At 35.2% G+C, this 223,391-nt stretch overlaps 4 protein-coding genes and 3 non-coding genes across 8 annotated transcripts; 4 read left to right on the top strand and 3 right to left on the bottom strand.

Annotated features, from left to right (window-relative positions):
• Positions 1-6,106: 6,106 nt before the first annotated feature.
• On the bottom strand, positions 6,107-23,092 carry LOC123307143. Its single transcript, XM_044889361.1, has 4 exons — positions 22,737-23,092; positions 9,808-10,071; positions 8,152-8,201; positions 6,107-6,731 (listed from the first exon to the last, which is right to left on the bottom strand). The coding sequence occupies exons 1-4, from the start codon at positions 22,951-22,953 to the stop codon at positions 6,309-6,311; spliced, it is 954 nt and encodes a 317-aa protein (XP_044745296.1). The 5' UTR covers positions 22,954-23,092; the 3' UTR covers positions 6,107-6,308.
• An 11,460-nt stretch (positions 23,093-34,552) lies between these two features.
• Positions 34,553-35,689, bottom strand: LOC123307204 (MRG/MORF4L-binding protein-like). Its single transcript, XM_044889425.1, has 2 exons — positions 35,462-35,689; positions 34,553-35,400 (listed from the first exon to the last, which is right to left on the bottom strand). The coding sequence occupies exons 1-2, from the start codon at positions 35,532-35,534 to the stop codon at positions 34,904-34,906; spliced, it is 570 nt and encodes a 189-aa protein (XP_044745360.1). The 5' UTR covers positions 35,535-35,689; the 3' UTR covers positions 34,553-34,903.
• Positions 35,690-38,985: 3,296 nt separating this feature from the next.
• On the bottom strand, positions 38,986-201,683 carry LOC123308014. Of its 2 annotated transcripts, none has more exons than XM_044890531.1 (8): positions 201,576-201,683; positions 168,657-169,496; positions 164,491-164,816; positions 121,286-121,472; positions 76,083-76,297; positions 73,247-73,338; positions 41,312-41,504; positions 38,986-39,348 (listed from the first exon to the last, which is right to left on the bottom strand). In XM_044890531.1, the coding sequence occupies exons 2-8, from the start codon at positions 169,415-169,417 to the stop codon at positions 39,077-39,079; spliced, it is 2,046 nt and encodes a 681-aa protein (XP_044746466.1). In that variant the 5' UTR covers positions 169,418-169,496; positions 201,576-201,683; the 3' UTR covers positions 38,986-39,076. The 2 variants fall into 2 exon arrangements, with proteins under 2 accessions (XP_044746466.1, XP_044746467.1); XM_044890532.1 differs by having other exon boundaries at positions 38,986-39,345.
• Positions 201,684-213,184: 11,501 nt separating this feature from the next.
• Positions 213,185-213,258, top strand: Trnan-guu. Its single transcript has one exon. It is a non-coding gene; the product is annotated as a tRNA-Asn (tRNA).
• Positions 213,259-213,329: 71 nt separating this feature from the next.
• Positions 213,330-213,403, top strand: Trnan-guu. Its single transcript has one exon. It is a non-coding gene; the product is annotated as a tRNA-Asn (tRNA).
• A 71-nt stretch (positions 213,404-213,474) lies between these two features.
• Trnan-guu lies at positions 213,475-213,548 on the top strand. The gene has a single exon. It is a non-coding gene; the product is annotated as a tRNA-Asn (tRNA).
• A 2,261-nt stretch (positions 213,549-215,809) lies between these two features.
• Positions 215,810-219,904, top strand: LOC123308161 (spermine oxidase-like). Its single transcript, XM_044890717.1, has 5 exons — positions 215,810-216,063; positions 216,909-217,248; positions 218,518-219,103; positions 219,348-219,550; positions 219,608-219,904. Exons 1-5 carry the CDS (start codon positions 215,973-215,975, stop codon positions 219,846-219,848), a joined length of 1,461 nt encoding a protein of 486 aa, XP_044746652.1. The 5' UTR covers positions 215,810-215,972; the 3' UTR covers positions 219,849-219,904.
• The last annotated feature ends 3,487 nt before the right edge of the window (positions 219,905-223,391 follow it).

Below are 223,391 nucleotides of genomic sequence, written 5' to 3'. Positions count from 1 at the left end.
CAAGAAAGCACTAAAAAGTAGATTACTGTTATAATTATCAAAACATTAGAAACATGAATCGAAAACAGAAGTACATAATACATATAAGATATAAGCTTAGTTGATCGTATTTTTTCTTCAAAACTTGCTTGAAAGCAGAAATTTTGTATTCTGCTTCAATAAAATTTCATAAAAATGCTAGAAGAATGAACAATGTCTGACCTCAACCTCCCAAGACGCACATGACGAAAACTTTTTTGCGATATACCTACTCATTTGAAATACGTGTCAGTAAATCTTCAGAATCAGTCGACTGAATCATAACACCAAAATATTGAAATGGGATATTGCATATTGCTTTTGTAGTTCTTTCCCCTTTATCAAATAGCATTTATATCAGCAACCTTGCATAATCCCACTCTTTGAAGAGTGGCTCTGTTAAGTCTGTATTTGATAACAAAAACTTCTTAAGTTACTGAATTTATGACAGAAAATAATGAAAATGGCTCATATCTAATAATGACATATTTATGTTTTTTTGCATTAATATATGAGAAATAAAATAAAATTTTCGAGTAAAATATAAAAAACCCGTCAGTGTAGAATGGAAGTTTGTTCAGAAATAGAATTTCAAGATTTTAGTTTCATTAGGCACAAATATTCCTTATCATACAGGGTTGGTCTAATTCAACCAATAATTCAAAATGAAAACTCGAAAACCCGCCAATTTCATCCAACTTCCTTTATTCAAATGGAAACTTACACCATGTCTATGTGTTTTACTCAATGGAAAACTCACGGAAAATGAAATCCCAATATAATCTTTTTTTATCTTCTAGTTTCGTTGTGATAAGAAGAAAGAAGAGCCTTAAAATAAAATTAATACTTTTTCAACCAATAACTATGGTAAGATTTGTTTTCCGTAAGCTGTTGATTAGGGCTGTGGCTGAGGGATTGGAGAAAAATATTCAATTTTATTGACATCGTAACTCAATTACCGTATTTCAGCGTTTAACTATTAATAAAAAAATTTCTAGACACTTTTGTGATTCTGTGGAACACAAAACTAAAAGAAAATAAAGATTATGGTCGGATTTCATTTTCCGTGAGCTATCTAACGAGCCCACACATGGTATATAAATGTACAAGGTGGGCAACATTCGTTTTCTACTGAGGGGATCTCGAAACTATAAGGGCTAGAAGGGAACGGATCACACATTTCCGAGATCTTCTTCAGAGAAACAAAGAATGGTGAAAACCGAAGCCTCCTACGATTCTTCGTTTTTGAGTTATTAGCAAAAAATTGAGATTTTGATGATTTTGAAATGTTCTCATAACTCCTTTTTCCTTGAAGTTACAGATCTGAAACCTCCTTAGGTACTTTTATAAGTAAAATCTACTGACAAAAAAGATTTCTTTGCAATCCAAAAACAACAAATCCAATAAAAGTTCAATAAAAGGTATGTCTAGAAAAATATTTTGAGCTCGTCAGTGGATTCTAAATAAAAAAGTGCATCTGGAAGGTTCAAGTTTCAGATCTGAAACTGTAAAGACAAAAAGTTATGAGAATTTTACCAAATCATCCTAATCTCATGTTTTGCTAATTACTCAGAAACGTAGGAGGCTACGGTTTTCGCTATTCCATGTTTCTCTGAAAAAGAGCTCGGAAATGTGTCATCCGTTCTCTTCTAGCTCTTCTCTAGTTCTCGAAATCCCCATAGTAGACAACAAATTTTGTCCACACTGTACATGTTTTCAATTGAAAAGCAGAAGTTGAATGGGCTTGTCTAAGAAAAACACTCAATGTTATTGCCAGAAAATGAAGGTAAGGGATTTCAGCGTTTTAATGTTTAAAACAGGAAGAGATGTCAAATATAAGGGAAAGTAATTATTATACTAAAAAAAATTTCGTATGATATGTTCCGTGTAGTCGCAGAATCCCATTTGACAACTTTTCTGTCCAAATTACTTGGTATTCTTTTTCGATTTCATTCAATGAATATCGAGGATCGCGGAATAATTATTTCACCTTGAAATTTGCCAAAACGTGTTACGAATAATGTCCATATGCATCTTCAAACCCACAAGTCACTAGAGTTTCCTACAAGACATGAGGATGATACAATTTACTTCTTTATTATGTATTCAAGAACAGAGAATCCAATTGTTTATTCCAGAATGAAGTTGATTTGAATGAGAATTACAATGAAAATCTGTAGGTATATTTGATCAGGAAATATATTGGAATTTGTAGTGTATATATGTATTGCCTTATATGTGAGCTTCAAAATACCCTCGACATTAATTTATTGGGAATATATGTATAACAATAACATATACACGGGTGGTCAGATAAGTGACGTCATAAGTTACAATCTAGAAACCTTAAGAGGTAGTCATATCACCACTTCTTATGTCTGGCTATTCTTCAGGAATAAAATCATAACAGTAGCTAAATTGTGATGATTTTGAAAATGATATATTTCAATTGGCCCTGAAAAATTTAAGTGAACCTTCATTTTAGGAGGCATTGTTTACGTCAAATTATTGAAATTAGTCGTTGTTGTTGCCAACTTCGGTACCTATCAGGTTTATTAGATGAATTGAAATAATTATATTTTTTCTCCTACTCTGAACGCAATTAAGCAACAACATAACTCGCTTTATATTTTTCACTCAATTTTTTTCAAGAACTTTTTGAATCCTCTGTATACAACCGATGTAACGGTCCAAAATATGCATTCAATGTTCAGCCATCATTTCAAAATAGGTACATTATTCAAACCAATAGCCAGTAAACAAACATTTCAAGCCAGGAAGATATGAATTTGAGAAATTCTTAGCCTACTATAGAACCAAACAAAATTTCAATGTCAAAATATTTTATTACTCAACATATTCTCCTCTTAATTGGATACATTTGTTACAGCAACCTGCAACGTCTCTGAACCATTCAAAAAAATATTTCTTCTTGCTCTGAAAACCAGACCTGCACAGCTTTTATTACCTCCTCGGTGGAAGAAAATTTACTACCTTTTAAAATTTTTTTCAGTTGAGGAAAGAGATGATAGTCGGATGGAGCCAAATCTGGTGAATAAGGGGGGTGTTCTAGTAATTCAATTTTTGGCATGGCAACATGAGATTTGTTGTCCTGCAAAAACAAAACACCTTTGGATAGCTTTCCGCGTCTTTTCTCTTTAAGTCAGTAATGTAGAATAGAAATCTCCGGTTATTGTTCTACCCTTATCCAAAAAATCAATCATTACCATGGTAACCACAAAAAACTGAAGCAAGAACTTTTCCAGCAGATTTTTGGACACGAAACTTCTTAGGTCTTGGATAACCAGAGTGTCGCCATTCCATCGATTGTTGCTTAGTTTCTGGATCGTAGAAATGACCCGAAGTCTCATCAATAGTAACAATTCGGTTTAAGAAGTTTACATCGTTTTCAAATCGAGCACAGATCGAACGCCATGCTTCTACCCTTGCACGCTTTTGGTCAACATTCGAACATTTGGGGATCCATTTTGCAGCAATTTTTCCCATGTCCAAATTGAACTATATGATGAACTCGTTCGTATGAAATACTCAGTGCTTCAGATATCTGTTTTAGCCCAATTCGAGAGTCTGATAAAATCATGTCATGAACTGCATAGATATTTTCGGGCACTGACACAGAAACTAGCCTTCCCGATAGATCATCTTCTTCAATGGAAAATTTACCTCTATTGAAGCTTAAAGTATCATTTCCACGGCATACGAAGGACATTGATCACCAAAGGTATCTCTTAAATACAGGTACTTGATGATAGCTCGATACTCTCTGATCACCTATGGTATTAAGCATATCGTCGTAATTCTGCTCACCTCTTAACCCTTTTAAATAGAGGTACTTGATGATGGCTCGATACTTCAATTTTCACAATTTCGGTGGACATCTTCTTTCTTTCAATTTATAGCGTAACTCTGGATTACTTTTTCGACCTCAAGCTTCTAATGAGTTATTTTTCGTTGCTATGGTAACGCTAAATTTTTTTTATGCATGGAACTGGTCTAGGCTAACTAGATATCAATACATCCTCCTCTGCTGTTTGTATTCTTCTGAATATTTCTATTCGTAGCGAACTTTGTATAGTCGAGTCGTTTAGAATATTCTATTTTGTAAAAATCTTGCTATGTTTGTTGCCCACAGTACAGATAACCCATTCCATAAATTGCAAAATGAAAATCAAAATTCTTGTGAAGCTGTAGCTGCTGTAAGTGCAGAATCAAAAAATATATTTTTTAGTTTAAAAAACGAATTACCACTAAGCTGAAGTATTCCATGTTATGAAATGTTTGGTTTTTAAGCTTTGTTCTACATATCTACTTCATATCATAATTAATAAAATCGATTCTTTCAAGGTTTCTGGTGAGTTTGTACGTAGGAAAAAAGGAGAAGATCATCAGAATTATGGAAACTTTTGAATCAATGAAAAATTATTTTACTTCATATTATATTATTCTTATTGAAATCTTTACATTACAATAATTATGTACAATATCGATGCTTACAACTAGATTACAATCTAATTCAAGAATAAATAGTAAAATAAGATGAAAAGGAAATTCTATATAATTGATATAAGATGGTGTTCATTATAATATTTGACCACTTATGACTAGTCACTCATGATAAAGCCCATTAATTCAAAATTTGGAATTGAGCTTTTCTAACTTAACTAAAATTCCGATGGGAAGAGTATGAATAAATAAGGATATTAATGATTAAAGATGAATAATTTCAATATTGCATTACCAAGCGACGAACATAAAATAGTTATAAAAAATACATCGTTGAGGTGTCATTCGAAAACATGCATGCTGGAGGTCTGAGAAATATTCTATTCATGACTATCACTTTAACAGGAAATTACTACAAGGTACATGAATGATGAAGCACTGGCCGTTTGAATTGACTGGAATCGAAGATATTTCCAAAATGGTTTAGACTGAGTATTGATGTTTTTTCTTTAATTAGGACAGCTGCTAGGTGAGAAAATTCAAAAGAATATGGGCGAAAATTCAGAAACATTACAATCTTCTTCAATATTATAAAATGACGTAACTACTTACAATTTTTTAATTGAGAATATCTTCTATAAACTGTCCTGCCTTCAATCATAATATTCCGGATTAGTTTAATTTAGAAAATAATATATTTGTGAAGGTTGGTAACAAAAGAAAGTGTTTCCTTACGATTGGCACATGATTATTACAAATTATTACAAAAAAATGCAATAAAATAATTGATTGATTCACTGTTTGTCGACTACGATGAAGAAATTCTGAGGATCTAACGTAGGGTTCAAATACATAAATTGAGACATAAATATTATTCAATATGATCAAAATAATTTTAGTGATGTGAAAAATGCATTTAGTTAGAATTAGTTTTATTTGGAAAGACTGTGAGACTGAGAACCACATATATATGACATATATGACAAGGAAATTTCTCTTGTTCTTGAATTTATGGAAAGAAATCTTAACTTGTTTCTACCAATTTTTAGGAATATTTCAAATATTACGTATATCTGAGTATAAGAAATTGTACATTGCCATAAAACAAAGTGAAATCATTTTATTTCGTTCAGAAAGCATCTATTTATTCATCGAAATTTTGAATGTACTTCTGGAACAGAAATGAATATTCTCTTCTTGAATTCATAAGTATACCTATATATAAGATCTTATCACTAATTTAGTTGAGCCGTTATATGTTTTTTCAAATTTATCGACATTTATATTTGGATATCAGGTGGATGTAAGGTGCTTTAAAAAAAATTCGTCAACAATAAGGCTATGGAATATTGATGTTTGATATTCTGTACTTGAACGTAATGATTGACTTCAACTTTTTTATTTCGTAATAATTCACCTTTTATAAAATCATCAAGCGTCAGAGAATTTTTCTTAAAAATTTTCATATCCAAAGTTACGTCAGAGGTTAATGTGAATCAGAAATCAGATATTCACATATTTTCACTCCTCCTTTAATATGCTCACCACTGAAGAGTAAAATAGGCGTCGCGTTTAGACACAGGACATCAACCGTCAAAATTTTAAACCCTTCTTGGCAAGAAATGTTTAGGACGCACTTCAATACACCCTTACACATTCACCTAAATACCTGTGAACCTAATCAATTTTATAGTGGACAAACTAAAATATGTCCCCCTCTGAGTTGAAAGTCTCATTCCTCGTAAAATAAATAAATCAAATAAATTACCTACAACTACATAAAACCAACAAAGTTTCCACTTCATCATGAAACATGAGCCAAATTCTTATCCCCACCAGGAGAAGCTGTCTTCCTCTTTCTTTTTGTGAGAACCATAAGGCTTCTGTTGGGAGTAAGCTATATCATGGGCACCATGACCATCTTCTTCTTCATAGGATCTTCCCCAATAATTTTCAGAGGGTCCACTTGACCCACTTGACCAGTCGTCTTCAGCGCCTTCATAGTGGTGTTGGTGCTGAGCGTGCTCGTAATAGATGACCTTCTGTGGATTGTGTCCCTTCTTCAAATCGAGGTAAAACCTAGCAGCGTTTATGAGGAGACCAGCAAAAGCAATGAGAAGGAACTTGATCTGTAGATGTGCAGCGAATATTTTGAGGAGTATAATGAGTTTGGCCGCTAAAACTGCTCCGACGACGAGCAATTTGATGAGGGCGATAAGCTTGTGGATCTTCTTCTTCTTCTTTTTTCTTGCTTCTGAAAAAAATCAATGATGGGAAATGAATTTTTTAGGAAGATGGAATGAGTAACTATAACAGTTCTATCAATAAGCTCTATCATACCAGATTTGGATTAGTCATCCGTTTTCTTCTAGAGGCTATAGTTCTCAGTAGAAGTAGAAAACAAATTTTACCCAGCCTGTACATGGTTCTTGTTATTTTTTAGTCATAATTTTTTAGGATTTTAAAATTTTTCGATAAATTGGATGATAATTGAGTACCACGTTTAATTGTATTTTTGATTGTACAGGGTGGGCAAAATTCATTGCTACTGAGGGGATCTCGAGAATTATAGGTGCTAGAAGAAAACAGATAACAAATTCTCTAGCTCTTTTTTCCTGACTAATCCAAATCTGAAAACAGAACCGGTCTATTATTCCTAGATTTTGAGTTATAAACGAAAATTGAGATTTTGACGATTTCGAAATATATTAATTTTTTTTACATAAATTTTTTGTCTTTGAAGTTACAGATCTGAAACTTCTTATAGGCACTTTTATACGTAAAATCTACTGACAAAAGATTTTTTCCAATTCAAAAATAACAAATTCAATGAAATTGTGGATTTAAAAGAACGAAAGTTCGCCTAATGATTCGAATGAAAAATTATTTTGAGTTCGTCAGTGAATTCTACGTTAAAAAGCACCTAAGAAGGTTCAAGGTTCAGATCTGTACCTTCAAAGACAAAAAAGTTATGAGCACTTTACGGAATCGTCAAAATTTCATTTTTTGCTAATAACTCAAAAACGAAGAATCGTATGAGGCTACGGTTTTTACCATTCTTTGTTTCTCTGAAAAAGAGCTAGGAAATGTGTCATCTGTTTTCTTCCAGCTCTTATAGTTTTCGAGATCCCCTCAGTAGACAACGAATTTTGCCCACCCTGTACAGACTCAAACTAAACAAAACAAAATTGATACGATACGATACATTAGTTGCTTTCAATCACAAGTAAGTGTTGAGGTATTAAACCTCTATTTTTCATATTTTTCGAGGGTTTATATTTTCATTGAAAATCATATTACATTATATTATTTCACCTGTTAGAAGGAATTCGAATGAGAGTTTATTGCTCTACGTTGAATATTCCATATTCAATTATGAAATACCTCTTGATCTGCAGGATTTGGTACATAACAATGGCACATAACGCATCTAATGTCACATTTTTTGTTGCTACATTATTGCCGGTAGAACGTTTTTATTCAAATTGTATTTCCTGTATATTTCGAATTCCTGCAAACTTAGTAGAAGCTTAATTCACTTCAGAATTACTGAAAAATGAAAACGTTTCAATGCAACTGGTATGGTCAGACACTTCCCAAAAGTGCGGATGCAACGAATGAAGATTTCAGACAAAATATTGGGTTTGATTTAGAAGAATCATGTCAAACTTCTTCAACGAATTTGGCACTAAACCATGAACCATGGTACAGTGCACATTCTACAGGGAATACTTATCGATCATGTTAATACATCAACAAGAAAATGATTCACATCTTTGCCTAAATTCTTGGACCGTTAAATCGTACTACCTATACTGTTTATGGAGGCGTGTGTTTTCTAGGTGAATGCATACGATTTTGGAGAATATTAGTATGCTACACCAACCTACCTCTACGGATGTAGGTCCAGAAGTAGTACAACATAGTTAGTTCAATGGATGAATAACGTCGTGTCTTATGTTAAGTATCTATTATATATTTATACATAATATTATGTATTATGTGTATGCTATTCTGTAATATATCCATACAGGGTTTACAGGAATAGTTGCGAAACAATTTTCCTGTCCCTGCTTAGATACAGCTCTTAATAATGGCAATTCAAGATCAATTTTAAAGTCAGAAATTCGTCAGCCTTTTCTAGCCCATGTAATTATGGGGGAACAATACCTAAACTTTTTTGATTTCCTTCTCGCTTCCATAGAATGTCTACTAAATTTCATATCTATCGGTTTTCTGGTTTCTAACAGAAAATTGCTTTTCAGGTGCCATCTCTAGGGAGCTGTAACTAAGTAGGGGATGCTCAGAAAAAAAAGGCCATAATGTGTTTTGATAAGGAATCATCCCTTAAACTTTTTCGCAACTATTCATTTATACCCTGTATATTTCGTTTCATAAAAAGGTTTGGGAATGACCTGTATACTCAACTGATTTTAATATATTTTGAAATATTTTTGAAAAATGTTCATGCCAAAATGCAGTTTAAAATCTTATGTTCCGATAAATAATTTTGAAGTTTCATGAATAATACATCTAATAAATTGTTTGTTGGAATTGTTGAGCATTCATCAAAAATTCATGAAATGTTAAAATTATTTATCGGAACATCAAAACTTACTTTTTCCTGGATTCCGAGAGTGACATAATAATTTGGCAATTCAAAAAGGCCTTTTTCCTTTTTTTCAAGTTTTTCTCTGATAACTCTGAAACTTTCCATTTTATTTACGTATAAGGTTTATTTTTTTACCACCCCTTTTTTACATAAAATCAACTGAAATAATAAAAAAATGAATGATAGTTTGAAAATCCTCAGTTTGATGATTTCGATTTGTCAAACTATAATAATCTCCTCATAAACACCCTGTACATTTTCCCCCCGGACAGCAGACAGTGTTTTAATACTTTATATTGGCGAAAAAGATGAAAATTTTTTTAAAAACAGCTCCTCGGCAAATATTCCTATTAAGAAAAGTGTGACCTACATTGTTCACGGTTTTTTTCCTAAGAATCCAAATAACACAATAAACGTTGAGTTTTAACCGAAGTTTTGGCATACTGTTGAATCATATCACATCAGATGTCTAACGATGCAAAAATATACTGGGTGTGACATTTTAAATAAAAAAGTAGAAAGCTGTTTACGATACAACCGGAAGTTGCAGAGGTCTGAAAATACTTCAGGGAGAAAGTTCATTGTCGAAAACCCCAACATGCAAATTTTCAGCAAAGAATTGTGTTTAGTTTTTCATAAACGTCTAATTAGCCATCGCGGTAAATCACTCTGTATATTGGACCTAAGCTTTCAATGCAAAATCATTATCTCACCTAACTTCCTAGAGCCGTCGTCATCCTCGTCGTCGTCATTTTCTTCCGAACCGTCTTTTTCTGCAACTGCAGTAGTTGCCGCTTCTTCCTCGTCATCGTCATCATCATCTTTTCCGTCCCTGAAGAATCCGACAATACTTTCTTTCACGATGTCGGTCAGCTCAGTCATGAGCTGGTCAATAGAGTCCGTAAGTTGACTTGGTGTTTCTGTTTCTTCCTCATCATCAGATCTTCCTCGAAGGGATAAAGCTTTGTCTGCTTCAGCTGAAACAATTTATTCATTAGATACGGGGTAAATGTTTTACGGCCAGTTTTATAATCAAGTCTCTTTAAACTTGAAGCTTCCTTTAGTTTCATTTTAAGTAGGGCTAAAGGAAGCTTTAAAATTCAAGGGGCTTCAAAGTTTGATTGTGAAACTATTCGTTATTGCTACAATTAGAATATCATCCCATTTTTTTTTCGTAGGATTTATTTCTATCAGGAAAATTTTAGATTAATTCGCTGAAAAAATTAAATTGTGAAACAAAAATATTACTCCCACAAATTTTACACCTTGGTGATTTTGACCCATAAATTTCAACAAAAATCCACTCGTTATCGACGATCCTATTGGTAATTTGGTATGGAATATAATTCCATGACACTGATTGTTTGAGCCATAGGGTCAAATAATTTTCAATTTTCAACACTCTGTATCCTGATATATCGGAATTACTGGAATTAGTGGAGATATGAAAATGCCACTATTAGCAGTGAAAGTTGTAAATGTGGTCTCTTCAAAAAAAAATTAGCTACTCAAAAAATTCTCTATTCACCGAATCTGAACAAAAATGAAAAAGCAACAAATATCAAAGTAATATGCCGATACTTCTTACTGGATTCTTGAGTGCCTGATAAAATATATAATATTTAGGTTGCATTCCTTTTCGAGAACATACGAGGATTTATTGATATCTAGTTAGTCTAGACCAGTTCCATACATAAAAAAATATTGCGTTACCAAAGCAACGAACAATAACTCATTAGAAGTGTCAGTGTAAAGTTTGAGGTCAAAAAAGTAAACCAGAGAAACCCAATGAATTAAAAGAAAGAAGATGTCCACCGAAATTGAGAAAATCGAAAAATTGGAGTATCGAGTCATCATCAAGTACCTGAATCTAAAAGGGTTACGAGGTAAGCAGATTTACGAAGATATGCTTGGTGATCAACGTCCTTCGTATGCGACCGTGAAAAATTGGACTGCAAGCTTCAAAAGAGGTAAATTTTCCATTGAAGATGATGACCGATCGGGAAGGCCAGTTTCTGTGTCAGTCCCCGAAAATATCGATGCAGTTCATGACATAATTTTATCAGACCATCGAATTGGGCTAAAACTAAAATCTGAAGCACTGAATATTTCATACGAATGCGTTCATCATATGGTTCACGTCAATTTGAACATGAGAAAAATGCTGCAAAAAGGCAAATGTTTGAATGTTGACCAAAAGCGTGCAAGGGTAGAAGCATCGCGTTCGATCCGTGCTCGATTTGAAAACGATATAGACTTCTTAAACCGAATTGTTACTATGGATGGGACTTGGGTATATTTCTACGATCCAGAAACAAAGCAACAATCGATGGAATGACGACACTCTGGTTCTCCAAGATCTGAGAAGTTTCGTGTCCAAAAATCTGCTGGAAAAGTTCTTGCTTCAGTTTTTTAGGATTGACATGGAGTAATTATGATTGATTTTTTGGATAAGGGTAGAACAAAAACCGGGGATTACTATTCTACATTACTGACCACTCTACAGGAAAAAATCAAAGTGAAAAGAAGCGGAAAGCTATCCAAAGGTGTTTTGCAGGACAACGCCCCTTCACACAAATCTTATGTTGCCATGCAAAAAATTCGTGATTTAGGGTTTGAATTACTAGAACACGCCCCTTGTTCACCAGATTTGGCTCCATCCGACTATCATGTCTCTCCTCAAATGAAAAAAAAGTTTAAAAGATCGTAAATTTTCTTCCAACCATGAGGTTATAAAAGCTGGTGGAGGTCTGGTTTGCAGAGCACGAAGAAACATTTTTTTTTGAAAGGTCTAGAGACGTTGCAGGTTCGCTGTAATAAATGTATCCAATTAAGAATAGAATATGTTGAGTGATAAAATATTTTAGGTATGTATTTGAAAGAAGTCCAAACCTTTTTTTTTGTTTCGGACCAGTCTCGACCATAGCATTATTGCCATATGATTCCTTATCCTTATCCAAAAATCATATTTCCTTCTCTTTAGAATTCATAGATATACTACCGGAATGTTATTTGATTTCCTTGATATAATATGATTATCAGTCAATGAAGAAGTTTCTATTCATATTCATCCAACGTTTACTCAGACTTCAACACTACCTAAACAGAAGTCACGCACATAAGCAAGAAGTAACTTCCAAAGAAAAACTGCATTGGAAAATTACGTATTCCACAGGAGCTGCAGACTATGACTTCGACGCGATATGAGAAATAGCACTGCTAAATAGACGTAAAAATAATTTGAGTTCGTGAAAGAATTGATATTTGTATTCGGTATGCGTAGGAACACTGTTAGAATAGCGGTTGAAATTTAAGAACATTTGGAGTCAAACTCGTGAACTCTGATAGGTGTGGGATAATTTGGAAATTCCCTGGGTGATGTTGAATAGGAGATTCGTAGCAAAGAATTTTCTCTTCATTATGAGTTATGACATAAACTCGCGAACATTGAACTGTTGTTGTTTGAATCAAATGTTAAATTCAGTTGACTTAAATTTTTTTTAGGAACTTCTCACGGTTCTAATGAAATGCACTGAGATATTCGAGGATATATTGAAAAATATACTATTGAACCAAATAAAATTCCAATGTCGAAATATTTTATTACTCGACATATTCTCCTCTTAATTAGATACATGTGTATCACAGCGAACGTGCAACGTATAACATATGAAAATGTTTTTAGGATTCCACCTATCACTTCTTACACCAATTCAGATACAATAAAATGTGCCCAATTTAAAGATAATTCACTAGACATAATGAGAACAGCTTTTAGTCAGGGACTCTGTCTCTGTTTCTGTTTTAGTGTATCAATTATAGAAGATTCACTTTTATGTTGATTCGCCTTTTGGGTAAATTCGGTTAGTGTGTTATAATTCGAGTAACGTGTAGTGAAAAAGCCCTGCGGTTCAGAAGACCATTATATCTAATAATAAGACAAGATCAGGATCTGGAAGTTGTATATCATATGCAATTAAATCCGAGGTAACAGGTAACATAAAAACTCGTCGTGAAATTTGAGATCCGATTGAGAGAGTTTAATACATCAATTAGTTGCTTGAAACCGGAAATTTGATATGAGAAAACAATGAATGAAAGAGAAATATTCGAAATGTCAATCATGCTTGATGAAAATCCATAATTATATGAATATATGGGGTGACAATTTAAAAACTTCTATCGCGACATTTTCAGAGAAAATTCCGGAACAGGTCAATTTTTATTCATTTATTCATTATTTTCATCAAAATTATAAGCCGAAATCTCCTCAAACCTAGGTGTAGGTACTATCACCCCTAAATTCTTAATAGGGAATAGGGGGTGAGATTTACCTCAATTGAAAGATCACTTGGCCCTCTACATGAATACTATGGTTTACAAATTTTTATTGATTCCTTGAAGTAATTACAGGAGGTGACAATTTGAAAACTTGCCAGGCCAATTATGTCTCGACAAGGATGTTTTCAAAGAAAAAACCGGAACAGGTAAATTTTTAAAGGGGGACATATTTTGAGCCAAATTGTCAGCCGAAATCTCCTCAAACCTAGGGGCTATCACCCCTAAATTCTTCATAGTGAATAGGGGGTATGAGCTGAACCTCAATTTGAAGACAATATGTCCCTTTTCATAATACTATTGTCTTCCAATTGAGATTTAGCTCATCCTCTATTCCCTATTAAGAATTTGGGGTGACAACCCCTACACCTAAGATTGAGGAGATTTAGGCTTATAATTCTGCTGGAAACATGTCCCTCTCCGAATAAAAATTGACCTGTTCTGGCATTTTCTCTGAAAACATCCTTGTCGAGACATAATTGGCCTGGCAAGTTTTCAAATTGTCAGCCCCTGTAACTACTTCAAGGACTCAATAAAAATTTTGCAAACCATAGTTTTCATGTAGAGGCTCAAGTGATCTTTCAATTGAGGTATAGCTTAGCCCCCTATTCCCTATTGAGAATTCAGGGGTGCTAGCTCTTACACCAAGGGTTGAGGAGATTTCGGCTCACAATTCTGCTCAAAATATGTCCCCCTACGAAAAGAAATTGACCTGTTCCAGCATTTTCTGTGAAATCATCCTTGTCGTGACATATTTGGACTGGAAAGTTTTCAAATTGTCACCCTGTATGTTGGTGAAATCATATACCTAATTCAGTTTTCAGTTGAACTAAATTTCAGGGGAAGAAATAGTCTGAATTTATTGAACTGTCTGCATAAGTCTCCAGGTATATTAGAGGAATCTGGAAATTCCAAAGAGCACTAAATGCTACTGTGAAGGGGATGTGTACCAAATTCATAAATGGAGTGGATTTTCTTTTCATCTCGTGTTAGTAATAAACTAATTGTATGAAGAGATTAAGCTGCTTTGGCTTCAGCTGGTGTCACTTATAATGAAAAAACTGTTTGTTTGTTAATTAATCTGCAATTACAACGATACCAATCTGATTGCATCGTGCCACTTGAGAGGAGAGCATGACATTCGTCTTATATCACAACTACTGTAATTTAAACCTCTGTACAGGCGGGTTACCGGTCCTGCACTTTCTTCTTTCTTCGGATGTTGCTCCGGCACAACATTCCGAAGATGAACGTAATGCTGTCTAACCCCAATAAGAACAGGTTCGGTCTTATGTGCTAGTTTAAGAAAAATTATAATTATTCATTATTCATACTGATATTTTTTGTGGAGCAGTTCATCTGGAAAAATGAGTATAAGTAGGCATCCACCTGGACTAAAAAATTAAGGCTATGATTCAACGTATGTGAACTTTTCCTCGAAAATTGTCATCGGGTGGAGAAACCTTATCCAAAATGATTTATAGATCCACTTTTTCGTGACCAATGTGCTGGGAAAATACTGCAATTTTGAATGAAGGCATGTTTGAAGCGAATATTCTGTACCTACAAAATGACCACCAACCCATAGAATTTTGATATATTATTATACAATATTACCATGCTTAGTTTTTTCGGAATTTTAGCGAAATAAAGTTTTTCTTCTCTTTCATTTCATTGTAGGGAAGAAGAATGTTCATGGATGCGATATTTTATAAAATACTATAGCTGTCTAGACGAGATAAAATGAAAAACCTACTTCAATTACAATATTCTTCAATTCAATATACATAAATACTTTTTCCTTCTCAAGGTCAGGACTGTACATTTCTTACAATCTATAAATCATGGGAATCTATATCTTACATTGAATAACAATTTTCTGAATGGCTACAGAACTATTATGAACTACCTTCTCTCCATTTTCTTTGAATCATGAACTGTATTATGCAAACAATTGATTTTTTGTTGTTCATATTTTTGTATTCTGATTGTTTTTCTTGACATCATGTTGTTTAAATATTTTGCACTCTGAATTTTGCTCGTTTTGTATGTTCTCTATGTTTAGTGAATCTGTGATTTTGGTGTTCCTTTACTGAGATTATTCATGGATCGTGACAGATAAAATCATGAATAGTTCTTCTTGATACTTCTATTTAGCTCATCCTCAAGCTGACCAGTCTTCTTTTTCAATATTATGTTTTTATTTACTTCTAGACATAGATCTCCTCTTGAATTTTGCAGTTCATTTAATTACCTATTACGTCTTCTACTTTTGTTCGTCTTCTGATCTCTTCATTTCGAATAATATGGTCTCCCAAGGACATTCCTAACATAGTCCTTTCTATATCTTCGAGTCGATCTCATTCGATTTGCTGAGTGCAGTCTGAGTAAAACTGAGAGTATACCTATAGGTGTTCAACACATTTTTGTTCTGGATTTCTCATCAGAATATTTTTAAGTTTTTCGTTTTCCACTTTCGCTCAGGTCATACGGATTCTTCTCGTGATTCCTGCAGTTTGGTTCTGTTTGCCCAGTGTTATTGTCTTTCCCAGGCATATAAATGCGTTTACCTTCTAGATTTCACTACCATCTATTTAGATACTTATATTTTGTTCAATCATCACTTTGGTTTTGCTTGAGTTCATCTTTAAGACTATCTTCCCTGACCCCATTTTTAACTGGCCTAACATTTCTGGAAGTTTTTCCATTGTGTTTCTTATGAGTATAATATCTGGCTAGTATTATACTGAAAATAATGATTCCTTTTATTCAGACGGTACCTCAGTACCTACTTCACTACCAACCCAAAAAATTTGAGAAATCCACTTTGAGAAGTAAACTTGGAGGAAATATTTCAAGTTGATGGAATCTGTCGTTCTGAGAATATTTTTTCTGGGATGCAAGCAGCGTTGAGAGTTAATTACCCGAATGGGTGACCGCCATAAGTGATTATGAATTTCAACAATCGCACAAAAGCTCATTTCTTGTTAAGCATGTCAGTGATTATCACACTTTTTTAGGTATACATTCATTTTAAATTTAAATGTTCCAATGAAAGAATTCACCTGTTTTCTGTTTGTGAAGCGAACAGCTGAAATAATACGTACGTTGTACAGAACGACGGAGAATCCGTTAAGATTTCTCCAAACAACTTTGAATAATTCCGTCAATATTATACACAAGCAGTTATTCCGGATATCGGGCAATTGAATAGTAATGGTAAACGTTCCTGCTGTCCGGAAAATATTGTTACAAGGTTTAGGAATTTCGATCATAATTGACTCCTTTTAGTTTCTTTAGATGACACCGAAGGAGACGAACAAATTAGTATTTCCTTTATATAAATAAAAACAATCATTTTTAATCATGTCTCATATCAAGAAAGAAAAGATCAGTTGTTCAAAATGTACTTAATTCAATTTACAAAAATCTGTAGACTTTATGTTGGCAAAATATTCGACGAAAACAAGAAAATATTCCCCTAAAGTCTGAACGAAATATTCCTATTCCCGTTTTAATTGAAATTGTGTATCACGAGAACGAAAGAAGAAATTTGATATTGCCCTTTCTCGGGTACCACTGAAGATTTCTGTAAAAAAGAAACCCTCTGAAAATGAATTCTTAAGATCAATATTCACCCTAATAATAAAAAATGATCTTGCCTAAACGGGGAGGCAATGAATGCATACCACCCGCTGATATGAATATCAACAAGTGTTACCATCTGAATTGAACTAGTCAATTTGCCGTCGTCAAGGCCCCAAATGGAGTACGCACCATCGAAGAAAAGCAGCAACATAGCTTTTTTCCCCGATGGAGAACGTTTGGAATTGATGGACCCTTATTCAATACTGGCAAGCGCTACTGAGTAGGTACTATCCAGTAACACATCGTCTACTGAGTACTATACAATTACCCAGAGCGCCACCCAGTATGGGCCTCTGGTGGTATGTTGCTCTGATGAGGTCAAATGAGACCGAAACCATGGTCAGCATCTGCTTTTCTTCAATGGGGCGTACTCCATTCGGGGCCTTGACGATGGCAAATTGGCTAGTTCAATTAAGATCGTAACAATTCTTGTTGATATTCATATCAGCGGGTGGTATGCATCTGAATTTATCCTTATTATTCACCCTAATGTATTTGGGATCGTTTGTCTAGGATTCAGCCTCTCAGAATTGCGAACATTTTGAACTTGATGAACGGATGGTATTTTTACTTATAGTGCCCCATCAATAGTTTCAAGATTGCCAGAAGCATAGCTCCTGGTAGCTGCAGAAGCCTCTTCACAGCTGATGGCGAAAATTCAAGTAAACTTTTCGCTTGCGTGAGCACAGATCAAAGGGTTGTTATATTGCATAACTTGCACTGCTGAATAGACGTCCTTTTTAAAGCCAACAGGAGGGTCAGGATTCAGCAGATGTTCTCCTCGATTTCCTTCTCACAAGTTCATAACTTTTTTCATTTTCTTGAATACTGAAATGCACCTAATATAAAATTTATAACGTGCGTTCAAAATAATTCGTCATCAAGAAGGCTATGGAATTTTAAACGTTGATATTCGTTGTCTGAACGTAGGTCTTTTCTTGAATTACTTCATCTTCCTAAAATGTAAACAATGATGACATTAACCTATACATCGTAATTTTGTATGGAAAGTGAAAAGGCACTTTTGGAAAAGTTTAGAAAATCTATCCGATCTGTCCACTATTTTCATACGTAAGAGACATGAATCTTGAACAGATCGTTGTATTATGTTTTTTTTTTTTTAATTTCCCTTTTCAGTAATATGAATAAAGCACAGTAAGAATCACAACATATTTATTAATTCCCTATAAATATTGTATTGATTTGGTCGTTACTGAAAATTCGTGACTAAACTAAATAACTGAATTACATGAAAATAAATATTGGACAATTTATCAAAATTCAATTTAGCTATAAAAAGGCATGATGCTCCTTTTTCATAACGTTCTACTGTTTAAATTCCATCAAAGAAAATAGGTCCCACATTTTGCCATTGACTGATGCATACCGAACTCCATTTTTTTTGGATGCTACAAGGTAAGGAAATCAATCTTTTCAATTTTCTGATAACATGTCAATTTTTATGAGAACAAACTGATGTCTTTCGTTCAAAATCGTGTGGCATAAAATATGCCAACAGAACAATCCAAAATACTAACTTCTAACATGACAATTCACCTGGAAAATAGCACAGCAAAAGCTAAGAATTACGTTAAGACACGAAATATCGACGTTCGAAATTCCATAGTCTACTTGACGACAAATTTTTTTGAACCCACGTTAGAAGAGTCACGTTGTTGGATGCGGTGAATTGAATGGTGCTTTTGGTTGAGGTATTCCGGAGTCAATTACAACTGGCATCAGTTCATAATGAATCCTCGCCACAGGACATAATAAACTTCTTATTAATGGAATATAACATTTGGGCTTCAGTCGATTCCCGTTCATTATGGATTTATGTATATCCACGAATCGGTATTTTAGAACGAAGATATCAAGCCTCAATAATTGATCCAGAGGTCAAGTATGTGGGAGTCACCTTTTGTTTTGCATTTTACAATGTAGAAAACGCTAATTTATTAGGTTTCTCCGTACTGAATACTTGAAAGAACGCGTCATCTTTATGACCCATTGTTGGCCGCTTTCTTGAAAATGGTCATACTTGCGGTTAGTTCCGCTAATGAAGCCGTGAAAAATATCCATGAGAGTCTGTATAACGATGCCAGATTTATTGTTTTATCTGCTGCCATATATCACCGGTCGTTAAACGTCGAATTAAGTTTATAGATTCAACTTACTCCAAGTTCTTTATTAATTTACTTGAATTTTTGTTGGGTTCCTGTTGTAACGTCTGATTTGATTCTTGAATAAAGAATAGTTCTTTTTTCTGATTTCAAGACATTGAAGGCGAGTGCAGTTAATTTTTTTTATGAATTTCGAAGATCTTCGATTGGCCGAACATGCGAACTTGAGGATTGTGGATTGCTCGTTCAGTCAGGCCTTGAAAGTGACTTGATTCCAATTTCTATGGCAACGTCAATAAGCAGAATATGGGCTGAAGAAAATCAAAAAAAAAAAATGCACTTTAATGACTATATGGTTTGTATTTTTTGCTATATGAATCATTTGGTCGATTTTTTAAATGATACTAGCATTACTAGCTGAAGCAGTAGACGTTGTCTTGCCTTAGCGAGGGAATATTCAGTAATTGGAAGTACATACATTGAGATATGAGAAAAATTTATTTAGAATAGAATGAAGGGTTAACAAACTTTTTATTTTAAATTTTTATTGAACATCGACTATTTCATTGTTGTGCCTCTTTGTAATTAACATCTGTCTATTGCATAAACAAATAAACTTGAGGCTTTGTCAACACATGAATAGGCTACATACAATTAAACGTGTGAAAAGTATGGATTTTTCTAATGCTGCGCACACACTTAGGGCGATTTACTTATTGTTTTTTTATATCTCAGTAGGTAATCAATAATCCGAATCAAACACCCTCATATAATTGTTAGTTGTTAGAAGAATTAAATGTTTTTTAATCACTATATGGTCAATAATGTTCATTATGGTACCGCAATTTATTCAAGAGTAAAGCATTAGTAAAAAAAAATTATTAATCTGATCTAATACACTCTAGTCATTTTCATAACAAGTGCGGCAAGTGATACTTTCCGCACGCGACTGCCGTTGAGCGAAGCTTATTTTTATAATTATACAGGGTGAGTCTTTGACTTGAGTATATCTTAACAAAAAATTCATTTCTTCCTTTACCATTTTTCACAATTTGGTTCTGTTTAAAGATACAGGAAGTTAAAAATCCATAAAAAATTTCATTTTGAGTTAAGTATACCTATATCACAAACGGTTTGATTTACAGAATATAGTTTTTCATTGATGTGATGAATCTTCTCTGAACAGAAAATTCAACCGTATCTTCCAGTTTCTTCATTATGACCATCATATACGATGAAAATACCTTGGCTCCATATAGCAAGTAAAGGTGATGTCTATTGGATAAATATAGATATGGATCATGTGGACCAAAAAATGGTCCATTTGTGTTCGTTAAAAATTTCTAATTTAAGATCGAGTATCCGTGAAAGAAGATTAAGATTCCATGAATTCTTTTTCACACCTTTTTCTCTTATGATTCATTCTCGAGGATAGAGATGTAAACAAGAACGACCTAGACCTAGAGGACCATCCCAATGCCAGAATAAGGTCAGTGGCATGATTTGATGCTCGAAGAAAGTTGTTAGGTGGGTTAAGTTCAAGGAAATCGATTTTCGGAGGAATGTCAGGCCGAATATTTTTCATCCGGTGAAATTGTGAGATTCGATAAATCGATAATACTAATATGGTGAGTTGTCACATCCCACTATGAATATTCATACATTCCGTTCTTCTTGTTTGAACTTATAGAGTTGATATGTCCTGTTTATGAGGAGATTCGATGATTTTCGTTGAGATCTTGCTTGTTCTACACTCTACTTTTTCATTCTAGGTAGGCGATAAGAATTTCGTGAAAGTGGATCCTTATAATCACAAAAATTAAAATTACCTAATTGTTTCTCCTGAAAACCGGAGATATCCGGCATGAATTAAAATAACTAAGAAGGAAGAGCAAATTTCGTAGATTCAGAAAACCTTCAAAAACTTTTATCAGGAATTGCAGCTTGTATTTTTTCAATACCGAATACTATACGGTGTATGTAAATAAATGCGAAGAGCTTTTCTTTCGAAATCAACTAACCACTCTTTAGCGGAAAAGAGATTTAAACATTTAGATTTTCTCATAATTCCTCATTCAATTTAGGTATGCAAAATTTCGTTGCAATCGATATTTTTTAGGTACAAATCGTGTTGACTGTTATTTCATATATCATTTCACGATGGGAAACATAGGATAAAATATCCTAAGATTTCGTTGTTATTTCTGGCACCTAACAATTGGTTGGTTTGGAAACATTATGCAAAGAACATTTGCATAAATTACTTAACAAGTGAATATACTGACAAAAATTCTAGGTTGAAGAAATAAAGTTGAAAGGCAAGAAAGACATTAATTGAATATATTTATTGAAAAGAAGAAAATTTCCAGCAAAAGCATTGTATGAGAAACACCTACATTTAGTCAGAAGTTTGCGCGTTTGTTCAGTTTCATAACCAGAGCGGCATAGCAATAATATTCGGTCACACGAAGGAAAAAATTGCCGATATTTTATCGAAATGTGACTCATCAAGTTGGAAACAAGAATTTTGTGAACTTTCGTTCAAATTTTGGATGTCATTCAACGAATAGTTTCTGCTGAGATAAAGGTTTGGTCTGAGGGGTTGCTCTATCTACCCCTTGCAATTCTAGGTGGACAACGCCAAAAAAATGTTTTGCCTTCTCACTCCTATAGAATGTCATCTCCATTTAATTTCTATCAGTTTTCTGGTGGAAACGATTGAAAAAGTCTTCTTATTGGTACTTTTACTATCAACCACTTCAGTTCAATTGGATTGGTATTTTATTGACTATTGAAAAACAAAATAACTCCGGAACCACTAAGAGGACTTTGCCGACTACCAAACTGGCCATTTAGACCCCTTAAACCTACTCTGATTAAGTCAATTTTCGGAAATTAGAGACATTTTGGCGAAATGATAACGCTGTCACACAAACAAAAATGTCCGTTTATGGTTTGCATTGTTGAAAACTGCTAATAAGTCAATAAAACTTGGTATTATTTATCGAGTATCAGTCTACACATTCTTCATTTTTCACGCGTCCAAACTTTCAATTTTGAGCGTGGAAAATACAAAAGAGAAATGGTTTACAATATCTTTTTTTGATTAATGTAGATAACAAAAAGTTTTTCATAAAAGTTCGGCAATGAAAGTGCGAGTGAAATGTGATAAATTATCTGAGTATAAGAGTACTTACTGGAACACCTATTTCACAAACTACAAACTACTCTTTTTTTAGCAAATTCATTCAAAAAATTTATTTTAACAACTCCCACCTCAAACTGCACATCGTTTCCTGGATTTTTCAGCTCCCAATTCACCAGTTTCATCGAAATTTTCGAAAAATTGAGCAGACAGATAACATATTATAATTATACTCAGTTTCTGTAGGTAGATGTTTTATCAAAATTCAAAATACAACAGAAAGATGTGTTGTTCTTTTTTGAACTGAATAACAGTCATTCTTTTCACATAATTCTATTAAAATATCCAAGAAGTTTTCAACCGCGGTACAAATTATTGGAATACTTACCCAGAATAGATTTTTTCTCCCTATTCACGATATCCTCTGTGACGTCCAAGAAGCAGCTCATGCTCTTCAGCTGGAGGCATCCTCTGAGGTCACCAATTCCAAGGGCTCTTCCAGACACAGTGTCGTTCACGTCCTTGCCATTCTCCCCTGCCGCCTGACATAAAACACCCGACAACACCCCCAACAACAAGAAACCGATGAGAAATTTTCCAGACATTCCGAAATTCTTATTCTACGAACCGCGTCATGCAAAACCAAGGAGAGGAAAAATGTGAGAGTCCTTGACACAATTCAACGTGCGGAACGAACACACAGCATCCGCTTGTCTTCTCACCTTGAACTTCAACGTCTATCTGAAGGCTGGCTCTCTGAGGAAACCTTTATAAGAGAGATCGTATGGTATTGTTAACGAGGATGCCTACGTTTTGGACCCAGAAAATGTGGAACAACACGTCTGTCTGATGGTTTGTGTAACGATCGACATAAACATGATCGGTGGCCATCCGATTGATGCCAGAAATTGAGGTTCCTCAAGTTGAACAGCAAAATTTCGATTATTCCATCGGGATTTACTCGAGGGTCGTGGAGACCTAGTGGATTTTGGAGAATAGTTGGTTGAAGGAAAAAAATGTTCTAGGATGCACTTTCAGCGGTGGGGAAAGCGTCTGCAGGTTTCCAAAGATGTGAAAAAAAATCGTCAGGTGTACATTCTCGAACCTGTCAGATTTTCAGAGGATATGTTAATTTAACCCAACGGAAGATACTTTTCAAGATATTGGCAATTCGTACGTGACTCAAGGTCACAGCGGTCCTTTGAAAATGCTGATAAAAATCGTTACTTGTACATATTCGGGCGTGTCAGATTTTCATACAGATGGTTAATCTCTGTGTTGCAGACGTGTTAACCTGACACTACCCAGGCAGGGTTTTCTCAATCTGACAGTTTGAAGATGATAGCAAGGAATTTTCTTAGAATATCTCCCTTCCTCTACTTCTAATCGTTTCTGTATTCTTCATGAAAAATGTATATAATAAAGTTTTCGAGCTAGAGGGTGATGCGGACGAGGAGCTTAGCTATACATGCGAAAGGGCTAGGGCAATGTAGAATACCAGTCTAATGCACATTCATCGCCACATATCTCAAAAACGTTGGAACGTAGAAAAAATTGCTTCGGACGAAATTTGTACAAAATGTTATGCTCTACAACTTTCCTAATGAATGCGTAAACGATTTGAAGCCCAAGAGAGGAGTTAATTAAAAAAAAACTTATTTTTGTGACCTGGATGACCAATTTTTATTGTTTCGGTTTACTGAAACTGTCGGGTTATATTTTTTCCGTGATTCTTGAATCATCAGCTTCAAAATAAGAAAAAAAGCTACCGCCCTCCCACACACTCTCAAATTGTCAGATTAAGAGAATGTACATTTCAACATGTAATTAACCACATATATCTTAATCTGACACGCTCGAGTATGTACAAGGATCGTTTTTCTTTACTATTCGGGCAGGCTGTCCTATAACAGATCCCCTATGTACAGGTCTAATTTTTGGTAAAGGTATTCTACAGAGTCCAAGGTATCTCCCTTTTCTGACACGCACTAGTAAATCCCGAATTTTCCTCTTGAGCTTCCCAACTATGTCCCACATCCCCATATTTTGAGAGTTGACATATCAAAAAAGATGAAATTAGCCATCATCGAAAAAATTTGATTCAGGTTATCGATGAATTGGCTAAGAAACCGATGACAGAGTGCCATCCTAGATCTCTTAGACGATAATCTATTCCTATTCAACGACAAGTTATCTGTAAAGGAACAACTTTAAAAGTTTATTTCTTATTTTCAAGATTGATGATTAACTCTCAGGTTCTCTTTTTTGATTGACCACTTAAATCCTTAAATCTTGAAACACGTGTTTGACGGAAAATGTTAACATATCGCTAAACAGTAGGTACTTTGGAGATATTGTTAAATCTACAGTAACATTGGATACTCGATCCTGAAGACTGAAAACATTTATCAACAGAATATTTTCAATTCCAATCTTCTCTTTCCTCCCCATTTCTAAAGGATTCAATTGTGAATGCTTTTTGCACGTCGGTAAAAACTATCTTTATAAATGACTGATAATTTTAATATAGGTATCAATAATCCAAAATGCTCTTATTTCACATTAATTGCTCTAACCAAGTATTCACATAAGTTATATGAAGACGTATTTTTTTTTTGCAGTTGGCCACTTTCTCCCACCATGTACCCAAACTTCTACAGAATGGAATATTCTATACAAGTTTTCCAAAAAATTTACAACAGTATTTATACGATTTACCTTATATCTATTGGAATATTCCATGAAGAATGGTATGCATACCATGGAAAATCGATGGATTTAATTTATTTATCATCGTGGTACCTATACAGAAACGCAATGTTATGTAGCAGAAATCACAATTGTAAAAAAAAAGAAACTAGAACCTAACAGAAATGATCTGAGCACACAAATTATTTTCAGTTATTTCAGACATTATAGCATGATAGTGGCCTTCAAGCCCTCATATAAAGTCTGCACCATTTCTGCGATAGGTTCTAAAAAAAAATTTTAAATTGCCTTTCAAGTGCCATTTTTATGGGTCTATATATGAGCTAAAAAAAATGTATGGAGGACAACGAATCACCCCTCAAAGTTTTTCAACTATTCACTTACATCCTCCTGTAGGTTTAACAGTCAATCAAGTTTTATCCATTCAATAAACTTCAGGAGATAATAATGCATATACAGTTTTGGATGTGAAAACCGTTAACACATACTTTCAAATAAACTTTTGGAATAGTCGATCTTGCGACTTGTCACGAAAAGTTATGAGACAATTTCAACCTCATAAGTTTAGTATCAAGTATGTCTACAAAATTTCGAGAGCTGCTAGCGTGTGTCAATGATGTCCGTGATTTCTGGGGTTACCTATGGAGTGATATTTTGGCTAATTGTCCGTTCGAGATGATAATTTTTAGAATTATTGTCGGTATCTAACAAGATAAATATCAGGTCTTATATTATATTATTGATAAAACTTGGTGAACCACATAATTTCGATAAATCCGTATGAATTGACCTCATGCAAGCCGTTCGACTCGATCCCTATCCAATAATTTTATTCGTAGTATTCGCCTTAAAATCGAGGACGTTGGCCCCGTTTCCATTAACAAGAAGATTCGACCAAAATTTCGGAGACTGACACAGCAACTGGCCTTCCCGATCGGTCATCATCTTCAATGAAAAATTTACCTCTTTTGAAGCTTGCAGTCCAATTTTTCACGGTTGCATACGAAGGACATTGATCATCAAGGGTATTAAGCATATCTTCGTAAATCTGCTTACCTCTTAACCCTTTTAAATACAGGTACTTGATGATGGCTCGATACTCCAATTCTTCGATTTTCACAATTTCGGTGGACATCTTCTTTCTTTTAATTTATTACGTAATTCTGGTTTAATTTTTGACCTCAAACTTCTTATGAGTTATTGTTCGTTGCTATGGTAACACAATGTGTTTTTATGCATGGAACTAGTCTAAGCTAATTAGATATCAATACATCCTCGTATTACATATAATTATAGTGATAACCAAGAGTATGGTACTGAAAAGTTTTTAGGGGATGATGCCACATCTAAGTCCTTTCTTGAAAACTTGGATGCATGACAGAAAGAAATGAGGAAAACTCTGACGTGAAAAGCCGTGCCATAGCATTGAACATAACACAAAACCAATCTGCAGGTGTGCATGAAAAACAGATCATTCTTATTCTGACAAAAATGTATTCCTAGAAATTCTTTATCATCAGTTGTATCAATATTGAATTCTGTTTTCCATGTCATTTAGTATATAATGTAGAAACCAGTCGTTCCATAGAAGTTTGTTTTGCTTTACTCTGTTTCTTATCCGTCGATAATGAGTAATGTTAAACCTGTAATACCTACAAACTTGAATACAAATTTCGCAGCAAAGTGCATATAGTAAACAAGAACTATTTATGAAAAATTGGTGCTTAATGCTCTACACCTGGGATTAGTATTTTTGTTGAAGAGTTTCCCCCAATATAGTACTCGGCTCTGAGAAATGGACCTTCAAAATATCCCCATGTGAGGAATAATCTTCTTGTTAGGATCCATGACTTTCTAAAGGAGTCTTCTCGTTCTCCTTCCATCTCTGCTAGTTGAAACATAAATAAAATCGATTCATTTCTCATTGTTGATTTGCGGAATATTAGTGGGACCATTAGATCTTCGCCTTCACATTGGTAACCAGTTCTTTCACACATAGCACCTCAACAGTCCTCATATTCCCAAGCACTCTACATTCATCGAGTCTAGAAATGAATTTCAGTCCATTCTAAATGTATTCCGACTTACATCTTACATCATATATCACAGATAATAAAATTGCTAGACTGAACTCTAGTGATCGTTCATGAATTGACGATTTCCTTTACTTTGATAATCTATAGTGGCAAAAAAATGCCTTCCAAATGAAATTTCCAACGAAGGCTTGAATATTGATCCCATAGGATCAAGTGTGATAGAAATCCAGAAACTATACTTCATTCAAATTTATTTTAGCAGTCGGTTGGCCATGAAATAATTTTCTCAAGTTTTTGTAACTAGAACGAAGTTAGGTTGGCACTCATGAAATGTCGTTAATGTCATAACGCCGTTGCCACAACTAATATCAATTTTTATTACGAAAATTCGAAAATGTCGAAAGTGATTGAAAAAAGAGACAGGGTATCAGGAAGTGCTATTTAGAATTCAGGTCCGCTCATTCAAATAGTTATACCCTGATATTCTAAAATCCACAATCAGACAGTAGCGAACATATTCAATGTAAGAGAATTTTTATAACGTTTCATCTGAATCTAAACGACTTATATTTCAGCTGAATATTTCCACAATCAGAAAGATTGTGAATGAAGAGGATGACAAAGAATTTCCTTCTATTGGGAGACCCAAAAGAGTGGTGGCATTTGAGAATTTTTTATTTGAGTGAAGTAATGCGAAAAATTTACTATAGGATTTTTGGTAAATATCATCGGAGAATAAGTTCCCTAAAATGGATTTTTCTATTTTTCATTTGACTTGTCCTATACAATGTAAATGTCTTGAGGTACTAATAAATACCTAATTATTATTATTACATCAATGTATTAAGATGAATAGCCACAAATACGCGCAAGTTGCCCTGTTACTTGTTTATTCATGTGAAATTTTTGTTCAACGGTGAAGTTTTGCATCTTAACTTGAAACTGCCTTTAATTCCTTTTACTTCTATATTGATGCAAGATGATTTTTGTTGAGGAATTTAACATTTTGTAATTATCTGTTAATTCCTTCGGGGGATACCCTTTTTCAAAAACTGCATCATATGCATTTCATCTTCGGGTTAATATTTTTGAAATCTCCAAATGATGTAAGCCAAAGAAGATAACGAACATTAACTCTCCTCAAGCTAGTGCATATTATGATATTATACTGATCTCTTGTATTTTCCATGCAAATAACTGGATTTGGTATGCCTTCAAACATTTTGTATAAACTTCAATTATGTTCGTCACATATTTTCCGAAGAGATTCGACATTGTGATAAAATACGTAATAACAGAAACTTTTACGTAGAACGGGCAACAAAGCGTTGATTTAAAACCCAAAAATGTTTTGACATGCTTCATAACCCCACATTTTCGTACTATACAGAGTGAAATGTGTCAAACTTCCATGGCCAACCGACTGCTAAAATAAAATTGAATGAAGTATAGAGATGTGTTTTTTTATCTTCAAAAATGGAAGAGAGCTGAATGCAAAAAGAAATCTGTTTCGTTGAAAAATGTATTTCTGATCGATCGATATCGAAATTCTTAACCGTTTTCGTCATTTTTGTGATCAAATTATATAGTTCAATTATAAGAATATTACAATTCCTTAAAATGGCTATATTGAATTTTTTATCAGGGCTGAATCGGAAAACATGGTATAGCAAAAAAGTGTTACTTCTGACCTCAAGAATCTATTGTTGAAATATTTGTACGAGTCAAAGACTCACTCTGTATAAATGAGGCAGATGATTCTCACGATAAGCAAACCCTTATTTTAGTTGCAGAATTCCTCAACCGAAAAAGATGATCAAACGCTTATGCTGAGAAATTTGTTGATTTCTGCAAACAGAAATAGAGAAACTATTTTTCGTCCATTTTCAGTGAATTGTACCTACAATTATCAACTCCATTTGAAAAATCCACTTATCTTCATAGAAATCGTTCCAGTTACGACTCTTTAGAATATGGTAATTACTCCAGTCAATAATTCAATTATTTTCAACAACTTGAAAGTTGAAAGCTCACAAAATCTCACTTACCTTTTGTGATAATTTCTAATTTTTTCGTTAATTTTCATGCTAATATTCTATACTAAACAGTATACAGAGTGAGTAAAAAGGAAGTTTTTATTTGAAATTATGCAACTTTTCATGCACAATTAGGACCTTATCATGGAGAGTAGTTGAGTTTTTGCATTGAATATTCAACTTATACGAGTATCTACTCATACCATACCATAACTTTTTGTACCAGATAGGTCTCTCCAGTCTTTCTTTGTTTTAGGAGTGATTGATTTCGGAACACTTCAATTAAATTTCACAATTGAAATTAACATTTTCAAGCATTCAGTACGAAATAAGTTTATACCGGAGATATAAATTTTGCACGTTATTTTTTACTGGCTCTGTACAATGCCTCTACGATTGAGCTTGTGTAAATAGTATTCAGAAACACATCTGGGAAAATCGAAACTGTTTTATTTTGCATATAATTTGCACACGAGTTCAGAAACTTAGATAAAAAATTAAAAATTTGGGTAAAACGGTTTATTCCTTCCATGCGGCGGAGTTTTCGTAAAACATTGTCAATTCATTTTATATTTTCATAAATTTCACATTATACCAACAATTAAGATTATGTATCAAGGAAAATATTCGGAATTTATGAATACAACTCGGAGATGTTGAAAAATCTGGTATTTTATAATTCAGTGCGAGTTCCTCTTTGGAAAGTAAGTATGTCACATGTATTCGGTATTTCTTGGCGTGGATGACCACATGTTTGTCCATTTTACAGATCACATCGATCGCCTAGGTTATTTTTATAGTGTTTCAATGTAGACTTCTTTCACCAACAGCACCTGTGCACAAATATTTGATTTAACAATTAACCCAAATGCCTATTTGTGGTTTAGGCGGTTGTTAATTTGAATAATGTTCTCCTCGGTCCATAAATATGGAAATAGAGAATAATTTATCGTTTACAATTTTGAGGAGTGGCAAAAAAATCTGCAATAAATCTTGAAATAGATCGAAAAAATAAATAAGTCAATTTTATCTTTTGGCGGACAAAGGTGTCAACATTTTTATGTAGTCCGAATAGTACCAAATCTTAATCAAATTAATTAGGATTATTTTATTCTATTCCCTATTTTTGTTGAGGCACATTCTGTTCGATCCGGTGTTTTATAATCTACTTGTTGATGATGGCGGTTATCAGCCTATATATATACAGACGCGTGATCGGCGTGATTCACGAAGACTGTTGGTTAGTATATTTCGAGGAAAGACTCTAGATAAACACTTGAAATTTCATAGTTAAGATTTGTTGGGAGAGATTAATTTTGGAAAAGCGGATTTGTTCGACTTCTGGTTACGCCGGAAATTATACCAACATTCTTTTTTTTAATGTAACCTGTAACACCCAGTTTTTTATCTGATTATGATATGAATATATCATAATCAGATAACCCATTGAATTCTACATTGCGTTAATGTAACATATTTTCCCAAGAAAATTTGTCTGAAATCTTAAAAAATCTGCATATAGTTTCAAAAAGGGCCTCAGTCCAATGTCATTAACTTACATAAGTACATGGTGTCTCGATGTCAACGCTAGAGCCAGATGACAGAAACCTCAAAATTCTTTTTTTTTTCAAATTATTATTTCAAATTATATGAATGATTTGATCGTCTTCGAGAGTAAGTCAGTGGAAATTGCCTTTTCCGCACTCGACAGCTTGACCAACTGCAGTCTCTTTCGGAAAAGTATCACTTTCCACACTTGTAAGGAAAATAACTATATTTAGAAATAACTGAAATGGTGCTAGAAACTAGCTAGAACCTGTAGGATTTTAGTCGTGATTTCGATACTGAGCTCAGGTTTTTTATAATTATTAAACTTGGTGAGTTATTCTCAAAAGAACTCAAAATGAAAAAAGAATATTTCGGTCTTCTTGTTAAGGCCTTTTATTTCAATACGTGTACCACTGTATATGATGATGTATATGTTATTATTTATTGGATTAGCGTATTATATCCTTGCGGAGCGGAATCTCAAATTTAGGAAGCAGTTCGATTCAAATTTATAATTATCAATCTGAAATTTCTCCCATCCATATACATATATTCGGTCCAACCTACGGAAAAATGGATGAGAAAGCTCTTCCCACAACGTTCGCGAAAGTAAATCCTGCGAAATGTCGAATGAGTCATGATGTTGTCCACTATAAAATTTAGGAGATGAATGCCATCAATGTAACTTTTTTCTCGACGGGTCACTTAATTTACAGTTCAGTAAACGACTGTTCAATAATTAATCATTCTGAGAAATCGATCAATCCTTAACAAAGATATTAACATTATGTATCTTTGCTTCTTTTACCTTCCAGTTCAAAAGTGACCCTATACTTATGTGTGCTTTTGTTTTTTCAGGGGTTGAAAAACCACTCGTATCTATAATGATGTGGATAGCAAGGATTGAAGCATCTAATAAACTAAGCTGCAGAAGTGGGACAACTAAAAATTGCTATGGAAATAGCAAATAACGCTCTATTTTAGGAATAATGAAGTACCTACTGGTTTTCTCGTAAAATGCGCTTTTATCTATAAAACCATAACAGAGATACTGTATCTCTATTAAAATGATCAATACAATGACGTGTAAAGGGGACAAAAAATTAAACTTATTTAAATATTTTTTTCAATCAGAATTGCAGTCCTTGATCGAGCACAGGTATGGTATATAGTGGAATCTGACATAATCCTTGTGAACATTCCTTCTAGACCCCCAGACATCAACCCCATTGAATAAAGTTGAAGTTTTTCCGAAAGGAACGTCAGACAGAGCTTTTCCTGAAACTTTCCAATCTCTGAAAGATCTCGAAGGAATAATTTTAGAACCCGGAGATGATATTTTCTATTGAACTGTCATTAACCTTTCCATTTTGAGCATACCAACGCAGTCAGAGAATCATTCAGGCGCCTAAAGGAGGACAACACACATATTATTTGAATCACTAATTTCAGGGAGTTTTCTCTTTAGTTTTCTCGAAAATTGTTTTTTTGTGAAGGTTTTAACGGGTTTAAGTTTAATCTCGGCCGACAGCTATTCTTCAGAAAGGGGGAAATAGTCAACCCTACAAGTCGGAGACAGAGTTCGGGGTTATCTAAGGCGGGGTTGTCTAAGGTAGACAATAACAAAAGTTGTCTTCGGATCGAGTTTATTAGTTATTATTCTAATTACAGTAAACTTTACTACAAAGATAACAAATCAAGAGTGCACTAAGCAGAATACCTATACACTAGCTACAAATTAAAGGAACTGAATTAATAGGTATAATGATTAATAAGAATCTAGAAAGGTCATTTATATCGGTTGCTTCGATTCCTTCTGAGACAATATGATATGTACAGGGTTAGCATAAAATATGTACGGTAACCGGTTGTTTCAGAAAGAGTCGAGCAACTGTAATCGGTTATTAGTTCAGAAAATAGGTGTTCGATCCCGCGCACTTTCAGTTGTTTTCAATGTAGGTACAAGGTAATCAGAAAAATAATGTTAAAAACATATTTGGAGAGCATGTTGCAGATTGCTGACCTCTTTCACACTCTCATCGGGTTTTCAGTTTAAAACAACCCGATCAAAAATTATTTTTCGGATTTTATACCTATATATGTTGCTTATCGGTGCAAACGTGAACGTCTGGTAGATAACATTTCATATATCAACGCTCCTTTCCCTTTATTCGGTTTTTAAACTATGGCCCTTGTTACATTGATTGATATAATGGTATCTTAACACCCGATAGGTAAGGAGCCTAAGATAATTTGGATCTAAATTTTTTTGGCCCATAAGATTAGGAAAAAAACAGGAAGACATTGAAAAACTAAAATAACAATCCGAAACCACTCAGTTCTATATTCATTCCACAATTTCTAGTTTCCTCCAAGGAAAAAACAAATGATTATGAAATTGGTTTTTCAAAAAGTTCTGCTCCTTTACTTGAATATTAGAATAACACACTGGGCTTAAAAGAATTAAGTGGCCTTTTCGGTATTTCAACTAACGTTCGGCATACAACTGCGATGGTTATCTTCGAATACAAACGGTTTGGAAGAAAATCATGCATTGTAACTCCCTGTAATCTACTATTCTTGTTTATTTTACTTTGTTGTCCGTGTTGTTCCTAACAGAGCTGCCAGAGTGCCATTGATGCAATAGAGAAGCAAAGAACATGCTTTTATTTTGTCCATGAGGGGTATATGAAGATACCTACCTCCATATACTTTTTCACCAAAGGTATCTGCAGCTGCATTTGAATTTCATTCGCAAACTAGATGAATCTAATCCCATTTTTTTAATTGTCCATTTCTGAATATGCTTTCAACATTAAATGAAATGAAAAAATTTTGGATTTCTCAATGTGGAAATTCATGGATATTTGGTTAGCAGTTTCAAGGGTCTGAATCTGAGTTGAACGAAATAGCAAGATGAAAAGTTCGAATATTTAACTTATAATCTTTGATATATAGCATGATTAGAGAAGATACAGGGTTAGAAATTTAACTACAGGGAGGAGTTTTTGAATGAATAACCTCACTCAATTATTTTTGTATTATCCAGTATTCCTAATCTCCTCCTTCCATTCCATGATTTTAGGGGATTAAGTGTCAATCGAATAAGATCATACAATCATTTATTCTCTCTTTATAAAATCTTGCTCTTCTCTATTCTGAATAATCAGTAATAGTCATTTACAACCAAGTAGATGAATTTACAAAAATACATGTATTTGAATGATCAATTTGCTCAAAAAAAGCTTATGACTAGAGAACAATTTATGTTAATAACATTTCCATTTCATTTTCATATTGACATTCTCTCCAACATCTACGTTTTATATACATATTTACAAAGAACAATTGACATGTTAACAGGAAATACTTCGATATAGAATAAGAACATCACAACCAAATAATATTCATAGCATATCTTGTAGGATTATTTCTATATAATTTTTTGATATATTTTTCAGTGCTGAGTAGAATTTTTTTTTCAATATTATTTGCATCCCATATTTTTAGTTGCACTACATCTAGAACTAGAATATGAATATAGAAATCCTTGAATAATGATAGCTCAAAACAATTTGCTTCTATTATATCCAATCTAAAGTAAGAAAACTCCACTAGTAGCCAATGGTTTTACAGATTTCTACAAGATATGTTATAATGCATCTAAGAAGGTAAGGAAGTCAACACCAAAATTACTATGATATATTGTGCTCAATATTAAGAAACATCCTTCATGTAAAACTAAAACAAGTCTCTTGTTAAATTCGGTGCTAACACTATGCAGACATTGCCTTGGAACATCAAATTATTTTGCGTGAGTTGTTTTTTATGAAGGTCTTCTTCCAATATCGTCTTTTTATAAAAAGTAAAAATGATTATGCAAAAACAAAACCTCCTTTACCCTCCAATATCCCAAGGAAAAAATACTCATCCTCTAAAATATCAACGTTATGTTTGGAGCTTAGATTTATTCAGTATAGCATATAACAAGAATAAATATAAATATTAAAGACATTTGGTCCCACAATAAAAATATTATAAATAGTCAATAATTTACATTAAAAGTGATATAAAATGATTTAGAATAATCAGTTCAATTTTTTAACTCAGTTTCATTGTTTTTGCAACAATAGAAAACTTGTGAATAATAAATTTCCATAGAAAATTATGGTAAATACTGTCAGTCTCAGGAAGAAAAATAATACCCTGATTAGGCACCAAAAACTTCAAATGATTCTCCTGCGTTTATTTGGTGTTGGACTCATGTTTCCATTAGAACTTTCCTCTTCCAACTTGAAGCTTCCCCTCAATGGTCGTTTGTAGGTTTTTGGCGTTTCATCAGTCTTATTTTTAGTACTATTGGAATTTCGATTCCTCATGACTGATTTTGTTTTTTCTGAATCTTTTTTGGAATCTCTGATACTACTGCTAACTTCCCTGTGGGCTGCATCTTTTGAATTACGACTAGGGGTTTCCATAAGCGATTTAGAAATATCATTTTCTCCATTATTTTTTTTTGTCAACATCAATGAACCAAAGTCATCTTCAGGCAATGCAAATTCTTTTTCGATATTTGGGAATGGAATTGACTCCTGATCATCGAGAGCAGCTAAATTATACATGGTACCTAAATGTTTCCAAATTTTTTCAGGATCTACATCTTTATTGATACTGTTTCCAAATTTCTCGCATATCAATGCCATTTGAAAGTGCTTATTTAGACCTAGGAAGGTACACAAGATTTATAAATAAACAAATGTTGTAGGTTAGCTCATTTCATTTACCGACTGGTTTGTGTCCAACCATTGCATCCAAGAGTTGACCTTCATTCACAATAGTCCATTCTATATCATCCATGGTGAAGTCAGTTTTATGCAAGTAACATTCCACCTATAATTCGTATTTCTACGTTTTACGAATAAAAACAATTCTAGCGATTAACTTCAAACTTAACCTATGTTTTGGACACCTGTTTTTAGCAAATGACCTAATAATTTTTAGGTCTATGCCGAGCTCATAGAACTACTTCTTTTTCATTACTATATAATTGAAACTTTTGGTTTTTGGTCTTTCTTAGGGTTTTCAAATTAAGACGGCAGCGCCACGATATTGACGAATCGAACTAATCAATTATTTATCTGTTTCATACTTGAAAAGGCAATTTCTGATTTGAAGGTGTTTAGTTTGACGATGAGCTCTAATCAGCTACTCATAATTTATAATGTTTTTCAAGACCTCAACCGAAACGAGACAATTTTTGAAATATTTGTGAATTTTCTGTTTGCGACATTAGTGAAACAGCAGTTGATTGATTTAGGGATTTCATTACAGGAGTAGAAATTTTTCAACATTAATATCTACTTCTCAAGATTCGCTGGTATCTACATTTATTTGGATATGTTCATGAATAAATGTAAACCTGCTAGGATATTGCTCTTTATTTCCACATTTATCGAAATGAGTCATATCTATATATACAAATATGGATTTAAGAAATACACAGTTGATTGTCAAAGTAGAAATGTAGATAAAAATACTGTTCATTTATCATTAGAAAGAATTCTACAATGAATATGATTACAAATAATAGCTTATAGAATAGAAGAAATTAAATTTCTTATGATAAAGATTCCAACATGAAGGATATCTATCATTCTTTTTCTTTTCGATCAAATATCCCTTGAGCCTTGAGCCACTCATCGACGAAGCCTATTTCAGTCTTCACCTATTTCTTTTTCTATTTATCGCTGAATAAGTATCACCATAGAGAAAATCTGAATTGGTTTCAATGAAAATGAGTCAGAAATAGATTTCAGTCCTTACCATACCTCCATTTGAATATTCCATATTGCTTAATATAAAAATAGAGTCCTGAAGAGGAATGAAACAAATACTAATAGAAATATAGAACATTTTATAACATTAAAATGTGGTAACAACGAATGATGCATTTGATTAAAAATTGGATTTTGTGTGGAAGTCAATCTTTTGAACAAATAGTTCCTACTTTTGATTGGTAAGGGCTGCTTGTTGTGAACGAACGTACATAAGAGTAGATACTGAATAAGTTAAGCGGAAACTATTTCTGATCCATTAAATATCAGGCTCATTCATTTCAATACAAATATGCTTTTATAAGAAGCGATTTGTTACTTATGATACATAGGGAAGGCTATATTTTCTTTACAAATGTGGAAGATGCAGATTGAAAACATCTATTGTATTTCGAGGGATTTAGTCTGAAATTCACAATGCATCTTTATGTATTCCTCTCCTCTTTCCACAACACGAAGAACTTTCAGAAACAGTCTTCAGTAAAATAGATAATTATCTTCAGATATTTTACATTGTTTAGGCCTTAACTACTCTTTCTATTCATTGAACAACTTAGATTTATGCTCAAAACATTAAAGTACGCATTCATTGAAAGTTTTACTTGACGCAAGTACAGGAAAATAGAGACCTTTAAAATCAGAAAATTGCCCCCGTTTTTTAATTCATCTCAAAATAATGCTAGTGGCTTTTATCCTTCGATAATGACACAAAATTAGGTTTTATTAGTCCCAGTAGGACGAAAAAGATGAGTTGAATATATATTTTTTGGTTGTTCTTGTCCAGATGAATCACAAAATCACAGTTTTTTCCGCGAATCCTGGAAACAACTTAAGTATAATTTCACACATACACACCAACGTGTCTCAAATTGTTTTAATGTAGATTCTTCGAAAGACGCTCTGTTGTCATGGAAATATACTCTATTAATGAGATTCTGCTTAAGAAAAATTAAAAACTCTTACACTCACTTCCCTAATTCATTTCATTCTGTCTCTCGGCCAAATTTTGATACAATATTCGCAAAAATACCAGTTTTTTAGGTCTTGATGGAGGGGTTTCCTCTGGACACATCACATTAACATATTTTCACGTCTAATCACGACCCCAAATATATTAAATTCGAATCCGGATATCCTGCATGAAATTATATTTCTGATTATAGGTCAAAAACGATTCTTTCGGCAGAAATATACAGGCGGGTTGATTCAATAAAGAAAACAATGTTATTGTCTCATTTTCAACGAATCCAATACTGAATTTGTACAGAATTGAGAGGGGTATTGGATGTCTTAAAGTCCAAAATGATCACCATCGGAACATTGAAGAGAAAGAGAAATTATTCTTCCATAAAAATATTTTTATTCCCTTGCTCGATTTGCGAATTTTGTTCGAAATATTTTTCTATTCCTTCGTCTCTTGGTCCTTTTAAATTAACTATTCATCCAGATAAATCTGCGGAAATTTTATTTGTTTTTATAATGGAAGATAATCCATTAAAGGTACTTAACCTATAACCTATAGATACTCAGATATAATGTTATCTGAGAAAATATAAAATTTCTTCAGATGAAACAACTTGAATATTATCTATTTTTGCAATGCACTTCAATATCAGTAGCAACAAAAACAGAAAATACCCAATTTTGTGCTTTTTCTTCAACGAAAGGAAATAAAAGGATGGGATATTATTTTCCGAAACTTGTGCAAAACTAATCATATTAAAAAACAACTGAAATCAATATATGCACACTTTGTTCGTTGAGAATTCACGCTAATCGAGTTGAAATTGCCAATAATACCAAAAAGTTCGAAGCGACGAACTTTTTTCGATTATTATTACTCTTGATGAAGTTTCTAACCTTGATACTCTTGAAAGATTTCTCGCGTGCGAGGATATCATTTCAGTAGTCACTATTTTTTATCGCTAATACTAACGCAGAAATAAAAAAGATTCATTCATCATTACCAGTTGTAATTTCCTACCATTATATAAATTTGAATTTGGTTGTGATTCATCAGGTTTTCCACATTATGTGCGATTTTTCATCACGATTTTACCCATACTTATAGTTTTCGCACCACATGAAAACTGACCAAATTTGAATAAGTACTGAATAATTAAAATTACTAGGGCAATTTTTCTGAAGGTAACAGGGGCTGTTGAAACTAGATATTCATTTATATCAGAGAATTATTCAACTCATTTAATGAAATGTGGGTAAGGGAACTTTTTAATGGCTCGATGCATGAAATTTATGATCAATAAGTTTTAGTAGGGAGAGCTATGACGCTTTTATGTATGTAGAACAGCATGGCAACAAAATTTTGCGAAAAGCAGTTGAAAAGAATAGTTTCGATCAGGTCAGTTGATTATTGCGATTCATTTTTCCACAATATTAAATCTAAGGGAGGAGGCGTTAAATAGAAGACTTATAGAAATAATGATAGGTATACACATCTCGCGATAAAACTCACAATAATGAAAAATTTCTAACATGTATTCCAGTTTCAACAGTTCACAATCTTTATACAAAATAGTGTTTTTTGAAAATCTCTGCAAGTTTTCACAACACGTGCAAGTTTTCGCATGACTTGGACTTGCTTATGTCGTTCATGCAGATTTTTTGTAGGATTTCTCTGGCAATATTCAGGCTAAGACTCGTTTTCGAACCATGTAGCTTGTTACCCTCTTTTTTCGGCTTCTTCTTCTTGTCTCTGGATTCCCTGAGACGTATTTGCTTCAGAATGCCCACAAGAAGTTCATCAACGTTGTGCTGGATCCCGCTAGACGTCTCGATGAATTTGCAATCTCTCGCCACTGCAAGTGCTTTTCCTTCTGGAAAAATCAATAGTTAATGGAAGGAGGAATTGAGTTACAATTTTGATGTCGGATAATTTTCCTTAATAGGGTATGGCCACAAATTAATTATCACATAGGAAGTCTAGCCTAGGAAGTCCTTCGATCAACTTTTGACACAGTATTAGTGATTTATTAGTGAAATTATGCTAAAATCAATTAAAACGCAATTCAGAGCAGAAATATAAGATAAAACAATCACCGGCCTGGCCCTTGTCGTCCGCCACTGGTGCAAAAGTTGTGAAAAACACCCTGTTATTCAAACAGGACACATTTCATCCACGGGATTTGGGTTAAATTCTCATATTTCAGGAGTCTATTCTTGCTTGGAATATTTTCAATTAATAGTGTATGAACAGGGTGGGCAAAATTCCTTGTCTATACTGGGGGATCTCGAGAACTGCGAGAAAACGGATGACAAATTTCCAAGATCTTTTTCAGAGAAACAGAGCATGGTGAAAACAGTAGCATCCTACGATTCTTTGTTTTTGAGTTATTAGCAAAAAATTCGAAAAGTTCTCATAACCTAGTTGTCTTTGAAGTTACAGATCTGAAAGTTGAACCTTCTTAGGCACATTTATACGTAGAATCAACTGACGAAAGATTTTTTTTCAATTCAAAAATAACATATGCAATGAAAATTCGCATTTAAAAACGAAAGTTCGTCTAATGATTCGAAATGAAAAAATATTTTGAGCTCGTCAGTGGACTCTACGTAAAAAAGTGCCTGTACAAGTTTCAGATCTGTAACTTCAAAGACGAAAAAGTTATGAGAACTTATCGAAATCGTCCAAATCTCAATTTTGGCATCCGTTTTCTTATAGCTCTTATAGTTCTCGAAATCCCCTAAGTAGACAACGAATTTTGCCCACCCTGAACTGTGCATTTCACTCAAACGGGTGACTCTGGAATCTTCGATTTATTCACTGAAGATAAAACTTTTTTTATTTTGATCAAAATGGACTGAAATGACTGAAAAATAACCTTTTTATTTATAAATTCCAAATGCGAATTCATTGTAGATTCATAAAATATGCGAAAAATTTTTCTATGTAGATATGTACGTATGTTGTGTAAGAAAAAAGATTCACTTTTTGGAAATAAAAATAGAAAGAAGGTTAGAAATTGTCAATTTGATTTTGAGAACAAGTGAAATCTGCAAAAAAGAAACCACGAAAATCAGAATCCAGTGATCCGCTAACATGCAACACAGAATACAAAAAATGTGGAGGCAACTAGATTATATGTAAAAATATCTACAGGATGTATCATTACTACATATTTAAATGGAAATATTTCAGGCATAGAATCCTGATGAGCTTGCAATATAAAAATTTAACCCAATACATTTCAATGAAATGTATCTCCTGCCTGAGTTACAGAGTGTATTATTTCAACATTTTTGAATAAGTTCTTGGCATATAGGTACTCAAAACTTTTCGACCTATTATTGTCACATTTGGCAGGAGTTGTGGGTAGGTACTATAGACCCTCCATGAACGTTACTGGATATAATTTCTCTCAAATATTACGCTACTGGCGAAATTTCATCACAATTTTTCTCGATTCTCCATTCCCCACATTCTACATACGAAAGAACTCTTCTAGTGATAAATCAAACATTCGACATCTTTTTCCTATTAAGAAATTTAGGGTTGATTCCACCTTCATGATTTTTTCGGAACAGAATCATAAGTTTACCTGCTTCCTTTTAGATCTTCGAAAATTCTGCGTTTCTGAGTTGTTCGGGGGGGGGGATTCAAATTTTCGTTGGGACACCCTGTATAGAAAATATCAAAACATGAATCTTCCCACCAATGATAAACGTTCACGGGCCGCCACTGCACCACTTGAACATAACAGCCCCTGCAACCTCTCCATTGCGACAGTTTCCAGAGCTTTTATTTCTTATTATGAATAAAATGTGTTTATTCACACTCACCGTTTGCTGTGATAACTCTAGACCTTGCAAGATCAGCTTTATTACCGACGACAATCACGCTTTTCTCATGGGTGTAGCCTTCCCTCCATAAATAATTCAATGTTTCCTCGGCATGTTGGAAACTTGCTCTTGCTACAATCGAATATATCACAACACAGGCATGGGGTTCGTAAGTACTCAAGGAGTTCTCAACCTGTGAAAGAGAAAACATAATGTCATTGAAATATCGAACATCCAGACTCTCAGAAAAAAGTTTTCATATAAAAAATATCGCTATTATTCGATGTCATTGATACGTTTACATATTATTTATTCTCCATTCACTTTTACAAAAGCAGTCAGCTGGCCATGGAAATTTGACACATTCCACTCTGTATAGAACGAAAATGTGAGGTTATGAGGCCTGTTAACACATTTTGGGGTTTTAAATGAGGAGTGGATCCATATATTAGTTAAAGAAAAGGCAGAATTTATCAAACCACGATTCATCCCATTTCCCTTGAGTAAAAAATCTTGATTTCAAAAAATTGACTTTCCTAGAAAATATATAACTACAATAATAAAGGTTTCTAAACAAGTAGAAAAAATAAACCTCGAGCCCTCCCTCCGTATTTTATTATAGATACATATTTTATGTCCGTCAGGCCGAAGGGTATCCAGATATCTCCTAGGAAACAACTGAGGGGTCGTCGGTGAAATTTGGTTCAGAAATTGTGTATATTTTTAGCTCGTGGCTTCAATCGACCTTCGTGAAAGTGGAAGACTTAAACGTAAGAAAATATATTTTCCAGACTGGTGCTGGATTCTTGAAACTAAGTTAGTATGTATAAAACTCACTTCATAATGAAATTTTGAACTACCGCAGTTCTGTAGTAGGTCATTTTCATGTTGGACAGGATATAAATTTATGAAAATAATCTGGAGAAGCGTACCTAATATTATATCAGTGGAAGTGGCAAATTTGATTGCGATTTCGTTCATAGTTTAATTGCAATCGAAGTATTGATCGTACACTACAACATAAAATTATAATTTCAACGTTCTTTATTTTCAGTTCATTGTCAGGCAACAATTTTTTCTAGATGATTTGCTCCTGACTAGTCCTGACAAATTAGTGCAAGAATTTAGGCAGGAGCAAATCGTTTATTTTATTTAATAATTGATTTTGTTTCAGAGATTGGGAGTGAAAACCCTTAAAAGTATATTAAGAAATGCAGAATCCTCCCAGAATAAATTTCAATCGATACAATTCATTTGTTTGGATTAATTTATATTAATTGCAGTCTTTTTCAACTTTTTCAATCCTTTTGAAAAAATGTGAAGTTAGCACCTGCATTTTTTAATATTCTGTATTTTTCTTTTGATTTGAATAGTACTTCCTCAGTAACTATTTGTAACACAAAATATTTTCTTTGTACCCTGAACTTTAATGGAATAGTGGCACCCCATAATCCGAAGTTAACACCCTAATTTGCACCTTGAAATAGGGAAGAGTATGAGTAAAAACCAATAAGTTGGAAAATTCTCGATTTTGCTTTTGCTTTCGATAGTAGGTACTCTGTTAATAGATATTCGACACAAAATTTTTCATTAGTAATATAATCTGTAATGGACAAAATAGCACCCCTAAAGTGCCAAAATTAGCACATACCTACACATTTTGGAAAATTCTGAAGTACTTTACTGCTTCCGTAACATACTTTATCTGTAACTACACAGGGTGTGTATTTGAAGGTGAGGCTTTTTTTCAACAGAACGTAGAACTGGTCAAAATGAAGCTATTTACCAAAAATCACCTATACAAAACTCTCAAAATGACAAAGTTTGAAAAAAAAAATTGAAAATGATTACTGAAATAGATCCTAATACGACCCAAGACCGTTTGTTAGCTGAATTATCGCAAAGCAATAGGTACCTTTACACTAACGCTCTTTCGCGCGCGATCGAATCGCGAGTGCCAGTCACTCGTGTTTTCGCGCGGTATGGAGTGGCGCGTGTTAACTTTTTTGTGTCTTGAGATCGCAAAGGCTTTTCGCGCAGTCTTGCGTGTGCTTTGGAGCGTCCAATTCAAAATCTCTCATTATAAGCGAGAGGTTGGCGTGACTCGTGGCATGTTGAAATTTTCAACAGTTTTAGCGGCACTCCATAGCTTGAAATGGACAAATTGAATAAAATACGCTAACTGAAAGTAGCTTTGTGCTTGGCAATGTACCTGAATATTCCAAAGAAGAGAAACAGAAGATGTTGAGCGAAAGAATGTATAGAAAATCGTACATATGGACATATGCCTCTCTTGAATGAGTTGAGTGAAAATTTTCCTATGGACTTCAGGAACTATTTGAGAATGGATGCCGATTCCATAAAGTCCCTGCTCCAGAAGCTTGAATCTCCCATGTTCCTTATAAATTAAAAACTTGTATGAATAATCATTAATTAATACATACCTACATGTACTACGAATTTTGAACGTATATACTTCTTCAATTAGAAACCCGCGCGAATACACAAACGCCCCGAATCCAAACAAACTCAGTCACTCGGGCTAGTCGCTCGCGAATTTTTACACGTCCAAAAACCGAGTGAATGATTTGCCTTTACACTAGCATTCTTTCGCAAGCGATTGGCACGGGGCGTTCTAGTCGCGCAGGAAAGAGCGTTAGTGTAAAGGCAAATCATTCACTCGGTTTTTGGACGTGTAAAAATTCGCGAGCGACTAGCCCGAGTGACTGAGTTTGTTTGGATTCGGGGCGTTTGTGTATTCGCGCGGGTTTCTAATTGAAGAAGTATATACGTTCAAAATTCGTAGTACATGTAGGTATGTATTAATTAATGATTATTCATACAAGTTTTTAATTTATAAGGAACATGGGAGATTCAAGCTTCTGGAGCAGGGACTTTATGGAATCGGCATCCATTCTCAAATAGTTCCTGAAGTCCATAGGAAAATTTTCACTCAACTCATTCAAGAGAGGCATATGTCCATATGTACGATTTTCTATACATTCTTTCGCTCAACATCTTCTGTTTCTCTTCTTTGGAATATTCAGGTACATTGCCAAGCACAAAGCTACTTTCAGTTAGCGTATTTTATTCAATTTGTCCATTTCAAGCTATGGAGTGCCGCTAAAACTGTTGAAAATTTCAACATGCCACGAGTCACGCCAACCTCTCGCTTATAATGAGAGATTTTGAATTGGACGCTCCAAAGCACACGCAAGACTGCGCGAAAAGCCTTTGCGATCTCAAGACACAAAAAAGTTAACACGCGCCACTCCATACCGCGCGAAAACACGAGTGACTGGCACTCGCGATTCGATCGCGCGCGAAAGAGCGTTAGTGTAAAGGTACCTATATTGTCCAACCATATGTTCATGTTTGTTTCGTTTTTGCGATGCCGGAGTCACCTTCCACAGTCCCGTACTTTCAATTCAATGAAATTTTTTCGAACTTCTAGGGGCTGTATCTCAGCCATCTTGGATATTTTATACATACAATTTTTGGTTAAACGATTTATTTTGATGACCTTCTGTCAAAGAAAACTTTTGAAAACACCCTGTATATTTGTGACTTAAATTTCTGTTTTGTTTTTAGTTTTTTTTCATGGAAATTTTCGTCTGGGACCCGATGTTTGTGCTCGGAGTATCTTTGTATTTGTGTCGATACATTTTCCACATCAAATCATATTGATTAAAGCACTTCGTTCAATATGGGAAACTCAGTATGTATTTCCGAGATGAATTATATATTCGATTGATTTTTGATTTTGAGCTAGCACCCAGCAGAATGCTATGTACTTTTATCACTATCCTTGAGCTACAAACGATATTTGAAAATTTTGGAGTTATAAATAGTTATTCAAGAGTTACAAACGAATAAATAAAATAATCTTCATTTTCGAAAAAGTGATGCTAACTCTACGGACACAATACATGATATTGTATATATATGATGGGAATATCCACGAAATATGAATTTCTAGAGAATAAAAGGGAAACTTCAAAGCTCTTTGCTTGTAAATATTGACGAAGGAGTAAAGTGTGAGATGTCAATAAGTCAATACGGTCAGCTTCAGTTCATGTCGACGGGCTAAATGCAGCATCAACGACATAGTGTAGATGGCCAGTAAAAGTGCAGATTCCCATGAGGCAAGTAGTATGAAAATATCAAACAAAGAGAATGTTAGGTACATTCAACGTTTACCTGATATGAGTAATTGTTCTCTATTTTTGAAGTAATATGACACACAAATGGAAATAGTGGAATTGTTCTTGATACCTAGTACTTATAACCCTTGTAATATTTTAATCTGGAAGCTTCAAACACATACCTTTTGGTTTATAAAACCAGGATTATGTAGATATATCTCTATAATCCATATGTGGATTGTTTGAAGAGATGTTATTTATGATCACCGAAACACCAAACAAATATCAACAAAAAGTCCATCTTTTTTTTTGAGGATCATCAGATTTAGAGAGTATCTGCTGCGCTGAAAGATACGAATCACCCAAATACACTTTCTCAAACTTTACGATCCGGAAACAATGCGCTCTTATCCGATTCGAAAGAGTCCTAATATCCGCTATATGTACTATAATCTCACCCTTCCAATAAAATTCCAAATTGCTGCGAAATACGATTCTCGATATATCATCAGCTTTTTTCTCCCTCTGGAGATTACATTCGAACTGTTCTCCTTGGAAAAATAAGATCCTAAATATGATATATCGTTTTATGGACAATTCCCTGTGTGCCACTACATCTTGAGTATATTTATGATGGAGATGCATGAATGCAAAAAAACAAATAGAATCATCATTGATCTTTCGAATGAAATTGAGTATGAGAGAAGGATCATCCTGAAAACAAAATGGCATGCATCTGTATCTTAAAAGAGTAGGGAGTTGAAATTTTAAATGCGCACAGCACATGAACCTTCATATGGAGAAATAACAAAAAAATACCTATAACATTGACGGGTTGTTAAATTCGAATTGTAATGCTGACATGTACAAGGTGGGCAAAATTGGTGATACCTGAACTTTTTCAACCAAACGAGATAGAGGAAAATGTTTGGCACATTACGGTCGTGTTTTTTCGAGAAACTAATAAGGCCATCAACTGCATTACTCTATCTTCTTTTGTTTTCGAGTTATAGGTCAAAATTTAAATTTCAACTTTGATCATTATCTCCGTTTCTGTTTGAGCTAGGATGTTGAAATGAAAACATTATAAAGACACTTTTTTGATAGCAATCCAGTGGTGTACTATGATTTTTTCCAACAGGTATATTCGCTGAGCTACAACATACAGATGTGTTTTTTCTTATGAAAACAGTAGTTTAAAATGACTGGGGGCGATGTATCATATATTTCTGAAACAGCAAAAAATGTCGATTCTGTCTAAGTCATTTCAAACTACTGTTTTCATAAGAAAAAACATAACTTTATATTATAGCTCACCAAATATACCTGTTGATCCTAGTTCGCCACTGGATAGCTTCAAAAAAGGGCCTGTATAATGTTTTCATTTCAACATCCTAGCACAAACAGAAACGGAGATAATGACCAATGTTGAAATCGCCCAAATTTAAATGTTGACCTATAACTCAAAAACAAAAGAAGATAAAGGAATGCAGTTGATGGCATTATTAGTTTCTCGAAAAAAGACGACATGAATGGTACATTCATTTTTCTCTATCTCGTTGGGTAAAAAAGTAGTAGTTCAGGTATCACCAATTTTGCCCACCCTGTATGCGTCCAACGTTGAACCTCAAAACTATTCTATCATTTTGCACTTTGCTTTTATGTTAGGTATTTTCTGTGAAATACACAAGATAATACATATTGGATTCGTTGAAATTTTACGGAAAATACGAAATAAATTTTTATAGCGTGAGTGTTGGCGTTTTACCGTATTTAATATACGTAGAGCTAGTGTGGACTGTATTTTCGGAGATGTTGCGAAAGCAGACACAAGTACAGATTTCAAATCAGTAAGAGACTGAACATAAAATGTCTTACCGACAGCCAATGGTGTTGGGGGCTTCCTTGAACTGGCAGGCCGGGAGGGATCCCTCAAATATGACCAGTAACTTTCCATACACTGGACACTGGACGAATTCTGAATGCTTCAATTGAAGCTAATTAACTCTAAGGCACTGTCTCTATCAGTTAACAATTTGTTCAGATGAATGCGGTTTTCACACAAGTTAAGCGAAAAATATCGAATAAGCGAAATCACTGTTTGATTTATCAAAAATGCGGAAAATGCAATAGCTATCGAAATGCACTGGTGCAGTTTCTCAAGACGACTGTTCTTTTTACAGTTTAACACCACAAAAAGGGGTTTCATTACATATGGATGCGTGTTTTTCCAAAATGAGACATTTATAGTTCAGCAACTCACATTGCCAAAAACTGCATTGTGGGTTGCGGACACAACATCCTCCGCGCGCGAGAAAAAATGACAAAAAAATTTGAAACAAGTGAAAAACAATAATAGGTTAGCGACAAAACAGAAACAAAAATGAATGCAAGCATCATAAATTACATTCATATATCCCTCTAAGATGGTGAGGGACATAATTTTACTAAAGGTCTGTCGAATACACCTTTAGACGTCTTAACAGACGCGACTCGTGGTACATCATCGGTACCTGGATAAAATGCAATAATTTGACCTATAGACCAACGGCAAGGAGGGTTATTGTCGTCTTTTATCAATACTAGTGTTCCCAAATTCGGGGGAGCAGTAAAAGTCAACCACTTTGAACGCTGTTGCAGCGTATGAAGGTATTCTTTGGACCACCGAGTCCAAAAGCTTTGATGCAACTTTTGTAGCAACTGCCAACGACTTAGACGGTTGCTTGATAAATCGGTTAGATCGGGTACAGGCAAACCGGAGAGAGGCTCCAGAGTGAGAAAATGTCCTGGCGTTAACGCATTCACATCTTCAGGATCAGATGAGAGCGGACTTAGAGGGCGAGAGTTCAGAATGGACTCTATCAAACATAAGAGCGTGGAAAATTCCTCGTAGGAGAGGAGTTGTTCGCCCAATACCCGTTTCAGATGGGTCTTAACAGATTTCACACCGGCTTCCCATAGTCCGCCCATATGGGGCGCAGAAGGTGGATTGAAATGCCACTCTATTTGTTCGCGAGAGGCAGCGTCACGCATAAAAGAATTTATTTCGCGATAAGCACCTACAAAATTTGTACCACAATCGCTGTATATATGGTTACAACGACCACGTCTCGAGATAAAACGCTGTAGAGCGGCCAAAAATATTTCAGACGACAAATCTGAGGCGAGTTCTAAATGCAAAGCCTTGGTGCTACAGCATATAAACAAACATATATATGCTTTAGTAGTTCTTATTCCACGGTGTCTACTCATGGAGACGGAGAATGGGCCAGCGTAGTCAACGCCTACATGAGAGAATGCTTTCAACTGTGAAATTCTAAACCAAGGAAGATCTGCCATCGGTGGCTGAAACGTGCGAGGATTGGATCGAAAGCAACGTGTACACTTCGATATACAAGAGGAAATAGCTCTTTTCGACGACATTATCCAAAAGCGTTGAACCAATATAAAATTTAGCGTTCTTCGACCAGCGTGAAGATATTTCTCATGATAGTAACGAATGATTAAATTAGTCAGAGGACTTTTACAGGGTAAGAGTAATGGATGCTTCGCTTCATAGTTTAGTGAGGAATGCCCTAGCCTACCTCCAACCCTTAAAGCTCCAAAATCATCGATAAAAACATTGAGGCGGCGAAGAGATTTCGAAAAAATCTTTGATCGAAACTCCTTGAAAAACTCTACACTTTGTGTGCTTTTCACCAATGTCAAAAGGGCGTCATTCAGTTCCGATGAGGACAACCAACCAAGTCTTCGTTGTGACTTGGGATGGCTCAAATTATGCTTAAAACGCAAAATGAAACCAACTATGCGGATCAATTTAGAAAGCGATGAGTAATTTTCGGTGAGAATATAAAATTCATCTTTAGGCGGTTGTGTAACAAGAAGAGACAAAGGTTCGATTACCACTTCCTCGTCATGATATTCACCAAAAACAGGCATTTTCAATTCTTCCCATAGAACTGAAGGTCCACGGAACCATAATTCATTGCACATGAACTCAGATGGCAACAGCCCTCTGGATCCTGCATCGGCAGGATTATTTTTTGTGGGAATATAACACCACTTCGCGTAAGGGATCTTGGACTTGATTAGGGAAACTCGGTTGGCCACAAAAATTGGCCATTTATGGTGTTGACCATGAATCCAACCCAAAACTACTTTGGAATCTGACCATGCAACTAAATTACTGAATGAAAGCTGACATTGTAAGGTCTCTTTGACATAAGATAAAAGCTTTGCTAAAAGAGCTGCAGCGCATAATTCTAATCGAGGTATTGTGATCTTTTTCAAAGGAGCGACCTTTGTTTTAGAGCACAAGAATTTGCAATATATTTGCTCATCATGTACAACCCGAATATAAGCGAGGGCACAGTAACCCTTTTCCGAGGCATCACAAAAGCCATGCAACTCGTATTTAGCATCAGAATTTCCCTCGAAGAGTTTTCTGACAATCTGAAGATTTGATAATTGCGATACTTCTGTTTTATATCTTTCCCATAAACGAAATATTTCCACCGAAGGCTCATCATCCCAACCTATCCCGGCGGCCCAAATACGTTGAATCAAGATTTTTAGAAAGAATGTAACAGGTCCCAAAAATCCGATGGGATCATAAATTCTAGCCAACTCTGACAACAAATGACGCTTTGTGCATCGTCGATCAATAAAACGAACCGAAAAATGGAAAGAGTCCGTAGAGGGACGCATTCCTAAAATGCGTAGGGAGGCATCCTCGTCTGTCGATTCAAAGAACCTTTCATTTAAAGAAATATGCGATTCTGGAAGATCATCTAATACAGAAAGATCATTTGATGAGAATTTTCTTAGCTCGAATCCACCCAACAACAATAATTTAATTAACTGCGTTTTTAATTCGAGTAACTCTTCAATGGTTTTACAACCGCTTACAATGTCGTCAATATATGTATCCCTGTCAAGAGCTTGAACGGCGAGAGGAAAACTTGCTCCTTCATCTTTCACTAATTGTTTCAATGTACGAAGGGCCAAAAAAGGAGCACTTGATATACCATAAGTCACAGTGCGCAGTCTAAAATCCTGAATGTTATCGCCAGGACAAAACCTCCAAATGATGCGCTGATAATCTTGGTGCTCAGGACTCATCCAGATCATCCGATACATTTGTTTGATATCCGCACTTATGACGTATTCGTGTACTCTGAAGCGTAAAAGTATGGACAAAATGTCACTTTGAAGCTTTGGTCCTGTTAACAAGTGATCATTCAATGATAACTGCGAAGGGCATTTGCTAGAGGCATTAAAAACAACCCTTATTTTTGCAGAAGATCCCTCGCCCTTAACGACGCCATGATGTGGCAAATAATAGGAATGCGGAGGAACTATACCCTCTTCAATGGGTTCCATATGACCTGCGTTTAAATATTCACGCATAAAATCCCGATAGAGAGTATAGAGTTGAGGTTGCCTCAATAAGCGTTTTTCGAAACTCAAAAAACGAGAAACAGCTACATCACGACTTCCCGAAAACGTTGGCAAAACGTCCCGAAAGGGCAAAGATACAATGTATCTTCCGGTATCGTCTCGTCTTTGAGTCACCCTGTATATATTTTCACACACTTCGTCATCGTTACACGATGTTTCAGGGACTGAGGGCAACCCTTCAAGTTCCCAAAGTTTTTGAAGATGCTGATTCAATATCTGCTCAGGACTAGAAACAAAAAATGAAAAGGGTGGAGCGTTCATTTGGGGAGCGATTCTCCCCATAACAACATAACCAAATTTCGTATTCATAGCATCAAGTCCATCTGTTTCCCCGTGAATTACTTCCCCTAAAGCAATCTTAGAGAAAACATCGGCGCCCAGCAACAAATCAATGTTTCCAGGTTCATAAAAATGCGAATCAGCCAATTTCAAATGTTGTAAATGGCGAAAAGCGGTCAGACAAACTCTACTTCGCGGCAATTCGTCACTAATTTTATCTAAAATAACGGCGTCAGTAATCAAAACAGGCTCACATTGATTGACAGGTCGTATAGAAAGAGTGATGCAACCATAATTTGAACTTGTTTCTAACGAATTCAAACTTTGTATCTTTACTTCGATGCGTTGTTTAGGTAGACCTAAAATATTTGAAGCCCTTTTCGAAATAAATGACATCATAGATCCGCTATCAATTAACGCACGCATCACATGAAAATTCCCGTGACTATCACAGACTTCAACCAATGCTGTAGCTAACAAGACCATTGTAGTCCTTTTAACAACACCTGTGGCAGAAATTACCGTGTTAGGTGTATTATTTTCAGAACTAGTAGAAGGCTCCGAACCAATATCACTCGATGGATTGTTCGATCCAAAGTGTAAAAGCGTATGATGCCTGAGTTTACACTCGCGGCAAGTATTAAGAGACCTACAATTGCGTAAACTATGAACGGAGCTCAAACAATTAAAACAAAGTCGTGTATTTTTACAGAAAGTGTGGCGCTCTTTCGGGGATTTTTTCAAAAAATTTGGACATGCAAAAAGCTGGTGCGAATCTTTACATAAAGGGCAAGTTATCACCGTATCATTCCTAACATTTGAAAAATGAGAATTCACCCTTTTGTTTTGCGGAGTAAATTTTTGAGAAGTTAAACCCTTGTTAGTATCAGAGGAGGTTGGAGATTTCAAGGATTCTATAGCGCAACAATATTTATTCAGAAACTCCATTACAGTCGAAAATTGAGGTATATCTGAAGACCCATATTCAAGTTCAAACCTCGTTATCAAAGAATTATCCATGCGTTTGAATAACATTTGAACCAAAATGAAATCCCATTGATCCACTGGAAATTTCATGTGTTTTAATGCAGCCAAATGTTCAGTGAAGGTATCGAGTAAATGACGCAACGTACTAGCATTATTAGAATTAATTTTGACTAAATTTTCTAAAGCCTCCCAATGAGCTTGAGCCCTTAAGCGTTTGTTAGAATAACGTTGTACCAGTGAATCATAAGCTATGTGGTAGTTATCACGAACCATGGGCAATGTACGTACTAACGATAGCGGTTGACCTTCTAGGGATGAAATTAAATAATTGAATTTTTCAATTTCCGATAAACTTTGATTATTGTGAACCAGAGCGTCGAATAAATCCAAAAATGTAGGAAATTTAGTGAAATCCCCATTGAATTTTCCAATTTTTATTTCTGGTAGTCTAATATTGGGTGAATGCGTCTGAGGTAACAGGCTTTGCTTTCTATAACTACTATTCAACCCCATCTCCTCCATATCAAAAATCTCAGAAAAAATAGTTCTCACAAGGAAGAAATCGTTTTGAAATTGAGATCGTATCGTTTCCTCAGCTGTCATATCTGAACTCTCGTCAGCTAATAATCCGGTTAACACATTGGTATGCTGTTTATTGAAATCTTCCCTGAGATTATCGATTTCTCCGAAACGTATTTTGAAAAGCGTGTGTTTAGTTTTATCCGATTTCGCTTCAATGGCTAAAGCTTTCAAGGTTTCCATTTCAGAAATAGCAATGGCTCTGGTTAGTTTGGCCTTTTTCAAACGCGTATCAGTCATGATGAAATATATTATATGAACAGTAGCGTAAACAAGTTAAGTCCAACAATGGATGAAGGAGCGAATTCAACAAATGCGAATAGTGCGAAGAATATTTCAAAAGGTAATTCGAGTGATTGACGAAGAGCGGTGCGATTTCAAAGCGTAATAATTTCAAAATTCGAGCAATTTATCCTCAGAAGGAAAATCAAAATGTGTTGACTTTGTTTATATTCACCCAACGACCGGTGAAAGCAGACTAGTTTGTCAAAGCGAAATGCGGACCAATCGAAGGCTGCGAGAAAGTCACCTGAGAGAAATTGGATTTGCGTGAGCGCGAACAACGTACACTTGCGCCTTGAAAATTTTCGAGAACTCCAACGAAACAAGTGAAATACAAAATGCGACGCAAAAAGATTTCAAAATGGAGATCTATGAAATGAAATGCGTATGAAAAGATGTAGGTGTTCTAGGATCATTAACGATTAAGTTTGCGTTTTTCAAGTGGTTCACTGCCAGATAAATCACGAGACAAATCAAATAACCCTCCGGCCGCGAAAAAAAAGAAAAAAAGAAACCTCAGCAGAAAAGATATATGAATGCTCAGTAATGAAACCTGCATTCAAAACGTACTTCAAAAGACCTCTGAAGGAGGCCCGAAAGGACCAATAAATGTTGGCGTTTTACCGTATTTAATATACGTAGAGCTAGTGTGGACTGTATTTTCGGAGATGTTGCGAAAGCAGACACAAGTACAGATTTCAAATCAGTAAGAGACTGAACATAAAATGTCTTACCGACAGCCAATGGTGTTGGGGGCTTCCTTGAACTGGCAGGCCGGGAGGGATCCCGGCGGTGTGAAAACACCCTGTATATTTGTGACTTAAATTTCTGTTTTGTTTTTAGTTTTTTTTCATGGAAATTTTCGTCTGGGACCCGATGTTTGTGCTCGGAGTATCTTTGTATTTGTGTCGATACATATTCCACATCAAATCATATTGATTAAAGCACTTCGTTCAATATGGGAAACTCAGTATGTATTTCCGAGATGAATTATATATTCGATTGATTTTTGATTTTGAGCTAGCACCCAGCAGAATGCTATGTACTTTTATCACTATCCTTGAGCTACAAACGATATTTGAAAATTTTGGAGTTATAAATAGTTATTCAAGAGTTACAAACGAATAAATAAAATAATCTTCATTTTCGAAAAAGTGATGCTAACTCTACGGACACAATACATGATATTGTATATATATGATGGGAATATCCACGAAATATGAATTTCTAGAGAATAAAAGGGAAACTTCAAAGCTCTTTGCTTGTAAATATTGACGAAGGAGTAAAGTGTGAGATGTCAATAAGTCAATACGGTCAGCTTCAGTTCATGTCGACGGGCTAAATGCAGCATCAACGACATAGTGTAGATGGCCAGTAAAAGTGCAGATTCCCATGAGGCAAGTAGTATGAAAATATCAAACAAAGAGAATGTTAGGTACATTCAACGTTTACCTGATATGAGTAATTGTTCTCTATTTTTGAAGTAATATGACACACAAATGGAAATAGTGGAATTGTTCTTGATACCTAGTACTTATAACCCTTGTAATATTTTAATCTGGAAGCTTCAAACACATACCTTTTGGTTTATAAAACCAGGATTATGTAGATATATCTCTATAATCCATATGTGGATTGTTTGAAGAGATGTTATTTATGATCACCGAAACACCAAACAAATATCAACAAAAAGTCCATCTTTTTTTTTGAGGATCATCAGATTTAGAGAGTATCTGCTGCGCTGAAAGATACGAATCACCCAAATACACTTTCTCAAACTTTACGATCCGGAAACAATGCGCTCTTATCCGATTCGAAAGAGTCCTAATATCCGCTATATGTACTATAATCTCACCCTTCCAATAAAATTCCAAATTGCTGCGAAATACGATTCTCGATATATCATCAGCTTTTTTCTCCCTCTGGAGATTACATTCGAACTGTTCTCCTTGGAAAAATAAGATCCTAAATATGATATATCGTTTTATGGACAATTCCCTGTGTGCCACTACATCTTGAGTATATTTATGATGGAGATGCATGAATGCAAAAAAACAAATAGAATCATCATTGATCTTTCGAATGAAATTGAGTATGAGAGAAGGATCATCCTGAAAACAAAATGGCATGCATCTGTATCTTAAAAGAGTAGGGAGTTGAAATTTTAAATGCGCACAGCACATGAACCTTCATATGGAGAAATAACAAAAAAATACCTATAACATTGACGGGTTGTTAAATTCGAATTGTAATGCTGACATGTACAAGGTGGGCAAAATTGGTGATACCTGAACTTTTTCAACCAAACGAGATAGAGGAAAATGTTTGGCACATTACGGTCGTGTTTTTTCGAGAAACTAATAAGGCCATCAACTGCATTACTCTATCTTCTTTTGTTTTCGAGTTATAGGTCAAAATTTAAATTTCAACTTTGATCATTATCTCCGTTTCTGTTTGAGCTAGGATGTTGAAATGAAAACATTATAAAGACACTTTTTTGATAGCAATCCAGTGGTGTACTATGATTTTTTCCAACAGGTATATTCGCTGAGCTACAACATACAGATGTGTTTTTTCTTATGAAAACAGTAGTTTAAAATGACTGGGGGCGATGTATCATATATTTCTGAAACAGCAAAAAATGTCGATTCTGTCTAAGTCATTTCAAACTACTGTTTTCATAAGAAAAAACATAACTTTATATTATAGCTCACCAAATATACCTGTTGATCCTAGTTCGCCACTGGATAGCTTCAAAAAAGGGCCTGTATAATGTTTTCATTTCAACATCCTAGCACAAACAGAAACGGAGATAATGACCAATGTTGAAATCGCCCAAATTTAAATGTTGACCTATAACTCAAAAACAAAAGAAGATAAAGGAATGCAGTTGATGGCATTATTAGTTTCTCGAAAAAAGACGACATGAATGGTACATTCATTTTTCTCTATCTCGTTGGGTAAAAAAGTAGTAGTTCAGGTATCACCAATTTTGCCCACCCTGTATGCGTCCAACGTTGAACCTCAAAACTATTCTATCATTTTGCACTTTGCTTTTATGTTAGGTATTTTCTGTGAAATACACAAGATAATACATATTGGATTCGTTGAAATTTTACGGAAAATACGAAATAAATTTTTATAGCGTGAGAAAATTATTGTTATATATTTTTTTTCAATCTCTATTTCACCATTCGATTTCATTTAATGCGAAATGAATGAGCGATTCTATCCAGAGTTAACGAAATTCAGAATAGAGGCAGCGAAATAAAAAATCCCGTAATGAAAGATCCTTTATTGTTGGTGTAAGGGTTATGATTATAGAAGCGACTGTTTTTTTTTTTAGACTTGTAAATAGGAGGGAATGGGGTATTTTCCTAAATTTCAAAATATATGTCATTGAAATCCTTATAACTCAAATATATCGAAAAATATTTTTTTTAAATTTCAACATATTGCGTTTTGTCTGTATTCAGTTACGAAAATTCTGATTTCAGAAGTGCTCTCTTATGAACATTCTACGTCATTTTCACAATCCGGCAACGCCCGTCGAATCAATAAAGGTCATGAAAGTTTTATGATCATCATAGACTTAATTAATTAATAAATATCAAGTTTGGTGATCACATTTGACAAGGAAAACAAATAGTGCATAGAAATATCAAACAATGACACAGAATGTCATCGTTTTTGAGAATATATAGACACAGATTACAGAAACAATTTTTTGAAATGTGTGGATATAGAATTCTATATCTTCTTGATCAGTTCCACTGTTGTCTAATTAACAAAAATTACTAGACTTTAGTAAAGGCATTCTACGTCACAAGCCTTTACATAGTCGAAGTTTCGAAGGGTATATTTCTGAAATATCTTAATTTTGAAGCGAATCTTTTACGTGTTGGATATCTAATGGAAAAGGGTTTCCATGAATAATTTTAAATTCGATTTTGGAGTTTTAGGAAACTTGCCCATTGTCTAGAACAGCCTGTCAGAATAGTAAAAAAAGGATCATTGCACATACTTGAGCGTGTCAGATTAAGATATACCTATAAATCTGACAGTTTCAGAAAGTCGAAATAATAAAATTTGACCATAAAAGTCACAAAAATCGTTTTTTTATTATCTCCTCTCCTGGGCTTCAAATCGTTACATACATATACAGTATCTTAATCTGACACGCTCGAGTATGTATACTCTAGACGATTTTTTTACATCTTTGAAAACCTGTAAACGCTTTCTCCACCGCTGAAAGTGCATACATCATAGAACTTTTTTCTAACCTTCTAAATCCACTAGGTCTTCATGATGCTCGAGTAAATCCCGATTTAGCATCGTGGGCTCCCCAACTTTTAGTGTGTTATGATGACATTTTTTAAATTTGACAGATGCGACTGCAGGAATGTCAAAATAAAAGAATTGTTTTCTCCTTCACCAATCATAGTTGGTATCTTCACAACATTCACACACGAAACCTTTCTGAAAGCTCATCGATAATAATGCTGTATGGCAGTTTTTTTATCTGCGAGATCTGCGGATTAGATAATCAGTAATTGGAATGTGAAAAGGCTCACTTGGAGCATTTGTTAGATTGAACTATTCGGGACATTCGTTTTTTGGTTTGGTTCTTGTTGTCAGAACAAATTTTCTCTTTCTGAATTATTTCTTTGAAATAAATAATTATCTCATGTTTCAGATAAATTGGTGATATCTTTTAATATTCAAATACACATTGGTGATATTTCATTTTCAAAGGAGAAAGAGGAAAGAGGAAAAGTCCTCTTCCATAATAAAATTTACCCTGTCCTGTTCCAAAATCTTGAAAATTGCAGTAGTTTAACTAAAGCAACAACTAATTGATATTTGAAGATGTTTTGTCGCTAAACTTGTATGCTGGCTGTTCAATAACACTACATTTCTGCGATAAGGTAAAACTCTATGCTCAGATGAAAATCCTTCCAGATTGTCCGAACATTTCATTTTAATTGGTCCCATCTGATCAACTCCATATTGCATAGAATCGATCAGTTCGATGCAAACATCAGAGCTCCATCAGTTGAAAATTAGGGCTCGACTACACATCGTTCTGAAATAATTACCTCGTAGAATCGAACTACTGGGAATTATCAATAAAGACCTGAATCACAATGGCGAAATGCTGTTACTAAGTGAGGCAAAGTTTAGGTTATAGTAAGCACCGAGAAGGAAACCTTGGATCAACATCAAACGGAGGGAAATAACAGAGCCGTAGTATGCTTCCATCATTTCGAATGTATCGGCAGAACTAGATTGGGTTTGACCGCAGAATACCTAAGGGACATCGATGTAACGTATGATAGTTGCTGATCTAGATGCATTGGATAATCAAAATCGAAAGGTCATCAACCAAAATATTGAACATATTAGAGGAGGACTCTATTTGCCCTTGGGAGACTGAATATAGGTTACATTGAAACATTACACCAACTCCATTGTTCATTACTTTGCTGGCCTGGTGCGTGAGATACAGGTCGACTATACAGGGTGTTTTCCAAGGTAGAACGTTAAAAGTTTTGTTCACGCTGATCTTTGTTACTTTCACGTAGCTCAAGGCCTTCAACGCCAGAACCTGAAAAGGCAAGAAAACATATTTCTGTCGAGGTTAAATTTCGAAGTCTGAGATTTGCCAGTTTGACTTCTCTTTGTACTTGTAAACTTGTACATGTACTTCCCTACATATAGATGTAGGGATGTAGCAGAATCTCATCCACCTCAGAGGGAGAAGAGTGGAATGTCTCTGTTAAAATATATGACATTGGAGTTTTGAGATTTTGTTTTAGGTTTACTGACGCTCTGTAGCGCCAAGTACTACCATTGGTGATTATCGATCTAATTAGTGTGACGTAAGGCGGCCAGAACCTTTCCGCCCAAAATTTTCAAACAGAATTTTTGACAGGCCCAGATTAAGTGCTTAGCTTCGTGGATAGTTTCATCCACATGAAATTTTATGATGAATAGATTGCCCGAAACCTGTTAGTAAAAAGCAGTACAGCGTAATTCAAAGCCAACTGATATATTTTACGATAATTTATACAGAACTTGTATGTAATTCCCCCCTCTTAGTATAATCAAGCAATTAATGTCTTGTGAGGGTTGTCACTTAACTGCTCCGCCAACGTCACTGCCATCTATATGGCTCCACAAAGGAAAGAAATTCAGAAATTTGTGCCTGTTTCAAAAGTTGCTGATTTTTCTCCACCAAATTTATGAGAAATCAAATGTTTTCTCTTTTATATCTGAGTGATATTTTTGCTCCTGAGAAAGATTCCACTCAAAATCATAATATCGATTGAAATGGGCAAATGAGCACGTGAATTGAAAGGATCAATAGAGGTCTGTATTATTCACAGATGAGTCAAGATATCCACTGTTTTTAGATAGTCGGCATGTTCGGGTATTAACCTATCCCCTGATGCCCAGAAATCGCAGATCGGTTCATCCTTTGAAAGGTGGTACTGTTTGAGAGCACATTTGTTTAAATGGACGTACAGAATTGTTGTTGCTTGATGCTACCATGAATGCGCAGATTGACATAAGACAAGACATCAGTAATTTATTCCTTTGATTCATGCTGCTATTGAGCCAAATCAATGCGCCACCCCATCGTGAGAAAATAGTCGATGAAAAAACACCACCTTTATTAAGTGAACAAGATATCGCGGAAAAATGAAATAATGGATACTCATCGATTGAAAACTGAAAATGTGTATTTTTCATGGGTTTATTCTGTTTGTAACGTTATATGTAATCGTTCTTGAATTAGATGAATAAAAAAATCATTACTTAAGTTTCTTTTTTCTTCTGAATGAACAATCGAAGAAAATTTAATGAAACTAGTGTTTATTCCAAAGCCTCATCAATTCTAAGGTTGTGCACCCCCAAAGACCCGCCGCCGTCACTGGCTGACCTAGTAGTTTTGATTAATGAATCAATTACTGCGATAAGATATAGGCGATATGGCAGCAAGGCTATACAATTAATGGTGCCATTTGTTCTGATTGAGGATAATACCTTACCTAACTGAACGTGTCTTATAAGCAATAGGTTAGTAAATCAAGAAGGGAGTGCCCCATTTTGGTAGATTTTCAGAGTATTTCGGTTATGTATGTATGTGAGTGATGTGGTTTGAGAGACAGAGTCTTACTTCTGGATGAACTGCCACAAACAGATCGGCTCTAGCCTCTAATTTTCTAATTTTTGAATATTTTCCCTTTTGAGACATCTCACTTTCATTTTGCTTATTATAGTTTGTTTTTATTACTACTCATTTATTATTATTATTTTAATCAGGGTTGTTACGGTTTGGCTCTGCCTTTAATAATAGAAACACTTGAATCTTTAGTCCTACTACCTACAATCCTAAAGAGGCCTCAGTGGTGTTGACGTTTCTGATGACGTCCTAAGAATGGTTCTTAAAAACGGATCCAGGACTGGCTCCGTCATATTTATGGTTTGCGAGCCACTTTACTTGCAATGTAATGTATTTTGTTGTTTCTTTTTTCAATCAACAGACTCTGCATGTATCTGTTGACTTTCTCATGTGCTGAAAAAAAAATCGTGAAAACAATGCCCCTTCAGCAGCCTTAGCAGAAGCTCAGCTCGTTGCAGCCTCTGGAGCTTTCTAGTAAAGTTATCTTTTTGCCTGTGTAAGTCCAGATGCGTTCCTCCATGGGGTTTTTCTATTCTCGCCTCCCATAGCCTCCAGGTGCAAACCTGGATGCCTCTTGTGCGAGCTCAACAGCTTTTTCATTTCCCTCAATACCACGAGGCCCTGGCAGAAACAGGAGAGTCAACTTATTATTCTCCTTTTTTTTTTACTGTTTTGAGAGGTACTTAGAGAAAATCTTTATACAGGATGTCCCGAATTTGAATTTGGTCCCAGAGTCTCGAGACAAAATCAGGAGACTCCTTTTTTTTATTTTTGCCAGAAGGCTCCCTCTGTCAGTGATACCTCCTGAATTTCGCTCTTAAAAATAGTCTTTTCTATTTACCTCAGGTTAAACAGGTCACAGGTGTTTTGTGATATGCAAAATAGTGGTACCTATTTTGGTGATGGCTCCACTTAGGAGTAGAGGTATTTTTACTATATCACAATGTCTCTGGAACCACTAAACATTAACCACCTATTTGAATTCCTTGAAAATTGCTAAATCATGACAAAGCACATTGCATTGGATAACTTTCTTGACGGTTGTGGTTTTGCAGTATTTTTGAGTTTGCTCTGCCTGTACACGATGAAGAAGAAGTTCGATTTAGTCCGGGTATATGTAGCGTAGCGTCTTTTCATTTCTCAAGTTGCGCTCTCCCTCATACTCATTATCTGATATTTTGAAGTCGACGAATTTATAGCGGACTTTATTTTATTGCATATATCTGATATACCTAAGCTTTGCAGTAATAGACGTAAGAGATCTTTGTATGGCACTGAACAATCTGGATGAGTTTTTGGTGTATTCTTGTCCACCTGAAACTTTTCCCGATGCGGTATCTGAATTCTCAATACGCCCCTGTGCCATCTGTAACACCTGTAGCTTCTGCTTCGGGGAAATTCAATACTACGAGTAGTCCCCCTTCGTTTCCCACCGAGATGGAATTTTCCTGACTCCCTCGAGAGTATCTCCCATCATTTCAGCATCTACGTATATATGAATTACTAATTGAATGATATGAAATGTGTTCCGAATCGTCTTTATGCCAAGACGGTATTAAGAGTCAGTCCTGTTGAGAGGCGAATATTCCCTTGAATACCTACAGCCTATATCGTCATTATGACTACTGAATGCGGGATTAAATAAAAAGGAGCGAATGGAAAGCGAATTTGTAAGCACAAAAATGGGTCGAAATTCACTTACCCTTACATAACTTTTTTGTTTTTTCCTTATGTATATCATCTGAAATTTCGTTCGATTTCCTCTAATTTTCAGCAGAGTATTATAACTTAATATCTTCTTCTAGTATGAAGGCGTCGGTGGCCCAAATATCAAATAATATTTTTCATTGAATCAATAAAAGTCTGAGAATCAACAAAAATTCTAGTTTCCTGCAATCTACTACAGTTTTCAATTTTTCTAAATACTGGATTTTGTTAAGTTGCATTGAAAAATCTTTGATTTTATTAACAAAAGTTCCATCAAAAGGATCCGAAACGCTTTGTTTGACTGTTAAGAACTGTACTACATTTTGAGGAATCAGGAATATATGAGTCAGTAAAAAAGAGTGAAATTTTATTTTTTATTGTCCATCCCGTGATTTTCTGGGAGATTATTATTGTTTCAATAAAAAAGGTTTCAAATCATTTCGAAATAGTTTTCCGAAAAAAAATACACACTTATTGATATTTAGATTTTTATTCCAAACACCAAGTGAGTGTTAAAAGGGGTAATATTAAAACACTTTATGATAGAACTCATTGTATTTCGTCTACACCCAAAATTAGAAATAATGAAATTCACTTCATTCGAAAATTTCTTAGGGATGATCAATATCCGGCAGATTATATGGAGAAAACAATATTGAATTCAGAAAGAATAATGTCCAACCAAAATCATAATGTTGATCAGGAACAACCAAGAAACTGTCAATAACAACAAAGAAACTGTCAAGAACAACAAAGAAACTGTCAAGAACAACCAAATTTATTGAACGTCATTCCTTATGTTAATGGCCTTTCAGAAAATGTGAGAAGAATCGGTTCCAAATTCAACACAAGAACTGTTTTCAAAACACAAAATGATTTAAGATCTATACTAACAAAAAGTAAACCATTGAATGAAAAAAAATCAAAAAATTGTGTTTAGAACATTCCCTGTATTTGTGGTAAAACTCATAAAGGTGAAAAGTCTAGACCTCTAGAAATAAGAAAACGTGATGATAAAAATAACATTGAAAATAGATAAATTAATAGATCACAGATTGCAGATCATGTGTTCTAATACAGGAGACCATTTGATAGATTGGAACAACAATAAAGTCTTAATGACAGAAACGGATTATTATAAACCAAAAATTAAAGAGTCCAAGTGTATTTTGTTGGATCACAATAATAATTTGGCCAATTGTTCAGTAGGAACAGAAATTTCAAAATCAAATGAATCAACGTCTCCGTGTGTTGACAAATGTCAATAGACAAACCACAGTTCTGAAGATTTTTAACAATTCGTCGATGAAGGAGTCTGCTATAGATTCCGAAATATTACAAAGTTTCACCAGAAAGTTTCATTTTTCGTTCATTGTCACGCAACAATTTTTTATCTGATTTGCTCCTGACAAATTACGATTATTTCAAATTTTTGAATGATTTTGTTTCAGAGACTGGTAGTGAAAACCCCAAAGAATATCAGAATATTCAAAGTCCTCCCAGATTGAATTTCAATCTATATTATTATTGTCATATCTCGGACTGGCAAAAATCAACAGTTTCAGTATACCACGGAGAACTTGCCGAAATCGGTGTTGAGTAGCGATAGTCCGGTTTCGCTCTTGTTTGAGCTCGTCAGCTTCACATAACTCAACCTAACGATGTCGACTAAATGAAGCAGAGGACCTTTTGTTGAAAGCCAGCATCGGCATCAAAGTATTAAATAAATCGATGTGACACCTGGCGTTCAACGACCTAAGCTTTCCCTACATGGCTACTCAAAGGTAGATTTCTGTGTACATTTCTCTTTTTCCTTCGCAGTATTGTTATTACTACAATTGATCGAAGAGACCCTTTCCAATCCACCAAGTAGTATTTATATCTAATACAATGAATGAGGTACCCCAATTTCGTGGCGATAAATATTGTATATTTTCCTTCTTCCCTTAATTTTAATTTCATTTCCGATATAATGATAACGAATACAGCTTGCAACCACCCATTAAAGCTCTGATGTCCTTATCCAGAAAGCAATTATTTATTATTGTTGAAATACACTGCGCAAAAATATTAACGCACATTATGGAAATCTCAAATTTATTCTACAACTGAAGGTGTTCTCAATGATAATTATTTTTATCAGGATTATGCATGCATATGTTATCCACTTTCAACGGTTTTCTTCAATACAGATGTTTTTTCCCAGCAGGAATAAAAAAAGATGATATTATCAGATTTTGAATGTATTGGCTCCATTCTAAAATCAGTTGTACTCGATCAATTCTAGTGATCAATAGTTTTTCTTTCGTTTGATTTTCTACACTCGATCGCTATGAAATGCGAAACACGCAATTTGACCCAAGAGGAATGTGCCCAAGCGGTAGTTTTGCGAGAAGAAGGGTGGACATACACAAGAATTGCAGAAAGGTTTGGAGTTTCCCATACAAGTGTGTCCAGAATGTTGCAGCGATTCGGGGAGACAGGTATGAATGTCCGAAGACCAGGACAGGGTAGACCACGGGTAACAACTGCCATTCAAGAACGTTACTTGAGAGTTTCTTCGTTGAGACAACGGTTTGCAACTGCTAGCCTCCTTCAAATTCATCTTGAGCAAACTCATGAGGTGCAAATTAGCACTCAGACAATAAGAAATCGCCTCAGAGAATATGATTTAAGGCCTCGTGTCGCGGCAAGAGGCCCAGCTCTTACCCCAGCCCATCGAATGGCGCGTTGGGATTTTGCGAGAGAGCATATCCATTGGGAAGAGGCCGATTGGGAAAGAGTTCTCTTCACAGATGAGTCTAGATTCTGCCTCTACCATTTTGATCGATGTTCCCTTGTATACGTCCACATGAAAGATATGCTCAGTGCAATTTCCTGAATACTACTGGTTTCGGGGAAGGATCGATTATGGTATGGGGTGGAATATCTTTGACTGCTCGCACAGACCTTGTGGTCGTTGATAATGGAGCTATGAATGCTGATAAGTATATAAGAAACATTCTTGAAGAGCATGTAGTGCATTTGCCCCATATATCATTTTTATGGACGATAATGCCAGACCCCATCGTGCGCGCATCGTTCAGGAGTATCTTGAAGAGGTTGAAGTCTCTCGAATGGAATGGCCAGCAAGAAGTCCAGAACTCAATCCGATTGAGCAGGTTTGGGACAATCTCAATAGAAGGCTGAGAAGTTCAGAAAATCATCCAGCTACTCTTAATGACTTAGGAATCCTACTCGGAGAAATGTGAGAAGGATTAGATCAGAACATTTTAAGATCACTCATTTTGAGTATGAACCGTCGGCGTCGTTGCCGAGCTGTAATTAACGCAAGGTCTGGAAATACCAAGTATTAAATCACTTATCAGCATTTCAGTATTTTGAAAATTGTTCATTTCTCTTCTTTCACATAAAATTCGGTGAAATCCTGAATATTTCTTCCATTTAATGTGTCTTGCTTCGTTCAAAACCTTCCCGAGAGAACATAAAAAATGAGTTATAAAGTCAATGTAGAGTTTACTTTCATTAAAATTGAGATGTTCAGAATGTGCGTTAATTTTTTTGCGCAGTGTATATTTCAAGAATTTTTTAATCCTTCGAAAAATGAAACTGACGAACGATGGACCGAGACTACTTGAATCTATTGCTCATCAAAATTGTAGACATTCTCAAATATTCGAAATAAAACGCCACAAAAATACCAAATAATTTGGCGTATGATACAAGAGCTCAAGGAAAAACGCTCAGCAAAAAAAACCTCATGATGTTTTGAATTTGTTCACAGAATAAGCTAAGCATACTGAAGAGTGAAGGGCATATTTCCCATCAAAATAATATCTCTTCTTTCCTCTATTACACAGTAGCGCGTAGTCGTTTCAAAAACGAATAGAGGTGCATAACACCTCGTCTCCATCGGGGATCTCTGGCGGAATATTCTAATTTCGTACCGTTCCTCAGAGTGAATTTCATCAGTCTCTCGCATCTCCAGAAACGAGCTCCCGGGAAATCACGACCACAACAGAGATAACGGAGACCGGAAAAGTGTGAAGATTAAAAATGACTGCACGAAGAGTTCCATTGTCCGGCGGTCGGCGGACAATCAATTTCGGGGGAGAGAAAGGTCTAGTTTCGATGGCGGATTTGCGACGATCCAAGAGGGCCGTTCGTCTTCTGTTCTCACGACCTCTTAGGAGTAATGACTAGGCGTTAATCGCACTGATTCATGAAGAGCGGCTCGGATGACCGCCGAACTGATAACGTGATGGAATTCTGAGTTATGCGCCAGCATCTGGAAGGGTTCCCAAGGCGGTTGAATTGACGTTTCGGTAGATTAGATGGGGATGTTTGAAATGGTGTAGATTCGTTTTTGGGGGTTTTCAAATGTTGAATTGAACGGATTCATCGGGCGCTTTTGCTCTTTATATTAATTATTGGAGCTTAAGGTTATCTTTTCGCACACCAGCCAGAAATCGTACTTCCAACGAAGAGAAACCAAACAAGGGAAAATAGCACAATTGTTTATCACTTTGGTTTCTGCTTCCAACGGGTTTGCACGCCAGCCAGAAAATCGTACTCCCAGCAGTGATAGAGCTAGGTAGGATTAACATAACATAACATAACTTTATTCACAAATATGATACATGGTCTAAAGTACAATTTTGGAATGAAAAGAAAACCGTGAAACATGAGCCAGGCTCGTGCGTTTCCAATTTTCCCCTATGTATTGAATAAAGAAAAAAACATCCGACCATAATACATACACATCATTCTATTCATGAAATAGGTACAACCAGAAAAGAGCAGACAAACCAACGCGACGCCCCCGAGGAGAGAGAGAGATCGCCAAGTAGCCAACACAATTGAAAACAACTTTTTTCAATCACTACCTCAAAACATCATTGAATCTTTCAAAATTTTCCATCACATAGTTCATTATTGCGTTACGATTGGTTTTTTTCTTTGTATTCATGTTTCTAAAAGAAGCCGGAAGAAGATTGAGAAACTTGGGACCCATGAAGCAGATATTCCTCTGTAAATGACTTCTCTGCAGGAACGGGACCACCACTGATGCATTTTGTCTAAATCTAGTGAGATAACTGTGTTCAACATAATTTCTGTTGTTCTTTATTTGATGAATCAGAGAGTTGAACACATATAGCTGTCTTATATTAGGTTTTTTGGAAAACAGTAGTTCGGAACTGAAAGTTTTTCTCACATTGAGTATGATTTTCAAAATGTACTTTTGAACTATTTGCAAGCCCTCCAGGGCATTGTTATAAGAGCCACCCCATATGGATATTCCATAGCGTAATATTGATTCCACCAACGACTCATAAACCTTAAGTAAACACATTCTATTCGTAGTTTCACGGAGTACATAAAAAACAGGTATTAATTTTTTACATCGCTTTTTCAAGTACTCAGTATGGGCTTCCCATCTTATATGCTGGTCAAAATATACTCCCAAATATTTAATCGATGTTGTCTTTTGTACTTTTGGACAAGAACATTCAACACGTCTGCATTGTGTCTGGTGGACGGAGGATTGAGGGTTGAACTGAGGTGCCCAAGTACGGAGCGTGTCTCACTTCTGGACGCGGTGTTCTGGTTGTTCTGGCACTCGACGTACCCTTAGATTCCTCTGCGGAAGCTATTTGGACGGTGAAAATTTAGGGATGAAGTAAATAAAATTAAACCCTAAGAAATCTTGGCCACAAGCCTATCTCTACACGTACTTTTCTAAGCTATAACAAGCACTCAAATTCAAAGAGGAAAAAGGAAAGCTTGAACTATCACTTAAAACGACCTCTGATACAGATATCAGATTGACCAGTGGGGGTACCGAGTGATTGTTTATATTTTACCCTATCTCAGTCAATATTGGTCGTACGACAACGTTTAAAAGGGCAAATTTGTAGTATTTTTTATGGGCATTAATGCCCATAAAAAATATGCATCGTTTCGCTGGTAACCATGGTTAAACTAATCGATGTTTAATATTTAATCGTTGCTTAGCGGTTGACGGTTTGCACCGTGGAATCATAATCGTTGTTTACTTTAATAATCGATAGGTTTGGCAACACCACTCACAGCATAAAAAATTCAAAATTTCAGCCAAGCACATCATAGAAGATAAATTAAAAAGAAAAAGAAGTCAAGGTTTTGTGACTAAACTTCTGTTGTAAAGGTGGGAAATTTGAACATTTTTTTAGAGTTTCGGTGTTGTGTATAGAATTTGAAGTGCGAACATGGGTAGCATCAACACATCCTATTACTCTAGGAAAAGAAGCCTTCTTGTGAAAGGACTGTTGAATTTGAATTGATCCTTTCGATACATGAAATTATCAACAGAAGCCCACACTAGCATAAAACCTCAATGTAGCTAGAAATTGATTTATTGGGTCAACACTATCATTCCTGAAATATTTATAGTTGTATAATATAACTAATTATTAAATTCCAAATCATTCTCCATATATGGCAAAAAAAACACGGTTTCTTTCATTAAACGAAATCTTCTGAAAGAAGTGAGGTCCATTCTTTCGAAATAATTTCTTTTACGGGGAAAATATCTGGGAAATCCAAATTCGATATTGCCAAGTGCATCAAGATCATCATCAAGTAATATCTCATCTTCCAAATCATCCATTATCAATTCGAATTTTATATCAACACAAATAGAAAACACAGTTGTCAATCGAATTTGAAGTATTACTTCAATCAACGTTTTAATCGAGCTTTAATCGAGCAAATGTCTGCGTTTAGTTTAAACAACGTTTAAGGGCCTTATAATCAACGTTTAGGAACGGTGCAACCCGGTTAAAGAATTAAACGTTGTTTAAGAATATAATCGTTGTTTAGAGAAATGGTGCAAACGGCCATAAGAATTCAGTGCTAGGAAATGCATAAAAGCATCGTGAACCAAAAAATTTTATGTGAATTCTTATCTTTTAAATGGTACACCCTGTATTTTATTTTCCTAATCGGTAAAGCTCTTTCTTCAGGTTTCAAATATATATACTTTATCGAAGTTATTTTCGGCAGTTTTATATATTATAGGTTTTTTCGTCTGAATATAAGGCAGCTGTAGAACGCCAGTCGAAAATGAAAAGATGCGATATGTGGATTGGCAGGAACGGGGCCCTCTGTGGCCTCCTAACAGCCCCAACTTAACCCCATTGGACACCTTTTTTGGGGGATATCTGAAATCTAAAGTGTATATGGCCCGTTCGTAAAATATTGAATACATTACAACAAAAATAGAGGAAAACCCTCAAAAACTCAATGAAAAGATACCGATTGTATGTAGAAGTAAGTGGGGGACATTCCGAACACTTAATTTAACTTTTAGTTAATAAATAAATCAAATAAATATCACTTGTTTTATTTTCCACGGTTAATTTGATATAAAGAAATCGCATCGTTGTCGTGTGGCGTTCCACAGCTGCCTTAGATGTAGACGAAAATATCAATATTTTCAGAAAACTGAACTACCCTCAATGAAGTATATGTATTTGAAATCAGAAGAAAGAGCCTTACCGACTAAGGGAATAAACTTTATGGGCGTTAAGAATTCAGTTCTAGGAAATGGATAAAAGCATCGTAAACCTAAAAATTTTATGTGAACTCTTATTTTTTAAATGGTACACCCTATACTTATAGGGTGTACCATTTAAAAAATAAGAGTTCACATAAAATTTTTAGGTTTACGATGCTTTTATCCATTTCCTAGAACTGAATTCTTAACGCCCATTAAAAATATTTGCCCATTTAAATGTTTCCGTACGACCAATACTGAGATAGTTATTGGGGAAAATATAAACAATCCCCCTGTACATCTTCTTTTATACCTACCGATGGCGTGTGGAAACGGTATGTCCCTCATGTGCCTAAAATCGGTAAAATTCCTGTGGATGAAAATGCCTTGATCCTGGCTTATCGATACTCATGAACAAAAACTCGATTACCTTCAAATTCAGGATTTTCACGGTGCTACATCATTTTTCAGAACTGAAAAAGGAAAAAAAAAAGTGTCCGGAATGTTCCGAACGATGTTGGAATTCTGAATTTGAATTAAAAGTATGTTGATTAAAACCAAAACGAGAAAATAAATGATCAAATCACTCTAAAATGAGGGCAAATTTTTGTCAAAAAATGAATTTTCACTAGAGGACCTATAGGTGTTCAAGAAGTAGGAAAGTATTTAAATCTTGCAGCATTATCCAGAATTTAGCTTGATGAACTTGAATTAATGATTATCCATTTCTGTTATTTCTTCGATTTGCCACGTGAATTTTGTTTCCTCGAAATATTGTGTCTTGGCAACATAGATAGATACCTATCCCTGTTGTGGTGTGGTTTTTATGGAAGAGAGATGATTGAGCTTTATTCTCCGAGGACTACAACGCAGTTGCTGCCACTGTGAATTGTGATCGTTACATAACCATGATTTATAAATACTTGTGGCCGACATTGGGAGAAATGGGATTCGAAAAAATGTGGTTTCCACAGAAAGCCTCAACATGCCACACATCCCGTCCAACTTTGACTCTACTGGAGGGGAAGTTCCCACAACGGATCATTTCTAAGGAGAACCCCTAGAAGTTGGCCTTTCAGTTCACCCTTGCACGAATTTTATAGTGCCAATGTGGACTGCGGAGGATACTCTAACATTAACGTATATTAAAAGTCAAAAAACTTCCTAGTCCGGTAAGTTGTACTGAATTTTCATATTTTAAACACGTTGAACGAAGGTGGCCGGAAAGGGTGACACAACTGCAAAATTTGAAATCAGTCCAATGATTACAAGTTTTTTTGAACTTTGAAATTTCACTCAACATCTTATTAACACTCTGTGTATCCTTAACGAAGGCTCTCAGGCAAATGAAACCCCTTGATATGTGTCCACCTTGGTCTCAGTTTGTCGCATTCTTACTGGGACACCATGTTTAAATGAATATTATAATATAATATTCAATTATAATATGTGTAGTCCCCATGATTTACCAACCCCGTTGAATGATTTCAAGATAAATGCAGATGCATTTACTACAATACTCCGGCAAGTAGACCAGAAAGAGAACGAATTCTAGTATTTTGGACATTCCAAGTTCAGTAGGAAGAAGCATTCACTACTGAGTACTTTATGGGTAGGAAATAAAGGCAGCTAGAGTGGATGAGCAAGTAATAACAGGTAAACGAAAAGAACCCTTGCTAGATAACATAGGTTTCATCTTGCACTGAAAGAGCGTTTTGATAATTGCATACCACTGCGAAAGAGGAATGGAAGCGTGATTTAGAGGAACGAGTTGAACGGGAAATGAGGAATGAAAGGTGATTTAATTTGCGAGCGAGTTCAGTTGGAATCTGCATTTGGTTCGGCCAGGTCGACTTCCTTTTATCTGATAATCTCCACTATCGATTTCCCCTATGGGTTGAAGGCGAAGAAATTTTCAATATCATATTATGTGAATGAAAAAACATTTGTCAATCCATCAAGGTTTCGCTTGATGCATCATTTCAGATAAAGAGCTCAAAACTTATATTCTGACACCATTGTCGATGAAATTGAATTGTTTTAGTTATCCATTATTCATTTCTGATTTCACTTGGAAATGCTCTCTTGGAGTGCAGTTAATAACGAAATCATCAACTGTTGCGTTTCTGGAAAACCTCAAAGCAACTTCTATTCCCTCAATATCCTAGGACAGTTATAGTGGCGGCTTGTCATGGACAGAAGGTCAGCACTGCCGACCCAAGCAATAGGAATTGAACAATTGACTGGAGGTACGCAGATACGGCAGTTTCAAATCTGCCAGAACTGGCTCATATAGCCGATAGACGAGAGGGTTGTTACGAATACCAATAATTTTTATCTTGACGATTTTTGTCTGGTTCTATTTCAGGTTATGATAACTTTTGAATCAATCTTTTATTTATGCGTTCTTAATCCTTGTTGAACAACCAATATTTTCTGTTTGTTAGTATATTATGGGGGACCACGGCTATCCTTAACTGATTCATTTGTTTTTTCCTGAAATTTATGAGTGTATCTGGTGAACATTCTATTATAACATCGGTAAATTCGGTTTTTTTAATTTAAAATGGGAATTATTTTTATTGCAAAATTGAGAAATACCAAGTGCAAAAATTCATTGTGTACAAATACAAGGTCACAAGTGGGATCGAAGTTGCATGGATAATAATCTGCTGTCCCATGATTAACAATCACAAGCCACCACTGATAGAATGCCTGAATTCTTACAGAGGAGCGAACACATGCTCATTGTCCACCCAAAAATTCAAAATTTTCGAATTTAAATTTTTAAATCGAGGTCAAGTTTGAGAAATGCTACTAATTAATCAGGAGGTTTGAATAAGATTGTAAAAATATATCAGGAGATATTGCATTTCAAAATTCATTTGCCATTCAACATTTACCTAAACGATGTAAAGCTGAACGAAGAAAAAAAAGTTTTCGACTTTACTTGCCAAAGATATTTCAGAAAGCATTCTCCATAAGATCGAATTTTTAACTTTTCGTTTTAAATCTTTCATTGAAAGTTTTTTGGATAACTTCGATCAAAATATTTCCTTCCACATCCCAGGAGAATGAATGCCTCAATTCGCTATGAGAGGGTCATACAGACAGTTTCAGGATGTACAACTGATTGTGAACGCAAAATTCAATATTTTCGAATTTGATTTTCCATTTTGGGGAAAGCTAAGCAATCAGAATCAGTACCTAATAAGAATGTTTCAAGCGGATCAGCAAGAAATATAATAGGAGATATCAAATTTTGAACAATATAATGAAAATGAAAAACTACTTGCTCGCACCTTTACGAATTCAATTTTGTGTGTGACGATTCCGACTCGTATAAATTGATAAAAAAAATCGTTGAAGCTCGTTTAGTGCTGGCAGACGCCATAAAATATAATGAATAAATACTCCGTCACCTAGCAACCCATGGGATCATACATATTCAGAGTAGCTACTCAGACCCATTGAATTCCTCACCATAAAGGGTTTATGGTTGGTTAAAAAGTCGTTAAGCCCAAACGTCTGTTCCAGTTTTGCGAAATACAATCCTTCGTCTGAGTTTCGAGCACTCGAATAAGCCATTATCTTTGTTCGGGAATTCATAAAATTTAGCACCACACGGCAATGATTCTGAACGGATTTAATAAGAGAGAAATCCAACTGGACTATATGAAAGAGAACAGCATCATGGGAATTGAAAAGTTTGAAGAAAAACCTAATTACAAATAGTCTTCTTTGAATTTTATGATCATGGATATACTCACCGACATTTCCGATGCAGGATGATCAATGAAAATCATTTCAGATTCCTCCCCATCCAGTAGAATGGATACTGTTCTTTCTCCAAATTCATCATCTGCAATTAAATGGAAAATAATTTCGTACTCCCTAATCCTGATCAGAATTGTGTTCCACAGAAAATTATCCAAATTTATCAAATTAAACATTAACTTTATAAGTTTTAATCAATTTTTTCAAAATTTCGGTACCAATTTTTATTTCAATAATTTTCAACATATACAGGGTGAGTTTTTGACTCGTACAAATAACAGTAGATTTGAGCAGTAGATTCTTGAGGTCAGAAGAAACACTTTTTTCCTTTACATTTTTTCCGAATCGGCTCGGTTGAAAAGATACAGGCTGTTGAAAAATCATAAAAAATGTTATTTTTAATTCTATTTCACAAACGGTTTTATCGAATAAAATAAATTTCGGAATATAGTTTTTCATTTATTTGATTAATCTTTTTCGAGCACAATATATCAACCATAAGATGTCTAAAACTCTGGTGTATTCACTGATTGGATTTTGTTTTTAATTTCGTGGGGATATGGGATCAGTTTCGTTTTTCCCACACTGTAGGTAGCGCTGTTTAGAATTTGACAGAGCATTGTCAATTGATATTTGAAAATAATTTGAATACTTTCCTACGACTTACGAATATGTTGTATTTATAAGCGATTATTGGTGTGTGAAAATGTATTAGTTTCGAGAAAGGGTGCAGAACATTCATTTATTCAACATGTCGTTCAGTTTTCTGTATAGACAATCAAAAACTACAGCTAAGAATTCGATGTTTTTAGAATTTGAAGCAGAACCAAATCAGATGAAAGAACATTCGAGACGGATATAGCTAAGTTTTATGGCAACTTCAGCAATACAAAGAAACTGATGTATTTGAAATACGTAATGTGACTTATGGGCATGTATTGAGAAACAGAAATACTAAATCTATTCGAGTCTGTTCTTCATGAGTAGATATAGTAAAAATTCCCTTTCCGTCAACTGAATATATTGGATATTTGATCAATCAACTGTGTTTTATTAAAACCATATTGAATTACCCCCCTCGCGAATTCAATTTGTCACAAGAAATTATCTTGAAGAAGAATAGTAAATACTCCTTCAAATCCTTATTCGATAGTGTTGAAATATTGACAGATTTGTTTTTACAACGAAAATTAAACTGTAAATCACAAATATTCCTTTAAAGCTGACAAAATGCGCCAGTTCATATTTTGAATTCGTTGATCAATATTCGATATCAACGCAAAACAAAATAAAACGAGAGAGTATCATTGGACTTCCTTTGGTAGAACAAGGATAGAACGAAGCAAATGACGGTGGCGCCGCCACGAAACTGATCCCATATCCCCGATTCTCTGAAATGTTGATGCTTGCAAAAAGTGACGAGTGCACACACCAGTATTTTAGACATCTTAATCACCCACGTCTTCCAGTTTTCTAATTATGACGTATCATAAAAATACCAAAAATTCAAAGAACCCAACTCTTGAAACTAAGTTGGACGCTATCTGATAAATATTTGAATATTTCGTAAAATAAAAGTATTCTTAATATTTCCTCGTATAATGCGCAATTTTCGAGTGATTTGATGCTCAAAAATTAAAAAGTATCTGTGAAATTTGAAAAATTGGGTACTTTGTCTGAATACAACTCTGTTTAAAAGATTCACAGATGTGTAGTGTAACAGATTAAGCTAGTTATTCTGGAGGTAAATTCGTTTTTCCAGGGGTGGCACAGTTTATTATGGAAACTTCAAATGGGTCAAATGGCTCTACCCTTTTATCAGGGCCGAATCGGAAAAATGGTATTGGAAATAATTATTTCTTTTGACTGCAAGAATCTACTGTAAAAATATTTGTACGAGTCAAAGACTCACCCTGTGGATCAATTTTCAAATAATTAAATTTAAGCTCCTTGTAGGTTTTAGTTGCTATATGGATGTACATTTTGGTCGTTTCAAAAAGGTACCATCAATCGAACTACCCCCAAAACGAGGTGTCACTCAACCCTTCTGTCTTTCCTTTTTAAGATTTTAGGGTGTGCTGATGTTATCACGCTCATGGGGTTGATAAAAATTGATTGGAATCAACCATATTATGAAATGTCCCCCTGCAAACCTCATTTTGCATGGGGGCCAAGATATTGAGTGTGGTTCCTCTCCAAATGGAACACCCTATGTAGATTTTCTTCATTAAAATGCCAGCATATGGTACAATGACGCTGCGTTATAAAAAAAAAATTTGTTGAATCGATGTGGCCAATAAATACTAGATTAAAATCCACAATTGAACTGAAAACTGAAGGATAAGATTTTCACTAACATGATTTAGTTCACAGTAGCATCTTCAGATGGGCGAAAGTTAACTGTTAACAATCACCCATCTGAAGTTTTATTGTGATAGTGAAACACTTGTCGTGATTAAGTAAATCATGCTGGTGAAAATTACGTATAGGTAGTTTTTAGTTTGAAATAATTTTGAATATCGGAGAATTTACGCAATAATAATGGATTTCGTTAACTCTGTGAGACTGAATAAAATAGAAGGCTAGAACGTCATAGTTCCTCGTCTGTATTCACTCAAGAAGCAATTATTAAATTGGTTTTTATTCAATTCGACTTGAAACCGATCAGCTCCATATCTTAATGGAATAATTTGAAGGTTGTCAACCCCCAACCTTAATCATAAATATAATCTCCACCATTTCCCTTCGTAATACTTCAAACTTTTCTCTCTCCAGATGGGAATGATCGAAAAAAGCTTGGGAACAAAAAGAACTGAATACACCACTCACCCAAACTGGCATCGTAGGTGTTCATATATTCAGAGGTCATGAATTGTGAGACCAGAGCGGTCTTTCCAACCCCTGCGTCACCGAGCATAACGACTCTATATTTCGGCACCTCAATTTCTTCCGGCGATCCTAAGGGCGTCGAGTCTACAGTGTGATAGCCAGACCCGCAGCAGGACCCTTCGAAAGGCGATCGTTCCCCTGATACATTGCTCGCCCTGCAAGGAAGATAAACAAAATTGAATTGTTGGGGTAACAGCACAGGCTCATTTTATCCAAGGGATCATTTTTTCAGGCAAGTTCCGAAGAGAATGTAAACAAAATGGAACGGACGTATTTAAATTACTGGTTTGGTTTCAAGTGATTTTACATTTCTGATTTCAAGGGGTTATTACTTGACCTATCCATTCATTCATTCATTGCTGTATCCCGTTACCGAGAATAAATCTGCAAAAAGACAGAACTATCTTAGCGATCAAATTTATAATTTTTTTGGGCTACTTGTAACTGTGTGCCCTCCTGTGGCTGAAGAGACCTAACCGTGACATACTGATCCTTCCACACTCAGGGCATGGATGACAACCAACCAGATCTGGCCGCCGCTGTATTCTTCTCGAGTCTCCATTATCACTGTGGACCAAAGACCTCCACTGTGATCTGTCTAACGCTTGTTGTCCCCAGTTATGATTGGCATTAACTGATTTTAGGGATTGATGCACTATATCCTTAAACCGCTTATACTGGCCTCCTGGTTTCCGAGCTCCCTCTGTGAACTCGCCATACAGAGCTATCTTTGGGAGTCCTGTGCAATACATCCTCAGAATGTGGCCGCTCCATCTGCGTCTGGCCCTCGTTATTTGAGTGCAAATTGTTATACAACTCGCGCGCTGCAAGACTTCTGCATTTGAAACTTTGTGGAGCCGTCTGATGTGCATTATTTGTCTTAGATGACGTTGTTGCGTTTGTTCAAGCTGTTTAATATGTCGCATGTAGTGCGTCCAGCTTTCGCTTACGTAAAGAAGCGTTGGGAGGACCACTGCTTTGTAAACAGCTGTATTGGTCTTCAGATTGAGGTCGTAATTTTGAAACACTCTTTCCTTTAGCTTCCAGAATGCCCGTTATGCCGAATTGATGCGGTTGTGTACTTCCATATCCAGGTTAGCCCTAGTATTTGTGTCCTCTAGACTTATTTATATCTGTTTGAAGGTTTTCTGGCGGACTAACCAGGATTTTGGTTTTGTCAATATTGAGTCTAAGGCCTGAAGCTTCTTATATATGTTTATGAGTGTCCAACATTATCTGTAGATCCTCTGAGCTGCTAGCGATAAGTGCGCAGTCGTCTGCATATTGAAGTTCTGTGATAAACTTTTCACGGGTTTTTGCTCTGAGGCGCTTCAGGTCAAACAGGCCACCATGAAATCTTTATCTCAATCCAACACCTCTTGCTCATGTCAGCAGTTATCGAGACAGCTATGGCGAAAATATTGAATAGTAAAGGCGCTAACAGGCAGCCTTGTTTTATTCCAGAGTTGATTAAGAAATGATCGGTTGTAGAGCGTGTTGTATGGATGGTGGCATTTACACACTGCTATAAGAATTTTTCGGGTACTCCAAGGCGTCCCATGATTTTCCATAGCGCTTTTCGATTCACCAAGTCGAAGGCCTTACTTAAATCGATATAAGTTGTCATCTGCCAACTATAATAATAACCACATTTGTAATAAAATTAAGTAATGTTTAAATATTTGTCAGTATAAGAAGCGTTATAGTTCTTTGTTTTGTTTAGTGTATGAATTGAGATGACTTCTCTGGTTTTTGGACCATATATTTCAAAAAACAAACATGAGAGATCTTGGCAACCATATTTGAGTTCATCATAACATGAAGAATAGCAAAAATTTTCTTCAAATAAAATAACAACAACGATTAATATCAACACAATGACATCGAAGCATATCATATTATAGATTCTCGCAAAACAAGAAGTTGAAAGAATGGCAGGCAATTGTCAACTGAATATTTAATAAAAGCTATTCTTTTCGAAGGAATGAAGATCACGTGATTGTCCAAATTATCTTTAATCTATTCTGTGTGAGTGTTAGAACTGATTCAATGAGCAGAAAAGCTTTATCGCTTGAGAAAAGTTTTGCCCTTTTTGCTCTTATCGTTAAAATTTCGTTGTCTTTTTCACACTATAAGCTACTTCAAACATCATCCAGAAAGAACTTTCCTGGAAGTTTCAGTTATCTGACTGATACTTCAGGAGAACTTCCATATAATGATGAAGAAATTCCCGAACTTTACCACGGCAAATTAACGGATGTATTCCTAATGGCGCTTGGGAGATATTTCAAATTTTCGTAATTGAGCTTTGATGTTGAATTGGGGCTTGGCTTCCAACTCAAAGCTTACTCGGTGTTGAATATTTATTAGTAAATATTTGAAATCCTTAATCGGACTCGAATGCATTAGATATAGAGCAATATTGAAGATTTGTAATTGATCATGGATTGATACAATATTTCAGTTAATCTGACACTAATCAGGAGCTGTTTCTCAATCTGACAGTTTGAAATTTGAAAAATGCATTTTTTCTCAAATATCTTTCTTCCTGCACCTACCTCTAATCGTTTTTGTATTCATTATGAAGGTTGTAGATAAAGAAATTCTATAACTTTGGTCTGAAGCAATTTTACATGAGAAAAATTGCTGCAAAATGGATCCCCAAATGTTTGAATGTTGACCAAAGGTAACAAGGTAGAAGCATCGCGTTCGATCTGTGCTCGATTTGAAAACGATGTAGACTTCTTAAATCGAATTGTTACTATGGATGGGACTTGGGTACATTTCTACTAACCAGAAACAAAGCAAAAATCGATGGAATGGCGACACTCTGGCTCGCAAAAACCTAAGAAGTTTTGTGTCCAAAAATCTGCTGAAAGAGTTCTTGCTTCAGTTTTTTAGGATTGCCATGGAGTAATCATGACTGATTTTTTGGATAAGGGTAGAACAGTAACCGGAGATTACTAATTGACAATATTGACCACTCTACAGAAAAAAATTAAGAGAAAAGACGCGGAAAGCTAACCAAAGGTGTTTTGTTTTTGAAGTACAACGCCCCTGCACATAAATCTCATGTTGCCATGCAAAAAATTCGTGTTTTAGGGTTTGAATTACTAGAACACCCCCCCTTTCACCAGATTTGGCTCCATCTGACTATCATCTCTTTTCTCAACTGAAAAAAAGTTCAAAAGGTCGTAAATTTTCTTCCAACCAGGAGGTAATATAAGCTGTGTAGGTTTGGTTTGCAGAGCAAGAAGAAACATTTTTTTGGAAAGGTCTAGAGGCGTTGCAGGTTCGGTGTAATAAATGAATCCAATTCAGAGGAGAATATGTTGAGTAATAAAATATTTTGACATTGAAATTTTGTTTGGTTTTACGGTAGGCTAAACATTTTTCAATATATCCACGTATTCTAGGAATAAGTTATTCTGTGTGGAAAAAACTTTACTTGTATCCTGTAATTTCAGGAAAGTTGCCAGGGAATCTGGGAAAATCAAGAAAACTAAATAAAATTTTTATTTTGCGGTAGAGAGTATGTTAGTTTACGTAATCAATCATTTTTTTCTAATGAATTGTTTGAAAAATAAAAACTATTATCACTTTCCATACTAATCTTAATTTGTTTTATCTCTCATTCAACTTCCAATTACAAAACTATGACTGGACAACGTTAATAGTAAGAATTGAACTCAAGGAAAATTTTCCTTCAAGACTTTTAATACAGAAGATATGAATTTGGTACGTGAAGTAGGTAGACATTATTCAGAGCAGATCCAATAAAAAAAAATTCTACTACATAAATTGCCAAACGCAATTCACCATGTTTGCAAAAAGCAATTCCACTTGAATTTTCTGTTTTCGCCATTCAATTCTCTGATGACCCCCCGGAGGACACATCGGGGAGGGGTGTTCCACCAATTTAATTCTATATTGAATGGTTCCAAAATTGTTTCCTCCGAAAATAGAAGGGAAATAAGTGAGGAACCGCATCAGATATTGAAAACTACCTTATCGAATATGGAAGACGGCTCTGAAAGAAAAATTCATTACGTCGCAGTTGAATCCTAAGGAAATATTCTTGAAAAAGATTACATTGAATATAGAATGAGCAGAAATGTCTTCGTGAGCGAAACGGGAGGTGGATGTAGGGGCAGAAAATATGCGAGAGTATATTTGCCTTCTCATCTTGGAAGTTATCAATTTTCGTGATGAAAAGCGTAAACGGTGACATTGGAGCTCGGATTGGGAAATTATCCGATGTTAAATTCACTGAGCGTTCTTTTATTCATAAACGATTAACCCAGTCTTCAAAAACTTATGATTTTAAGAGGGGTCAGAACCGTTTTAGCCAGTTCAAGACGCGAAAAGTTATATCTTAAGTCAGGAACGACTAATTTCTATGAGGTTATCTTTATAATTCGATTCAATCAGTCTCGAAAAGCCAAAAATTTATTTATTCGTGAAACGAAAAAAAAATAAAAAATTTCTTCATTGAAGAATAAATGTTCATTCATGTCATTAACTTTCCGAGGTGTAATGATTTCTTCAATGAACAACTACATAACAAAATTTCTAGAAAAGTCTCGCCATTGTCTACAATTCGAAACCTACTGAAAGTGAAAAAAGACGTTCGTAAAGTGCAGCCATCTTTTCGATGAAAGTAGAATCTATTGCAATATTCGTAACTACTACTGAGCGTTCTGACAACACCCCATATTCTGGAAGTTTTTCCTCCCTTATACGGATGGCGGAAAAATCTCGTGGTATAAACTCCTCTTGAAGACCACTCTATTCAATTTGACAATGTTTAATACTAGTATCCCAAATAAAAGATGGCATTTTCGTGTCTACTTCAATTTTAAGAAATAAAATGTTGCTACATATGTTTCGACCGCTTCAGAATTGAGGTGAAAGGTCGTAAGAAAACAGAAGACAAACACAGAAAAATTCTCTGAAAATATATCCATTGTTATAACATGTACAAAAGTTAAGTAATGTAGTAAACACAAAGACTTTTACAAAAACTTACATGTTGAAATGAATCGAAAAAAATAAAGATGTATACAGGGTGGGTCGTTGACTCGTACAAATATTTCAACAGTAGATTCTTGAGGTCGAAAGAGAAACTTTTTCTTTTTCATTTTTTCCGAATCGTCTCGGTTCAGAAGATACAGGCTGTTGAAAAACCATTCAAAAAAGTTATTTTTGTTCTATTTCACAAACGGTTTCGTCGAATGGAATGAATTTCGGAATACAGTTTTTTATTTTTATTCATTTGATGAATCTTTTTCGAACACAAGATATCACCCACGGCTTCCAGTTTTCTGATTATGTCCATTACAGGCATTACATACCATATAACTACCAAAAATTCAAAGAAAAACTCCTGAAACTGAGTTCCACGCTGTTTAATGAATATATGGACGATTTGTAAAATAAAAGTATTCTTCAAATTTTCTCGTATAAAGCGCCGTTTTCGAGTTATTTGATGTACAAAAATAGAAAAGTATCTGTGATATTCGAAAAATTGGGAACTTTGGCTTAATACAACTCTGTTTAAAAGATCCACATATGTGTAGTGTCACAAATTTGGCTAGATATTCTGTAGGTAATTTTGAAAGCTCATTATGAAAACTTACAATGGCTATATCTTCTTATCAGGGCCGAACCGGAAAAACTGGTATTTGTACGAGTCAAAGACTTACTCTGTATATGACTGATGAGTCTGATGAGCGAACATTGTTGTGGCGAGAACGGGGTCAACGGTATAATGAACATCATACCATTAATCGATAATACAATGAATGTATTGACCCGCTGCCTCTCCATACCAAAAATTGTATTGAACGTGTCTGGTCTGCACAATCACATAAATTGCAACACTACCCTGACCTACCGCTCGCCAACATTGACGAACATTTGGCAAAACATTCCTCAAAAATTGCTTGCTAACATCATTGACACAATGCCCTATAGACGAAGGGCACTACGAAGTGCTCATTCGTTCATTCATTTTTCATTGCTGCATATCGTCTCGTTACCGAGAATAAATCTAAAAAAAGACAAAAAAGACCAGACTATCGTTGCGATCTAACTTATGATTTCTTAGGGCTACTTGCAACTGTGTGCCCTCCTGTGACTGAAGAGATCCAACCGTGACCTACAGATCCTTCCACACTCTGGGCATGGATAGTCACCAACCAGATCTGGCCACCGCCTTATTCTTCTCGAGTCTCCATTATAGCTGTGGACCAAAGACCTCCACTGTGATCTATCTAACGCTAGTTGTTCCCAGTTATGATTGGCATTAACTGCTTTTAGGGATTGATGCACTATATCCTTAATCAGCTTATACTGGCCTCCTGGTTTCCGAGATCCCTCTGTGAATTCGCCGTACAGAGCTATTTTGGGGAGTCTTGTGTCTTGTATCCTCAGAATGTGGCCGCTCCATCTCAGTCGGGCCCTCGTTACTTGAGTCTCTATTGTTATACAACTCGCGCGCTGCAAGACTTCTGCTTTTGAAACTTTGTGGAACCTTCTGATGTGCATTATTTGTCTTAGACGACGTTGTTGCGTTTGTTCGAGCTGTTTAATGTGTCGCCTGTAGGGACTCCGTAAAGAAGCGTTGGGAGGACCACTGCTGTCTTGGTCTTCAGATTGAGTTCGTGATTTTGAAACACTCTGTCCTTTACCTTACAGAATGCCCGTGATGCTGAATTGATACAGTTGTGTATTTCCGTGTCCAGGTTAACCCTAGTATTCGTGAAGCTTCCCAAGTATTTTAACTGCTACGAAGAGCTATAGGGGTTCTCAACGCCCTCACCCGATATTAAGCCTTGATTTTAAGGTCTTTGTAACAGAAGGAACGTTTTCGCTTCTTGGGAGTATCGGAGCCGACAATTATGTCGGCGTCCTAGGTGTTCACCCATCTTTTACTACGCGTCCTATCCAGAAGCAGCAATTGGTGGTACAAAACCGATTTCTCATTTTAATCTTCCACAATCACAGATCTACATGGAGTTGAGGCACTCGTCTAGCAAATGCACCTATTTGACCTTTAATCACCATAATATACAGTATAGTACGGAGAGGAATCACCAATGATAGAACGATATTTTTCAGCCCAATAGAACAGGATGTTTAGTTTCCATTTTTCCTATATATAATGGGTAATGAATGAAAATAACTAGAGCTCAGAAGGTCTCACGAGTCTTCTTCTAGCAAGACAATTGTCCAACTAAAAATCTCGCGGCAAAATTCGAAGTTTCCCTCTAATGGCTTTTAAATGGAATAAATGGAAATTCAATTTCCAACGCCCTTCAATTTCCATAAAACGCAAGGAACTGATCTGCACGAGAAACTCGAATTAAAATACTGCACAGTGTTAGTCTGGATTAGTGGGATTTCAAGGGAAAAAGAGGCGGTAGACAATTCTTATCCAATTGCGACGTAGACTGGGGAAAAACAGAGATTATAGTTGAATAGAAGTTTCGATTTTATATTTTATCCAATCAGGAAAAGTGTCGCACCCACTTATAAACCCCTTGTGCCAATTTGCAGGCACAAAACAAAGGTGTATTCTGCATATTCCAAATTCTATCCAATCAATACATAATATTTTAACTTAGTTACAGGCTCGTATACTCAATTCACTTTTATTATTGTAGCACTCGGTTGGCCATGAAATAATTTTTTCAAGTTTTTGTAACTAGAACGGAGTAAGGTTGGCCCTCATAAAATGTCGTTGATGTCATAACAGCGTTGCCACAATTAATATCAATTGATATTACAAAAATTCCGAAAGTCATTGAGAAAGAGAGAAGACAGGGTTTCAGGAAGTGCTATTTAGAATTCAGGACTGCTCATTCAAATTGTAGGTAACCCTGATATTCTATATATACAATATATCAGACGATAGCGAACATATTCAATGTAAGTTAATTTATATTATAATGTTTCATCTTGATTTAAACGACTTATATTTTAGCTTAATGTTCCCACAATCAGAAAGATTGGGAATTAAGACAATTACCAAGAATTTCCTTCTATTGGAAGACCCAAATAAGTGGTGGAGATTTTACTTTAAGGTGAACGAATGCGAAAAATTGTTTTTTTTTGAAAACTACAACTGAGGTAACGTCTTCAACCTTTAGCCAAAGAAGATAACCAACATTAACTCTCTTCAAGCTACTGCATATGATGAGCCAATAGTCTCTTATATTTTCCATACAAATAACTATATTTGGTATGCCTTCAATCAGTTCGTATAAACGTCAATTATGTTCGTCACATATTTTCGACTTCATATTTTCCGAAGTGATTCGACATTGTGATAAAATACGTAATTACTGAGAGTTTTACATAGAACATACAACATAGCGCTGATTTAAAACCCAAAAATGTTTTACAAGCGTCATAACCTCACATTCACGTACTTTACACAGTGTGCCAAATTTCCAAGATAACCGAGTGCTAAAATAAAAGTGAATGGAATATAGCATTGTATCTGAAATGTGGCCAAGATGTCTCGAGTTGACAATCCACCCAGTATAAAAAAATGCGCTCTATTCTTACCAAATTTTTCCCCAAAAAACACCTTGTACAACAAGAAGTGATTGAAAAAATAAACACTACGCCAGTCACATTTAGACAATAGTTATTGTCTATTACAGTCGAGCCTGCAAATTGATAGCCGAGGCGCAGCCGAGGATAGCAAGCAGGCGAGACAATATAGACAGTTTTTTGTCGAGGTACATATTTCATTTTTTCGTCGACTTCACATAACTTTATGAAAGTAAGAAGTTATCCGTTTTATGGCCTCATCTAGGTCTCTGTAATTGCCGATTCTCTGAGCTCTGGTGAAGTCGTAATGTTATCCATATCGCTATCACTATCCATTCTTGATTATACCGAACACTAACATTCAGACCATGTACCTAATTAACTGGTGAAATCTAGCCGATTTCGTAAAGCATTAATTTGACAACATTAAATATCACAGGCACTCATGTTTTCATCAAGTTCTGTATTCACAAAATTGATTCAATCGCCCCGAGATCTAATATACCTATAGCTTAGTGACGAACAGTCGGACGAAAATTAAATGAGTACGAAAAGTTAATGAGCACGAAAAGTATTGCAGCCGAGTATATCAAGCAGGCGAGACAATATATACAGTTTTCTGCCGAGGAGCATATTACATTTTTTCGTCGACCTCAGATACCTTTATGAAAGTAAGAAGTTACAAGTGTTATGGCCTCTTCTAGGTGTCAGTAATTGCCAATTCCCTGAGCTTTGGTGAAGCGTTACTGTTATCCATATTGCTATCACTATCCATTCTTGATTATACTGAACACTAACATTCACACCACGTTCCTAATTCATTAGTTAAATCTAGCCGTATCCGTTAAACATTAATTTGACAACTTCAAATGACAGTTATTGTCACAGTTTTCATCAAATTCTTTATTCACAGAATTGATTCAATCACCCCAGGATCTAATATATTGCTTAGTGATGAAAGCCCCAAAAATAAATCAGTACGAAAAGTGAATCAGTACGAAAAGTGCTCGCCTTCAAAAATAGTCGACTTTTCGTTTGGAAATTAGTACGGAAAATGTCATTTTTTGTTCAGGTCGACAAAAAAAGATATTGATTTACATCTCGGGGTAAAAATTCAACATAATAAGTATATTGTTAACGTTATAACCTGATATTGTGGATAATGGTATCATGGTCGAGCGCCTTCGTGAAGATGAAAAAAAGTACTAACAAGTCACGACTTGACCTTGAGGTTGCGAATGAAGATGGTGCGCTGTTATGTTTTTCCAGTTCTCCTGTACGGCATGACAGCATGGACACTGACCGAGAAAATGCTCAAACGTCTGGAATCATTCGAGATGTGGGTGTATATGCGATTACTAAAGATCAACTGGGTAGATATATAGGATAAGTAACAACATAGCTTTCAATCGCATGGCCAAAGAGTTAGAAGTAGTTGAAACCATCAAACGACGCAAATTGGAATACTTTGGTCATAACATAAGACACCCAGAGAAATACGAGATCTTACATCTCATTATGGAGGGAAAAATCCTGGGCAGGCGTGGTCCAGGAAGAAGGAGAACATCGTGGTTGAAGAATTTGAGGCAATGGGACGGCAAATCTACAGTCCAACTTTTCCTAGGAACTGTCAATAAAGCAATAGTTGTCAACAGTATAGCCAACATGATGACCAACGATGACCGTTAAACGGTCATGGTACCAGAAGAAGAAGAATGTTATAACTGGTAAATCTTGTGCAACTTTTCCGCTGTCCCACTTCATTTGCTGCTGAGTTCACTTTTAAACAACTGAAGTGTCCAAATATGCTTTCCAAATTCTTCCAAATCAGATTACCCCTAATTAAAAGCGACATTATAAGAAAATCCAAAGTCACCATTTATAGGAAGCCAATTGCAACAAATTTATCTGCACGAATTCTTTCTCCTACGTTGTTTAGTATCTTGCAGATTACATCCTCTTCATTTCCCGCATTCAATAAAACAAGAAACGGCTGTTGCTATCCAATTCCAGGGGTATCAGAAAAGTGTCAGCCGAATCTTCACCGGGGGTAATCACAACCCTCTCAGTCCATTCCCGTCCGTGCTTAATTTTCCGGAGGACAAAACCCATTTCGAAACATCAGCAACTGAGCAACCCTATCCCGGACGCCGCAAAAACAATGGTTTGGTGCCAACAAAGAGATTGGGAAGATTCTACATACAAGCTTTTCGCATTCGTGCGTTTTGACGGAGAATTAAAAGTGGAAAATGGAAAAAATAGCAGTTGATGGGGGTCGAGTGCGACCCGGACGTTGGTTATGAGTGGAACGAGGACATTGGAAACTCTCATAAATGGCCTTTTACAGTTTTTCATTTATGGAGGGTTGATGAGGTGCTTTAGGGGCCACCGTTGGAAAGCCTAGTATGGTAATTAGAGCAGTAGTTCGAGAATCAGATTGGATTTTTACGACTAATAGGTGACGATTGCAAGTTCACGTTTCTGGTTAATTATTTTCATACAGCTTCAGATGAGGATACTGAGCTATGAAGTTCCAACTATATTAGAAGATTAGTTCTGCTTCAGATGAGGATACTGAGCTATGAAGTTCCAACTATATGAGAAGATTAGTTCTGCAGGAAGGAAAAATTTCTAATTTGCTATTGTATTATAATCGAGCCCACTTATCGACGAAAATTTGCGATCTTCGACTTGAGATGCAGGTGTAAAATTCAATGCAGGTTCAATAGTTCAGGAGCTCAAGAGAGAAATTCGAGATTTTCTAGAGCGTGTCAGATTAATATAAGGGGAGATACCTTGGACCCTGTAGAGTACCACTATCAAGAATTGGATCTGGATATAAGGGGAATTGTCTAGGACAGCCTGTCAGAATAGTAAAAAAAAAACGTTCATTGTACATAATCGCGCGTGTCAGATTGAGATATATGCGGTTATTTACATGTTGAAAATTGTAAAAAAAAATTTCACGTGTACATTCTCGAGCGCAGTAGCTTTTTTCTTATTTTGCAGCTAATGATTCAAGAATAAATATAATCTGAAAGTTTCAGCAAGCCGAAACAATAAAAATTGGTCATTAAGGTCACAGAAATCAGTATTTTTTTAAATATCTGCTCTCCTGGGATTCCAATTGTTTTTGCATTCATCATGAAATTTGCAGAGCATTACATTTTCTACAAATTTTGTCCGAAGCATTTTTTTCTACGATTCAACGTTTTTGAGATATGTGGCGATGAATGTACAGGGTGGGCAAAATTCGTTGTCTACTGAGGGGATCTCGAGAACTATAGCAGCTAGAAGAAAACAGATGACACATTCTCGAGCTCTTTTTTCATGACTAATCCAAATCTAAAAACAGAATCGGCCTATCATTTTCAGATCTTGAGTTATAAACAAAAATTGAGATTTTGACGACTCCGAAAAGTTCTCAAAACATTTTTTCTTTGAAGTTACAGGTCTGAAACTTGAACCTTCTTAGGCACTTTCATACGTAGAATCTACTGACAAGAGATTTTTTTCCAATTCAAAAATATCAAATTCAATAAATGTTTGCATTTAAAAAAATGAAACACCTATTATTTTGAGCCCATCAAAGGATTCTACGTTAAAAAGTGCCTATAGAAGGTTCAAGTTTCAGATTTGTATTTTCAAGGATAAAAAAGTTATGAGAACTTCACGAAATTGACAAACTCAAAAACGAAGTATCCTAGGAGGCTGCGGTTTTCACCATTCTTAGTTTCTTCGAAAATGAGCTCCGTCATCCGTTTTCTTCTAGATGCTTTAGTTCTCGAGATCCTCTCTATAAACAACGAATTTTGCCCACCCTGTACATTAGGCTTCTACATTGACCTTGGCCTTTCCCATGTGTGGCTAAGCTCCTCGCCCTTATCGCCATCTAACTCGAAAACGGTCAAGAGTATGTAAAATTGCTTCAGACAAAAGTTGTATAGAATTTTATCATCCACAAATTTCATACTGAATACAGAAACTATTAGAGGTAGGTACAGGAAGGGAGATATTCTAAGAATATTCCTCGTTATCATCTACAAACAGTCAGATTACGAAAACCCCGCCTGATTAGTGTCAGAATAATGGGCATAATGGGCCAACACGTCTGCGACACCGAGATTAACCATATGTATGAAAATCTGACAAGTTCAGTATGTACAAGTAACGATTTTTTTTTGCATTTTCAAAGGACCGCTGTTACCTTGCGTCTCGTCCGTATTGTCAGTACCTTGAAAAGTAGATTCCTTTGGGTCCAATTAACATATCCTCTAAAAATCTGACACTCTCATAAAAAAAAAAATTCCCATTTTCAGCTCTTCCGTACGGCCAGCCCCACCACGCAAACTGTCAGATTGACACTAATTTATTATCAGTGACACGTAAGGCATATACAGTATCTTAATGTGGCACGCTCGAGTATGTACACCTGACAATTTTTTTTTACATCTTTGAAAACCTGCAGACGCTTTCCCCACCGCTGAAAGTGCATCATAGAACCTTTTTTCTTTCTACCATCTAATCTTCAAAATCCACTAGGTCTCCACGATGCTCGAGTAAATTCCGATTTAGCATCGTCGGCTCCCCAACTATAATGAGGTTATACGCATAATTTAAAACATGTATGATTTCATTTGGGGCAACGTATTCAACAGATAGTGTAGTATTTTAATGAGATAAGAAGTTGTGGTAATAGGCACTATTTCTTTGAGTATCCTCCATTTTTCTCCCTCTGTGCTCGCTCTGTGTAAACTGTTAACCCAAGAAGATATAGCAAAGGAGGCGCAGTTCATCAATTCGTCGGGTAGCTGATGACGTCATTTGAGGCTTATGTCAAGCTAAAGTGACAGAACTAGGGTCGTTAACAGTGGCGTAGGTTATCTGAACGAAAGCTATTGAGAATAATAATTAACTTCAGTGTACCTATTAATGAACTAGAAGTTAGCGCAATGACATGATTGTATAGGATTATATTTCGGAATTGAATTTTTCAGGTATTATTTGGAATATCTCACTCAAAAAATTTAATTTTATTCTGCGACAACCTTGATATCTTAAGACAAATTCTGCCACACTAACGAGTATATCAATCAACTCCGGCAATAAAACAAAGTTCCTGATCGAAGAAATTGCCCATCAAAAATGAGTTTCCCTCAATATTTGGGGGCTTCATTTGTGTGAAATCCAGTTGAATCAAAATCCACTTCCAGGATATTTTTCCGGATATAATTCGGGTACATGAGCGGGTAGGAGAAACGGCTACCTACGTCAAGATTTGATGAGAATTGAGAGAGGCATTACCAGGGATTTCGAAAAGAGGGATGAAGGTATATGAGGATCGTAATACAGATCTCTCGGTGATAAAAATGATTCAGGTTTATTCAACCCACTTCAGATCTGTAACTCCTCATTTATTTCATTTTGTGAAGCTGGAAGAAGCAGAAATCCGACATTCTTCGGTCATAATCCATTAGGTCATCCCATAGAATGTTCCATTTGGGAGAAATTTTTCATCTAAGCACATACATACGTATAATAAAGTCAGCCACAAGCGGAGAATTTTTTTCTGGAAGGTGAAAATCTCATTTTTCTCTAGGGAAGCATTCCTAGAGAATGTTGACATCTTATTCAACAACCAAAATGAGGTTACCAAATTTCTTGATCCTTTCGGCGTTGGTATTATATTTTTCTTTGTATTAGTCTATATTGAATTCATTGGTTTTTCTGCTTGCGATGGCACTTTTTATTTTGAAAAGACAATGACATCATAAATGTTTAGTTCATAGCCGTATGCACCGTTTGATTGAACCATAGACATATAGTTTCTATGTCTATGGATTGAACGAAGCTTAAGCTCTTCTATGCTTAAACGTCGTTAAACATTTAAGCATAGAATCTCTATGGAAAAGAAGGATGTTTAAGGAATTAATCTCATTTAATGAAACGGTACATATGGCCATTAGAAACATTATTGCAATAGCTGTTGAATAAATTATCCTTTTATTGTTATTTAATGCGTTCAAAACAATTCATATACATATGAGCTACGGAATTTGGAAAGACGATTTTCTGTGTCTTAACGTAATTCTTTGTTCCTGCTGTACCATTTTCCAGGTAAAGATAAACTGTCAAGTAAGCTTTCTGCATTGTTTTTCTATCAAAACTATCCGCAAATTTCAAAGATGGTCTTTATCGACATGCAAAAAGCATTTTATTGAATCCTATTTTAGAAATGGGGATGGAAAAGAAGGCTAATGGAAATATACTATCGCTAGTAACGATAAACGAGTACTCCAATGTTGGTTCAGATTATATCAATCTTTCCAAAGTAGGTACTGTTTTACGAAGACATCCATTTGTTTCCATACAGTTTGACCTATTATCAGGAAATTTAAGATGTTGATTTCCCTCATAGTATGGCCTTCAGTCAAGGTTTCTCAACCAATTCATTGATAACCTGAATCAATTTTTTTCTTGATAAAGGCTAGTGTCATCTTTTTGGATATGTCGATCCTCAAAATAGGAGGATGTGGAGCAGCCAAAATCCAGAATACTGGAGTTTGGTGTGCTATTAGCCAGAGATCTAACAGCAGAACATTATAAAGAAGAAATTATCATGCCTTTTATAACTGAACAGAATTTTAATGAATATCGCAATAGAAGGTAATTTTCAACATCGAGATAGAGCACACACAGCTGTAGGTATACATTATTCTCAATACAGTTCTTATCTTATTGCCTCATTTGAAGAATTCCCTTTTTCAAATACCTACCTATTTCTGATTGGAACCAATTGGGAACTAGGATCATTGATAAAATACTTACATCAAATCAACGATGATTTTTTAATTTCAAATAAGAAGAAGATGTGAGAAGCGTTTTTTAGCAAAGAGGAGAAAATTTCCAGCTACTACTTTAATTATAGAGAAAGAGAAACTAATTTTTATGAAAATCATGTGATTCAGTTGCTACGTAAATTTTATTTATGGATTTTCATCCAGTATTGGTCACATCAATTCAATATTCATATTACTGAAATGAGCACAACCTTTCAATATAATTCAAAGCACACAAACATGATAGTTTCTGGTTTATTTACTTAACGATTTTGTGCCAATCAAAAAACAAAATACCTAGCTTCATTACTTCATTCAAGTTTTATGTGACTTAATAAATCTCGAAACGAAGCATGAACATTTACTTAGCCGGTTAACTACGATGAAAAATAATCCAAGAATTGGTTTTTTCAGTTAAAAAATTCTTAATTCATAGACTTCACAACATCACAAAGTTTATCGAAGAAGGTAGAAATTTTCAAAAATATGACAGAAAATTGCAAAGACTTCAAAACAACAAGAATTACTAACTCACTAAGAATATTCTGAATTCTTGGTGCATTTCGTTGTAACTGATATGAGAATTATTAAAATATTTTTCTGCAAGAATAGATTTTCCCATCCATACTTCGTAAATAATATTTTTGAGTCAACAGGGATATTATATTTACGCAAAAAGAACTCATTGCTCTGGCTTAATACAAGTTTGCTCTTATTTTGAAATGAATAGATATGTTATATTATGAAAATATGAAATGAAATAATCTAAATTAGTTGATTTATAGATATACAGGGTTATTCAGGTTATACGACACAAAAATTGTTGTCCCTATCAATTAATTTTTTTGAATGTTTTCTCAAAGAGGATAAGCACCAGGTAGAGCGATATTTCAAAACAATTTTCTTTTTATCATTTTTTGTGTGTCCCTTTCATTAATATCATTGAACATTCTCAGTTTTAATTTCTGAAGGTATTTATTCATCACAGTATCCTTCATAGCAGAAGCAGAATTAGCAATTCATGCTCAGTTTTCTAGAATATCTATGTAAGTCCCAATACCTTAGTGTAAAAGTATCAGCTTTTGTCATCATCACAACCTCGTTTTTTCAAATTTTTACTGAATAACCACTGGTATATCTATGGGAGATGATTTCTCAACATAAGGGCTCTGTAGCATTCCTCGAACAACTGAAGAACAGAAGAATCATCACTTGGAAGACTGGACCTGGTCGATAGATCCTCCCAGTCAAAAGCAAGATTTGGCTATTATTAGTTTGAGTACTGAAGGCATTTCTAACGACGAGGGTGATCCTCCACCAAGATCAGCAGAAGATTTTTGACGCAGAGATGATATTCCTCCCAGAGCTAGTGCAATTGGAGGACAAGTTATGAACCTATGATTATTTTTTTTCTTCATTCATCATCAAGTCTTCGAAAACGTTTTGATGAAAGCTTTATTATTCACTTTTTTTCTCGTTTTCTGTTCTGTTTCTTTGTTTCAGATATTTTTTCGAAATGGAAAGAGGTTGAAGAAATTTTTATATAAATGGAAAAGAAGCATTTCGGTATTAAAAGCTTATTCTGTAAACAAATTTGTCATCACTACCACTACACTACTTACGGGGAGAAAGGGTTTTTTTACTGAGGTTTTTCCCTAAGCTCTTGTATCAAACTCCAAATTGTATGGTACCCCGTTACACAAACCTTTGCTAAAACTCATACATATGCTATATTGTTTGATAACGAAAAATGTATTGCTTACATTCAAAAGAATATATATGTATACCCTTGAAAAACGATTGTAGCAATATTATCCCTTTGAATATAACATTCGTTTATACAAGAGATGAGAAGAATCTCCACTATCGACATACAATGACATAATCTTTTTCCGTTTCTATCATCATCAAATTCATGCTGACACAAATAAATTCTAGAATCAATAGGGCATTTCAGTGGATCATTCTCATGTTATGGCATTTCGGTTGACCCCTGTCGTGTTCACTACATTTCGGGACGAATTGGTGTAATTTAGTTTCTTATCTCACATCGAGTTATGACCGTCAAACGTGTATACTATACCGTTGAGAATTCACTTCCTAATTCGCTTGATACGTGTTTGACAGATCAATTAAGTTTGATGACTTCGGTTACCCTAGCTAGATGAAGCAATTCGATTATTTAGAGGTTCGAGGCACACTTATAAACGATCCAGTGGAGGAGTAATAAGATGCTTCGCTTTTCACACGTGAATTCGATAAATTCACTGTTGATGCTTTTAAATTTTGTTTTACATCAAAATGAATTGGTATAGAAATTTTTCAATGATTTTGTGAAAAAATGCTCTAATTAGGGTATACCTTAATCTAGGATTTCGCAATATTTGAATTTCGCACCAGCCTAAAAGTGATGATATCATGCAAAATATGTAGAGGAATATAAAAGAGAAAAGAGAAAAAATAATATCTAGTTAGCCTAAACCAGTTCAAAGCATAAAAAAAATATTGCGTTACTATAGCAACGAACAATAACTCATTAGAAGTGTCAGTGTGAATTTTGAGGTCAAAAAAGTAAACCAGAGTTACGTAATAAATTAAAAGAAAGAAGATGTCCGCCGAAATTGTGAAAATCGAAAAATTATTATTCATGATTGCCACTTACAGGAATTCTTCAACCATGCACGTGAAGTTAAACTCTCCGTTACTGTCTCCCACCTCGAGATGGTACTGTGATAGCACTAATAGCGAAACACGTGTCGTAGTTACAACTCATATTAGTGACACTCATTATAATTTTTTTTTCGGTTTCTGTCGGCATATCCACAAAGGAAAGTACGCCACTGAATTGGCAAAATGAACCTATCATGTTTTACGCAGACTTCGAAATGATCTAGTTAATGAACTCCACTGATGAAAATTTACCAATAATTGAATTCTGGAATGAGACGTTGTATCTGACATTTGAGTATTTAACCCCCAAGGGTTTAGTACTCAATGGTTTGCCGGCCGTATAATCTATAGAATTTTTAATGGACCATTCAGTAATATTTTGATTCGAAAAATTCAGATGGGTTTTAGAAATGAACACTTATTCTTACCCAATAAATTACGTAGAGGGTGATTCAACGAAAATTTAACACCTCGATTTTCATCGCTTTTTCGATTCAACTTCGACCCCCTAACAGGAGTGAGCACAACCCCTTGATTTTGAATGGGGATGACGGGTGTTAAGATAACTAATTTTGAAGATCTTATAGAGAACTGTCTGACCCTAAAATTTTGTTTTAAAATATCCATCGATCATGAAGAAACAACGAAAATAGTGAAAGAGGCAATGTGGATTTTATCTCGAGAATATTATTCGTATCTGACTGGTTCAATCCGAAACAAATAGAGGGTGAATAAAAGAGACGAAGCGAGGGACGTGGCTGTCTTATGTCATGTAGTAATGGATCCGTCCGCAATAGGATGTCCGATGTATCTGGTGTTATACGCACAACAAACATGAGAATCCTTAAACATCATAAATTCTATCCTCATCCTCATAAGATACGATGGGTTCAGGATTTGATTTGAAGAAATTCTTGAACTTGAGTTCAGTGTTAATCATTCAAGATTGATACAATTATTATCAAAATTTGTTCGATTGAACCAGGAACATAAAGAACAGTACAAAATTGAAAATACTCTAGGTGCATAGACATAATAAATAATGATAAAAGTGTGGAAAAATAAAAGTTAATGTGGGTAGGGGATAGTAGTGAATCAAAGACAAATTAGTGGTAAATAAATTGGTATGTAGTCATTCGGACAATTCAATTCTCAATCGTTCCAATATTTTGCACTAAACCTTTTTATGTTCTCAATACTAACGGAATGAAAATGAAATTATTCAAAATAATTTTTTTTCTCATTGATTCAATATTAACTTTGGGTATCCAGAAAATACATTTATTTCATTGTTCTCAATTATGTTGGCCATCTTCATAGACTCCTTAGATGTTTTCAGAATTCTGCATCATCGTTAATTCGCTCCAACTGTTAGACATTCAGACTTATATCAAGGAAATATTAGATTAATATTTTTTGTTTCAGAGTCTGACTCACGAAACTTTTCGACCGAGCACAACACAATTATTTTCTGGTTACAGAAAGAAGGCAACTGGGACACTCGTTAAAAGTTTTCATGAGCATTATTAGACTCTCCATTCTGAAAAACTTTAACGATGAGATATCTGATATTAATTTGTAGGTTTTGTCAAAGAATCTGGCAAATCTGATGCTTTATGGATATACAACAAAGCAATGTCCCATATAAGCCTGTCTAAGCGGAACATAATTGGTATACCCCAATCTCTGCCAGAAGAACTGAGTCAGGAAGTATAGCTTTGTTTGCCAATCACATCCTGAATCGATTGAGATTCAATTCATGCTGGATTGTTCAGAGCCTATACCTAGTAGGTAATTATTAGGTTTCCTTTCATTGTTGATAATTCCTTAGTCAATTCAGAAGTGTTTTTCGCGAGGGAATTTCGCTAATGTAAACGCAGCTTTAGATGTGGGGCATTTGTTCTGTTGTAAATATAAAAAAAACATTGATTCTTTATCCCCCAATGTTCATAATTTCATTTGCATTTTTAGACATAAATTGTCGAAGATTGATCATAACTATATGATTCAGATGGCCATTTCAATCGAAAAGGTTTTGAATCTTTTGATTTTCGTACCACCTTTTGTTCATCTAACTCTTTCTAGGTGCTGATTTTTGAATTTTTTGTCTTATTTGGTGAAAACCTCAAAATATCGTTGCTGGATCAAATCAAATGAATTTTTCAAAATTGAGTTTTCATTCTACTAAGGAAAATGGGAATGTAACTCGTAAACCTCTTAACATGTGACTCATGCATTGATTTTTATTTTCAGTGCTCCAGAGAAGTGGATGAAATTTTCAGGGCGTGAAGACAATGACTTGAGCAAACACTATTGACTACACACTACAATATGTGCAGTGAACATTTTACTGCAGGTCAATTGAGAACTGTTCTTCAACATAAATTGTTTTAAGCATCCCTTGGATCAGGGATGCTCCGACTTAAATCGCCTGAGATCTACTTCCATATTATTAGACTCTGATTGATCGACTGTGAGAAACTGCAAGTATATGTAATATAAGAAGTTATTTATACAGACTCGTGCAAAGATTTAGTAGTAGTAAATTTTCATAATGAGCTGTGCCACCACTGAAAAAACAAAATTACCTAGATTACTAGATAACTAGTTGAATCTGTGACACTACACATCTGTAGATTTTTCAAACGGAGTTGTATTCAGCTGAAGTACCCAATTTGCAAATTTCACAGATACTTTTAAATTTCTTAACATCAAATAACTCGAAAACGGCGCATTATACGAGAAAATATGAGGAATACCTTTATTTTACAAAACGTTCAAATATTCATAAGATAGCGTTCAACTTAGTTTTAAGAGTTGGATTCTTTGAATTTTTTGTATTTTCATGGTACGTGATGGTCATAATGAAAAAACTGGAAGATGTGGGTGATATCTTGTGTTCGAAAAAGATTCATCAAATGAGTGAAAAAAACTATGTTCCGAAATTCATTTAATTCGATAAAACCGTCTGTGACGTAGATGTAGAGATAGATTTTTATGGTTTTTCAACAGAATATATCTTTCAAACCGAGCCGATTCGGAAATAATAGTGCTTCTTTTGACCTTTGACTGTTAAAATATTTTTGTATACGAGTCAAAGACTCACCCTGTAGATCAGATGGGCCCATTTAGGGAAAATTATTACCTTCCATGTCCATTCAATGATTGTCAATTGCTACTCCTTCAATATATTCAGAAATGCAAAAGTTTAATTGATTTCCTTTTGGGAATCAAGTGACTGTCAAAATGTTGATTGGACAGTCAAAGTTTTGTGAAACCTGCTGTGAGTGTCATAAAGACACTATATCTTGAATGAATCATAAAAAAAGCATAAGGAAACTATACTGACGAGGTTTTGTATGCCTCTGTAAGATTTGTTTAATTGCGGTTCTGAAAATTCTGTAAATAATAGTCTTATTTTCGTTCGTACGTAGGATAGTTCCGAATCGGTTCAAAGTAGATGGACAGCAATGGTATAAGAAGCTACGTGCGAGCTCACTCTGAATAAATAAATGTACGACCATTTTGAACCATCGAAAAAGCGAACTAAACAGACTCACAGCGAGTTGAAAACTTTGATTATCCGATCAACGATTTCTAATACGAAATCACTGAAACCTCAGAAATAAAAATTTCTGAATAAGTTGAAGAAGAATCAATTGAGAAATATTGAATGAGCGTATGAACATTATAATTTGATGCCAGAATGATATTCTGAATGATCATGACTGAATTATTGATTTAATACAAATTGACGTATATTCGTCAATCAAGCGTTGTTTCCCCGATCAAGCTTTATGAATCCCGGGGTTAGTAATATGTATAGAACTGAGATATGTATGCTATGATGTTATATTGAATATTGGTTGATATGAATTTCTGATATAAATTGTGCAAACAACTAAGTTTATCAATTCCAAACAATGCATTTTAAGCCGGTTCCAGACTGTGTAACAAAACATGTTATATAGCATAGTTATATAACTTGTTAGAGAAATTCAGGTGAAAAAGTTATATAACACAATGTTATACAACATTTTTCTTGCTATATAGCAAATTTTATGTTATCCATTGGGTGTCGGTAAAGATCAAAGAAAGTAATATAACTTTGTTATATAACACGCCGCAACTTGTCCACACTTGTGTTATTAAACATTTACTGCAGAGCCAGCCAGCCATCAGGTATTCGAAATCAGAACTTGTCATCCTTAAGCCGGATCCAGACTATATCACAAAACATTTTATTAACAAAGTTATACAACAAATGTGTTATACAACTTTGTTATATAACTTGTTATAAAATAGCAGAGACATCCAGACTATGTAACAAAATAAAACTAAACAAAAGTGCTCAACTGGAAGCAGTGGCATCTGTAGGACATTGAAAATGTCCTCAAACGTAGAGGATGTCATTTTGGCAGCAGCAGCTTGTGTGATTTTATGTAGACGAGTGAAAACTCATCGTTGAGAGCTAGGGGAACATTATAGTGGAACAACTCTTTTGAAGGATCTAGCAATGGATGACATAGACCCATTGACAGGGGACATCAAATGTGATGGTAGTTTTAAAAATTTCCTAAGGATGACAAGTTCTGATTTCGAATACCTAATAAATCAAATCGGCCATAAAATAGACAAAAAAGACACGACATTTCGAGATGCAATACCAGTAAAAGAAAGATTGGCGCTGCAGTAAATGTTTAATAACACAAGTGTGGACAAGTTGCGGCGTGTTTTATAACAAAGTTATATTACTTTCTTTGATCTTTACCGACACCCAACGGATAACATAAAATTTGCTATATAGTAAGAAAAATGTTGTATAACATTGTGTTATATAACTTTTTGAATTGAATTTCTCTAATAAGTTTTATAACTTTGCTTTATAACCTGTTTTGTTACATAGTCTGGACCCGGCTTTAGGAAATTTTCAAAACTACCATCACATTTAATGTCCCCTGTCAATCGGTCTATGTCATCCATTGCTAGATCCTTCAAAAGAGTTGTTCCACTATATGTTCCTCTAGCTCTCAACGATAGCCGTACCCAAAATCTCCGTTTAGATTTCACCCGTCGTCTACATAAAATCACGCAAGCTGCTGCTGCCAAAATGACATCCTCTACGTTTGAGGACATTTTCAATACTACAGATGCCACTGCTTCCAGATGAGCACTTTTGTTTAGTTTTATTTCGTTACATAGTCTGGATGTCTCTGCTATTTTATAAAATGTTTTGTTACATAGTCTGTTATACGTCAAAGGACACGAAAGTGTCCTATTCAAAGCTCTATTTGTTGTCCAAAACTTTTGTTTTGTCGTTCAGGATGTTTGTTTTCTGGTCTCAGCAAAGCCGATTTAATTCAAAAAAAGGAATTCGAATTTAGTACCCTTCAATTATGGAGCAGAAAACTGTTATCAATCAGTTTTTCTGTATTGACAGTACGTTTTCAGCACCATCTCTTTGTCGAATGTGGCAAACACAAACCAAAATGTAGTCGGTTTTTAGCATAGTGCATGGTTTTTATTACTAGAGATGTGAGGGCTCTTCCTATCTTTCTAATCTATAATCTTTGACCCTGAAGTATGGCTTCCTACACTGTGTGAGTGTCGGACTTTTGATATAGGTACATAGGTACCTAATATTTTTATTATTCATTCAACTGTTTTATTTGGATTTATTCATAGATTCACTGATATCAACTCTGAAGCTCTACATCTTCCATAACTCCTCAAAATTTGTCAAGGGTGCTGTCATGAGTTCTGAAACAATTTTAGCCAGATAAACTCGCAGGCATTTGAGAGGTGATTCAGCAGTGGCGAAAACGAAGAGTAAAAATGTTCCTAGTCGTTCGACAAGCTGCAGATGACCTTCTGGTTCGTTCCCATTAGTTCTGACAACTAACTTTCCGGACCATCCACCTCACTGTTTTCCAGCTGCGGCGGGTCGTTTGCATGGCTGGAAGACCCCCCGCGTTACTTTGCCGAGCCCACGATGCAAATTCCAAGTGGGGCGCCTGGCTCCCGCTTTCCGAAAGTGTCGTGAATTAATCATTAACGTGGAGCACTTTCATGATGACGTTGTTCCTGTTGGTTTTAGTCACGGCATGAAATTAAATATGCCTGGGGGAGTCTTCCGGACTGGAAAGCGAGCGTTAAATCGGAGTCAGTTTTCCGAGTTCTCTCTGTATCTGATGACGCCTGAAGGAGGTGGCGAAATTCGATAGAGATGTGTAGGGAACTTTCTTTTCGTAGAAAATTAAGTGTACATATTCTGACAGACGTGTTGGTTGTTGTGTTTAATGGAAACCGCAAAGACAAGTTTTATGAGAGTTTCTTTACAGAAGTCTATCAATGAGCTATATGCAGTTAAAATATACTCACCAGCAAAAAAAAAGGGCCACCTAAAATTTCGCGGAAGTTCCCAGTCCAACAACTTCTTTGGTATTGAAACAAACCTCAGAAACGTTTGCCAAAAATGTTAATTTTTGGAAATTAACATTCAATTTAATTTGCATTTACACACGGTGAAAAAAAAAACATGTATTTGTAGCCTCATTTCTTAACACCCTGTGAAACAGTTCGGGAAATTTGTAGAGTACACTCTAAGTTTATTACAAAGACCATCCCCTTCGCCATCTTGCAGTTTTTACGAGGATATATTGAAAAATTCTTAGCCTACTACATAACTAAACGAAATTTCAATGTCGAAATATTTTATTACCATATTCTCCTTTAAATTGTATACATTTATTACAGCGAACCTGTAACGTCACTAAACCTTTAAAAAAAATGTTTCTTCCTTCTTGCTCTGCAAACCAGACCCCTACAGCTTTTATTAGCTCCTCGTTGGAAGAAGATTTACGGCCTTTTAAACATTTTTTCAGTTGAGGAAAGAGATGATAGTCGAATGAAGCCAAATCTGATGAATAAGGGGGGGTGTTCTAGTAATTCAAACCCTAAATCGCGAATTTTTTGCATGGCAACATAATATTTGTGTTCAGGGGTGTTGTCCTGCAAAAACAAACAAAACACCTTTGGATAGCTTTCTGCGTGTTTTCACTTCAATTTTTTCCTGTAGAGTGGTCAGTAATCGAAAAGTAATCTCCGGTTACTGTTTTACCCTTATTCAAAAAATCAATCATGATTACTCCATGGCCATCCCAAAAATCTGAAGCAAGAACTTTTCCAGCAGATTTTTGGACACGAAACTTCTTAGGTCTTGGAGAACCAGAGTGCCGCCATTCCATCGATTGTTGCTTTATTTCTGGATCGTAAAAATGTACCCATGTCTCATCCATAGTAACAATTCGATTTAAGGAGTCTACATCGTTTTCAAATCGAGCACAGATCGAACGCGATGCTTCTTCCCTTGCACGCTTTTGGTCAACATTCAAACATTTGGGGATCCATTTTACAGCAATGTTTCTCATGTCCAAATTGACGTGAACTATATGATGAACGCGTTCGTATGAAATATTCAGTGGTTCAGATATCCGTTTTAGCCCAATTCGACGGTCTGATAAAATCATGTCATGAATTGCATCGATATTTTCGGGGACTGACACAGAAACTGGCCTTCCCGATCGGTCATGATCTTCAATGGAAAATTTAGTCCAATTTTTCACGGTCGCATACGAAGGACACTGATCACCAAGTGTATTAAGCATATCTTCGTAAATCTGCTTACCTCTTAAACCTTATTAAATACAGGTACTTGATGATGCCTCGATACTCCAATTTTTCGATTTTCACAATTTCGGTGGACAGCTTCTTTCTTTCAATTTATTGCGTAACTCTGGTTTACTTTTTTTTACCTCAAACTTCACACAACAATGAGTTATTGTTCGTTGCTATGGTAACGCAATATATTTTTTATGCATGGAACTGGTCTAGGCTAACTAGATATCAATACATCCTCGTAGAAGTCTATCCATAAGTCTATCAATACTTGCTGTATGCAGTGAAAATGAATTGAATATTCAGTTATGAGTTGCGATTTTGTTAAAACCACAAGTTTATGTATGAAATAAAATAAAGGATCGTAACAAATTGGCCTACTAAATGTGTGGCAATTCAAGATGTAGGTATTAACAATCATGATATGGAATCTAGAAGCAAGACGTTAGCTGGAGCAAAAGGAGAAGAAACAAGTAAAAAAAACAATGATTCAAAGATATCGGATATTCTATTGAAAATGAAAGAAGATATTGACAGAAAATTTGATGAACAGTCCATGAAATTGACAGGACATGCTTTGGAAATAAAAGAGAAATAAAGGAATATGCAAAGAGAATGGAAAGGATAACAGAAAGAACTACAAGAGCAATGGAATGAAGAGAAGTGAGACGAAATCAGGAAGAATTAGATTTTACCTCGGAGTTTATAGAACATAATATTCGAAATGAAGAACGTAAACAACTGGATGTTAAAACAAATAAAATAGCAAAGAGGAATGTTGAAGAATAATACCATCCAAAAAATTAGGGAAAAAGAGGAAATATTGGAGAGATATACAAAAAAAAGCAGAGAAAAAATGGAGAATACATAATATGTTTTCATACTTTCAATAGTCAGTGAGATAGATAGAAAGTGAGATTTTGAAAAATGCAAATAGGTGTTCCATCTGTAGTCTTAGAAAACATGGGTTTCTATAACGTTATTAACTGGTTTAATTTGTCCCTGTTACCGAAAATCCCACCTTCAATTATTTTGAGGAACGAAAACAAGTGTTTCTATTACAAATTTAGACCGTTATATTTTACGCAGCCGTCATCCATCTGAAGATGAAATGCAATTCAATTTGTCCTTACCTTACTCGTGCACCAACTTTCAAATGGACACACCGACCGAAGACTTGAATGTCATTAAAATATAATACCATTTTGAAAATACTCATTTGGTCCCCTGATTGCTTATTTTAACAAAAGTTATTAAAAACAAATCTATTCTAGGTGAAAACATCAAATTCAGGTTCCTATATTTCCTCACCATCCTTCGGGGATTAAACGATACAAAATCGAGGTGAACTTCCGCTGAATACATTCGAGAATGAGATAAGAAGCCTTTCATACAAATCGAAACACTCCATAATGAGTTCTCAAACTTCAAACTCCACATATGCATGGGAATAATGTTCTGAACCTTCCGGGTGCTACTTCAAACCTCCCCAGATCCAAACACAATACAACTTCCACACATACAACTATCGCGATAAATTACAAAACTTCCCTCGAAGTCGTACGTTATGATAAGATGACAGTCATAATGAAAACGGTGGGTATAGATTTCTAACTTGCAGATTGAAATGTAGAAATGGACTTTACCATACCCTGTTCGTTTGGAAAATGCGGATGTAGAAAATTCTGATTGATATCGTTTTATATGAACGTGAAAAAAATGGTCATTATGTCCAAGATTGAATTCCGTTGGTGCAAGTTGGAATGGAAATATCAGTGAGATTAAAAATCAACAAAATGTAAAATCGGTCATTAAAGACGTGGAAATATTCGAGAGTTCCCAAAGATGGACGTCAAAAATGAGCTCGATGAAAAATTCATAACCAAAGCCACCTTATTCGACATCCACAAATTAATTATTTCACTTCGCAAGAACATTCGAAATACACTGCGCAAAAAAATTTCGCACATTATGGAAATCTCAAATTTATTCTACAACTGAAGGTGTTCTCAATGATAATTATTTTAATCAGAATAATGCATGCATATGTTATCCACTTTCAACGGTTTTCTTCAATACAGATGTTTTTTCCCAGCAGGAATAAAAACAGATGATATTATCAGATTTTGAATGTATTGGCTCCATTCTAAAATCAGTTGTTCTCGATCAATTCTAGTGATCAATAGTTTTTCTTTCGTTTGATTTTCTACACTCGATCGCTATGCAACGCGAAACACGCAATTTGACAGAAGAGGAATGTGCCCAAGCGGTAGTTTTGCGAGAAGAAGGGTGGACATACACAAGAATTGCAGAAAGGTTTGGAGTTTCCCATACAAGTGTGTCCAGAATGTTGCAGCGATTCAGGGAGACAGGTATGAATGTCCGAAGACCAGGACAGGGTAGACCACAGGTAACAACTGCCATTCAAGAGCGTTACTTGAGAGTTTCTTCATTGAGACAACGGTTTGCAACCGCTCGCCTCCTTCAAATTCAGCTTGAGCAAACTCATGAGATGAAAATTTCATTTTTATGGACGATAATGCCAGACCCCATCGTGCGCGCATCGTTCAGGAGTACCTTGAAGAGGTTGAAGTCTCTCGAATGGAATGGCCAGCAAGAAGTCCAGATCTCAATCCGATTGAGCAGGTTTGGGACAACCTCAATCGAAGGCTGAGAAGTTCAGAAAATCATCCAGCTACTCTTAATGACTTAGGAATCCAACTCGGAGAAATCTGGGAAGGATTAGATCAGAACATTTTAAGATCACTCATTTTGAGTATGAACCGTCGTTGCCGAGCTGTAATTAACGCAAGGGGTGGAAATACCAAGTATTCAATCACTTATCAGCATTTCAGTATTTTGAAAATTGCTCATTTCTCTTCTTCCACATAAGATTCGGTGAAATCCTGAATTTTTCTTCCATTTAATGTGTCTTGTTTTGTTCAAAACCTTCCCGAGAGAACATAAAAAATAAGTTATAAAGTCAATGTAGAGTTAACTTTCATTAAATTTGAGATTTTCAGAATGTGCGTTAATTTTTTTGCGCAGTGTAGTCAAAAATGAGGTATGAGTGGTAAATGAGAAGCTATTAAATGGGAATGTTAAAATACATAAAAAGATTTGGAACTCGAATTTAATAAGTCCAAAAATTTCATTCCTACAATACAATTGGGGTTTATCAATAAACCCATTAATGCGCAACGAAAGGTCTATCAAATTCTGCGCCATTCAAACATTTGCTTCTAACATTATAGATATGTTTGACTGTATTTAAGAATTTAGCTGATTTTATGTGTAGCTACTGGGATGCTGCAGCAATCAAATTGGAGAAATGAAAAATTATAATCAAAATACACCAACCTTTAGAGAAAAAAGAACTTATCTGACAATTCATGAAGGTTGGTTGGTTTCAATTGGGATGAGCCTTTCTCTTTTTTAGAACTCTGAGATCACATGTCAGGTGCTAATGTGTCAACGCAAAGCACTCAAAAACGTCGATGAATTTCATCAAACACCGTGCAAGCTCTTATTAATTACTCCCTCTGTGTTATTCAACACCTGACCCTAGCATTTTTCCAATTACAGCTGTTAACACGCAACTCTCTACAATTTCAATGGACCAACGTCAGACTATGGTTGCATTTCCCCAGAACAACGGTCGATAGAAATGCTTACGAATGCATCGAAGCAATCATAGAGCCGTATAATCTGTATTTATCCAAAACGTGCCCAAAATCTGTAAACGGAAGATAATAACACAAGGTTAAAATTTATGTTAGTGTCTAAAAGGGTGGGTATGCTGCCACTATGGGTAAACTGTTTTATGTACGAGATTGATTGCCGAAATAAAGGGTTAAATATTTCTGATATAACCCCTACTATACTAGAGATTATACAGGGTGTTTTTTTGGGAGAGGTCGCCTGTATTGATTGGGTTTTTTGCTCGTTTTTGATCGATATTCAAGGCTCTTCATCAAAATTTTGCACTCCTTCAATGTGAACTAACCTTTAAACTACTCACTTGATTATATCTTTGAGTGTTTTTGGCTCTTCGCAGAGAGAATTGTCTTCAACGCTGAAATCACAATTCTTGATTTATTAGTTTGAGCATTGCCACCATAAACTTCCACAAGCATTCGAAGCATTTCAGCAGTTTCCCGAATGTATCTATGCAGGAAAGTAAAACCTTTTGCTAATGCTTTTTTTTTCTTCCACCCTCTTGAATTTATGGACGAGCTCATGGGCCATCATTATCATCTTATTTTTATGAAACCACTAAATTCATATTTAGAGGGTAGCCGGATTTGAACCCGCTATCTCTGTTGTACGAGTCGCCATCGCTGACTCAATCAATCAAATCAAAAAAAAAAATTATTTCATATTTTGTACAACATTAGTATGGCTGCAGGGAGCACATTTGTTCACTTAATATTATCGAGTATTAGTTCCTACATAGAGTATTCACTAAAATTTACAATTATTGAATATACATGAATTCTTTCAACAATTGTCTGATTTTTAAAGTAAATGGTATGGTACATGGTATGATTAGTATCTGTATCAAAACGATTTTTCAGGAAAAATGAAATAAAAAACCTGATTTAGTTCGTTGGGTTACTGCGCAAATGCTAACTGAACAGCAACAAATAATCTAACATATTTCACAAAGTAAGAAAAAGGTTTTTGTGTAAAATTTGAAGCGATATGAACGTAAGTTCACCCTTAATGGGTAAATACTCATTGTTCACACTTAAAGTACCTACCTAATGATTTTGCATAAAAATGACAGCAACATTATGTTGTTAATATTTTTGATGGATTCAAAGAATAATATAAGAAAGATGTATAATCTGATTTATTTCTTTTGGTTCACTCCATTTTAACAATAGTTTTAACTGTTTGCAATTGAATAAATATCACTATTACACTATTGACGTTTCGGGGATCAAATATACTAAATTTATATACAGTGTTAGTCTTTGACTCGTACAAATATCTCAACACTAGATTCTTTAGTTCAAAAAAAACATGTTTTTTCCTTACCATTTTTTTCGATTTGGCCCTGATAAAAAAAAAGCAATTTTAAGTTTTTATAATGAGCTGTGCCACCCCTGGAAAAACAAAATTACCTTCAGAATAACTAGCTAAATCTGTGACACTGTTTTGAGCCAAAGTACCCAATTTTTTAAATTTCAAAGATACTTTTCAAATTCTGAACATCCAATTACTAAAAAACGACGCATTATAAGAGAAAATATGAGGAATACTTTTATTGTACAAAACGTTCAAATATTCATTAGATAACGTCCAACTCAGTTTCAAGAGTGGGGTTCTCTAAATTCTTGTTATTTTTATGGTACGTAATGGTAAACTGTAGACGTGGGTGATATCTTGTGTTCGAAAAAGATTCATCAAATTAATGAAAAACTATATTCCGAAATTCATTCAATTCGATGAAACTGTTTGTGAGATAGAACTAAAAATATTTTTTTTATGGTTTTTCAACAGCCTGTATCTTTCAAACCGAGCCGATTCGGAAAAAATGGTAAGGGAAAAAGTGTTTCTTTTGACCTCAAGAATCTACTGTTGAAATATTTGTAAGAGTCAAAGAATCACCTTGTAGAATTCAATTTTTTATAAGATCTCTGCTTCCTGACATGTGTTTAAATTAAGCGAAGGAAATATTATGGTAATCTCTTCAATGATTCTGGCCATTCTTGGTGAACGTTAACGAAGGAAATCATGTCACAGGTGCCACATTCAATATTACTAAAGAATCGGCTCACAAGATGAATTTTTCTCATCCTTGTCAAGAGCCTTCATCTCCCGTCAGAATCAGATGGTATTAGCGGATTATCCTATCAATTTCGGCGAAGGAATAGATGTACCGGCATCTCCGAAATTGAATTTGAGCCACTTTACGTCGCTAACTTGTTTTTTCTCTCCTATCTACTCTCACGAATTTGAGTGTATGAGATGAATTTATCGTTGGATATGACGTTCCTGCAATGTTTGCTTATCTCATAGAGCTGAGGCATCCTCGAGTGTAAATATGATGGGATTCCAGGTGAAGCATGCAGCATCAGGGGTACATGTTTAGTAATTGAAAAGAAGGGATATGGATTGACGTTGCAGGAAATTTCAATGTTTGAGTACTTTGAATAAAATATAGCCGATGTCACTTAAACGAAACATTTTTTTCCGCATAAAAAAGGTTTATACAACATTTTTCATGGGCGAAAGCACAAATGTTAAAATAGCATTTTCCATACTTTTTCCCATGATTTCAACTCAACGTTTTTCCAGATCATCGCATTTCAATTAGGAGAGTACCTATCTATTTCTGATTTCGATCAACTGAAAACTGGAATCGTTGAAAAACTTCATTGGATCAACGATGATCCTCTTCATTTTGAATAAAGTTTTCACTCTGTCAGTTTATTAAGTTCATTTATGGATCTCCATCGTGTTATTGGCCACATCACGGCAGTATTTGTAGAGAATTACATATTTCTAAGATCCTTGCTATGACTGAGTTATACGAGAAACGAGAATATATTGAAAAACTCTTAGCCTACTATAGAACCAAACAAAATTTCGATGTCAAAATATTTTATTACTCGAAATATTTTCCTCTTAATTGGATAGATTTATTGCAGCTAACCTGCAACGTCTCTAGACCTTTAAAATAAATAAAATAAAAGACAGCTTTTATTACCACCTCGTTGGAAGAAAATTTACGAACATTTAAACTTTTTTTCAGTTGAGGAAAGAGATGATAGTCGGATGGAGCCAAATCTGGTGAATAAGGGGGGTGTTCTAGTAATTCAATCCCTAAATCACGAATTTTTTGCATGGCAACATGAGATTTGTGTGCAGGGGAGTTGTCCTGTAAAAACAAAACACCTTTGGATAGCTTTCCGCGTCTTTTCTTTTCAATTTTTTTTCCGTAGAGTGGTCAGTAATGTCGAATAGTAATCTCCGGTTATTGTTCTACCCTTATTCAAAAAATCAATCATGATTACTCCATGGCAATCCCAAAAGCCTGAATTCATTTACTTATTACTTATTATTTTTTACTTATTTTACTTCTAATGAGTTATTGTTCGTTGCTCTGGTAACGCAATATTTTTTTTATGCATGGAACTGCTCTAGGCTAACTAGATATCAATACTTCCTCCAATTACTGAAATAAGTACAGCCCTCTTACATAATTCAAAGTATAAAGAACATCATACATTTTCTACTCCATTCACCTGTATAAAAGCAGTAGGTTAGCCATGAAATAATTCCATATCACATATTTTCGAATTCATATTTTTCGAAGTAAATTCACATTAGCGCACATAGCGCTGATTCAAAACCCAAAATTGTTTTGACAAGCATCATAACCTCACATTTTTTACTATACAGTGTGAAACGTTTCAAATTTCCATGGCCAGCGAACTGCTTTTATAAAAGTGAGTGAAGTTTATATTCATGTCGTATGGAAATTTGGATTAAAATTTCACCAAGCATTTTTTCGAGTGCCTCAAATTGTTTGGATTCTTTCAGTAAAAATCAACGATAGAAATAGTTTTCGCAGGTTGGAACAAATCATTATTGAATCTGCTAGTTTTTTCAATACAAAAAACCGATATTTGGAGTTGAGGATTTTTTCAAAGGCAGGTAGAACTGGTCAAAATGAAGCGTTTCACAAAAATCACCTATACAAAACTTTCAAAATGACAAAGTTGAAAAAAAAATTGAAAATGATTACTGAAATAGATTCGAATACGACCCTAGACCGTTTGTTAGCTGAATTATCGCATGTGGTTCCGTTTAGGATATTTTACATGGCAATAAAAGTGGAATCTTAGGATTGCCAAATTGTTCTCATTATTTTTTAGTAATTTACACGATTTAATGAAATGGTTCATGACAGAAGAGACTTAGGACACAAGTGCAAAAAATAGAATAATACTTCAAAATCTCACCAAGAAAATTCGTCCTAAGTATCCACGAATTTTTTCACAATGGGCAATCTTCTTGTTCGAACATTCTAACAATCGTCGTAAAAATGGGATGAAATGGGGAAACATCATAGCACTTTTTCAGCATAACTAACATAAGCACAAGAACACAAGAAACTGCCTCGATTTTCTACATTTTTTTTCACCCTAAATTGCACGATACAACAATTATGATTCTCTCAAAAGTGACCTGATGCATCTAATCCGATGAACTTGGTACTGAACTATTCATAATCCAGCCATATGTTTATGTTTTGTTTCGTTTTTGCGATGCCGGAGTCACCTTCCACAGTCCCGTAGTTGAAATTCAATTAAATTTTGTCGAACTTCTAGGGGTTGTATCTCAGCCATCTTGGATATTTCATACAGACAATTTTTGGCTAAACGACTTATTTCGATGAGTTCTACCTTCTATCAAAAAAAGTATCACAGGGTGTTTACCCTGTATATGATGTCCTCAATGTTGATATTTTTTGTTGCTTCAAATGTATGTAGAGTGAATCCATTTCACTACACTTTTTCTCATTCATCCCTACGCAAACCCAAGAAACTGCGTGCCCAAATCCAATATGCAAGGTATTTCGCGACATCATTTTGAATTCAGATTTTATTCAAAACCCCCCAGATTCTTCTTACTTAGTGCGGGGATGTTGAATGCGTTAGCCAATATTTGCGAATCTCCTTCGTACCACTTCAACTTCCTCTCGCGTTAAGAGATTCAAATTCAACGTTACACATTGTGTCGGCCGTTTTTCGCTGAAGTCACATAACTTCAATGCAAATTTCGTTTCGAGTTGGTAATTGAGACGTCAGCAGGTTGATGGATCACCAGAAGTTCTGTCCTGGATTTTTGTTGTTGGTGGCTAGATGAGTACTGAATTTATATTTCATAAAATAAAAGTTTCGTATTAGTTTTCGTATATTATAATATAGGTACAGGTGAAGTTTTCGTGTCGTTATGAAAACTTTTTGCAGAGTTAATCTGTCAAATTTCGATTATGGTAGGTATAGGTATACATAAAAAAATAAGATGACAAGTTCCCATAATTTTTTTTCTTAGCGGCCCTCCCTACGAAGATACGACCTCCTTAATGACGCCACTGGAAATTCATTTTTTTTTTGTTATTGTTGTATAACACAAAATGAAACTTTTTTGTTCCTTCAATAACTTACGTATCACACTTTCTTGCAGACAAAAAACTAGACTTTATGTTATTTTTAATAGAAATTAAAAAATTACCTACTTCTTTCATTATTTTTTTTTTCAAAAACGGTTCATTTTATCGACACTGAACAAGAGTACCTGTTCAAGGTATCCAAATTTGTTTTTTTTACCACCCTATCATACAGGGTGTTAAAAATGTAAGCATTAAAATGTACAACCCAGTCCGCCCCTGGTAAACTGAACAAGCTAATTGAAATTTGAGTGCGGTGATATAAGAGGTCCGTACTACTATTGATCATATCAAATTTTCATCAAATTATATCGAGTAGTTTGAAACTTATTCCACTAAAATGGATTTCCAGTGACGTCATTTAGGAGGTCGTATCTTCGTAGTGAGGGCCGCTAAGAAAAAAAATTATGGGAACTTGTCATCTTCATTTTTTATGTTCTATCTGAATCCGATAGATTTCCCATTTCCGGGACACCCTGTATATTCACGATAGAAAGGCAACTCGAATTCGCCAAAATTGTTTTTTTTTAACAATCATCTCCTTTTACGGAAATGAATTGAAAAAGACTCACACAGGAAATTTTTTCTGGAACCATTATCAAATATATGAAGTGCTCCTGCCTCACTAATATGTTGAAATGAGTGGACCTGAATTCTAAATAGCACTTTCTGTAACCCTGTCTTATCTCTTTTTCAATCACTTTCTGCGTTTTTGTAATATTAATTGATATTATACTCCATTCACATTCATTTTAGCAGTCGGTTGGCCATGAAATAATTTTCTCAAGTTTTTGTTACTAGAACGGAGTAAGGTTGGCACTCATGAAATGTGGTTAATATCATTACGCCGTTGACACAACAGATCAATTTTTGTTTCGAAAATGCCGAGAGTGATTGAAAAAAGAAACAGGGTTTCAGGAAGTGCTGTTTAGAATTCAGGTCCGTTCATTCAAATAGTTATACCCTGATATTCTAAAATCCACAATACGTCAGACGATAGCGAACATATTCAATGTAAGAGAATTTATAAAATGTTTCACCTGAATCTAAACGATTTATATTTCAGCTGAATATTTCCACAATCAGAAAGATTGTGAATGAAGAGAATGACAAAGAATTTCCTTCTATTGGGTGACCCAAAAAAGTGATGGCATTTGAGAATTCTATGTTTGACTGAATTAATGCGAAAAGTTTAACTCAGGATTTTCAATGAATGTCATCGTAGAATAGGTTCCCGAAAAGTGATTTTTCATTTGATTTGTCCTATACATTGTAAAAGTCTTAAGGTACCAATAGATACCTAATTATTATTATTATATCAATGTATTAAGATGAACAGCCACAAATACGCGCTAGTTGTCCTGTTAATTGTTTATTCATGTGAAATTTTTGTTCAAAGGTGAAGTTCATCTTCACCTGAATCTTACTTTAATTCCTTTTACTTATATTGATGCAAGATGATTTTTGTTGAAGAATTTAATATTCTTGTAAATATCTATATCTATTTATTCCTTCGGCAGATACCCATTCCCAACCATTGCATCATATGCATTTCATCTTCGGGTTACTACTTTTGAAATCTACAGCTGATGTAACTTATTCAAACTTTAGCCAAAGAATATAACGAACATTAACTGTCCTCAAGCTAGTGCATATTATGATGTTATACTGTTCTCTTGTATATTTTCCATGCAAATAACTGGATTTGGTATGCCTTCAATTAGTTTGTATAAACTTCAATTATGTTCGTCACATATTTTCCGAAGAGATTCGACATTGTGATAAAATACGTAATAACAGAAATTTTTACGTAGAACGCTGAACGGGCAACATAGCGTTGATTTAAAACCCAAAAATGTTTTGACAAGCTTCATAACCCCACATTTTCGTACTATACAGAGTAAAATGTGTCAAATTTTCATGGCCAACCGAGTGCTAAAATAAAAGTGAATGGATTATAGAGTATAGGTTAGCCTATTCCCGAGCGAACAATAATCAAATTCTCAAGTAACTGTCTTCAAGATTTATATTAGATTATCATATTTTCGAGAACCCGCCCCACTCAGGGATGCCACAAAACAAATATCATTTACAGAATTCAGAGTTCTCCGAGTAATCCAGATCGTTGGAACTCCACTTTCGTGTCTATATCGAGTAGAACTGTGACTGTTGATATGAACGATGGTCTCACGAACTTCGTGTTCTAAATTGAATACACCAACTCGCAGGCTTTGGAATGATTTAATGCGAAATGAACGTGATGGGGTGTGATTTTAATGGTTGTTTGTAATTGTTCGACACTCCCATCCCGATTTCGTCCAGAGACTGCTGTCAAGGCCCCTCCAATTTGAATGAAGGCGTTATTGACTTTTGGTGAACGATTTAATCCAATTACGAACAAATTTACTAATCGGTTATTTGGAATCAACGACCACAATTGGTTTTTTGTAAATTCAACATTTCACGTTCAAATCAAGGAAAATTTATCGGCAGAATTTTTTTTTCGTATTACAAAAGCCCAAAGTATCCATAGACAACCTCATCGTCCTAATTTCAATATCCTTAAAACATCATATTAGTTCTTGAATTTTTGCCTTGCTGATCCAATCAATTTCGATTGAAAGACGGAGATTCGCTGTTTAGGTAGATTCTTTTCTTACGTAGATCTTTTGCTTTGTAGGTAGGATCCGCCTGTGAAGAAGATTTGTCTTTCAGGTACATTCGTCGTTTAGTATATTCGAACATTCAGAGAAGATAAACGTTTTGAATAAATTCGTCTTATTAATAACCTGCCACAGAGATTTCATTTTCAGCCATTAGGGAAGTTTCTTCTTTTAGAAAATAGCCTTCAGTTAAGATTCAGTAGTTATTAAAGGGTCACAGTGCACAGCGACCTCAAGGTCTATTGTGCGCTCATCAGAGTTTATATCCCCATCTAGGAAGGCTTCATGGAGGTTTCTCATTCCTACAAGTGTCTGGTCCAAAGCATTCTTTTTTTTTGGCTTGCAATGGCGAGGCTTTTTGTTATCAGATGAACAGTAGTTTACTCCTCCTCCGCAAAGATTCTATACATTCGCTATTCTGTCAGAGCAACATAATGAAAATGATTCAAAAGCTACAAATTAGTTCGGTCTGTTCAATGAAAACTATCTTTGACTATTATTATTGGCAGCTTATTTTGGTTTTAGAGAGGTTACTGCCAGTCCATAATATTCAGATCATATCGCTTTCAATTCAATAAAAAAATCTTGTTTTTGCTGTGTTTAATATGTTTAAGACGACATGAATGGCACAATCATTTTCCTCTATCTCGTTGAGTTAAAAAGTTGTAGTTCAGGTATCACCAATTTTGCCCAACCTGTAGAGCTGAAACATATCGAATGCTTGTGGAAGTTTATGGCGACAGTGCCCCAAATGATAAACCGTGGTGCAGAGAACGACAACATTGAAATGGCATCAGGTCGTCTTGTCTGATGAATCTCGATTCTTCATGGGTGCACATGATGGCCGAAGAAGGCTTAGACGATGTCAAGGAGAAAGAACATTTTGATATTGAGTGTCATGTACACCGGACAGTAGGCGTTATGGTATGGGGTGTTATTGTACATGGAAGTAAGTCACCTTTAGTCTTTATTCGAGGTAACACGGTGTTGCAGTTTCTTTGTCAGTTAGTATAACTCTGCCTAGGAGCTCTTCCGCGACGTCACTTTTTTTTTTTGGTGTAGCAGGGGAAAATCTGCAAGACAGACGAACCACCCTCATCTCCTGAGGGGGAACAGTGTGGGGTTTCTCACTCTCCTGAGCTCGAGACCTACTAAAAACCCTCAACTGCTTCTTGAATTTTGGTTCCGGGCATTTGCCTATAAACCGTTCATCTCTTGGTCGGTTTTCATCTCGCACACTATCGTGCTGGGATTTATGTGTTTATCCTCTATTGGATTAACACTTTATTGAATTTTTCAATAAGTTTCTGTTGTTATTTTAATCTCTTTTTAATTGATCTCTTGGTCTCCTTCGATAAATTCGCATTCTCCTTTTGTCTTCCTCTGGGTCGTAGTCCACTAGTCTCCTGAGTTCTTGATTCGGATGGTTTTTCGCTGTTTCGAATAGTTTCTCTGCTTTTCTGTTCATGAATTCCGTTATGGTTTCCCATTTCAGGTCCTTATAAATCTGTCTATTCCTGACAAACCAAGGTGCATCTATTGCACATCGTAGCAGCTTGTTTTCAGTGGCCTGAATTCTTTTGATATGGCTCTTTGCCGCGAAACCCCAGGCAACTGATGCATAAGTCAGTTGAGGCCTAGCAACGGCTTTGATTATCTTCAATTTTGTCTCTTTCGACATGTGGCTTCTTCTTCCTATCAGAGGATAGAGTCTATTCATCGCTGCTTTCGTTTTGTCGATTGCTTGTTTGATATGACTTTTCCAAGTAAGTCCTTTGTCAAGCGTTATTCCTAAATATTTGGCTTCATTTTTCCAGTCGATTTCTTCGCCGTCAACATCCAGTTTCGTTGTGGGTCGCAGTCTTCTCTTCTGTAGTAATATTGCTTGGCTCTTTTGTCCATTGAGCTTGATTTTCCACTCTATGCACCAGTCATTTGTTTTGTCAATCGTCTCTTGTAGAACTCGTTCTATTACTTCTGGGTTGCGGTGTCGAGTTGCTATGCCTGTGTCGTCAGCATATAACGTTAGCATGGTTCTTGGATTTTTCGGAATATCGTGGATGTATATGTTGTACAGAAGTGGCCCAAGTACTGATCCTTGGGGTACTTCAGCCTCTAAATCTCTTGTTGAGGAGCATTCTCCTCCCACTTTCACGTAAAATCTTCTATTTTTGAGATAATTCCTGATCAACTTGCATATTTTGATCGAATACCCAGCACATCTCATCTTATATATTAATCCTTCATGCCATACTCTGTCAAATGCTCTGGCGACGTCTAGTAAAACAAGACCTGTAGCTTGTTTATTTTGGAATCCCTCTGTTATGTACTCTGTGAGCCTTAATAATTGTTGTTCTGTTGAATGCTCTCTTCTGAATCCGAACTGTTCTGGTGGTATTAGTTTCAGATTTTCGGTTTCCTCATTTAGCCTCGTGGCGATAATTCTTTCTACTACTTTTCCTAACGCCGACAGTAGACTTATCGGTCTGTAGTTTTGTGGAAACTTCTTCTCTTTGAATGGTTTATTGAATACTATGACTTCTGCTGTTTTCCATTTTTATGGGTAGTGTTCTGTCCTCATAATTCCATTCGCGATATTTGTTAGAGCGGCTATACCTTTTCTAGGTAATTTCTTTAACATAACATTCGTTATTTTATCGCTTCCGGGAGCTTTCCTCTTCTTCAAACTTCTAATTATTTCCCTGATTTCGTTTGGCGATATTGGCTTGTCTATTTCAGCAGTCGCTGGTAATTCATTCATTTCTTCATCATTTTCTTCAACCAGCTCTTCCAAATCTTCATTATCGTCGTCTATCCTGTAATTTATTCTCGATTCTCGTTCGATCGAGTCCGCCAATGCATCTGCCTTATCAGTATTGTTATAAGCCATTCCCCTTTCTCCGTGTAGGGGTGGAATTTTAGTCTTTTCTCCTCGTAGGCTTTTTTGCATTCTCCATGCAGAATGATCGGTTGTATTCAGTTCTTGAACCCTTTTGTTCCATCTGCTTGTTCTTAGATCTTTCAGGGCATTTTTAAGAACTTGGCTATATCGGTTGAGGTTCCTTCTATTTAGATCATTTTTGTTCATCCTATATATTCTTCTGAGTCTTCGATTTTCTTGTGTAAGATCTTTTACTTCTTTGGGCGTATCGCCGTGCGGATGACTTGGTGCTGGTCTCTTCACTCTTCTCGTGCTTTTTTCGTAAGCTTTCAATATAATCTCTTCCAGTTTATCAACCGCACATTCCAGATCGTCTGGAGTGCTTATTGTTGGAATTTCTGTTATTTCCGATTGTATTAAATGGCTGTATTTAGCCCAATTGGTATATTCTCTTATTTCCAGCAGTTTTTCTCGGGATTGTGGTTTGAGGTTCCATCTTCCAAAGTTTCAATCGAGAATTCTTGAGTTATATTTTTCAATATCGCGATATCTATTACATCTGGTATTCCTCTTCCAAAAGCAAGATATGTCGGTAGCTCTGGTCCAATCACTATGGCATTTTGTTTTTCGGCGAAATCCTTGAGTTTTTTGCCATTTCTTTTCTCTGTTATGCTGTTCCATAATGGGGATTTACAGTTGAAATCTCCGATGGAGATTTTCGGGTTTGATCCTTCCAACATGTTGTTTATCTCTTCTTCCAATAGATTGTTTTGTGGTGGCTTATACCGCGACGTCACTTATTGATTAAAAAACACTACTGCGAAACATTATTGAATGATCTAGGACCACGCCTTCGAATTATATGCCACCTGATAATCAAAAATAAAATGCTCATCCAGGACAACAAAGTCTCAAATTAGTTCGATTGTCCACTAATTTGACGAACCATATCTTCGATCAAAGGATTCGAATGCGAACAAACTGAAACGAAATAATTCGATACGTCATTTGGTAAATTTCCGTGGTGGTAAACTGAACCCTCCCTTGAAGATCCACAACCAATTATGAACCGCAGCATAACCCCAGGATATAATTATGTTTCGTGGAACATTGAACAGGGATGCAACCGGCAAGCATTTGAGGCTTTGTCCCATTCAAACAAGCAGTTACAATTAAACAATTTCAAAGTGAAATGGAACCCGAACCAATTTAGGCAATACGCGAATGGATTCCCCGAAGCTGAGTTCAGACATTCGTTATGAGATGAAAACAGTGAACTATTCCTGTGATTTTCGGAATTAATGGTGCGAATGAACTGAGCCACCATTCCTTTAATGTTTTTCACAACTATCTGAACCTTTTATATTCATTGAATGAGCAAAAATAGATATGTAGATCAATAAGGCATTACTTTTAAATGCAAAATACAGGGTATTTCACAGTAAAATGTACTATGGGTAATTTTTTTTATGTAAATATCGAGTGTTTAACCAGAAGGAAGAGTTATGTAGATATTTAATTAGTTGTGCATATATATCTTTCGGCTTAGCTAAAAAGTATTGAAATTTACCAAAGCTAAGACGAATAAGATGAAGGAAAGGCTTAAAGAAATGCTAACAGGAAAAACTAACACGTAACATGAATCATCATCATCATCGGAAAAAGAAGAGCGACTGCTGCCTTGTTTGTATATTCAGAATACCAAATTAAAATGGATGCAATGATTACAATACACAGAATTTAATAATCAATCTCAATAGAGATCCTCAATACAATATACGGGGTGAGTCTTTGACTCGTACAGATATTCTAACAGTAGATTCTTGAGCTCATAAGAAACACTTTTTTCTTGTACCATTTTTTTCGATTCGGCCCTGATAAAAAGATATAGTCATTTTAAGTTTTCATAATAAGCTGTGCCACCCTTGGAAAAACAAAATATCCTTTATTCAGAATAACTAGCTATATCTGTGACACTGCACATCTTTGGATTTTTTAAACAGTGTTGTATTCAAACAAAGAACCTACCTAATTTTACAAATTTGACAGATACTTTTCTATTTTTCAAATTACTCGAAAACGGCGCATTATACGAGAAAATACGACGAATATTTTTATTTTACGAAACATTCAAATATTGATTAGATAGCATCAAACTTAGTTTCAAGAGTTGGGTTCTTTGAATTTTTGGTATTTTTATGGTACGTAATGGTTGTAATGAGAAAACTGAAAAACGTAGGTCATATCTTGTGTTCGAAAAAGATTAATCAAATAAATGAAAAACTGTATTCCGAAATTCATTTTATTCGATAAAAACCCTTTGTGAGATCTTTTAAATCGTGCCAATTCGGAGAAATTGGTAAAAGAAAAAAGCGTTTATTTTGATCTCAAGAAGCTACTGTTTGAATATTCCTACGAGTGAAAGACTTGCCCTGTATATATGTGAAATCAGAGGAAGGAGCCCGATTAAAAAAATAAAATACAGGATGTCCATTCAATAAATAGCAGTTTACATAAAATGTTTACGTTTAGGATGCTTTTTTGCATTTCCTATTACTGAATTCCGAATGCCCATAAAAAATACTTCAAATTTGCCCATTTAAGACCAATATTAACTGAGGTAGCTATTGAGTAAAATATAAACAAGCGTCCGGTACATATAGCTCAACTGTAGAGCACACCCAGACCCTCAAAGGAAAAACATGAAGTCCTTGCCTGGCTCCGTAAAATTTCGAATTTTGTCTACTTTTTAACCAGTGAGGATAAGAAAAATGTTGAGCAGCTATGGAATTTAAAATCACTTGGAGAACTCGAAGTTGAATTATGTATATTACATGCTCAAGTGGACGAATGTCTTCCTTATTAACAATGATTAAAATAGTATATCCAATTTTTCAATGGATCATTATGAAATGAATATTTATCCCTTAAGTTAAAGCTGTATTGATTAAACTGAAGGAAGGTTTTCCTTGAACCCTTCAGCTGTGAAAATCCTTTGAAAGCGATAAAGTTTCCAAAAGCTGTTAATCAACTTGGGGAAAACACATTGAAATCTTCGATTGAGTTAGTGATCTCATAATAATTTAATGGACTCTCGGTTTCCCGTTCATCCTTGTTTCAGTTGGAATTATCCAGATTAATTTCGTTAAGAGATTGAAGATATTTCCTCCAAGATCCCAATAAAGGAGAAGCGTCAACTAATCTACACCAGCTTGATGAATGGGTGGATTATTCATTTTATATTTCTAGTCCACACGTGTGGAATTACATTAGTTATAATTTCCTCTTTCACGTCACCTAAACCACTTTTTAATTTTCTCACCTTGAAGTCTCAGAAAAGTAGACACATATTGCCAGTAATACGTCGAGGAAAAAATGACCTAGAATGATGATTTATATTTGTCCACATTTTTCAAGGAGTTTTGAGCATTCCTATTAGGATGATGGGATACGCAATATTCTATATTTGAATGATCGAATCTGCTCATACTAGTTCGCGTTCTCCAGCTCATGGATGCACCAACATCATTTTATCCTATTAGGGGAATTGGAAACTCTAATAGGAACTCCATGTGAATGGTTGCATGCGGAAACAGAAATCAGGGTAATAATATAGAGGGATTCCATGCGAATATCATAAATGATTTCCACATTCCTATTGAAAATACATCATTAATGGAACTGTGAAATAACGAACTGTACATAATTTACCTGAAGTTCGAACTCAATAGCTCCTAGGTTTAATTAAGGAAAAGTCTCGGGAAAAGTGATTTTTGTATGCGGGAGATTAAATGATCAGTGGTATTTTTTAGAATAGGAACCTCCCAGCCAGCGACTTGCTTTTTATCATACTATTTCTAGTCTTGAATAATGGAATAATACACAAAACAAATAGTTTTTGAATTTGAGTTTTATACATCAGCGTCACCTAATGTCAGAACTTGGGAAATGAAGTGCTAACGACCAGTTTCATTAATAATTTTGGAGTCCCTTAAATTTTAAAGCCTCCTTAGTCCTACGGAACATGAAACTGACGCTTATATAGCAGTTACCATAGCAATCACTGCAATAAGTATGACGACTTAACATTGAAAATGACTTAAATAAGTCGGTCCCAATTCCAATGGACATCAGAAAGCTACACTATCCTCATGGTAGAATATCTAAAAAATCATCAACTTATATTCAGAATATTTAAGTATAAGTATTACTTTCTGAATATTCAGGCAAGTTTGACAACTCAATAAAAAAGGAAATACAGTTATTGATGGAGAAACCTGATGCTTTGAAAAAATTTAAGATTCAACGTATGTTTTTCATTGAACAAAGAAAATAATTTTTCCAACCATAGCTATTTGGGTTGATTTTTTATAGAGAGGATATTTTTCAATGATTTCCGATGCGATTGGAAAACAAATTCGAATAAAAAGCTTGCAAGCGAATAACTCTGTATATTTAAATTCATTGCCTCAGAAAGGAAATGGGTTTATATAAAACAACATAACATTTTCTTCATAATGTTATTAATGTTCCAATATTGTTTTTTAGCTTACACTGGTTTGAAGATCAATCCTGTATGGCTCCTTTTTGCCAACGTATACTTCCAATAATTCGGCCAAGAATTTTGTAGTATCATCAGCAAAATAATAAAATCATGCTCTCACCTGCTTGCTGTAGAGTTGACACTTGTATTTGATCTCGACCTCCTGTTGATGATTGAATCTCCACAATTAACTACGCCACCCTTATTGGTTATACTGAACGTGCGAAGCCTGTACAAATCATCACTGAGGCGAGGGTTGTACGCTTTCTCAGGCAGGGAACAAACCCTAGGCCTTATGTGGTCCGGTACTGTAAAGAAAAAATTTATTAGACTGTTGCGAATTGTTCCTTGCATCTGTCGAAATATCTAACTTCGGCGAAGAAGTGTTGAAGTTATAGCTAGAATTTCAAGAAGGAGAGGTGATTTCATAAAATGGCGATATTTCCATAGCAACGGATTGTAACCGAAAAGTGGCGAAGACGTTACGATGTATTGACATCGGCAATCTACTCAGCAGAAAACATTCTATATAGCAATATAGCCCTCTACCATTCCCGAAATTTTGGCTGCCTTAAATTTACACCGATGTCTTCAAGAAGACAGAAAAATATTACCTTATGCCAAATGCATAGAGGCGAAGGATAATGCCTATAATCTCTGGTTGAAAATCCAACATCATCAATGTAATGTAGAAGTTAAACTAGTCAAACTTTTCAGATGCCCCATTTCATTTGCTGCTTAGTTTATTTCAAAACCACGAAAAATGTGTGAGAAGCAGCATAGATGCATATTGGTCGACAAAACAAGAATTGTCTTGTCTTGTCTTGAAAAAAAGGCAAAAGCGAGAAATTTAAAAATTGTCTTGACTTTTTTTTGACATCTTAAATCTTGTCCTGACTCGAGAAATTTGAAGATCTTGAAATTTCTTGATTAACCAGTGACACCGTCCATGTGATTCCTAGACGAACTTTTCATTGCGTTTCGTGCCAACACGACAATCTGGTGGTTCACCGATATTTATTTGTTCTCTGGCGGACTCAAAATGACGTCGTTCAGTTGCACTTTTTAACCCTGTTAGTCAAGTGAGGTTATTATAACCAAGATAATATAGAACAAAGATTATAGAGTTAGGTACTCTATACCTTCCAATCGGCTTTGTACTAAATTTCAACTTTTTTCTATACCTACGCTTGATTATCACAAAGTGGTCGTCTTATTTTACCTTTGACTCTTCAGTAAACAAAACGTCTGCTAAGCCATATGGCCCCGATTCTACCTCTGAATATTCACTGACAAGCAATAAAGAGAAACTTGGGTTTAAGTAACAATATAAAATAATCAGTGAAACAAAAGCGACTTCGACTAATGCGAATGAAAATGATAAATCTGAATCTGAAATTGTAGCTGCAAAAGCGGCAGTAAAAGGAAAAAGCAGCAGCATTTACCAATGCAAAATAGTGATAGGTACTAGTGGCAATACTGACAGAAAGAAATTCTGTTGTTCTTTAGAAATTCAGGTGAACAAAAGTACCTACGATGAAAATAATAAATAAACTAAAATTATACCATATTTTCATAAAAATAAAACAGTGTATGCCTGAAAGTAAAACTTGTAAATCTGAATTCCATTTGGAGTTTCAACCTGATTATCATTAATTATTTTCAATTTATATATTTCTAGCAGAAAAAGTGTGCAATAATTAGAATAGACAATTCAGAAGATTTTTAAAAAGTAGATTTTTTCGTCTGATGAAGGAGTCTGATATAGACTCCGAAACGTCACAAAGAATTATAATTTCAACGTTTTTTATTTTGAGTTATTGTCAGGCAACAATTTTTTTTAGTTAATTTGCTCCTGACAAATTAGTGCAAGAATTTACGCAGGAGCAAATCGTTGATTTCATTTTTAATTGAGTTTGTTTCAGAGATTGGGAGTGAAAACCCTAACAAGTTTATGAAGAGATGCAAAATCCTCCCAAAATAAATTTCAATCGATATCTAGATATTTCATATTGAAATATGTTATCTTTCTCACAAATAAACACGTTTTAGCGTATTCATGGTTGGACAAGATATAACAAGATTTCTTGACCAGAAATTTGATTGATTTAAAATTTCTGGAAATCTGAAATTTACTTCTTATCTTGAAATCAAGACAAGATCTTGAATCACTTATCTTTATAATCAAATGTTCACTTCTGCATCACCTTGAAAGTAATTCATATCGAAGCATTAAAATATTGAACACTAGTGACAAAATCACTGAACTGTACAGGGTGGGCAGCCTTCGATGTTTTAGCACTACAGCTTTTAAACCAGTCGAGATAGACAAAATCTGGTACCCCATTCTCGTTCTCTTTTTTTGAGAAACTAACAATAGGAGTAGTCATTTTTGGCCACGTTCTTTTGTTTTCGAGTTATAATCGAAAATTGGAAAAATGGCGATTTCGAAATAAATATATCTCCGCTAATACTGATGATAGCTCTGAAATTTAAACATTGTACAGGCACTTTTTTAAGTAGAAATTTTTAATCACGAAGCTATGGCCCAAAGTTATGCTTTTTTAAATGGGAACATCCGATTTCTGTGCAATTTTTTAAAAGCTCAATTTAAAAAATATACAACATCATATGATTTGTATCAATATAAATAATAGAAAATGGTCAAAAACCTTTTTTCCCAATATTTTTATGGTTTCAACTTTTGACGAGCACACAAAATAGAGCTTCCTATAACAAGAGCAGTCTTCTTCCGGCAATGTCATTCTTTCTATGCTTTTTACCAATTTTCACAAAATTTGAATCTTGGAGATATTGAGTAAAAAGCATAGAAATGAAAAGACTAATAGAAGAAGACTGTGGTAATCATAAGATGCTACATTTTTCTATTCTCATCAAAAGTATATATAGAATCGTAATTAAAAATTCTGCTAAAAAGGCAAGCACGCCACTGGATTCTACTTTAAGAAGTGCCTGTATATTGTTTCAATTTCAGAGCTCTATCATCAGTATTAGCGGAGATATAAATTTATTTCGAAATCGCTATTTTTCCAATTTTCGCTTATAACTCGAAAACAAAAGAAGGTGGCCAAAAATGACTACTACTCTTGTTAGTTTCTCAGAAAAAGAGAACGAGAATGGGGTATTGGACTCTATCTATCTCCTCTGGTTTAAAAGCTGTAGTGCTAAAACATCGAAATTTGCCTATTGATATATTGATTATATCATTGATATATTTATTCTATAATAAACTTAACTATTTGAGTGGACAAAATACATAAAATGAATGCGTTTTTTCTATGAGCCTTCTTGGCATCTGAGGGTTGAAGATTAATTGTCCCTCCATTTACCAACGAAAATACGTTTAACGTTTGTAACTTACACCGTCCCTTCACCTCACATGACTTCTTCATGAGAGTAAATTCACGAGCAATGTCAGTCCAGGCGACGCCGTACAACGGACGTTTCCCTGGCATTATATAAACCACCAGAAAACGATAATTGCTTCTCAAAAGATAAATGACCCCAATTTTCAGCTTACCTGGAATTTTCGCCGAAATAAACGGTAAATGAGCTACTTGTTGCATGCTCGGGGATACCAGCTGTGAGAATACCTTCCTCAATAATTCATGAAGGGTACATTATCTAGAGGTGAATTTTGTATGATTGGTAGTGCACGAAGCTCAGAAGCGGACTTTGTTGACCCAACAGTTGGGAGAAATTTTCTTAAAAGATCAAATTCTAGGAAGTAGCTGGTAACTTACACTACTGGTTGAAACATGGCCAAAAGAGAAACATCGATACATTCCTAAAGTTTGTGCTTCATTCCGAACAAAACTCTGACAATTTGTTTCCTCCCTTCAGGAATGAATGACCATTTCGAATTAGCTAACTCTCAAAATTTCAGATGCATACCACCCGCCGAGATTAATATAAAAAGCAAAGATTATAGAGTTAGGAAGATAGGAAACCAAGCGTATACACTTGCGGTAGCGCCACCTGGTGGTTCAATTGTTGTACTAAGATGCCAAGAATGGTTAAAATATTTATTCGACGGCCATTTGGAGAAACATTATTTGACTTTTGTAAGATTTGAAGAAACATGGCCGTTTTGTTTTGATTCTCTTTCCGCTCGTCGTTTATTTAGTTCATTTTAGTCGTTTATTATTAGAGTTTTTTGTGTATTTCCTTAGTGAAAACTTCAAAATCAAAGAAAAATATCTTTGCTCAAAATGTCTTATGGAAACTATTGTATGGTGAGGGACTGTGGAAACTGTAGTACAAAAGATTCTCCGAAAATAAGTTTTTTGAATTTACCATAAATATCTGAACGTAAGTATTGAAACTCGTACAATGTGACTCTGATATTGATTGATTTTTATTTTCAGTACTCTGAAGTGAATAGGATTTTCAGTATGCCCAGACATTGACTTGGTGAACTGCAGTAAAAAAGTTTCTCCTGGAATACATAGAGTCATTATAGATTCTTTGAGGTTGCATCTCCTAAATACTGAGCAGAAAAAAGAAATTTGTTCTCTGATGTACGATGAAATTAGTCTATGTGAAGAGTTGCACTTTGGCGATCACCACATTGTCTATGAGTAAGTGGTGAGACAAGCTGAGGATGGTATAAAAGAGTAAGTCCAAAACTTAAAGTGAAAAAGACAGAGCAATACAAAGTACTAGAGAAACCAACTGGTCGAATTTAGAAATAATTTTTAACTTCAAATCTGATTTTCTCAAAACCAAATAAAATGCACTTGTACTCCAAGGCTCTACAATTTTATACATTAGAATAGATACACGTATTTCAATTTATCACTGAATTTTATCATTTATAGCTGGATATATGTATTATTATGTTGATATGCAATTCATGTTATTAATGAAGTTATTTGCATTTTGGAGTTGACTTGTTATTCTTACATATCTTTACCGACATACAGGTTACACCTATGTAAATTTGTTTTTAATTGTGGTTCTGAAAATTCTGTAACTAATATGTAAAAGAATTCTTGAGATATGTTGTATCGAATATTTGTTCATATTAATTTCTGATAAAAATTTTACAAATTCAACTGATTCTATTAATTGGAAAAAATGTAACGTGTAGAAATTACACCTTTGTTATATAACATTTCATCATGTTCTGTTGTGTCCTATATTCAGAGCTCAATTATTTGTGTACAGGATGTTTTCAAAGGTGAATTATTTTCACCAATTGTACCTTCCGTTAAAAAAAAACCTGACCTTTGAATACACCATGTACAATCTTCAATTTTGTCGAATTTTTCTATATATTTCAAATAAAAAGTATAGCAAATCTAACACAGTATTTCATTGATATTAATTGATTCACAACAATGTTTAGATGAAAAGAACATCTTGATCACAAAACAAAGGCCTATTTTTGTTTTGTCGCTCAGGATGTTTTTTCTGGTTTCGACCAAGTCTACTCGAATTCAATAAAAGGAATAGAATTCGAATTTCGCGCCCTTTTATTGAGGAACAGAATTCGAATTTCGCGCCCTTCAATTATGAAATAGAAAACTGTTATTCAACAGTTTGAGAGCACGATTTCAGCGCCATCTGATTGTCAATTGTGTGCAACACAGGCCAAAACGTATACGCTTTTTAGTACTAGCGATATGAGGCTGTTTCCTATCTTCCTAACTCTATAATCTTTGATAAAAAGGGTTACGATCCGAATTGATCTAGCCAAATTGCCATCGTCAGGACAACTAAATGGAGAACGTTCCACCGAAGAATAGCAGATGCTGACCATGGTTTCAGTCTCATTCGACCTCGTCAGAGCAACACAGCTCCTTCTCCGATGGAAAAACGTTTGGAATTGACGGACTTATGCCCATAGATGTATAATACTAACTAACTAATAATGATATTATAGTCCGGGAGGCAGGGGCTTTTTTTTCAAGGAATTTCATCCCGGCTGAATTTAATACTGTAGGTTGTAGTCACATTGCAAGTGACGAAACCGACCGTCAGCTGCAATACCATCGGTGGGTGCGGGCGTGGGAGGCGGCGGAACTTGGGAAAAAATCCAAAATTTCAAGTGATTTTATCCCGGCTGAAATTTTTTATATGTAATATTAATGTTAAATAGAAACAAAATAGTGAAGTCAGCCGATAGGCGGAGGGTGGAAAATACGTCAGTCGAGCGCGTGAACTGGGGAAAAAAATTTGAAAATCAAGTGATTTCATCCCGAATGAAAACACCTCCATATGATTTCTTACATATACGGAAATATAAAAATAACCGTCAGCTGCGTGTCTAGCGGGGGAAAGACCGTCAGTCAGATCATTGAAAATTCCGCGCGCCGTATAAATGCATGAGCGCGCTCATACATTTTTGCTCTGACTGACGGTCTTTCCCCCGCTAGACACGCAGCTGACGGTCATTTTTATATTCCAATATATGTAAGAAATCATATGGAGGTGTTTTCATTCGGGATGAAATCACTCGACTTCCAAATTTTTTTCCCAAGTTCACGTGCTCGACTGACGTATTTTACACCCTCCGCCGATCGGCTCACTTCACTATTATGTTTCTGAATAATATCAATATTACATATAGAAAATTTCAGCCCTGATAAAATCACTTGAAATTTTGCATTTTTTCCCAAGTTCCGCCGTCTCCCACGCCCGCACCCACCACACTTATTTTCAAAGAAGCGCTCGTTGAATTTTTAATAGACGATTGGTTAAATGATCACATGGCATCGTGGATTGGGAATAAAACAGTTTTCGTAAACTATATGGAATGCCACAAATATGAAGTTGAACAAGGTAAAATTCAACGATCATCGGATCCATTGTTAACGTGTCCAGGTCACGAAGACACATATATATGGTTTTCCATGTCTGTCACTTGAAATCTGATGTTCATGTAACAATTCGATGTTCTGATACAGATATATTGATCATTATGTTGGGAAATATGAATTTCATCGAGAAGAACGTCCAAATCTCGATGCATGTTGGACCGGCAATATTCAGACATTTATTGATGTCACCAAATTGTTTGCATCATTGGGTCCAAATTTGTGCTCTGTATTGCCAGGATTTCATGCCTTCATTGGATGCAATTTCAACTCAGCATTTTACAGCGAAGGAAAAAAAAAACGTTTTACATTCTCCGGAAGTCTCCAACGTACATCCAAGCAGTGAGTGACATTTCACAAATTCCCAATTGTAACCTCGATCAATTGTTCACATACTTAGAATGCTATGTTTGTGGAATATATGGATTTACAGAATTTGATGATATTAACACTGCTCATGTGTTAACATTCAATAGAGAATACGGCAATTAAGATGATTGTAATCCACTTAACTTGGAAAAAAAATTGAAGGATTGTTATTCCCGCCCTCTAAGGCTGAACTGAACCAACATTTCTTTCGAACGCATACATCGTCCACCCTTGGAGCCAAGCACATTTACCTGTACCTCCCGATTATTTGAATGTTGATTATGTTAATAACGAATTAATAAAAATATGAATGACCTTTTGCATATGTGCAATAAGATCTATACTATCATTGGGACATAGAGAATCGTCTCGGGGTCACTTTAGAAAAAACAACATTCTGACAGTTTATGGTCTCTACATTTATATGTAGAGACCAGTATTACTTTGAGGACTGTAGGAATGGTAATAACACAAGAAGAACTGAACCCTACTTTTATCCCATACACTCCTCAACTTTAAGGGAGAAAAATGTCCATTATGCAGCGATGAAATTATTTAATGGCTTACCAAGGAATTTGCAAGGCATCGATCAGTTTGACCTTTTTCGGAGAAGGATTCACAGCTACAGCTACATACTTCAGTGTGAACCGTATAACTTGGAAGAATTTAGAGAATTTTTTAAAAAGAAAAATTGCTCCTGAGATATATTTTTCTGTTGTTGCTTTGACATGTTTCTATTGTATTTTGACATATCTGTGATATGTAAATTAATTGTAGAAATTAAATAAATATACTATACTATACTATAATTAAGTATGTTATATGATGTTGCTGCTTTATCTACATGTATCATGGGTGAATCGTAACAAACCCGTTTGATATTGATCGAAATCATAGTTTCAATTAATATAAATGTTTAAATATCCGTAGGCTGATTAACTAATGAGAAAAAAGACATCAGACCATTGAAAACACCGCGCGCCGTATAAATGAATGAACGCGCTCATACATTTTTGCTCTGACTGACGGTCTTTCCCCCGCTTGACGTGCAGCTGACGGTCATTTTTATATTTCCATATATGTAAGAAACCATATGGAGTTACATGAACATCAGATTTCAAGTGACAGACATGGAAAACCATATATATGTGTCTTCGTGACCTGGACACGTTAACAATGGATCCGATTATCGTTGAATGTTACGTTGTTCAACTTCATATTTGTGGCATTCCATATAGTTTACGAAAACTGTTTTATTCCCAATCCACGATGCCATGTGATCATTCAACCAATCGTCTATTGAAAATTCAACGAGCGCTTTTTTGAAAATAAGTGAGGTGGGTGCGGGTGTGGGAGACGGCGCAACTTGGGAAAAAATGCAAAATTTCAAGTGATTCTATCAGGGCTGAAATTTTATATATGTAATATTGATATTAATCAGAAACATAATAGTGAAGTCAGCCGATCGGCGGAGGGTGTAAAATACATCAGTCGAGCACGTGAACTTGGAAAAAAAATTTGAAAGTCAAGTGATTTCATCCCGAATGAAAACACCTCCATATGATTTCTTACATACATGGGAATATAAAAATGACCGTCAGCTGCGTGTCTAGCGGGGGAAAGACCGTCAGTCAGAGCAAAAATGTATGAGCGCGCTCATGCATTTATACGGCGCGCGGAATTTTCAATGATCTGACTGACGGTCTTTCCCCCGCTAGACACGCAGCTGACGGTCATTTTTATATTTCCGTATATGTAAGAAATCATATGGAGGTGTTTTCATTCGGGATGAAATCACTTGATTTTCAAATTTTTTTCCCCAGTTCATGCGCTCGACTGACGCATTTTCCACCGTCCGCCTATCGGCTGACTTCACTATTTTGTTTCTATTTAACATTAATATCACATATAAAAAATTTCAGCCGGGATAAAATCACTTGAAAATTTGCATTTTTTCCCAAGTTCCGCCGCCTCCCACGCGCGCACCCACCGCTACTTGACCAGCTGACGGTCAGTTTCGTCATTTGCAATGTAACTACAACATACAGTATTAATTTCAGCCGGGATGAAATTCCTTGAAAAAAAAGGCCCTGCCTCCCGGACTATTATAGGTCCATGCTTATGCCATTGTCTCCGTCTGGGTTTAGATCTGGAGGGGATTGAATCTGGGTGGCACTCGAGTACTACCCGATAATACTAAGAAGTGTCTGCCAGTATTTAATAATTGTCCGTCAATTCCAAACGTTTATCCACCGCAGATTGGGGTGTGTTACTCTGACGAGGTCAATTGAGACCGACACCATGGTCAGCATCAGCTCTTCTTCGGTGGTACTTTCTCCATTTAGTTTTCCTGACGATGGCAAATTGGCTAGTTCAATTCGGACCGTAATACTTGTCGATATTTATATCGGTGGGTGGTAAGCATCTGAATGTAATTCTTATTATTCAGAGTAATACTCTTGCACCAAGCTATGACCCGAAAAACCTTTATTGGATAATTCTGAATTCAGCCACTGTCGAATAAAGAATTAACAGGAGACTCCATTCTAATATTGAAACAAACATCGAAAACAGCAGAAATTTTATTGAATCCGCTTGCTCATTACTGAACTTCTCGTTTGACATCATTTCCTGGACCACCACTGGCGAAGCAACACTACAACGAAAATTAAGAAAAATAATAACCAAGACTCACAAGTAATAAACATCCATTTAAAGAATACACTGATTTAGGCCCGGTACTTTCACGTGCGAATAAATAAATTCATTCGCATTTATTAAGTCTTATTCGTAAGATTAGTAAAAATGCAGTCTTTTCACTTTCAGATAGTGTTATTCATCGAATAAATCTGTCATTGAAACTTAATTAGAAGAGTTTATTTGTCATAGATCGAATGTCGGTACGTCATTATTCGTTAAATAAAATTTATTCGAAGGTGAAAGTACCGGGCCTTAGAGATTCTAAAACATACCGTAGGAGCAAAATGAAGGAATTAATTTCCAAACCTCCGAATGGAAAACAAGGATTATGTCGACAAATTTCAGTCGAATTAATATTGGTTGAATTCCAGAAAATTGTTTCCTGAGACGTTGGATTCCATCTTTGCCATCTAGGATCAAGTTATTCCAACGAACAAATACATCAAATATACGAGTATTGCAAAGGATGCCACAGTAGCGGACGGTTGTAATAGTTATAGCTGTTCACCACTCAACAAATCATTGGATGTCAAAAATTCGTTGACTACAAGAATATTCAAGTGTTGTTACTAAGATTGTACATCAGTAGCTGGCAATAAAATACCAACTACTGAAATTGAAACTTTCTTCTTTCTTTTTCTATGAATATCAAGGACTAGTTTACACAGTAGACCTGCTGACTTTGTTCCAACGAGTTTGCATCACGAAACAATCCGAGGCTGACCTGAGGAATTTGTACAAGTTGGAACTTGTCCTATTTCCTATGTCTCTCTTCACTGAAAAAGGAATACATAGTAGATCGATGCTGTATAATGCATTATTTGTGGTTTGGAGTAAGTTAATCGAAGCTATATTCAATGTAGTCTTTCAAAACTACGTTCACTTTGAGAGCAACGTCATAATGGCTTTTGATGGTTCTCCTAGTAGGAACAGATACCAAATCAACAAGGCAGTACAACGATACTGGCGTTTCTTGCTGAACTCCTCTACTAAGTGTACTCCAAGACAATCTCAGTCAGTACCACCACACAGGCAAAATTTCCCTTGAAAGATACAAACAAGATGAATTTCATAGCGATGCTGAAGGCTGAGGAAGCCAAGATGATCCAAGTCAAGTAAACGTTAGAAGATCCTGATTTTCTGATCTACAGACTGCTGTTTTAGTTGCCCAGGAGTACGACAGGGTTTTCAAAGGAAAACTTCTATTTCTAGAGGAGTGGGAAGGGCTACACCCCAACCATCCTTTATTCTTATGACTTCTTCAAAACGAATCATAGAACATCGTTCTGCACGTGATAAGTAGATCCATCTCCCTGTGAAATTGGGGAGATCTCTCCGATATGTTCGAGATTTTCAAGAACAATTTATTGTTCTTGAAAATCTGATGTGAACGTCGACATGGCTCTCGAAGAAGAATAGTCCAACTCCTCTTCGATGGCGACATATGGCATGCTCACTAATGTCCATGGTTAACTTTGAATTTGGATTGAATTTTGATCGTTGCTAATCCAATTTCTATTGTAATCTCAAGGACCCCTAGGCAACATCAGGTCAAATTGCTGACGTTGGAAATAAGTTCAGGATGAAACTGTTTATAGGGTGAACATCGGACGTATCATCCTCGATGACCTAAGATACTTCATGAAGTTTTTATGCATAAATGTAAATATGTAGTTGTTTTATTGAATACATTATAATTTTTCCATATCAATTATTTTTGGTTATTATTCCACCATCTGATCTAGCTAGGTACAATTTATAGAAACAGGCACTTGGTCAGCGGAATTGATAATTGATATTCACGGGGCTATTCCTGTGGTTCTTGTGAATTATTTTCATTTTGAGAAAATTCTTCTTACTTTGGTCGGTTTATCGGCAGTAGGTCGATTGGTATAAGGTTTACGAAAAAACTTCATGCATATAAAAATTTAACCAAAAGTAATGCTCTACAATTATGAACATGAACGTTCTGGTCCAAAACCGCTTAGTTCTGTTATGAGCGAAAAACATAAAAAAGGCTGGAAATTTTCAGACGTTTCGACCCTCCTCAAGTTAGCCAAAGTTTTTCCAGTTGGAAAACTTAACAGATTCATACATCATCCTCGAATAACATGTAAATGTTTAGTTTAATTAAAAATATTTTTCTAGTACAATGTGCATATTTACTGGACTGAAGAAGTAACACACAATTACCAATACATACTTGATTCTCTGACCTAGAAAACACGTTCATCCTGACGATATTTTGATAGACCAAAGATCGGTGCAGATCTAGATATCTAGTGGTCGTTTTTGGAACGGTTATATCCAATTTGGACAACAAGTAGTAGAGGACGCGATCCGCTTCTGGTGTTCGCGTCTTTCAGCCAACCATGATATCCACATCTGTTTCCTAATTGAGAAAAGGTCATATCCACCTTTTGGAATTGCAGGTTTGGCGAAACGACACATATCTACTTGAAAATCCTCCTATAGATTCGTTCAAGTGGATCCAATGACGGTCCAGACTATGTAACAAAACATTTTATTAACAAAGTTATACAACAAATGTGTTACACAACTTTGTTATATAACTTGTTATAAAATAGCAGAGACATCCAGACTATGTAACCAAATAAAACTAAACAAAAGGGCTCATCTAGAAGTAGCATCTGTAGTATTGAAAATGTCCTCAAACGTAGAGGATGTCATTTTGGCAGCAGCAGCTTGCGTGATTTTGTGTAGAGGACGAGTGAAATCTAAACGGAGATTTTGGGTACCTACGGCCATGGTTGAGAGCTAGAGGAACATATAGTGGAACAACTATTTTGAAGGATCAGCAATGGATGACATAGACCCATTGACAGGGGACATTAAATGTGATGGTAGTTTTGAAAATTTCCTAAGGATGACAAGTTCTGATCTCGAATACCTGATAAATCAAATCGGCCATAAAATAGGCATAAAAGACACGACATTTCGAGATGCAATACCAGTAAAAGAAAGATTGGCGGTTGCGGTAAATGTTTAATAACACAAGTGTGGACAAGTTGCGGCGTGTTATATAACAAAGTTATATTACTTTCTTTGATCTTTACCGACACCCAACGGATAACATAAAATTTGCTATATAGCAAGAAAAATGTTGTATAACATTTTGTTATCTATATAACTTATTCACTTGAATTTCTCTAACAAGTTTTATAACTTTGCTATATAACATGTTTTGTTACATAGTCTGGACCCGGCTTAATGTAACTTGCTGATACTCGGTTTAAAATGAATTATATGTAGTGACGTTAAGTTTTCTATCCATCTAGCATGAAGCCGCATCACCGCGAACTGAATACTCGCGAAAATCAATACCATAATCGTATTCAGAATTTTCCCCATTCAACATCCTCTCATTACACCACACTCTCATTTACTCATTCCGATCGTTTAGTTTTTTGTCCACAAACAAAGATGGATCCACTTTATGCAAACAATCTATTGGCAGGCCTCGAATTTCTTAAACGCTCCCCTCTATACATCCTTATTTATCCCTGCGGCATACCCTAATGAACTCTTCCATTCAAACAGAATTTCAATAGAATAGTCGTCTGCGGCTGATGTGCAAATTCTAGAGCGCTTTGATGCTTCTGTATCCTCGTTTAAATGATAATTTTATAATTCCAGCCAGGAGATCAGAGAAAGGAAATACAGGGTGATTCGTAACGAAAGACAAAACCAAAGACTGGAGATACTGGAGATAGTTTATAGTTTGGTACGAAGGTTACATTTTACTGTGACTGTAAGGCCTCTCATCAGAGCTGTGCTCCCAATTGCATCTTCTACAGGGGTTGGCTTCAGGGAAGCTAAGTACTCATTCCTTGCTCGTCCAAGACATTCTTTGCGCAGGCTTGCAATGGCGAGGCATTCTCTAACTGGGTGAACAGAAGTTTTCTTCTCCCCCGCATAATCTACACTCATCAGTTTCTGATAAGCCTATCTTCATCATATGCTTTCTAAGGCGACACAGACCTTTGAGGGAGTAAGTGAGGAGGGTCAATTCATTCTTACTCAGATGCGAATACCTCACAAACATACTGGAGTAACTATACAGGGTGATTCATTACTATTGGGACATATGCTAAGGGCAGATTGTTTGGACCAAAATATGGCGATAGGACCAAATATACCTCAATAAAATATTGCTGTGAAAAAAGATAAAGGGCGTTAAAGTTGAATTTTTTGTCGTTTTTTGCTAATGATTTCACTGTATATTTTTTCATCCGTTTTCAAGGAAAACTCAATTGAACAGTTCAGAGCATCGGAAGGGGATTAGAAGTAACGATTTATTAATTTTATTCATTTATTTCGACGATAAAGCATAATTAAAAACAATGAAACATAAAAAGAATAAACTTAAATCAATTGTTCTACGTGGCCTCCTCCGACTTCTATGCCTTTTCTGATTTTTTTAATAAAGGACTTCGAAGAAAATATTATTTTGTCCCCTTATAAAAATACAACTTTAACGCTCTCTATCTTTTTCCACAGTAATATTTTATTGAGGTATATTTGGTCCTATCGCCATATTTTGGTCCAAACAATCTGCCCTTAGCCTATGTCCGAATAGATCTGAATCAACCTGTAGATACATACTAAATATTGAAATGCATGTATTCATAGTTTATATGTATACTGGGATTCAGGTAAAAGCTTCTCTAAAAGTGGAACCAGACGATTAGCCATAATCTTTCGACCAAATCGAGGTACGGTGGACCTAATTTTTACACTGCGACAGCTACAAGAAAAGGCCCGTGAACAACAATCAAGGATTTATACAGCCTTCATCGATTTAAGCAAGGCATTCGACTCGGTGAATCGGAGAGCGCTCTGGAAAATCATGGCACGTCTAGGAGTACCCGAAAAATTCCTAGCAGTGTGTAAAAGCCTTCATACCAACAACACCGCTAGAATACAGCATAATGGCTTTACAACCGACCATTTCTCAACCAACTCTGGAATAAAACAAGGCTGAGTATTAGCGCCTTTACTGTTCAATATTTTCGCCATAGCTGTATCGATAATTGCTGACATGAGCATGTCCGTAAGAGGTGTTGGGATAAGATTCAGATTTGATGGAGGCCTGTTCAACCTGAAGCGCCTCAGAGCAAAAACCCGTACCAAGTTTATCACGGAACTTCAATATGCAGACGACTGTTCACTCATCGCTAGCAGCTCAGAGGATCTACAGATAATGATGGACACCTATAAACATATATACGAAGCTTTAGGCCTTAGACTCAATATTGACAAGACCAAAATCCTGGTAAGTCCGCCAGAAAGCCTTCAAACAGATATCAGCCTGGACAATGAAACTCTAGAACAGGTCGAGCAGTTCAAATACTTGGGAAGCTTCATAAATACTAGGGCTAACCTTGACACGGAAATACACAACCGTATCAATTCGGCATCACGGGCATTCTGGAAGCTGAAGGACAGAGTGTTCCAAAATCACGACCTTAATCTGAAGACCAAGACAGCTGTTTACAGAGCAGTGGTCCTCCCAACGCTTCTTTACGGAAGCGAAAGCTGGATTCCCTACAGGCGACATATTAAACAGCTTGAACAGACGCAGCAACGTCATCTAAGACAGATAATGCACATCAGATGGTTCCACAAAGTTTCGAATGCAGAAGTCTTGCAGCGCGCGAGTTGTACTACAATTGAGACTCAAGTAACGAGGGCCCGACTCAGATGGAGCGGCCACATTCTGAGGATGCAAGACACAAGACTCCCCAAAATAGCTCTATACGGCGAACTCACTGAGGGAGCTCGGAAACCAGGAGGCCAGTATAAGCGGTTTAAGGATACACTACATCAATCCCTAAAATCAGTTAATGCTAATCATAACTGGGAACAACTAGCGTTAGACAGGTCACAGTGGAGATCTTTGGTCCACAGTTATAATGGAGAATCGAGAAGGATACAGCGGCGGCCAGATCTGGTTGGAGACTATCCATGCCCTGAGTGTGGAAGGATCTGCAGGTCACGGTTGGGTCTCTTTAGTCATAGGAGGGCACACAGTCGCAACTAGCACTAAGAAGTTACAAGTCTGTTCGAATTTTTTTTTTTTTGTCTTCTTCTTTTTGTAGATTTATTCCCGGTAACGGGATACAGCAATGAATGAATGAATGAATGTATACTACGTAAATAGCTTGTTAATCTTACATATACAGGGTGTATTTAAAGGTAAGGTATTTTTTAACAGAAGGTAGAACTGGTCAAAATGAAGCGTTTCACCAAAAACCACCTATACAAAACTTTCAAAATGACAAAGTTGAAAAAAAAAATAGAAAATTACTACTGAAAGAGATCCTAATATGACCGTAGACCGTTTGTTAGCTGAATTATTCCAAAGTACCTAATGGAAAAAACTTATCGATTCGACCATGTGGTTTCGTTTAGGATATTGGCACGTTCGATTTTTACGTTGTAACTTGTAACGTTGTAATGAAAATGGAAACTTAGGATTGCCGAATTTTTCTCATTTTTTTTAGTGATTTACACGATTTTATTAAAAGGCTCATTTCGATACCAACTGATAAAAGAGACTTAGGACACAAGTGTGGAAAAAAAAATATTACTTCATAATCTCACCAATAAAATTTGTCTGAATTATTCACGAATTTTTTCACAATGGGCATCATAATCTTCTTGTTTGAACATTCCAACAATCGTCATAAAAATGGAATGAAATGGGGAAACATCACAGCATTTTTGCAACATAAATCTAAGCACTTTCTAGAAACTGCTTCGAGTTTCTACATTTTTTTTCACCCTAAATTGCACGATCGAACAATTGTTATTCTCTCAAGTGACCTGATGCCTTTATTCCGATGAACTTGGTACTGAACCATTCATATTTCAGTCATATGTTTATGTTTTGTTTCGTTTTTTCGATGCCGGAGTCACCTTTCACAGTCCCGTACTTGAAATTCAATGAAACTTGGATACTTTAAATAGAGAATTTTTGGTGACACGACTTATTTTGATGGGTTCTACTTTCTGTCGAAAAAGCCTCACCTTTGAAAACACTCCCTGTTTCAACTTACAGTTTCCACTAAACCAAACCAAAGCCGATTAAAAATAGAATGCGGGAATATCAAAACTATAGAAATGTAGTAAGATCATTGAGGATTTGATGACTAGAAGCGTCCAGTCTGGAGATTTTGTCCGAATGAAGTTCTCACTAAAAAAGAAAACCTCTTTCGTTAAATAACAAATTATTTCCTGAAAACAGGTCAATGCTAGCCGAAACGTAGGATATAATAAACACATATGACACTAGCCCTAGCACAATAAATCCTACTACACTTTTTCATCCTCAATTATTACACGTCAACAAGTTTCCGAATACAGTGCTCAATCATCACAGTCAGAAGCCTTCTTATTATATGTAGGGATTTGGAGAGCAAATTCGAGAAGGATCGTTAATTGACAGTTTTCATTCTCTCCGTTCACATACTGCATGAAAATTTCGTCCTCATTCAGTTCCACGATACTGTCGTGATTAGAAAATAATAAATTGCGATTAAATTTGCACAACCAACTTAATTCTCCAAACAAGCTGAAATTGAATATGGTCTGATAGGTGTGTGGGAAAATTATTATTGAGGTTGTTTGTCTAGAGCCAACATCGAAGTCCACTTAATCAAGGTTTGGGATTCCTCTAGTAAAACAGATGAGCAGGGTTCAGTTTCGAAATGTAGCGGTATGAGGTATGATACGAATGCCTGAAAGGGGAAATATTTTACCACTCATCGTCGAATATCAAATCAGGCATTCGATAATTGAAATGAATTTATACATGAATTTCTGAATGAATCGCATTCAAGGAATCCCTTGTACAATGAGCAGGACTGAAATATCTCGTGGTAGAATATGAGGCTGAAATTTTTTTGTGAGAAACTTAGTGAACGTGGTAGGTAATATATGAACCTAAAGATGGATTTCACCATTCTTTGTTTCTCTGAAAAACAGCTCGGAAATGTGCCAACTGTTTTCTTCTAGCTCTTATAGTTCTCCCCTCAGTGGACAACGAATTTAGCCAACACTGTTCTGTGCGTGCACTTCACAAACATAATTCGGGTAGTTCGTATGATCTTACTTTATTTATTGGGAATTCAAGAATAACGTTAGAGGGAGTAAACGCAAAATTCAGCGTTGACTTTTGTTGATTAAATGTTGAGTAAAAAAAACGCTAATTTGAAGAAAAATTAATTTTGTATTTTTCCATCTTTCACTTTAGAGTTCACTTTGAAAGGCTGTCTACAGTGCAATTTTCCATTGGCTCATAATTCATTGGTTTTTTGGAATCTTCAAAACGACTAGTATGAATTTCTTTCTTTGGGGGAATGATTAAACACTGTACTCCTCAAAGAGAGGAGCAAATATGTAATTTTAGGGGGGGTCTAACCTCTTGCTTATTTTTGACCCAAAAATTCGGGATTTTCGAATTTGAGTTTTTGATCTAGTACTGAAGCCTGATTAGTGCTGATTAAGAAACCAGAAATATCAATTGGATCGAATAAGTATAACAGGAGATATCGCAAATTGAAATTTGCAATTTTTGAAAAACGCCATTTCAAAGATAAAAATCTAAACGGAGAGAGATAGGCTTACGATTTTATCTTAAATCGATTCTACGTGTTCGAAAACCTATGATTTCATACTAAATTTATGGATCTTCGACGCTGATTCTGAGAAAAATGAATTTATTTCTTTTCCATCTTTCACTTTTGAGTTCACTTTGAGAAGTTGTCTACAGTGCAATTTTCCATTGGCTCGTCATCTCATTGGTTTTTTGAAATCTTCAAAACGATAAATATGTATTTCTTTTTCTGGGGGAATGATAAAACACCGTTCTTCACACAGAGAGGAGCAAACCCAAACAACACACACACATCTTTAAAACATTTTATAGACCATAGCTCATAGACTTTTAGATGATCTATAAAACATCAGAAAGTATCGAACCCGAACCTTTAACCTAGATTCGACGGAAAAATGTCCGCGAGATTTACGTTGAAAAGTATCACTTCTTTAGACGTCTATTCGACGTAATTCTAATTATCTCTATAACCAAGTACGATTTCTGATATTCTCGAGATTATCCTGATTTGGTATTTTGTTTGATATATAATAGACGTTTGAGGATGTACTTTATTAAAATCATTCGATATCGTTTATATATCATTAGATTTTTGACATTTCTCTTCGATCAACAATCTGATAATATATAGATGATCTGAAAAACATGGCCATCAGGACATCTAAATCATGTAGCACCAAAGATCTTCTTTAGACTTTGGAGCATTGTCTTTATCGTTGATGAAATCTGATGTCTATTAGAGGAAAGATTATTTATTGAAAAAGATGGTGTTAGTATTCACCTATTTTAGATGATCAAAGATGAACGTCTGTTAGATATTTCTAGAATGACCTTGTATTGTATATACAGTTTTTGTCCTCTAATTGTTGTCAACTTTGGAATTATATTAGGATAATTTAAAAAACGTGATATTAATGACCTCTTAACTAGACATATTTATTTCACGAGATATGTTTCGAAGAAGGGTCCATGTGAAAGAAAATGGACGTTCCGTAGATTCAAGATCCACATCTTCGAATCATATCCATAAAATCTGACCACTTGAAAATCTACAGATTAGTGATGGGCGAGTTCATATTCATACGGAATGGTTGACAGTTCGTATGGGAGTTGGAAGAGAAAAAACAGGTTCTGATGAATAAATATATTTATAATAAAAAAAAACAAAAATAAATATAATTCAAAACATAACACAAATTCATAAAATTGGAAAAAACATAATATAAATAAATGAGATTATTGTCTATTTGTTTTTATTCCTCTCATATTCGTACCGTTGATTGGCTAGTCGTAACCAGTCTTGAATGGCCTGTTTTATGACAGCATCATTTAAGTCTGCTGGCGTTTCACTTTCGAAGATAACATATACAGCCTCTGGAAGCAACATAAATTACAAATGGCTAAATGTTTTTTGATTGAATATCAATTACAAGTTGAGAAAATATGCAAAAAAATATTCTTTTGAAGAAATGAAAGCGACGAACCAAAACCTGGAGATACAAATTATAAATCAATAGGATTCAATTTCCGTACTCTTTAGATACCCTGAGTATTTTTTTGAAATAAAAAACGCTGCTCTAATGAACTCCTATGGATTAAATGATACAGAATTTTCAATTCGAATATCGAAATACGAAAAAACATTCGAATTCTTAAATGATCCAAAAAACATCTAAACATTTCTTCGAAGATTTCAAACTCCGTATATTCAATTATTCGTCAAATTTCAGATTGAATCCTGTTTTGTTAGTACTCATAATAAGGGTTACATTATTCAGCAAGAGTTTCCCGAGTGAAGTGATTCAAAATTCACTTCAGAATCGATGTCTAGAAGATGTCTATCAATAGACTTTTTCAGATAACCGTCTTCACCAAGTAAATTTTACATAGAAATAGAAAACGCTGCAGTATAATGAACTCCTATGGATTAATTGATACAAAATTTTCAATTCGAACATCGAAATACGAAAAAATATTCGAATTGCTAAATGATCTAAAAAACATCTAAACATTTCCTCGAAGATTTCAAACTCTGTATATTCGATTATTCGTCAAATTTCCGATTGATATTCCTCAGAGGACCGCATTTTAGATATAATATATACCATTAATAGTACCTATCTAACAAAATAGTATTGACTTGTCAATGGTTATCTAAAGAATATCATTTGATAGACTTTATTAGACGATTGATCTATGAAAGATATTTCTATTTTAAATCTACCTATATTTCAATTCATTGTAGCCAAAAATTCAGGTAAGTATTTGAAAACGATAACTGGATATCATTTGCAACAGAGAGCACAAATCCAAACTAATACCAATAATACCATATCGAAGTAAATAGTATTTTCCTATATTCAAGCAATTTGATTAATGTGTGAAGGGATTACCTGCTGTAACTACCCTAAGTAGAAATTGCACTCACCTTGTTCAATTATTACAGCACAAATCACTAATCAAAAAACGAACACAATCACTAGCCGACTTGACCTTTCTACAAAGAAGGGTTGTATACTAACGGAAATGTTGAATGTTCAATTTCAAATGGCTATGCACTATGAACTTTAACTCTATTGGCCCATGGCCGGTTCGCGGCTTCTTGCGAATTGCGATAAGAGTTCGCCACCAAGCGATCCAACCCGATCGTAGTTCGTGTCTAGTCCTTCTCATCGCATATCTCTCGATCCAACCTAACACCTATTTTCTGCAAACTCGGAAAAATATCCTTTTTCCTCAAGACTGTCAAGAGTATCTTGGGTTAATCAATAATTTCGTTCGAAATTCATATTTAACATATTGAATTTAGGAGTCAATCATTCTTCACCATTATTGTTTTTGAAATAGGTACCAATATTCATACTCGATTTTCGATTTATATTATAAAAATTGTCCAATCAGTTTTATCATATGAAAATTTTCACGAATTTCAATATCCTGATACTAAGTATCCTAGAAAAACATCCCCATCAGTAAGAATACGAATACTTACATGTGCTTTTTAACATTGATACTTAGATGATAAAACACAATATGAATTTGAAAAATACACTAGGAAGATGTTGATTAGTCCAAAATTTTTTGACTATCGTAGAAATATGGTTTATGAATAATTAATTTCGGAAGTCACTTCAATAGATGACATTGACTTCTTATTATTATTTGGAACACTTGGAATCGTGAAGTTTAAAGACGATCTAGCAATGACAAATCTAGAAGAAATTTATTTGTTCACTGTTTTTCGACCATTTTACTTAGATGTTTTATATATGTAATCTAGGCTTTTAAACAAAGTCAGATATTGATGTGTCATATCGATATAGTATATGATATCTATTTCCCGTCTGAAAATTAATTTCATCATGATTATAAAATTAAGATATCCAATAAACGTTTTTTCAATATATGATCTTCTTTGAAGATATTAATCGACATATTTGGTACAATTTGAATTCTAATGTTCATAGACGATACAAAATGATATATCTGAAAGATATTCATCTGGTCACTGGTTTTCGACCATTTTAGTTAGATGTTCTCCATATGTAATCTAGATGTCTTAATAAAGTCAGATATTGATGTCTAATATTGGTATGGTATATCATATCTATTAGTTGTCTGCCCAGTGATTCTTTCGCGATTAATACAATTAGATATAAGATAAACGTTTTTCAGATCTATATTTGGAAACTAATCTATTTTCTGATATCTTACGGACATAAGAATTTTGCCAGGCATAAGACTAGACATCTAAAAGATATTTCAAAAACATCATTCATAGAAAACGTCTTACTTAGATAATCTAATTTTGATCATAATTCAGAGCAAGATCATTTTAGATCCCTTTTGACATAAATGAGATGTCATTTAGACGGAAGTGTGTTGTTTGGGAATATGTGATTTTAGGGAGGTCTAACCGCTTGCTCATTTTTGACCCGAAAATTCGGGATTTTCGAATTCGTGTTTCTGATCTAGTGTTGAAGCCTGATTAGTGTTGTTTACAATACCGGAAATATCAATTGGATCGCACAAGTATAAAAGGAGATATCTCAGATTGAAATTTGCAATGTTTTAAAAATGCCATTTCGAAGATGAAAATCTAAACGAAGAGAGAAAGGCTTACGATTTTATTTTCAATCTATTCTTCGTGTTCTGTAACCCGAAGAAGCAATTCTTCTTGTAATAAATTGAGAACTACAGCGACTTCGAAGCAACCGTTCTTGACGAATTTTTATCTCACCCCATCTTGCTCATTTTTTAACCAAAAATTTGGGATTTTCGAGTTTTTGATCTAGTATTGAAGCCTGACTAGTGCTGATTACGAAACCAGAAATCTCAATTGGCAGGAGCTATCGCAGTTTGAAATTTGCAATTTTTGAAAAATGCCATTTCGAAAATGAAAATCTATACGAAGAGAGATAGGCTTACTGAAGTGTTAAATATTCTTAAATATTTCCAAAATGTTTTCGGAAATTTTTGGTTGGTTTTTAGGAATAAAATCATATATAAAATTTTTTTTATGTATTGGCTTCTGAAATGAGTGAATTTTTGAAGAAAATTCCGGTCAAAATTAGGAATTTTTTGTGAATGCCCTGTGAGATTTCTTCCTAAAAATTATAGAGAAAAACGTACAATTAGGTTTCAATAATAGTTCCTCAAAATTTCATCCTCCTAACGTTGAAGGGCAAGACTCTATGACTTCACAAAATTGCCATATTTATGTTTCACGTTACAACTGGATGTGAGAGAAAATTGAAAATATTTCAGATAACTGAATAACACATTGAAAATGAATTTGACAAAGTTAAAGTTCATAGTACTAGCATAATTTTGGGTCAGGTTTTGAAATAAATAAAATGATATTTGATATTTTCAAGCCCTGGCAAAAAGTGTTAAAATACGGATGGAGGGCACTGATCATAGGATCATATCGAATTAAATAAAGAAAGTAGGAAATCCCTACTGAAACTTCCCCATTTGGTATTGTCACTTTGATGAAGATAATCATGATATTCTGATCATTATATCTTCCTAGATGTGCATATCAATTCGATAAACTATTCAAACTTCAAACAGGGTTAGTCAAGCATTTTTCATGGTCGGATTTTAGAAGAAAAAAGATCAAAGCCATCCTCTCTGTAAACACCCTATATCGTGTTGTTCCATTTGTAAAATGGAGTCCTCATCTTCATGGACCCCCAGACAAGGGGAAATCAGTTTTATCGCGTTCCATACGGCGTGCTTCATTCCGTCATGTTCCATTGTTGCTTTTACGTGCATTTTCAGGTATTAGACGTATGAAACTCAATAACACTCCAATTAGTGTGATAGCTCGATCCACATGGAAACCAGCCTCTCGTGATTATGAGCGTGATGCTGGAGAGGTCCGGCAATAACAACTAACTTAAGATTTACTCACACATGGAATATGAGCTTCGATATAGCATCAACGAGAGTGGAGAGGATACAAATTCATTAAATTCAATTTCGCATACTACGCAGTGGTTTTTCGTACGTGGAATGTTTCCATTTGGGATACATATAGGTTTGTACTGACGAACTGACCCAAATATTCGCCTCTCGAAGTTGATCCGTACGAGGATATAATATTGAAAAATTCTTACCCTACCAGTCTACCTTAGAACCAAACGAAATTTCAATGTCAGAGTATTATATTACTAAACATATTCTCCTCGTAATTGGATACATTTATTACAGCGAACCTGCAACGACTCTAGACCTTTCAAAAAAAAAAAGTTTCTTCTTGCTCTGCAAACTAGACCTTCACAGCTTTTATTAGCTCCTCGTTGGAAAAAAAATTTGACCTTCTAAACCTTTTTTCAGTTCAGGAACGGAATGATAGTCAGATGGAGCCAAATCTGGCGAATAAGGGGGGTGTAATTCAAACCGAGAATCACGAAGTTTTTGAATGGCAACATGAGATTTGTGTGCAGGGGCTTTGTCCTGCAAAAACAAAACACCCTTGGATAGCTTTCCGCGTCTTTTCTCTTTAATTTTTTCCATCGATTGTTGCTTTGTTGCTGGATCGTAGAAATGTACCCAAGTCTCATCCATAGTAATAATTCGGTTTCAGAAGTTTACATCGTTTTCAAATCGAGCACAGATCGGACACTTCTGGTCAACATTCAAACATTTGGGAATCCATTTTGCAGCAATTTTTTTCATGTCCAAATTGAAGTGAACTATATGATGAACGCGTTCGTATGAAATATTCAGTGCTTCAGATATCCGTTTTAGCCCAATTCGACGGTCTGATAAAATCATGTCAGGAACTGCATCGATATATTCGGGGATTGTCTAGATAAATTCACCAGAGTAAAGCAAAACCACATCCCTTACTCATTCAGAATTCTCGACAACAATAAATATGTCAAATGCGATTGGTTTATTAGTCGACAATATTAGTGCTGGCGGTCAAAGTGTTGAATGACTTACCCCAGCAGTTTTCAACTGTGAGAACCATATTATGTACTTTGCTATTGGAACCTGTATACTGTACATAAGCATCTTTTAGGAATAAGATATTTCTCTCCGTTTTAGTTAGTTCTGGTTTGATATTCATTGAGAGTATAGATCGACCTCCGTTAAATCGATTGAATCAATATTGATTTATATCGATTATATCGATTGTATATACAATCTGTATATACAGATTGTTCCACAAAGTGCGTTGTATTGAAGAAGACTTTATCCTAAACCAACCTAATTTCCAACAGGGATTGACACAGAAACTGGCTTTCCCGATCGGTCATCATCTTCAATGAAAAATTGACCTCTCTTGAAGCTTGCAGTCCAATTTTTCACGGTCGCATACGAAGGATATTGATCACCGAGAGTATTAAGCATACCTTCGTTAATCTGCTTACCTCTCAACCCTTTTAAATACAGGTAGGTACTTGATGATGGCTCGATACTCCAATTTTTCGATTTTCACAATTTCGCTGGACATCTTCTTTATTTTAATTCATTGCGTAACTCTGGTTCACTTTTTTGACCTCAAACTTCACACTGACACTTCTGATGAGTTATTGTTCGTTGCTATGGTAACGCAATATTTTTCTGTATGCATGGAACTTTTCTAGGCTAACTAGATATCAATACTTCCCCTTATATAGATTTGTTGTATTCAAAAGGAAACGTGAAATGGAAATGGGAATGAAGATAAACTTATAAGTGACCCCTATCCATTGTTGAGCACTGAAAATTTATTGAAACATTGGCGATATAATCTGACAGAAATGTCCAATATCTTTTGATGGCTGAAACACCTTCAATAAACCGAGCAAATTCCACGACCATAAGGTTTTTCATTGGCTTTCCCCTCGAATGAACTTTTCCATATCGGTTAAAGGAGTGTTTTTTATGTGAGGAATAAAATTACTGCGGTCCTCTAGCTGTATGACAGGTTTTCCATCAAGTCTGAAAATCCTTATAAATCGTTGCATCATTCGCTATCATCAGTTTTCCCCCATATCGAAACGAATAGACGACAGTTTACGCGAGATAACGTTGTTTTCCGCCATTTGATATTCTCGTAAACAAGAAAATGGGTTAGTAAAAAGCCAGAGGACAACCGCAAACGTATGGCATTCGTTTTTTCCTCGAAGCAGCACGTTGCGGCAGTAGGATTGATGACAAGATATAGAGTTTGATGCTGCTGGTATTCATACACATATGAAGGATGATCTACTTCATGATATCTAATAAGGGGAGTTCTCGTAGTGAATATTTTGGACAATAAAGGAGTTGTGCTTCCAAATTTGAAAACTTTCGAATGATTCCTTCGTATTCAAATCACTTTTTCTAATTTTTTTCCATACAAGATTAACAGACTCCCTTCTTTTTGGGAATTTTTCGAAGCTCACCTTTCGAGTCGATTATCATTCCGAAAAATTTTCACAGATCGAAAAATGAAGCACATTCCGAAGAAGCAACTCTTCTAGTAATAAATCTGAGAACCACAGTGATCTCGAAGCAAGCGTTCGGTCTTGACGAATTTTTAACTGACCCCATCTTTTTGAGAATTTTTTGTATACAAGATTTCAAAAGCACGAGAAAATAAATTGTTTTCATCGAAAATTTCTTCACAATGATCGGGAGCAGAAATTCTTCATTCTACTGTAATTAACATACCAAGACGAACGCCCTTGATAAAAGCTTTCAAATTATGTTTATGAGACGGTGGTTTTTGATATATTTCATAAATATTGCACTCATTTGTGCTTTCACTCTCAGAAACTGAGAACATCGTAAAGTGATACAGCTAACGCCTGAACAAATAACGTGCATTCATCGTCATCAAGAAGGTTATGGAATTTTAAACCTTGATGTCTGAACGTAGGTCTTTTCTTGAATTACTTCATGTTCCCAAAATGTAAACAATGATGACATTAACCTATACATCGTAATTTTGTGAGAAAATCATTTCTTCCATTGAGTCCGATCACAAGAATCCAAACTATCTAAGGCGGTTAGAAAAATTCTTGGTGAAAATTTTAACCGTTGTCCACTATTTTCATACGTAATAGACATGAATCTTGGACGGATCATAATATTATGTTTTTCTTTGCAAAAAGATTCTACCTATTTCAGTAATTTGATTAAAGTACAGTAAAAAATCACATTATGTTTATTACTTCTCTATAAATTGATATTTAATTGATTTGGTCGTTACTAAAAATCCATGACTAAACTAAAGAACTAAATTACACGAAAATAAATATTGGACAATTTATCACAATTCAATTTAGCTATAAAAAGGCATGATGGTTTCTCCTTATTCTTTACGTTCTAATGTTAAAGTTCCATGAAAAAAATAGGTCCCACATTTTGCCATTGACTGATGCATACCGAACTACAATTTTTTTTTTGATGTTACAAGGGTAGGTTAGGTAATCAATTTTTTAAATTTTCTGATAACATGTCAATCTTTATGAAAACAAACTGATGTTTTTCATTCAAAATCATGTGGCATAAAATATGCCAGCAGATACTTCAGCCACTCACAACACAAAGATTCATGGAGCTTCAATTTTTTGCTTGAACAGACCTGTTCTATCAACGCATCGCAAAACAGTACTTTCGAAAAATTGATTTTTTCAGCAACGGGATATACATTGGAAATGTCGCTGAAACAAAAGAATAATTCCACTCTCCTTCTATTTTCTCCCCAATTCTGAAGTAGGATTCAATAATAAATATAATATATATATATTATATAATATAATTTCCTGATAAATACAATCGAAGCGAAAAACGAAAAAAAAAAAAAAACAACTTTGATCTTTTTCCAAAGCAAGATTTCATTGATTCCTACTTGATCCCATAGTCATATTTCGATTGAAATTATTCTTCCTTAGGCAAAACCCCAATAGTTATGAAACACCCCTCATACTGCTATTTTAAAGGACACTGTATCTTTCATGTATTGACATATTATATCCGGTGTATCCTCTTCGAATATTTTACTTCAATTTTCCAATTCATACAAACAGTTTATAATTTGAGCGAATTTTGAATTAACTTGGTACGTAATATGAGTAACAAAAATATAATAATATATTCCTAGAGATATGGACTGAGCATTCCTTCCTCATCTGTGTATGAAATACGGTCAAAAAAAGTGACAGTGAGAAATTGAACATCACTAGTTGTCTCTTTCTAGAATTTTGGTCCACACTCACGTCTATGTCAACAGAATCTAAGAGACAGGTATTGGCATGACGATCATTTTTCTCTTTGTATAAAATAGCAAACTTCATGCTGGAATTGCTCAGTCCATGTCTCTATGTCTAAGGTTTATAAATATCGAAAAATTAGTAACTATATAGACCAGGGTGCCCACAGATTACCCTGACGTTGGATTACGTCATAATGCGCATGATTCAAAATTCTAACTTAGGATTTGGCGCGGAAGCGTTCAAATTGTTTTGACGTGACGTGGGACGTATATTCCCAAAAATCTATCAGAAACGAAGTATACTTATTGGGTATGTACCTATGATCTCAATGCATATTTCACCGCATTAGATCTCGAAAGTGATTTATACAATGCGTTTCCGATCTGCGATCAAGTTGCACAGGATCCAAACTTCTTCTTGGGATGACAGATGCATCAATATTGTTTCAATTTCTTTAATTATTGATAGGAGAGATATTTTAGAAATAATCGTTTCGCAATGGTGGATAAGGTAGCATACTCTGCTTGCATATGATGGCTATTAATTATTCACTGGGATCATTTGTTAAACTTGACTCCGTCTCCGACATGGTTAACGTCATGCGCGTGAATAATAGCCATTATTATGCTCGTTGAATAATGTAGGTACTATTAAAGTTTGATCTTTCAAAAATCTCACATATAGTTTAGATATTGTCTCGTATATAGTATGAAAGTTATGTGAAGCTCTGTGAATAGCGGTGTTTTATATACCGCTTCTTTTTTCTCTCAACCATAGATCGGTTTTCGCTCTGAGATCAAGTGCAGATTCTATTGTCATGAATTTGACGCGGCAATACTGAACACCTAAACGTTCCGCCATACAATGGGGTCATTTGTAATTGGAAAGCACTCAGAACAACAAAGGAGGCATAAAGACGTATTAAACTCATTAATAATACGATTGTCTCGGTTCTGCCTACCGCTTACACTCTGCGAATCTAGCTTCCTTTCATATTTTACCCCTTTTGAGATCGATTCAATATCGCTGCATTAAATAAATCGTTTCTGATGAACTTCAGTTGGGAGAATCAAGATCACTAAGGAGACTATGAATCGTAAACTGGAATACGCCTTCCTTAGACTCCAACAGAGGGCATAAAGTTGAAATTAAAGAAGGAATACGAGAAAAGCGTGAAGATTTCAAATTTCCATCAGAGGTGGAATAAATCTTCAAGCTATCTCATATTTTTTTATCGACTTATGATAAGAGTATCTATGAAGGTACCAATAAACAATATCGCATAAACTATGTTATATTGGGACCTACTTGAAATGAGAAAACTTTTGACGAAAACTCATACCGAAATTTTCTTTTTTGTGAATACAATATGATACAATTTTTTCGTCGAAATCAGAGTGAAAAATATTCATCATCATCTCGAATGATGCTACGGAATATCAGTATGAAGACATAGGATCAACGTCACATTGTAATTAAATGGGGAATAAAAATGGGAAAATGTATTAGCCATAGTATACAGGATGGCCATTTCAAAACGAAACAGACGAGATTACAGACGAAATAAATTTTTTCGATAGAAATGCTCGGACAGGTCGATTTCTGTTTCGAGGGGGACAACTTAAGGTTACGGACGCATAGCGCTTCAACCCTTGCTACTACAACCCGCACCCCCAATTTTTGATTAGGGAAGATGGGTTGAGTGATACCTCATTTGAAAGATATTTTTATACTGATTTCAGCACAGTTAATGTTTTTTCATTTTATGCATTAGTTCTCGAAATATTCTCAACTAAGTATTTGAAAATGAAGTGGTGTTTTCATGGCACTTGTAGTGTTTTTTGTGAAAAAACGACATTTTGAGCTTCAAAACAACCATGACTGTGGCTTCCTTCCTCCAATCCACTGACATAGAAATCTTTAATCAAGATGTCGAACAAACAAAGCGTATTGCGAAGGAGCTCAATCTTGCTGAAACTCAATCTAAATTATCTTCGATATAATTTGCAGTATTTCCAATAACATGCGGTAACACTTGATCGATAGAAATCTCCAAAAAGTCCAAATACGTATATATGTACGTATATTTCGAGAACTAATCCATATAATGAAAAAACAATTACTGTGCTGAAATCAGTATAAAAATATCTTTCAAATGAGGTATCACTCAACCCATCTTCCCTAATCAAAAATTGGGGGTGAGGGTTGTAGTAGCAAGGGTTGAATCGCTATGCGTCCGTAACCTACATCTTAAGTTGTCCCCCTCGAAACAGAAATCGACCTGTCCGAGCATTTCTATCGAAAAAATTCATTTCGTCCGTAATCTCGTCTGTTTCGTTTTCAAATGGCCACCCTGTATAGAGTTCATCTTCTCATGAGGAAAACGAGATATGCCTTTAAAAGTGCTGAAAAATTCTTGCCAAATCGTTGAGTGGAATAATCCAAAACGATGAAAATGGACCAATACAATCTGAGGTACAAGGAATAAAATTAGTTCAGTCTGGAATGTATCCGAATTCAGAGAAATTTTGTAATAACTCAACCCTCGAATAATAGGTTCGAGTGAAAAAACACCGTGTATATCTGCCGTATTCCAACTCTCTAATGTATCCCTGTCGAGCAAGAAGAAGATTCAACAGGAATTTAATACGTGACGCGAAGGAATTCAGGGAATAGTTTGTAATCTAAATAATGCGGGATTGTCAGGAGCGATTATTGTAACGTAGCAATGCAATATCGCGTAAATTTCAGGTTTGAAACAGACAGCATTCAGTGGTTATAACAGCTCTTCTCATTATTTTCTCGTCTGAATTGTAGTCGATGGGGTGGACTTTCAGGGAATCTGGTACTAGGTATGCTGAGTGAGTCAGAGTAACGCATTCTAAAGAAGAATGAATATTATTATTCTCCTGCCAAGGTGAATATTGTGAAGTAAAATGAGAGATAGAAAATAGTTAAAATGGTACAAATAAGAAAACTTTTTTGAAAAATTAATTATGTACAGGGTGGGCAAAATTGGTGATACCTGAATTACAACTTTTTCAACCCAACGAAATAGAGGAAAATGCATGGCACATTCGAGAATCTTATAATGCCATCAACTGCATTACTCTATCTTCTTTTGTTTTCGAGTTATAGGTCAAAATTAAAATTTCAACTTTGGTCATTATCTCCGTTTCTGTTTCAGCTAGGATGTTGAAATGAAAACATTATACAGCCACTTTTTTGATAGCAATCCAGTGGCGTACTATGATTTTTCCAACAGGTATATTTGCTGAGCTATAACATGAAGATTTTTCTCATGAAAACAGTAGTTTTAAATGACTAAGAAAGAATTAGTGTGATGTATAATATATTTCTGAAACAGCAAAAAATGTCGATTCTTTCTAAATCATTTCAAACTACTGTTTTCACAAGAAAACACAACTTTATGTTATAGCTCAGCAAATGAACCTGTAGGAAAAAATCATAGTACGCCAATGGATTGCTATCAAAAAAGTGTCTGTATTGTGTTTTCATTTCAACATCCTAGCACAAACCGAAACAGAGATAATGACCAAACTTGAAATCGCCCAAATTTTAATTTTGGCCTATAACTCAAAAACAAAAGAAGATAGAGGAACGCAATTGATGATATCATTAGTTTCTCGAAAAAAGACGACATGAGTGGTACATTCATTTTCCTCTTTTTCGTTGGGTTAAAAAGTTGTAGTTCAGGTATCAATTTTGCCCACCCTGTCCATATTTATATACAGTATACAGTGTAGAGGGTATCCCAAATTGGTTGATTCTGGCTGTTTCTGGTACTTCTAGACTAGATAGACTAGGTAAAAATGTTGAGAGGAGTCCTGTGCTCGATTTTCGTGAAATGTCCAGAACTGAAAACCGTTTCACGATATCGTCTTTTGTCTTGAAGATATGATCAAATTCTGATGTTTTGTCGATTTCGAAAATGTGCAGTATCTTCTTTATTTACGAAAATATCTGAAAACGGTAATAACTTTCAACAGGCAGTTTTTCATTGGAAATACGATACTATATTCAATTTTTTTTCATCTCTTGTAATAAGGGTGAAAAAAAAAACAACTTCGTTATTTTAAATACGAATGCATTCTTTTTTGGCTTTTCAAAAATATGTATATATACATATATGTTGATAAAAGTAATATTTCTTACTCAAGGAAAAATCACCATTTTATTAAAATTTTTATATTTGATAGAATTCTATGAAACCATTGACCTCAAAATTGTCCACTCCCAATAAATCTCCATCTTTGCGATACGAATTGAAACTTTCCCTTCATATAATTTCATTTGTTAGCTGAAACATCTATAACATCAATAAAATCATGTACCTAATTCATGTTACACTCAATTGGAATAAATGTCGAACAGAATACCTATGATAAATTTTAGTATAACTTATGAAAAGTTCTCAAATTGAGTTTCATTATTCTGTAAACAAATTCTACTGCTTCTTCTAACAGAATTCACTGAATTCAACAGCATAACTGACGAAATGTCTCTGATGGCGTTCCTGACTCTCGCCCTAAATCAGCCCTATAAATTAATGACTGGAGTCTTGAAAATTTTATTTTTAACATATCCCCACACGAAGAAATCTAAAGGATTGAGGTCTGGTGATCTTTCAGGCCAGGCAATAGGACCATGCTCTCCCATCCACTGATTCTCGAATAAACTATTCAATTTTATTTTAGTTCGTTGCGAATTATGGGCAGGTGCGCCATCCTGCTGATAAAAAATCAACTTCGATTTACTGAGAGGAATATTGTCAATATACTCCTCAACAAAATTTTCTGAAATATTCAAAGAGGCCAACTTTTCTTCATATATTTTATGTCTCAGAAATCTTCCGTTCACAATTGCAAGCCATACATTGAATCTAAACCGTCTATGCCTGTTTATTTGTCTACAAATATTTTCATTTTGGTTTGACCAATAGTGTACATTATGTGTCTATTGTCTATTGAATAGCCCATCACTATTGATCCCCACTTCATCTATTTAAACTTATATGAACGGAAAGTTTCAATTCATATTCCTGAGATGGAGATTTATTGGTAGTGGACAATTTTGTGGTCGATGGTTTCATAGAATTCTATCAAAAATGCGAATTTTACTAAAATGATGATTTTTCCTTGAGCAAGGAAGTAATATATCGACATATATAAATATTTTCGAAATCATAATTTTTTTTGGACGATATGAGGCCAAAAAAATAATGCATTTGTGTTTATTACAACGCAATAAATAATAAAGAAGTAACGGCACATTTTCGAAATCAACAAAATATCAAAATTTGGTCATATCTTCAAGACAAATGAAGATAATTTTAGTAATGGACTCTTCACGAAAATCAAGACCAGGATTCCTCCCAAAGTTTTAACCTATCTAGTCTAGAAGTACCAGAAACAGCCAAAATCAAGCAATTTGGGATAGATAAAGTAGGAAAGAAAATCAATAACTCCGTTCTTAAAAGTTTTCAAGCAAAACACCAATTCTCCATTATATTCGGTAAACTGTTAATAGGGAAATGTAAGTCTTGACAAACCCTCAGTAATTCGACTACAGTTATACAGTTTAAGATTTATTTCAGAGAATGTGGAGCAATCCTAAGGAAAACTGAACAACCTGGGAAAGTTGCCAAGTTCTATATCTCCATCATCTTTACTGCGTCTCAGATTTTACATAACTGTATTTCCGTGAAAATAAAAGCAAAATTTTCCATGTACCACGCGATATATAAACGACTCAGATCTTTCTACCCTCTCGGATCTATCCGGTGGCGTAGCTGCAGAAAATCCCTTATCACGCGCTCTTCAAAGAGAGCAATACTACAACATCATTTTCAATTTCCGCATTTCTGAAAGAATCTCCTCCGCTCATATCCCACACTCGATTTACTATTTTTTCGTCGGACAATCTCGTACTCTCGAAAAGAATTATGAATAGAGCGCTGAAACGAAAACTTCGAGACCCAACAGACATATACACAGTGAGGGGAAAATGAAGGAATCCTAGGATGTACCGATAATACCAGCTAAAAAAATTTTTTCTGGATTTTTCATCATATGAAATGATTGGATTTCAAATAACTATCCTATTCTTGGAGTATTGCGTGATCAACTGTGAGTTATATTCTAACAGAAACCTTTTCCTATTGCAATTACATACTTCCAATTCGGTGTGGTTGAAAAAAAATGTGATTTTATATCGCAAACGATTTTAATGATTTGAAGGATTTTCGGCATTTACGATGATGTATGGATATCTAGTTAGCCTAGACCAGTTCCATGCATAAAAAAAATATTGCGTTACCATAGCAACCAACAATAACTCATTAGAAGTGTCAGTGTGAAGTTTGAGGTCAACAAAGTAAACCGGACTTACGCAATAAATGAAAAGAAATTGTGAGTATCGAGCCATCATCAGGTACCTGTATTTAAAAGGGTTTAGAGGTAAGCAGACTTACGAAGATATGCTTAAAATCCTTGTTGATCAATGTCCTTCCTATGCGACCGTGAATAATTAGACTGAAGATTGAAGATGATGACCGATCGGGAAGGCCAGTTTCTGTGTCAGTCCCCGAAAATGTCTATGCGGTTCAAGACATAGATTATATCAGATCGTCGAATTGGGCTAAAACGGATATCTGAAGCACTGAATATTTTATACGAACGCGTTCATCGCGTACACTGCAAAATGGATCCCCAAATGTTTGAATGTTGACAAAAGCGTGCGAGGGTAGAAGCATCGCGTTCGATCTGTACTCGATTTGAATACGATGTAGACTTCTTAAACCGAATTATTACTATGGATGAGACTTGGGTACATTTCTACGATTCAGAAACAAACCAACAATCGATGGAATGGCGACACTCTGGTTCTCAAAGACCTAAAAAGTTTCGTGTCCAAAAATCTGCTGGAAAACTTCTTGCTTCAGTTTTTTGGGATTGCCATGGAGTAATCATGATTGATTTTTTGGATAAGGGTAGAACAATAACCGGAGACTACTATTCGACATTATTGACCACTCTACGGGAAAAAATTAAAGAGGAAAGATGCTGAAAGCCATACAAAGGTGGTTTTTTTTGGAGGACAACGGCCCTGCACACAAATCTCATGTTGCCAAGCAAAAAATTCGTGATTTAAAGTTTTAAAGGTCGTAAATTTTCTTCCAACGGGGAGGTAATAAAAGCTGTGGAGGTGTGGTTTGCAGAGCAAGAAGAAACATTTTTTTTAAAGGTCTAGAGACGTTGTAGTTCCGGTGCAATAAATGTATCCAATTAAGAGGAGAATATGTTGAGTAGTAAAATATTTGGCATTGAAATTTTGTTTGGTTCTATAGTTTCAAATTCCAAAGTATATGCATTGCAGTACGGCTGGTAGGTACACTCGGGTATACACAATGGCATAAAAATAGATAGATTTATTCACATTGAATACCGAAGCCAAGGATTCAAAAGTAATAGTGAGATTTACAACTGTACGATATTTGCTTTTGTGCGCTATTGTCAAAATATGTTTTATTTTTGAAAAAAATTGAAATTTTTTATATTTTTTCTAAAACACTGTTCCCTGTTTTAATCCAGAAATTTTTTTTTGTGAGCCACTGTTGCTGTAAAAAATGAAATTTTACAAGAAGCTTTGTAGTCATACTGAACCTTATGGCGTCTTGCAGTTTTGTCGTATCTACTACAGATTTCGAGAAACAAATTGTAGACGATTCTCTCACAATCCTCATCAAAATTCAAATTGTCATAACCATTCAGTAAGTGTGGTGAATCCATTAATTGTATATGGGACTTTTTTTCTTGAAATTACTTAAGGTATCACCCCTCTTAGTTTGTACCTCCAATTCAGTGTACATCCTGTGTATAGAACCCGGCAAAAATCCTCTACTTCCTGATGGCAGAACCATCATTGATTGTTATCGCAATTTGAAAATTTTTAGTGAATACGAAAAGAATACAGTGCAAATGATACAAAAAGATTCTTCTCCATCAGCAACGCTCACTGCTTTGGATATCAGATCCTTTATGTTCACAAAATTATTGAATCCCAAGATACACAGGGTGTGTCTTTGACTCGTACAAATATTTTAACAGTTGTTTCTTGACAGTGGTGTAGCTTGCCTTAGAGGGGCCCCGTATCAAAATGTGTTGACGGGCCCTAAGGAAGGGGAAGTAAAAATAAAAGTAGCAAAAAATGTTCGATTAGTATCGAAATGATTATATGTACTTATAATTGAAAGTTCTAACTCATACTTGGTGCTGGGAGCGAAATAATACATAAACAAATAACATACAAACAATATAAAATAATATACAAACAAATAATATACAAACAACATAAAATGATAAACAAACAAATAATAAACAAAAAATAACAAAAATTGAAGATACGCTTTTCTAGCATTTATTTCAGCAAATCTATTTATCAAATCAGCCATAGCTGATGACGATTTCAGTTTTTTAAGTTTTTCCCCCTCTATTGACAATAACGACATGTCTGACAGCCGTTCCTGTCCCATATAAGTCCTCAGATAATTTTTTATGAGTTTTAATTTTGAAAAACTCCTTTCAGCGATTGCAGTTGTAACCGGAAGAGCCTAAAAGGCATGCAGTATTATCGTCCGGAAAACTGGATGCAAGGCTATTGAATTTTATCAGGACTAATTCTAAAAGTTCTTTGATGGCACGAATTTTCTGAATTCCAGATTTTAAGTATTCGTCTCTATCTGAATGATCGATTCGGTGTAATGAACGGGATTTTGAAATGAATGGTTGTCTTAGCAGTTATTCTCAAAAAAGCTATTGTAAAACCTGTAAGAGGTTTTGGATAACATTTTTAGGAATTTTTTGCTTACAGACATTCGGGGGCCCATAAAGCCTGGGGGCCCCGTATCACTGATACCGCTGATACCGCAGTAGCTACGCCCCTGTTTCTTGAGGTCAAAGGAAACACTTCTTTCCTATATCATTTAAGTATTCCTATTCTGTCCTGATAAGAAGATATAGCCCTTTTAAATTTTCATAATGAACTGTGCCACCCCTGGAAAAACAAAATTACCTTCAAAATAACTGGCTAAATCTGTGACACTACACACCTGTGGATCTTTCAAACTGAGTTGCATTAAGCCAAAGTACCCAATTTTTCAAATTTCAACTAACTTTTTGATTGTTGAACAACAAAGTTTTTTCTTTAAATTTGTGTTATTCTGCTTTAGAAAGAAGGGCTAGATAGGTGTAATGGAAATGAAAAATTTTAAGGTTTGATTGAATAAATTGAATTGAATTGCAAAAAAAAAAGATTTTCATTGAATTCGAAAATTACAAACAGAATAACAAGCCGTACAAGCGCGCAATATAAAAAATTATCAAATTAGAAATGCAAAATTATCAAACAGAACTTTTCCGCTTTCATCATCCCCAAGTAAGCCCGAAGCAAAGTTGATTTTCTAATTTGTTTACAACCGCAACGATGACTTCTTGGTTATCAGTTGAAAACTAGGAGGGAACATTTTTTTCACAACACCAACGGTATAATTGGGAAAGTTCAAGCAACAAACTTGAAAACTCAAACGTATCCAGGTTCCTAACTTTTCGACAAGAATATTTACTGAGGAATTTCTTTCCAGTCGTAGTGGTCTGATACTTCGATATGAAAACGGATATTTGTCTGAAAAGTCAGAGTTTGGGGAACATTTTCTGGTTCACATTTGAATTTTAAAAGAAATTGGAAATAGATGGAATTGAATTACTATTCAGATGATTAAATAGATTCGTATCAAAGTGATTGAAGAGAAATGCTTCAATAGTTAATTTCATTCGTAGAAAAATTTTGTCATTAAATAGTATCACTAATGTGTATATTTAAACTTCACTTATTGTCCTCCAAGATTCGTATAGATAAGAAAACTGTATGGGAATAGTACCATTAAACAACTAAATTAAGTTCCACTGTATATACTCAGTGACATTCCTCATCTGTTTCCTCAGGCCTACAAAATTGGAATACAACAACATAATAACAAAAATACACAAAACAACGAAAATTATATACTACAAGTAACAAGATCTCAAATTCATAATGGCAGAAACCAGAATCGCCAAAAATGTCACAAATGAAAGTCATTCTCAAATATTAATGTGGTTCATCTGCAGAATGTTTTTTTTATTGGATTGTTTCTCCTTATCCAAAATCTTAACTTTTGCAAAATCGAACCTGTGATTTTAATTTTCTGAAGAAATGAGAGCACAGTTCTGTATTTCTTTTTTATTTGTGTTATTCTATTTTATAAATATTGTTTTGTTTTTCCAACATATATTTTACCGAGTTGATTCGGACACTTATTTATATTTAAACCTCAATCAACTTACTTTGAGCTTATCTCGAACAGACAGACGCGGGAATGGACTTAATTTTATAATATGTAAGAATTTAAAGTAAATTGTTCAGATACTTTCAGATTTTACGATTATATGATAATAATTAAGGGTGAAACAAAGTTTAGAGGCAGTCAAAGAGTCAGAAAAACTGTGTGTGTGAATGTGATTCTGAAAACCCTGTTGATTATAATTGACAAAATCAAGATATTAAAGCGGTGTGGATGGTATTATAGTAACTCAGCACATATACAAGAAATAGAGAGGCTACCAAACCCTTATCAAATTTCAATTTTCATGTTGAATTTCCTAATTGAGAACATTGGGACTTCAAAAGCAGGAAATTCACTAATCGACCTCAACTTCTTCCCAAAATCCTTCATCCCTGGATCAGCTGGAATGAAAAAATTCATGTCTGAAAACTAGGTTACGTAATTTTGAAATCCCATGTCCTGGATGTACCATTATTTTTCTTTTCAGTCATTTGCGCACGAATTTACCTAATTCGTTAGCCGCAAGCGTTCCCTGTGATTTACTGCAGTTATTTCCAGGAAGCAATATTCGTTAAATCCTACTTTATGAGAGAAAAAATCGTAGTTTATCATTCTACCGCCAGTTTAGAACTTGGGATTAAATGACTGCCATGAATATTGAATGTGGATAATGGATATCATGAGGTTAACGTCTGTAATGGCAATGTTTGTTGATGGTCCTGATGTATTTAGGAAATTTTTAATTAGGTTTAGAAGCCAGTTTTTATTGAAGTAATTGAATTTTATTGAATTCATCAATTTTTTTAGAATTTCCCTATTGAATTCGTCGTTTCATTAATCTTGTTTTATCTTGATGGGTATGAAAATTCATACATAAGGAGCTCTACCAAATCATTTGTTCTTTATTCTGATTGAATAATAATAAACAAAGGTTATTCAGTAAGGGTACCGACCCTCTGTATCTTGGCAACTGTATGTCCTTTAGCCTTGGAAAATATTTCTTAAAAAAACTCAGCTCAATGAAATATTGAAAGTTATACTTATGTTCCGAATTTTCCACTATGTGGCGCTATTAATCAATTACAATATACACACCACTGACTCGCTGAAGACGAAGTATTTAACGTGAAATAATACGCCCTGTATCTTGGAAACGAAGCGTTTCGGACAAAGGTCAGAAGTACCTTTCTGACTCCAAATTACTCAGAGAACAATATCCTAAACTCGTTCGCAATGCTCATGAAACACCCTGTATACCTAATTACGTTTGTTATGAAATGTATCCCAAATGAGGTTTGGTTGAAAATATCTTCGAAAGGAACCACAGATTCTTTTCTTACTTTTGTTTGAGTCATTTTTCCAATTACCCATTGTGAAGTGGTGGGGAAAATCAATTTTTTATGTTCCTTGCGGCCCAAATATTGATATTAGAGGGAATTTTATCACGTGAATTTTCAGATGCACTTAAAGTGAACTTTACATTATACCAGGACGGAAAATAATTTAATGTACAGGCACAGAGGAAATAATAACAGTTGAATATTTTTTCGTTTCATGAAGAATAAAAATATTGGGTTAGCTGGAAAAAAATAAAATTTTTATTTGCTATTCGCCTCTGCTAACGTAAGTTTGCGTCGTATTATCAAAGAGTAACCTTACTTACTCTTTGGTATTATCATAACATAACTTGTACAAACAACTGGGAGCAACTTCACTTTATGCCTGTTTGAGACTTCATTCGCTTGAGCACTTCTTCAAAACAGGCAGAAAATGGATACCCGTGTTCAGATGCAGACTTTATGCTGTTAATCCAGCTACGGTGTAAAACTGGTTTTCGGCTTTACGCTTTTTTAATGAGTCATGGAAAAATATTGGAACTTTGTATAATGCCCAGACGCCAGAGTTTTATCATCCAGTCTTCAATCCATGGAATTTTTATTTTCATTTCAATTTCGGATCCTCGAATATTTTTCAATGAATATTCATAAAGCTTGGAAGGAAGCACACTAGTTCACTGAGAGCTTCAGCTCGTACGCAGAAATTGTAGGCAACAGAACTATCATGAAATCCGTCTCGGAGGATTTATATTAAAATATGTAAAAATAGTTTTTACTTCCGTGATTTTTCATGAATTTATGAATTCCGTTTTATTTCAGCCATTATACGTCTCTTTTTCTCTTTCAAGTCTCGAATAGTATATAGCAGGTTGTCAATTGAATTTTATTCAGCATTATAAGCAGATCTTTGGTTCAAATCTGTCGATTAGTGCCTATAAAAGTTTCAGTAGATAGAATTACACGCTCATTTTGCATATTATGTCGTCCAACAAGTGATCAAAGTTTTTTGTAATCTTGTGTGATACCTTGTTGAAAAATTTGAAGGATATTTATGTGTTGCTGCACAATTTATGACTTTATGAATTTGCCATATATTTCGATAGATACCAACTTAGTACAGAATGATCATAATTAATTCTCCAACATCAACTACAAATAATCGAAAAAAATTTTCTTATTTCAAATGGCACACCCGGTATTTCTATATCTCGTTGAAAGTAAAAATTATTTCGAAACTATCTTCATAAAGCTTTCCTACACCTGAGCCTGATAGTTTCTCAGAGAATTACTTATAATAACTCTGTACATTCTGGAGTTGAATTTTTGTTTATTTTTAGGAGTAGCCAACTTATCTACTCGAGAAAATACTAACTGTATTGCTGGCGTTACTAGTTCCTTCATTAATTGCTATTTAAAAAATCACCATATTTTAAATTTTTCGCCATTATCTCGTAAAGGGTGCTTTTAAGGTATAAAATGAAAGAAACGCATCATAATTTGAGCTTGTCATTCCATTTTTGAGGTCAAATACAGGGTGTTACTTTTAAAAAAGTGTAACTTTGGTCTATATCTTTGTTTTCGAACACCCTGTATATATGACAATAATTTTAAATATATCTTCGTGTATTTTGTTGGCTACGTGGAACAAAGAGCAAAAACAAACTCAATTCATTTGCCGACGTTTCGTCAAATTTATTGACATCTTCACAGGCTAAAAATCAAAAAACAAGAGACATAGTGAGAAGAAGGAATCAACAACCGAACAAACAACAAAAACGGTCCGATTAAAAACTACAATGATTGACAATTGAAACAGTAATAAAAAACACAAGTGGAATGAAAGTGAGAAATCACAGTAAATAATTTGAAATGATGGACAGAAAAACTATTGAAACAAACATACAATACCTCAATTTGATCAAAAATATCTAAATTAAGACATTGTTCCGTGAATGAAAATTGAAATAATTAGGTTCTTCATTAAAAAACATCATTACTGTGTCAGCGACGAGTTAAACAATCAGAATGATTCCAGACAAGCAGGCAAACATATGAGACGCAAACATAAAAAATTCAAAATGTTAAATATTCATCATTATGTAGGTGTTATTGGTATTATACTAGATAGACCTTCTGAAATCATATCTCAACTTCACTTTATCAATTAAATGGCTATATATATAGGATAGGCCTTTCGTACCTGTCCTATTGTTTACCGTATCGTCAGTGATACTAATGAAGACCATCTCTTTAAAAAGTCTCTTCGAAAGATTACTCTCAACATCTAAGATGGAAGGGTTGAGAAAATCAAAACGATGGTCTTCTTGAATCGAATGCGCCGTCAGAGCTGTGTTATCCTTTTTATTATGATCCTTCCTGGCTAAGTTACAGTCTGACCTATGTCCCCTAACTCTATTATTCAAAGTTTGCTTCGTCTGACCTACGTATTTGCCCGCACAATTACTACAGGATATGCAATAGATACAATTAGGTGTCAGCAAAATAGGTGTCTTATCTTTCAATTTCGAAAACAATTTTCTACCTGTCTTAAGATAATATGGGACAACCACACCTCAGTTTCAGTATTCAGAATTAGGAAAAGCTGTTAAGTTAACCGCGGTATGTATAGTATCTTATATCTGATCACATTTTTATCACTGTTACACTCCGGTGTGTACTCGACAGAAGGCAAAGGTCTTTTGTTTAAACTATTATGTCTGCTATGCCAGAGTGTGTTGAGCAATCTAGTCGGGTAGCCACTCTTACGGAACAAATCAATGAACCAACAATAATTTGATGCCCTGAAACTTTTGTCACTGAGTCTGAAAATTCTGGACAATGTTGCCTTCACAACAGATATTTTATGTGAAAAGCTATGTATTGAATCATAGTGTATAATTTCACCTGAAGCTATTTGCTTCGAATATATGTCAGTGATTAGTTTATCGTCTTATAATTAGTAAGTCTAAAAAAGGTAATAGGTCTAAAAAAGTAACGAAGATATACTTAATTATTGGAACAATTAATTGAGCCACCTCTATTGGATTGGTTTCCACATAAATAATTTTAAATTGTGCTTTTGAATACCCTACACAGACCACGAGAAAAGATTTTCAAAATAACTTCATTTTCTCCCTCAAAATGAGCGCCGCGTCTGGAGTGGGCCACCCAGTATATAAAGCTACAAACTTCCAAAGCGTAATTCAAATCAAGTCAAATTGGGATACCTCTACATATTATATAGGTAAAAACGCCGGAAATACTGAATACTAAGTATGTACTGGCAAAGGACGATCTGCAGAATAGCAAGAAAAAAGTTTATTTTAAATATTACCTGGCAACTCGAGAAAATTGGACGTCCGCCTCTGCCTTCCCCTGGCCGTGTTCTGGAAATTGAGTGGTCCTATGTCCTCGTTCGACACGTTGGACATGTTCGAAGCCAAAGAGTCCCTAGATCCCCGCCTCGAGGCAAGATATGCTAAGCCACCCTTGACCGACCCTTTCCTACGCGGCGAGCTCGGCCTGCTGAGACTTGTAGTCGTGGTATTCACAGCGTCGTCCGTCAAATCGGTCAGGTCGGAAGTCGATTTCCGGCATCTTTGTATGGGTCGCTGTGTCGTGGGCTGGTTGCATTCGTTTATTGACTTGCTCGATCCATACCTGCATATTATTACGTTTATGGTTAGATTGTAAGCCTTTTGTCATGATTGATTACATCTACTGCCATAAGGGATTCATGCACGGTATAGCTCCCAATAACCTTGGATTAAGTTAACCCGGTGACGATGACCGTTTATCCGTATTATTGGACGTTATTGTTTACAGGCATTAACCTCACTTTATTCGATGCAATATTAGTGTTTGGGTTTTTAGTAGGGATGAAATTTTTTTGGAGAATTGTCTAGTTCAAGGGAAATTCACCAGTCTTTCGATTGGCGGTTGCCGAAGCCAAGAAGATATAGCAAAGGAGGTGCAATTCAGCAATACGTCGAAAAAGTGATGACGTAGATGGCAGCATGAGATGGTTACGTTAGCAGTAGCGTAGCATAGACCATTGGTAAAGTTAGAGATAAGATAATTTAAAATTACTTCAAATTTTTTCCGAAAACGTTGCATCATCATCTGATGATGATGATAAGTCCCAGGAATAAGTGCTGCAGATAGTTTTACAAGTTCCCAATCTAATTTTATTTGAGCTACTCCAATGCACGCTCAATGTCATTGTGTGCCCTCCTGTGATGTAGATGTAGGCAACATCTGATTATTTCTTCTTCCGTTTTCCATTGTGCCTCATTTGTTTTATCTTTTTGGTCGAAGCATTGAAAGTGACTTCAGAAACTCACACAAAATTGATGACAGTTTATCCATTGGTTAAAGATATCGAACTTAAAACTAAATGATGGTTTCTTTAGCTTCATCGATGATATTACAAAATTGCTGCGATTCAGTTCAGTACTATTCATCAAAGATTTTTTTATTAACCAAATAAGCCCCAAGATAACTGTGCTCATTTGATTATGCCTCCGAAAGTAGGTGTGAAGTTCTGCATTTATTTTTATAGTATGAAAATGTTAGATCCAGAATTAGTTAGAATTTGAGGGTATGAAAATGTAAAATATGTCACGACGTGTTGATATCGTTATTGATGTTTTTTTCTACGGTTGAATTTTTCTCAAATGATCGATTACTTGCCTAGCCCCAAGGCACATGGCATACAAAACAATCTTTGCTATAAACTCACTGTGTGTTTACTGTTTTCTATGGCCCAGTTGTAGGGAAGTCTATTACTATCGGATCAAAATTCAAAAATGCATTTTTGAAGGGAAAATGGAGGATTAACATTTTGATGGAGTATTAAAATAAATTTTTAATGAACTTTCCTGCAACTGGACGGAGGCGGAGGTCATTTAATATAAAAGGGTTTTTATAGATGTATTTTCGACAGTCGGTAGAAAATTCATGCTGTATTTGGTTTCACTGAGTTTTATGAGAAACTATCGTTACCCACTGCTTGAAGAACAGAAGAATTTCGTAGTTATGGAGTTTGGTTTCCAGAATTACACTGCGCAAAAAAATTAACGCACATTCTGAAAATCTCAATTTTAATGAAAGTTAACTCTACATTGACTTTATAACTTATTTTTTATGGTCTCTCGGTAAGGTTTTGAACGAAACACGACACATTAAATGAAAGAAAAATTCTGGATTTCACCGAATCTTATGTGAAAAAAGAGAAAAGAACAATTTTCAAAATACTGAAATGCAGATAGGTGATTTAATACTTGGTATTTCCACCCCTTGCGTTAATTACAGCTCGTCAATGATGGTTCATACTCAAAATGAGTGATCTTAAAATGTTCTGATCTAATCCTTCCCAGATTTCTTCGAGTTGGATTTTTAAGTCATTAAGAGTAGCTGGATGATGTTCTGAACTTCTCAGCCTTCTATTGAGGTTGTCCCAAACCTGCTCAATCGGATTGAGATCTGGACTTCTTGCTGGCCATTCCATTCGGGAGACTTCAACCTCTTCAAGGTACTCCTGAGCGATGCGCGCACGATGGGGTCTGGCATTATTATCGTCCATAAAAATGAAATGTTCACCAATGTATGGGGCAAATGGCACTACATGCTCTTCAAGAGTGTTCCTTATATATAATACTTATCAGCATTCATAGCTCCATTATCAACGACCACTAGGTCTGTGCGAGCAGTCAAAGATATTCCACCCCATACCCCAATCGATCCTCCCCCGAAACCAGTAGTATTCAGGAAATTGCACTGAGCATATCTTTCATGTGGACGTCTGTATACAAGGGAACGTCGATCACAATGGTAGAGGCAGAATCTAGACTCATCTGTGAAGAGAACTCTTTCCCAATCGGCCTCTTCCCAATGGATATGCTCTCTCGAAAAATCCAAACGCGCCCTTCGATGGGCTGGGGTAAGAGCTGGGTCTCTTGCCGCGACACGAGGCCTTAAATCTTAAAGCATATTCTCTGAGGCGACTTCTTATTGTCTGAGTGCTAATTTGCACCTCATGAGTTTGCTCAAGCTGAATTTGAAGGAGGCGAGCGGTTGCAAACCGTTGTCTCAACGAAGAAACTCTCAAGTAACGTTCTTGAATGGCAGTTGTTACCCGTGGTCTACCCTGTCCTGGTCTTCGGACATTCATACCTGTCTCCCTGACAAACTCAAAACCTTTCTGCAATTCTTGTGTATGTCCAACCTTCTTCTCGCAAAACTACCGCTTGGGCACATTCATCTTGGGTCAAATTGCGTGTTTCGCGTTGCATAGCGATCGAGTGTAGAAAATCAAACGAAAGAAAAAATTAATCACTAGAATTGATCGAGAACAACTGATTTTAGAATGGAGCCAATACATTCAAAATCTGATAATATCATCTTTTTTTATTCCTGCTGGGAAAAAACATCTGTATTGAAGAAAACCGTTGAAAGTGGATAACAAATGCATGCATAATTCTGATAAAAATACTTATCATTGAGTACACCTTCAGTTGTAGAATAAATTTGAGATTTCCATGATGAGCGTTAATTTTTTTGCTCAGTGTATTTCATTCGGTTGCGAGAAAAACATGAAATAATCACTCCCTTATGGAACTGAATCGTATTGAAGGTGAAATCAAAAACGAGATGCGAATATGGATGTAAACATTGCTGTTAATGAATAATGAATTGTTATTACTATCAACTTTGAAATCTCATGAAAAATATATAGGGAGTCCGGGAGAGTTGAACCCCTTTTCACTTCGAAGCCATTTAAGTTGTATTTGTAAATAGCAGCAACTCATTTTTTTGCGTGAAGATATCATACCCAAATAGGTAACGATAGATGATAGTAGAGTCATGGTGAAATGAACATTTTGAGTACAGCAATTTTTTTTTTAGGAACCGAAAATTGGCTGTCCCCCTAACCCATGGGAAAGTTGAACAGGGAACCAGAGAGACTTGACCATAAGTTTGTTCATCAGGAAAAACATTGAAAGAAAACAATTCCCAACGACCAACGAGTGTTTTTGTCAAGGTTTTCATCATCAGATGTATCAGAGAATAAAATACATATTTTCTATATCAGAATAACTCCCACTTATTTCCGAAATGTTCCTTAATTTTTTGAACCTATTTTTTTATATATTTTAATCATTCAATTTTCTTTTTTTTTAAGCAATCTATTACCTAAGCTCAGTGCGGGAAATGCTAGTCAACAGATATTTTCTTGAAACTTTTACAACTATTATTAAAAAGGCTTATCGTTTGTAAAACAATATTAATCAGCGAAAGCAATCAATCAAACTAAATAACACCACGCACCTATTAAAGTTTTCAGACAGTGCAACAAACAAAAATTATTTAATTTCTTACTTCCTAACAACAAAATCACGTTCAACCCTCTCACTCCCGAACTGTTATGATGGCGGTTAAAATGGAGCTGCATGCCACTAGTAGTGGTTTTAGTTTTTTTTTTGGGAGTGAGGTACTTACTTTTCATCATAAACCGGGTTTGTCCTGATGTTGCACCTTGGCTTACTACCCTTCTTCTCTTTCAGCGAAGAGTGTATCGAGCTGGTCAACGAGTACCTGTATCCAGAAGAGGTTTGGAAATCACTTTGGGAATCAGAGTCCAGCGAATGGCACACCTTATACTCTATATCTTCATAAGCACCAGTAGGATGTTTCTTAGTGGAATGATACTCCAAACTGGACCTGGAATTACTCGAGTCGCTCTTGGACAACCGGTACTGCTTCCTCGAGTAAATCTTGCTCGTTCTCTGTTTCGGGGGACTTTGAAGGTCGAAATTGAAGGAGTCGTTAGATGAAGAATCGGCATTTATCACTTCCCCGTCGTAGTTGAAGGACCTGGGCGACCTAGGGGACTTGGGCGTACCACTGGCGGAGTTAGAAAAATCGAAGACCCTATCGTTGCGTCCATCTACCCTTCCCGGACTGCTCAGTTGCACTTTTGGCGATTTGTTGGAGATCCTTTCGCTCGGGGATCTGGGATACGTGGGAGATTTCTGTTCGGAAGGTATGGGAGATTTTGGCACGATTGATGGGTGGTAGGAAGGAGGTGTCGGCGAAGGATCGACGAGACATTGGTAGTTCAGGGACGGACTTCTAGGGGCTGAGCTTGGGGCAGGGGTAGAGTAGGAAGATTTTGGGAGGATCACGTTGGATTTCCGGGAGCGAGTCGAGTTGCTCCTCGAGAAGGGGTCGTTGCTGCTGTTAACCTTCATGGTTGACATTGCAATGACGATTTGTTAGGTAACTGTAAGATATGCTTCATGATGATATGTTAAAATTTCTCCATTGGACTGCAGTGCGCTGAAATAAAAAAGTCCATATCAGTATCGTAAAGATGTAGAGTACACAGGCCAACAAAATGAAAAAAAAATTTGGTGCCAGAAATCTAACATCTGATTTTAGATGTTTTTAATGTGCTGATTCCAAAAATGCCACCAGATTTTTTCTATCAGCTCTAGTTTCTGAGATACACGTTACAGGTTAAATGGTATATTGACAGTTCAAAACGTAGTTTAAAATGTGTTCTTTTACATAACGGTAACAAATATGGCTCAATTCCTATTGGTCATTCTACTACCATGAAGGAAGAATATGAAACAATAGCATTAGTTTTGAGACAAATTAAATACGAAGAACATTAGTGGTCAATTTGTGTTGATTTAAAAATGATTAACTTCCTCCTTGGACAGCAAGGAGAGTGGTTATACAAAATATCCTTGTTTTTTGTGCCTTTGGGACAGCAGAGCTAAAAATGAGCACTGGGTTAACAAAAATTGGCCTTCAAGACATGTCATGATTCAAGGAATACAAAACGTGATCAACGAACCTTTGGTTTCAAGAGAAAAAATCTTACTTCCGCCCATGCACAACAAGCTAGACCTAATGAAGCAATTTGTGAAGGCTTTAAATCGAGATGGAAATTGTTTTGGGTATTTGTCACGTAAATTTCCTGGCATTAGACGGAAAAACTAAAAGCTGGTATATTTGATGGTCCTCAAATAAGGCAACTTGTTAAAGATCCACAATTCACCACATCAATGAACGAGACTGAATCTAACGCTTGAAGTTCATTTGTTCCAGTAGTACAAAATTTTCTTGGCAATCATAAAGCAGAGAATTACGTAGAATTAGTGGAAACTATGCTTTCAAATTTTAATATTCTCGGCTGTAACATGAGTATAAAAGTTCACTACCTCCACAGCCACCTAGATCGTTTTCCAGAAAACTTAGGTGATTGTAGTGAAGAAGAGGGGGAAAGATTCCATCAGGATATTAAAACTATGGAAGATCGTTATCAAGGACGATGGGATAGCCACATGATGGCGGACTTCTGCTGGAGCCTTCAGCGAGACTGCCCTAGTAAACTCCATTCTAGAAAATCGTATAAAAGAAAATTTTTATGTGATTATTGACTAATGTAAAATTATGTAAATTAAGTTTTCGCAATAAATACTTAAATCCATGTGTCTTTATTTTTTTTAACTGTCAATAGTAATATTATATATTATAACAGTAATAACGTAAATTATATACACAATTTTTTTTAAAAATCTCAAAAATTAGATCTGATAGACAAAATCTGAGAACTTAATTACATTCTGCATCCAAAAATTACTCAGGAGCAGTTAAAAAAATCGCAGGCACCAAAATGTGTGTTGGCCTGTGTAATTATGTGAAAAGGTAATGTTGGTCAGAAGGAACAAATATAAACCAGTCAATCGCATTGTGACGTTTCGGTGATATTTTTCACCTTCTGCAGGCTTAAAAGAAAGAACAAAAATGATGATAACAAACAAATGAAAAAGATCTGAATAACCACAAACCAAAATATGAAATATACCTCAGAAAGGTCTTTAAAATTATCATCAAAGCAATTCGATTGAAAAGTTGACTAGAAATAATACTCCTATACAATGATGAAAAAATCGATTTTTTTTGTCATTTCCTCAATATGTAAAAATGAGTATAACAGGAAAACCTAATGTGGTCAATTCTCTACATGGTTTGAACTCTAAACTATAGTGGAAATCTCATCAAAATCGGATATCTGGTTCTGGAGTGTTTGAAAGACAAACATATAAACAAACTAACAAAGACAAGGACTTTTACATTTATAATAGTAGTAAGAATGAAATGATTAGTGCGAGTCACTTCAAAAGTTCATTTTCTTCTTATGTTATGAGAAAATTCAGATGAAAGCTTGTTTTCATAAATGTCTTATTTTCGGTATTAAATTAATTGCCGGCCAGCCATATGTTTATGTTTATGCGATGCCGAAGTCGCCTTCTACAGTCCCCTAATTGAGATTTAATGAAATTTTGTAGAAATTTTAGGGGCCATCTGGAATATTTTATATAGACAATTTTTGGTTGAACAACTTATTTTGATGAGTTCTACCTTCTGTCAAAAAAAAAAGCCTCACCTTTAAGAACACCCTATTTACATTTACAAACATATGAAATTTTTTTTAATCAGGAGATAGTGCTAAGTGGAGCAGTATGCTCTATAATTCACCGGAATTGAATACATCCCCGAAACACATTTATACGCCAAATTATCGTAATCGAATCAAGCTGTTACACTCCATTTCCCATTCCAACATTTCGGAAGCGACTTAATTGACATCGCTTAGGAGATCCCAGACTCCACGCGACTCCACTCCCCGTTCCGTTCAAATGGAATTTTGGGTCATGTGTTGAAGATTTCCCCGACAACGGACATCGTTACACCGAACTCTCGGAAAAGCTCAATAACTTATTCCGGCGTCATCGCTTCACCTCTGAGAGTAAAGGTACTGTTCGAACAGTGTAAAAATTCAGTAGACATATACTTCATTCACTTTTATTTTAGCAGTCGGTTGGCCATGGAAATTTGACACATTTCACTCTGTATAGTACGAAAATGTGGGTTTACGAAGCTTGTCAAAACATTTTTGGGTTTTAAATCAACGCTATATTGCCCGTTCTACGTAAAAGTTTTTGTTATTACGTATTTTGTCACAATGTCGAATCTCTTCGGAAAATATGTGACGAACATAATTGAAGTTTATACAAACTGATTGAAGGCATAATAAATCCAGTTATTTGCATGAAAAATACAAGAGATCAGTATAATATCATAATATGCACTAGCTTGAGGCGAGTTAATGTTCGTTATCTTCTTTGGCTTACATCATTTGTAGATTTCAAGAATATTAACCCGAAGATGAAAAGCATATGATGCAGTTGTTGGGAATGGGTATCTCCCGAAGGAATTAACAGATAATTACAAAATGTTAAATTCTTCAACAAAAATCATCTTGCATCAATATGTAAGTAAAAGGAATTAAAGGCAGTTTCTAGTTAAGATGCAAAACTTCACCGTTGAACAAAAATTTCACATGAATAAACAAGTAACAGGGCAACTTGCGCGTATTCGTGGCTATTCATCTTAATACATTGATGTAATAATAATTATTAGGTATTTATTAGTACCTTAAGACATTTACATTGTATAGGACAAGTCAAATGAAAAATAGAAAAATCCATTTTAGGGAACTTATTCTCCGATGATATTTATCGAAAATCCTATAGTAAATTTTTCGCATTACTTCACTCAAATAAAAAATTCTCAAATGCCACCACTTTTTTGGGTTTCCAATTAGGAGGAAATTCTTTGTCATCCTCTTCAATCACAATCTTTCTGATTGTGGAAATATTCAGCTGAAATATAAGTCGTTCAGATTCAGATGAAACATTATATTTATATAATTTATATATAATGTAAGAGAATTTATTCTCTTACATTGAATACGTTGGCTACCGTCTGACTTATTGTGGATTTTAGAATATCAGGGTATAACTATTTGAATGAGCGGACCTGAATTCTAAATAGCACTCCCTGAAACCCTGTCTTTTTTTTCAATCACTTTCGACATTTTCGAATTTTCGTAATAAAAATTGATATTAGTTGTGGCAACGGCGTTATGACATTAACGACATTTCATGAGTGCCAACCTAACTTCGTTCTAGTTACAGAAACTTGATAAAATTATTTCATGGCCAACCGACTGCTAAAATAAATTTGAATGAAATATACTTTACTTCATCTGATGAATTATAACTCTTTGAAGATGAAATTCAAAGCAAAACTAAATCTCTTACATTCCGACTGAAATAATGCAGTAGAGTTCTCCGTAAAGAGTTATTTGTGAATTAGGTTCTCCGTTGCGGCTGAGGGAGAAGAATTTTCAAATAGTGAATTTAGATCAGATTTCATATCTCATTTATGCAAATTCGAGCAGAAAAATTTATATCCGAATGCAAGGAGAACCCAAGCTTCATTTCCCATCCAATCTTGGTTGCGAAATACTCTGAATTTCAAAAAAACACGTGGGTGATAAACCCTCCTATTTATTTTTAGTAAAGTTGCCATCCTCCCCTCGACTTGACATTTGAATGTCAAGATCAAGTACAAAAAACTCGCTCGACGACAGGACGGGGGTTTTGCGAAACTGATTTACCTTTAAACAAAAAGGGATTTGTACAACTCATCGATTCCTAATGCGTGGGCGAATGGAAGCACTGTTTCTTGGAAAGAGAAAGCTCCATTTTGGCATACCTATATTGAATTCTCGGCAAAATTGAAAGCTTATTCCGCGAATGATCTCTTTTCCTCTGTAATATTAAATGACAAACAAAGAAACAAAGACTTTTAACTGAGATTTCTGAATGTCTGGTCCTCAAATTTCTAGGTCTGCTTAAATTCTATCGGTTTGAAAACTGTTGAATATGATTATAACATCATGATCATCACCTGAGAATGACAGAATTATCCAGCTTCATTTTCTTTCGACCTACAGCATGCTTGTACTGAAGATGAAAGCCGTTATTTTCCAAATGCATGATATAAATTCAATATATGTATATCTTCCATTAAGGTTATATAGTTATAGTTATAGTGAAGGTTACGCAGAGGTAGTCAATTCTAGAATTGAGAACCTCTGTAACTCACCATGTTTATTTATGATTGAACAAACATTATTTATTATTCCTACTAGTCTTCTTGAATCCATTTCTGGACCTAGGCCTCCCTTAACTCTTTCCAGTTCTTTATGTGGTATGTTGATCTTATCCAATTCAATCCTACAACCCGTTTTATGTAGTCATACCATCGAGTATTGGACCTTCCTCTTGATATTCTACCTGTCCATAGTCTCTATTATATTATCTTTCTCCTAGCCACATGTCTAGCAGAATCCCATTTCAGTTGTGCCATTCGAAGTGTTACATTTGTCACTTTTGTTCTTTTTCTAATATATTCATTCGTTTTTCTGTCCCTCAAAGAAATACCGAGCATAGCTCTTCCCATTGCTTTCTGTGTTATTCAGTTTGTGAACTGATTGTTTTGTAAGGCTCCATATTTGAGCTCCATTAGTTGTTACAGGCCCAAATTGATCAAAGATTAATTATTAATGCCGCCCATCCGTCTTCTACGATCAATTTCTGTATCTCTATTCTCCCTTCCTAGTTGTAACTGTTGCTACAAATACGAGATTGTATTGATATCTAGTTAGCCTAGACCAGTTCCATGTATAAAAAAAATATGGCGTTACCAAAGCAACGAACAATAACTGATTAGAAGTGTCAGTGTAAAGTTTGAGGTCAAAAACGTAAACCAGAGTCACGCAATAAATTTGAAAAAAAGATGTCCACCGAAATTGTGAAAATCGAAAAATTGGAGTATCGAGCCATCATCAAGTACCTGTATTTAAAAGGGTTAAGAGGTAAGCAGATTTAGGAAGATATGCTTAATAGCCTTGGTGATCAATGTCCTTTGTATGCGACCGTGAAAATTTGGACTGCAAGCTTCAAAAGAGGTAAATTTGCCATTGAAGATGATGACCGATAGAGAAGGCCAGTTTCTGTGTCAGTCCCCGAAAATACCGATGCGGTTCATGACATGATTTTATCAGACCATCGAATCGGGCTAAAACGTATATCTGAAGCACTGAATATTTCATACGAACGCGTTCATCATATAGTTCAAGTCAATTGATATGAGAAAAATTGTTGCAAAATGGATTCCCAAATGTTTAAATGTTGACCAAAAGCGTGCAAGGGTAGAAGCATCGCGTTCGATCTGTGCTCAATTTGAAGACGATGTAGACTTCTTGAACCGTATTAATGTTACTTTGGATGAGACTTGGGTACATTTCTACGATACAGAAACATAGCAACAATCGATGGAATGGCGACATTCTGGTTCTCCAAGACCTAAAAAGTGTGTCCAAAAATCTGCTGGAAAAGTTCTTGCTTCAGTATTTTGGGATTGCCATGGAACAATCATGGTTGATTTTTTGGATAAGGTAAGGGTAGGATAATAACCGGAGATTACCATTCAACATTACTGACCACTCTTCGTGAAAAAATTAAAGGGAAAAGACGCGGAAAGCTATCCAAAGGTGTTTTATTTTTGCAGAACAACGTCTCTGCGCACAAATCTGATGTTGCCATGCAAAAACTTCTTGATTTAGGGTTCCAATCACTAGAACACCCTCTTCATCCGATTATCATCTCTTTCCTCAACCGAAAAAAAGTTTTAAAGGTCGTAAAGTTTCTTCCAACGAGGAGGTTATAAAAGCTGTGGAGGTCTGGTTTGCAGAGCAAGAAGAAACATTCTTTTTTGAAAGGTCTAGAGACGTTGCAGGTTCGCTATGATAAATGTTTCCAATTAGGAGGAAAATATGTTGAGTAATAAAATATTTTGACATAGAAATTTTGTTTGGTTCTATAGTAGGCTAACAATTTTTCAAATCATCCTCATATATAGATATATTATTTGACATTTTCCAGTTTTGTGTTGTTGACTGTTATAACTGTATTGACAGGACTTATTATTTGGATCTTCAGCAGATACATTTTCAGTCCAACTTTTTCTGATGCCTCATTTAGTTCTTCCAACAGTTTTCTTCATTTACGCTATGAGAATTATATCATCGGCAAACATCAAGCGATTAAACTGTTAATAATAATATTATGCCCCTTTTTGTCCAATTCAATTCTTTGAATATGCCCTGCAATGCAAGCGTGAACATATTGCGAGATATCGTCCCCTCTTGACTGAAATTCGCTCCATATCTTCATGTAGTTTTACTGTCGCTGTTGCATTTTTGTTTACCTGTGTTTTTGATTAATTTGTAGCAATAGTCGATACGAGCATTATCGAGTTCTTTCAGTCTCTGTATCTCAGTTGCCATAATCAGTGGCGGCGCAAGACCTTAATTTGATGTGGGCAAGATACATTTTGCGAGGCCCTCTGGTGATGCCAGAGGACGTTTTCATGAAAAAGCGACTGATTATAAAAAATGAAATTTAAGAAATATAGAATTTTCCACTTTCAGCCTAACTCACTTAACTGAACTATTTAATTATCAAGTCATGGCCCACCTGAGATGCTAGATCATGCTTAGTTGAAAAATTTCAAAATAACTACTGAGGACTCGTTCAAATGAACGCGCAACAAACTGTGATTGGATCCATGCACAATGCAAGATTGATAGGCTTAGTTCAAATGATAGCGCGTAAACGCGCGATCCACAAACCGCGCGACTAAGGCTTAGTTCAGACGATAGCGCGTAAACGCGCGATTCACAAACCGCGCGACTAAAGATACAGAGGAGTCATATACAAATGTTCATATGGTCGCGCGACATCGCGCGTAGACTCCTCTGTATCTTGAGGCTTAGTTCAGATGATTTGAACCAGAAACCGGACTACTAAAGATACAGAAGAGTCTACGCGCATATGAACATTTATATTTGACTCCTTTGTATCTTTAGTCGCGCGGTTTGTGGATCGCGCGTTTACGCGCTTTCATCTGAACTAAGCCTTATTCAGTTATGTGCATTCAGTCAGTATAAGTCCTTATATACTATATACGCCAATTTAGTGAGTCTCAATGGCTTCTTTTTTAACATCCCTATTTAATGGACTCATTCTGAAAATTGAGTTAGTGTCAAAACGTTGATAACCCAATTAAAGTCTTGTGAAACCCGCTGTTGGACGTCAAGCTCAAGCGGTGTAGTGGATCCTCAAGGTAAGCGTCCACAGTTAAGTCACTCGGGCGAAAGTTATTCGCTTCGAGCGAAATTTCGCACTACCTAAAACAAAGCGCAATTCATGCAGAGCGAGATTGTCGCGTGTAGAGGTGCGCTGATGAAAACCAACAGACCATCGACTCGCAGTGAGGGCCCTATCCCGGCCATTACTCGGTACCAAAAATTATAATCTTTGCTCGGTACCTCTACACTAGGCGCTTTTTAAAAAGTCGGTCTATTTCATAGAGTTTCTTGAGTGAATGTATATGTTAATCGCTGTTTTCATGATAGAACATTCTTTTCCTTTTGGCTACTCCTTCCTTTCTGAAGTAATTTTGAAGATCAAAACGGTTCTCCTTAATCAACTCTTCGACTCTAGTCGATATTCTTTGATCCTGTTAGAAAATGTACGCAAATGTTGTAAAGTAAAGGAACTTTTAAATGAACTTGTTTAGATTGCTACAGGAATATGTCTCATACCAAACATGTTGGTGGAACTTGAAAATGGCAGAACAATTTTCTGGATATACCCAAAACCCTCAGATTTAGTTCAATGTTTTTATTGCATACACCTGATGCGAGGAGCTCCTCGGCCCGCGAGGCCCCCCAAGCCGCGAGGCCGTAGGCCGTCGCCCACGTCGCCTACGCCTTCCGCCGCCTCTGGCCATAATCCACACAGTTTAGTGCATATCTATCGACATTATATTAAGCCAAACCTCAAACATATTCATATCTAGATTATTCTATGCCTCTGCGACAAAAAAACAAAATTACGTCGCCCGAAAAATAATAAGCTACAGCTTCTATTCCTGTTTCCATAATTTCGCCATAAAATTTCAAGGAAACTCGAGTGGTGCTTTTCGCAGGAACCACCTTCGACTACCTGCTCGCTTCTAAGTGTATTTATAGCCGGTCTCAGGGTTGAGTTGTATTGCTCCAAATGAACCACGTCTATTTCGTTCGTTAGGGCTCCTTTCTTAATTATTTCTCGACGAAGAAAAATTGTGACAGTATTGGTCTGGTAGGAGGTTGCAGAATGATCCCAACTTTTAAGCTGAAGTTGAAATCAAGAGATGTAGTCCTACAGTTATTTTCATCCAGTTTCAAGTGTGATTTTTCTACCCTATAATATTATTATTTATTACTAGCTAGCCCGGCAGACGTCCTGTAATATTGAGGAGAATAATGGAAGATATGGAAATTTAAGTTAGAATAGTATGAAAACCGAAAACATTTTCCATTTTAATCTTTTTATTGAAAAAATTGATTAGGTACATATTCACAAACATAATATACTAAGTGGTCTAGAGAAAACACCTCGATTTTGCGACTTTGAAATAAAAATGTGGAAAATCGCCAGGAGCAACAACTCTTCCGCTTTTTTCATCCCCCATAAATTCAACCCCTGAGGAGGATGAGCTCAAACCCTTCATTTTGAACAGGGATGAGTTCGAAAATATATATCGATAATGAAATAAAGGCGAAAATAGTGAAAGAGGCAATGTGGAATTTATCTCGAGAGTATTATTCATATTCGTTCACATTTATTTTAGTAGTCGATGGGCCATGAAATAGTTTTCTCTAGTTTTTTAACTAGAATAAAGTAGAATTGGCACTCATAAAATGTCGTTAATGTCATAACGCCGTTGTCACAACTTATATCAATTTTTACGAAAATGCCAAAAGTGATTTGAGAAGATACAAGACAGGGTTTTTGGTAGTGCTATTTAGAATTTAGGTCCGCTCAATCAAATAGTTATACCCTGTTATTCTAAAATCCACAATACGTCAGACGGTAGCGAACATATTCAATGTAAGAGAATTTATATAATGTTTCATCTGAATCTAAGCAACTTATATTTTAGCTGAATATTTCCACAATCAGAAAGATTGTGAATGAAGAGGATGACAAAGAATTTCCTTCTATTGGGAGACCCAAAAAAGTGGTGGCATTTGAGAATATTATGTTTGAGTGAATTAATGCGAAAAGTTTACTACAGGATTTTCGATGAATGTCATCGTAGAATAAGTTCCCGAAAATTGATTTTTCTATTTTTCATTTGACTAGTCCTATACATTCTTAATGTCTTAAGGTAACAATAAATACCTAATTATTATTATCATATCAGTTTATCAAGATGAACAGCCACAAATACGCGTCAGTTCTCCTGTTACTTACATTGATGCAAGATGGTTTTCATCGAAGAATTTAACATTCTTGTAATTATCTGTTGATTCCTTCGGGATATACCCATTCCCAACCACTGCATCATATGCATTTGATCTTCGGGTTAATATTTTTGAAATCTACTACTGATGTAACGTATTCAAACTTTAGCCAAAGAAGATAACGAACATTAACTTTCCTCAAGCTGATCTCTTGTATTTTCCATGCAAATAACTGGATTTGGTATGCTTTCAATCAGTTTGTATAAACTGCAATTATGTTCGTCACATATTTTCCGAAGAGATTCGACATTCTGTTAAAATAAGTAATAATACGAAACTTTTACGGAGAACGGGCAACATAGCGTTTGTTTAAAACCCAAAAATGTTTTGACAAGCGTCCTAACCCCGCATTTTCGTACTATACAGAGTGAAATGTGTCAAATTTCCATGGCCAAACGAGTGCTAAAATAAAAGTGAATGGAGTATATTTAGGAGTTATGTTCCTAATTTTTTGTCCAAAGGAGTAGATGGACCATGTTTTTGATTTACCTTACTCTACCGTGAATTTTCAAGAACATTACAATGGTGTATTCCGTAAAAGAAAGGGTGGAAATGATAAAATTATTTTTCAGAAATAACGACTCACCGTGCGAACAACAGTGGCTTTATTCAACGAAGGACCAATGGACCAAATCGTTCTTAATTATTTATTGTTTCTACTATTATTTGTCTACTTTCCTGTTTCGTTCTTTAGTTTTCTTAATTAAAATAGATATATAATAGTAGAAACAATAAATAATGAAGAACAATTTGGTCCATTTTAACTTCCATACGACAGTAAGTCTCATAAGTTGCATACTCTTAATCTGAAAAATAAAAAATAAACATCCTTGAAGAGAAAAAATTGAATATAATGTAAATAAATCTCGTATTTATCATTTTGTATTTTCAGCTGGCCTTACGATGGAATAATAATAATCCGAAATCGATCGCCTAAGAATAAAAATATAGAAAAATATAGTATGTTTTCTTTTATTTCTACTTGATCGATTATAGAACATGCTATGGAAGAATTTATTTCTAAGGTACACCAGAAATCTTGAGTAATCTACGTTAACTTGTTCAGCAAAACTTAATCACTTCATGTAAGTGAATGGTGCCCATTTCTAACATTTAATAAACTAATCACAAAGGTAAGAAGGTACTCTTCCACTACTTTACCTGTCATTTCGTTATCGATAAAAATTTTTATCGAAATTTCAGGATCAGATTGTACTCGATCAGATCTTCAACATGAGGTATCGCAACACCCCTCATCCCTGTTCATCCCTGTTGTGTTCACCCCTCTTAGGAAGTTGTAGTTATGGGGATGCAAAGAGCGGAAGAGTTTTCCTCCACATTTTTACTTTGAAGACGGAAAATCGAGTTTAACTCCTCGATTTTCGTTTTAGATGGATCACAGTGTATGTGGGTAAATTTTTTCATTCAAATCGAGCATTGACTTTGTCTTTGCGATCCTCATTTGTTGCGGTGGGATTCGAATTATGTACTGCTCATTGCTGGTGGGTTCAGAACTAAATATGATATAATTTCAAAATTCATAGACACTCCGATGAAACAACCTTTTGTAAGGATCCTATAAATTCGGCTCGCAAATAGCTCTGAATCACATAATATAAAGCATTGCTACTCTTCACACAGACGCAGCCATAAAAGAGAAGGGTTTCTTTCAGCAGCCTACCTCAAACATCCTCACAAATAATTTTTTTAAATTCACAAGTCAATTTTTTTTCATCTTTACAACTATTTTTCATGTTATGCTCATGTGTACTATTCAGTTTGAAATAACAGCGACGCCTTAAGAACCATCTTAGGTAATTATCCCGTAAGCAACATGTAACTCTGAGATAAAAACAGAATCGGAGTAACAATCATCGAAATAAAATCTGCGGATTCTATGTTCTCAAGGTCTCATTAGTGTCCTCTTTCAAAGAATTGATCCAATTAGGACATGAAAATCGAGAATTTTTCTCTCCGCAACGGATTTTGTTTCACTATAAATATATCCATCTAGAATCCATTTCCTCGAAAACGATGCGAAGAGCATTGTAATCAGTGTAAAGAATCGAGAAATAGCCGACATTTTCCGGCTACAGTTCGATGTTCCACGACCAAGAACGATTATACTGAAAAGGATTTTCCCGAATCAAGGTCGATGACATGTCCGTGGGTAGATGTTTTTCTAATCCTGAGTTTTCTCATCTTTTGTTTACATAATAGGTTTATCGATTGCGAAAAATAGCAGGCTGATGTTTTGAGTAGCAGAAAGTTGAAATTTTCGCATGTATCTGAGTAAATATACAGGATGGGCAAAATGTCTACTGAGGGGATCTCGAGAACTATAGCAGCTAGAACAAAAGGGATGACGCATTCTTTAGCTCTTTTTTATGGCTAATCCAAATCTAATAACAGAGTCGGCCTATCGTTATTAGATTTCGAGTTATAAACACAAATTGAGATTTTGACGATTCTAAAAAGTTCTCATAACTTTTTTGTTTTTGAAGTTACAGATCCGAAACTTGAAGATTCCATAAAAGTTTGCATTTAAAAAAATGAAAGTTCACCTAATGATTCGAAATAAACAAATATTTCCTTCTCATCAGTGTTATACGTAAAAAAGTGCCTGTAGAAGGTTCGAGTTTCAGGTTTGTAACTTCAAAGACAAAAAAGTTATGACAACTTTTCGAAATTGTCAAACTCAAAAACGAACTATCGTAAGAGGCTGTGGTTTTCACCATTCTTTGTTTCTCCGCGAAAATGAGCTCGGAAATGTGTCATCCGTTTCTTCTAGCTGCTGTAGTTCTCGAGGTCCTCTCAGAAGACAACGTATTTTGCCCACCCTGTACAGTGCTTTAGAAAAGTAACGAATAAATTCATTATTGATAACACAGAGATTGTCGAAACAATCCTCTGACACGCCGATTTTCTTTGAAACAAAGGCACTTCTTGACATAGGTTCCATATTTGTGACGACGAGCTATGACGCCATCGATTTTTTTTTAATGGCAACAGCCAATTTCGACGATGCTAATAAAAAAGCGTGTCATTTTTACGTATACACAATGTCAAAAATTATGGTTGTCTTTCAGTTGCTTTAGCGACCGAGAATGTTTTGTTTTACTGTCAGATAAACACTTGAGATCGATTAAGTAACAAATATGGTCGTATGTGAAGAAGTGCAAATTACCTTTTGAAAATAGTAATGTAAAAAAAAAGGTTTGAAGCTGTCACTATATTTCGCCATTAAACTAAAAACACACAAGATTTATATAAATTTCACTGACATGAGTTGGTAAACCACGAAACTATCTCTATCGTACTATTGTGCTTCGTGTTTTTAGTTCAATTATGGATTTTCATCAAGTATCCACCTAAATTCAATATTCCACGTTCACCATTAATTCAATGTTAGTGTTTAATGCGGTAAAAATATAGTAAGTAGGAATAATATCACTTAGGTTACAAACAATTCAACAAGAAATTTCTTTCCTTTCACAATAAACAGTTTTTCAAATGACAGCAAAGAAAGAAATCGCAATGATTCAAATATATGCAGTGTTCAAGTAATGAACATATCAATCTTGCCATGGAATAGCAATCTTGTCTCCTTCTAGACTATTTCCAGAATTTGTTGCTAGAATTCTGCCAGTAGTTATGGCCTTTTTTAATTATAATTTTCTACATTCTTTCAGAGAAACGGTCGCATGAAACAGAATCACTCCCAGCTCAATAATTGCATCTTCAGCATCTTTCAACAATTTCCCGAAAATGAAAATATATCAACAATCACAATGCCTTTCATATTTCTCGATTCTGTACAATTCGTCCGTCCTATTTCACTGATCGAAATTTCATGGAGTCACTATTGACTTGGGAAATGAAAGCTCCGCCATCTTGAATGTTTCATAGAGGCGATTTTTGGTGAAATATTCGACAAGAACAATCTTTGAAAACACCATGTATTTGTGAAAATCTCCTTTAATTTTGTTATGGCTCTCGAATTTTCATCCCGAAATTGAAACTGAATTTCTGAAATATTTTGTCTCTCGTTGCAATAAACCGATTCTCTTATGGTTTATAGGTACATAAACTTTCAAAGCATATTCATTTACATCGCCACATCTGCAATTACAATAGGAGTAAAGGAGTTTACGATTCTCAGACTGTGCACAAGGTTCAAGCACAGAATACCAACATGACATGAAATTTCCAGAGCTTACTCGACGGTGAATTTTGATGAAACTCGTTAGCCCATTGTTCATCCAGTAATGTTAGTCGTTAGGAACAAAACGATTGAGAATATAATAATAATTACGAAGATCATAAATTTTCACAGAATGGATATTAGGTCGTTTTAGAAGCTGTATAGTGTGTCCATTATAAGAATGAGAAAACATTAGGATCAAGGAGATTTCTATTTTCACAATTAATATCAGTGATATCTGAAAGTTTTCTAAATAGTTTTGACTTTTCTAGCTTCATTTGAAAACGAAGTTCGAACTAAAGGACATAATCACTTTGTTGATTGTACCGCTCTATCCTGCTATCGAATGACGTCAGCATTTTGTAATCCGATGTTTCATCTTCGAGAAGTCGATTTATATAATCAAAAAATAAATTCATTTTCAATTCTGAATTAGACCGTATTAACGCCCGCAATCGTTTTCATAGGTCCTTCTTTTTTGCTGTAATCATAGATTTAAGAGGAGTTTATACACGGGACTTTCTCGCCATCCGTATAAGGCGTAGAGGGGGAAAGACTACCAGAATGTGGGGTGTTGACAGAACACTTGAACGTCGATAAGTTACGAATATCACAATAGTTTCCACTTTCGTCCAAAAGACGGCAGCACTTAACGAACTATTTTTTTCAATTTTACCAGGATACGAATTATAGCCAATGGCGGGACTTTTCCAGAAATTTTTTCATGTGGAAATTCATACAAGAAATTATTTCACCTCGGAAAGTCAATAGCATGAACGAATATTTGTTCCTCAATGAAAAAAAAATTCTGACTTTCTGAGGTGAGGAACTGATTGAATTGAATTATAATGAAAACCCCATATAAATTAGTAGTTTCTGACATAAGAAATTCTGTTCCTTTTTCTGAACTGACCAATAAAACGGTGCAGACCCCTCTTAAAAAAACAAAATTCACAGAAGATATTACTCGAATTATTTTCAACCCTTCAATCTGTTATCTCTCAAGGGAAGCAGTAGGTATCAAAGATTATAGAGTAGAAAGATGGGAAACGAGGCGACTAAAGCGATTTGAGCGCCATCTGTGTGTCACGCGTGTTTTTAAGACGCTAGGTCTGGTTAAAATATTAATTTGAGTGCCATTTGCAGAAATATATGAAATTTTTTAAGATTTCAGACGTCGATTTTGATCAAAGAGGTTTTGAATATTCCGATTTTTGTTTATCTGGCTCGTTCTAGTTGCTGATTTTTGAATTTTTTTGTCTTATTTCTTGGTGAAAATTATTGAATGGTGAAGAACGGTGGATCAAATAATATAATGTATTTTATGTGATTAGGTTTTTCACTCAACTAAGGAAAATGGAAGCGTAAGTATCAAAAGTCGTAATATGTGAATCGGTCATTCATTGATTCTAATTTTCAGTGCTCCGAAGTGGATACAATTCTCAGGACTTGAAGACAATTACTTCAGCAAACACTACTAACTATACCATGTGCAATGAACATTTTACTGCAGGTCAATTGAGAACTGTTCATCGACGTAAATTGTTGTATGCAGAAAGCATCCCTTGCATGAAAGGCCTATTAAGGAGAAATTATGATCTTTATAGGTCCATTCAATGATTCTCAATTGCTACTCTTTCAATATATTCAGAAATGCAGAGGTTTTATTGATTTCCATTTGGGAACCGAGTGCTTGTGAAATTGATGTTTGGAAAGTCAAAGTTTTATGAAACCTGCTGTGAGTGTTTTGTTCATTTATTAATCAATTTGTATATTGTGTCATGAAGAGACCATATCATAAGGAAATCATAAAAAAAAGCACCAAGAAACTATACTGACATACAGGTCTTGCATATGCCTTTAAGGTTTTTTTTTAAGTGTGGTTCTGAAAATTCTTTAAATAATACCTACATATGTAACTGGAATATGTATGCTATGATGGTATATTGAATATTGGTTCATATTAATTTCTGATATATGTATATTTTACAAATTTAACTAAGTTCATTAATTCAGAACAACCTATTATACAGAAACAACACCTTCGACGTATAGCAGATCACCATATACTTTAGTGTCCTAGTTAAAGCTTCATTTATTGCCCACTATTTGAATTTTTGTAAATTTTTTATGAATGGCAAATAAACATATAGCACATCCAACAGCGTTTTTCCTTGATATCAATTGATTCCAAACAATGTTTAGATGAAAACTAACATCCTGGGAGACAAAACAAAAGTATGGTTATCTTAACCTAACCTAACCATACTTTTGTTTTGTCTCTCAGGATGTTTGTTTTCTGATAGAAACAAAGTCAATATTGGAATGCAATACGAGAAATAGAATTCGAATTTTGCGCCCCTCAATTAAAAAACAGAAAACTGTTATCAAAAAGTTTTCCTGTATTGACAGTGCGTTTTTAGCGCCATCTCATTGTCACGCGTGTTTTCACTGGCCAAAATGTAGTCGGTCTTTAGTACTAGCGATATGAGGGCGTTTCCTATCTTTCTACTCTATAATCTTTGGTAGGTATATACGATATTCGACCTCAAATCGGATTCCAAGATTCACCACTCTCTGGACGACGTCATTAGTGTCACCTAAATCTATTTTCACTTTTGGACGATTTCGCTCCCCAATTTCAGAGTTTATCTTCACTACTTCACTGTAACTTTTATCATGCTGGCTATAAATTGCCAACATATTCTACTGAATGCTGGAACAGAAAAATTCCATCTATCATGAAGCTTCAACGAGAATGGGGGAATAAAGAATCAAGCATCTTTTCATTCAAAATTGCCTTTCTGACGTATAAGAATATTTTGATCGGCGCCATTCCTTTTTCATTGCAGTGATCTCAAGTTACTGAAATGCGTATCATTTTGTCCTTTTCTCTGATGCGGTCAATGGCATCTACTCCCTGATGTTTATCTTCAACCCTCATTTTTCATCTGCCTCATGCTGTGTTAATCTAGGAATCGATCGACAAAGTGGAAGATAACATTATCTGTTGATTTATACGTGCTGGTGACCTATACCTTCCTCTGTCTTTCTCTCTCCAGAAATTAATATGTTTCGCGACAACAACTTGCTGGAAAATAACATAAAATTACTTTTATCGAATAAAGCTTTTATTCAATTTTGATTATTCCCAATGAAGAGGACTTCAGGAAGCAACTGTTTCAATGATTGAAAAATCAATATAATGAAGTACATTTGCTTTTCTGGATATAATATTTTTCGAAACTGTGAATTCTCAGAAGCAACTCATTTGAGATGAATGGATTAAATTTCGATAAGCCCATTGCAAGAAAATTCTCCATGCGATCCATAAGTTCATCCAGTGTGTTCACTGCAATCGAAATAAAATTGGTAGAAAAGTTTGAGGGATATAAAAAAGACTTGGGGAGATGATTCCTCTATGAAAATAAGCAGGGCTATAAATTTTTTTCTAAATCGATCAGCCTTCCAAGATACAGCCTTTGGAAGGCGATGACGAGTTGACCGTTTTCAATTTTTTTTACGGCTTATAAAAAACACTGAGTCATAAAACTATACATAATATAAAGCACTAAGTAGATGGTACAAATAAAATGTTTTAGATTTCATATGTTATGTATAGTTTTATAACTTAGTGTTTTTTAGAACCCGTGAAGAATATCAAAAACTGTCAACTCGTCATCGCCTTCCGATTTCGAAGAAAATTTATAGGGACTACCCCTGCTTATTTTCATCGAGGAATCATCTCCCTAAGTCCTTCGCATTCGTTTACAGACACCCTGTATAAAACTCTCATCGTTCCCCCGTAGTCATCTTTCAAACCATCTTTGAAATAAAAAAAGCAGGTTCTCTACCCACAAGAAAAAAACACATATGAATCCTTCTATATTTTTCCATTTGCAGCTTCGGCTGATGGCATATGAATAACGAGGTGTAGTATATATGCTTATAATGTCATTACACTGCATATAATACTTGCAGTATAATGTATAAAATCATTCATTGAATAACTCGAATTTGCGAAAACATCGAATATTCAGAGTGGTGGAAAAAATAGAGTGATGGGAAAACAACAATTGCCGCCATTCAAAACCGGCGGTTCGTGGAACTTGGTTTATAATTCGTCATATTTCATCGCTTAAATTCACCGAATGCATATTGAAATTGGATATCTACTGCAGGATTGATGGGAAATAATGATGGCGATGGTACCTATATAGGTTATAGGACAAATTCATTTGTTGAAGATATGAATATTCATAACTGATCTAGGTTTATGATTTATGGCCTGCAGTAATTCACAAATTATCTGTCGGAATATTGTGTTTTCATGTTGGAAATTATCCTATTCATATAGCCCTTGATATGTCAATGAGTTTCGAAAATCAAATACCTCAGAGCGGTACAACAACTTTTATGCTTATGTCATATTTTAGGGAAAAGGGGCAGCAAAACTTCAGAATTGGCACGGGCCACCACTGACCCTCCCTAACGTCGTCACTGAGATGGATATAACCTACAGTCACTATGAGAGCTTTTATCTGGATATTTGATGATATCGTCAATATTTAGATTATTGATTTTCTCAGATATACCAAAATACCAATCACTGCTTTCTAAATGAATGATATGAAATTTATCATAAGCTATAGATTAAAGATAGAATAAACATGGCGTTGCAAAATAGTAATGCAGCGCCAAGGTGAGCACTTTTGGAATTATACTATGGCTGTTGTTGTTTTGTTTCCATAAAATTAAAAGCTTATCGTTTTTTTTTAATGGTTGAGTTCGGATGCGTATTTTGATGTTTGATTTGAATACCTACTACTAACTTACTGAAAGTTGCTTAGTGAATTTAATTAATTGTGTATGATTCGAATCTAGGTGCTCCTTAGTGTCCGATTTCTATGGTTACAGCCATATTCGGGTTACTCGTCATCGTCAGGTGTACATAGTCGAGCCTGTCAGATTAAGATACTGTATATATGCCCTACGTGTCTCTGATAATAAATTCAGGTTGATCTAACACAGTTTTCATGGTGGGGCTAGCCGTACGGAAAACTTGAAAATGGTAAAAAAAAAATACCAGCGTGTCAGATTTTTACAGGGCATGTTAATTGGGCCCAAAGAAGCTACTTTTCAAGAGACTGAAAATTCGGACGTGACGCGAGGTCACAGTGGTCCTTTGAAAATGCAAAAAAAATCGTTACTTTTACATACTCGAGCGTGTCTGATTTTCATACAGATTACTCTGACACTAATCAGTGTTTTTTCAATCTGACAGTTCGAAGTTGATAACAAGGTATTTTTTTGAAATATCTCCCTTCCTGTAGATACCTCTAATGGTTTTTGTATTCATTATGAAAGTTGGAGGTAATAAAATTCTATACAACTTTTGTCTGAAGCAATTTTACATATTCTTTACGGATTTCGAGTTAGTGGGCGATAATATCGAGGAGCTTAGCCACACATGCGAAAGGCCAAGGTCAATTTAGAAACCTAGTCTAATGTACATTCATCGCCATATATCTCGAAAACGTTCAAACGTAGAAAAATTTGCTTCGGACAAAATTTGTGGACAATGTTATGCTCTACATCTTTTGTAATGAATACGAAAGCAATTTGAAGCCCACGAGAAAAGATAATTCGAAAAACCTAATTTTTGTGACCTTAATGACCAATTTTCATTGTTTTGGTCTGCTGAAACTGTCAGATTATATTTTTCCCTTTATTTTCGAATCATTAGCTTCAAAATAAGAAAAAAGCCACCGCGCTCGAGAATGTACACGTGACGATTTTTTTTTCAAGTTTAGCGTCCTTCCACTCATTTTCGTAACGCTTAAATTGTCAGATTACGAGCATGTATACTCTTCAACATGTAATTAACCACATATCTCAATCTGACACCCTCGAATATGTACAATAATCGTTTATTTTTAACTATTTTGACAGGCTGTCCCAGACCATTCCCCTTATATACAGGTCTAATTTTTGGTAGAGGTACTCTACAGGGTCAAAGGTATCTCTTCTTATATTAGTCTGACACGCTCGTGTAAATCCCGAATTTCTCTCTTTGGCTCCCCAACTTTAGGAAACAACTGGACATAGGTACACATAAATTTGACTGAGCACGATATGCAGATAATGTTGAAGCAATGCAACAGAGAGATCTGCGAGGTAACAATGAATAGTCGTTAGGTTACCTGAAATTTTTCCAGTTTCAATTGAATATTCAATAAATTCATGTCAATTCTACGATATTTTGATAGTATTTCCATCAATCACTTAATGAAGCTTTTCCAGCTCATCATGGATATACTTAAACTATACTGCTACACAAGAGTTAGGGATATCGTATAGAATCGTTTTTAAAAGTATGTAATCTTCGAGAAAATCGCTGTAAAATCATTTGAAACTCAATTACAACTTGAATCGATCCAATAAAAATCAGTATGAGACATTTCGTCAATCTGGTCCCTTTTTTTCTGAAGTTTGGTTCTTTGCATATGCTTCATGAATGTTCCTATTTTGAAATGAAGTCAGTTTATCAACGGCTTCGATTTGAACCGAGTTTCCTGAAAATGCCAAGACGTAAATTAACAAACGCTGAGGCTAATAGGGCTATCGGAATGCTACAGGGTGGCCTAACTCAGTTTGTTGTAACGGAAAGGCTCCAAGTCAACCAAAGTGTGATATTTAGACTTTGGAATAGGTTCAGGATGACAGTTTCCGAGTTGGAAAGAACAAGGTTTGGTGGGCGACGAAAAACAACACCTGCTCAGGATCGTTTCATCACCGTTTCGGCCAGAGGAAACCCTACATCTACGTGTAGAATGCTGCGGAATACTCTTCAAAATGAAGATGGGGTCCAAGTTTCCATAGATACCATCAGGCGACGTTTGAGAGAGGTGAATCTAGGTTCTAGACTTCCATTAAGAGAAGTTCCATTAACATGTGACCATAAGCGTCAAAGACTGGAATGGGCAAGGCAACATAACAATTAAAACGATCAATGGCGTAGTGTCCTTTTCACTGATGAATCCAGATAGGACGATTTTCACATTCTCGAAGAATAAGGGTATGGACAATCCCACGCATACCCCGCAATCGTCGCTATGTCCAAGAAGTCCATCTATTCCGAGGGGGTAATGTTATGGTATGGGGTATGGGCCGGGATATGTTGATATGGATACCTTTGTCGTGGGAATATGACCGCCCTACACTATAGGGAGCATGTCATTGACAATGTTGTGCTAAATTTTCACGCTGCTATTGGTGAAACTTTTCAATTTCTAGACGATAACGCTAGACCGCACCGTGCAGCCATAGTTGAGAATGCGCGCGAGGAGCTTGGTATTCCACATTTAGCAATTACTCCGCACTCACCAGATTTGAATTGCATAGAACATGCATGGGATATGCTCCAAAGAAGATTAGATAATCATCAACCTACCCCAGCCCAGAATCCTTAAATGATCTGATGAGAGAGCTTCTTCCCCGTTTATGGAACCAAATTCCTCAAGAAATGTTCAACAACCTCGTGTGTAGAATGCAAAGAAGATGTCAAGCTGTTATTGATGCCGGCGGAGGCCATACATTGTATTGATAGTGTTAAAATGCTTGAAATTATCTGGGAATGAAATGTCGTTATTTTACTCGATTTTTCTAAACCACCCTGTATTCGCTGCAGACCTAGAGGCTATAATTTGCAACTTGAAATCATATTAATATGAATTTTCATCACAAAAATCTTATTTTAACTATATTTTTTTGCAATTTAAGTCAATATCCCTAACTAATGTGGAGCAGTTTATTTCTAAATTCAATATTATAGCAGAAATAATGTTTTGCTTCAAATGAAAAAATACTCAGTGAATATCTTAGAACATAACCAGTAATCCCAGTCTCCCATGCCTCAAAAATCAGGTTGGATTCATAATTTCGGATTTATCAGAAACGAGATCCCTATCGAAAGAACCCGATTGAATTGGATGCGACATTTCATGAAATTTTCCTAATAGATATCAATGCAATTTCATTTTGCGTTTTCCCCCAGAATCGATAACGAACTAGGAACAACTGCAGGTAAGATCCGGAAGATTATCCCCTTTTCCCTCCATCCAGATGCGAGAAATAAGAATCATCCACTCGAATGAATTCTCCCATCCACGGAAGGATTCGAATAAAAGGAAAAATACAATCCATTTCACAACTCCGTTATTTCCGAATATTTTCCCTGTATTTCAATAATGGCATCTTTCATCTGTCGATACTTCCTCTGGATCTCGCAGACAATTTTCGCTAGCCAAAAAGGAACTGCTGAGAGCTCGATGTATGAAGTCGATTTGTGATGACATGTTAAACCACTTAGGAAAAGGAACGCCGCAGGTGACAGGATGCGGTTGACATATGTCTTCATTCTCCACAGAATTCATTCGGAGATCCATGCTTTTTAGTCTTGTTGATGATGTAGGTTTTTTTCAAATGCAGTCAGTTATTGTAAGTCTGAAACGATAATGTTCGTTTCAATATAATCGGGTAATACTAATTTCGTAATAATAATAACAATGAAAACACAGGCCACCAAAATGAAAAAAAAAATTTGGTGCCGGAAATCTAACATCTGATTTCAGATGTTTTTAATGTGCTGATTCCAAAAATACCACCAGATTTTTTCTATCAGCTCTAGTTTCTGAGATACAGGGTTTGCCTGAATACACTCCAGATGATTGGCGCCTTTTTATTGACAGTTCAAAACGTAGTTTAAAATGTGTTCTTTTACATAACGGTAACAAATATGGCTCAATTTCTATTGGTCATTCTACTACCATGAAGGAAGAATATGAAACAATAGCATTAGTTTTGAGAAAAATTAAAAACGAAGAACATCAGTGGTCAATTTGTGTTGATTTAAAAATGATTAACTTCCTCCTTGGACAGCAGAGTGGTTATACAACATATCCTTGTTTTTTGTGCCTTTGGGACAGCAGAGCTAAAAATGAGCACTGGGTTAACAAAAATTGGCCTTCAAGAGATGTTATGATTCAAGGAATACGAAACGTGATCAACGAACCTTTGGTTTCAAGAGAAAAAATCTTACTTCCGCCCTTGCATATCAAGCTAAGCCTAATGAAGCAATTTGTAAAGGCTTTAAATCGAGATGGAAATTGTTTTGGATATTTGTCACGTAAATTTCCTGGCATTAGCACGGAAAAACTAAAAGCTGGTATATTTGATGGTCCTCAAATAAGGCAACTTGTTAAAGATCCACAATTCACCACATCACTGAACGAGACTGAATCTAACGCTTGGAGTTCATTTGTTCAAGTAGTACAAAATTTTCTTGGCAATCATAAAGCAGAGAATTACGTAGAATTAGTGGAAACTATGCTTTCAAATTTTAATATTCTCGGCTGTAACATGAGTATAAAAATTCGCTACCTCCAAAGCCGCCTAGATCGTTTTCCAGAAAACTTATTTCTTAATTCAACTTTAACGCCCTGTATCTTTTTCCACAGCAATATTTTATTGAGGTATATTTGGTCCTATCGCCATATTTTGGTCCAAACAATCTGCCCTTAGCATATGTCCCAATAGTTATGAATCACCCTGTGTAATTAGAGCCAAATAGGGGACGGTTCATTCAAACTGAAGTATCTAGAAATCAAACAGTCTAATCGGATCAATCAGAACCAGATGAGGAGAAACTTGACTGAGGAGGAAAACATCAGCCGATCGACATCAGGAAGCTGAGGAGAAGTCCAGACCCGACCACCACCATGAGCCAGAAAACCGGCAAAAAGCTCCAACAGAGCTTAATCCTTTTGATATCTGGGATAAGTCAATGCTCCTTTCGAGGGGTGTGTGAAAGCCGCAAAGATGAAGTCATAATTTTATTCACCCCAATGGCATACAATACAGTTTTTTACATTTTATTGAAATTCAAATATTTTTACTCAATTCCATTCTTCCATATATGAATCATTATTTATTCTTCAAGTTATACAGGATGTCCGCGCCATGGGGCAGCGGTTGATTACCGTAATTCGATTAACTTTACAAAAAAGAGTTTCAAATAAAACTTTCCTCTCTTCAAGTAGGGCATCTCCTGAAGTTATTTAGAACTATATAAAGTTTTTCGTTTCTTCTGGACAGCTATCAACTTCGTTATTACAAATATACATCTCTATTGCAGCCACCAATGAGAAATTTGTCATTATCGTACCTTCCCAACGTATATTCTATAAGAAGAGATGAACGTTACATCAACGATAAATAAAGGATGTATCCAAATCTACTTTTCAGGTTCCAGTAATTGAAGAAATTGCCATATAAGGATATTCGGGTCCATTTTCTATACGTATACAAATTAATTCACTTCGAAAACACGAAAGTCGAAATACGTGTGATCCTGTCAAACTTCAGAAATACACTAGGAAAAATTTGTTGCAAACGAAATGTTGCTAGCGAAAGATAGTTAGATTTAAGCTTGCAACATTTTTTTGCGAGACAAAATGATGCGCAACGTCTCGCAACAAAATGTTGCATCCGGTGCGTTTCCAGTCTAAGAAACAACTCGTAACTCGAGCAACCATTATCAAACTTGTAAATATATGTTATGTCCCCTCAAAGTTCATTCGATAAGATCGATAAGATACATCAACGTTGAGTAACACCAAAAAAAGGTCATCTCCCGCTATTTTTTCGTGTTCCCAAGGGGGTTCGTCCTGACGGATTTTTTTGTTCGCTTTTAGTTGTTTTAAATAATGAACAGAAAAAAATATGGGTTTCTTTTGAAAAAAATTAAGATTTAGAGGAATTTCTGTCTTGATAATGGATGCACGTTTTCGTGGACCCTGTATTTAATATGCTTATTTACAGAAAAAAATTTAGTGTTTCATTTATTGACTAGACACAGTCCTAATTTGATTTAATTACATAGAATAGGGACGGAGCTGTAGTCCTTCATGTAAGTACCTCAAAATATCAATAAAAAGTCAAATTTCTCGAAAACCGTTGAGAATTCCGACATAGTTGTGTAATCAAACTTATATTCAAATTTAACAGGAAATTCAAAATGTTAAAATATATAGGGTGTTCCATTTAAAATAACGAAATTGATAGCTGTACAGAAAATACGAAACACTTAGTATAGTTCTTAATAATTTTAGGAGATGAAGAAAGTTATGTTTCAAACTCTTTTTCGTAAAGTTAACAGAATTAGAGTAATCGACCGCTGCACTATGGCGCGGACACGCTGTATATGTATAACCTTATTTTAGTATCATCCAAAAGAAGTTAATAGAAAAAACACAGTTGTTGTGGGATGTCTGATCCTTGCTCTCTTACTTTAGGAATTATTTTGCCAATTGTATGATATAAAAGTCATTGTTTATTTTCTTGTCCTAATAGCACAACAATTGCCTGTTTGTTTTTTTTTTCATTTTTTCATTTTAGGTCCGTCAATTTGAGCTCCAAGAAGAGGAGTGAGCTTTGGAAAAATCAGAGTATTCAGAACTTTTGTGTTAACTGCATTGGATCATTTGACTCATCATCAGACTAGACATTCATTTCGAATGCCGAAAACTTTCTATCTTAGGTTGGAAGCAACGACCAATATCTTTTACAATAGAGAAACTATTCAATTAGCCCCAACTTTATAGTTTCTGAGAATGACACCCACTAGTCCTTCAAAGGGTGTAGGAAGAGTATAGTATGAAAGGAATGCTTGACTGTTCTAATCTTCGAAGAATCATGCCTGCCTTTCCACAATCACGATTTCAAAGGATCGTTGTTACCCTTTGAACTAAAACGGTATTCAGAATAGATATTCGATGAAAAATATACCTACGTGTTTTCATTGCAACTCCAACTGATTTGGATTTTTTACCTGTGCCATACACCGAACTCAAAATGTAATCATTCTATTCATACTGTATTTTCCATGAAGTGTCATGGAAAATGAGTTTAATTCTGAAACTACCGGGAAATTCAGACGTCGATCGATTTTCCGAATGAAAACTGATGTGCTATCATTATTCATTTTTGACAGGTTCGATTTGGTTTTTGTCCAACTTTGTGATGTAGCGAAGCCACAATACGCTTTTCAAGCTACTCCAAATATCATTTCGTGCACATAAATAGACTTGTTAATGCAGATTGGATAAGGGGTTTTGGATTTTCAAATAATATGATCTATTGCTTTTTTCGTATCTTCAGTAGGTAACCCTCATAACTTGAAATTTTTGTGTTTGTTTTAAAGGACAATATAGGATCAAATATGCAACCTTCTCAGATATGCGGTGCAAAAAATAGGAACTTTTATCTACTTTCCACTCATACAAGTCGAAAGGATGAGATATGTTTCGTTGTGATATGTTTATCGTCTACCTCATTCTAGGTAGTAGGTATTTACAATAATTCTAAGCTCTAAGCAAAGCTGACTTTCAACTATTTCAACAAGAAATGTTTTATGATTCAGATCTGATGAACGAGTTCAGAAAAGCTTGCCATCCTTTTAAATATTCGACAAAATACTGAAAACGTATTTTTTAGATTCTCTTTGTGGCTTTCGGTAGCCTTTATCATTTAACAATCCTTTGAAAAATTAAGATCCCAAGTTAGTTAGAGTTATATTATATTATAACCATCTTCGTTTTGTTAGGTACCTAATCATCAAATGGGAATTGTATTGAAGTAAAATTAAGAATTTCTGCTTTCAAACGTTCTCAAATTTAACAATTCATTCTTTCGACATCCTGTAACTGTAATATATTATACAAAAATGGAAATGCTTCAATTTTAACACATTTTTCTCGTGACAAGAAATATTTCAAGTCTCAATATTCCAAATCAAAACTGAAAGACTGAACAAAGTTTCATCTCGTCTTGTCAACGATCTAATATCAAGTTTCACCTCGAAAATGAGACTTTGATGGACTTCATTAGTTGTAAATGATGAAATGAAACAATATTTCCTCTAAATTTCAAAATCTGTTATACTTTAAAGGTATACCTACCTATGGTTGTTAAACCAAGTAGCTTTTGCTATAGATCCAACTTTTGAAATCTTCAATAGCATAAATATTGGAATGAAACGCCCTATGTATAACGGTTAGTATATCAATGAAGACAATCATATATAACTCTAATGAGAAAGAACCTTCAATGTACAAGAAATAACCCTGAAAATTGGTAAAACGGTCAGAAGCACTCAAATGGCTGTAGCATCAACCCCCATCTTTACCTTCAGCCTGATGTAAACAACTTCTAGATACCTGGATGACCCTGTGAGACTTCATTAGCGAAAGAAGTGCACCTTATTTTGGAGAGTTATTAGGAATGTCTAATGAGATATGCAGAGAGCTGCAAACCCCATAATCCATGAACCGAAATTACTTCAAAGGTTGGCGAAATACTTTTCGTTAGCCGTAGGAATATTGTCACGGTCTTATTTTCCATCCAAGACGATTTCCATCTTTTGCCAATTAACTTCCACTCGAAATTCGGTTTGGGGAAAATTGGAAAATAATATCATTAAATGTGGACTTCCCTTGGAGTTTTGAAGGCTGGAGATGAAGAGGGTTCCTAGGTTATTCCTGGTCCGTTTCGATGATTTCGAAAGTACACTTGTCGACGACTAAATTGTTCGGTTTATGATTCGTGGAATTGGTAATCTCTGCCTTAATTTATGCTGATTGCGGCGAAACAGATTTAACCGAAGTTTGTGAGTTTGAGCATCGTATCCTATCCTATGACCAGTTAGAAATTATTAATAAACTTCAATCATTTCTGAACTATTTGCATTTGAAGTAATGAATTCCAGGAAAACATATATATGGTGAGTCTTTGACTTGTACCTATATTTCAACAGAAGGCTCCTGGGGTAGAAAAACTTTTTCCCTTTACTATTTTTTTCAATTCGGCTCCGTTGAAAAGATAGACGATGTTGAAAATCCATAAGAACTTATTTTTTCTTGTAAGAATATCTTAAGAACGATATAATGGTGGTTTTCAAAATATGGTTTTTCTTTGATATGATGAATCTTCTTCGAACATATAATTCCACCCACATCTTCCCGATTCTTCATTATGACTATTGCAAAGCATGAAAATACCAGAAATTCAAAGACCCAGCTCTGAAAACTAAGTTTCATTTATTTATTAACGGTACTACCATTTCACAAAGAGAAAAAATTAAATAGCTACAATAAAAACAAAAATTTCAACATTCACAATTGTGAGGCGCACAAATTCGAAAATACATTATCAAAAAGAAACAAAATAGACTACAAACTAATCAAAGTAGATACATCCCTTCTCAACCCTGACAACGAGCCACTCAATATATCAACTCATCATCTTAGACAGTGGATAATAAAAACTATAATTAGTTTTTGTTAAACCGGGACTAAACAGATCAGCTCGCCTCATCGGTCTTGGAGGAACACTCGGGTTGAGGTGAGACAGCAACTCCGGAGAGTAGAGAAGTCCTATATAGATTTTTGCCACAAAAAGCACGTCAGCCTTCTCGATCTTAAAGAAGACAGCCCCAGCCGGTCACGCATATGACTCGCTGAAAAGAGTCGCGAAGCAATATCAAACCTGAACGAAACATGCCTAAGAAATTTGTTTTGGACCCTCTCAAGAAAGAATCCGTTAACCAAAGTATACGGAGACCAAAAGTCAAGAGTTGGTCTGACAAGTGCTACAAACAGGTATCAAAACGTCTCCACGCTCCTAAAAGCTCTCGTGTTTCTGATAATGAAACCTAGTCTTAAGTGCTATGGATGAAATTTCCTGAAAATGTGGCTTGAACGATGATTCACTATCACAGGAAACGCCAAGATCCCTCACAACACCTATACGCTCTAAGGGACAACTCTCAATAAAAAAAGTTGAAAACAATGGACTCTGAAGTTTCGAAATCGCCATCGACTTACACTTACTTATATTCAAAGAAAAGCAGTTCTCAGCATACCATCTCCCCAATGCCTCCAAACGGACTGCAAACAAATCATGTCTGAAATGGACTTAATCGACATAAAAAGTTTCAGCGAATAAAGGAAATTTAACGAATCGAAATACAAAACCAATATCATTGATAAACATAAGGAATAACATCGGTCCTAGATGACTGCCCTGAGGCACTCCTGATGTGGCAATTATAGGAGAGGAGAATGTTCCATTTATTGTCGCGAACTGAACCCTGTTAGTGAGATAAGAGTGATAAGACACCAACCACCGATGAAGCTGACCATGAAAACCAATGTCGCTGAGCTTTGTAGCAAGAATGGAATGGAAAACAGTGTCGAACACCTTCGAAAAATCTGGGTAAACAACCTGAAAATTATTTGTAGTGATAATGCGATGAAGTCTTTACACTTTTTAAGAAAAATAACTGGAACATTATCTGGTCCAGGTGCCTTGTTCACATCAAAAGCATCGATACCGTCCAACACCTGTTGGACATGAATCATCGGAACATTTATCATTTCATCGATGCAACATAAATACTTAGTGGCGTCACAGGAGATATTGTGCGAAATTATTAGCTATATCCTCGTCAGTGTGGATCTCAGAATCTTTGGAATACATTACAGAGGGAAGGCTTATATCCGATGAATTAATAAAGTTAACAATTTTCTTCATATTTCCAAGCAGAGACTCTTCACATTCCTAATAATAATATAAATAACTGTTACATTCTCCAGCTAGGGATTTACAATGAGATCTGAGAGAACAGAAGAGAAGTTCAACGCTCACTTATGAATACTTCACCATATGAGACGTTTTCGAGTACCTACTTCGATATTTGAAAATAAAAAATCTACCTTTATGGTAGATTCACCTTTTAGGGGTGCAGTAAGTAAATTTAAACCCATAGACACGCCTAGACAAAAAAACCAGACAGTCGAATTATTCACCAAATTCATTTTAAAATAACTTTTTGAAGTGTGCATCGATTTTGATCATTTTGTTGTTCATTTGCAGCCGATTTCATCTAGTTTATCACCTGATGTCTAGTCCGCCGGAACTTTATTTAAATTTAATGCATGGTATACAGGGTAGAACTGAAAGTTGAAATTTCGTCTAAATTTTTGAAAACCCTGAGAAGGTAATTAGTGACGCAATGATAGGTCTTTGAATGAGTTTTTGAAGCCTGATCTCTTAACATTTTCCTGTTCAATGCACGTAAATAGCTAAATCCTGAAAGAAAATACGATTTTTCTAAGAGAACTATGCAATCCATATTATTAAGAAAAATATTGAATTGATGTGGCCGATACTTGATGAAAATCCCTAATTGAAGTTGAGACAGATTATACGATTTTCACAAAATGATAGGTAAACGTTTACCTTCACCCACCTGAAGATGCTATTGTGATAGCGAAACACGTGTTTTGGTTTAAAAACTCATTTTGTGAAAATTGTATAATCTGTTTCAACAACAATTATTGTTATTAAGGGTAGAGTTTATTCCGATGACAACTGATTTATTAGTATGTAGATACTTCGTAGTACTATAACTCTCAGGAAATATGTTTAGGTATGAAGTTATTAACACAATTTCACGCAGCTACTGGGGAAATTCGATTTTTGTGGTTGATAATGCACTGGCACGTATATGCCACCTGGTGATTACTGTTGAGAAAAAATGGGTGTTCCACATCTAGGATTACCTCCTGAATCTCCCGAATTTAATCCAATCGAGCACTATTGGCACTAAATTCGCAGAGGCTTTATTGTCCACAGCTCATAGTCTGAAACACTTCAACAGCCGCGACATCTTTGAAACGCAACTTGATCAAAATTTCCTCAACTTCTTGCGTGGGAAAACATGCAGGGAAGATGCCAAGCAATTATTGATGGAAAGTCTTTTTTTGCATTGAGAATTAATAGAACCATGAATTTCTGAAATTTTTAGAATTCGGGTATTTCAAAAAAGTTTATACTTTTTCAAATATTTTCTTTTTGTTGCAGTGAATATAAAATCATTTCTTTGAAATTGAGGGGAAAACAAAAATTAATTCAATACCCTTAACTTCTGACGAGAGGTTCCAATATTATTTGGTTTGAGTATCTTTCAGTGTTTTCAGACAGTATGTCGATCTTTGGTTGTGGGTTTGAACAAGTTAAAATGATGGCTGGCAATAATTTGAAGAACAAAGACCGGAAGTAATGAATCAATATGTGAAATTGGCGATATGCTATTCCAGGGCTCGAGTTTTCCTTTATGATACCAGAACTTCCCGATTATGAATATGGTTTTTGGATGTTACACAAAAAATTGAAGGTATCAGAAATATGATCGTCAGAACAGAATACTTGAAATGAAGAGAGTTTATCAATCATTGAGTCTTATGCATAAAGAAGAGTATTTGCTTTTACTATAATACTATCCTTATCAGTTGCTTGTAAAATGTATAATTTCCTTTCAATAAACTAAAGTGGACAAAAACTACTTCTTTATGTATATGGCCCATTATCTCTCAACATATTGCATTTTTTTTTTAATTTTAAAATTACTCTTTCCAACTAGTTCATTTCTTTGAAATAAATTGCTCAGTCAATAGATTACCTACTGAATCTTTTTAAGAATCCTCTTGGGGATTCCAGTTGAACGTATGTATGTTGGTTGAATAGCACCTCGCTTTGAAAATAATTTGTGCCGTTCGTTTCCACTTAATAGAATTACACATTGATGCACGCTAGAACGAAACCTTTCTGCTGCCATAATAACACGAAAATATTCAATAATATCATTAGTCATCGTATATTAGACCAATGCTCTTCGAGAACTTCCTCATTTCTCTCCATCCCGTCACAATTTCTCGATCCCAACAAGCTCAAAGGATAAAAAGCTCACCTGTCTTCGCCTAAAGCCTCAAATCGGATAAGGTTTCACTCATGCCAAAGAAATTTGATGAAATAATAACGCCCGAAAATACTGCAACAGTTCACCCGACAACAGTCGTGAAAATACTAAACGCCAAACGCTGCCTGCATTCGAACAAAACCCGACTTTCCTGGGGAAATCGGGGTGGCGCGCATATTTTCCGCTTTTCCATTTCCTCGTCGTGGAAAGGGATGGAACGAGAATCGTAGGGTGCATCTTGATGCCATTTGTCAATCCCCGGAATGTTTTCTGTGAGTGGAGAGCGAAGTTTCGGATGATGAAGGGGGGAATGTGAAGGACCAAGTCAAAAATTTGTATTCTTTCAAATTGGAAAGGTATCGGGTTTTCTGTTGGATTTGGTATGGTTACACTTCCAAGCATTAACTTCGGGTTCAGTGACATTCTCTCCTGAGCTGAGAAAGGATTATTATGACTAGGAGTTTCCATATGTTATTGCATTGTATCTTTTTGAGCAGCTTTCATTGTACTATTCGCATAGCAAGGACACAAAAAATGCTTGGGCGGTCATCAGATTCATCAAAGGATTGAGTTACTGTACAATCTTCCATATCATCACACCCTTGCCCTAAAATGGATATTTTCTGAGTTATTCACAAAAAACTGTTTTTCTTCTTGAATTTTCAGCTATTTCTTTTCCCTTCACACCAAAAACTTAATACGAATTATCACCAAATTAATAGTAAACACAAAATGCTACTGAATAAAGAGGAATTTGGCAGATGTAATTAATGATATCTATCATTAAAAAAAAAGAATGTGAAACATGGTGAGTTTTTGCATATGGTTCATAAGGAATTATTTATTTATCACTGGAGAGAAAACCGATGGCCGATTAGTTGAAATAAAGAGGTTTCCGATACAAATTCGAATCGAAATTCGCTATTTATTTAGGAACAACCTGTAACTTTTTTCTCTTGCATATTAGGGTAGTAAAATCTAAAACATGGTTCGAGTAACAGTTCCTGAATATTTCATCTTTTTGGCGTGAAGGGAAAAGAAATAGCTGAAAATTCAAGACGAAAAACAGTTTTTTGTGAATAACTCAGAAAATATCCATTTTAGGGCAAGGGTGTGATGCATACATTCACATTATTTTTTAACGTAGATTCAATATCTGCCATAAAAAAATGGGGTTCTAATTTGAAAAAATTGATTTTTCACGATTTTGTCATCCCTAACTTTGAAAGCGATTTTTTCACCCCCTGTATCATGAATCGCGAGTTCGATTTTTAAAGTGGATACATCAATCTTACATCTTGAAAAATCCCAAAAATGGAAATTTTCCATCCAAAAACCTCGAAGTTATTCTTGTTTCAGCAAAGCTCTATTTTCGATTTTTTTTTCGATTTTCCCGCTCAGAGAGAATTTTCCAACCAAAACTGAAAAATGTTACATCAAAATAACTTGAAATTTTCTAAGGAATCTATTTCTGCAATAAAAAAATGGTGTTCTAATTTGAAAAACGGAAGTTGACGTCATTTCCGGAAAAACCGGAGGTGCTCATGCCTTGAAAATATTTCAGATTTCATCAGGATCGTGAAATACTTATAAGTGCTGAATTTCATGAATATACGTTCAGTAGTTACCCGTATAAATATGGGTGAGGTTCCCCGTGAAAGACCCTGTATTCATCGAAGCTGTTTCGGTGTTGGAAGCAGATTACTATTTATCATCAGTTAAGTCAGTGTCACATTTTCAATGGTCGTTTATGAATATGTACAATAAAGATATGATAATATCTCATATATGAAAATATTCATCAGAATAGAACTAACGTCCCGTTTCATAATCAAATTTGAAGTCACTTTAAGCTTAAAGCTTCCTCTACTCTCATTTTTAGTAGGGTTAAAGGAAGCTTTAAAATTAAAGGACTTCAGGTTTGACTATGAAACCAGCCGTAAGTATATAGGTTAAAGAACTGAATTAATATTTACTGCGCTACAGCGCGCGCATTTGTGACTATTCCAAATTTCAGTACTGAATTGAAGTACTGAATTTAGCATTCTACATGAATAGTAGTAGGTATGGAGGTAGCACAGAGTGGAGGGGGCATAAGGATAAAAAAGTTTCACTTGAACAAAACGAAGAATTAAACATTGGATTTATAGTTGTATCTGCATCATTTCACTTCGTTATGTGTGATTTCTTGTTCATTTTGTTGAAGTTGAAGTGTCCCTATACCTTTTTATGGAAACTAAAGGAGCTGGAAGAAAAACTTGAATACAAAACTTGTCTGTAATCGATTGAAATTTTATTCTTTATAATCCATCTCAATACAGGGTATTCCGTTTTTTTCCTATTGGTATCAACTTTCTTATTTCAAATGGAACAGCCCTGTATATATTATTGCAGTTTTGAATTCCTTGTCAAATTTTAAGATAACTTTGTTTTGACAACCATGGTCCTATATAGCACCGATTCTGAGATATTCGACTTTTTCCTAAAACTTTGACAGCTCTGGGTACTCACTAAAATAACTGATACTAGTTTTCTAATGAATGTATCGAAACCAAATTTTGCCCAGCTAATAACTGTAATCGTCGTAAATTGGGATGGAATGGGGAAACATCATAGCACTATTCAACATAACAAACAAAAGCGCTTTCAAGAAACTACCTCGATGTTCGGGAAACGATGTGGGGAAACATCATAGCACCTTTTCAAAATAATTAACATAAGCACTTTCAAAAAATTTCCTCGATTTATTAATTTTTTTTTCACCCCCAATTGCACTACACAACAATTATGATTATCTCAAAAGTGACCTGATGCATCTAATCTGATGAACTTGGTACTGATCCTTTCATTGTCCAGCCATATGTTTATGTTTTGTTCCGTTCTTGCGATGCCGGAGTCACCTTCCACAATCCCGTACTTGAAATTCAATGAAATTTTGTCGAACTTCTTGGGGTTGTATCTTCGCCATCTTGGATATTTCATATAGACAATTTTTGGTTAAACGACTTATTTTAATGAGTTCTATTATCTGTCGGAAAAAAGCCTCACCCACACCCTGTATAATGTGAAATTCAAAGGTGTTAATTTTTCAAGTAATCGTTGATCCTACATGAAAGTCCAAATCTGCATTGAAAACGAACAATTTTTGTTGGTTCATTTTAACCAGACCTGGTCCAAGTCTATCATAACGATTTTCCTCATCTGAAGTATCCACAAATGAACCATGGTGCACTCAAAGCATCCAATTTCTCTCGAAGGAGAATATAATAATTGTTTATACGTTACCAACAGCTTAGTGTTTTGCTCCCCTATTATGAAACAAAACCTCAACAAGACTTCTAGGGCAAACTCCATTTCACTGTAATTTAATTTCATAATAGATTGAATTTAAAAACTTAATTAAACGCAACCCTGAAGGGTTATTCCATTCTGCAGGCAGTAGCTTGAACTCTGACTTGTTGATAAGCCGCGACAGTTTCTCACGAATTCCTATGCTAGTTGGGGTGAACGCATCCTCTAGAGGGAGATCAGGTGAAAAACACTGCAAGATTGGCACTAAGGATTGCGCGAATCTAGAAGTAAAATTAATTACATCGTTGATATACCAGAAGTCGAATCATAAGCGCACACAAGAGAAATCTTGAAAGCAGTGGTTTTTTCCCATTTATATTATACTTTTATTTGGTTTTAGGGGTCGTAGATTACAGGTGATCTGTTGAATTTCGTAACGTGCATTCCAGAAAGTAAATCAAACCATATGTGGATTCCACCTCCAACATATACAGGCTGTTCGCGCCATAGGGCAGCGGTCGATTACTCTAATTCTATTAACTTCACAAAAAAGAGTTTGAAATAAAACTTTCCTATTTTTAAGTAGAGCTTCTTCTAAAATTATTTAGAACTATACAAAGTGTTTAGTTTCTTCTGCACAGCTACCAACTTCGTTATTTCAAGTAGAACACCCTATATATTTTCGCATTTTTGAATTCCTTGTTAAATTTGAATATAAGTTTGATAACACAACTACTCATGTCTGAATTCTCAACTGTTTTCGAGAAATTTGAATTTTCATCAATATTTTGACAGCTTGAAGTACTCACATAAAGGACTATAGCTCCGTCCCTATTCTATGTAACTGATTCAAATTTGGACTGTGTCTAGTCAATAAATGATACACTAAAAATTTTCTTTGTAAATAACCATATTAAATACAGGGTTCACGAAAACGTACATCCATTATCAAAACTGAATACAACTCTGTTTAAAAGATCCACAGATGTATAGTGTCACAGATTTAGCTAGTTATTCTGAAGGATATTTTGTTTTTCCATGGTTGGTACACCTCATTATGAAAACTCAAAATGGTTATATCTTTTTATCAGGCCCGAATCGGAAAAAATGATAAAGAAAAAAGTGTTTCTTTTGACATAAAAAATCTACTGTTGAAATATTTGTACGAGTCAAAGACTCACCGTGTATACTACAAGAAAAATATGTTCGATATGTTTTTGAATTCCCTAAAACTTACTCCAAGCAGTTTTTCCGTGCATGGATGTGAAAACAACCGCATGTTGAAAAATACCTTTTATCAAGCAAAAGTGAAAATTGCCGAGGGCCAAAAGGAAGTCAGTGCACAAAATTCTGCATTTTCTCCACTTTTAAATCAACGTAATACGTAATTTAACTGTAAACACTCAAACAATAAAAAATGCTCGCCTTGTAATTTCTCAATTCGCATCCCCTTTCGGAACCGGTACATGGATTCGAATTTCCGAGAGGGATTTCCTGATTCCAAGTACAGTCCAATAAAATTACAACTTCATACTCGTCCTTTCAGATAACTTTCCTCTCAGCGTGAACCATCTGCAATGTTGTTATATTGAAAAACTATTGAATTTCAGACAGAGGGTCTTTTGTGATGTTACAGAGGAATCGGAATGACGTCCAGATCCAGATGGTCCTATTCTATTCGATCCTAATGACGAGCAGGAAGGCCGGGACTTGTTGAATGTGCTCCAAGTTAGAGACAGAGATGGATTGGATTCGATTCCAACTCGCATTTGAATCGTCAGTGATTGATTTGAAAAACACTCGTTTTTGTCGAACATAACGAAGTTTGAAATTCACTGGAACGTGGTAGGTTGATTGAAAGATTTGAATGTAGGCCAGATATTCCAATAAACACAGAGACGTGGAAAAAACGTTGCATTTTTCAAGTGACGCTATTAGGGGAAGTGTGCCTATGATGGCATCCTGCCTATGATGGCACACTATAGAAAAGTCTGTTATTATTAAGTGACTAAGCTTATGTTCGCTGATGTTGTTCGCCAGATGGCATTATTGGAAGGTATACGTTGTTACACATGAATACGTACCTACCTTTAAGTGTTTTTTTAACACAGAGACGTGGAAAAAACGTTGCATTTTTCAAGTGACGCTATTAGGGAAAGTGTGCCTATGATGGCACACTATGCAAAAGTCTGTTATTATCAAGTGAATTAGCTTATGTTCGCTAAGGTTGTTCGCCATATGGCATTATTGGAAGGTATACGTAGTTACACATGAATACGTGCCTTTTAGTGTTTTTTAAACACAGAGACGTGGAAGCAACGTTGCTTTTTTTAATTGACGCTATTGGGGAAAGTGTGCCTATGATGGCATTCTGTCCATGATGGCACACTATGGAAAACACTGTTATTATCAAGTGAATGAGCTTATGTTCGCTCAGGCTATTCGCCAGATGGCATTATTGGAAGGTATACGTAGTTACACATGAATACGTGCCTTTTAATGTTTTTTAAACACAGAGACGTGGAAACAACGTTGCATTTTTCAAGTGACGCTATTAGGAAAAGTGTGCCTATATGGCATTCTGCCTATGATGGCACACTATGGAAAAGTCTGTTATTATCAAGTGAATAAGCTTATGTTCGCTAAGGTTTTTCGCCAGATGGCATTATTGGAAGGTATACGTAGTTACACATGAATACGTGCCTTTTAGTATTTTTTATGGCAGTTTATTCTCACAGGTAAGTGTGGATGTATGAAAGTTGTTTTATTTATTTTCGAATTATTCAGATACTTCCAAACTGTGTCAAAAATGTTTATACTTCCCTTCAAAAACCCTGTAACTATACTGTACTTATAAAACTTTGAGGTCATGTCATACTGCAAGTACCTTATTCGGTTTGTTGAAAGATATATGAGATTTATGCCTATGATGGCAAAGTCAATAGCATAGGCTGCTATCATATTCTTTGTTTTTGAATTAACTGCTATGGCAACAAGAAGTATAAGAGACAACTTTGGGAAGAAGGATTGCGCTAAATAAAGGACCTGCAAAAGATGATCTAGGTGGACTAAGGCCTATCTTCACGAATCAGGTGGAAACCAAACTGGTTGAAGACCAATTTAATAATCAATTTCATTTCATTTTCAGTTATATTCCATCATAGGACACATATGCGCTTATGATGACACCCAAGACCAAATTTTTGAACATGTTTTCACTCATTTCTCTTCAGATTAATGCTGAAATTATGCGAAAAAATGTATACTACTTGTGAGTTCCTCCAAATATGTATAGTCGATTATTCAAAGAAAAATTTTTGTCACTAAGATATTTTGATAATTTGTTGAGTTTGCCAACATGGGCACACTTTTCATACTACTCATTCTTGAAAAAACGGCATAATTTCGTTAGGAAATACGTTTTATTGCAGCGTTACTAATTAAAGTTGAACGAGGTTTGTAACACGTACCAACTAACCTATTTGTAACCAAAGTTCTAGTGAAAAATAACGATACAAATTCGGTTCGAAATTACCTCATTGAGATACAAATTCTAGACACAAGACACAACAATATTTTTCAATCATGTCAGGTAAGATGATTAATCATCAATTCAATATATAGCCCATTCGTTCTGTTTCTGCCTTTTATGGACGTTGAACATCAATTATAATAATATTTCATTCACCCTTTAAGACAATATACATTTGTATAGAACACTTAACCAAACTTTGCAAAAATTAAGAAAATAGCAAATACTGGGAAACCCACTAAATTGAACTCACCCCCAAAAAACATTATGTTCTCGGAATTATGTTCTTTAGAAAGGCTTGCAATTGGGGACTCTCATTCTTCGATAAAAAATTCAAGCAGGAGTTAGAAGTCAATTTGAGAAAGTTTCCAGGTATCCTTCCCTAATACAATAAGTATTATAGTAGGTTGGTACTTAGGTACCAATACCTATAGAGGTACCTACCTATGTATCTCTTGTAATGATCAATTTAAGTGTTTATCTTCGGATTTTGGTAGAAACAACCTAAATACCGATGAACAATTCTTGATGGTTTACCTGAGAATTTTGACACAATTCTTTGAAAATTGCTGAAGGATTATTTCCAAGAATTTGACATTACTTTTCCATCAACGAGGAACGTCAGGTACTTTGAAGCTTTAGGTACACTATAAAAGTCAAAATTCTATGAGATTGTTCTCATTTAGTTCTTGAAGCGTCACTTGAACTGGTGTGTTAAACGTTTGAAATAGAAGTTTCACTAGTGAAGTTCACAAAATGTTCACAGATGAAGATATCTCTGATTTCCAATCCTATGCATTGGCATACTTGAGAATTTTGATAGAATTCAATTTTTATTCTGACCATGTTCCAATACATAATTTTATGAAATATTATGACAATGCGGAATTGAGATCCAGACAGGTGAATATTTTTATTTATATTTTTTATATTCTTTTTGTATATCCTAGTAAACCATTTATTTTCAACTTGTATATTATGTACATAGGTATGTACGAGGTGTTAGTGAATAAGTGCGATAAATTTCGGAGGATTATTTTCTTCCCATTTGAATATACGAAGTGATCAAAACAATTCCATAAAACTGACTATTTATTTATGAATAAATAGCAAATTGCTCGATGAACACCTCTTAAAACCCAACAAATTTAATTGGCAATCACGACCGGTTTTACAGCAATAAATAAATAGCCTGTTTTCAATGAAAATTTTAACACCCCGTATCTCGGAGAACTGACAAAATTAAATAGAAAACTATTTTTATTTTTTCATCCACTATAACTCCCTTTAAGTTTGTCGCGCTTATTCTTTACACCCTCTATATCATTTTGAAAGCAGTCATTTTCTATAAAATGTATGAATATCGGATGTATAAAAATATGATAACTAATTCTTGTAGTCTGTTTGTTCCAGTAAAACGTTAAAACTATCGCACGCATTTTCCTGGATTTTTTTATGTTTCCAAATACAAGTTTTTATTGAAAAGTTTTCTTGGATATGGATCTCAATAGAAACAGGGTTTTAATCATCATATTGAAATTGATTTTTATGTAGGTATTTTTCCGGGAACCACATTAATGGTTCACACAACTTTTCACAGTAAATTGAATCGGAAAACTGGAAGAATGTTTCTGAGCTTATCATTCATGTCACAACTTTATTCTTCCTAAAGAGTAAGAGTTTCAATTATTTACTTATATCTCATCAAAAGGTGTTCATTCTAAAGTTTTTCATAATTTTCTCTCTAAATGATAATTCCAAGATTCCTAGCACCCGCGTTTCCTAGAAGTAATGTAGGAAAAGATGAAAGATATTTAGAACCACAAAGAATGCCATTATATACAAACGATTTTAGATGATTTATGGTTGAAAGGATACAATTCCTGGCAATTGTAGAAATAGATAAAGGCTAAGGGCTTATTTGTTCCTACCTCTTGGCGAAATGTGCTGGTTGACTTTGAATCAATGGATAGAAGGGTTTATTTATGTGTTCCTACCATTTGTAGGTTTGAGTTATTTATTTATAATACATATAAAAAACAAGTGAATTACTTTGCAATTTTAGCTTTTGCCGACGGCGATTAGTTTAACAACACATAAATGATTGTTTTATCAATTATTAGTCGGCTTCGTATTTATTGATGAATTATTAATCGACATTATAACATAATTATTTTCTCAATATATACCTCTTTCGATTTGCTATAGACTAATTTCTACCGTAAAACATTATAGTATACGCATCTTTCATAAAAAAATTTCTGTTTTTTTCTACATTTTCCAGTCGATTCTTCAGATTCGTCTCCATTACCTGTATGAGGTTATGGCATCAATGTTCGTAGTCTGGTCTAATTCGAAATTATTTTTGTTGCGAACAAAGTTAGATACATTGCCAAATATTGAATTGAAATATTTTTACAGCTTCAAGTGGACTTGCTCATCATAAGATTCATCATGTTGAGATCAAGGTCAGGGCCTAGAGAAAGACGAAGAGGTCGAGGATGCTGATATTGCTTCATTTACAACAATAGTATTTGAAGTGAACAATTAAGGTACTTACTTGTAAGCAGAAAAAACCAGGCATGCTGTATGAAGTGAAACGTACCTACCTAAGATTGTTCCAATATTATTTGTCGAGAGGCAATATGTCTGTTAAAGCTTCACGGTAGCTATATTGATTCTAAAAATTTGTAATTTATTACTTGGCTCTTATTTTCATTTTGGAATTTTTATATGTTTATATCCGTTCAAATACTTTTTTAGAATCGTTTTAAATTTATGATTTTTTATTGAGTGTGTAATTTTCATGGAATAATTATTAATTTGTCCATCCGATTATCACTTTGTTTCATAAGAGAAGAGGTAATGTGGTAATGATGTTATATTTGCATTCAAATTATTGAGTTCGATGTATCCACGTATTTGCTGTACCTATATATTAATCAATAATCCAGTTGCAAATAAATTGATACAATAATAACATGAGCTTTTAAATTACTTATAACTTTACCCTTCAGACCCGTTCCAAGTTGGAATTTTCTTCTGTCAAAGCAAAATTCAACAAATTTTAACAGTTAGGTTAAATATGTCAGTCAATCAGGGGAAAGTTCAATTTTATTCTTCTATAATTGGTTAAACTGCTAGTTCATCATTGAGGGTTAGATTGAAAGGTTTTTTTCCCCTTATACATATATGTAAAAATGAATCATATCAGATAGAAATATGATGGAAGGTAATGTTTATTGTTTCTAGGCTCCTAAAGTCATAACAACTCGAGTTGGTAGAGTATAAAACTGAAATATATTTCATTATTGTATTATTCATTTGATATGATTTCGACCTGACGACCTGAAGGGTTTCATACTCCTTGCCATCGAAAGGAGAACAATCTATGCCTAATAAAAGTGTCCATAAAACAAACAAAAGGATTAAGCTCACTGGTGATTAGCTCTTATGGATATCATGGGTGCAAACCTTGTCCAGAGCACCAAACAACAATTTCCGTGAAATATCCTATGTTTCCGAGTATTTTTCTAAGCTTCTCGGATGCCTCGGTATACAGGGTGAGTCAAAAATATGCACCGAGCTTCCTGGGGGTGATAGTGCATCGAAAAATAAAGACTATAGTTTGTTAAATAAATTTATGGCCAAAAATACATATTAAGGAGGTATATCCTTCCAAAGTTAATAGAATTAAATAAATTTTTCCGCCTAACTTCTGAACGGTGAATGCGAAGTTATAGTCCATTCAAGAATGATTGACATCCCAGTAAGTCTTGAAAGTCTAGGCGCAGCTTAATATCTGGTCACAAAGGATCTTTAAAAATTTCTGTACTTTCAATCACAGAACTAGAATATATTAATATAACCTATATTGATATAACCTAGAAAATAAGAAATATTCAAATTTGCAGCATATCAATCAGCATTCAAAATTGACACAATTATGTTTACAATTTGTACAATCAAATTAAGAATATAAACAGCTGTACAAAATTCGAATAAGCGTCGGTAAGTGCATAGATTCACATATAATAGGTCTATAGATCAATGTTTATTCACAATACCTACCTGAATTCCGCAACACAAAATCTCAACTTATGGGCTATTACCAACTTAAATTCGATTTTCCATAGCCACCCGAGATATCAATCATTCTTGAATGGACTATAATTACATGAAAAAGGTACTGTTATCGAAATACAAGAAATTGAACCGTTTTCGAGATATTTGAGTTTTTGTTATCAATGAATCTTGCAATGTATAGATACATCTGCTGACATCATACGACTACAAAAACGCAAATATCCCGAAAACGGTTCATTTTTTTGTATTTGGATAAGAGTACCTTTTTCATGTAATTTTTTTCGCTCCATCGAATGCTTCTATTTTTCACCAAAACGAATACGACGAAAGAAGTTGTCCCAAAAAATCATGACGACCTCTAAATCCACACTTTATAACAATATCAGAAATATAGAAATGTAATAAAAAAATATAATTCAACAACGTACATTTATAAACGAAATTTCAATTTGGTGGCATTGACCATTTAGAAATCACGCGGATTTTTTTTTTATTTTATCACCTTTGGAAGATATCTCCCTTAATATATCTATATTGAGCCATGAGTGTATTTATCAAACTATACCTATTTTTCAATGTACTATCACCCCCAGAAAGCTCCGTACACATTTCTGAAAACCCCGTATACTATAGATAAAACATCTCAGTTCTCAGTATCGAATTGTAGCTAAAGATAGAGTCAGCGCATATAGCCTCCGTGGCGCAATTGGCTAGCGCGTTCGGCTGTTAACCGAAAGGTTGGTGGTTCGAGCCCACCCGGGGGCGTTAATTTTAGTTTTTCGTGAGGTGAAGCCCAAATATTGAATGTTTGAATTACACCCTTATATGTCTATATAGCCTCCGTGGCGCAATTGGCTGGCGCGTTCGGCTGTTAACCGAAAGGTTGGTGGTTCGAGCCCACCCGGGGGCGTTAATTTTAGTTTTTCGTGAGGTGAAGCCCAAATATTAAATGTTTGAATTACACCCTTATATATCTAGATAGCCTCCGTGGCGCAATTGGCTAGCGCGTTCGGCTGTTAACCGAAAGGTTGGTGGTTCGAGCCCACCCGGGGGCGTCATTTTTTAGTATACCAAGTATGCCATAAAGAGAAGTCTAAATATTACGTGACGAAATTTGAGGTCATTCGCAAGTCACAAGTCATCAGTACTACTCGTTTAATGTTCGGTTAACTGACGTCGATTTTTAAGGTATATGTGAGATAACACTAGAGAGTTGAAGTGCAGCCATGAACGTAAACGTTAACGTTATAATTGACATCTACGCATGCTCATTCGTCAGTTTTTAACGTTAACGTTAGCGTCAGCTTTACGGCCTACGTAAACTAGCGGTCTCCCACGTATACCTTAAACATCGACGTACGTTAACCGAACGTTAAACGAGTAGCACCGATGACTTGCGAATGGCCGAATTTTGATTGTTAAATGCAATTCTCGATAACCTCAAACTGTCATTGTTTACATTTCCTGTGTATTTTCTCATAATGAACGAAAATTATAGGAAATCAGCAGTGACTTGAAAGTTATCAAAAGGATTAAGTTAAATTACTTTGTTATCAGACTATATTCAGTACATAAGGAAATGGCTGAATCTACACTGCAATTCTCATGTCTCTAACACTTGAACATTTCATTGATAATAAAATACTTCCAAGCTGAAAATTCTCTTTATTAGGCATATAAATCATTAGAACATCAATATTCCAAATGTTATTCCAGCTGTCGAAGCTCAATATTAGATAAAAGAGAGTTCACGCGAAACGAAAGCAAAATCAAATTGATAGGTTATGTTTAACGTCTGACGTTTCATGAAGGCAGCACTTCAACTCAAATTTCATCACAACACGTAAACGTTATATCTGACGTTATTTCTCACGTTAACGTTTACGTTCAGGCTAACGTATTGTGCACACTTCAACTCTCTACTACCTTACGTAGGCCGTAAAGCTGACGCTAACGTAAACGTTAAAAACTGATGAATGAGCGTTCATAGATGTCAATTATAACGTAACGTTTACGTTCATGGCAGCACTTCAACTCCTTAATAGAAAGTTGAAGTGCTATAACGTAAACGTTACGTTATAATTGACATCTACGAACGCTCATTCGTCAGTTTTTAACGTTAACGTTAGCCTCAGCTTTACGGGCTAGTTAATCGAACTCTCTATTTTCTGACAAACGTCGTCACGCCATGGGACCAATGGCAAGCATTGAACTCAATAAAGAAGTTCAATGTTGGCAAGCAGCTATGGAGTTATGTCTGTTTTTTTTTAGTTTGCACGAAGATGTCTTCTTCGTTTGTACCAATTTGGAGTGTCATGTGTCATTCTTTAGTTAACTGAAGCTCAAACAGGAGCTCAAACATTCTATGACCTATCCCTAACCTTTAGAGGTGAGTAGTAAAGCTGAATATCTTCAGTCACTCTATAGCCTATCTGTCAATTGACAAGAGCGTAGGTTCTTTGTTTTAAATTTTCAGCCAAAAATGAAGCATATACCTATATCTACCTGCTAAGATAATATAATGCGTCGGTTTGAAATATACAGTAGGTATATCTACATAGATTAACCAGTGGCGGCTAGTGGTAATTCGAATTGAGGAGGCTAAAATTGTGGAGAGCAATGGATTCATAAGAAACCTATTCTCAGTAAATCAATTAAATTTTTTCAAAATAATCAAAAGTGAGAATGTATGATTTATGCTGTCAGCAGAACCAAATGGCGAATAGCCTTCTCTAATGTCAAAGAGAATCAACTCTTTGAAGAGTTTAAAGCGAAGGTTTTCATCTGAATATCTAGTCCGGGCGGTCTAATTTTTTTATTTTTTTTTATGAAAATCGTGATAGGTTAGAAATGTACATTATGAATTTTGGTACTTCCTTGCCATCTGTGATGGGCCGCCCTTGAGAAACACTAAGTTCATGCAAATACAAAATGTAGTGGATACAATTTATTAGAATTATAATAATCAATTTGATTAATTGTAATATTTGCAATATTAAAAACTCATTTTTTGATCTGGTTCCACACTAGCGCGTTCTGCTGTTAAGCGAAGGATTGTTTATTTGATTTGAGCTCATCTGGGGGGTGTTAATTGTTTAGCATCATGTTATCTATGAATTAGGTTTTTTCATTTGTCTTTGCTCTATGAATCTACCATTAATTTTTGGCGTTGAAGACTATTATCGAATTTCTCATAAGAAATCTCATTTGCTTGTTATACTAAATTCACATACTTGACATTTTAGTGATTTCTCTACCCTTTTTCATGAAATTATGTACCAATTATTCTTCAGCCTCCATTCTTACATAATCGAATATTCTTTTTGAAATATCGATAATACCCAAATATTTTTCGTCTGCAAATTGTATTTGTTATCGTGAGAAATTTTAATCTTTCAACTTATCAAAGTTCACGAACCTGACGCACAAGTTGGTGTGATCAATATTTTGGTGAGGCATTATCTCTACCGGCCAATTCAATGATGTCGAAAATGTGGTTCTGTGTTTTTGTTTGCCTTTTCGGATGTGCTTCGGCCGCAAAGGTCATTATCATCGGTGCAGGAGCTTCAGGTATGTAGGTATTTACTTTTGTATGAAAGGGATCCAAACGTTTTCATTTTGTACCGCTTCAGACGATGTAGATTAACTGGATTAATTTTGTTCAACGAGATGTAATTTCGGAGTTTTCTGGTTGAGGATATGGAATTTTATACGGTCGTAGTTGCCGATCTGCTTTAAAATAAAGAAATCAACCGTCAAAAATGCATCGATTCCTATGTCGTCAGGATTTTTGAAATGAATTTTGATCAATCCCCGAAATCTCTCTCACTTTCCTTAAGATAGTCTAGCAGTCTAGCCATCTATTGAAGAAGTTCCTACACAGAGCAGGAAGAGTTAACCTTCTACCCAGAAAGGGAGTCCTTCAATTCCAAGCGTTTTCCAATGGAGTTTAAGTTATGTTGCTCTGACGAGGTCAAATGAAATCGAAACCATGGTCAGCATCTGCTCTTGTTTGGTTTACATGTTCTCCATGCAGTTGTCCTGACGATAGCAAATTGGCTAGTTCAATTCAGATCTTAACACTTGTTGATATTCATACCAGCGTCTGAATTGATTCTTGATTTCAAATAAGTTTCAATACAACGATCATGCCCACATAAATTGCTAGAAATTATTTCCATGACAGTTATTCCTTCGTTTCTAACTTGAGAACCCTACCATCTTCAAAAAGCAAAGGATCTTTCTTCATAGAAAATGCATATATTACTTATATGATCTTCAGTTGCGGTTGTCTTATTTGTATCCCTAACATTCTTGGTTTTGCTACCTTGATCAGCGTTATTATTTTTATCTTAGTTCTGCTCTTATTTGGGCTTTCATCGCATAGTGATGAAATTAATGTTTTTCATTAACAGGTATAGCAACAGCATCCAGGCTCCTCGAACAAAATATCACCGATTTCATCATATTAGAGGCTGAAAATCGTATTGGTGGCCGAATCCACAGCTTTTATTTGAGTGATGGTTTTGTCGATTTGGGCGCACAATTCGTACATGGCGAAAGAGGGAATATAGCATATACCCTGGCGAAAGACTATGTGGTACATAATCCAGAGATGAATGAAGTGGCTGTTTACTTCGAAGGTACAAAAAAGACTGGAGAAAATTTACAAAGTATAGGCAAACAGTTGTATTATGAAGTATCAGAACATGCTCCTTACGAAAACTTGTCCATAGGAGATGTCTACTTGTCAAGGTAAATATGGAATCAAATTTTGTGATGGCGCCAATTCACTGCGTTGTCAGTGGCAGTATTTTTATCAGTTATAATCAAAGATTATAGAGTAGAAATATAGGAAACGCCCTCATATCGCTAATCGCTAGTACTAAAAACCGACTATATTTTGGCCAGTGAAAACACATTTGACAATAAGATGGCGCTGAAAACGTCCTGTCAATACAGAAAAACTGTTTGATAACAGTTTTCTGTTCCATAATTGAGGTACGAGAATCCAAACAATCAAAACCTCTTTGATCAAAATGGCCATCTAAAATCTCAGAAATTTTATATGTTTCTGTAAATGTCCCTAGAATTGATATTTTAACCAGTCTTAGGGCCTTAAAAACACATTTGAAACTCAGATGGCGTTCACATCACTTTAGTCGCTTCGTTTCCTATCTTTCTACTCTATAATCTTTGGTTATAATATTTTAATGCGCATACTCCAGACTTTTGAAGATATCAGATGGGTTGGGAACAAGGGCTTCAAGGATTTGAATCACACCACCTTATTATACGTAATTGGCAGTATGAAAAAAGAACAATTTGTCTTAATCTTTTACATAATTATATATGAAAATAGATTAAATAAACGCAACGTACAATATGTTACTACCAATTTCTGAATGTGTTCAGTATTGCCACAGAGCGTGTAAAATGTAGTGCTCAAATTTTGTATCTTCGTCATGCACGGTTGGGGGCCAGTTTAGTATTTTAAATGTCATCCCTAACTTTTCGTGCTTGGAATTCGATGAGTTTAACCCATACATTTAAAAAAACGTTGATATAAAAGCCCCTTCAATGAAGCAATTATTCTCAGCAAGAGAAGGTGTATTCACTTTCAGCACAAATATATTTAGAATTGCCCTTCAAAACAAATTAAAACTCTCAGATCAATAAATAAAAAATAAATGTTTCTTATTGATCTGAGTTAAAACTCAACTACCCTTGGTACAGTGTGCACGACAACTCCTATTATGCATGAAAAATTGAGTGATTTAAAATGAAAATTAACCTCTTTGAATATTTTTCTACAAAATAATGAATACCGAAGATATTGATTTTGTGCTTTATTTTTTACTTTCTCTCTGTATACTAATCATGATAATTGAGGCATATCCGAACAAGTAGGCTTTCAATACCTTCCAACAATCATAGTATTAAGAATCCAAAATATGTATGTATATACTTATCACAGTTCACACTGAAGATATTATGTTAATAATTTGTGCCCAATAATTCCAGATATAATACTACAGTGCTCACCAAGTACAAGGATGATCCAGAAATGACCAGTTATGCGAATTTTCTACTGAAAAACTTAGAAGCTGCTGTACTTGCCCTAGAAGGTGCTTTCGACTGGTTCAAAGTGAGCGCTCAATCAAGTTTTCACGAAGCAGATGGAGACCAAACACTGTCTTGGAATGGCTTAGGATATAAAACGATTCTCGATATTTTACTCAAAAACTTTCCCAATCAAACTGGTTACAACATTAATGATAAAATTTTTCTCGGAAAATCAGTCAATAAAATAGCCTTGAAAGAAACTTCCGTCGAAGTAACATGCAAAGATGGTTCCGTATATACTAGCGATCACGTTGTTTTCACGCCATCTCTTGGTGTTCTGAAGAATCGTCATAAAGACATTTTTCAACCTGAATTGAGCCCTGAGAAAGTGAACGCTATTGAGAACTTGGGATTCGATGGGATTATGAAAATTATCCTTGAATTTCCTCAGGCCTGGTGGAAAAAGGAACGGAATTTCCTCTTCGTTTGGAATGACAAAGATATTGAAGATTTGAAAAGGGATATTCCTTTTGGGCCTAAGACAGTGAGTATAGAGGTTTTTTCGTAAATGTCCGAAATTTTTCGAGTTTCAAATAAATGCCTTAAGATGCCTACAGATTACTCCTGACGTGACGTGGGACCACGTCATAATGCGCATGATTAAAAAATCTATCATAGGGTTCAATCATGCGTATTATGACATGGTCCCACGTCACGTGAGAGTAATTTGTAGGCACCTCAAATGGTTGAATGCAAAAAAAAGTCATTGCGGAATTTTCTTCTCGCAGGATGATGATCATTGGTTAAGTTGGTTCGGTTACTTCGGAATAGCTCCAAATAATCCCCATGTCATGATTGGTTGGTATAGTGGTCCTTTCGTTGAAGAAGTAGAGAAATTAAGTGAAGATCAAATAGGGAAGGCTGTTTTTTATACATTGCAGAAGCATTTAGGAAGAGATTATAACGTCACCAAACCTAGAACAGTTATCCAGTAAGTACTTAACTCCTCACATCGAGTACTGAGGTCTAACATTCTAAATTTTCTCAGTTCCAAATGGCGTACGAATCCAAACTTCCGTGGTACATATTCTTATGAAACTGTTCAGTTGAGGATGAAGAATATTACGTCAGCGCATGAGAAACTTTCGGAACCAGTAGAGGGAGGGGATGGTAAACAAAGAATCCTTTTTGCTGGAGAGGCTACACACCCTTCAAGATTTTCAACAGTGGACGGCGCTATTGGATCTGGATTCAGAGAAGGTGATAGATTGGTTAATATGCTGAAGTAACTCAATGGAAAATTATTGTACGTGATTAGGTAATGAAATTAAATGAATTTTCACACTATGACCTCTCATTTATTCCTAAAGAACTACTTCAAGGTGCAGTAAATACAGATAACGTACTTGCCTCTTATTGAAGATCCATAGGAGATTAGGGTCCTAAAAAATATGCACCCCGAATATTTAAGGAACAAGTTAACGCATCTAATAGCTAAATTTAGCCTTCTAGTTGCCCGCATCTTGTTATTGTATTCTACAGTTTCCTCGCGGTTCTTACAGACAATAGTGTCTCTACATATAAGGTGTTTTCAAAGGTGGGACTTTTTTTTTGACAGAAGGTTTAACTCATCAAAATAAGTCGTTTAACCAAAAACGGTCTGTATAAAATATCCAACATGGCTGAGATACAACCCCCAGAAGTTCGATAAAATTTCATTGAACTTCGGTACTGTGGAAGGTGACACCGGCATCGCAAAAACGATACAAAACATAAACATATGGCAGGACAATGAATGGTTCAGTACCAAGTTCATCGAATTAGATGCATCAGGTCACTATTGAGAGAATCATAATATTTGAATCCTGCAATTTAAGGTGAAAAAAAATGTAGAAAATCGAGGCAGTTTCTTTAAAGTGTTTATGTTAATTATGTTCAGAGGCGTAGAAAGGGGGGTGCGGAGGGGGCGGACCGCCCCGGGTGCCAGCTCTGTGGGGGTGACAAAAATGTATCTCAAGAGGCTTATATTTGATTAGGACGTCTAAGTCGGATCAATTTTAGATATAGTTCACGTACGATCGCTAAAATTGTAGGTGAAGTACAATTATCTATTAGCATATAAAGCGTATAATGGCTACTAAGCGAGGGGCGGAACATTGAGCAAAGAATACGATCGCGTCGCGAGGGAAACATGAAGTATGGGCTGAATAGAGTAGTAGCGGCGAGTGTCCGGGTGGTGTGATTTATGACCCATTATGTTTCCACTGCGCCTGCCTCTTCCAGTGTCAGAACCTAAATTCAACTGCAATAATACGCAAGCGTCATTTACTCGTTTATGGTTTTTTTTGTTTGTTTTATTTTATTTATCGTATAGAATATTATTTTATAATATTGAATCAGTGGTCCAGATTACTCTACTTCTTCAATCTGGCAGCTATTTAGGAATTTGGGTGAGTATGTTTTCCCATGCGTTTTGATAGTTCGAAATGGGACAGAATGAGGGGCTGAGGTAGGTAATCTACATATCTACAGTTTCGTAAGTTAGTGAAGGTCGAGCTGTTGAGAAGTAGCAGGAGGACTGACAAGGTGGAGTGCTCACTATAAAGCTGTTAAGCCTGTTTTCAAAAGTTTCAAGAAAATTGCCGATATACCATTGAGGAACTTTGTGACCCTTCACACTGGAAGGGCAGCTCAAACTTTATTAACTGCAGAATGTAATTTTTCATTCTTGAGCTATTTGAGTCTATGGAATAGTGTCCTAGAAGAAAAAAGGCATTTAAACTTTTTATTCTTATGAGGCACTTTTCGATACTCATTCCTACAGTGTCGAAAAATGCCTCATCAGAATGAGAAGTTTAATGGCCTTTTTGATTGAAAACAAGGAAATTTTTGTGGAAAAGGCAATGGAATTTGCGAAAGGTATCTGTGACGAGATGGAAATTCCTACCGCCAAAAGAAGAACCTTCAGGAGAAAGAAATCTATATTTATTTCAACAAGAAATAAACACTCATTGCCAAGCCATGAAAGTGATATCACTCAGGTTTGCTATCTTGGAGGCCAAGAACTTGCTGAAGAGTTCAGAAACTGAATTGCTGGAATTAGTCGAAAGTCTAGTTGGGAATTATGAAGAAATGTCTCCAGAAGACATGTTGAAAGAAATCCCACGTCTGAGGAAGTTTCAATGTGGCTAACGTTCCTGAAGAAGAAGCTCTGAAGTGGAGTTCTTTGAGACTACTGCAGTTTATTGTCGAATATGAGCTTCCAGATTCTGTTCCAAATTTAACATCAGCACTTAGGGTTTACCAAGCTTATCAAAAGTTATCTTAGATCTACTATGAGCCAAGCTCGACTCTCTTCGCTTGCTTGGCTATTTTATCTAATGAGCATGGTGTAGCCAGGGGGATCGACTTTGATGAGACTATTTCCCAGTTTGCAGTTTGAAGTTCTCGAAGAAAAGATACTGATAAATAATTTGTTGAGTTTGTGCTAAAAACCTGATTTTTTCATTGAAATATTTCACATTTTTCCTTTCACTCCTCTGTTCCCATGTTTCAAACACTTCAAATAAATACTCGTAATTATGATAATAAACAAAAAGGCTCAACAATGTTATATGTAATGTTAGGGGGCGACAAGTTGAAATTCCGCCCCGGGTGTCACAAGAGCTTGCTACGCCTCTGATTATGTTGAAAAAGCACTATAATGCTTCCTCCTTTTATCCCATTTTTACGACGATTGTTGGAATGTTCGAACAAGAAGATTTTGAAAAAATTAGTGAATAATTTAGACAAATTTTACTAGTGAGATTTTGAAGTATGTATTATTCTATTTCTTACACTTTTGTGACCTAAGTCTCTTCTGCCAGTTGGTATCGAAAAGAACCAATTCATCAGTCCTAAGTTTTCATTTTTATTACCACTTGAATATCGAACGAGCCAATATCCTAAACGAAACCACATGGTCGAATCAGGAGATAAGTTTTTTCCCACTGCTTTGCGATAATTCAGCTGACAAATGGTCTAGGGTCGTATTAGGATCTATTTCAGTAATCATTTTCAATTTTTTTTTCAACTATGTCATTTTGAAAGTTTTGTTTATGTGATTTTTGGTGAAACGCTTCATTTTGACCAGTTCGACCTCCTGTTGAAAAAACGCCTCACCTTCAAATACATCTTGTATAGACGCTTTTTATCGTTGAAGAAGTCCTTCGTGAAATATCAAGTAATAAAATCATCATTACATCATTAAAATATTAAATCCTATATATAGGACGTTCCTGAATTTGAGGTACGAACTGAAAGAGGAGAAAATTTCATGGAAACAAGTCTCATAAACGTTGAACCGCAAACAGTGCGTTTTCGAGATACACGGTGTTGAACTTTTTTGTAGTATTCAACTTAAATTTGTCATAAATATTAAAATTGAGAGTGTGACATACCAATTTCGATAGTAAATCTACAGGATGATATTTTTTCTGTAGGTAACTCTGTCCCCTGTTCCTCCCTAATTTTTTTTTGGTGAACAACTGTTAATTCGAAAAATTGTAAAGAAGAATGATAGATGTTTGATTTGAGGATCAAAACGCAGTAGATTGATACAATATCAGTTCTACGATGTTTCTGAAATATATTTTTCCATCCTCAGGGTTTACAAATGTTATGGAATTTAGGAACACCTGCATAATTTTTTCATGATATTTTTGATGTGGGGTTTTGGGTTTTGACTGCTCATAGGGTTGGACTATGAATGGTTTCGAACCCTTATTTATTATTTTTTGCGCTTATTTGTTCTGTGATATACTTCTAAACTTGGTACTATGTATTTTTTATTG

This window comes from Coccinella septempunctata, chromosome 2 (assembly GCF_907165205.1).
Source record: "Coccinella septempunctata chromosome 2, icCocSept1.1, whole genome shotgun sequence".
NCBI lineage: Eukaryota > Metazoa > Arthropoda > Insecta > Coleoptera > Coccinellidae > Coccinella > Coccinella septempunctata.
The sequence above is the reverse complement of the archived record's forward strand: the minus strand, read 5'-3'. Positions and strand labels throughout refer to the sequence as shown.

Bases quoted from the DNA above. Each gene is read 5' to 3' on its own strand.
- LOC123307143 (XM_044889361.1), bottom strand. From the start codon at position 22,953: ATGTCTGGAAAATTTCTCATCGGTTTCTTGTTGTTGGGGGTGTTGTCG. The intron at 8,202-9,807 runs GTGAGATAATGA...TATTCCCTGTAG, and splicing joins CGACGGCTCTAGGAAGTTAG to AATGTGCACTGTACCATGGT. The intron at 6,732-8,151 runs GTTTGACATGAT...TTTTCAGAAGCA, and splicing joins GTGCCAAATTCGTTGAAGAA to AGAAAAAAGAAGAAGAAGAA.
- LOC123307204 (XM_044889425.1), bottom strand. From the start codon at position 35,534: ATGGATGATATAGAATGGACTATTGTGAATGAAGGTCAACTCTTGGAT. The intron at 35,401-35,461 runs GTAAATGAAATG...GTACCTTCCTAG, and splicing joins GGTTGGACACAAACCAGTCG to GTCTAAATAAGCACTTTCAA.
- LOC123308014 (XM_044890531.1), bottom strand. From the start codon at position 169,417: ATGTCAACCATGAAGGTTAACAGCAGCAACGACCCCTTCTCGAGGAGC. The intron at 121,473-164,490 runs GTAATATTTAAA...TTTTCTTTACAG, and splicing joins CAATTTTCTCGAGTTGCCAG to TACCGGACCACATAAGGCCT. The intron at 41,505-73,246 runs GTGAGTATATCC...TCTCTTTCACAG, and splicing joins ATCCTGCATCGGAAATGTCG to GTTGAGAACTCCTTGAGTAC.
- LOC123308161 (XM_044890717.1), top strand. From the start codon at position 215,973: ATGATGTCGAAAATGTGGTTCTGTGTTTTTGTTTGCCTTTTCGGATGT. The intron at 217,249-218,517 runs GTAAATATGGAA...CAATAATTCCAG, and splicing joins GGAGATGTCTACTTGTCAAG to ATATAATACTACAGTGCTCA. The intron at 219,104-219,347 runs GTGAGTATAGAG...TTCTTCTCGCAG, and splicing joins TTCCTTTTGGGCCTAAGACA to GATGATGATCATTGGTTAAG.